General features: G+C 44.7%; 3 protein-coding genes and 1 long non-coding RNA gene across 12 annotated transcripts; 2 read left to right on the top strand and 2 right to left on the bottom strand.

Annotated features, from left to right (window-relative positions):
* The first annotated feature begins 19,666 nt into the window (after nt 1-19,666).
* LOC134337039 (uncharacterized) lies at nt 19,667-35,088 on the top strand. Of its 3 annotated transcripts, none has more exons than XR_010015919.1 (4): nt 19,667-21,233; nt 23,839-24,034; nt 32,170-32,261; nt 34,951-35,072. It is a non-coding gene; the product is annotated as an uncharacterized LOC134337039 (long non-coding RNA). The 3 variants fall into 3 exon arrangements; XR_010015917.1 differs by lacking the exon at nt 32,170-32,261 and adding an exon at nt 31,075-31,401 and having other exon boundaries at nt 34,951-35,040; XR_010015918.1 differs by lacking the exon at nt 32,170-32,261 and having other exon boundaries at nt 19,678-21,233; nt 34,951-35,088.
* On the bottom strand, nt 34,928-62,489 carry eral1 (Era-like 12S mitochondrial rRNA chaperone 1). Of its 2 annotated transcripts, none has more exons than XM_063031806.1 (11): nt 62,364-62,489; nt 58,677-58,835; nt 53,084-53,211; nt 51,211-51,288; nt 48,190-48,236; nt 48,040-48,101; nt 47,219-47,331; nt 46,115-46,540; nt 43,505-43,654; nt 39,619-39,699; nt 34,928-35,831 (listed from the first exon to the last, which is right to left on the bottom strand). In XM_063031806.1, the coding sequence occupies exons 1-11, from the start codon at nt 62,425-62,427 to the stop codon at nt 35,709-35,711; spliced, it is 1,431 nt and encodes a 476-aa protein (XP_062887876.1). In that variant the 5' UTR covers nt 62,428-62,489; the 3' UTR covers nt 34,928-35,708. The 2 variants fall into 2 exon arrangements, with proteins under 2 accessions (XP_062887876.1, XP_062887877.1); XM_063031807.1 differs by having other exon boundaries at nt 58,677-58,832.
* Nucleotides 62,490-82,734: 20,245 nt separating this feature from the next.
* On the top strand, nt 82,735-163,839 carry fam222ba (family with sequence similarity 222 member Ba). 5 transcript variants are annotated; one of them, XM_063031633.1, is made up of 4 exons: nt 82,735-83,412; nt 112,418-112,617; nt 118,361-118,420; nt 153,692-163,839. In XM_063031633.1, the coding sequence occupies exon 4, from the start codon at nt 153,709-153,711 to the stop codon at nt 155,035-155,037; it is 1,329 nt and encodes a 442-aa protein (XP_062887703.1). In that variant the 5' UTR covers nt 82,735-83,412; nt 112,418-112,617; nt 118,361-118,420; nt 153,692-153,708; the 3' UTR covers nt 155,038-163,839. The 5 variants fall into 5 exon arrangements, with proteins under 5 accessions (XP_062887703.1, XP_062887702.1, XP_062887701.1 ...); XM_063031632.1 differs by lacking the exon at nt 112,418-112,617 and having other exon boundaries at nt 153,692-163,838; XM_063031634.1 differs by lacking the exons at nt 82,735-83,412; nt 112,418-112,617 and adding an exon at nt 95,090-95,322.
* Nucleotides 163,840-165,113: 1,274 nt separating this feature from the next.
* On the bottom strand, nt 165,114-220,609 carry LOC134336938 (transient receptor potential cation channel subfamily V member 3-like). Of its 2 annotated transcripts, none has more exons than XM_063031630.1 (16): nt 220,247-220,609; nt 214,706-214,785; nt 212,001-212,125; nt 210,386-210,538; nt 205,831-205,962; nt 204,596-204,876; nt 203,432-203,608; nt 198,591-198,749; nt 197,924-198,016; nt 189,516-189,589; nt 178,541-178,706; nt 174,468-174,534; nt 172,260-172,531; nt 169,877-169,974; nt 168,303-168,376; nt 165,114-166,971 (listed from the first exon to the last, which is right to left on the bottom strand). In XM_063031630.1, the coding sequence occupies exons 2-16, from the start codon at nt 214,780-214,782 to the stop codon at nt 166,718-166,720; spliced, it is 2,202 nt and encodes a 733-aa protein (XP_062887700.1). In that variant the 5' UTR covers nt 214,783-214,785; nt 220,247-220,609; the 3' UTR covers nt 165,114-166,717. The 2 variants fall into 2 exon arrangements, with proteins under 2 accessions (XP_062887700.1, XP_062887699.1); XM_063031629.1 differs by having other exon boundaries at nt 165,121-166,971; nt 205,831-205,971; nt 220,247-220,606.
* Between the last annotated feature and the right edge of the window lie 14,865 nt (nt 220,610-235,474).

Raw genomic sequence — 235,474 nt, 5'->3', positions numbered from 1 at the left:
CAACCACTTCCCTCTTCACCTGGTTTCACCTATTACCTGCCAGCTTGTTCACCTTCACTTGCCCCACCTTCTTTTCTAGTTTCCTCTCCCTTTCTTTCCAGTCCTGATGAAAGACTCAGCCGAAAACGTTAACTGAATATTTCCCTCCATAAACGGTGCCTGACCTGCTGAGTTCCCCCAGCATTTTGTGTGTGTGGCTCTGGATTTACAGCAGAATCTTTCTTAAAAGTCTTCCTGTCTCTAATCTTTTCCCTGGGATCTCCCTGCACTGACCTGTTGCCTATTGTGTTGGAATCTCCTGTATTCATTATTTTTAATTAACTCAGTTCCTTCAACAAATCAGCATCTTCGTACAAATTTCTGCCTATGCATGTACCATACATGTATTTAAATAGTAAATTATTAAAAGCATTGATACTGGAAATAAAAAACTAAAAAATATGGAATTATTTGTCATCTGATAAAGTGTCTCCGCCTGAAATATTAACTGTTTTTCTCTCTCCGTGGATACAATCTGACTTTCTGAATGTTTTCAATATTTTCTGTTTCTATATCTGTTTGTAGATGATCGCTGCCCATTTATTCATTGCCTTTTTTAAAGAATCGTAATCAGGTATGTTTTGTGAAATGTGTTAACTTAGCAGCAGCAGTTGGATTCAATACATGATAATATAGAAATAAATAAATTGATCACAGTAAGTATACATATATATGACAAATAAAGTTAAACTTATAATATATATTACATATATAATATGTATTATAAGGTTAGCTTTATTTGTCACATATACATCGAAACATAGAGTGAAACGAGTCGTTTGTGTCAACGACCAACACAGTCTGACGATGTGCTGGGTGCCACACTTCCAGTGCCAACATAGTGTGCCCAGAACTCACTGTACATCTGTGGAATGTGGGAGGAAACCAGGGCCCCCAGAGGAAGCTCATACAGTCAACGGGAGAATATACAAACTCTTCACTGACAGTAGCAGGAGTTGAACGCTGAATGCTGGCACTGTAAAACATTACACCAGCTGCTACGCCACTCTGCCTCCCGTTTTGTTTTACACAGAGACTGCTGGGTGACTGGAATCGACTGCCAGGGTTGGTGGTAGACCAGATATGAGAGTGATGTTTAAGAGGCACTTAAATAGACAGAGAAAGGAAAGCAGGTGGAATTAGTTTGGATTGACATTGTGGTAGGAATGAAGGACGCATTTCGGTGCTGTACTGCTCTGTGTTCGATGTTTATGTGAACTCAGTGGGGATGGCTGAGCTGCTGGAGGGAGCGTGCTGTTGCCAGGTTCACCACCAGGAGGCAGTGATGGCCAGGAAGGTGTTGACAAAATGTTGGCACTGGAGGTTTGCTCCGTCCCCTCCAACTCCTCACTGCAACCCCTATCTGAAAACCACTTCTCCTCACATTCACGTCCTCTTCCGGCACCACCTCAGCCTTGCTGCTGCTATCAGTGAACCCCAGGCACAACCAACCACCTCCTCCATCCCATCACTAACCGGCCTGCTCCTGGGACCACTGACTGAGGCCGCATTAATAGGGAGCCCCTGTAAAGAACACACACATTCAGAAAGGGGCCCCTATTAAAGATAACACAACAAGGGCTCCCAATACCAACCTCAGGGATTTCTGGTAAATATAGACCCTGGAAAAATTTACCACCCTGGAAATATTCCAGACAGCCCTCAGTAAATACAGAAAAATATTACAAAAGTGGTGGATACAGCCTAGCCCTCACTGCCACTAAGTGCATCTACAAGGTGCATCCACAGGAAAGCAGCATCAAGAACCCCCTCCGTCCAGGCCATGCTTCCTTCTCATTGCTGCTGTCAGGAGTCTCAAGACCCACTCAGGGTTAATGGCAGGATTCTGAGCGATGTGGAGGGACAGAGGGATCTTGGGGTCCATGTCTTTCGATTCCTCAAAGTTGCCACACAAGTTGATAGGGTTGCTAAGCCGTTATCAGACAGGAGATTGAATTCAAGAGCACGGGGTACGTTTGTTTTCATCAAAATAAATTTTATTCATAATAAAAAAATGATAATGAACCCTGCAATGCTTTTTAATTCTTTACATTGATGGTCAACTCGTACAGTACTGTTTTATTCCATTCCTACACACCAAAAGCACTGCCGCTACTCATGTGGCCTCCTGGGGGGGTACACAACTACAATAATTGAGGGGCTTCCTCACCCAGCCCATCCCCTCCCTCTCCAGAAGCACAGGAACCCTATACCGTGGTCCTTCCCCACCACGAGGTAATATTGCCGTTCTGGTTACAACGCACTTGGAACCTGACAGCTGGAAGAGGCGAAGGGCTGAAGAAGAAGGAATCTGGAAGAAGAGGAGAGTGGACCACGGGAAAAAGGGAAGGAGGAGAGGAAGCAGAGGGAGGTGATGGGCTGGTGAGGAGAGAGGGAAAGGTGAGAGGGGTACCAGAAAAGGGACTGGAAAAAGAGAGAAGAGGGAAGGGAGAAGGGGAAAGAAGTTACCAAAAATTGGAGAAATCGATGTTCACGCCATCAGGTTGGAAGCTCAGATGGAGTATAAAGCGTTGCTCCTCCAACCTCAGAAGTCGAATTGAAATGGGTGGCCATCGGTAAATGTCGCCTTGCGTATATACACAGCCAGGACACAACATCCGTGGTCACCCCTGACCAACAGAAGGCTCCGAGTATTTATTCTGTAATTTTGTGTCTTTGCACTGTACTGCTGCAGCAAAACAACAGATTTCACATCATACAAGACAGTGACTCTGATCAGATTCCAACACTGGGTTTGGTGCCATGATCACTGTTATTTGTCAAACCAATAACTGATATGTAAGTGGGTTGATTAATAAGTTTTCTTTGGTGGAGTAGAATACAAAGAAGAGTCTGCAAAACATTAACATGAGGAATTCTGCAGATGCTGGAAATTCAAGCAACACACATTAAAGTTGCTGGTGAACGCAGCAGGCCAGGCAGCATCTGTAGGAAGAGGTACAGTCGACGTTTCGGGCCGAGACCCTTCGTCAGGACTAACTGAAGGAAGAGCTAGTAAGGGATTTGAAAGTTGGAGGGGGAGGGGGAGATCCGAAATGATAGGAGAAGACAGGAGGGGGAGGGATGGAGCCAAGAGCTGGACAGGTGATTGACAAAAGGGATATGAGAGGAACATGGAACAGGAGGCCTAGGGAGAAGGAAAAGGGGGAGGGGGGAAAAACCCAGATGATGGGCAAGGGGTATAGTCAGGCTTACAGGGGCTTCCTGAAAATACACACTCCCTCTCAGAGGCACCGTGAAAACACTGAATTAATAACAAGAACTTTCTGAAAAATAGGGGATCCTCCATAATTACTGAGCGAATTTCTCAGAGAGCCTCTTGTAAATAGCGACACACCCACGGGTCCCTGCATAACTATTGTCAGATCTCTGGGCACCCATACGGAGACACACCCTGTAAGACTTGACATAGGGAATCTGTCTACACAATGAGAAAGCAAATTCTAACACACTCCCTGGGACCCTCTGTAAATAATGACACACTCCAGAGACCCTCTGTAAATACTGACACACTCCCCGGGACCCCCTGTAAATAATGACACACTCCCCGGGACCCCCTGTAAATAAAGACACACTCTCTGGGACCCCCTGTAAATAATGACACACTCTCTGGGACCCCCTGTAAATACTGACACACTCTCTGGGACCCTCTGTAAATACTGACACACTGGTTAATAGTAACACACTCCAGGGTACATGGTGGAAATATCGAGGCATTCACAAGAATGTCGTTCGAATATGGACACACACACACACACACACACACACACACACACACAATTAGTCTCAGAAAGAGCTGCACACTGCCAGAGATCCGCTTGTAAGTAGCAGACACTATGAGTGAACTTCTAAAACACACCAAGGAGACCCATACGTTCTCCTTGGGAGAGCCAAAAAGATCTCCCAGGGAACAACCTCAAGTTGTAAAGGACAACTCCGCCTCCTTGCAAACCCCATCCTCACCCGGGAAACACGGGCACACTCCCAGGCACATACTTTGAGTGACAACCAGAAGCAGGCACTTTCACAGCCACACACCCGGGCACAGACACATTCTCAAAAATTTCCTGCAAGTACATTCCTAGTAACACAGACACAGATTGAGAAGAGAGACTTTAGGGGTCCTTAGAGGGCAGAAGGGGACACAAATAACACAAGGGGACAAGATTGCGGATAATTTCTATACATTTTATAAGTATACTGATGACCAGAGTGTAGGACCACCATTGAGCACATCTACGTGGATCGTTGCAGCAAGAAAGCAAGGATCCCCACCATCCAGACCTGCTGTCGTCTCGCTACTACCATCGGGCAGGAGGTACAGGAGCCTCTGCTCCCACACCACCAGGTTCAGGAACAGTTATCAGCCCTCAACCATCAGGCTCCTGAACCAGTGTGGATAACTTCACTCACCCCATCTCTGAGCTGATCCCACAACCCACAGACTCACTTTCAAGGACTCGACAACTCACATTCTCAGTTGTAGTTATTTACTTTTGTTGTTATTTGCATGATTTGTCTTCTTTTGCACATTGGCTGTGTATCTTTGCTTATGTATGGTTTTTTGTGGGTTCTATTGTTTTTCTTTATTTCCCTGTAAATGCCTGCAAGAAAATGAGTCGAGGTAGTAAATGGTATCATATATGTACTTTGATAATAAACTCACTGCTCCGTTGAAAATAGCAATTTGTTTGTGGAGCCAGAGGACATAAGTAAGGTCCTAAGTGAGTACATCTCATCTGTCTTCACTAAGGAAAACATTGTCAGAGAATTCAGACAAGGGGACAATTGAACTTTACATGCTTTCATTAAAAAGGAGGAGGTATTAGGTTGGAAGTATTAGAAGGTTTAAGAGCATAAGATCATAAGATATAGGAGCAGAATTGGGCTATTTGGCCCATCGAGTCTGCTCTGTCATTTCATCGTGGCTGATCCATTTCCCTGTCAGCCCCAACTCTCCCCATATCTCTTCATGCCCCAACCATTCAGGAATCTATCAACCTCTGCCTTAAATATACATAAAGACTTGGCCTCCACAGCTGGCTGCGGCAATGAATTCCACAGATTCACCACTCTCTGTCTAAAGAAATCTCCATTCTAAGAGGACGATCCTCTATTCTGAGACTGTGTCCTCTGCTCTTAGACTGTCCCACCACAGGAAACATCCTCTCCTCATGCACTCGATGGAGGCGTTTCAATATTCAACAGGTTTCAATGAGGTCACCCCTCATTCTTCTGAATTCCAGTAAATACAGGTCCAGAGCCATCAAACACTCTTCATATGAAAAGCTATTCAATCCTGGAATCATTTTTGTGAACTTCCTTTGAACCCTCTCCAATGTCAGCACATCCTTTCTTAAATAAGGGGCCCAAAACAATACTCCAAGTGAGGCCTCGCCAGTGCTTTATAAAGCCTCAACATTACAGAGACAAGAAAGTCTGCAGATGTTGGAAATGCAAGCAACACACACAAAATGCTGAAGGAACTCAGCAGGTCACGCAGCATCTGTGAAAAATAGTAAACTTTGACCGTCCTGATGAAGGGTCTCGGTCCGAAACGTCGACTGTGCCTCTTCCTGGAGATGCTGCCTGGCCTGCTGCGTTCACCAGCAGTTTTTACGTGTGTTGCTTGAACATTGACTGTTTACTCATTTCCATAGATGCTGCCTGACTTGCTGAGTTCCTCCAGCATTTTGTTTGTGTTGCCTCAATATTACATCCTTGTTTTTATATTCTGGTCCTCTTGAAATGAATGCTAACATCACATTTGCTTTCCTTACCACTGACTCAAACTGAAAATTAACCTTTAAGGAATCACGCATGAAGCTCCCAAGTACCTTTGCACCTCAGTTTTTGTATTTTCTCTCCATTTAAAAAATAGTCTACAATTTTATTTCTTCTAACGAAGTGCATGACCATACACTTCCCAACACTTCTTTGTCCGATATCTGAAACTGTCTAAGTCCTTCCGTAGCCTCTCTACTTCCTCAAAGCTACCTGGTAGAAAGTGCCCAGGACCTGGCTGAAAGGGAAGGCAAGAGAGTTGGGGCTGTAAACCTTGGCTGGTTAATGTTAGATGCCACATGACTGGAGAGTACCAAATGTGGTCCCTTTAAACCAAAAGCACAACAGGAGGCCTAATGTTAGTTAGAGATACCAAAAAATGTCTAAGGGACAGCATTAATTTCCACGTAGTCAGTGATCAATCAAAGACAGTCAACATATTCAGATTCAAACGCACGTACATCAAAACATACAGTGAACTGTGTCGTCTGTGTTAACAACCAACACAAACTCGGGATGTACTGGGGGTAGATTCCAGGTGTTGCCCCACATTCTGGTGCTAACATGAGACGTCCAGCAAGCTTGGCGGAGCAACTCAACAAGCAATAAAACAACAACAACAAAACAAGCTCCTTTCCAGATGATGAGAGGCATCAATCGTGTGTGGATAGCCAGAGGCTTTTCCCCAGGGCTGAAATGGTTAACACGAGGGGGCATAGTTTTAAGGTGCTTAGAAGTAGGTACAAGGGGGATATCAAAGGTAAGTTTTTCACACAGAGAGTGGTGGGTGCGTAGAATGCACTGCCAGTGAGGGTGGTAGAGGCAGATACAAGTCTTTTAAGAGACTCTTAGGTAGGTATATGAAGCTTAGAAAAATAGAGGGCTATGCGGTAGGGAAATTCTTGGCAGCTTCTAGAGTAGGTTACATGGTTGGCACAACATTGTGGGCCAAAGTGCCAGTAATGTGCTGTAGATTTTCTATGTTTCCTCCCTCCCACCCATCCGCCCATCCACCCATGCACGCAGAGTGCTCCAACCCCAAGACAGGCTGTTTCCAGATTCCAGTCGATTCGCGGACTCACAGACACCGGGCCTTCGACCTCACCAGTGCACTCAAAGACTCGGGGCTCCTCTATCAGGCCTCCAAATTTCCGATCAACCCTTGGGCTTCGATCTTTGGTATCATCTCCAGAAATCGCTGGTGATGTCGAGTGATCATGTAGGGAGGGATCCTGCCTGACCGATCTTTTAGAGAGGTAACAAATTGTATTGATCAGGGCAATGCAACTAGGTCTCACAGTGCTCCGATAAGAGAACAGTGTAGGCCGGAGACAAGATCCTCAATAAGAGAGACCTGTTTCACTGACGTTGCTTTGTTACGTTGCTGTAATCGATCTTGCTTGGTGCATGTTGGTTGCTTGTTGATCTACTGAACATTGTGGGAATGCCATGTGGTGTTGGAATCTGTGGTGACTCTTGCACATATTAAATTTATTTTGCGCTTTGAAGGGTGGAATGGAGAATCTCAAGGCCGTGTGTCGAGAGTACACGGTGCTGCGGGTTCTGAGGAGGCTAGTCAGGTCTTTGTAACTGGATCTTGGACTTCTTGACAGAAAGACCCCTAGTCAGTCAACATCTCAAGCTCCATCACACTGAGCACCGGGGCCCTACCACCCCCCTGGGCTGTGTGCTCAGTCCGCTGCTGCTCACACTCCTGTGTCACGACTGCACCGCCAGAGTCAGCTCAAACCGCATCAAGTTCGCTGATGATCCAACAATGGTTGGCTTCATCAACAAGTCGGCGTACAGAGAGGAGGTGGAGAAGATGCTCAGACGGCCTGAGAACAACAACCCGAGTCTCAGCGTGGAGAAGACAAGAGACGATAGTGATCTTCAGGAAGGTTCAGGGTGACCACTCTCCATTGCACATCAATGGCTCTGCTGTGGAGAGAGTGAAGAGCACATAATGGACACTCTAACCCGGATCCACCTCACCTCCTCGCTGGTCAAGAAGACACAGCAGTGTCTACACTTTCTGGGGAGATTGAGGTGTGCAAGGCCTCCTGCCCCCACTCTAACAACTTTCAACAGGAACACCATGGAGAGTGTCCTGTCTGGCTGCATCATTGTGTGGTACGGAAACTGCAAGGCATCAGACCGCAAAACCCGACAGAGAATAGTAAAAACTGCCGAGAGGATCACTGGCGTCCGTTTGTCACATTTACTGGGAACGATGTAGACGAAGGACCTGAGGCATTGTTGAGGATCCTTACAACCCATCCCACAATCGCTTTAGCCCCCTACTCTCAGGGAGTTAGGTACAGGAGCATCAGGACTAGAACTGTCAGACAAGGCAACAGCTTCTTCCCTCAGACTGTGAGGTTGATGCCACCACCAGTCTCGTCACTCAGTCAGTGAGCTGTTTACTGTTTATTGTTCGCTTGTGCTGTGTACTACCTGCACTTTGAATTATATTTTATTAACTTGTTTGTGGTGATATTCTGTTTATGCGCAGTGTGTGATACATGTATTGCTGGTGCACAGTGGTCCAGAAGAGCATTGTTTCGTTTGGTGGTATACATCCAGATGACAATAAACTTGAATTTGAACTATGTGGACCCTAGAAACTCCTCCACGGACAGGAACGGAGAGGTGGATGGGATGGTTTCATGGATATTTTGTGAGGTGTGTGTGTGATTCTTTTGCTGTGATGGAATAAATGAGAATTAACATTAAATTCCCCCTGATACTCACCCATTGAGTCGTCCCAACAGAACTTGGGAAACATTCCAACAATATTTTTATTGATATCCTGGCTGCAGGACTTGTATGTGTTCAGGAAGGAAAATAATCATTGCAAGCACTAACTACCCATCCTGGAAACTGTATTTTCCAAAAGCTCCCTTCTGGAAAGTGCTCCAGAGCTATTAAAAAAAACTGCACACCATTTTAAAAGTTTCCCCAGTAAGTTAATCTGATCAACCATTACAGTTAGCCTCCCTCCTGACAACACCTCTATTTCCCCTGACACTTTAAACTCGTTTGTAATGTTGTTTACATTGCAAATATATGCCGATATTTATGTATTGATGTACATTTTATTCCAGATCCATACTTTAACCTCTACCTTTATTAGCTTCTTTACTTAGGTATGGTTCTTTATTTTTAATATAATTATTTATTCTTCATAATTGTTGAATGTTGCTGTTTTTACATGTCTCGCCCTGACCAACACATCACAGCAGACTCCTAACACGTACATGTACTTGGTGAATAAAGTTGATCCTTAATCTCCACCTTCATTCTCTGAAACCCTCTTTGCCTTTATTTCTCTTTTTTCCAAAATACCAATCTCCCCTCACTCTTTCTCCCTTTATTTCACTCTCGCTCTCTCTCTCGTTTTTTTCCCCCCAAAGTTGAAGTGTTTGTGTTGCTGGGATAGTGTGGCGAAGGTGTGGTCCTGTGGGTGCGCGATTGTGATAGCAGCCCCACGCCCTCCTGCCCTTGAAGTAACCCTGCACTCCGGCGCTATCTCAGGGTGAAAGGCTGCTGTTTTTCATTCTGTGCTGGGTGATGTTATGTCACAGGGCCCATGGGCGGGGTGCGGGATAGCTCCATCATCTCAATAAGCTTCATCGAGAGCCTTGTGCAGAGAGACGCTCAAACAATGTCCCAAAGCCTGTTCTGGCCCCACACATCACATCAACAGCTCTGCAGTCATCACGTCTTGACTCCTAGACCGTAAGACATAGGGGCAGAATCAGGCCATTCAGCCCATCTAGTCTGCTCCATCACGGTTGATCCCAGATCCTAATCAGCCCTATACACCTCCCCATATCCTTTGATGCCCTGGCCGATCAGAAAATGATCAACTTCCGCTTTAAATATACCCACAGACTGGCCTCCACCGTGGTCTGTGGCAGAGCATTCCACAGATTCACTACCCTCTGGCTAAAAAAAAATGTCTCCTTACCTCTGTTCTAAAAGGCCGCCACTCAATTTTGAGGTTGCGCCCTCCCATTCTGGATACCCCCACCAGAGGAAACACCTCTCCACATCAACCCTATCTAGTCCTTTCAACATTCAGTAGGTTTCAATGAGATCCCCCGCACTCTTCTAAATTCCAGTGAGTACAGGCCCAAAGCTGCCAAACACTCCTCACAGGTTAACCCTCTTCATTCTTGGAATCATCCTCGTGAACCTCCTCTGGACTCTCTCCAATGACAACACATCCTTTCTGAGATATAGGGCCTAAAACTGTCAACAATACTCCACGTGCAGCTTGACTAGTGTCTTATACTAGAGACCCTTGCTCCATCTTAAGTTTAATCCCCTGTTTACAGGCCTAGGACTGAAACTACAACACCCTTCTCTCCCCTGTGAGCAACTCCCTAAAATTTAGAGCAACACACACAAAATGCAGGAGGAACTCAGCAGATCAGACACCATCTATGGAGAGGAATAAACAGTCGATGTTTCATACCGAGACCCTTCATCTGGACTTTCCTAAAACTTGCCTCCTCGATCCTGGTCACCAGTCCTAATGGAATTGGTTTGTTAGAATAGCACAGGAACAGGCCATTCAGCCCATCATGTTGTGCCAAATTAATTATAATAGTAATCAAAGGCCCAACTGATCCAGGCACTGCGGGCACTTTAAACCCATGTTTGTAAAGCTGTTTACATTGTAAGTACATGCTGGTATTTACGTACTGATGCTCAATTTATTCCATATTCACACTTTAACCTCTAACTTTATTAGCTTTTATTAATTATATGATTTTATTTGATATAAATTACATATAAAATAAACAATATATTATTCTTTATTTTTATCTAATTCTTTGTTCTTTATAAAAGTTGTTTTTGTTGCATGTCACACCCTGACCTACACGTTACAGCCAATTCGTAATACATGTCAATGTACAAGGTGAATAAAGTTGACCCTTGATCATTCCTGCCTATGTATGTTCTACTCTTCTGCTGTGCTGTGCTCTGCATATTCACGTGCCTGTCGAAGGAGATTCCTGAATACCCCTGTGGTGTTTGCCTCCACCACCACTCCTGGCACCCACGAGTTCACGTTTATAATTGTTACATGTACCAAAGTGCAATGAGAAAACTTTGTTTCACATTACATTTATACAGACCATTTCAGTGCGTTGAGGTAGTACAAGGGAAAAAACATAACAGAATGCAGGATAAAGTGTTACAGTCAGAGAAGGTGCAGCGTAGGCAGACAACAAGGTACAAGGGCCATAACAAGGTAGATTGTGAGGTTTAGTCTACTTTATCATGTTAGCTGACCATTTAATAGTCATATAACTGTGAAATAGAAGCTGTCCCTAAACTGGGTAATTTCAGGCTTTTATATCCTCAGCCTAAAGAGTGAGAGTGAGAGAGAGAGAGAGTGTGTGTGTGTGTGTGTGTGTGTGTGTGTGTGTGTATACGCAGGTGCACGTCAGGGCTGGATCCAGAGGCACAGGTATAAATTCCAGCAAGGGAAATCAAATTTTTCACGTACTTTTTTTTAGATTATGAAGACACGCAGTCCTCTTTTATTGTCATTTAGTAATGCATGCATTAAGAAATGATACAATATTTCCTCCGGTGTGATATCACAAAACACAGGACAGACCAAGATTGAAAAAACTGACAAAACTACATAATTATAACATATAGTTACAAACAGTGTAACAATACCATAACTTGATGAAGAAGTCCATGAGCACAGTAAAAGTTCAAAGTCTCTCAAATGTCCCACATCTCACACAGACGGGAGAAGGAAGAAAAACTCTCCCTGCCATATCAACTACAGTCCGACTCTGAGTCATCCGAAAACTTTGAGCTCTGATCAGCTCTCCGACACCAAGTACTGAGCGCCATCTCTGTCTGAGTGATTCGACCTCAACCTCGGTGGCCAACAGCAGGCAAAGCCGGGGATTTTGAGGCCTTCCCTCCGAAAGATTCCCGACCATGCAGTAACGACAGCAGCAAATGAGCGTTTCAGAAATTTTTCCAGATGTTCCTCTGTGCTTTCATGTCCGTCTCCATCAAATCAGAATTGTTCACGGCCCCTAGTTAACAGATCCGATATCATTTTTCACCGGAGGGCCGTGCACTTCCATACATAAAGTGAAATTCGTCATCTGCGTTTATGATCAACACAGTCTGAGGACGTGCTGAGGGCAGCCTGGAAGCGTCACCATGGTTCCGGCACCAACATGGCATGCCCGCCATCTCACTCACCCTAACCTATACAGCCACAGGAGGCAGGTACGAACTCCTACAGATAGCACTGTAATTGAACGCTGATTGCTGGTGCTGTAAGGCACTATGCTCGCCACAACACTGCCATGCCATTCAAAGATTCACAGTACTTTTATTATCGAAGTAGGTATGCAGAAAACAACCTGAGATTCGGCCTCCCACAGGCAGCCACAAAACAAAGAAACACCATGGAACCCGCTCAAGAAAATATCAAACATCCAAAAAAAACCACACTATCAAAATGTGAACCACAGGATCCAATTGCACACAGCTGAGTACTAGAATCATATTTGATAGAAGAAGTAGTTTTGTGAACTGTCAGCAGGACATTGCAGTTGGTCGCATTGGTCACTGACGACACCTTGAAGAAGCTTTGGAATTTGGAAGAAAAAGAGTGAATCTTGTTGTAAGATCCTGAGCAGACATGGAGCACTAAAAGAGAACATTAGCAAAATGTTTGTGTCAGTCTGCGTTTGACCTGTCTCCCTTTCATCTTGCTGGTACCGTCGGGCGGGAGTGCCGGGCTTTGGGTCCCACGCCACCAGGCTCGGGAGCAGCTGTTGCCCTGCAGCCGTTGGGCTGCTGGACCAGCTTCACTTGCCTCAGTGCTGAACTGACTGTGCAACCTGTGGACTCACCAGCTCATGATCAAAGTAAATTTATGATCAAAGGATACTCTCTGTCACCAAATACCAACCTGAGATTCATTTCCTTGTGGACATAATAAATCCATGATAGAATCAATGAACGGCCACACCAACTTGGGCATTCGGCCCATATGCAAAAGACAACAAACTGCTCAAATACAAAAAGTAAAAAAAAATCAATAAATAAACAATAAATATTGAGAACATGAGATGAAAATCCTTGAAAGTCAGTTCTTATGTTGTGGGAACATTTCAACGATGGGGCAAGTGAAGTTGAGTGAAGTTATCCCTTTGGTTCACAAGCCTGATGGTTGAGAGGTAATAACTGTTCCTGAACCTGGTGGTGAGAGTCCTGAGGCTCCTGTACCTTCTTCCTGATGGCAGCAGCAAGAAGAGAGCGTGATCTGAGTGATGGAGGACCCTGATGATGGATGCTGCTTTCCTGCGACTGCATTTCATGTAGATGTGCTCACTGGTGGGGAGGGCTTTACCCCTGATGGATTGAGCCCATATGCACTTCTTTTTGTAAGAAAGTTCCCAGATTGTTTCCTTCTTTTATCATTTGCAAGATCTGCCCTCTTTTGCACAAAGGATGTTTGTGAGTCTTTGTTATGTATGTTTTTGTAGATTCTATTGTATTTCTTTGCTTTCCTGTGGCTAGATGAATCTCAAGGTTGTATATGGTACACATAATTTGATAACAAATTTACTTTGAACTTTAAACTTCCCACAAGGGCCCCAGTTACAAGATTTGGGGCAATTATTTACAATTGGGTGCCAAGGAAGCCACTGGAAATCTCCAGGATTGAGGAGGTTCGATCACTGATCTTTGGAAATTTCCAGGGTCGAGGAGGTTGGATCATTGATCTTTGGGATATTTGAGGAGATAAATTTAAAGTTTAGGAAATTGAAGGCAAAGAGGAACTGAGGCTTGGACCAGATCAGCAACAAACATTTGGAATGGTGGGCTAAGCTTGGGGAGCTGAGTGTATGTGAACAATGTGTGTGAAACTGTTTCCCTTCAGATTGAATACCTGATCTGAGTGTACAGCACTCCTGTGTGGTTAACTCTCAATTACCCTGAGCTCAGTGCTCAGTTTAGGAGTGGGGTTAAATACCAGCTTTACCTATGAATCAGTCTGAGACACTGGAACAGAACTGTACTCCTAGCTTATCAGCACCAACAGTTCCCATTGGTTACCTTTGCCCTACTGGCCCTATGAAAAGACCTGTAACATCATGAAAAATCCCACCCACCCTGCTCATGGACCATTTCTCGCACTCCCATCAGGATGGGGTTAGGAACAGTGTAGGGGCTGGAGGGGTTACAAAGATACAAGTGGGTGTAGGAGCCACAGGAGTATTACAGCATGGATGCAGAGAAGGAGGGGATTACAGAGATAGGGAAGTGTGTTGGAGCCAGAAAGGGTTACAGATGCAGGGATGGCGTAGGGGTCCAGAGGGGACTACAGAGACTGGGAGGGGTGTTTACAGGTTTGGTATAGAGACCGAGAGTATCAGAGAGACAGGGAAGGGTGTAGGAGCTGGAGGGGGTTATATTTGGGTATAGGGACAGAGGGGGTTACAGCAGTGGGTCTGTCTCTGAAATGGCCCAGCAGAAACAATTGGCCCTCTCTCTGATGTTCAGATCCCCAAATGTGAATGAATTAGAAACTCACAGGACACTGGGCAAAAAGGAGACGTGTTTTAAGTACGGCTGGTGTTTGGAATGCCCTGCTCAGGCACATTGACCACCAATTCAGTCCGGCAATGTTTGCGATCACTGTGCCTGATCAGAGCAGCCTGGGACTGGACTGCAGGTGAAGCTGTCAGGGTGGGAGGAAGAGAGGGCTGTGGTGAAGGGCAGTTTGTTGGTGTGGCTAGAAGTGGGAAGTGGTATCTCACAGACACTGGGCTGAAACCACTTCTGTTTCTGCTGTGCATCTATGACTTAACAACTGGAAGGGGTGGGAGGGCTGAAGGAAGTTTGTGCAGGCTGGCACTGGAGTGGGTTCGTGAGAATGATCCCAGGAATGAAAGGGTTAACATGAGAAACATTTGATGGCCCTGGTCCCGTACTCACTGGAGCTTAGAAAAATGAGGGTGGAGTCTCATTGAAACCTATCGATTATTGATAGGCTGGGATAGAGTGGATGCTGAGAGGATGTTTTCTATAGTGGGGGGATCTTGGAGCAGAGGCCACAGCCTCGGGATAGAAGGATATCCCTTTAGAACAGAGATGAGGAGGAATTTCTTTAGCCAGGGGGTGCTGAATCTGTGGAATTCATTGCTACAGACAACTGCGGAGGCCAAATCATTGGTGAAATTTAAAGCGGAGGTTGATATGTTACAGGAGGAGGCAGGAGAATGGGAGTGAGACGAAAAATAAATCAGCTTTGATTGAATACCGGAGCAAACACGATGGGATGAATGGCCTAATTCTGTTCTTATGTCATATGGTAATCATTGGAAGTTTAGGTGACTCAGAGACTTGAAGCATCTAAGGCCTGGTGGAGGGGAATATTTCTTCTAGAACTGAGGAGTTACTGTTCAAAAGTAAAAGGCTGTTGGTTGGCGTAACACTTTAGAGTTCCCATGATTGGAAGATGGGGGCTCATTTCCTGCTGCCGTATGTGAAGAGTCTGTACGTTCTCCCCATGACCACCTGGGTTTCCTCTGGGTGCTCCGGTTTCTCTCCACGGTCCAAAGGTGCAAGGTGTGAGCACGCTATGTCGGTGCCTGGTGCACGGTGACACTTGCAAGTTGCCTCAGCACATCCTCAGACTGTGTTGGTCATTGACGCAAAACAATGCATTTTACACGTTTTGATGTACAGGAGACAAAATAAAGCCAATCTCTTCAAATAATCCCAAGATAAAGACCCTTGCATCTCCCTGGCACTTTTCACCAGTCAGGATACCCGAACACTTGATGCAACCGTTAAGACCCTCCGTTAGTCAGGCTCGACTATGAATGTTTACATGATACATAAGCCAGTAGGCAATTCAGGGCAGTACAATGCCCATGTAGCAGGCTCCCCTTCTCCACTCAGTCTGGCACCAGAGGCATCACAGGAGTTGCCAGTCAGCACTGAACTCAAGGAAGGACTGACTTCCTGAGGGGCTCTGGCTGCACACTTTCTCTTGGGATTTACTCCTGAAGTCTCCCCCATGAGGTGGTATAGCCACAAGGAGCAAAGGTTTGAGATCAGAGTTTTCCTTCTACCAGATGAGCTGATGAGACCCACCTGCCCAAAGTGACTGGTTTTAAGGTGCCGGTAACCTGCCTTTGCCCCTTCTCCTGTCAGTAGAAATGATCCTGCCGGGCTTAGTAGCTAGCCACATGTGAAGGCCAGGAGCTGGACTTGGTTGTCAGAGGCTATTTGGGACACACATCTTTGGGAGCATTTAATAGGTAGTGAGAGTGTATCCCCCCTACCAACCCTGGCGATAACATCCTTAAGGAACCATTAAGTAACCAATCAAGCTCTTTCAAAGCATGATCAGTGTCTGTGGGACGTGAGACAGTGATCATCAAGCCCCCACCAACAATGTTACGACTGCCTTCCCTTCTGCTTCTCCATTGTCTTTGCCTCCATTCCCGTGCTCTGTGGTGTAGCTGCTTCACCAGTGTGAACACGGTTGGCTATTTCACACTGGTTATTACATGGAGCTGACAGAGGGGGAAGCCTTAGGCCACTGATTGGAGGTCCAGGGTGACTGGATACAATCATGTATCTGTTAAAAGAAAACTTGCCTGCTCTTCTTTGATCCAGATCAGAGAACAGGCACTGCTTTGGGCATGAAGTCTCATCCAAAGTTCAGAGTAAATCTATTATCAAAGTACATACTGTATCTGTCACCATAAGTTACCCCAAGATTCATTTTATTGCAGGGATTAACAGCAAAATAAAGAAATACAATAGAATTTATGAAAAACTACACGTGAAGACTGACTATCAACCAATGTCCAAAAGAAGACAAACTGCACAAATACAAAAAAATAATTAACTAATAGATGAGTTGTAGGGTCCTTGAAAGCGAGTCCATAGGTTGTGGAATCAGTTCAGAGTCGAGATGAGTGTCCGTGCTGGTTCAGGAACCTGATGAATGGAGGGTGAGAACCGTTTCTGAACCTAATGATGTGGGACCTAAGGATCCTGCCAGTGAGGAGAGAGAGCATGGCCTGGATCATGCGGGTCCTTAATGATGGATGGTGATTTCTTGTTGCAGTGCTCCTAGTAGATACGTTCAATAGTGGGGAGGGCTTTACCTGTGATGCTCTGGGCTGTATCTACCATTTTTAGTAGACATTCCCATTCCTGGGCATTTTTGTTTCTAAACAAGGCGGTGAAATCCAACAAACAGTACCTGTGGCAGTGCAGGGCTTCTTCAGCACTGTGTGGGCAGTGTCAGCCTGGACTGTGAACTGAGATGGTGTGTAACAGTGCACATGGGAAGAACTTCAGTTGGAGAAGAGCAGAGAGAAGGATGTTGAGGCAATACTGAAATTAACCTCACGTCGTCTGTTGTTGCTCTCAGGAAACAAGACGTGTTGAAATTCTTGCTGCTTTTTTGTATTAGAATGGAGGTGATTCATTCCAGTGTTGGGGAGATGTTCAGAATAATGCTGGATGGGACAATCGGTAGACACAGACTCTTTATTGTGATTGGTAGCTCAGGGAATGGGGAAGATAGATACAAGGTTAATTTGAAGAGGTTCGGAACGGAGGGCAAGGACAGGACATTGAGAACATCTACGTGGAGCACTGTCACAGAAGGCAGTATCCATCAAAGGCCCCCACCATCCATGCCCTCTTCTCGTTACTACCATTGGGCAGGAGGTGCAGAAACCTTACATCCCACACCACCAAGTTCAGGAACAGCTATTACCCTACAACTATCAGGCTCCTGAACCGGCAAGAATAACTGATTATACAGCCTACAGCAACACACACAAAATGCTGGAGGAACTCAGCAGGTCAGGCAGCAGCTATGAAAAAGAGCAAACAGTCGCTGTTTCAGGCTGAGACCCTTCATTGGCCCCTTGATGAAAAGGCTGTCTGTTTACTCTTTTCCATAGATGCTGCCTAACCTGCTGAGTTCCTCTGGCATTTTATGTGTGTTCCTTTGGATTTCCAACATCTGCAGATTTTCCAGTCTTTGTGATACAATCTAGACACTTATTTCACGGGCTCTTTACAATTCATGTTCTCAGTGTTTTTTTTTAATTTGCAGTTTGTCTTCTTTAGCACATTGGCTGTTTGACAATCCTTGTCTATGTCTATTTTTTCATGAAATTTTATTGTAATTCTTCATTTTCCTGTGTATGCCTGCAAGAAAATGAATCTCAAGGTAGTATATGATAACAAACAGCACTTTAACAATAAATTTACTTTGAATTTTGAGGGCCATGAAGCAGCAGATACTCACTGTCACGTGTACCAATATATAGTTTTTTTTTACTGTTGTTCATTCATTCTGTTCTGTGTCATATGACGAGGAGAAACATGGGCTTTCCCGTGACCATGATTGTTCTTGGAAATTTTTCTACCGAAGTCGTTTGCCATTGCCTTCTTCTGGGCAGTGTCTTTACAAGATGGGTGACCCCAGCCATTATCAATATTTTTGAGAGGTTGCCTGCCTGGTGCCTGTGGTCGCATAACCAGAAGTTGTGAATACACCAGCTGCTCCCATAGCTACACGTGACCCTTACCCATGGCTTCAAGTGCTACACATTGACCCAGGGTGACCTGCAGGCTAGTGGAGGGAAGCAACGCCTTACACCTCCTTTGGTAGGGGCAGATGTACACCCTGCCACTTGTTATTACCATCACATGTACCCATATGGACAAACATTGTTACATGTGACAACGCAGGAAAAACTTGTCTTGCATACCACCCATACAGATCATTTCATTTTATTAAGATTAGATTAGCTTCATTTATCACATGTACATCGAGGCTTCAAAACATAGAGTGAAATGTGTTGTTTATGTACAAGGATGTGTTGGGAGCAGCCCATAAGTATTGCCAACATAGCATGCCCACAACTTACTGACCCCTATGTCTTTGGCATTGACAATCACAGGAAGAACAAACAAACTCCTAATGGAGAGCAGCAGGAATTGAACCCCAGTCACTGGCACTGTACAGCATTATACTAACTGCCATGATAACCAAGCTGCCTCTATAAAAGTGCTCCAGTTACAGAGAAACTGTGTTGCAGGTAACCAGTAAAGTACAAGGCCACAATGACATCCAGTAGATTGTGACTAGGGGACCATTCAACAGTGGGACAGAAGCTGCTCTTGATCCTGGTGGTATATGCTTTCAGTTTTTGTATCCAATGGGAGGGGTGAAAGGAGAGTACGCCCAGCGAGCCGGAAAGGGACAGTGTTGAGTTTGGGAGAGTGGGGTGTTGAAGGGAAGTGGCTCTGTCCAATCTAAAGAGTCTCATTTCCCACAAAGGCATTACTCGTCAAAAGGGGTTTAACAAAGTCCAGTGGGGCCAGCTTTCTCACATCTCAGATTTGTTTATTATTTATAAATACGGGGATCCTGAGATCTCCACCCCCAGCTCCGAGAAAGCAGCTGTACAAGTTGATAGGGTGGTAAAGGATGTTTAATAGTTGAAGCGTAGTGTTTGAGAGTTTGGAAGTTATGTTGTAGCTTTGTAAAGCTTTGGTTAGGTTGTATCTGGAGAACTGCATTCAGTTCAGGTCACCCCATTATTGGACGGATGCTGCTTAGGAAGGCACGTGCTATAGGGAGAAGCTGCACAAACGAGGCAGAAGCTGAGGGAAATGTGTTAGAAAGTTTTATTTTTTTTATTTTAGAGATGCAGCAAGGTAACTGGCCCTTCAATCCCAATGAACCTTTACCACCCAATTCCACCCATGTGACCAATTAACTGACTAACCCATACATCTTTGGAATGTGGGAGGAAACCCAAGCGGTTACGGGAAGAATTATACAAATTCCTTACAGACAGCAGCAGGAATTGAACACTGACTGCTGGCACTGTAATAGTTATGTTAACTGCCACCCTACTGAGCCATCCCATCTCCAGTGAGAGGCAGGGCTAAAGCAGAGAGCAAGTATCCTTCTCGCAGGGTCAAAATGTTAATACTCAACTGGAATATGCTGCCTGGGATCACGGTGGAAGCAGATATAAAATGTATTTAAGAGGCTCTTGGATGCGTGCATGAATATGCAGAGAAGGTGAGGGGGGATTATGGACCATGTGCAAGCAGAAAGGATTAGATGTCATCAGCTTAATTTAGTTCAGCACAGCTGTGCTGTACTGTTCTATATCCTATGTAAGATATCCCGGCTGACAGGATTTGAACCGATGCTCCTGGATGAGAACTCTGGTTTCTACCCCAGAGACTTAACCACATCATTAGATCATTGGCCAGAGCAGTTAGGGAGTGTGGCAGTGCAGAACAGAAGTATTATGTTACTGGACTAACAATTTAGAGTTCAAATTGCAGGATCATTAATCAGAGGTTTAAGAGTCCAGAAAAAATAAACTGATAGTAATTACAGATTCTTCCAATATCACAACTGCTTCATAAACATACTGGATTTGGGAGCTCGGGCCTGATTTGGCCAGGGCATGTATGTAAACCCAGGCAAGGTCAGCAGTCAACTACCATTCCACTTTCACTAAGGTTACTAGAAGAGCCTGCGTCCGTGTGTTTGTACCCATGTCCGAGTGTGACTGTGAGCGAGGGTGTATACAGTCCCTTGTCATTCAGCCCATCATAGCTCAGAAAACATCAAGCCATTGCCCTCTGGAACTGAAGCCTCACCCAAGCCTGGCCAAGGTCACCCTGTCCAACTGCCACATCCCAGTGACCAGCAGTCAGAGACACACAAGGGACGCTGGGACATCAGCAGGTCAGAAGGGTTCCTGGAAGTCGCCCGCTTCTGGAGCTGACACACAGATGGTGGTGCGGGCGAGATAGACCCACTTGAGCCTTATCAGGCTGCTCTTCTCAAGGCATTGCTTGAGGCAAAACCTCCACCCTAACCACATCAAGTCCGCCTGCTCATAACATGCCAGCCTCTCCCCACATCTATCCTTATCAGTACCAAGCAAGCCGTGGGACACTGAGTGAATAGCTAATTAGAGAACCCTCTTTTGGGGTATGCAAATGAAGCCAGCCCATAATAAGGATGTACCAGAGAGAGAGGTGTGAATGTGCAAGAAGGCGAATGTGTGAGAAGGCAAGAGAGAGAGAGAGAATGAGAGAGTGCATGTGACAGAGAGTGAGAGACAGAGAGAGACTGGGGAAGGGTTTGGATTGGAGGGGGGGAGGTGGAGAAATGGAGAGAAAGCAAGAAGGACCAAAGAAATAAGAAGTCAAGTCTGCGGCGCTCTCAATCCTGAGGCACCGGTCAGTGGTAAAACCAGAGTGTGGGAGCCACAAAGCCTGCATTGGGAGAGGGCGTCATTTCTCAGGAGGTAGGTTGTGGAAGCTTTACTCTGCACCTTTTCTCACATTCGTTACTTCTTGCAGTTCAGACTTCTCCCTCGCACCAGGGCTGAGTGTTACAGAGTCGTACAGTGGTCACTCAGCAAGTGCCCGGCCTCCAAGCCCAAAGGCTTTGGGTCACACTCTGAGAGTCATTTCAGACTGGTACCTCAGCTTAGCCCTGAGGGTGTGCCAAACTGACATGGAACCAGCTCTCAGATGGGGTCAAGGGGAACAGCAGGAGGGTCACGGGGGTTCAGAGGACTTCCTCCCCTCCTCTGCTCCATTCTCTTCCCTGAGACGCCCCCCCCCACCCCAACTGTGTGATATGGAAAAAAATGTGTCAACCTTTTTAATTTCTTTAAACAAACAATTCCCCACTTAACTTTCTGTACCAGAGAGAACAGTTAACTGCTTTGCCTACTCCGCACATTTAACCCGTTGAGTCCTGGGTTGCATCCTGTTGAATCTATACAACAGCAGGTACATTGAGGAAATGGCTCTTAATTCCATGTTGTTTACTGCCCTCTGCCCTCCGAACTTCAACAATATATGGTTTGTCAAATATTCTCAATCTTAAGGGTTTTCAGAATTAGAATCAGGTTTATTACACTGACCCAGGTGTGGAATTTATTGTTTTTAGGTAACAGTGCAGGATATTTTGTGTATTTTGCATAAATTACAATAACAAATACTGAATATATTAAAAACTTAAACAGGCAATGCAAAAGGGGCAAAAATAGTGGGGTACTGAATCAGAATCAGGTTTAATATCACTGGCATATGTTGTGAAATTTGTTGTTTTACAGCAACAGTACATTGCAATATAAATAAAAACTAAATTATAGTAAGTATATTTCAAAAAGAAAATTAAATTAAGGAGTGCAAAAAGAAGGGGACAAACAGTGAGGAAGGCAGAGGGGAAGAAACTTTTCCTGAAACATTGAGTTTCTTCTCCCTGATGCTAGTAATGAATCGGGGGCATGTTCTCAGTGGTCAGGATCCTTAATGATGGAGCTGAACGATTTTGCAACTGTCTGCAGCTTTTTCCGATCCTGTGCAGTGGCTCCTCCATACCAGAACAGGATTGTCCATTTAATCTCTCAATGTCTTGTTATTTTACCTCACTGCCTATACCTTTTACACCACACCAAACTTCACTATCTTGGCAAACTTGGATATTCCCAATATTAATAGTTGAAGGCCCACAGACAGTGCGAAACTCTGGTTATTGCTGTACAATAGCATGTATGGAGTTAAATCAGAATGCTATTGGTGTGTTCAACAGCATGGCAGAGAGTCCCAGCTTGGCATAGCCAGGTTCGCTGTGGGTTTTATTCTGTAGTCATAGTTAAAGCAGGTGCCGTACTGAGTTAGTCCCATTGGCCTATATCCCTCTAAACCAGGAGTTCCCAAACTGGAGTCCAATGACCTCTGGCATTAAAAAATCTCGGAGCCCCAGTCTAAACCTTTTCCTATTGATGTATCCGTCCAAATTGTCTTTTAAACATCTTAGCTGTACCAGCCTCTACCACATCCTCTGGCAGCTTATTCCACACAATACACACAAAACTCAAGAGGTCAGACCGTATCGATTTCAGGTTGAGACTCTTCATCAGGACTCCACATCATTCCACATACTCACCACATTTTGTGTGGGACATTTTCCTCCCCAGGTATCCTTTAAAGCTTTTCCCTGTCATCTTTAATTAATGCTGTCTAGTTTCAGACTCTCCATCCACAGAAAATGATTTGTGGGCCATCCACCTTATCTAATATGGTGTCTTGGGCTCCATAGCCATCCGTGGTACTGAGTTCCACAGATTCACCACCCTGTGGCTAAAGAAATTCATCCTCATCTCTGTTCTAAAGGGTTGTCCTTGTATTCTGAGGCTGAGGCATCTGGTCCTCAACTATAGCAAACTTCCTCTCCATGCGCACTCTATCTAGGCCATTCAATATTCAATAGGTTTAATGAGATCCCTCTTCATTCTTCTAATCTCCAGTGAGTACTAGCCCGAAGCAATCAAACACTCTGTATACCTTTTTATTCCTGGGATCATTCTTGTTTAAACCCTCTCCAATACCAGCACACTCTTCCTTAAATAAGGGGCCAAAAACTGTTCACAATATTCCAAGTGCAATCTGACCAATGCCTAATAAAGCCTCAGCTTTGCATCCTTATACTTATTCCCACTGGGAGTCAGGCTGGAACCAGAATCTGGAGTCACACTATAACCTCCTACCCAGGGGAACAGTCATGGCCACATTGTCTTCACCTACCCTTGCATACTAGACTGTGGTAAAGCACACAAATGCAGTTCCTCTTTAAAGGGATAGTCTCTGATCACAGTGGGACCATATGCTACCTCGGAAAAGTACAAATGTGAAATTAAGAATTTCTTCAACTGTTAAAAAGTTGTTACAGAGAAAATACCCATTTCAATCAGGTCACACAAGCTGCACCGCTGATAAATTCATGATTAGTGATTTATTTAAAGAATGTTAAGTTCACTTGATTGGGAGTTTCAGTTCTCTTTTCCAAGAAAAAATCAACTGCTGATGAACTAAATATAGTTGAATTCTCTTCCGCAGATGGAGAGTGAGAAAGAAACGGGCCAATTAAAAGCAGGAGACTTCTCTTCCTGATATGAACCCCAACTCTCCCAGCGGCTAAAAGCAGGGTGAAGTCAGTTAAACCCCAGAGTGGCGAACAGTGAGGAACACAGCTCAGAGACCTGAGACGTCAACACCGGCTACAAAGCAAAGGGTGGTCACGATCAGAGCAACCGTGAGTGCTGCTTAAAATGGAACCTGAGGGCCAACACAGTATATGGGGAGAGTGTGGAGGCTCAGTTGTTCTCCTTAGAGCAGAGAGATTTTATCACAGAATTTTAAAAGCATGTGGGGTTTTTGATGGTGTAAATGAGAGAACCAGCTTTCACTGACAGGTGGGTACTCAAATTTAAGGCAATTATCAGACCCTGCAGAAAAATCCCTTTTACTCGGTAACAAGCTGCCTGAAGGGGCAGTAGAATGAAATGCAGAAAGGTTATTGGGAAAGCAAAAATTTTCAAGGTTTTGGAGGAAGAGCAAGACATAGCAAATGAATTGGACTGGGGCCGAGAGGCCGCCTTCTGTGCCTTATTGTACTTGGATCTCAACTGATGGGCGTTATAGTAGCAGAGTGGTTAGCTCAGGGTGTCAGAGTTCGGCGTTCCATTCCGGCGCTGTCTGTAAGGAGTTTCTATGTTCTTCCCCGTGACTGGGTGGGTTTCCTCCCACAGTCCAAAGGCATACTGGTTAGTGGGTTAATTAGTCATTGTAAACAGACCTGTGATTAAACCAGGGTTAAATAGGTGGGTTGCTGGGTTGGAAGGGCCCGTTCTGTGCTGTATTTCTGAATGAAAGCCGCCTTTAGGGGTAATGATGCTGCTGTTGTTAATTCCCATGTGAAAATGTTATTGCGTCAGTAACACAGTAAAGAACAGAACAAAGCAAAGTGTTAATCATGGTTCTGGGCGTTGTTGCTTTAATCCATACTGCACCATTGCTGGCAAGTTCCTCGTCTATTTTGAATCGATCGACTTTCCTGTTCATTTTCTGAAATAATTCTGAAGCTAAATGGCAGCTGACCATGCCTGTGCCAGACTGGGAGCTTGAACAGCAATTTCACTGGTCAGTAAAGTGGCAGATCCCACTTTTGATCAAAGTCCTTGGTCAGTTGGTGTGTCCTGGGACACTGCCCTTAAGCATGGAGCCCGCCATTATTGAGTCCAGACCTTTGAAAACTTTAAACTCTTCAGCCAGTTCCCAGGAACAGTTAGTCCTGAGTCAAAATGTTAACTGGATTCTTTCCACAGAAATTGCTTGAATGGCTAAGATATAGGACGTTACTGCACAGTACAGGCCCTTCGGTCCACAATGTTATGCTGACCTTTTAAAATAAATTAACCCTCCCCTCCTATATTCCTTTTCTCAATCATTCATGTACCCATCTTAGATGTCCCCAAATATATCTGCCTCTACTACCCTGGCAGCATGTTCCATGCACCCACCTGTGTGTGTCTGTGTCTGTGGAATTTGCACTGGATTGAAATAAGCTGCAGAAAGCTGTAAACTCAGTCAGCTCCATCATGAGCATTAACATCCCCAACATCCAGGGCATCTTCAAGGAGCGATGCCTCAGAAAGACAGCATCCATCATTAAGGACCCTCATCACTCAGGACATGCCCCCTTCTGATTGCTACCATCAGGGAGAAGGTACAGGAGCATGAAGACACACACTCAATGATTCAGGAACAGTTTCTTCCCTTCTGCCATCAGATTTCTGAATGGACAGTGAACCCATGAACACTACCTCACTATTTTTTCCACTTTTAACACTATTTATTATATTTAACATATATACATTTACTGTAATTTAGTTTATATTGAAATGAACTGTTGTTGCATTACTACAAATTTCATGATATATGCTGATGATATTGAATGATTCTGATTCTCTATGTTAAAAAAAAACTTACCATTGATACGCCCCTACTTTCCTCCAATCACCTTAAAACTACACCCCCTGGCATTAGCCATTACTGCCCTGGGAGAGAATTCTCTGGCTGTCCATTCCATCTACGCCTCCTATCAGAAGTCTTTCCGGCTTTCCTGCTTTAGTGTCAGCAGATGTACTGTGAGATAAGCCCCGGGTATAACACAGCACAAGGGAGTAGAAAGCAGCTGTGCTCACATCTGCATCGAGCACTTTTGCTTTGCCACAGCAGGGCACAAAGGTGCTCAACCATCTCACAGAATTAGAGGACCATGTGAATGAGGTACTGATATTGTAAGGAAAGCAAATTTCCTATCTGCTCCCCCCTCCCCACCAAAATACTCAAGCACAACCCCCTCTACCTGTTCATTCCAGTCACCACGTGGCTTGTGATCTTCTTTCTGACTCAGGAACCATCTTCTGAAAGGGTAGGTGAGGTGAAAGGTGAGATGGTGTGGCTATCCGCTCATTCTCACTGTGGTACTTCCTTATACAACAGGACGCTGAAGATGTGCCTGGAGCTCGGGGCAGGATATCATCATATACTGTAAGTTCACCGTAATGTTACTACAGTATAGATGATGTACTATCCAGGGCCTGACTGTCCGACAAGTCCAAGTTCTGGAAGAATGGATCCAACTATCACACCCAGCGTACAAGAGGTGTGAATCCAAAGAGCATCAAGAGCCTTCAACCATTGTTGTCTTGTATCAGTTCCCTGAGCGGCTCTGCGCCGATACACCAAGCAGCTCTCACCCTCAGTCATTCACCAGCAAACTTTTCAGTAGGACGATGATGTTCTTTGTCTGAAGGTCCCAACACAAGTTACAGAACCTTGTTATTTAGTTTACTGATGATCGAGGAGTTCATGCTTGCTACTGAAGCTCGTTGAATCCTGATCCTGCATCTCCCAGGTCCCTGCCACTCTCATTTTACATTGAAAACCCCCTCCCCGCCACCGATACACTTGCGCTCAGGACAGACAACCGGATACTGAGGGGGGGTGTCGGTTAAACCGTTACCATTACTTGTTTAAGTACTGGTGACGGTTATATCGCTGCTCTCAGGAGCAACTCAGCAGCCGGACGGAGGGGGTAACCAATCTGCATCTCTTCTGATCTAGGTCCAGCTGCCATCCCAGAGGAAACATGTCTCTATTAACACTCATCTGGGTTCCACCAGCTCCATGTGCTGTATCTCCACTGATGTTTGTCCAGCTCCTTCACCCTGACCCTCAGTAAATCTCCCACCGTTACTTGCTGCAACTCCAAAAGGGCCAGTGACACACTCCTTATCTTCGGTGTTGTTAATCCGCCCTTTTTGCGGTGAACCAGTCACCCCCACTCACAGCAATTCCAGCGAGACACACAATACGAGTAGGAATTACAGCCGCATTGGCAATGTTCTCCTTCCCAAGCAGACAACGAACTATGACTGAACTAAAAGTGATTAGTGCAATGCTGTTGAGCGCCATCGATCACTGATCAGGATTCAATCCCTGCCACTACCTGTAAGGAGCGTGTACGTTCTCCCTGTGACCGCGTGGCTTTCCTCTGGGTGCTCTGGCTTCCTCCCACGTTCTAAAGATATACAGGTCAGGTTAGTAAGCTGAGGCCGTGCTGCCCCCAGCACCTCCCCGGTTTGTTGGTCATTGATGCAAACAACGCACCTGACAGTGTTTGGAAGTTCATAAGGCAAATAAAGCTCATCTAATCTCAGTTCCTGAGATCAATCAGCTCTGACCAAGGTTTAGACTGAACAGCATCAAACCAGTCCAAGCTTTCTCACTCTTGTGGTCTATGCTGCCTTCCAACACAGCAGCATATAGACAGACACATACACAGGCAGGGAACAGAGGGAGGGGGACAAGAAGCAGGTAGGTGGGATTAGTTAGACGGCAGCTGTGGTCTGTACTGCTCTATGTAAGTACAATCCAGCCATTTCTTACTCAGACAACAGGAATTCTGCAGATGCTGGAAATTCAAGCAACACACATCAAAGTTGCTGGTGAACGCAGCAGGCCAAGCAGCATCTGTAGGAAGAGGCGCAGTCGACGTTTCAGGCCGAGACCCTTCGTCAGGACTAACTGAAGGAAGAGTGAGTAAGGGATTTGAAAGCTGGAGGGGGAGGGGGAGATGCAAAATGATAGGAGAAGACAGGAGGGGGAGGGATAGAGCCGAGAGCTGGACAGGTGATAGGCAAAAGGGGATACGAGAGGATCATGGGACAGGAGGTCCGGGAAGAAAGACGGGGGGGGGGGTGACCCAGAGGATGGGCAAGAGGTATATTCAGAGGGACAGAGGGAGAAAAAGGAGAGTGAGAGAAAGAATGTGTGCATAAAAATGAGTAACAGATGGGGTACGAGGGGGAGGTGGGGCCTAGCGGAAGTTAGAGAAGTCAATGTTCATGCCATCAGGTTGGAAGCCTCCAACCTCTTCCTACAGATGCTGCTTGGCCTGCTGCGTTCACCAGCAACTTTGATGTGTATTTCTTACTCAGCCTAGTTTGCTTTCTGATGCCACAGGTCTGCCCTGGGAAGCTCCGTGGTGTAAAGGGCTGGCACAACATCGTGGGCTGAAGGGTCTGTACTGTGATGTAGCTTTCATTTTGTTTATTAGCCATGTCTATGTACATCCCACATATAATGGTGTGGGATACGGAAGGGGCAGATGGGGGCCCCCGACCATCCAGATGCTGGTACCCTCCACTCGCACAGCACTTCCAGGTATTGCCCCATCACAACAGTGCAAAACTCCCTCCAAATTGCCCCTCCCCTCAGCCCTACTCCCTCCTACAGTGCTGACCCTCGAGTTCAGTGCCCCCTCACTTCTCACTCCGTGCTCCTGCGAGACGATATCCTCCCTGTGCTGCTGCTGACTGCAAACCCCACGCGCCCAGCAGCTCTACTCTTTGCTGCAGGTTGCAAGTGCAGCAGTTTCTCATGTTGGAGATGCTACTCACTGAGCCGGTGACAATAAACCTGAGTCCCAGCTCCCTCAAACACACAATCCTCATTCAAGCCCAAATGCTGAAAGACTGATTGTGGCCCTTCTGCAAGCAGGGGGTGATTATCTGATCACTCAAGCTGCAAAGCAGACTCGATGGGCCCAATGGCTTAATAATGCTCCTGTATCTTATGGTCTAAACTACATACCAAGTCTATTCGACACTTTACAGATCTGTCACCTTTCCCCTCAGGTGAGTCAATTCCCTTTTCCTTTCTGTTTCCTTCCTCTGTGCACTTGCTGTGGCATTAAAAAAATGTCAGGTTATCTTTAAATTCTCAGCAACGTTATTCAACAGTTTTCAGAAATATTCTCTCTAAACGCACTGCGCGTTGGACAAACTGTTGCATCCGGCATTAATCCACTGCCTTCATCCTCTGAAGTCTCAAAGGGAGCCCAGCTGGCACGCAGTCAGGGGCTTCAACTCTCAGCCCGGCATGTTCAGAACATTACTTACTTGATGTTTGGGGGGATAACTTGCAATTATTCTGCTTCTCATGAAATTCAATCCAATGACTTCTGTTGTTGCTGACGCAAAAACACATTACTTCTGAATTTTATTTCAGGGAACAGGCAAGGGGAAAAATACGACTTCCCTGTAGCTATAAGTTTGATCAAAAATATTAATAGGTTACATGATCACTGCAGATTACAAGTAACTTGTAATCTTGAGTTTGCGGTGATCTTATATCTTTATTTAAAGATACAGCACAGTAGCAGGCCCTTCGAGCCTGTGCCACCCAATTACACCCATGTAACCAATTAAACCTACCAACCCATGTGTCTTAGGAATGTGGGAGGAAACCAAAGCACCTGCAGGAAACCCACACAGTCACAGGGAACACGTACAAACTCCCTTCACACAGCGACAGGAATTGAACCCCAATTAGTGAAAGCAGGAGCTGCAAATCACTCCTAACCATGACACTATAGTGCCCCTTTGCATTTCTATAATAACTTGTGGGTCACCAGTGCTGTAAAGAGCTGTGTTAAGCTCTACATTATTGTGCACTCTTGTTTCAAGTAAAGAGAATCAGATACAGAAGTCAGAAATTTTTCTGTTGGGGGTTTGGAATCCTTCCTAACTTCACCCCCTGAACACCCTGGCTGTGAAAGTTCTGTCCCGGGATTATCTTACGGCCAATACATTTAGGGACAAGGCCATATCTCTAACAGAACAGTGGCAGAAATGTTGAACCCCCTCTCCCAAAATGTTGTGAACTCTTTGAGTGTCGGACTGGAAACTGATCTGGGTTTGTTTGGGTAGTGTTGTTCAGGAACAAGACTTAAAGACTATGCCACCTTCTATACACCCAAGCAAGGGAAATAGTTTCCATCTATCGAAATCGTCCTATGACCTTCTAAATTCTCAGGACTACAAGGCAGTTGTACTGCAGCCCTAAGATTCCAGTTCTGGCCTGGGAAACGTACAGAGTTCTCTGTCCCAGGCTGGAAGCTAGCTCAGGTTGTGAAACTCAGAACTGCCGTCAGTGTTCCAGGTGAAGTCTAACCAGGATTCTGGAGAGATACAGCAGTTCTTGGAGCCCGCATACCAAGGTAAGGCTTCAGTGGCTCAGTTTCTACTAAAGCCTCCCTTTCTTTACACATTTATAAAAACACGGAGTTGTTCAGCAAAGAAACAGGCTCTTTGGCCCACTTGTATCTGCTGACCATGGGACTAGCCTAGAGCCATGGTCGGTATGGTCTTGCTCGGCCCATATCTGTGCAGTTTCACTCTCTGACTCTGACTAATCCCGTTCACCTGCCTTAATTCCATATCCCTCTGTGCCCTGCTCGTTCCCGTATCTGTAAAGAAGCCTCTTAAATGCTGCTACTGCTTCTGCCTCCACCTCTCCCTCTGGCAGCTCATTCCAGACACCAACTACTCTCTGTGTAGAAAATTCAGCCCTCAGATCTGGGGCGGCATGCCAGTGTAGTGATCAGCTTAATGCTATTACACTGCCAGTGACCCAGGTTCAATTCCTCCCGCTGTATGTGAGGAGCCTGAACCTTCTCCATGTGTCTATGTTTCCCCCGGGTGGTCCAGCTTCCTCCCACATTCCAAAGACGTGCAGGTTAGTACGTTGAGGGGTGCAATTGGGCAGTGTGGGCTCGCTGGGCCTGTTATTATGCTGCATCTGTAGTAATACAAATTGTCCCCTTTGAACCTCCTCCCTCTCGCCTTACACCTATGCCTTGTAGGCTTTAGACATGGGAAACACTCTGCCTATCTATACTACCTATGCCTTTCATGACTTTTTTTTTTTACACACCTCCTACAGGTCTTCTCAAAGCTTCCTTCACTCCAGGGAAAACAGATCCAGTCAATCGAATCTCCCTTGATAACTCAAGACCTCCAGTATGCACGGGACTTATCGCTGGACTCTGAGGGGGTGTCGGTTAAACCGTTACCATTACTTGTCTAAGTACTGGTAAGGGTTATACCGCTGCTCCCAGACTCTTCTCAGCAGCTGGAAGGTGAAGAGACAACAAAGCACAAGGACCCAGCGGAAGCAATGACAAACTGTGAATTTCTATTAGTTTGTGACTTCAACCGAAATAAAATAAAAACTGCAGGAATAATGGAAGTGGATATACAAGTGATAAAAGTAAGAGCAGCAGCAGAGCGGACAGATTACCGTGTGTTTTGCAGCAAATCTCCCTTCACTAGCAAAAATTTTCTGTAAAACCCTGCTCACAAGATTCAATTTAGACTGCCTTGTTAGTCAGCACACTAGTGTAGCAGTTAGCGTAATACTTCACAGCACCAGTGGTCGGGGTTCAATTCCCCCTGCTGTCCGTAAGGAGTTTGTAAGGATTAGCTTTATTTGTCACATATACATCAAAACATACAGTAAAATGAGTCACTTGCATCAAATCAAATCAGCAAAGATTGTGTTGGCGGGGGTGTAGCGGGCAAGTGTCACCATGCTTCCAGTGCCAACACAGCATGCCCACAACTCGCCTGCACGTCATTGGAATCTGAGAGGAAACCAGAGCATCTGGAGGAAACCCTCACAGCCAGGGGGAGAGATACAAACTCCTTACAGACAGCGGCAGGAATTGAACCCAGGTTGCTAGTGCGGTAAAGTGTTCTGCTAACCACTACGCTGTTCTCCACCATGACCTTGAGGGCTTCCTCTGAGTTCTCCCGTTTCCTCCCACATTTCAAGGATGTACTAGTTAGGGCTAGTGAGTTATGGGCAGGGTATATGCTGGCACTGGAATTATGGCGACACCTGTGGGCTGTTCCCAGCACACCCTGGGACTGTGCTGGTCACTGACGTAAGTGACACATTTCACTATTGTTTCGATGTACACGTGATAAATAAAACTAATGCTTTATCTTCATCTTTTTCTCTCCATCTCAAACTCAGATTAATTATCCAAATTCAGTGGCTATTTGCGTCATTTGTGTGTCTGTGTAACCGTGCTCTATCATGTGGGTCCCCCACGCATTCTACACTATGTAAGTTTCACTTTAAGTCTCTCTCCTCTGTCCCAATTTGCAAAGACTTATTTCACCACCATCCTTGAGCTCACTTTGAGCTGATCACACAGTCTCGTTTATAGAATTCCAATCAGCCTTTTCCAATTCCTCCATGGCCTTTTCCAGACACAAAATCAAGCATCCTTCCCACCCCGCCCTTCAGCTCTTTAGCCTAAAGCTCTAAAATGTCCTCCCTAAATCTCCCCATCTCCCTCTGCATTTAAAATTCTCAATCCCTCCATCTGGGAGGAGATAGAGGAGCCTGAACAAAGTTTTACAAACAACTTCCTCCCCTCCACCATCAGATTTCTGAACCCATGAACACTACCTCACGTTTACTCTCTTTTTGCATTACTTATTTACGCTATTAAATTTATTTTATATTATACTTGCAAATATATTTCTTATAATTTTTCTATTAATTGTAACATAATACCTTTAATGTATTGTGTTGTACCACTGCCACAAAACAACAAATTTCTCAACATGTCAGTGATAATAATTTTGATTCTGATTGACTGAGCTACATTTTGTCTGAAGCAACACACACAAAATGCCGGAGGAACTCAGCAGGTCAGGCAGTGCCCATGGAGGGGAAAAACCATTAATGTTTCGAGCCAAGACTCTTCATCAGGAAGCTGAGACAAGTAAGGGTCAAAGTTAAAGTCTGTCCCAAGACTTTGTGGCCCATCAGGCTGGTGCTTATGCCGGTTTCTGTGGCCTGAAGCGACTGAGAGTACAAGACCCCCCTCCGGCTAGGATGCCAGCCTATCGCGAGGTTAACCCCGCAGTAGTTTGCTGGTACTCATTTTCAGCTGGGTGGACTGGAGCAGTGTGTGGTTAAGTGCTTTGTTCAAAGACACAACACGCTGCCTTGGCCGAGATTCGAACCCACGACCTTCAGGTCGTGAGCCCAACACCCTAACCACTTGGCCACGCGCCACAAGAAAGAGTACTATGTCAATAATAGTATCATCCCACAGAGTGCAATAGATAGAGACCAGCCCACATTTTTAACTAATGTTTCTGGAGTGGGACTTCAACTCCAGCAGTGGTTAGTGTAGCCATCTCACAGCTCCAAGGGACCCAGTTTCCATCCTACTCCTCAGTGCTGTCTGTGTGGAATCCACAGGTTCCCTCTGTCAGATGCTAGCAGAGATAATGCTGCAGCTCTAGAAGATGATAAGGGGCACAGAGTGGACAACCAGAGACTTTTTCCCCAGGCAGAAATGGCTAATACTAGGGGGCATAATTTTAAGGTGATTGGAAAAAAGTATAGGGTGGAATCAGAGGCAAGATTTTTCTACACAGAGTGGTGAGTGTGTGGAATGCACTGCCAGGGGTGGTGGTGGAGGCAGATACATCAGAGACTCTCAGACAGGCACACGGATGTAAGAAAATGGAGGGCTATGTGAGAGGGAAGGGTTAGATTGATTAGCCATATCCACCCTGGGGAAAAGGTTTCTGACGCAACACATCAGGGCAAAGGTGTTGGATTCAGGGTTAAGAGCGCAGGAATCATGAACTATGCCTTCATGTGCAGGCAGTACAGCATCCTTTCTCAGGGTAGTAGGTTAAGGTCTCTGACTGTCCACTCGATCAATGCCGCATTATCTTGTGCACCAACATCACTTTCCTTCGACTTGCCATTGCCATCGTCAGGATGCAACCAATCGTCTCAGGTAGATCTGTCTGCGTACCACCATTTACAATGTACTGTGGTCTGGGGACGTTCTACGTCAGTATAACTGGATTGCTTACACCTTGCCCTCCTTCACTGCCTGCCAGCCCAATGAGGGGCTGAAATGGAGCAGCAGCATCCCGGCATTCTGCCTGATGGAAACTTGAAAGTTGAAAGGTGACACAGCCAGTGGGTGACTAGGCTGAAATTTAAGACTCCTTTGTTTTAAACACCCAGGAAACAAGTTAAATAAGGAGATATAATATAGAGAAATAATTATTTAAATCTTACCTTGGACAGAATCCCTCCTCCTGAGGCTAAAGGAATTAAGATAGAAATTGAAGGCTTGGCAGCAAAGTGACGATCTTTCTCTGTACCGTTCATTAAGCGACACGAGTCTCATGAGGCTGGTGAAACAGGGAATTACTGAACTTTCTCTTTAATTACTTTCTGATGTTTCACAAGCAATACATACACATTCAAACAACCTAACCACTCAGAGAATGTACGTTCCAGGAAAGAACCATTATTTCCTGTAACCCCATTAAATGTGTTGATCACAGCCAGAACACCCTGAAGAGCAGACCCACTCACAGAGCTTGATACTTTACCACTGTGAGAAGTTTGAAGGTTGTAATGTCGGGCCTCACTAATAACTGATCCGCTTTGTTAGACATAAGCGCAGTCACTAGTTTTTCGGGTATGCTTGTGTCATAGTACGAAGGGTTCAAATCCCACGAGGATTTGAATTTAGTTTAAATATGTGGAAACATGGTGGTGTATTAACCGAAGGGACTGTGAAGCTGTAATTAATTGTAAAAACTTATCTAGGCTAATAAAGATCTTTACAAAGTAACATTGTCTGGGCCACAAACACACCCTGATGTAGTTGAGTTTAACCCTGAAGTGCTGCAGTGACAGATTTAATAGATGTACAATGAACTGTAAACAATGCTCCTTCCTGTAAAATTTTTATATTTTATTTAGAGATACCACGTGGAACGGGCCCTTCCGGCACAACGAGCTGCGCCACCCAGCAACCCACCTGGCCGAATCGCTGGACAATGTACAATGACCAATTAACCTACTAACTGGTACCTGGTACGTCTTGGGAATGTGGGGGGAATGCACAAACTCCTTACCGATGGCACCAGATTCAAACTCCAAACTCTGACAGCCCGAGCTGTAACGACTATTACAGTGTCATGCTAACCAGTACTCCAGAGCTCAAGACTGACAAAGCACTGCGTTTAAGTGTGAAGGCGATAAAACAGCAAACAGCCAGGTTATACCCATATCTCAAGGACTGCAGTGATTCAGGGCAGCTTACTGCCACCTTCACAAGGGGAACTAGAGAGACAATAAATGCTATCTCATTCTCTGAAGTCCACATCACTGGAATTAATAAAAAGTCAGAGAACTTCCCTCCGATTGAACATCAACAACAGCCCACTTGTTAGTGGTACAAACTGATTACACGAGAGATTATTAAAATTGAACTCCACCATGGAAAACATTTTTGTCCACATTCCTGGCAAACTCCCACCTTTCTTTTTAAAAAAAAACTTCAGTGAGCTTTCCTGTGAAGCCCTTTCCACAGGAGTCCAAAGGCTTGGGTCAAGTTACAGGCTATCAAGACAGGTTGCTTGCTGCATCCACTGATTCGGTGGGATAAGGATGGGGTGGGCAGTAGGGCAGTGAGGAGAAACAGCCCCTCAAGTCATCCGTTTGGGTGAACAGCAGGCTCACTTCTTGACTTTCACACGCAGTCTCAACTGCACGTCGCAGAGAAAGACGTTCATCAGGTCCTGTCCCACATCTCGGGCAATTTTACCAATCAGGCTACCTCCCTGGCCAATCAATAATTTCTGCCAACATAAAAGTTACAAAAAAAAAATAGCATTTTAACAAAAGATCACAAAATCTCACAGCACTTTATATGTACAAAGCAATCAAGAGGACAGCCAGAGACTTTTCCCCAGGTCAGAAATGGCTAATAGGAAGGGACATAATTTTAAGTTGACTGGGGTAAACTATAGGAGGGGAATTATAGAGGTGGGTTTTTACCCAGAGAGTGGTGGGTGTCTGGAATGCAAGGGTGGTGGTACATCGGAAACATTTAAAAGACTCATAGATAGGCACATGGATGATAGAAAAATGAAGCGCTGTCTGGGAGGGAAGGGTTAGATTGATTTTAGAGTAGGTTAAAAAGTCAGCACATCATCATGGGCCTGTACTGTTGCGTTCACATGCAGAGAATTGCATGGGTGGGGGGCACAGGAGAGGGTGAGAGAGAAAGAGAGAGATTGAATATTTAACAAAATGACATCAAGAGATGGCTTAGATCCAGGCGATTTAAAACGGTGGTCTCCAACCACCGGGCTGCGAGCATGTGCTATCGGGCCGCACGGAAACCATATGATTTGGCGATATGAACCGATATGAGTCCTCATTCCCTGTCACGCACTGTTGAACTTAAACACCCCCCCAACCCCCAGTCCGCAAGAATAACGTCAATATTAAACCGGTCTGCGGTGTGCAAAAGGCTGGGGACTTCTGATTTAAAAGACCTGTTGGGATACAGTACTGTTCAAAAGTCTTCAGCACCTATATATAACCAGATGCCCAAGATTTTTCACAGTACTGTAGTAATTTTATGTATTATTGTTGCAATACAAATTTCATCATGAGAAACGTGAGTGATGGTAAACCTGATTCTGACATTTGTTTGTGATACAGCGCAGAGCAGCCCCTTCCAGCCCTTCGAGCCACGATTTAACCCTAGCCTCATCACATGACAATTTACAATGGCCAATTAACCTACCAAGATATGGCTCTCCATTATGGACTGAGAGTGGAAAGGGGGCAGGGAGAGGGGTATCATGGTTGGAAAAGGGGAAGGAGTGGGAAGCACCAGAGTGACATTCTGTAATGATCAATAAAGCAGTTGTTTGGAATAAAATGACCTTGACTGGTGTCTTCAACCTGGGTGTGTCTGCACCCGCACCAACTGCCCCTGGCACTCCTTTTCTGCCACCTGTCCCACACTCCTCTTGCAGCACTCCACCCTTGCCATTTCCAACATTCTTTGCTCCCGCCAGATTTACAAACTTGCTCTCCACTCCATGTTGACAAATACAGTACTGTGCAAATGCCTTAGGCACCCTCGCTATATATATGTGCCTAGGACTTTTGCACAGTACTATAGATGGACAAAGTCCAAGGATACTGGTATAAGAGCTCAAAACAATACTAAAAATTAGACCTGCAGCCTTCACAGCCTCAACACAGGTGCCCCTCAGGGCTGTGTCCTAAACCCCCTGCTTTACTCTCTGTATACCCATGACTGTGTTGCCACCCACAGCTCCAATCTGCTAATTAAATTTGCTGACAACACTACACTGGTAGGCCTAATCTCAAATAATAATGAGGCAGCCTACAGAGAAGAAGTCACTACCCTGACACAGTGGTGCCAAGATAACAACCTCTCACTCAACATCGCAAAAACAAAGGAGCTGGTTGTGGACTACAGGAGGAATGGAGACAGGCTAGTCCCTATTGACATCAGTGGATCTGGGGTTGAGAGGGTGGACAGCTTTAAGTTCCTCGGCATACACATCACTGAGGATCTCAGGTGGTCTATACATACTGGCTGGTCTATACAACTAACAGTGCCTCTTTCAACTCAGACAGTTGAAGAAGGTTGGTGTGAGCCTCCAAATCCTAAGATCTTTCTACAGGGGCACAATTAAGAGCATCCTGACTGGCTGCATCACTGCCTGGTATAGGAACTGTACTTCTCTCAATCTCAGGACTCTGCAGAGAGTGGTGCAGACAGCCCAGCGCATCTGTAGATGTGAACTTCCCACTATTCAGGACATTTACAAAGACAGGTGTGTAAAAAGGGTCTGAAGGATCATTGGGGACTCAAGTCATCCCAACCACAAACTGTTCCAGCTGCTACCATCTGGGAAACAAAATCCAGGACCAACAGGCTCCAGGACAGCTTCTTCCACCAGGCCATCAGACTGCTTAACTCATGCTGACATAACTGTATTTCTATGTTATACAGACTATCCTGTTGTACATACTATTTATTATAAATTACTATAAACTGCACATTGCACATTTAGACGGAGACATAACATTAAGAATTTTACTCTTCATGTACAGTATATGAAGGATGTGAGTAAAGTCAATTCATTTCAGGGAGATATAGGTGAAAATAAAGAACTTCCTCACTCACTCAAGAAAAGCACTGATGAACGCCAAGTTCAGCCCGCAACCCAATAGATTTTTGTGTGATGACTGTAATAAGTGTTATGAAGCTGCAAGATTGATGATGAGTAGGTGTGGTGGAGAAATGGAGAAATAATCCAGCAGTGAGGACCTGGGACCCAGGTGTTCAGTCAGCACTGATCAGTACACTGCAAAATCATGGACACATGGGAGACTTGCTGTGGGACAGTGGCCCACTTGACACAGGGCTACAGGTTATCCCACAACAACAAAAGGCTAGGAACTGTGTCGATCTAATTGATGGATTAGATATCGTATATAGCAAGTTATTTTGAAAACAAAGACAAAATAGTCAACAAATGTGCAAAGTAGGGAAAAGACAGGCATGTTGGAGATGTAGCCCAGAGTTTCACAGTGAAGTTTGGACAGTCTGTATTTGCAAAGTGAATTGTGGATAACACCTCGCCCCAATCTACAATCCCAGTTTCTGATACTATTCCTACTCTCTCCTCTCCATCCAGCCTTCACCATCCCCTCTCCTGGATCCATCCATCACCTGCTAGCTCCTGCTCCATCCCATCCCCTCAACCTTTTTATTGGTCAATTCAATCTGTGGAGGTTGTGGCAAGGCAAGGGTTAACAATGGCCAGGCAAGGAAAAATTTGCATTCAGCAAGAAGGGTCTTTGAAGTGCATAGCTTCTCTTTGCACAGCAGGTCACGTTTCTGGAGACAGTTTTCTTAGAAGTTTGTGTAGGGTCGGCATGTCACCAAAAACTTTGACAAACTTCTACAGTTGCACAGTGGCTCACTGTACACATTACAGCCTGGTAGGGGAACACCAATCCCCAAGAACAGAAAAGTTTACAAAAAGTGGTGGACACAGCCCAATCGGTCACAGGCAAAGCCCTCTCCAACATTCAGCACGTTTACATGGAGCGCTGCCGCACAAAGACTCCCGTACTGCAGACCATGCTCTCTTGTCTTCACTATCAAGGGGAAAGAGAACAGAATCCTCAGGTCCCACATCACCAGGTTCAGGAACAGTTGTTACCCTACAACCATCAGGTTCCTGAATTGGCATGGAAACTTCACTCACCACTACTCTGAACTGATACTAGAACCTGCAGATTTACTTCCGAGAACCCTTTATAACTTATGTGCTCAGTATTAACTTTTTTATTTGCTTAGTTTGTCTACATTTCCACACTGGTTGTTTGCTTATGCAGATTTTTCAGTAAATTCTATTGTATTTCTTTATTTTACAGTAAACGTCTGTGATAATGGATCTAAAGGTAGTTTATCATAACATATACGTAAGCTGATAAGAAATTTTACTTTTGACTGTGAATCTGAACCATGAACTCACTGACTCCACTGCAAAGAAGTAACAAGATAGTATCTACAAACATACTCACCGCGTGATTCTTCCTGGCAACAGTGAGGTTCTGCAGAATCCGGAGCTCCCCGCTTGGTCCCTCCTCCCACAGCTCGGTGTCCTAGAAGTTAACAGATGTTTAAGTGTGTTTGATTTCACACCCAGGACACACATCAAGGCACTGATCTACACCCAGATTTTCCTCACCACTGGACCGGACTGGAAATACAACGCACCAGTCCTCCATTTGTCAGACCTGAGTGGAGGATGTGGAAAGGGGTGGACTCCAACTCTGTCAGAGCTGGGGGTCCTATAAAAGGAGGGTGGGACCCAGACTGAGCTCACGACTGTCAAGTTTATTTTCCATAAGACCATAAAACACAGGAGCACAATTAGGCATGTCAAGTCTACTCCACAATTCAAATATGCTCTCATCCCATTCATTTGCCTTCTCCCTATAACTTTTAATGTCGTTACTAATCAGGAACCTATATATGCAATGACTTGCCCTCTGCAGCAGTCTGTAGCAATAAATTCCAGATTCACCACCCGCCTCATCTTGGTTCCTGTGCCCTCTGGTCCTAGACTCTCCCACTAGAGGTGACATCCTCTCCATGTCCATTCTATCTAGGCCTTTCAATACAGGTTTCCTCCGCCAACCGAAGGTAGAGCATTCCTATGAAACGGTTCGTAAGCCGAAATGTCGTAACGCGAAGAAGCAATTACCATTTATTTATATGGGAAAATTTTGTGAGCGTTCACAGACCCAAAAATAACCTACCAAATCATACCAAATAACACATAAAACCTAAAATAACAGTAAGATATAGTAAAAGCAGGAATGATATGATAAATACACAGCCTATATAAAGTAGAAATACTTTTCCACAATCATTACTGAACTGTTCTCCATAGCGAAAATCTCACGCAAGTGCCGTCGGCAAAAAATCTCACGCAAGTACTGTTGGCAAGAACACTCTCTCCAGTAACCTTTAAGCTATGAAGCTGCCAAATCATACCAAATAACACGTAAAAATACACAGCCTATATAAGGTAGAAATAATGTATGTACAGTGTAGTATCACTTACGGGAATCGGGACAGCGCCGAGCACACTGATGATGGTGTGTTAGACTGAGTCGGAGTTTGGGTGGTGCAGTGGCCCCCCACCCTCCAGGCTGCCGAGCGATACATTGCCGCGAAGAACGCAGGGGTCCAGCAGTAGCCGGGTGGTACACAGCACATCTTTAAGAAAAAAGCCAAAATAAACATGCTAATTAATTAGGTGCCGCCCGTAATTGTCAGCCCAGATCAGTGCCGATTTCCGATTGTGTCGTCTCTGATCTGGGCTGACAATTATGTGTCAGCGGCACCTAATCAATTAGCATGTTTATTTCGGCTTTTTTCTTAAAGATGTGCTGTGTGCCTCCCAGCTACCTTTGCATTCTCCGCGAATCGGTATCTGTCCATGACCTGGGTGTTGGGGTGGTGGGACACTGGGGTGTCATCTCGTCATCATCTGTTTCCATTAGAGCAGGCAGCTCATCTTCTTCTATCTCTGCCCGCCTCGATGTCAAAGGTCGAGGTTCGTCGTCTGCTGCGACTGATGTGGAAGGCTTGCTTGACTGCTGAGCCTTGTGCATTTTCCTATCACACAGTTCTTTAATAAGGACTCAAACCATCCTGCAAATATCCCCTAAACCGACGTACCCTTTCAAAATTAAAGTCGTACTTTATCATCACTCATTTGGTTTCGATTGTTATCCTTTTTTCTTCCAATTGCATCAGCTCTTCATCTGTCAGTTCTTGGTCATGGGATGCTAAAACCTCTTCAACATCATGTTCGTCAGCTTCCACAAGCCAAACTCATTTTGTCCTTACTTCGTTCACCACGATCGAAACGCTTAATTATGTCTAGTTTTACTGTAAGTGTAACACCCTTACGAGCTCTTTCAGGCTTTTCCGATACCTTAGAACTCATCTTGCAAACGGCTGCTCACAGGCACATGTTAAAGCAAAGCAGTTCCGAATCCTGGGGAGAGCGGCTGCTTGGGGCGCGCTGCCTTTTATCGCGCGCTGAATTTTTTTTTCGTAACAGTGAAAACACCTTCTGAAAGCGAAAACAGGGTACTAATGTAGGTCTTTCATAACAGTGAGGTTTTGTAAAGCAAATGTTCGAAAAGTGGGGGACACCTGTATTCGGTAGGTTTCAATGAGACCCCCATCATTCTTCTAAATTCCAGCAAGTACAGGCCCAGAGCCTTTCACATGTTAACTTGGGAGCATTCTCATGAACCTACTCTGTACCCTCTCCAATACCACTCCTTTCTTAGACCAAGGGGCCCAAAAGAGTTTTGCAGAACATCTCCAAGGGCATTTGTGTATAGAAAAAGAAGAGTATGCTTTAAAATACTGCACATCTCATCTTTTCCTCTCCTGCTCTCAGACAGAGGGTGATAATTAGTGCTGAGAGTGGAGTTTCATGCAAGATTCCCCAGTGAGGAAGGGACCTGGATTTGCAGAATCTCTGCTCTATTCATAGAGTAAACCGTTCCAAAACACAGTAACAATATATCACAAGACATGGGAGCAGAATTAGGCCATGCGGCCCATCGAGTCTGCTCTACCATTGCATCATGGCTGATTTATTTTCCCTCTCAACCTCAATTAAGGTGTAGAATTACTATTTTTCTTGTAGTTAACCTTTCCTATGCTTGCTTGTATTTTTATATGCAATCACCTGTATACATGTAATCGGTCAGTGAATTTTTCAGTAACTATGGTGCAGTTGCTTCTGTATTTTCCTACAAACTTCTTAGTTTTCAGTAGCAGATTCACTACTTGAATCTGGCTATGTTGTAGGTTAATTGTTATCACTGGAATTTTGTTATCTTTGTCTGGCAACCATAACAGCGTTTTCTTTTTCCTTCTTTGTTCTTTCAGCTCCTCTTGTTTGCTTTCTCCTCTAGTAACACTTAATGAAAGAATCGTAAGCAAGCAGTTTTATATCTCATTCTTTACTTCCAAATCACAAAAACATCAGGATCCGACAGTGCCCAATCTATAAAATGCTGCTGTCATTTTATTGCTATGTTCTGTCAAGCATTGTGGGCATGCTGTGTTGGCACCAAAGTGTGTGGCAACATTTGCCCTCAGCATGTTCTTAAGTGTGTTGGCTGTTAATGCAAACGACACATTTCACCGTATGCTTCGATACATCAGCCACAATGAAATGGTGGAGCACCCTCCACTGGCCAAATGGCCTAATTCTGCTCCTATATCTTATAATGGGATAAACCTGATCCTTGAACTAGTTTGTACACAGCAAGATCCCTAACACAACAATAAGACAAGCAACCAATTTCTTTTTTGGGGGGGATTATTAGGATGTGATAATGATGCGGAGTATGCAAGAAATACAAGTCCCCTTTTTGAACGATGCCAAGACATCCACCTGAACAAGAAGTTTGCCTGAATAGCTTCTTGAGAACTTATGAGTGCAAAAGGAAGCTCTCCAAGTACGCAGGACTGGTCAGCAACTGTCAGCAGGCTGGATGGACAGCAAGGTGTCTCCCAGTGGAGGTTGGTTGTAGGGGATTTGTAGCCCGTTCTTTAGTTAGAACTTTCAGCGTTTTGGGCATCGAGAGAGAGAGGAAGAGGAGAGCCATCCGCAGTACCACCGATGCAGCAGAGAAGGCCTCAAGAGGGGAGCCATGGAGTCATAAGTAGCCAGCCATCTGGGGTCTGATCAGCCCCAGCTGGGTCACCTGGAGCAGGCTGTATGATGTTGAAAGACCCGAAACACCCGATGATTCCAGGAACATCACTGAAGATGTGTCCAGAAGCATCAATAGCTGTATGTACACAGTCGGCTACAGCAGCTGTCCAACTGAGACAGGACAGATAACTTAATTGACCCAGCAGTACCTGTGTGATGTTGTATGGCACTTCCTGAGGCAGATACTCCAGTAACCGTTCCCGTATCAGGTTACAGCAGATCTCCTGGGGTGACTGATCGGTGACGACATCGCTGTGGTAATCCCACTGCCCTGGCTGGGCCTTTGACACAAGGTAATGCTGAAAACCAAGAGAAATCAATGTGTATGATCCCAGAATGCTTTCAGGGATTGCAAATATCAGTGAATTAAATAACCAGATTTTCTTCAACACAGCAGAAAGGATCAGATTTATTTACCATTTACACTCAGTGACCACTTTATTTATTAAGTACAACAGCGGAATCCTCAAGGTTCTGCTACTGCAGCCCATCCATTTCAAGGTTCACTGTGTTGCGCATTGAGATCCCCTTCTGCACACCGCTGTTTTAACAAGTGAATACCTGAGCTGTTGTCAGCTTCAAAGTGAATTTATTATCAAAGTACATACGTCACCATATAAGACCCTGAGATTCACTTTTTTTGCGGGCATACTTCCGTGACGGACGGGGTTGTATCCGTTACTTTTTGTAGGATTTTCTGATCAAGGGCCAGTGAATATACTCTCCATTCCCACCTATAGAAGTTTAAGATGTCACAAACTCCTAAGGAAATAGAGTCACTGCCCTGCCTTCCTCGTAATTGAAATTATGAGCTGGGCCCAGGACAGGTCCTCCGAAATGATAACATTGAGGAACTTAAAGTTGTTGACCCTCTCCACCTTGAACCGGTCTGGCAATTCTCTCATTAGCAAAGCACTTCCATCCACAGAACTGCCACGCACTGGATTTTTTTTTGTTTTTTGCACCACTCTTTATAAACTCTAGAAACTGTTGTGTGTGTGAAAATCCGAGGAGATCAGCAGTGTCTGAAATACTCAAACCACTCCATCTGGGACCAACAATCATTCCACGGTCAAAGCACATGATTGGTTGATTAGCTGTTTGCATGAATGAACAGGTGTACATAATAAAATGGCCACTGAGCGTACATTTATATGTATTTGGAATTTGCTGTGGTGTGCTGGTCAGGGCACGACATGCAACAAAAATCAACATTCAACAATTATACAGATTAAATAATTATATAAAAAATAAATTTAGTGTTTAAAGTACGGATATGGAATAGAATGTGCATAAGTACATAAATGTTATCGATATTTATGCCATTTATGTATGTTTTTAAATATTTGCTCCTTAAACCACTTATTCTGTCTGCTTCATTCTCCTTCCAGATGAAGTATTTTAAAAAAATGTTTCCATTATTTGAAATCTTTGCCACAGTGAATTATTCGATTCAAATCAACTCACTTTCACTGTTTGAGCTGGAGAAACAATTTAAGAGCAGAAGATCTGGAGCAAATACCTCCACAGGTATTCTACTGAAACCCATCGCAAACGCACGAAGCTCCAATCACCTAAGATAGGCCTTTGGGTAAAGATTTTATCGGCAGTAACATAACTACACAAAACCCAATTTTTTTGTAAACAACATAACTTTACCCCCTTTCTACAGCAGTTGCCTTGTTAAAAGCCTCCTGTCCATCAGAATCAGAATTGTAATCACTGACTGAATGACATGAATCTTGTTTTGTGGCAGCAGGAAATAAAATTACAAATGTAAATAAATGGTACAAAATCAATAATGAGGTGGTGTTCGTGGGTTCATTATTTTAAGTTACGTATCTATACATATAATTCTGTTACATCGGGCAGCACAGTAGTGTAGTAGTTAGCACTGTCTGTAATTAGATTGTACGTTCTCCCTCTGACTGCAAGAGTTTCCTCCGGGTGCTCCAGTTTCCTCCTACATTCCAAAGACATACGGGTTAGTAGTTTAATTGATCACATGGGTGTAATTGGGCTGCACAGGCTCGTTGGGCTTGAAAATCCTGTTACTGTGTTCCATTTCTAAATAGGGCAGTAACAGCAGCCTAATGGTTAGCACAACGCTTTACAGTACGAGCGACCCGGGTTCAATTCCCACCGCTGTGTGCAAGGAGTCTCACGTCCTCACGGTGACTGAGTGAGTTCCCTCCGTGTGCTCCTGTTTCCTCTCACAGTCCTAAGATGCACCGATTAATTAGTCATTGTAAATTGTCCCGTGATTAAGCTACGATTAAGTTGGGGAGTTTCTGGGCGACATGGATTGAAGGACCAGAAGGGCCTGTTCCACACTGTATCTCAATAAGTGAATTAAATCAGTCAATAAATAATAACTAAAACTCTAAAGACTAAATAAAACTAAATAAATAAATAAATAAAATGTTAGGTTCATTACATGACATTTTATTATTTTTACCTCTCATATACCCACTGAGTTCCCTGAATTGTCCATTTTACTTGCTTTCAATCCTGTGTTATATGGGAAAGGAGAAGTCATCACAATCAGGCTTATTATCACTGACAAATATTGTGAAATTTGATCACATGGATGTAACTGGGCCGCACAAGCTCAGTCCCATTATCATGTTGTATCCATGAATAAAAACTAAATAAAATTATGATGTTACATTACATTATGTTTTATTATTTTAGCCCTTTCTGTCACGCTTGGTCACTCTTGAGGCAGTGTCCAGAGGAAAGCAGCCTTGCACACTCACCCGTAAAGTATCCACTTCCTCGCCATTGACAGCAGAAAGCATGAACACCTCCTTGAAGTGAGGCCAGCCCAGTCGGTTTTTCCAGTTCTCAGAGGTGCCGTGTGGAGGAGCAGATGCTTGCTGCTGAGCAGTTTCTGTGCCCACTGGCTGATATATGCTGTTGTTACTGTCACTAGATATTTCCAAACCATGTAGATCTCCTTGTGAGTGGGGGCTGTGTGTTTCCTCGGACACATCCACAGTGCTGTCCTGATTTCTTGCCTGTTTGACAGGCATGCCTCCTGCTTCACCAGTTCTCTCTCTCCCAATAGGCTGTGGCAGTGAGTTGTACCGTGGCTTTACCTTCAGTTTCTTGTTGTTCACTACTCCTTCTGTCAGCTTGATTGTCAAATCCAGGAGGAGGCCTTTGCTCTTTAACAGGTCCACCTAGAACCAAGAGACAGAAGGATGGCTGAAGCGTTTGTCGTTGTTCTGGTAAAAAAATATCATTTCTTCAATTTAGTGAGCTCTCTCTATTTATGATGAAATTACCCTAGGACCATGCACAGCATCTTAAGGGCCCCTCACCAACGGAAAAAAAAAAATCATGCATGCACGTAGATCACCTTGCACAATCACAGGATGTTCAAAAGTGGGAAACACTTTTGAAGTGTAGCTACTGTTGTAAGTTAGGACATGCAATACTTGTGTGCAACAATCTCATAAATTGCAAAAGATAACTGATTTCTTTTTTGTGTGGTAGAGGGATAAATCAAATTCAGGATAACGAGTAACGCTGCTTCATTTGGCTGTATTTATGATCAAATGACAATTAAACTTCAACTTGAACTTGAATGCACCTTGAGCAATGCTCATGAGAAGCACCTGTAGAATCTCCTATGTTTATAGGTAGCATTAGCCTGCTTGTGCTTAAGCAGGATTCAAACCCACAATCTAACCCAGAGACAAGTATTACCTACTGACTCTTGGTATGTAAAAACAGCGCTACTGACTTTACCAGAACATTAAGTTCCCAAGTTATTTCCTTCTGGAACAGAGGTCCAGCTTCATGTAACAGTGACAAGCCTAGTAACAAGAAGATAATGTCAGCTTCTTACTGCCTACCTTATTCAGGGCGAGAACTGCCGGAATCTGGGGATTTTGAGAAAGACATTTCATCACTTCAGTATGTAGCTTGTTGCGAGTCCAGTGGTCAGATACATCGACCAAAACAAGCACTAGGAAGAAAAACACAACACATGAAGCAATTCAGGCATAGCCTGCAGATATTGGTACAGGTTGGAAGCCGAACGTCTGCCAGTCCAGGGCTTGTGCCGAGGATTAGAGGTCAGAGGCCAGGAGGTGGCCTGTCCTGGAGTCAGAGGCCCTGATTTGTGCATGGGTAGGAAAGAGGCTTGTTTTGCTGTTGTTGTTCTGTTGAACACTGTGGGCATGCTATGTTGGCACTGGAGTTTTTTTTTTAACGACACTTGCGGCAGCCCCTAGTACATCCTTAGGTTCTGTTGGTTGTTAATATAAATATTGCATTTCGCTGTATATTAACTTTATTTGTCAGATGCACATCATAAGATTGAAACATACAGTGAAACATGTTGCCTGAATCAAATCAAATCAGCGAAGATTGTGCTGGGCAGTTCACAAGTGTCACCACGTTTCCAGCACCAACATAGCATGCCCACAACTCACCAACCTTAACTGCACGTCTTTGGAATATGGTAGGAAACTGGTGCACCCAGAGGAAACCCATGTGGTCATGGGGAGAACGTACAAACTCCTTGCATGCATCGTGGGAATTAAACTCCGATTGGTGTTTGCTGCCACAGTAATAAAGTTACATTAACCGTAACAGTACCAAGCACCTCAAATGTGATAAATAAAACTAATCTAATGAAAGGTAATGGTTGGGGCTAAGCTAAACCACTCACCCAGGTCTGCTGCTTTTACCGAGTGCCAGGGATCAACCAGCAGTGACTTCTCCAAATTGTGCCTGGCAAGAAAGGAACAGTTAAATTGTTAAAAACAACTGATGTACACAGGCCTCAGAAAGAGGAAAATGTGACGAAAGTAAACAAAACCTTTTCACTTTGGTGGGAGAAATGAGTCCAGGAGTATCAAGGAGAACCTGTAGAAAGAGAGTGAGAGGAGGTCAGAAACAGCACCAGAATGAGCAATGATATGCACCTACACAGACCCTACCAAAAAGAAACACCTCGCAGGGAAATCAAATGCAGATCAGGAACTGAAAGGGAAAAGGAGGTGGTATCAATGCCTCATTTGAAAGGTGGTGTACAACAGTGGAAGGGGGAAAGTGATCAGATAATTAGGATCAGCGGGGTTGTTAAGCTAGTTTTCTGTTACAAACATGCTATTTGAAAACTGACATCCATTGGTGGGGAAAAAAGGTGCTGAGGTAATTTGTATTTTCCTTCTGAGGTAGGAACTAAGGTAGGTTTTAAAAGGCAGTAGATTAGGTTTAAGACTTCAAATTTATTTATTGCATGTACATTGAAACATACAGTGAAATGCACTGTTTGCGTTCACAATTGTTAAGCAATTACAGCATGCAAACTGGGTACAAATTGGATACAACAGGAATTCTGCAGATGCTAGAAATTAAATTGGATGATCAACACTTACTTAAGAATGAAGCCAGGGAAGAATGAGGTACATCTCAATGACAAAAGGATATGGAAAAAATAAACAGGTGTGAGGCCTTCAGGAGTGGTGAGTAAAGCAAAGAATGAGTCAGAGATGGAGACAATTCCTTAAAAGGGCAAGAAATGAGAACCTGAACAAACATATGTAAAATCTATGATTTACTTTGTCTTGGCACAGAGTACGGATAATAGGGGCCTCATTTATACTCACTAAGGAGAAGGGGTGGCATGGTAATGTGAGGAGGAGGTAGAGTACACAGCAGTTTGTGCAATGCTTTACAAAGACAGTGATTAAGATTCAATTCCCGCCACTGTCTGTAAAAAGTTTGTAGGTTCTGCCCACAACCACTTGGGTTTTCTCCAGGTGATTCGGTTTCCTCCCACATTCTAAAGACACATGGGTGAGTAAGTTGTGGGCATGCTAAGCTGGCGCCAGAAGCATGGCGACACTTGTGGGCTGCCCCCAGCACATCCTCAGACTGCGTTGGTTATTGACACATTTCAGTGTGTTTCGATGTACATGAGACAAATGTAACTAATGTTAATACTAGATCTTAATCTTACATGGAAGATAAATTCATATGATAACCTGGAGCTGGTTAGTATTGAGGAGGAGGAGGAGGTTGCTATCAGGAGAAGTACAATACTGTGCAAAAGTCGTAGGCGCCCTAAATTTTTCTAATTTGGTTTTAGATGGTACGGCCTCCACAGAGCCCTGATCGCAACATCATCAAGGGTATCTGGGATTACCCAGAGACCGAAGCAAGTGAAACAGCCTAAGTCTGCAGAAGAACTGTGGCAAGTTCTCCAAGATGCTTGGAACAACCACCAGCTGATTTTCTTATAAAACTGCACAATAGTGTACCTAAGAGAATTGACACAGTTTAAAAATTTTGATATTTAGAAAACTTTTCATTTAACACACATAAAAGTTGCTGGTGAACGCAGCAGGCCAGGCAGCATCTCTAGGAAGAGGTGCAGTCGACGTTTCAGGCCGAGACCCTTCGTCAGGACTAACTGGTTAGTAGTTAGTCCTGACGAAGGGTCTCGGCCTGAAACGTCGACTGCACCTCTTCCTAGAGATGCTGCCTGGCCTGCTGCGTTCACCAGCAACTTTTATGTGTGTTGCTTGAATTTCCAGCATCTGCAGAATTCCTGTTGTAAACTTTTCATTTTATTATTTTTGAAAGGATCTTCGCTCTACACAATCTTTTTTTCACATGTGCCCAGGTCTTTTGCACAGTACTGTATAATGGTTGATAAATCCCAGGGTCAAATGAGAAGTACTTAAAGTTGTTATGGGAAGTGAGAGAAGAGATAGCTAGGGCCCCGATAGATATTTTCTTTAGCCAAAAGTAAGATCCCAGAAAACTGGGGAGGGTGGTAGAACAGTCCATTTCTGTGCTGTACTCCTCTGATTATGTGATGACTCACCATTTCACTTTGTGAAAGTGGTTTTTCGAAAACTTGTGCGAAGTGGGCTGGACACACGATCTAGTATTTCCTTTACTGCCATTGTCAATATCCTCCTGACATTTACTTTCTAAGACTGCAGGTTGGTGAAGAGCCATTCTGCAGCAAGAGCTACCAGACTCAGCACAGAACAGAGGATCGGGACCTCACAGAATCTGTGCTGTATAACTCTATGAACTATGAGGAAGCAACCAGGTTCACTAATGACCATGAAACAAAGTGGAGCTTGGGTCGTTGAAAAGTTTTTTAAAAATAACGAAGGAAACCTGAGCGAGAACTCCTTCACTCAGAGGCTGGTGAGTGTGTGCAACAAGCTGCCAGTGGAAGTGGTGGAACAGGTTCGATTTCAACATTTAAGGGATGTTTGGATAAGTACACGGGTGAGAGGGGTACGGACGGCTATGGCCAGGGTGCACGTCGACCGGACTAGGCAGAATAACAGTTTGGCAAGGACCACTGAGCACATCTACAAGGAGTGGTGCCACAGGAAAGCAACATCCATCATCAAGGACCCCTACCATCCAGGCCATCTCTCTGCTGCCATCAGGAAGGTGGTACAGGTCCTCAGGACCCACACCACCAGATTCAGGAACAGTTATTACCCCTCAAACATCAGGCTCTTGAACCAGATGGGATAACCTCACTCACCCCAACACTGAATTCTTCCCACAACCTATGGACTCACTTTCAGGAACTCTTCAGGTCAAGATCTCAATATTCATCGTTTTTCTCATATTTGCACCATTTGTTGTTTTTTACATGTTGGTTGGTTGTCCACCTTGTTGTGTGCATTGATTCTACTGTATTTCTTTGTACTTACTGTGAATGCTCACAAGAAAACTACCTCAGGGTTGTACATGGTGATATATATGTACTTTGATAATAAATTTACTTTCAACTTTTGAACTAGATGCGCCGAAAGGCTGTAGTGTTCTGACTCGAAATATTTCAAAGGCAGTCACATACTATTTGGGTCTCTCCTTCCGTGATGACTCCCTGAGCTCGACACCGTGTCGTGTGGACCTTGCTCGAAACCGGAAAGACCTGCAACACAACAAGCAGATAAGCATGTTACATTGAAGCTGAACTAAAGCTGAGGAAAGCTTTTCAGCAGTTACTGTTTAAAGCAGGAAGACAAAGGTAATTTCATACAACAATTCATCCAGCTGCCTAATTCTCCACAAACACATTTCAGCTTCAGAAATTGTAGGTATTCCATGGAAAATGTATGTAAATGTTTTTGGTCCTTTATCTAAGAAAGGATGTGCTGGAATTGAAGGGAGTCCAGGGGAGGTTCATGAGGCTTAACATACGAGGAGTGTTTGATGGCTCTGGGTCTGTATACGGTGGAATTTGTAAGAATATGGGGAAATCTGATTGAAGCCTACTGAATTTTAAAAAGCCTAGAGAGAAACACACAATAATGCTTGAGGAACTCAGCATATCAGGCTGAGTGAGGCTATACAGACAAATAAACAGACAACATTTCAGGCTTTGACCCTTCATCAAGCCTAGATAGCAGACATCTCACTTCCCCCGGAAGTTCTGGGAGTCTCCTGCATATTAATAGTGGCTCCCTGATGCCCGCAAATTATATACAATATCACAGAAATCAATTTTTTTGAGAGCGAGCGAGAGAAAGCAAGTGAGAGCGTGAGAGCGAGCAAGCGAGAGAGTGAGAGAGAACGCAAGCGAGAGCGTGCCATGGCAGAGTGTTCCAAAAAAAAAGAAAATATAAAATGTACGTCACCCCAGACTACACTAAAGTGTACCCCTGCCTGATAGGGGTCAAAAATAATGACAGTGTTGCTCGCTGCACTGTTTGCAACAGTGACTTTTCTATTGCCCATGGTGGGTTAAGACTGTAAAAGACATGTTGAGGTGAGTTTAACAGGTGTCATTTGTTCATTAGCATAGCTAACGTTATTTAAACTAGCTGGCTAGCTGCTAAGGAGCTACTCTATTTCAGACATCCCACCTCTCCCGGAAGTCTCCCGCAAATTGATGGTGCTACCTCCCTGAAATCAGTTTTTGCAGGGTGGGATGTCTGAGATAGAGTGGGCGTGGAGAGAGAGGATGTTTCCAATAGTGGCAGAACTAGGACCAAATGGCACAGTCTCAGAATAGAAAGGCATCCCAGTAGAACAGAGATGAGGAGGAATTTCTTTGGTCAGTGGATAGTGAATCTGTGGAATTCATTGCATAGAGAGCTGTGGAGGTCAAGTCATTTGGTATAATTAAAGTGAAAGTTGATAGGCTCCTGATTAGTAAGAGCATCAAAGATCACAGGGAGAAGGCAGGAGAATGGAGTTAACAGGAAAAACAAATCAGCCATGATCAAATGGCAGAACAGACTCGCTGGACCAAATGTCCCCATTATTATTTTACTCTTCTCTTTATTTTTGAGGTGCTACGGTAGTGTAATGGTTAGCACGACACTATTACAGCTCTGGGCAGCAGAGTTTGGAGGTGAATTCCCACTCCATCTGTAAGGAGTTCGTACACTCATCCCCATGAGTGTGTGATTCCCCACCAGGTGCTCCAGTTTCCTCCCACATTCCATAGACCTTCTGGCTAATAGGTCATTGTGAATTGTCCTGTGATTAGGTTAGGGTTAGATATGTAGGTTGCTGGGTGGTGTGACTCATTGGGTCATAAAGGTCCATTGTGTACTGCATTTCTAAATAAAATAAATAAATATGCCATGTCTTAGAGACTACAGGGAAGGGAAGGGTGGTGGAGTTTGCAGAAAGGAGGAGGACCTTAAGCAATTTTCAGAAAAGTTCCCCAGATAAAATCAGAAGGCTTCGATCCATCCACAAAACGGTGTTAGGTTTACCTTCCTACGTAGAAGCTGATTTGACAGAGTGGATTTTCCAGCATTGGGAGCACCGATAATTGCAACTCTCAGCACTTGTGGGTTTGGTGGCTGGTCTGGCTGATGGTGGAGGAGGCTCCCCTGCTCGTCTGTGGGAGAGAAGCACAAGTTTAGCCTCGCGTTGAGTAAAGGTGAAGTATGGAGCATACAGTCGGATGCCGATAACCAGAAAAGGTTTGCACCCACCTGCTGCATTCAGATCTGGGTACTGGGCTCTGACTAATATGGCCAGGTTGTGCATATTGTCTAAAATTATTCTGGTGGGTCAGTTATATAAACTTACTTAAGTTTGGAAAGTTGAGGTGTGATGTAAAGCATAGGTGTTGGCAGTCGTTTTTGACTTTTTCAAACAGAAGCAGTAAATTTATATTGTGCCATCTCACCAACAGTGTTGGACATTGAAATAAAGACAGCTCAGTCATGGAATAGGTTTATTGTCACATGTCCCAAGATACAGTGAAAAACTTGTCTTGCATACTGTTCATAGAGAGCAAATCATTACTCAAAGATTTAAAGGAGATTAGTTTTATTTGTCACATATACATCGAAATGTACAGTGAAAAGTGTTGTTTGTGTCAATGACCAACAAGAGTCTGAGGATGTGCAGGGGGCAGTCCACAAGCCTTGCCACGCTTCTGGTGTCAACATATTTAGCCCACAGCTCACTAACCCTACCCTGCACATCTTTGAAATGTCAGAGGAAACTGGAGTACCCAAAGGAAATATATGAATGATGGGGAGCAAGTATAAATGCCTTACAGACAACAGCAGCAATTGAACTGAGACTGGTGGTAGCTGGAACTGTACAGCATTGTGCTAACCACTACACTAAACTGCTGCCCGTTGCGTATTAAGATCGAACAAAAACAATGCAGAATACGTGTAAAAGCTCCGGCTAGCACTGCATCACTGGTGATATGCAAAATTTCACTCGTCTCCTGAAGAAGTAGAGGCATTAGAATCATACAGTCATAGTCATACAACACAGAAACAGGCCCATCTAGTCCAAACTATAAATCTGCCTAGACCCATCAAACTGCGCCTAGATCATAACCCTCTGTACCCCTCCGTTCCCCTCCCATCCATGTATTTATCCATGAACTGGTTCCACTTTCACCTAACCTCTGGAATAAGCCTGCTTGCATTTACTGTAGCTATACAACTCAAGACTTTGTATACCTCTATCAAATCTACCCCCAATCTTCTACACCCTAAGGAATAAAGTCCTAAACTATTGAAACTTCCCCTTTAACTCATGTCCACAAGTCCTAGCAACACTCTTGTAAACTTTCTCTGGTCACTTTCAATCTTGGGACATCTTTCCTGTAGGTAGGTGACCAAAACTGGACACAACACTCCAAATTAGGCCTCACCAACATCTTATACAATTTCAATGTAACCTCCCAACTCCTTTACTAAATATTTTGATTTATGAAGGCCAATATGCATTTCTTTACGACCCTATCTACCTGTGATGCCACTTTCAAGGAATTTTGAACCTGTATTCCCAGATCGCTCCGTTCTACCGCACTCCTCAGAGCCCTACCGCTCACTGCACAAGTTCAACCCTGATTTTCCCAAGTGCAACACTTGTCTGCATTAAATTCCATAAGACCATAAGACATAGGAGCAGAATTAGGCCATTCAGCCCATCAGGTCTTCTCTGCCATTCCATCATAGCTGATGTATTATCCCTCTCTTTCCAAGAACACATCAACCTCCGCTTTAAGTATACTCAATAACTTGGCCTCCACTACAGGCGTCTGTGGCAATGAATTCCAGATTCACTACATTTTGGCTAAAAATAAATTCCTCTACTATGTTCTCGGGTCCCTCTATTCTGAGGCTGTGCCCTCTGATGTTAGATTTACCCACTACAGGAAACATCCTCTCCACATCCACTGTACCTAGGCCTTTCAATATTCGATAGGTTGCAATGACATTTCCTCCCCTCATTCTTCTAAACTCCAGCCGCTACAAACCCAGAGCCATCAAACACTCCTCACATGTTAACCCTTTCAATCCTGGGATCATTCTCTTGAACCTCTTCCGCACACTCTCCAATGCCAGCACATATTTTCTTAGATATGGGGCCCAAAACTGCTCACAATACTCAGATGCAGTCAGACCAATGCCTTATAAAGCCTCAGCAATACATCCTTGCTTTTATATTCTAGTCCTCTTGAAATTAATGCTAACATTGCACTAGCCAGCCTTACCACTGACTCAACCTGCAAGTTAACCTTCAGGGAACCTTGCACAAGAACTCCCTTTGCACCTTGGATTTTTGAACTTTCTCCCAGTTTAAAAAAAGTCTACGCCTTTATTCTTTCTACCAAAGTACATGACCGCAGATTTCCCAACAATATATTCCATCTGCCACTTCTTTGCCCATTCTCCTAATCGGCCTGCCCTTCTGTAGACTCCCTGCTTCCTCGACATTACCTGCCCCTCTATCTACCCTCGTATTATCCAAACTTGGGCATGAAGCCACCAATCCCATCATCCAAACCTCTGACATATAACGTGAAAAGAAGCGGTCCCAACACTGACCCCTGCGGAACATCACTCGTCAACAGCAGCCGAACAGAGATGGCCCCCTTTATTCGCACTCTTTGCCTCCTGCCAGTCAGCCTATCTTCTATCCATGCTGGTATCCCTCCTGTAATATCACTGGCTCGCATTTTGTTAGGCAGCTTCATACGAAACACTTTGTCAAAGGCCTTCTGAAAATCCAGGTAAACAATATACACTCACCCTCCTTTGTCTACCTTGCCTATTATTTCCTCAAAGAATTCCAACAGATTTGTTGGTCAAAATTTCCCCTCAAGGAAACCCTGCTGACTTTGGCCTATTTTCTCATGTGCCTCCAACTACTTTAACGTTTCATCCTTAATAATGGACTCCAGGGCCAGCTGGTGGCGCAACGACATCGGCGCCAGACCCGGGAGCGGAGGTTCCCAGGTTCGAAACCAGTCAGGTCTGCCCCCCGAGTACGCTTTCCATCCTTGCCGGGTTGAGTGTCGAGATCGCAACTCGACCTCGTAAAATAAAAAAAGGGGAAAATACTGCGAAACTGTCTGTGTGAGGAGTGGCACATCACACAGTCTCTCTCTCGCTCCGCGCCTTGTAAAAGCATGAAAAAGATCACGAACTCACGCACACGCAAAGATGTGCACGCACGCAGGTACACGCCAAAAAATAAATAAATAAATGGACTCCAACATCTTTCCAATCCCTGAAGTCAGGCTAACTGGCCTACAATTTCCTTTCTTCTGCCTCCTTCCCTTCTTAAAAAATGCAGTGACACTTGTAATTTTCTGGATCTCCGGAACCATTTCAGAATCTAGTGATTCTTGAAAGATCATTACTAATGCCTCCACCATCTCTTCAGTTGGCAAATCTTGCTCTATTACATTGTGTAAAGCCAATACAGACTTAAAAAGACTACTAGCTGTAATAGCTGCGAGAGGTGGTTCAACTAAGTACTGAAGGGTTGACTATGTTTGAACTGCTGATATTTCAGTTTTTAATTTTTAGCTTTTCATGCTTTACAATTTTCACTGTATAGGAGCATATGATTCACAAATAAAAAAAATCTCAGTTAAATTGGTCAAAATCCCTGGTTGTAATACTCATTTATGTGAGCAAAGGTTTGGGGACCGAATACTTTTACAAGGCACTGTATGTGTGAAGAGGTATCCTGAGGCATAAACTGTGCCTATATCAGCCTCCTTGCTGGGCCCAACACATTGACGCAATGGCAAAGAAAGCACATCTGTGGCTATATTTCATGAGGAGATTTGGTATGTCACCAAAGACTGGCTTAATTTTTACAGATGTGAAACTGGAGAGCAATCTAACTGTTTGCATCACTGTCTGGTATGGAGAAGCCACTACACAGGATTGAAAAAAAGCCACAGAGGATTGCATACTTAGCCAGCTCCATTATGAGCACCAGCCTCCTCACCATTGAGGACATCTTCAAAAGGGAACGCCTCAAAAAGGCAGTACGTATGATTAAGGACCCTAACCACCCAGAACATGCCTCCTTATTATTGCTACCATCAGGGAGGCAGAACAAGACCCTGAAAATGCACACCCAACGTTTTAGGAACAGCTTCTTTCCCTCCACCATCAGCTTTCTGAACAGTCTATAAACTTAACCCTGGAACATTTGGACAGGGAAGATGCATACATCAAGATGCTCTTTATCAATTACAGCGCAGCATTCAATACTATCATCCCCTCAAAACTAATCAATAAGCTTCAAGACCTTGGCCTCAATACCTCCTTGCGCATCTGGATCCCCAATTTCCTCATCTCCACACCCCAGTCAGTTCCAATTGGCAACAACATCTCCTCCACAATCTCCATCAGTACAGGTACAACACAAGGTGTGTGCTTAGTAAACCTGCTCTACTCATTTTATACTTATGACTGTAAGGCTAAGCCCAGCTCCAATGCCATAGTTAGGCTTGCTGACGACACCACAATTGTTGGTCAAATCAAATTATGGTAATGAATCAGCATGTAGGAGGGAGATTGAAAATCTGACCTGGTGGTGCCAAAACAACAACCTCTTCCTCAATGTCAGCAAAACGAAGGAGCTTATTATTGACTTCAGGAAGTGGAAACTGGAGGTCCATGAGCCTGTCGTCATTGGGGGGGATCAGCGGTGGAGAGGGTCAACAACTTTAAATTCCTCGGTGTTATCACTTCAGAGGATCTGTCCTGGACCCAGGACGCAAGTGCCATTATGAGAAAAGCACAGCAGTGCCTCAACTTCTGAAGAAGTTTGCAAAATTTGGTATGTCATCTAAAAATTTGACAAACTTCTACAGATATGTGGTAAAAGTATATTCACTGTTTGCATCACAGCCTGGTATAGAAACACCAATGCCCTTGAATGGAAAATCCGAGAAAACGTAGTGGATACAACACAGTCCATCGCAGGTAAAATCCTCTCCACTATTGAGCACATCTACACATAGCATGTCACAGAAAAGCAGCATCCATAATCTAGAACATCCACCACCCAGACCATGCTCTTTTCTCGCTGCTGCCGTCAGAAATAAGGTACAGGAGCCTCAGAACTCACACCAACAGGTTCAGGAACAGTTACCACCTCAACCATCAGGCTCTTGAACCAGTGGGGATAACTTCACTTGTCCCCATCAATAAAATGTTCCCACAACAGATGGACTCACTTTCAAGTATTCCTCATCTTATGCCCTCGCTATTTATTGCTTATTTATTTATTATTTTCTTCTTTTTGTATTTGCAGCTTGTTGTCTTTTGCACAGTGGTTGAGTGCCCAAGTTGATGGGGGTCCTATAATGGTTATTGTTCTCTTATGGATTTATTGAGTATGCCCACAAGAAAATGAATCTCAGGTTTGTATATGGCGACATCCCAACTAAATAGACTTTGAACCTTGATTCTGATTCTATCTCTACGTATTTATCAAAGCCTGAGTATTCTCAGATCCATGATCATAGTCACAGGTCAATTACTCAACTTTGAAAGAATCCTGGCTTCTAACAAAACCTACCTTTACTGATGGAAACAGCAGGAGGGTACTGGCCGATGAGATTCTCAGTCACTGGTTTCTCGACACCCAAGATTTCTCCCAAAGCTGAGTTACTTCCATAGTAACTTCCTGGTAAACAGATGACCCTGTGAAATGAGTCATTTGCTAGAAAGGCACCTGCTAAAAAAACACACATCATCATTACTTTCACAATGGCAAATCTTATTGCGAAGAATTACACAGCAGATACCTCTCAAATCAAAATAACACAACTTAGGTGTGAGGCTTCCAAAAATTGCAACATATGCATTGTTGGATATTTAATTTTTATCTGATTAACAGGCTCAATGGCTTACTTTATCCTGGCATCACAATTCATACATTGTGATTCAAAGGAGTTGGTTAATTCCATACTTAGGGTAGCGGGGTGGAGATGTCTCTATAAAGGAGATACAAGACGCTCCTTCCCTCCATTGGCCTGCAGGGCCACCTTGGGCAAGGAGTAGCACCTGCTTAGCAAACTCCTCTCCCCTATCGGGGTCGCATGAAGCCATAGCAGCAGGTTGTGGATGGTCACATGAGCGGCTGGTGCAGATCACAAATCCTGGTTATATGACCTCAGACGTCAGGCAGACGATCTCTGAAGAGTATTGATAATGACTGGGGCCACCTGTCTTGTAAACACACTGCCCAGAAGAGGCCAACAGCAAACTACTTCTGTAGAAAAATTTGCCAAGAACATAGTCATGGAGACCACCGTCGCCCAAGCTTTTGAAAGATTTAATCTTTGTACAAGTTTTCCCACAGCAAACAAAAAGGGTCATTTGAATTGAATTGACTTTATTTCGTACATCCTTCACATACTTGAGTAAAAATCTTTACGTCTCAATCTAAATGTGTAATATATAGTAATTTGTAATAAATAGTATGTACAACAGGACAGTCAATATAGCATAGAAATACAATTGTATCAGTGTGAACGAATCAGTCTGATGACCTGGTGGAAGAAGCTGTCCCAGAGCCTATTGCTGGCTTTAATGCTGCAGTACCGTTTCCCAGATCGTAGCAACTGGAACATTTTATGGAGTAGGCGCCTCACTGAGCCACTCTGCTGCCATCAGGTAGAAAGTACAAGAGCCTCAGGAACTTGCATCACCAGGTTGAAGAGCAGTTACTACCCAACCATCAGGCTCTTGATCAAAAGAGGATAACTACACTCATCTGTTAAGATGTCCCACAATCAATGATCTTACTTTAAGGTCGCTTTATCTTATTATTTCATGCTGTTGTTATTTATTGCCACGTTTTTTATATTTGCATTTGCAGTTTGTTGTCTTCTGTGCTGTTGCTCTTTCATTGATGCTGTTTACAGTTACTCTTCTATGGATCTGCTGAGTATGCCCACAGAAAAAGAATCTCAGTGTTGTATGTGCCGATGTGTCCTCTGATAATAAATGTTACTTTGAATTTCAAAGCTCCAAAACAAAGGCAATTTTCTGCGATAATCAGTGCACTTTCTCAAGACAATTCCTCTATTTCCAAAAACAGAAAATTTAAAACAGCAGAAATCAGTTGATGAAAGTGAAAGGAACTTTTAAGGCAATTGTTAAGTGCTGATTTCAAATCAAAAAGGCCTACTTTGTTTCCAGCAATCTGTAAACCTAGAACAGTACAGTCCATAATTGTGTAATATTTTAGGCTAAAAACTTTTTTTTGGGGGGGGGAACTTTCTGCACATAATTTGCTTTGAATCTCCATCTTTGAAGTCATGAGCATCAGCTGTAAGAGTGCCTATTATCCCTCATTAAGAATTTTTAAACATTTAATTTCTGCATCACAGAATTAGGAGTCCACGTTTGAACAGAGCTAGAACCAGCAGTCAGATCACTGAATATATTCACATAACAGACTGATTTTGATGAAAACTTGTAACAAAAATATTTGTGTGTGTTTTGATCAGTGACTCTGTCAAAATCAGAGTAAAACAGCACAGAATCGGATTCTTCAGCACAATGCACTCATGCTGACCAATTTTTCTGTGAATTAGTCCCATTTGCCTATGTCTGGTCCATATTTCTCTAAATTTTTCCATGAACTTGTCTAAACAATTTTTTTTAAATGTTGCTACCGCTAACACTTACTCAGGCAGCTTAATCCATATAAATACCACCCTCTGTGTAAAAGTAGTTACCACTTTTGTTCCCTTTAAATCTTTCCCCTCTCTCATTAAACCTATGCCCCCTAGTTTTCCTCTACCCTAATAATTCACCTTATTTACACCTTTCATGATTTTATAAACCTCCCTGAAGTCTCAGTCCCCTTTGCTTCACGAAAAACAGACCCGGTCTGTCCAGCCTCTCCTTATAACTCAAGCCTTCCTGGTAACATCTTACCAGGATTAGCCCATCACCATAAGAAGCAGTTCTCACAACAGGCTGAAGGAACTCAGCAGGTCGGGCAGCATCCGTGGAAAAGATCGGTCGACGTTTCGGGCCGGAACCCTTCATCAGGACTGTAGGGGGAGGGGGCAGAGGCCCTTTAAAGAAGGTGGGGGGGGGGAAGAAGGCTGGTAGGTTCCAGGTGAAAAACCAGTAAGGGGAAAGATAAAGAGGTGGGTGAAGGGAGGCAGAGAGGTGATAGGCAGGAAAGGTGAAGAAAGAATGGGAGAAAACACAATGGGTAGTAGAAGGAGGCGGAACCAAGAGGGAGGTGGTAGGCAGCTGGAGGAGGGGGCAGAGTGACATAGGGATAGGGGAAGGGAGGGGGAGGGAATTACTGGAAGTTGGAGAATTCTATGTTCATACCAAGGGGCTGGAGACTACCTATACGGTATATGAGGTGTTGCTCCTCCAACCTGAGTTTAGCCTCATCATGGCAGTAGAGGAGGCCATGTATGGACATATCCAAATGGGAATGGGAAGCAGAGGTTCTCCTCTACTGCCATGAGGCTAAACTCAGGTTGGAGGAGCAACACCTCGTATAACGTCTAGGTAGTCTCCAGCCCCTTGGTATGAACATAGAATTCTCCAATTTCCGGTAATTCGCTCCCCCTCCCTTCCCCTATCCCTATTTCTCTCTGCCCCCTCCCCCAGCTGCCTATCACCTCCCTCATGGTTCCACCTCCTTCTACTACCTATTGTGTTTTCCCCTATTCCTTCTTCACCTTTCCTGCTTATCACCTCCCTGCTTCCCCTGCCCCACCCGTTTATCTTTCGCCTTACTGGTTTTTCACTTGGAACCCACCAGCCGTCTCCTTCCCACCCCCCCCCACCTTCTTTATAGGGCCTCTGCCCCTTCCCTCTTCAGTCCTGATGAAGGGTTTCGGCCTGAAACGTTGACTGGTCCTTTCCACGGATGCTGCCCGACCTGCTGAGTTCCTCCAGCGTGTTGTGAGTGTTGCTTTGACCCCAGCTTCTGCAGATTATTTTGTGCATAAGAAGCAGTTCTCTGGAAGTTTCCAGCCTGTGTTACTAAGGAACCTTCATTTCCAAATCTCAGTGCCCCATTCCGGTGACTACCAGCGTCTTGCATTGCCGGCTTGCTCCGCTTATTTGGTGGAAACCAGTGAATGTTTCAGACAAGCGTTCTGTTCGGATTGGACCGACCGTGGTTAGTGGTTAGCACGCAGCCCAGGATGTGAGGCCGGGTTTTGGACCCTCGGGCTGCCTCCACACCCTGCGGACAAGGGTATGTAAGGCCACCACTGACCTGTTCCGCAGCTCCGCCTGCTCAGGTTGCCAAGCACCCGGAGGAGCGCCACCCCGCTCAACATTCCGGACTCCCCTCACCAAACCTTCCCCACAGACGCCATGATGGGGTCGCCATGCATTGTGGGAGCAAACCAGGAATGTTGGGATAGCTTGTTGGGCTCTGCAGCGCCACCCTCCCCCCCGGGCCGGGAGGACTCATTGTTGCTCAGTCTCATCACTGTTAAACTCCGAACCTACTGGGCAACGCGGATAAAGCTCGACCATTTCCAATTCCTCATCCAAATACAAGATAATCTGCATATGTTAGAAATCCAGAGCAACACACACACACACAAAATTCTGGAGGAACTCAGCAAGTCACAATTGGAGTATTGTGTCCAGTTCTGGTAGCCTCACTACAGGAAGGATGTGGAAGCATTGGAAAGGGTACAGAGGAGATTTACCAGAATGCTGCCTGGTTTAGAGAGTATGCATTATGATCAGAGATTAAGGGAGCTAGGGTTTTACTCTTTGGAGAGAAGGAGGATGAGAGGAGACATGATAGAGGTGTACAAGATAATAAGAGGAATAGATAGACTGGATAGCCAGCACCTCTTCCCCAGGGCACCACTGCTCAATACAAGAGGACATGGCTTTAAGGTAAGGGGTGGGAAGTTCAAGGGGGTTATTAGAGGAAGGTTTTTTACTCAGAGAGTGGTTGGTGTGTGGAATGCACTGCCTGAGTCAGTGGTGGAGGCAGATACACTCATGAAGTTTAAGAGACTACTAGACGAGTATATGGAGGAATTTAAGGTAGGGGCTTATATGGAAGGCAGGGTTTGAGGGTCGGCACAACATTGTGGGCTGAAGGGCCTGTAATGTGCTGTACTATTCTATGTTCTATGTTCTAAGTCAGGCAGCATTTGTAGAGGGCAGAAGCCAGAAGCATTCCAGTCCTGATGAAGCATCTCAGGCCAAAACATCAACTGTTTATTCACCTCCATGGATGGATGCTGCCTAACTTTCTGAGTTCCTCCTGCATTTTGTGCACAGTCAAAGCCTAGGTTATTGCTATATATGTATTTAGTGCAATGAAAATCTTACTTGCAGCAGCATCACAGGCACAGAACCTTTATAAAAACAACATTCACAACATGAAAAACATCAATTAAACTTACATTATACACAATTAAAATAAAAAGTCCATTTTATTCCAAACTGATCAAAATGGTCACAGTGTTGTTCTGTCATTTGGTTTAATAACTATATGGTTGAAGGGAAACTCTTGAACATGGTGATGTGGGATTTCAGACTTCAGTATCTCCTGCCCAATGGTAGCTGCGAGAAGATGCCCTTCCAGTGGTTCCCCTCTTATCCCTTCTCCTCACCTGCCTATCACCTCCCTTTGGTGACCCTCTTTCTTCCATGGTCCATTGTCCCCTCTTATCAGATTCCTCCTTCAGTCCTTTACCTCTTCCATCTATTCCCTCCCAGCTTCTTACTTCATCCCCTCTCCCCCACACACCCACCTTCCCCCTCACCTATCACCCGCCTACTTGTACTCTTTCCCCTTCCCCCACTTTTTTACTCTGGCTTCGTCACCCTTCCTTTCCACTGTGATGAAGGGCCTCAGCCCAAAACATTGACCATTTATTCCCTTCCCTAGAAGCTGCCTAACTTGCTGAATTCCTCTACCATTTTTGTAGACTAAGATTGATGGATAGATGGAGATGATTTTGCTTTGCTTTTAGTTTAGTTGCACGGTGGGTTTTTTTTTGGGTCTTTTTTTGGGTTTTTTTTTCTTTTCTCTATTGATATATATATATATAAAAATTAGTATATTATTATTTTACCATATTATTTTATGTTTAAATTGCACTGTTTGTATCAATTTTTTCTTCTGTATTAATATCTCCTGTAATTTCTAACAGTGTATTAGTGCCTTTATGGTTTACCCTTTGTATACTTATTCACTAAAAAGATTTAAAAAGAAAGAGATAATTCCTCATATGGGGTGGAGGAGGGGGAAGAGGCCAAAACTTGGACCAACCCAGGACTCAGGGAAATCTGCTTTAACCACATACTGACAGTAACGTTGAAGTCTTTGTAGTGAATAGTGGACATTCATTTCAAGAAAAGCTGGAACATCACAGGAGTGCAAAAGGAAGAGAAGGAAGTGATGATGGGATGAGATGATTTGGAAAGTACTGCAAAATCAAGATCTATTTGATCCATTGCACATTATAGATTGTAGCTTCTAGGTCAATAATTATATATAAATGGCCAAGAAACTATTCAACAAAATGGAACTGCTAGCGTCATACTGGAAAGTGGAAATTGTATACAACAGTTGAAGGGAACCTCCTGTACCTAATAGAGTGGCCACTGAGTGTATGTTCATGGTCTTGTGCAGCTGTAGCCCATCCACTTCAAGGTTTTTAAAAAGGCAAACATGAAATCTGCAGATGCTGGGATTTCAAGCAACACACATAAAAGTTGCTGGTGAATGCAGCAGGCCAGGCAGCATCTCTGGGAAGAGGTACAGTCGACGTTTCGGGCTGAGACCCTTCGTCAGGACTAACTGAGGGAAGAGCTAGTAAGAGATTTGAAAGTGGGAGGGAGAGAGGGAGATCCAAAATGATAGGAGAAGACAAGAGGGGGAGGGATGGAGCCAAGAGCTGGACAGGTGATTGGCAAAAGGGATATGAGAGGATCATGGGACGGGTGGCCTAGGGAGAAAGAAAGGGGGAGGGGGGAAAGCCCAGAGGATGGGCAAGGGGTATAATGAGAGGGACAGAGGGAGAAAAAAGAGAGAGAAAAAGAATACATATATATTTATATAACGTATGGGGTACGAGGGGGAGGTGGGGCATTAGCGGAAGTTAGAGAAGTCAATGTTCATGCCATCATGTTGGAGGCTATCCAGATGGAATATAAGGTGTTGTTCCTCCAACCTGAGTGTGGCTTCATCTTGACAGGGGATCGTCCTCAGAACGAAGGAGATGTCTTCCTTTTTTAAAGAAAGAGGCTTCCCTTCCTCCACCATCAACTCTGCTCTCAAACGCATCTCTCCCATTTCACGCACATCTGCTTTCACTCCATCCTCCTGCCACCCCACTAGGAATAGGGTTCCCCTTGTCCTCATCTACCACCCCACCAGCCTCCAGGTCCAACATATAATTCTCCGAAACTTCCACCACCTCCAACAGGATCCCACCACTAAGCACATCTTTCCCTCCCCCCCCCCCCGGCTTTCAGCAGGGATCGCTCCCTAAAAGACTCCCTTGTTCATTCGTACCCCACATCCCTTCCCACCGATCTCCGTCCCGGCACTTATCTTCGTAAGCGGAACAAGTGCTACACATGCCCTTACACTTCCTCCCTTACCACCATTCAGGGCCCCAGACAGTCCTTCCAGGTGAGGCAACACTTCACCTGTGAGTCGGCTGGGGTGATATACTGCGTCCGGTGCTCCCGATGTGGCCTTCTATATATTGGCGAGACCCGACGCAGACTGGGAGACCGTTTCGCTGAACATCTACGCTCTGTCCGCCAGAGAAAGCAGGATCTCCCAGTGGCCACACATTTTAATTCCATGTCCCATTCCCATTCTGACATGTCTATCCACGGCCTCCTCTACTGTTAAGATGAAGCCACACTCAGGTTGGAGGAACACACCTTATATTCCGTCTGGGTAGCCTCCAACCTGATGGCATGAACATTGACTTCTCTAACTTCTGTTCATGCCACACCTCCCCCTCGTACCCCAACGGTTATTTATTTATAGATATATATGTGTGTGTGTTCTTTTTCTCTCTCTTTTTTCTCCCTCTGTCCCTCTCACTATACTCCTTGCCCATCTTCTGGGCTTGTCCCCCTCCCCCTTTCTTTCTCCCTCCTATCCCATGATCCTCTCGTATCCCTTTTGTCAATCACCTGTCCAGCTCTTGGCTCCATCCCTCCCCCTCCTGTCTTCTCCTATCATTTTGGATCTCCCTCTCCCCCTCCCACTTTCAAATCTCTTACTAGCTCTTCTCTCAATTAGTCCTGACGAAGGGTTTCGTCCCGAAACGTCGACTGTACCTCTTCCTAGAGATGCTGCCTGGCCTGCTGCGTTCACCAGCAACTTCTATGTGTGTCACTTCAAGATTTGATGTGTTGTACATTCAGAGATGCTCTTTTGCACACCACTAGTGTAATGTGTGGTTATTTGAGTTACTGTCACCTTCCTGTCAGATTGAACCAGTCTGGCCATTCTCCTCTGACCTCTGTCATTAACAAGGTGATTTTGCCCACACAACTGCCGCTCACTGTATATTTTTTTCCACACCAACCTCTGTAAACTCTAGAGACTGTTGTGTGTGAAAATCCCAGGAGGTCAGCAGTTTCTGAGATACTCAAACCACCCCATCTGGCACCATCGATTATTCCACAGCCAAAGTCACTTTGATCACATTACTTCTGTTTGGCCTGAACAGCAAATGAACCTCTTAATCATGTCTGCATGCTTTCATGCATTGAGTTGCTGCCATATGATCAGCTGATTAGATATTTGCATTAACTAAGTATAATTATACAGGTACACCTAATAAAGTGTATGAATAAATTGATTAACACCATTAATTAGCAATTCAATACCACATTCTTGCCATAGTGCCTAATAGTTCTTACTCACCATTAGCTATTAACAATTTCATGTTATTTTTATCTCGATTTACTTTATACCTTGCCTCATACCCTTGATTAATTTTCCAAAACATACTGATGGCAACACCTTATATTGCATCTAGGTCGCCCCCAACCCATGAACATTGATTTCCCCAACCTCCAGTCATTTTCTCTCTCTCCCTTCCCTCTTCGTCAATTTTCCACTCTGTCCCCCACCCTAACGCTTCTCCTCACCTGCCTATCACCTCCCAGTGGTGCCCCTCCTTCTTCCTTTCTCTGACGGTCCACTCTCCTCTCCTCTCAGATTCCTTCTTCTACAGTCCTTTACCTTTTCCACCTATCGTCTCTCATCTTCATCCCCCCCTTCCCCACCCACTGGCTTCACCAATCACCTTCTATCTCCCTCCACCTTCAGTCCCGATGAAGGGTCTCGGCCAGAAATAGCGACTATTTATTCCTCTCTGTGGATGCTGCCTGACCAGATGAATTCCCGGCATTTTATGTGTTGCATGTGGATCTGGATTTCCAGCATCTGCAGAATCTCTCGTGTTTGTGACAGTTCTTTGCTTGTTTTCTCAGTTTTGTTTCTACACCTGCACAGACATTCTGCTGTTATTTAACTCAGCCTGTCTGATCCCTCTTGTGTGTGTTTTTATTTTTGAAGGACCCATCTTATCTGTGCTCCTCCTTCAACTTTGATTACGGTACTTTAGAAAACAAATTGCCTTTTGAAGTCCTTGGAAAGTGCCTGATATTGATTTGACACTGTAAGGACAAGAATTGTATCTGTGACCTTGTCTGTGTCATTAGTGGCAACAGTAATGTAATATTACTTTTTCCATTTACTGAGAAAACCATTGGCTGTTAGGCCGAGACAGAAAAATCAATTTACGCGTCATGCCTGAGAGTAAAATCCAGCGTCTAACAAAGTCAGAGTCCTTTATGTGCATTGTATTAGATTTATTTTGGCTATGGGCTATCATAGAACATAGAACAGTACAGGCCCTTTGGCCCACAATGTTGTGCTGACCTTTTAAGCTACTCAAACCAATTTAACCCTTCTTTCCTACCCTTTTCCTATAATTATTAATTTAATTATATACACGACTGTGCAAAAGGCTCAGACACATATATAGCATTTAGTTAGGGTGCCTAAGACTTTTGTATAATACTGTAATACATTTATATATTGTACTGTACTGCTGCCACAACAAAACCCAACAAATTTCATCATGACATGTGAGTGATGATAAGCCAGATTCTGATATGGGTCTCTATTGTGTTCTGAGAGCGGGAAGGGGGCAGGGTGAGGGGAATCATTGTTGGGAAAAGGGGAAGGGAGAGGGAGAGGGGAGGAAGCAGGAAGCACCAGAGAGACATTCTGTAATGATCAATAAACCAATTATTTAGAATCAAATGACCTTGCCTGGTGTCTGAGGGCTGGGTGTGTCTGCCCCAGCACTCTTTCTCTGCCACCTCTCCCACACACCTCCCACAGCACTCCTCCCTCACCGTTCCCAACATCCTTTGCTCCTACAAGATTTACAAACTCATTCTCTGCTCCATATTGACAAATACAGTACTATGCAAAACTCTTAGACACATATATAGCTATATATGTGTACCTAAGATTTCTCCACAGTACTGTAAACCTGGGAAACTCTCACAATAGCAGAGGAGTAAATTGTTTTTGTCTTATCTGCTCCTGTCTGTTGTAGGTTATAAGTTTTCCTCAGAGCAGCGTCCTGGTGTCACAGCAATGTTTGATGCCTCCTATCAGTTAAAGAAGAATTCAAAAGTGAAGGAATTTTTTGCTGGAGAGGCATCCAGTAAAAAGGGCAGAGCAAAAATTTGGGTGGGGTGGCGTTGAAATCAGGTGTTATTACCCCTCAACCATCAGGCTCTTGAACCAGAGGAGATAACTTCACTCACCCCCAAATTGAACATTTTCCACACAACCTATGGACTCACTTTTAAGGACTCTACAACTCGTCTTTTTGTATTTTCACAGTTAGTTGTCTTTTGCACATTGGTTGTTTCTCTATCTCAGTTGTGTGTGATTTTTCATTGACTCTGTCATGTTTCTTTCTATTTATTGTGAATGCCTGCATGAAGATGGATCACAGGGCAGTATGTGGTAACATATAAATACTTTGGTAATACATTCACTTTGAACTTTGAACAGAGAACTCACACCCTGAGTCTGGAGTCAATTAAAATTTGGTAGGTTTGCATTGGGTTGGAGTATCAAGGGGCAGGGCTGGGAATTTTATTAAGGAGATGTAACTAAGCCATCTGATCATATTGAATGCACACAAAATGCTGGAGGAACTCAGCAAGTCAGGCAGCATCTGTGGAGGGGAGTAAACAGTCAATGTTTCAGCATGAGACCCTTCATCAGGACGTCAGGATCATCAGGTCCTGATGAAGGGTCTCAGCCTGAGATGTCAACTATTTACTCCCCTCCACAGATGTTGCCTGACTTGTTGAGTTCATCCAGCATTTTGTGTGCGTTGCTCTGGACTTCTAGCATCTGCAGAATCCCTTGTCTTTATGAAGGTATCGGACGATAGAATGTGCTTGATGGGCTGAGTAGCCTCCTCTGGCTTTTTGATTCCTGGACAATATCTTTGCTTGAAGGTGATTGTGTTTCACAAGTTATGAAGACTATTAGACATAGGAGCAGAATTCGGCCCTTTGGCTCATTGAGTCCGCTCCACCATTAGATCATGGCTGATTTATTTTCCCTCTCCAGCCCGTTCTGACCAGGACAATAAAAAATCCTTCTGAATCCTCTGTTTGACTTATTTTTCATTCCCTGCCCGGGGAAAGGTAATGCTTTATTCAGGTGGTGGGTTGGATGCAAACATGTGAATTATTTCATGACCTCAATTTAAGGCAGGTGTGAAGGAGCAAACTTCACTCACATTTCCCAAGAACCAAACATTACCGGGAGGATGAGCATTGATATTTCAGTTATGGTCAGGTCAGTGTCGTAACGCAGAGAATGCCTTCCTCTGCTTTAGATCTGCAATCAATTTAAGATGTATTTGAAACTGAAGATTAATGTAAACCGTATGCTCGGCCTTCAAATGACTATTGAATTGAAGAGAAAGTTCTCATCTTTATCTGCTCCTGAGACTACTATTATTGATTACATGCCTCCAGCAATAACAATTATAAAACGTGTTATGGACTTCTTTGTTAAATTGTCAGTACTACACTTCAAAATTTCTTGTGGCCCCTTATATAAGAAAAGATCTGCCAGCATTGGAGAGGGTCCAGAGGAGGTTCACGAGAATGATCCCAGCAATGAATGAGTTAATGAGGAGCGCTGGATGGCTCTGGGCCTGTACCCACTGCAGTTCAGAAGAATGAAGGGGGAATCTCATTAAAACCTATCGAATAGTGAAAGGCCTTGAGAGAATGGATGTGGATATTTCCTATAGTGGGAGAGACTAGGACCAGAGAGCACAGCCTCAGAATACAGGGACATACCTTTAGAATGGAGATGAGGAGGAATTTCTTTAGCCAGAAGGTGAATCTGTGGAAGTCATTGCCATAGACGGGTGTGGAGGCCAAGTCATTGGGTATATTTAAAGCAAAGGTTGATAGGTTCTTGATTAATAAGGGTGTCAAAGTTTATGGGGTGGATTCAGGAGAATGGGGTTGAGAAGGGTAATAAACCAGCCATGATTGAGTGGCGGAGCTGAACGGCCTTATCCTGCTTTTGTGTCTTAGGGTCTAATGAGCTGTAGTGAAGGCAATGCTTTGGAGCTGCAATGTGATGCATGAAAATTACATTACTATTAGTAGGAGAGTCTAGGATGCATGTGCACAGCTTCAGAATATAGGGCTGAACCTTTAAAACTGAGATCATGAGGAATTTCTTCAGTCAGATGGCGATGAATCTGTGGAATCCATTGCCACAGATGGCTGTGGAGATCAGGTCACTGGGTGTATTTAAGGCAGAGATTGATGGGGTCTTTATTGGGAATGGGGAAGGGGAGTTAAAGGTTACAGGGATACGGCAGGAGAAAATGAGTTAAAAAAATCTTCCATCAGTGATTGGCGGAATGCATATGATGGGCTGAAAAGCCTAATTCTGTTCCTGTATCTGATGGAATGCACTCAGACTCCAGCCACTTATCACTGTCAGCTGTATGATTGCTGAGTGGCTGTAGTGAAGGAGAATGAAAGATTACTATGTTCTCTGCTTCACTGAGACATGGCTTCCCTCATTACCATGCTTCAGCCCGAGGGGTTCTCAATCCATCCTTGTGCTCTCATTTTACCGCTACCACTGCGAAGGAGATACAGGAGCATTAGGTGCCACACTATGAGATTCAGGAACAGTTATCACCCTTCAACCATCAGTCCCCTGAACCATGGTGAATAACTTCTCTCATTTCAACACTGAATTGATTCCACAACCTACAGACTCACTTTCAAGGATTCTTCTGTATAACTCATGTTCTCAGTATTATTTACTATTTATTTTTTTATTTGCACAATTTGTCTTCTTTTCCACATTGGTTGTCGGCCTTTGTTTACTTATTGTTTTACATAAATTCTATTGTATTTCTTTATTTTCCTATGAATGTCTGCAAGAAAAATGAATCTTGGGGTAGTATATGGTGACATACTGGATACATACTTCGATAATAAATTTATTTTGATCTTTGTAACGGGGTAGGAGTAGAATACCTGGTGGGTCTAACTTGAAGTTCCACTGACCAGCTCAAAGTAAATTTATCATCAAAGTACATACATGTCACCATTTACAACCCCGAGATTCATTTTCGCGCGGACATTCACAGCAAATACAAGAAACACAATAAAATCAATGAAAAACCACAAACCACAAAGATGGACAACACCCTATGTGAAAAAGCCAACAGACTATACAAATACAAAAAGAAAAAAAGACAAAGTAATTTTTAAAATTATAAAAAATAGTAGATAAGCAATGAATATGGAGAACATGAGTAGTAGAGTCCTTGAAAGTGAGTCTATAGATTGTGGAACAGTTTATTGTTCGGGTGAGTGAAGTTGAGTGAAGTTATCCCCTCTGGTCTAGTTCAGTATGGTATAGTTGGGAACAGATCAGGTATTGAGCTTTCTACATAGCAGGAACCCGAGAATTTTGCAAAATTTTGGGAAGTGACAATTAGTAAGAATTTTCCTCAACTTCCATTGTTCCACAACTCATCACAGACAGTGAAGCTCTTAAAATGTGGTCCCTATTATAGTATAGAATAATTGTAAAATTGTAAAATTTTGGTCACTATTGTATAGCCCATGAGTGCACGGTGAAAAATGACCAGCTCATATAACCATATAACAATTACAGCATGGAAATAGGCCATCTCGGCCCTTCTAGTTTGTGCCAAACTCCTACTCTTACCTAGTCCCACCGACCTGCACTTGGTCCATAACCCTAAAATAACACCTACAAAGTGCTGGAGGAAATCAACAGGTCGGGAAATGAATAAACAGTTGACGTTTTGAGCCAAGACCCTTCATCAGGAATGGAAAGGAGGCAGAATAAGAAGATGGGGAGAGGGGAAGGAGGACAAGCTGGCAGGTGATAGGTGAAGCCAAGTGGGTGGAGGGAGGAGGTAAAATAAGAAGCTGGATTGTGATAGGTGGAAAAGTTAAAGGGTTGAAGAAGAAGGAATCTGATAGGAGAGAAGAATGGACCATGGGAGAAAGGGAGGGAAAAGTGGTACTTAAGGAGAGATGATAGACAGGTAAGGAGAAGAGATTAGGTAAGAGGGGAGGGGGAAGGGGAGAAATTACTGGAAATTTGAGAAATCGATGTTCGTGCCATCAGGTTGGAGGCTACCCAGATGGAAAATAAGGTGTTGGTCCTCCACCCTGAGGGTGGCCTCACATTGGCAAAAGAAGAGGCTATGTGCCGACATGTCAGAATTAGAATGGAGATTGGAATTAAAGTGGGTTGCTCCCAGGAAATCCTGATTGTTACAGATGGAACAAATGTTCTCGACAAAGTGGTCCTCCAATCTATATAGCGTCTCACCAACGTAGAGAGGGCCACAGGATGCAGTAGACGACCCCAGCAGGTTCACAGGTGAAGTGTTCCCTCACTTAGAAGGATTGTTCAGGGCCCTGAATGGTGTTGAAGGAGGAGGTGAATGGGCTGGTATAGCACTTCTGCCGCTAGTAAGGATAATTACCAGGAGGGAAATTAGTGGAGAGGAACAAATGGACAAGAGAATCACAGAGGGAGCATCCCTGTGGAAAGTGGAGAGCTGGGGGGAAGTTTCTAAACTATTCCAAAGATGTTTGATGTTGCGGCGTTTGCCGAGCTTGGCAATTAGCTTGCAGATGTTTCATCACCAGTCAAGGTGACATCCTCGGTGCGTGGTTGTTGGTGTTTCCCTTCGGGAGTGTTCACATTTATATAGACCCCCGGTCACTTGCCTTGGTCCTAATTGGCTACCCCTTCAGCTGACCTTTGAATTCTACTGGCTCGCATTTTTTGACACTTGGAGGTTTGTAGATGCAGTATATTCCAAAGACATATAGGTTAGTGGGTTAATTGACCACACAGATGTAATTGGGCAGCACAGGCTCGTTGGGTCAGACGGGCCTGTTACCGTGCTGTATCTCTAAATAAATAAATGCTTTTAAACTCAATTTAATCAGATGTTGGTGACATTGTCTGTCATCATACTCAGTGGAAGGAATGTAATAATTTATGCCATTACCATGGAAATGCAAGTTACCCTATCTTCAGGCTAAAACTGGCACTATTGTTGATCTAATTCCTTTGTTATCTGAGATTGTGGCTGGATTCTGGTGTTCTTTTTCTGGTGTGAATATTGATCTGTTGTTGAAATGACTCTTTCACTGTTGCTTATATTCATGTTCGATGGTTGAGTCTGCCAAGCTTCAGTACATTTTATTTTTCCATTTCAAAGTTCAAAGAACATTTTCTATCAAAGTATGTATACATTGTACAATCTTGAGATTTGTCTCCTTACAAGCAGCCACAAAACAAAGAAACCCAAAGGAACCCATTAAAAAGAAGACTGTCAAACACCCACTGTGAAGAAAAAAGAACCAAATCGCGTGAACAATAAAAATAACTAAAATAACATTCAGAACTGAAGTTCACAAAAGTGAGTTCATAGATATGAAGCCATTCATCTCTGCAGCCAATTCAGAAGCCCATCAGTTGAAGGCCAGCACAGAGACAAGTTAAACCCTACGCAGCAGTGAGCTGAACACCAGCCCGTCCCTTTTAGATTTGGACCGTACTTAAATCGGACAAATCTCAGGTCGTCCCTTGGTCTTGGACCCAGACTCTGCTGTTTCTATATTCTCTCAGGCCTGGGCCCCAGTCCTGCTGCCTCAATATGGTCTGCACCCAACCTTTCCAATCTGGCCCAGCATTTACACAAGTTTTACCTCTCACCTAAAAATTGTGGGTTCATGTCCCACACAAGAAACATGAACAAAAATAATCTAGGCTGATAGTAGTATGATCATTCAATTGGAGTATGATTTTCTCCTCAGGGGTTTTTTCTTTAATGGAGAACGCCTGTGCATGAATTTGTTTAACACAGAGAGGCTGATGCACGGGCAGCCATCACATGTAGCTTGGCAGTGCGGGCTCAGGGTCCAGTATCATGGAATGCAAGATGGCTGGGGACCCTTCACTGGTGCAGCCTTCCTCTGCCTTCACTAGCATTGCAGTGTGTCACACTAGCATTGCAGTGTGTCATCATCTTCAGCTGGCTCCACCGCTGAGGTCTTGGTCCGATTGCTCTTTTTCTGGAACCTCCCCCTTGACCTTATCACCATGGGTGACTCTAACAGATGGCATTTCTCTCAGGATCTCAGAAATTCACAAGCCTCTCCACCATGACAAGGTGGCAAATATCATTCTCTCAGTATTGAAGTTGTCGCCTTTAAAAACAAGGCATTACGCTGAGGCACAGCCTTCTCTTAGTTGGACTAAAGATTAGGTGATATCTCAAGGAAACAATGGTAAATTTATAAATTCCTTAACCATTTGGTCATTATCATGATTACCTGATGGCATGAACATCAATTTCTCTAACATCCAGTAATTACTTCCCCCTCCCCCTATGTCTTTTTCCATTCCCCATTCTGGTTCCCCTCTTATCTTTTCCCTTGTCCTCACCTGCCCATCACCTCCCCCTGGTTACCCTCCTCTTTCCCTTTCTCCCATGGTCTACTCTGCTTTCCTATCAGATTCCTTCTTCAGTCCTTTACTTCCACATATAACCTCCCAGCTTCTTACTTCATCCCCGCCCCCCTCAGCAGATTCTGGCTTCTGCACCCTTCCTTTCCAGTTCTGATGAAGGGTCTCAGCCCAAAACGTCAACTGTTTTATTCCCCTCCATAGATGCTGCCTGACCTTCTGAGTTCCTCCAGTGTTCTGTGTGTTTCCAGCGTTGCAGGATCTCATGTATTTATGGTCATTATATATATTTTTGGGAGCTGGCTATGCATACATTGTCTGCTTTCGTCTCCTACGTTACAAACTAGCTGCCATTAAAACATTACACATGGTGTTTTTTTAAAAATTCAAATTATGTATATTGCAGCTGTCTTGTAGAGTATGTGCTTTGTGCTGTGTGACTATTGGTACTGTGCTTTGCACCTTGGCCCCAGAGTTAATGCTGTTTTGTTTGGCTGTATTCACGGGTATTCATGTATGGTTGAATGACAATTAAACCTGAACTTGAACTTGATTAGCTGAGGCATCCTGAAGGACAGAAGAAAAGTCCAAGGATTTCTTTTTCCTTTGCCCATGACACTCGCAAATTTCTACACATGTACTGTGGAAAGCATTCTACCTGACTGTATCACCATCTGGTATCGGGGTTTGGGGGTGGGGGTGTGGGGGCTACTGCATAGGATTGAAATAAGCTGCAGAAAGTTGTAAACTCAATCAACTCCATCACGGGTACTAGCTTCCTTAGAATCCAGGACATCTTCAAGGATCAATGCCTCAAAAAGGCAGCATCCGTCATTAAGAACTTACATCACCTAGGACATGCCCTCTTCTCATTACTGCCATCAGGGAGGAGGTGAAAACACACACCCAATGATTCAGGAACAGCTTCTTCCCCTCTGCCGTCTGATTTCTGAATGGACATTAAACCCATGAACACTACCTCATTACTTTTTTTAATTTTTGCAATACTTATTTGATTTAACAATTATATACATATATACTGTAATTCGCATTTTTTTCTATTATTATGTATTGCAATGTACTGCTGCCCCAAAGACAACAAATTTCATGACATATGCCAGTGATATTAAACTGATTTCGAGTCTCATTCTAAAGGTCTAGGCTGCCATCCCACTTCAGTGTGACATGATGGCAGCTCATCATCTCCGGGAATCTGTTATGCTTTGTATCTTCAAAACATTAACCTAATTCGAAGGAAGACGCAGAAGTTAGAAACTGCAGGTCTAACTTTGTGTTTACTTTAAACAAGAAGCGCATGTATCATGTAGTAGCCTGATGATGCATGCAATTCACATATTGATACATATAACCCGTAATCAATTACTTAAACAAACAAGAATACTTAATCAAACAATATTTACAATATGACTCAATATTACTGAAATATTAAATACGTATCACACCTCCCTGCTTAGCTATAAACTCCAACTCAATAGAGAGTGCATCTCAACTATATACACAGTATACTATATAAAACAACTACAATATACAGACGTCCATAACATTGTAAATTTTAAATTGTCCCATTCAGGCCTAAAGAATTAATCACTGCAGAGGATTTCTTATTCTTGTGGGATAACATCTTGGTAGGTGAGACGTGGCTGTGTAACAATCTCAGGTTCTAGGGCTTCCTTCCTGGTTATTGTAGGAGTTGACTCTGGGACTGCAGGAGATTTTTCACACATCATCTCCTGGTATCAATCTGTGATGAGCTGATAGCTCCTCAGAGGAAGGAAGATGGAATTATCAAGTCATGTCTTCCTACGTTCATGGCTCTGGGTCCGTACTCACTAGAGTTTAGAAAATGAGAGGGGATCTCACTGGAACCTGTTGAATATGGAAAGGTCTAGATAGAGTGGATGTGGAAAGGATGTTTCCTATAGTGGAGTCTGAGACCTGAGCACACAGACTCAGAATAAAAGGACGCAAACTGGAGAAGATCTGCAGATGCTGGAAATTCTAGCAACACACACAAGATGATGGTGGAACGCAGCAGTCTAGGCAGCATCAATAGGAAGCAGTCGACGTTTCCGGTCAAGACCCTGAAAAGTCGACTGTACTTCTTCCTATAGATGCTGCCTGGCCTGCTGCGTTTCACCAGCATTTTGTGTGTGTTGTCAGAATAAAAGGATGCCTACTTAAGACAGAGATGAGAAATTTCTTTTGTCAGAGGATGGTGATTCTGTGGAATTCATTGCCACAGATAGCTGTGGGGGCCAAGTCATTGGATATATATAAAACTGGGTTTGATAGGTTCTTGATTAGTGAGGGTGTCAAAGGTTATAGGGTTGAGAAGGAAAATAAATCAGCCATGATGGAATTGCCTAATTCTGTTCCAATGCTTTATGGTCAAATTACAATAAGCACAGAACATAAGATTTCTACAATACATTCAATTGCTATGCTGATCAGGTTAATGGGACTTTTATCTTTAATCTAAATTGGGACCCACTGACAAAATAGAGAACAATCTGGTACATTAACAGCTTCATTCAGAAGGTGGAAAGTTCAAATCATGGTCCAGAAACTTTTACCACACAACCCAGACCAGGACTCTGGTGATACACTATGCTATTGCAGTTGCTGGCTTTCAGATAAGATGTTAACTTTGGAAGTCTATTCAGTCTCTTGGAGAGCTGGAACTGTATTTTCGATAGATACTGCCTGACTTGCTGAATTTCTGTAGCATTTTGTTTGTGTCGCTCTAAAGCTAAGTCAGTTCTTTTTCATTCCTTTAGCATAAGAGCTTCAATTTAACTTTCAGGATGGGTAAAACATTTGAAAGAAACAGACTGGAGTTGATGTTTGCAGACTGGCTGACTTTTAATGTAATACATTAACACAGGGATAAAGGGCAAATGAGCACCTGCATGTCAGTGTGCACTAAATTACCTCAAAGCTGATTGCTTAATGACAGACAAGGCAGTGCCTTCAGGCAGCAAGGCGAGGAAGATCTGTGCCAGATTCTTATGGCTACAGGCTTGTTTGGAGATGAAAATGTTGAGTAGCCTATTAAAATTTCCAAACAACCTAATTAGGATTTCTATCTATAACTGGAGGCAACTGTCATAGGACACTATATAGTTACACAAAATGAATGGTTCAGTGTCTATACAACGATGTAACACAATGGAGAGATTCATTAAAAGTGCTGGGCTGAACTCTCAAATCAAGATTCGAGTCCAGAGATTGTGCACTGGTTATCACTCACTTCTAATCAGCCCTTCTCCAGGGCTGCAGCAGTTTCCTTTGTGTTTATCGAGACAAGGGTTGTTGCTTCATAACATGGTAGTATAGCAGTTATTGTAATGCTTCACAGCATACCAACTGTAAGATTAGAGTTCAATTGCTGCCATTGTCTGTAAGGAGTTTTTACATTCTCCCTGTGACCGTGTTGGTTCCCTCCCACATTCCAAATACAGATATGTGCTATATGTGCCGTGTGCTGTGTGTGACTGTTGGTACTGTATCTTGCACCTTGGTCCTGGAGGAACACTGTTTTGTTTGGCTGTATTCATATATGGTTGAATGACAATTACACTTGAACTTACTAGGTTAGTAAGTAGAGGTCATACTCTGTTGATGCTGGAAGCTTGGCAACATTTGCGGGCTGCCCCCAGCTCATCCTCGCTGATTTGATTTGATGCAAAACGATGCATTTCACTGTATGTTTCGATGTACATGTGACAAATAATGCTAATCTTTTTAATCTTCCAATGCTTTATTTGGAATCTCTGGACAACCCAGAGGGCTTTGCGACCCATGAAGTGTGAGCACTGTTTTAATGAAGGAAACAGGATAACCAATTAGTGCAGGACTCTCACAAGTAACGTGAAAGTGACTCTATCATCTCACTTTATTGATGTCAGTCACAGGATACTGGGAAAAACTTCCTGCTCATAGGCATGGTATTTGGGAATCTTTAACATCCACCTGAGAATTAACTGGGTGGATCTGTTTCAGGAGATTTTAATTGTGAATAGCTGATGACGATTATGATTGTCAGTAGCTGTACATTCCTTGGTGGTAGCATATTAGAGGACCTGTCTTGGGACTAGCATCACAAAGAAGCCTGACAGTGCCTCCTCTTTCTTAGAAGTTTGTGTATGTAATCCTCTCACGGGGGCTTGTACTGCTGGGGCACACTTTTATAGAAAACTGCTAAAATAGAATACCTCACAGCATAGCAGTAGAAATCTTAACCGGGGCATTACAAGTGGATTCAGCATGCCTCCATAAGTGTTGACAAACTTCTAAGGAGGCACAGTGGAAAGTATGCTACCTGGTTGCATCAGAGCCTGGTATGCAACCGCCAATGCTCAGGTATGGAACCGTTTACAGAAAGTGGAAGACAGAGACCAGTCCATCATAGGCAAAGCCCTCCATACCATTGAGTATACGTGCCACAAAAAAGCAGCGTCCATTATCGAAGACCCGCACCATCCAAGCCACACACTCTTTTCACTACTACCATCAGACAAGAGGTTCAGAAGCCTTAGGTCTAACACCATCAGGTTCAGGAACGTTATTACCCTACAACCATCAGGCTCCTGAACCGGTGTGGATCACTTCACTCACTCACCACAACTCTTAAACTGATTCTATGGATTACAGACTCACTTTCAAGGACTTTTTAAAACTCATGTTCTCAGTATTATTTTTTATTTGCATGGTTTATCTTTTCTTGCTCATTAGTTGCTTTTAGATAGATAAGCTTTATTTATGACTTGTATATCGAAACAAACAGTGAAGTGTGTCATTTGCGTCAACAACCAACCAGTATTTATGGGGGGGGGGGGCAGCCTGCAAGTGTTGCCATGCTCCTGGCATCAGCACAGCACAACCACAATTTGCTAACCCAAGCCGTATGTCTTTGGAAAGTGGAAGGAAACCGGTGCACCCAAAGGGTCAGGGCGAGAATGGACGAACTCCTTCCACTGGTTCAGGAGCCTGATGGTTGTAGGTTAACTGAGTCCGAGTTCTTGGGTGGACCATGGATGAAATGCAGACCAGGGCAATATGATGTGGAGAGCAAGCTGTTGCCCGTGTCCCGTGTAGCAGGCTCCCTCTCTCCACACAGCTGATGAACCAAAAGGATCCCTGTGGAAAGTCAGGGTGGGGGGGAGGTAAAGATATGTTTAGTGGTAGGATCCTTTCAGAGTTGGAAGATAATGTATTGGATCTGGATGCTTCTGGGGTGGTAGATAAGAACAAGAGGGACTCTGTCATTGATACGATGGCAGGAAGATGGGACAAGTGCAGATGGACAGGAAATGGAGGAATTGCAAGTAAGGGCAGCGTCATATGCTGCCTATGGAAATCTACGGAAAAGAGTATAGTTGTCATTTCAGGCCAGTTCCCTTCATCAGGAGTCTTTTCCATAGATGCTGCCTGGTCTGCTGAGTTCCTCCAGCATTTTAAGTATGTTTCTTGAAATATCCAGCATCTGCAGATTTTCTCTTGTTTGAGAATTTACGAAAAATTAGACATAAACAGACAAAGTCCCTCCCCACTAATCTCCCTCGAGGCACTTATCCCTGCAAGTAGCCAAACTGCTACACCTGCCCATTCACCTCCATTCAGGGCCCCAAACAGTCCTTCCAGGTGAGGCAATATTTCACCTGTGAATCTGCATTGTGTCCAGTGCTCGGTGCGGCCTCCTCTACATTGGTGAGACCTGTCATAAATTGGGGGGCCACTTTGTCACTCCACTCCATCCATCAAAAGAAGAACTTCCCGGTGGCCAAACATTTTAATTCCAATTCCCATTCCCACTCCAATGTGCTGGTCCATGGCCTCTTCTTGTGCCAAGACGAGGCCACCCTCAGGGTAGAGGAGCAACACCTTATATTCCGCCTGGGTACCCTCCAACCTGATGGCATGAATATCGATTTCTCCTTCTGGTAAACAAAAATACCCCCCTCCTCTATTCACCACTTTGAAATTTTACTTCCTCTCTACTTCCCCCTGGGTCCCTTCCTCCTTCCCTTTCTCCCATGATCCCTTCTCCTCTCCTGTCAGATTCTTTCGTCTCCAGCCAGCCCTTGAACTTTCCCACCCACCCGGCTTCACCTATCACCTTCCAGCTAATCTCTTTCCCACCCCCACCATTTAATTCAGGCATCTTGCCCCTTCCCTCGCAGTCCTGAGGAAGGGTCTTAGCATGAAACATCAACTGTTTACTCTTTTCCATAGATGATGCCTGGCCTGCTGAGTTCCTCCAGCATTTTGTGTATGTTGCTTTATAACTTCCATGCTAACTTATTATTATTATTTCTTTCTTTTTGTATTTTTTCATTTTGTTGTCTTTTGCACACTGATCGTTCACCCTGTTGGTGCAGTATCAGTTCTATTATGGTTGTTAGATTCATTGAGTACGCCCACAAGAAAATAAATTTCAGGTTTGTATATGGTGACATATGTAATTTGATAATAAATTTACTTTGAACTTTGATGATGGATGCTGCTTTCTTGTGACAGCGCTCCTTGTAGATATGTTCAATGGTAGGGAGGGCTTTTGCTGTAATAATCTGGGCTAAATCCAAGCAACACACACAAAATGCTGGAGGAACTTAGCAGGCCAGGTAGCATCGATGGAAAAAAGTACATTTGATGTTTCGGGCCAAAATCCTGCGGCAGGACTGGAGAAAAAATGCTGGGGAGTAGATTTGAAAGGTAGGGGGAGGGGAGAGAGAAACGCTAGGCGATAGGTGAAACTTGGAGGAAGAGGGATGAAGCAAAGAGCTAGGAAGTTGATTGGTGAAAGAGACAGAAGGCCATGGATGAAAGAAAGAAGGGGGGGTGGAGCGCCAGAGGGAGTCGATGGGCAGGCAAAGAGATGGACAAGGGTTGGGGAATGGTGACAGGGTGGGGGGAGGCATTACTGGAAGTTTAAGAAATCGATGTTCATAAAATCAGGTTGGAGGCTATCCAAACAGAATACAAGGTGTTGTTCCTCCAACCTAAGTATGACCTTATCCTGACAGTGAAGGAGGCCATGGATGGACATACCAAAATGGGAATGGGAAGTGGAATTAAAATGGGTGGCCATTGGGAGATCCTGCTTGTTCTGGCAGACAGAGCGTAGATGCTCGGCGAAGCGGTCTCCCAATCTACGTCGGGTCTCACCGATATACAAGAGGCACATCGAGAGAACCGAACACAGTATATGACCCCGACAGACTTACAGGTGAAGTGTCGCCGCACCTGGGCTGTATCCAATACTTTTTGTAGGCTTTTCCATTCTTGAGCATTGGTGTTTCTACACCAGGCTGTGATGTAACTAGTTAGGATAATCTGTCTGGTTGCATCATGGCCTGGTATGGAAATGCCCACTTACGGGCTTCCCCCTAGCACATCCTTAGACTGTGCTGGTTGCTGACACAAAATGATGCATTTCACTGTGTGTTTTGATGTATATGTGACAAATAAAGCTAATCCCTCTCTCATATATGCAGTTTGATAATAAATTTATTTTGAACTTTGATACTTTGTGGAAGGGGAAATAAAGTAATGATGCCAGATCTTCTTCTTGAAAGGAAATTAGGGATAAATACAGACTACCAGCTATGTCCACAACACATGACAAGAGTGAGAAATTTAGAATCAGCAGGTTTTCAGCGACAGTCAGCATAAAAGGAGGGAATTCTGATATTCCCATGTTGATTCCGAGGAGGAGAGAAGCAGCGTAATGGAATTGCCTTTTGGCACTGGAGGGAGAGGTCTGTCACAAGAGTTGTGATTCTTTGGGATGGTCTATCTCGGAATACTGTGGGCTCCCAGTCAGGTGTTTTAGTAAATCATACACACGAGAAGTTCTACAGATGCTGTAAATCCATAACGACACACACAAGATGCTGGAAGAACTCAGCAGGTCAGGCAGCATCTATGGAAATGATAAACAGTCGACGCACATGCCGGTAAAAGACATGCCCTCTAGATACTGCCGATTGTGGAGCGAATACGCATGCACTGCCGATCGTCGGCAACCGACATGCGTCCTTGGGAGCTGACAGAACGCATGCGCCATCAGTCGCTGCGTCTGGCGTTTTTTTTGCCGCAGAAGCAGCGCGAGCCGAAGGAGCGAACGAATCCATGACCTTACCCACAGTTTAACTATGCAGTCCTGTCAGCTCCACAGAAAGTAAGTGTCCGTCGGCCTTCCTGGGTTACCTAATTACTTCTGCCTCCCTGGTCTGTTAGAGATCATTCCTTTTTTTAAAAAAAAATTATTGTGCTGGCGTCGGAGAGTTAACAAAAGAGGGGCGGGCGCCCGGCAACCGGACTTTCTGGCGGAAGTTCTGCGACCCCTCTTCGTGGATTGGTTTGTTTTGCCCTCAAGGGGTGGGGCGTTGATAATCAGCCTGGTTTCTCATTGGTCTAGGTCGTTGTCGATCACACCAGCTGCCGCCTTACGTCTAGCAGAGGCTCGAGCTTCTGAAGCCGAGGTGTTTTTGCTCGCTTTCTCTCAATGTGCCTAAATGAAATTTATTCTGGGTGGTATTTAAAAAAAAATGTTTTTTAAAAAATGGAAAAAAAAATCAAATGTCGCCGATCCCTCTATGTGGAGGTTGCAGCCTTTGCCGAAAGCATTTAAGAGTAAAGTCCACTAGTTGTATCCATTTAACTTTTTAAATGTCTAAATATCTCCACCAGAAAGTGATAGATGTGAATTGTTTCTGGCCTTTCATTCACTGGATGGAGTCCTCTGCAAATTGCACAACCGCTGAAGCCAAAGTTTTATTTAATTTTTCGCTGAGATGTGAAAAAGTATTAAAAGTTAACTTCGAAAAAATAAACTCCAAGATCGTATGTTTTAAATGAATGAGTGGGTAATTCTTTTAAAGTACAGAGGTATGTAATGCACGGTTAATGGAAATGAAAGAGGTAAAGATTCATTGAATTCTCCCTTAAATGGAGAATTTGCAGGGGATGGTGATCTGTGTCGATCTTTAAAACCTCTATAGATCTTTATAAAGCCCTGACGGTGTCTGTCTCGTAAAGATTAATGTGGGAAGGGATACGTATTCAGAGTTGTCGGCCCTTTTTCATTTGAAGAACTAGAGGTTTTTGTGGTGTGACATAACCTTGCGGCTTGATGCACAGTTCAATCAGTCGAGGCAATCTTTACAGTGCGCCATTGTTAAAGGTGAATCTACTCGCCAATCCAAAGCAAGTCGTGTGTTCTTGGATCCAATTTATCTTGAATTGATTAGTAGCGAATCATTGTGACAGATCATTTGTGTGGCGCCTGTCATCACTTACCAAATGTCCCCATCCACCTACCATCGTCTCCTCAGAGAATGACAATTAATTTTAGTTGTGTAATCTTCTGCTTTCAGTGTGTGTCCATCACCCCCGCCCTGCACCGTTTTCAATTTTGTGTGAAGGAAGACAAAATACGTGGAAATTTGATATAGCAGCGTGGCTTGTTATGATTCTTAGATTTGCATTTCTGTAACATCTTCCAAAGCACTTACAGCAAAGAAATATTATTTTCAAGAGCTATGAGGCAAATTATTTTATGAATATAGTATGGGAGTTCCTGAAGGATGGTGGCTGGAGACTGTTATCTATTATAGGGGAGATAAGGGAGTGAATGGATTGCTGGCCTGTTTCTGAACTCTGCTTTTAATGAGTTGGTTGCTAGGCAAATTTCATCAGTTTAATTCTCAGTCTGTACTTTGTGACTCTGGATAATGCAGGCACTTGCATTTAGATTTTCTGCTCAGTCAGTTGAGTAGCAGGGCAGCCTTCAGATGTGCAGTCTATTTACTTAAAAATTAAGCTGCAGTTCCTTAAATGGAAGTTGTTAGTTTTTCGCTGACATCTTATACATTAATGTTATATGGGAAAATCTGGCAATACAGATGTTTTTCCCCTATCTGTTTGCACATTTATTTAACTGGACTAATTACAGTGAGTGGACAGTAATTTTCGAGGGAGTTAGATATCATGTACGTTTGCTAATTGTTTCCATGTGGCTGCCATTTGTTTAAAAAAACATGTTATATTGTACATACTCTGAGGTATAATTTACTCTCCAAAGTCCTTGCTAATTTCAGGCTTCATAGTGACAATTAATTGGGCTAAAGCTGAAAGTGGGTTGAACAGAAAACAAGAATGCAAGAAAATAGAGAGGAAGCCACGAGCCTTCTCAAACCCACCCCACAATTGAATATGATCATGGCTGATCCCTGCTCGTTTCAACTCTCTATCTTTGTAATATATAAATTTTTATGTCTTTGCATTGCACTGCTGCCCCAAAATTTCAAAATTCATGCCATATGACAGTGATACTAAATCTGATTCTGAAATATTTATCTATCTTCATCGTAAATGATCTGGCCTTTACCATCCTCAGGAAGAAATTACTTCTGACATCAGTTTTAAGGACTGGCCCCTTATTTTGCAGCGATGTCCTACTGTTCATGACTCTTCCACCCTTTAGAATATCTGTCCTGCCAAGTCTCCTTTGGATGAAATATGTTTGAATGTCATCCTCATTCTTCTAAACTCCAATAGTTATAAGCCCAAACCATCTAGCCTTGTGGTACAACAGCCTTTCCCAGGCTTCTTTTAGACATTGAACAGTACGGCACTGCATAGGCACTTTGGCCCATGCTGTTGTGCCAATCTTTAAACCTCCTCTATCTTCCATGTGTCTGTCTAATAGTCTCTTAAATGCCCCTACTGTATCTGCCTCTACCAATAACTCTGCAACTCCATGCACTCACCACTCCCTATGTAAAGAACTTACATCTGACATTCCCCCTCCAATCATCTTAAAATTATGTACCCCCCCATATTTGTCATTTCTGTCTGAGAAAAAGTCTCTGACTGTCCACTCTATGCCTCTTATCAAGTTCAAAGGTCCAATTTAATGTCAGAGAAATGTATACAATATACATCCTGAAATCCTTTTTCTTCACAACCATCCATGAAAACAGAGGAGTGCACCAAACAATGAACGACAGTTAAATGTTAGAACCCCAAAGTCCCCACCTCTCTCCCCCTCCCATGCGTAAGCGGCAGCAAGCAACAATCCCTCCTCCCCCCACCGGCAAAAAAAAAAGCATGAGCACTCGCCATCGAGCACTCAAGCATGAGCAAAGCAACAGCAAAGACACAGACTTGCAGTTACCCCAAAGACTTCGCGTTTCACCAGGTATACGACTTACCACAGGCGCTCTCGCTCCCTAATAAGGGAGAAAGTGGTGTCTCCGTTTTCCCAGCGTGCAGGGAGACATAACAGACAACTCGCTGGTTTATGATGTTAAAAGTCCATTACATCGCTTTTTTGAGCTCTGTGCCTGAAGATGTTAAAGATCTCGGTTTCCAGGCACACAGCTATAGATGTATCGACTCCCCCAACGGACATGGGTCTCCTGCCATGACACTGACCCTCGATCTGCTCGTCTTCAGAGCCCCGAGATCTTAGGCTTCTAAATCCAAGCCAGACTCTTAGGCCAAGCCCTTGGCATGCTGAACAATGGCCAGTTATGAAACCCCGAGAGTGGGTTCCATTCCCGCAAAGAACCGAAGTCAGCCAGATCTGATGTAGCATGGAGAAAACACAAAGTTAAAGAACACAATGGTAATAATAAACACACAACATCTGCTTATAGCTTAGATACATAGATTGTATGTCCATAAAGTGATGCAAGGCACAAGAGTGTCTGTACATAAGATGACTGACAGCAAACGATAAAATAGTGCTGGTTGGAGGTTTGGAGGGGTAGGTTAGTGGGTGGAGGTGTTGATCAGCCACACTACTTGGGGAAAGTAACTGCGTTTGAGTCTGGTAGTCCTAAGAAATATGGCATTTTGGTAAGTTGAGTTATAGCAGAACAGGCTGCAGTTGTCTTTTAAGCACCCACTTAACAGGTTTTCCCCATTTGTGATTGCACTCTGACAAATGCAACCCGCATAATGCAGGTAGTCTTTCCTAATCCATCAGTCACATTGTAACCAATCTGCATAATGGAATGCACATTACCACAGAGCTACCTGTGATAAACAATTGTGGGCTAGAAACCAACCATTCATATTGTTGTGCTAAGCTAATTAAACTAGTAATTAAATGCCTAACTAAACTAATCCCTTCTGCCAACACAATATCCATATCCTTCCATTCTCTGCAAATTCCTATTTAAGAGTCTTTTAAACACTTACTATATTTGCCTCCACTACCACACACCTGGCAGTGCATTCCAGGCACCCTCCACTCTGTGTACTTGCCCTGTTACTCTATTTGTGTTTTGAGTGATAAACTATTTTCCATTCTTGCTAATGCAATTCTTCCAATACCCCGTGATCTTAATTTGTACAACAGCCTTTTGTATGGCACCTTGTCAGATGCCTTTAGGAAATCTAAATACACAATATCTGCAGGTTCCCTTCTATCAACTCTCCCTGTCACATCCTTTTTTTAGAAAAACTGAAGAAAATTTGTCAGAATGAATTACTTTTTATAAAACTGCATTAACCAAGTTTGAATGTATTCTACCTAAATAATTCATTACTTCCTCATTGATTGTTGACTACGCAGTAGCCAACAATAGATTTTAAATTAATTGACCTCTAGTTGTCTGCCACCTTTTTAAACAAGGCTAGTCATGAGTAGCTTTCCAGTTTTCAGGTAGCTACCTGGAATTTAACGAGTTATGAGAAAATTCAGCCACCCCCTGTAAAAACCTTTAGTTGCAGACCACTGGGTAAATTAGATAGATTGGTAAATTAGTTTAGTATTGTCACATGCGCTGAGGTACAATTAAAAAGCTTTGTTTTGCATGTCATTCATACTTACAATCAGTGCATTGAGGTGGTACAAGGGAAAACCAGTAGCAGAATGCAGAATAAAGTGTTCCAATCAGAGAAAGTGCGGTGCAAGCAGATTGTAAGATGCTAGGCTATGAGGAGGTAGATTGCGAGGTCAAGAATCTATCTTATCACAATAGGGAACCATTCAATTGTCTTCAAACAGTGGGATTAAAGCTTGTTGCACCTGGTGATACATGCTTTCTGTCTGATGGGAGGGTGAAGAAGAGAAAATGCTTGGGGTATTTGCCCATGTTTGCTGATTTACCAAGGCAGTCCCTGGAGGAGAAACTGGTTTCTCTGTGTGCTGAGCTGTGTCTGTGACTCTCTGCGGTGTTTTGTGGTCTCGGGCAGAGCAGTTGCCATACCAAGTAGTGATGTATCCAGGTCTTGGTGATTTGTCTGCCTATAGTTCCCTGAGTTACCCAATATTTCAAATTTTATCTATGCCAGAGACTAATTCTCTAAGGCTTGAGAGTATTTTTCTAACTTACTTGCAATGTGCATTTTCTATTTAAAGCTTACTGTGCTGTAACAGCATTTCCATTTCCTGATGAAGAATACTGATCTCGTATATGAAAAGGAGAATTTTGAATATCATTCCATAATGCCTCACTGATCTGATACTAATCCTGTGTATTTTGTACACAGCTCTTGCGGATCGAGTCAGTTGAAATGCACATCCCAAGCCATCTCTTGGGAAAACTGGCATTTATCAGGATTCAGCAAGAGAAGGGTACTTAATCTAACATAAGAGTCAGAAGGTCAATCCATCAGGTTTGAACGGGTTGCCTTGTGTTTGCTGAGGCTAGATTTTGTGACTTGAACCTGGTTTTTAAATTGGTTCACCTGCTCTCAAGTTTAATCTTAATAAATTCCAGTTTGATGAGTTTCTGAATTAAGATATGAGATGGAATTTTGTGATAACATATCTGGTTAAAACCAAATTTAAACCCAATGTTTTTATTAGTAAATGGAAGCTTTCTCTTTGTGTGACACACAAAATGTTGGAGGAACTCAGCAGGCCAGGCAGCATCTATGGAGGGAATAAACAGTTCACCTGATGTTTCTGGCCAAGACCTTTCATTGGGTCTGGAAAGGAAGGGGAAAGAAACCAGAACAAGAAGGTGGGGGAGGGGAAGGAGGAGAAGCTGATAGGTGATAGGTGAGGGAGAAGCTAGTTAGGGGAGGGGAGATGAAGTAAGAAGCTAGGTGTGATAGTTGGAAGAGATAAAGGACTAAAGGAGAAGGGGTCTGAAATGAGAGGAAAGTGGACCATGGGAGAAAGGGAAAGGTGGGGGGAGCACAAGAGGGAAGTGCTAGGCAGGTGAGGAGAAGAAGGGGTAAGGTGGGAACCAGAATTCCCTGATTATCATAAATTGTGAAGCCTTGGCCATTGGTTAAATCTAAAGTCTGAACCTTTCAGCTTTCCAAAATACCATCTCAGCCCTATCGAGTCATAGCACGCTACAGTACAGAAACGTGCCCTTTGGCTCATCTGTTCCATGCTGAACCATTAGTCCACCTAGTCCCATCAGTGTGCACCTGGACCATAGTCCTATAGATACAAAGGACTCAAAAACATTCAGCTATTTCGGTAACAAAATCTTCACTATCCAAATCCTTGGTCTTGTAATATCTGGCTTTGTGTTTGGGAGGGATGAATTGGGATATTGTTTGTATGATTTGTAGTGGAGAATTTGGAGTTGCTCCACTACTCCAGTCCCAAAGAATGGTTACAACATATGGTTAACTGGCAGAATGACTTAAAATTTATAAAGAACTGGGTAATTTTGACTAACTGGTTTCTCCTTTTCCAAATCCTAATTGGAAAGAACAAATTTTAATATTCCACTTGGGTAGTGGGAAAGTTGAGGACCAGAGGACACAGCATCAGAATAGAGGGACGTCCCTTCTCCCAGATGGTCCCATCTGCCTGTTGTTCTTTCTTACTTTCTGCTTCCCCACCCCACCAATTCCATCTTCTCATCATCCCCACCCCTTCTGTTCCACCTAGCACACACCAGCCTCTATGTCACACCCCTGTGTCATGCCGTGTAGTGTTCTGTCTTGGCCCCCATGCATGCTCTTGACTAGAAACATCAGTTAATATATTTTGCCTCCACGGGTGCTGCTTGACCTGCTTGAGTTGAGAAGAATGAAGAGCGATCACATTGACAGCTATCTCAAATATTGAAAAGCCTAGATAACGTGGATGTGGAAAGGATGTTTCCTATAGTGGAGGAGTCTAGGGCCAGAGAGTGGTGAATCTGTGGAATTCATCGCCACAGATGGTTGTGGAGGCCAAGTCTTGGTGGCTATGATTAAATCAGAAGTTAATAAGTGCATGATTAGTAAGGGCATCAAAGGTTACAAGGAGCAGGCAGGAAAATGGGATTGAGAGGGATAATAAATGATTCATCATCATTGAACGGTGGAGCAAACTCAGTGGGCCAAATGACCTAATTCCGCTCCTATGTCTTACGGGCTTATAGCCAAATGGTATGAGTATTTTTGTCCTTTAGTTCCTTTCTCTTTTTGAACACATCTAGCTTTCTTTTAAATAGATTTCTTGTTTAAATATTATTCTAATTTTATTCTTCTCTTTTTGTATTTGTACAGTTTGTCTTTCGTAAATTGGTTGTTTGTCCTTTTCTGTCGTGTGTGGTTTTTCATTGATTTTATGATTATGATGATACGCAGTCCTCTTTTATTGTCATTTAGTAATGCATGCATTAAGAAATGATACATTATTTCCTCCGGTTGATATCACAAAACACAGGACAGACCAAGACTGAAAAAACTGACAAAACCACATAATTATAACATATAGTTACAAACAGTGTAACAATACCATAACTTGATGAAGAAGTCCGTGAGCGCAAAGTTCAAAGTTTCTCAAATGTCCCACATCTCAGGCAGACGGGAGAAGGAAGAAAAACTCTCCCTGCCATGCCGACCACAATCCGACTCTGAGTCATCGGAAAACTTCGAGCTCTGATCAGCTCTCTGACACCGAGTACTGAGCGCCATCTCTGTCCGAACGATTTGACCTCCTTCTCGGTCACCAAAAGCAGGCAAGGCCAGGGATTTTGAGGCCTACCCTCCGAAAGATTCCCGACCACACAGTAATGACAGCAACGGACTGGCGTTTCAGAAATTTCTCCAGGTGTTCCTCTGTGGTTTCACGTCCATTCTCCATCAAATCAGAATTGTCCACAGCCCCTATTTAACGGATACGATATCATTTTTCACCAGAGGGCTGCGCACGCACGGGACGCTCCCATTTTCTCCTCCCGTTTTTATTGTGTTTCTTTGTATTTACTATTCACAGAATAGTAAGAAAATCAATGCAAGAAAATGAATCTCAGAGTGGTATATGGTCACCTCTATGTACTTTGATAATAAGTTTATTTTGAACTTTGATTTGTCAGTGACTATCTTCTCTATATGGTTTTGAACTCCTTCACAAGTCCCAGGGTGTAAGTGTCAAATAGCAGAGGGCATAGCTTTCAGGTGGGGTGGGGAGTTTAAAGGAGACTTATGAGGCAAGATTTTGATGCTTGGCCAGGGAAAGTGGTGGAGGCAGATAGGACAGCAGTGTTTTAAGAGGTATTTAAACAGGCATGTGTACAACCAGGAATATAGACCATGTGCAGGAAGGTGGGATTGGTTTGGCTAGAGGGGCTGTTCCTGTGTTCTACTGTTCTATGGAAGCAGTTTATCTATCCCTTTGTAATTTAAAAAAATATACAGTGTACAAGGTGATAAGAGGCATAGATTGAGTGCACAGCTAAGTCTTTTCCTTAGGGCAGAAATGGCTAGTGCAAGGGTACACCATTCTAAGGTGATTGGCGGAAAGCATAGGATGGATATCAGAGATATGTTTTTTTTACACAAAGACTGGTGAGTGTGTGGAATGCACTTCCAGGGTGATGGTAGGGGCAGATACATTAGAGGCAAATTAGGGACGTATACAGAAAAAATGCTTTGAGACTCTTGGGTATATGGATGAAAGAAAAATAGAGTGCTATGTGTGAGGGAATGGTTAGACTCATCTTGGAGTAGGTTAAAATGTCAGCACAACACCATGGACTGAAGGGCCTGTATAGTGGTTTACTGTTCTCTGTTCAGTTGGGTCAGCCTTTGGACTTCTCTTTTTCACAGAAAAGAACCATTCTGTTCATTCTTTCCAGTGGCTAGAACTGTAGTTCTGGTATCATCAATATAAATATTCATTCATTATTCACCAAGTCATCAAAGAACCTTTTATTTCCTTCACTGTAGTTAGTGTTGCTGGATGTGAGTTTGGTCATTAATATGGGCTGTCTGCTGCCATGACTGCCGATATCAGAACAGCTGCATTTGCTTCCTTTTCAGCTCAAACCAGTTTTATTTCAGAACAAATTAGATCTTAACTACAGGGATTGAAACTGTCCCCAATTGATTTATTTTGTATTGGATATAAAGTCAATTTTAAGTTAACCGAAACTTCCATTTTAGCAACAATGAAGAAAAATTCTATATTTTTACTATTGCTACTTTAGCTTATTTAATCCTCCTGAAATCCATTAGAAAGTCTTTCTATATTGCAAATAAATCTCTCATATGTATCTTATTCCACTTGCATTGGGGTTTAGCATTCTGAGAGGGAAAAAATGTAATTTTGGTTTTCTGAAGTACAGGTTGAGTATCTGAAAATCCGAAATTTTTTTAGCACTGACATGACGTCACAAATGGAAAATTTCACACGGCGCTGGGAAGATTCCCAGGCGACACACAGGTCTTGCACACCATAGAAAATTCTGAGAAGTGACCTCACATATGTAATGAACAGATGTTAATGAAAAATAGAAAAACACTGTATAAAGCGAAAAATGAAGATCTCGATCGTGTATTAAGAGAGTGGACTTGTCAGTATGAGAGTGAACACATGCTTGTATGAAATGTATTTTTTTAAATTTAGACATACAGCATGGCACCAGGCTCTTCCAGCCCAGTGAGCCCACGATGCCCAATTAGAGCAGTGTGTCCAATTAAACTATCAACCTTTCGAATGTATGAGGAAACTGGAACACCTGGATGAAACCCACATGGTCATAGGGAGAACATACAAATTTCTTACACACAGCAGCGGGAATTGAACCCAGTTCACTGGTCCTGTAATGCAGTACACTAACTGCTACGTGACCGTACCACCCCACCAAAAAATATTCCGTTCATTACTTCATTTTGAAAATTACTGCAAGCGTCTTAGATCATAGAATATTACAGCAAGGAGACAAACCCTTCATCCCATTATGTCTGAATCAGGGTCAGATCTATTATCACTGAGATATGTTGTGAAGTTTGTTTCTTTGTGGTAGCATTATAGTCCAATACATTAAAATTACTATAAATTACAATTAGGATATGTATAAAAATAAACAGTGCAAAAAGAGAGCAAAATAGTGGAGTAGTGTTCATGGAATGTTTAGAATTCTGTTGGTGGGGGGAAGAAGCCATTTCTAAAATGTTGACTGTGTATCCTCGCAGTAGGATACACAGTAGTCACGGTAGTCATGAGAAGATGGCGTATCCTGCATGGTGGGTGTCCTTCTTGATGGATGCCTGCCTTTCTGAGGCATTGTATTCTGAAGATCTCCTCGATGTTGGGGAGGCTAGTGCTCATGGTGGAGCTGGCTGAGATTACAATCGTCTGCACCTTCTTCTGATCTAGTGTATTGGCACCGTCAAACCAGTCAGAATGCTCTCCACAGTCCATCTGTAAAAATTTGCTAGAGTCTATGGTGACATATCAATGACTCTCGAAAATTTTTACAGATGAACTACGGAGAGTCTTTGGAGATATATCAAAGACTCTATCCGATCATTAAGCTGGTCGTGGTCACATTATGGTCAGTGTTAGCAAGTTCGGCCAAAGTGCCTGTTCCATGCTGTGTGTCTCTGGTCTATGTCCCTCCACTCCCAGCACGTTCAAATATCTGTACAAGTCCAATCTTAAGTGTTACCGTTGTACCTGGTACCTCCAGGCAGAGCTATGGAACCGCGAGGAAGAAAGGCAGGTATTGAAGGCAGTGGAGTTTGGGGTCACAGGGTGCCTGGATGAAATGGGATCCTCCCAAGCGCAAGATCACTTGGGCAGAGCTTTAGAGACTGGAGCCCTTCCATATTTCTTTCCTCCTGCTGTCCGTGTGTCACACTCTCTCTTCACTATCACAGCTGCATACATGGGGGCTGAGAGAGGACCATAACTTGTGGTCAGTGGGGTTCACCAGCGCATGTACTGTCAGGATGCATGTACTGTAAGGCCATCCAAGATTATTGGGAGAAGGAAGGTGAACGGGATTGAGACAGATAATAAATAAACCATGATAGAGTGGTGAGGCAGACTTGATGGGCTGAATGGCCTAATTCTGCTCCTGTGTCTTGCGGTCAAAATCTAATTCATCTTCCCAGGTGTCATTGTAGATCGGCAAAATGAACAGTTAATCCAAAAATAATCTTTAAAATGTGACGATTAATCTTCTGATCTCATTCCCATTATCCCTATTGTAAAGTGCTTATTAGGATTGGATAGGATTAGATCTACTTGCAGACTCATTCCTGAGATCCCATTCTAGAATAACTTGCTCCAAAATAACCATCATGGATCACAGAATCGTACATTAGATAAGAAAATAAAGATGCCTGCTGTTCTTTGGCTGACCCCAATCTTAAATGTCATGTGTGTATATTTACCTATATTGTACAGCAATAGTAATCAAATTAAGTGATTTCCCCTAACAAAAACATCCTTTTCGAAAAGATTGGAGAATATTTACTTTTTGGAAATCCCTCATTTGCCGGGACAATACATCAGAAAACTTCATTGTATATACAGGGTTAGGAAAAATGTGACATTGGTGATAACCTATTTATAGGATGCTGTTCACTCAGTATAAACATCCCAAGGCATTTCACAGGAGCATTAATAAAATGAAAATTAACACAAAGTGTGTGAGATATGAGTAAAGATTGCTAAAAGCTTGGGTGAGAGATTAAGTCTTAAAGGGTGTCTTAACAGAGTGGAGAATGGAATTCCAGAGCTTAGTGGAAAGCTGATATTATATCTACATTTGATTGCTGTATTTGGGCAGCAATCATGCTGTCGATTACATGTGTGGACCTTGGTGTGATTTGCTGAGGGATGCCACATAATCCGCCTAGAATGCAGGATGTTGCTATGGTTAAGGTATGTGAGAATGGCCTCTGATCTATTGAACTGTTTTTGCCCGTTGACAGCAACAGAGAGAATGATAGAGAGCTCATATTAACACAGCTTGTCTTTGTTAGAAACCACTGCATTTAAAAAAAATTCTCTTATATTTTACAAGCAAGGGCAGGTTGGTTGCCACTGACAACTTGATGCAAATCCAGGCTAATGTTTAATTGCGTATAATTAACTGCTAAAGCAAACTGTAGTTGTAATTATGCAAAACAAATGGCAAACTAAGAATAAATACATTACACATCATGGATAAAGTCCCCAGGGCTTGGCTAGATCTAATACCATAAACAGCTATTCAAGTTTTTTTTTGAAGAAATTTATTTAAAGCATGACAGACTGCTATTATTACTGAAAAAAAATGGAGATTATTCATAGCCAGTTGCTGACTCGACAAATCCTCAGATGCATGATGCTTATAAAGGCAGGACTGCAAAAGCTGTAAATCAATCATAACTTTCCATTTGTGTGGATTCCCATCAGAAACTGACTATCAGTTCTCCTTTCAGATGCAGTTGAATCCCTGTACATATTCAATTTCTATATTTCAAAAAAATATAGTGGAGTACTTCTACAACAATTTCAATCAGTGATTGCTCTCTCTAAAGAAATAACAATCCTGAGAGAGGTGGGTGATATATCAGTACATGCAATTGCAGGTATCTCTGGAATAAGTGCCTATCCACAAATACCTAAATCATCTATTGCCAATTCTGTGTCAAGATAAAAGTTAAAAGTATTTAAGATGCTGCAGGGACAGCATGGTAGCTTAGCAGTTAGCGCAATTACCAAACAGTGCAATCACTGGTGTTCAATTCTTGCCTCTGTCTATAAGGAGTTTTTACATTCTCCCTGTGATCACGTGTGTTTTCTCCCACATTTCAAAGGCATATGTGTTAGTAAGGATGAGTAAATTGTAGGCGTGCAATGTTGGAGCCGGAAGTATGGCAACACTTAACAATTACAATCCTAGCTGATTTGTTTTTATGCAAGGAATACATTTCACTCTATATTCGATGTACATGTGACAAATAAAGCTAATCTTTAATCTTGGTCTTTTAAATTTGACTTTTAAAGAGATTTACTTTGAAACTATTTTGTAATCAGGGAAAAAAGTGCATGAAAGTTGATTGTAATAATATTCTCCAATAAATACTTACAGCTCGTCTGTGTTATGGCTTGAGTGAAGGGTAAATGAGGACCAATTGAATGTTTGAAAGGGCCAAGTATAGTGACAGTCAGATAATGGGATGATTCTCCTGTCAATAACAGAGTTTTAATTTTATGCACTTAAGATGAGGAAAGCTGCAGCAACTTCCACTAAAAGTGAATGATACTATGGGCAGGGGATAGTTACAGTACATAGATCAGTACAGGGTCTTCACCCACAGTGTTGTGCTCACCTTTTAACCTTATCCAAGATCAATCTACCCCTTCCCTACTATGTTGCCCTTTAGTTTTCTTTCATGCATGTGTCTAAGAATTTCTTAAATGTCCCTAATGTATCTGCCTCTACCACCACTCCTGGCAGGGTGTTCCATGCACTCACCATTCAGTGTATTTAAAAAAAACTACCTCTGACATCCCCCCCCCCCCAATACTTTCCTCTTATCACCTAAAATTAAGTCCATTTCTGCCCTTGAGGAAAGTATCTGGCTGTCCACTGTATCTGTGCCTCTTATCATCTTACACACCTCCATCAAGTCACCTCTTATCCTTCTTTGCTTCAGAAAGAAAATTCAAGCTTGATTAACCTTTCTAATGAAATTAGATTGAATACACTCATTCACTGACACTGGTTTCATTCAAATATTGTACTTCCCTCCCCTTTTTCGATTTCTTTGTTTTCATGTCTGGAGGCAAACTGTTAACTGCCATCTTTTATAAACCTGCTGATTCCCACGGTTATCTTGATGATACCACTTCCCACCCTACCTCCTCTGAAAATGCTATTCCTTTTTCTCAGTTCCTTCGCCTCCTCTGCATCTGGTCCCAGGATGTGACTTGCTTTTCTAGGACATCAGAGATCTCCTTCTTCAAAGAACTGGGTTTCCCTTCCTCCACTGTTGATGCTGCCCTCACCCACATCTCCTCAATTTCTCGAACATCCACACTCACTCCATCTTCCTGCCACTTTAACAGTGATAGAGTTCCTCTTACTCTTACCTACCGCCCCAAGTGCCTTTACATCCAACACATCATCCTGCACAACTGTCGCCATTTCCAAAGGGAACCGACCACCAAAAATATCTTTACCTCACCCCCTCTCTCTGCTTTCTGCAGAGATTGCTCCCTCTGTGATTCCCTTGTCCATTCATTCCATCCCACTAATCTCCCTCCTTGCACTTATCTCTGCAAGCGGCCAAAGTGCTACACCTGCCCATACACCTCCTCCCTCACTTCCATTCATGATCCCAAACAGTCCTTCCAGATGAGGCAACACTTCACCTGTGAATCTGCTGGAGTTGTCTATTGTGTCCAGTGCTCCAGATATGGCTTCTTTGACATTGGTGAGACCTGCTGTAAATTGTGGGATTTCTTTGTCATGCGCCTCCACTCCATCTACTAGAAGCAGAACTTCCTGGTGGCCAAACATTTTAATTCTGATTCCTATTCTTGTTCTGACATGTCCATAGGGCCTTAAGATATAGGAGCAGAATTAGGCCATTTGGCCCATCAGGTCTGCTCTGCCACTTCTTCATGGCTGAGCCAATTTTCCTTTCAGCCCCAGTCTCCTGCCTTCCCCCCTGCATCCTTTCATACCCTGACCAAGCAATAATCTATCAACCTTTGCCTCAAATATACATAAAAACTTGGCCTTCACAGCTCCCTGTGGCAAAGAAATCCACAGATTCACCATTCTTTGGCTAAAGAAATTACTACTCATCTACATTCGAAAAGGACATCCCTCTATTCTGAGGCTGTTCCCTCTGGTCTTTGACTCTCCCAGCATAGGAAACATCCACTCCATCAAGGCTTTTCACCATTCATAGGTTTCGATGAGGTCACCCATCATTCTTCTGAATTCCAGCAAATACAGGCCCAGAGCCATCAAACATTCTTCAAACGACAAGCCATTCAATCCTGGATTCATTTTCGTGAGTATCCTGTGAGCTTTTTACAGTTTCAGCACATATTTTCTGAGATAAGGGTCCCAAAACTGCTCACAATATTCCAAGTGAGGCCTCACCAGTGCTTTATAAAGTCTCAACATTACATCCTTGTTTATATTTTCTAGTCCTCTTGAAATGAATGCTAACATTGCATTTGCCTTCCTCACCAGAGACTCAACCTGCAAATTGACCTTTAGGGAATCCTGCAGAAGGACTCCCAAGTACCTTTGCACCTCAGTTTTTTTTTGTATTTTCTCTCCATTTGGAAAATAGTCAACCCTTTCTTCTACCAAAGTACATGACCACACACTTCCCAACACTGTATTCCACCTGCCGTTTCTTTGCTCAGTCTCCTAATCTGTCTAAGTCCTTCTGTAGCCTCTCTATTTCCTCAAAACTACCTGCTTTCGACCTGTCTTCATATTGTCTGGAAATTTTGCAATAAGGCCATCAATTCCATCAGTGACATAAAGTAAAAAGAATCGGTTCCAACACAACACAGACCTCTGTGGAACACCACTAGTCATCAGCAGCCAGCCAGAAAAGACTCCCTTTATTCCCACTCTTTGTCTCCTACCAATCAGCCCCTGTTTTATCTATGCTATAATCAGCCCTGTAATACCATGGGTCCATAGTTTGTTAAGCAGCTTCGTGTGGCACCCTGTCAAAGGCCTTCTGAAAATCCAAGTACACAACATCAACCAATTCTCCTTTGTCTATCCTGCTTGTTATTTCTTCAAAGAATTCCAACAGATTTATCAGGCAAGATTTTCCCTTGAGGAAATCATGCTGTCTATGGCCTATTTTATCATGTGCCTCCAAGTACCCAGAGATCTCATCCTTAATAATGGAGTCCAACATCTTCCCAACCATTGAGGTCAGACTAACTGGCTTATAGTTTCCTTTCTTCTGCTTCTCTCTCTTCTTGAAGAGTGGAGTGACATTTGCAATTTTCCAGTCTTCTGGAACCATTGCAGAATCTGGTGATTCTTGAATGATCAATGCCTCCACGATCTCTTTAGCCACCTCTTTCAGAATTGTGGGGTGTACACCATCTGGTCCAAGTGACTTTTCTACCTTCAGGCCTTTCAGTTTCGCAAGAACCTCCAGTCCGCCGAAGGGTTCCGGCCTGAAACATTGACTGATTGTTTCCACGGATACTGCCCGACCTGCTGAGTTCCTCTAGTGTGTTGTGCGTGTAACCTTCTCTGTAATTATGGTAACTTCACACACTTCATGACCCCTGACACCTGGAACTTCCACAGTGACGACTGATACAAAATTCTTATTCAGTTTGTCTGCCATTTTGTTGTCCCCCATTACTATCTCTCCAGCATCATTTTCCAGCTGTCCAATATCCACTCTCACCTCTCTTTTACACTCTATGAATCTGAAGAACCTTTTGGTATCCTCTTTAATATTATTGGCTAGCTTACTTTCGTTTTGATCTTTACATTCTTAATGAGTTTTTCTAGTTGCCTTCTGTCAGTTTTTAAAAGGTTCCCAATCCTTTAACTTCCCACTAATTTTTGCTCTATTATGTGCTCTCTCTCTGGCTTTTATTTTGGCTTTGACTTCTCTTGTTGGCCACAGTTGTGTCATCTTTCCTTTGAATATTTCTTTGGCAGTGGTCCCCAACCTCCGGGCCACGGACCGATACATTGCCGCGAAGAATGCAGCGGTGGCCAGGACATACCCAGCACATCTTTAAGAAAAAAGCCAAAATAACCAAGTTAATTAATTAGGTGCTGCCCGGTATGTAAATGTCGGCCCTGTACGTGCCGGGCGTCACCTAATTAATTAGCACGTTTATTTCAGCTTTTTTCTTAGAGATGTGCTGGGTGTGTCCCAGGCACCGCTGCATTCTTCACGGCACGTATTGGTCCGCAGCCCGGAGGTTGGGGACCACTGTTCTTTGGGATGTATATATCCCGTGCCTTCTGAATTGTTTCCAGAAATTTCAAACATTGCTGCACTGCCATCATCTCTGCCAGTGTTCTTTTCCAACTCAATCAATTCTGGCCAACTCTTCTCTTATGCCTCAGTCATTCCCTTTACTCCACTGTAATAAACTGTTGGTCCATGGCTTCCTCTTGTACCAAGATGAGGGCACCCTCAGATTGGAGGAGCAACACCTTATATTCCGTCTGGGTACCCTCCAACCTGATGGCATTTCAATTTCTCTTTCCAGTTAAAAGAATTTCCCTCCTCTCCCCTCTCCTTCTATTCCACACTCTGGCCAGTTACCTCTCTTCGCCTGTTTGTCACCCCCCTGTGGATCCCATTCTTTCCGTTCCTTTCTCCACTCTCTTTATGTTTCCAACCCACCTGGCTTCACCTGTCGTCCTCTAGCTTTCCCCGCCCCTCTCCTTTTTATTCTGGTGTCTTCCCCCTTCCTTTTCAGTCCTTAAGAAAGGTCTCAGCCTGAAACATCAACTATTTATTCTCCTCCATAGATGCTGTTTGACCTGCTGAGTTCCTCCAGCATTTTGTGTGTGTTGTTTTGTACTTGGTTTGTGCTGAGTGAGGTGAGAGGTGGTACTACTTCCCTTCCAAGGTTCAAGATTATTTGTTGTCATTCTTCAATACATGAGTGTAAAGGAAAACAAATGCTTTTTACTCTGGATCTGATGCAGCAGGGGAAAAAAGTCTCTTAAATATCCCTAATGTATCTGCATGTTACATGTTTCTTCTCATAGCTGTTTCTTTTTTATTGTGAGAAGATGCTGCAATTTTGTTGAAAGGTTATGCTACAACAAAATCTTTTTAAACAGGCTGAATAAATTATCTCTGCTTTACATTTGACGCCTGCTGTGAGCTCAGACATCTATGCATCCCACCTCCAAACTTATTGACATACACTGAATGGCCACTTTATTATGTGTACCGGTAACCTGCTCGTTAATGCAAATATCTAATCAGCCAATCATGCAGCACCTCAATGCATAAGAGCATGCAGACATGGTTAAGTGGTTCAGTTGTTGTTCACACCAAACATCAGACTGGGGAAGAAATGTGAATTAAGTGACTTTGACCATGGAATAATTGTGCCAGATAGGGTGATTGTCCCAGAAACTACTGATCTCCTGGGATTTTCATGCACAACAGTCTCTAGAGTTTACAGAGAATGATGTAAAAAAACAAGAAAGCATCCAGCGAGCAGCGTTTCTGTGGGCAAAAACACCTTGTTAGTGAAAGAGGTCAGAGAAAAATGGTGAGACTGGTTAAAGCTGAGAGGAAAATGGCAGTAACTTAAATAACCACATGTTAAAATAATGGTATGCGGAAGAGCATCTCTGAAGGCACAGCACATCGGATGGATGGGCTACAGCAGCAGAAGGCCAGGAACATACAGAACTACACTCAGTGGCCACTTTGTTAGGTACAGCAGATAGCTAATAAAGTGGCCACTGAGTGTATGTTGTTAATGGTGGCTGTTTTCAAAGAGCATAGGCACAGAAGTCTGTTGCAAATTTCTGTGATTTGCTGTCCATTTAATGTTAAATTCCAGTATTCAAATTTAAAGTAAAATTTTATCAAAGTACACATCTGTTTCCAAATACTACCTTGAGAATCATTTTCTTGCAGGTATTTACAGGAAAATAAAGAAGTACAATAGAATTTATGAAAAACTTATGCATAAACAAAGATCAACTAACAACCAATGTGCAAAAGAAGACAAATTGTGTAAATATAAAAAAAATCTCTGAGGACATGAGTTGTAAAGAGTCTTTGGAAGTGAGTCTAGGTTGTAGAATCAGTTCAAGTTATGGTGATTTAAGTTATCCATACTAGTTCAGAAGTTGTAGGGTAACAACTATTCCTGAATCTGGTGGTTTGGGGCCTAAGGCTTCTGTACCTCTTGTCCAATGGTTGTAATGAGAAGAGAGCATAGCTTGGATGGTGGGGGGTTTCTGAGATGATGGATGCTGCTTTCTTGTGGCAGCGATCCTTTTAAATGTGTTCAATGGTGGGGTGGATATTGCTTGTGATGGACATTCACCCTATCACTGAACTGTTTCCACAACCTATGGACTCACTTTTAAGGACTTTTCATCACATTTTCTTGATACTTATTGCTTATTTATTTATTATTATTTTTTCTCCTTTTGCCGAGTTTGTTGTCTTTTGCACATTGGGGTTTGTCTGCCACGTTGGGTGCAGTCTTTCATTTGCTCTCAAACACATGGAAGTCTGCAGGTGCTGGAAATCCAAAGCAACTCTGAACCCTTTTCCAGTGTTTTGTGTGTGTCACTTTCATTGATTCTATTGTGGTTTTGAATGCCTGCAAGAAAACGAATTTCATGGTTGTATATGATGACATATATGTACTTTGATAATAAATTTACTTGAACTTTGGGTTATAGTCTTTTCTGTTACTGGACATGAGTGTTTCCATACTAGCCCATTATGTAGCCTGTAGGATCCTCTCCACTGTGTATCTACAGAAGTTTGTCAAAGTTTTTGTTGACATGTCAAATCTATGTAAACTTATTCATGTAATTAGTTTCCTCATGAATGAACAACTTAAGAATGGTGTTAACGTGAAGTTGATTAAAACCATCCATTCTCAGACTTCTCTGACTAAGAACATGGTGTTTATGAGCAAATTTAATCTTTAGAGCTTTTGTGGTGAAGATTGGTATCACGATTAATGGAAACTGGGATCTCAATCTGTCACATTAAATGCTCCATATATAGTGCAACTTCCTTTTCAGGTCGTTTAAGAGTTTACACCTCAATTTGTCACTAATGGTGGTTACAAGAAAAATTTAATGGCTTCTCTCTGACAGTTCAAGTTTATTGTCATTTGACTGTTCATGTATAAAGCCAAACGAATCAACTTCCCTCTGGACTACAGTGCACCCACAATGTATATATCACACACAGCATATAATGCAAAATATTACCACAAACAAGTTAATAAATTATAAAATATAATTCAATGTGCATATAGTGCACAGCACAGGTAAACAGTACAGTAAACAGCTTGCTGTCCTAGCAATGAGACCTCAGTGGTGGCAGGATATTCATTAGTCTCACAGCTGAGGAAAGAAGCTGTTACCCAGTCTGACAGTCCTAGTCCTGATGCTCTTGTACCTCCTTACTGATGGTAGTGGGTCAAGGGGATTGTGGGATGGATGGTTGGGATCCTCAACAATGTTTGGGCCCTTTGTCTGCAACGCTCCCAGTAAATGCAACAAATAAGGGGGAAGGAGACTCTGGTGATCCTCTTTGCTGTTTTACCACCCTCTACAGGGTCTTGCAGTCTGATGCCCAGTACAGTTTAAACAGCAATGTTGTTTCTCAGTGATGGGGAAGGATCATTTTCCTATGAACTTCTCCACTGTTGTCCTAATATTAGTTGGATCATTATTACTCTGTGTAAGTGGATTCATAACAAAACTATGAGGAGGATGGATAGCCCTGAATGTTTGCAGGCTTTTGGTCCTCCAGTTGGGTGAGAGTAGATCTAGAAGTCAGAGGTTTAAGGTGAAGCATTTAAGCAGATGGAATTGATGACTTTGTGGCCAGGTTTGCAAATGATACAAAGATAGGTGGTGGGGCGGGTAGTGTTAAGAAAACAGAGTCAGCAGAAAGACTTGGGCAGATTAGGAGAATCGGTGAACAAGTGGCAGATGAAATACAGTGTTGGAAGTGTATGGTCATACACTTTGGCAGAATAAATAAAGACTATTTTCTGTACAGAGAGCAAATTCACAAATCAGAGGTGTAAAGAAGCTTGGGAGTCCCAGTGCAGGATTCCATAACACATAGGAGCAGAATTAGGCCATTCAGCCCATTGAGTATTCTCTGCCATTCCACCATAGCTGATTTATTATTCCACTCAGTCCCATTATCCTGTCTTCGCCTTGTAACCTTTGATGCTCTGACTAATCAAGAACCTGTCATCGTCAGCTTTAAATATACTCGGTCTCTAAAGGTTAATTTTGCAGGTTGAGTCAGTGGTAAGGAAGGCAAATGCAATGTTAGCATTCATTTAAAGAAGACGAATAAAAAGGAAGGATGTAATCCTGAGGCTTTATAGGGCACTGGTTAAAGCACATTTGCAGTATCTTGAGCAGTTTTGGCCCCTTATCAAAGAAAGGTTGTGCTGACATTGGAGAGGGTCCAAAGGAGGTTTATGACAATGATCCCAGAAATGAAAGAGTTGACATATGAAGTGTGTTTGATGGCTCTGGGTCTGTACTCGCTGGAGTTTAGAAGTCTGAGGGGAGGATATCATTGAAATCTATTGAACATTGACGGACCTAGATAGAGAGGACATGGAAAGGACATTTCCATTAGTGGGGTAGTCTAGGACCAGAGGCACAGCCTCAGAATAAAGGATGGGGTTGAGTGGCATAATAAATCATCCATGATGGAAAGTTGGAGCAGACATGATGGGCTGGATGGCCTAATTCTGCTCCTGTGTCTTATGGTCTTGTGACTATGGTCTGGGAGCAGGTTGATGGGACTTAGCTGAAGACCAGGCGAGTGTGGACGGTAGTGTTGTTGTGCTCTCTGTCTCTACATTTTACTATTGATTTATGTCATCATTAAAATAGGAAAATGGTTTTGAGGTGCACTTTGTGATGGTGATAAGGGATTCAATGTGGTCTAACTTGTTTAGCCTTTTAGAGGTAATGTGAATACTTCCAAATTGAGGTGAATGAATCAGGCAATCTTCAAATTTGAGTTTCTGCCAAGGTTGTTTTGAATACTTGGCTGTTTATATGAGTGAAGTTACTGTGCTGACAAATGCACCTTTTCCCTTTACTTTGTTTTTTTTTCCCTGTTCCTTTAATTCTGTAAAAACATTAAATAAGTAGTGCAAAAAGAGAACAAAATAATAAAGCAGTGTTCATGGGGTGTTTCTTCTGCGTGGGATCTGTCTGAGAGCCTGGATTTCTGCTAAAATCTCAGAGCATCTTGAAGCCAGAGATTTCTGACTTGAGCACTTCAGACTCGCACTTCAGCTTTAAGTTCAGAAATCTGACTGGATGGATGAAGCTATCAATTGTAAAACAGATTTAGCTGGAGTTAGAATAGTACGGAATGTGAATTGGATGTGTGTTATTGTGAGACAAGTTCATGCGTGACGGCGGTAGTAATTTTGCTCCATAGCAAGAGTATTTCCCGTTTAGGCAGTTGGAGAAGTTGGTGTAGGTGTCAAGAGCTCCCAACCATAGGAAAATGACTGAACTTTTCAAAAGTCAGAAACCCTTTCTAAACTGATGTTGGTGGCTTGAATTGCAGAATCATAAAGAACAGAAACAGGCCTTGGCCCAACTGCTCCATACCGACCAAGGTGGCCATCCAGGCTAGTCCCATTTGTCTGCATTTGGCCCAATGCCTTCTAAACCTTTCCTCAACCATTTTCTGTGGTAGCTCTTCCCACATTCTTTTGGTAGCTCATTCCATATTGGGTGTTGCTTTGGGTTATATCACTATAGTTGGCATGCAATGATTCCTTTCACTCAGTACTGTGAATTCTGAAGTTTCTCTAAGTAAGGAATGTGGTATGAGCTGCCTGGGGAAATGGTCTAGGAAAGGTTTAGAAGGTTATAGGCCAAATGGGATGAGCTTGGATGAGCATCTTGGTCAGTATGGACCTCTTGGGACCAAAAGGTCCAATTCCATTCTATATAATTGGACCGTAAGACCATCTTATTCTATATAATTCTATTGATTTGAAAAGGTAAAAATGTGTCAAAACCTAAAAAAAAGCTATAGCTTCAAGTGTCCACGTGATGTTATTGCCTAGAAAAGTCTGTTGATCCTTATCCTCTTAAACCTGGAATAACTAATGAACATTTCAGCAATTCTGGATAGACTTGTAATAACTGGGACTAACTAACAGAAGAGGTGTACAGTGCATTTGTACATTAATTAAAAATGTACATGGAACTCTTCCATGACACTTAAGTGGATATTTATGAAATGTTGGAATATTCGATCTGCTTCACCCTGGAATGCATTCCTGATCTGAATGTATTCATCCTACACAGTACTGTGAGCTCTGCTTCGTTGGACCAGTGCAGGTGTCTGTTCCCAAGCTATTGAACTAATTACAAAATTGTATTTTTGTACATTATTGGAATGCCATCAATCCTCTGTGGGATGTAAAGTGATGAGGTGATGCATGTACAGAGTTGTAACAGGACAATGTTACCTGATTTTATAATGGAAGCATTAATCTAATGCAGGGGTTCCCAACCTGAAATCCACAGACCCCTCGGTTAATGGTAGGGGTCCATGGCACAAAAAAAAAGTTGGGAACCCCTGATCTAATGGTTGGGTAGGAAGGCATTAAATGTATACTTGCTTCAGTTTTTGTTTTGACATCAATTTTCCCCCCTCCCCTGAAACCAGTGTCAAACTTGTTTACTGACAAGTTCGAGGCTAAATATGAAGACAAAAGACTGCAGGTGCTTAAATCTAGAACAAACTGTGACTCAAAGCCATCAAAGATCCCACAGAGAGCAAGATGATAATGACCAGATAATCTCAGTGTTGATCTGAAAGATGCATATTGATCAGAGCAGCAGGGGTAAATTTTTTTTCTCTTGAAATAATGCCAGCTGAAAGCAGATGGAACTTCAGTTTAATGTATCATTTGGAGAGATGGTAGATCTTTCCACATGGGGTTTTCCTTCTGCATGGGATTTGTGCGAGAGCCTGGATTTCTTCTGAAATATCAAGAGAGTATCTTGAACCCAGAGATTTCTGGCTTGGGCACTTCAGCTTTGTGTATTAGTAGCACCTGCACATCTAGAAGATGGTGCTGTAAATATATTCTGCTTACTCTCCTGTTTTAAGCTTAATGCTTGACCAATATGTTAGATCCTGATGCACATAGATTCTTCGGAAGTCAAGAATGAGGCATAAAACATATTACTTACAGGCATTTTATTAAATATTACATGAGCAAATAAGAACAAAAAGTGCTGAGAAAATGAATAAGACCAGACTAAAAACCACTCATGGTCATTTCATACTCAGACTAGAGATAACACAAATTCTAATGATAGTAATTAACCTATAAAATAGCCATATTCAAGTGGTTGGGTGCTGGGGTGGAGATAAGTCTCTACCAATGGAGGTCTAAAGCACTCCTTCCCTCTGCTAGTCTGCAGGTCACTCTTGGGGCAAGGTGTAGCACCTGCTTAGCCCCTTGATCAAGGTCACATGAAGCAGTGGATGGTCATATGAGCAGCTGGTGCATATCGCCTGCCTTGTAAAGACACTGCCCAGAAGAAGGCACTGGCAATCCACTTCTGAAGAATTTGCCAAGAACAATCACGGCCATAGACTGTGATCGCCCATGTAATACAACACAGCACAAGTGATGATGATGATTCAAGTGGTGTGACAGCTCTAGAGTTTCTAGAAAAATGCAGAAGCAACTGTACCATAATAACTGGGAAATTCAAGGCAATTACATGTATGTATGAGATTATATAAAAGTACAAGCAATCATAGGAAAGTTAAACAAAAGAAAAATATCAATTCTACACCCCAGTTCAACAAATGTGTACACTGGAGCAGGGCGCATGTTTATTACATTGCATTGTTCGGTTACAGAGTGCCACAGTAGCTTAGACGCTCTTGTAGCTTGGGGTGTCGGGGTGTCGGAGTTCAGTTTCAACAGCGTTTCTAAGAGATTTGTATGTCCTTCCCGTAAGCACATTTCCTCTGGGTACTCTGGTTTCCTCCCAATCTCTGGTTAGGTTAATTAGTCATTGTAAATTTTCTTGTGATTAGGCTAGAGTTAAATAGGCGAGTTGCTTGGTGGGGAAGGGTCTGTTCTGCACTGTATCGCTACGTAAATAAATAAATCTTCTGTGTCAACCACTTGGCTTGTCTGTTTGCAACCATAGGTTTAATAATTAGTAAAAAATCAAATAAGGTTTCATTAAGTTCCTGTTTTTATTCAGTCCTCCCTGCTCCACTGTTATCTTGCTTTGAAATTCGGCACATCTTTGTCACTTTAGCTCAGACTGAGAACATAAACATTTTAAAATGGTTATTTTTAGAAACTCCCGTGACATTTAGTTCATATGGTCTAATACAGAAGCTGCAAGGTGACTTATTTAGGAAATGTTTTTTAGTTGCTAAACTTGGGTTACCTGAAACTGCAAGAAGCAATTGGGAATATCTGTCCTGCCACTTCCATTTTATGCTGGGCCTTCCCCAAAAGGAATGTTGCTGGGCTCGTGCAGGTCAAGTCCTGAGGTAAGCTTATTTGTTGTTTATTTATTGAGATATAGCGTGAAATAGGCCCTTCCAGCCATGCCTGCCCAGCAATCTCCAGATTTAATCCTAGTAGCCTAATCACAGGACAATTTACAATGACCAATTAACCTACCAGCTGGTACTAACCCATGTGGTCATGGGGACAACATGCAAACTCCTTACAGGCAGTGGCGGGATTGAACCTGGGATGCCAGTACTGTAAAGCTTTGTGCTAACCGCTATGATACCGTGCCACCCACAGGTTTATATTGCGGGTTTTTAATATAGGTTCTGTGTTCCAAATGTGTGACCATCAGTCCCTGTTTCTAATGAATTGGGAGATGTGTACCATAGAAAAAATTGCCAAGTGAAAAAAATTAAATAAGTACTGCAGAAAGAGGGAAAAGTAATGAGGTAGTGTTCATGGGTAGATGGACTGTTCAGAAATCTGAAATTGTGATTCCAAAAATGTTGAGTTTGTTTTTTCTACCACCCCCTTGATGGTAGCAGTGAGAAAAGGACATATCTTAGCTGGTAGGGGGTCTTCAATGATGGATGCAGCCTTTTTGAGGAATCACCATTTGAAGATATCCTTGATGATAGGGAGGCTAGTGCCTATGATGGAGCTGGCTGAGATTACAACCATCTGCACCTTTTTCCGATCCTGTGCAATAGCCCCTCCTTAAGATGAGAAGCCATGGAGTATAGCATTGGAACCTGTGGAAAAAGTTATTGGGATTGAATTTGGATAACTATGTATTAACAGAACAGCTCTCTTAAAAGGGATATTTCTGGACATATATTTAATGGGGTATTTTGAGCCACTAGTAAGGCAAGTCAAATAAATGCAGTATCATCTAGAAATATTGACAATTTATTATCATGATATGTGTGTGTGGGCATGTGGCCAAGTGGTTAAGGCATTGGACTAGCGACCTGAAGGTTGTGAGTTCGAGCCCCAGTCAAGGCAACGTGTTGTGTCCTTGAGCAAGACACTTAATCACACATTGTTCTGCAACGACACCGGTGCCAGGCTGTATCGGCCCTTGCCCTTCCCTTGGACAACATTGGTGTCGTGGAGAGGGGAGACTTGCAGCATGGGCAACTGCTGGTCTTCCATGGTCTCGCAAGACTAACGGATGCCTTTACTATTTGTGACTCTGGGTTGCCCCAGCACATCCTTTGGTTGTTTACACAAATAATACATTTCACTGTATGTTTGATGTACATGTGATAAGCAAATGAATATGAATCTGAAACCAATGCCTGCATTAATTAGTGTACTGTTGACTATGTGGGATTTTAATTTGATATGAGGTCTTAATATACTCTTTATGTTCCGATCTAATTTGAATAATCTGTGCGCATTATATGAATCCCCTACCATTTAGTATTTGTAACTTGGAGAAATGTTTGAGTATGGAGAATATCAGTCTGATAGGCAGGCAAGCTTATGAGTCAGCTAAATCATACTAACAAGCATTCAGATTTTCTTGTACAACACACAAAATGCTGGGGGAATTCAGCAGGTCAGGCAGCATCTATGGAAAAGAGTACACAGTCGACATTTCGGGCCAAAACCCTTCTTCAGGACTGAGAAGTAAGGGGGAAGGTGCCAGGATAAAAAGAGATTTTCTTTTGTTGACCATTGGTTGTAATTCTTGTTGATTTGCTTTGGGGATTTTGGGTCATATCTCATCCATGTGGATTGTTGATGTCCTGTTGAGGTTTGCTACTCCTACAGTTTTGTGTGGGCTGGTATATGTGAACTTGGGACTGAAAGGGAAACAGTTTGAACTTGTGCATTTCCATCATCGAGGTGCCCTCATGAAGGGTCATTTTGCAGGTGTTGCTGTGGATTTCGAGCATCTGCAGAATCTCATGTGTTTGTGCCTTTCTGTCATTTTTTTTTACATCTATTTCAGAGTCGAGTACAAAGTCAAAGGAAGTTTTGTTATCGAGGACGTAGATATTACCATATATTACCTTGAGATTCATTTTTTGCAGGCATTTCTGAAATCTAGTTCAGTTTATTGTCATTCATCCGTACACAGGTATACTCACAAACAAAACAATGTTCCTCTGGACCAAGGAGCACAACACTGTACAGTTAACTCGTACCAACACATACAGTAATATTACTACAAATAAGTTAACAAATATTAAGGGACATTTTCAAATGTACCCCACCACAGGAAATATCCTCTCCACCTCCACCCTATCTAATCCTTTCAACATTCAGTAGGTTTCAATGAGATCCCCCTGCATTTTTCTAAATTCCAGTAAGTACAGTCCCAAAGCTGCCAAACGCTCCTCATATGCGTTAACCCCTTCATTCCTGGAATCATCCTCATGAACCTCCTCTGGACTGTCTCCAGTGACAACATATCCTTTCTGAGATATGGGGCCCAAAATGGTTGACAATACTCCAAGTACAGGCTGACTAGAATCTTGTATCTCCTTGCTTTTATATTCTATTCCCCTTGAAGTAAATCCCAACATTACATTTGCCTTCTTTACCACAGATTCAACCTGTAGATTAACCTTCTGAGAGTCTTGCATGAGGACTCCTAAGTCCCTCTGCACCTCTGACGTTTGCACCTTCTCCCCATTTAGATATTAGTCTGTACTATTGTTTGTTTTACTAAAATGCATAATCATACATTTCCCAATACTGTATTCCATCTGCCACTTTTTGCCCATTCTTCCAATTTTTCTAAGTTCCGCTGCAATCGCGTTGCTTCCTCAGCATTACCTACCCCTCCACCTATCTTTGTATCATCCGCAAACTTTTGCCACAAAGCTATCAATTCCATTATCTAAATCAGGGATCCCCAGACTTTTTTTGCACTGCGCACCGGTTTAGTATTGACAATATTCTTGCGGACCGGCCGACCAGTGGGGGGTGGGTAGGGTTGCCAATGGATAAGAGTAGCAGTCAAATTTGTTGAGTTTACCCCAAAAAAGATTACAATGTCCATGAAGCCTTGTGTGGGCACCAGTGCGCATGCGTGACTTGCTCATGCGTGTACGTGCCGATTTTTTTTTCTACAAATCGTTTTTGGCGATTCTGTTCGGGGGGGCGGGCTGTGTTAATCACGACTGGAGTATAGGTGATAAGTGGCTAATACACTCAATTTCGTTTCTAAAAGGGTTTATCTAACGAATTTAATATTAAACACACTGCGCATATATTCCTCGCATGAATATAGTGATAAGTCAATTATCAGGGGAGGACAGGGGAGCTTGAAGTAAGTGTTGGACGAACTTCCAGTAGAAGTGATAGAGGCGGGCTCGATATTATCACTTAAAGAAAAATTTGACAGGTATATGGACAGGAAAGGAATGGAGGGTTATGGGCTGAGTGCAGGTCGGTGGGACTAGATGAGAGTAAGAGTTCGGCACGGAAGGGCAGAGATGGCCTGTTTCCGTGCTGTAATTGTTATATGGTTGTATAAGTCACTTATAAGTCAATAGCATCATAACATTTTAAGTAACGTTTGGATATTAAACACACAGCACATATTTTCCCCGTATGAACATATAAAATCATTGCAACGCACCAATATCACTGAATCAGTGGGAGGCCTGGGCTTGTTTTCCTGCAACAAGACGGTCCTATCGAGGGGTGATGGGAGACAGTGATACTCGAAGGGGGTTCCTTATGTCCAGTCTATTCCACAATTTAGTTTTTGTTGCATTCATTGCAGAAAACTCCGCTTGACAGCGATATGATGTTGGAAATGGAAACAAGGTTTTCAGTGCTTTCGTGGCTATCTCAGGATATTTATCTTTGACTTTGATCCAGAATGCCAGCAGAGATGTTATGTCAAACATACTATTCAGCCCGCCGTCATTTGCAAGCTCGAGGAGTTGATCTCCTTCCCGCGCTGACATGGATGACGTGCAGGTAATGACCTCGCGTGCGTTCAAGCTCAACAGTGGGCGTGACAGGCAATGAGGAAAGATGCAGCCGACTCATATCACCAAGTCATATCGTTTCCTCGCGGCCCGGTAGCACATGCTTTGCGGCCTGGTACCGGTCCGCGGCCCAGTGGTTGGGGACCGCTGATCTAAATCATTGACAAACAATGTGAAAAGTAGCAGTCCCAACACTGACCCCTGAGAAACACCACTAGTCACTGGCAGCCAATTAGAAAAGGCTCCTTTTATTCTCACTCACTGCCCCCTGCCTGTCAGCCGTTCTATCCATGTCAGTATCTTTCCTACAGGAAAGCTGTAGGATTTTATCTTGTTAAGCAGCCTCATATGTTGCACCTTATCAAATGCCTTCTGAAAATCTAAGTAAATAACATCCAGTGCCTCTCCTTTGTCTGCCCTGCTTGTTACTTCCTCAAACAATTGTATTAGATTTGTCAGGAAGATTTCCCTTTACAGAAACCATGCTGACTTTTACTTATTTTATCATTAATCTCCAGGTACCCAGAAACCTCATCCTTAATAATAGACTCTAACACTTTCCCAACCATTGAGGTTAGGCTAACTGTCCTATAATTTCCTATCTTTTGTATTCCTCCCTTCTTAAAGAGTGGAGTGATATTTGCAATCTTCCAGTCCTCCAGGACCATGCCAGAATCAAGGTGGTAGGGGATCAAAGAGATTGTTGGACAGATTGAGAGGGTTCATTGATAATGCTAAGGCTCTGCATCATTAATGATCCCTCCCATCCTTTCAACAATCTCTTTGATGAAAAAATACAATAGAATTTACAAAAAAAATCATATATCAGCTAAGACTGGCAAATTACCAATGTGCAAAGTAGGACAAATTATGCAAAGAAATTAAAAAACAATTAATACCGAGAGCATTAATTGTAAAGAGTCCTTCACATCTTTACACAAGCTTTACAACCTTCTTGAGAAGATTGTAAGTGACTCTAAGTTTGCTGAGAGAAACAATGATTCCAAAATGTCATGGAGCAAAATCTGAAGGCTCAATCTGCCATTAGCTGTGTGTTGGGGAGCTCAGCCTTATATTCCAAGGAGGCTCCTAAGTCCTGTTCCTGTCTGTGAATGTTGTGTAACTGAAAAATGTAAGACATTTTAAAATTTCAGTTCTGGATGAGTGACCTTGGTTGCTCTGAGGAACATCTGGCCTGTATGCACCCTATGCAAACACGCCACAAGAGATTGAGGTATAAACAGCTGACTTTGGATTGTATTAAATACACAAAGCTTATGAATTCCTGTTTGACCTAGTTGAGAAGGGCATTGTTCTTGTGTGACATCGAACTAATTGTGCAGCCTGAAATTTAGATTTTGCTTGCAACAAATTAATTTCACTGGTTTGCATGTTTACGCTATTAAAGATGGGTCATTCACTGGCTAGGTGTTGGTTCAGTTTTTATGATATTATATCACTAATTATTCCTATTTGGAATCATTTCCCAGAATTGGTACTGGCCTGTGTCCAGAGTTTGGCCTTGTTTTGTTTGGTTTATTGTAATCAGGAGTTTTCTTTGTGAAATTATAGTGGTATTTTTATTCCAGAAGTTGAAACTGGTATGGAGTGTGAAAGATATAATCCACTGAAAATGGGTCAGCAGTGCTGATCTTTGAAGTCTGAGGAGTATTTTTTTACATACGGGGAAGGTGGATAGAAAGCAGGTCATTGTCAGGGAGCCAAAATTCTTCAGTTCATATGGGAAGCTGAATTCTTTTCTTTTTATTGTTTTTCTTAAATGCATTTTTATCCAAACCAAGTGTGCATTGCAGATTATGAGTTTCAATGTAATCTGATTTGTGGAGCTGAATCCCAGTTTAAGTTCATATGCCTTTATGTTTGTTACTTTTAAATTACTCCACTGTTCTGTGACTCTGCCAAGATGCATCCCTGTTGAGAGGTAGTTGATCCTTTCCACGCCTCCTGGTGCATTAGGCATCAAATTGTTGTTTCTATACCTTGTTATTTGTTTTTATTTTAATGAGGCCAAGTTCCAGCTTGAAGCTCAAACTAGCATGAATGGAATGTGTGCAAGGAGCTGGCTGGTTTCGAACCAGGGCCCACTTAACTTGAAGTTCGGTGCGGATGCCACTATGCCACTAGCCAGCAGCCTGTCAAAAAATAGTTGGGGGGAAAAGTCAAAGTAAACATTACCCAAGTAACTTGAGGTTCATTTTCTTGCAAGCATTTGCAGGAAAAAAAATACAATAGAATTTATGAAAAGCTACACATGAACAAAGCCTGACAAGCAACCAATGTACAAAAGAAGACAAATCATACAAATAAATATGAATAAATAATACTGAGAACATGAGTTATTAGGAGTCCTTGAAAGTGAGTGTGTAGATTATGGAATCAGTTCAGAGTTGGGATGAATGAAGTTATTCATGTCAGTTTAGGAGCCTGATGGTTTTGGGTAATAACTGTTCCTAAACCTGATAGTGTGGGACCTAAGGGTCCTGCACCTTCTTCCCAATGACAATAGCTAGAAGAGGGCATTGCCTGGCTGGTGGGGTCCTTGATGACAGATGCAGGTTTCTTGTGTCAGTGCTCTTCGTAGATGTCATCAGTGGTAGGGAAGGCTTTGCCTGTGATAGACTGAGCTGTATCACCCACTTTTTCTAGGCTTTTCTGTTCTTGGGCATTGGTGTCTCCTTATCAGGCCAAGATGCAACCAGTTAGGATACTCTCCACTGCAGAAGTTTGTCAAAGTTTTAGGTGACATTCCTGAATCTACAAAAGTTTCTAAGTAAGTAAAAGAGGAAGGCGCTGAACAAAGCTGTAATGAACTTAAAATTTTTACCAGTGTTATAGTTCTCAACAAAAGGCCAATGGTGACTGGCATAGAAAGTGTTTCTGTCAAAATGCATGATTGGAATATCTCTAGCTCCTCAATACCAACTGGAGGGGATGCCTCTGAAGAGAGGATGCAGAAGAGGTTTAGAATAATAATTCCAATCATTTGGAATTTCGGCTACAAGGTTACTCAGTCAGCATGGAAAGCTGAGAGTTGTTTCAACTCCTGATGGGCCAGCATAGCCAAAGTAGTAGTCTTTTAGTAAATGTTTCAAGGACCGTGCAAGAAGAGTTTGCTGAAAGCAGGGTCACAGGTAAATAGGGTACTAAAGTAGAAAGGGTGCAGAAAAGATCTATCAAAATATTGCCTGAACATTGAGTGCGGCTCGTCAGGCCCTTGTACCTCTTCCCTAATGGTAGTAATGAGAGGACAGAATATCTCCGATGTCGAGAGTCCTTTGTGATGGATGCTGTATTTTTGAGGCTTTTGAAGATGTCCTTGATGATGGGGAGGATTGTGCCAATGAAAAGGTCAAAAGCCCATCTTATCATACTAGGAACAGTAGACAGTCAACTGGGGGGGTTAGGGTGCTGGTTTCCGTGATGTGCCGAGCTGTGTCTGCAACTCTCTGCAGTCCCTTATGGTCTTAGGCAGAGCAGTTGCCCTATCAAGCCATGATGCATCTGTATAGGATGCTTTCTATGGTGCATTGACAAAAAATTGTGAGGATCAAAGGGAATGTACTAAATTCCTTTATCCTCTGGAGAAAGTAGAGGTACTGGTTAGCTTTTTGGACTGCAGCATCTGTGTGGCTGGACCAGGACGGGCTGTTGGTTATGTTCACTCCCAAGAATGGAAGCTCTTAACCTTCTGGACCTCAGCACTGATGATGTAAACAGGAGCATGTAGACTCACTGCCCCCCATCGCACCCACCACCCATGCTCCCTGAAGTCATTGACCAGCTCTTGTTTTCCTGACATTGAGGTGAAGATTGTTGTCATGACACCATGAGATTCATACACAGATGCAGCCTGACAATCAGACACCACTGGGGTAAATAAGGATACAGTGAATTTCATCATCCCTGTCCATTAGTACACTGTATTCTGTCCCACTGGCATGTCATCAACAACACAGTAAAACAAGTAATAATCTACTTCTAGCTGCTTCATTAGCTTGGTTGTTCTTGTCCTTTCAAATATTCCCCCTGTTTTACCAATCCCTTCCTACAACTGAAAACTTGATTTTTTTTTGTCATTTCCAGTAAGGTTGAGGGATTTCAAAGTTCAAAGTCAGTTTATTATCAAAGTACACATATGTCACCATATACAAACCCAAGATTCATTTTCTTGTGGGCATACTCAGTAAATCCAAGAACTATAATAGAATCAAAAACCACACCCAACAGGGCAGACAAACAACTAACGTGCAAAAGACAACAAACTGCAAATACAAAAGAGAAGAAAATAATATAATAAATGCATAACCATTGAATATGGAGAATATGAGATGGAGTCCTTGAAAGTAACTCCATAGGTTGTGGGAACAGTTCAATGATGGGGCAAGTGAAGATGAATGAGGTTATCCCCTTTGGTTCGAGAGCCTGATGGTTGAGGTGTAATAACTGTTCCTGAACCTGGTGGTATGAGTCCTGATGCTCTTGTACCACCTTCCTGGTAGCAGCGGTGAGAAAAGAGCTTGATCAGGGTGGTGGAGATCCCTGATGATGGATGCTGCTTTCTTGCAGGAATGCTCTGTGCGGATGTGCTTCATGGAGGGGAAGGTTTTACCCGTAATGGACAGAGCCATATCCACTACTTTTAGTAGGATTTTCTGTTCAAGGACATTGGTGTTTCCATACCACGCAGTACTGCAGCTAGCCATTACACTCTCCACCACACTTATATAGATGTTTGTCAAAGTATTAGATGTCATGCCAAATCTTTGCAAACCTCTAAGGAAGTAGAGGCGTTGCTGTGTTTTCTTCATAATTCCACTTATGTGATGGGCCAGGACAGGTCCTCTGAAATGATAACACCGAGGAATTTTAAAGTTGTTGAGCCTTTGATCCCTCAGTGAGGACTGATCATGGATCTCCAGTTTCCACCTTCTGAAGTCAATAATTAGCTTCTTGGTCTTACTGACGTTGAGCAAGAGGTAGTTGTTGTGGCACCATTCAGCCAGATTCTCAATCTCCCTATATGCTGATTCATCACCACCTTTGATTTGGCTGATGTCAGCAAACTTAAATATGGCATTGGAGCTGTGCTTAGCCACACAGACTTGCAGGGGGCTAAGCACACAGCCTTGTAGTGCATCAGTGCTAATGGAGATTGAGGAGATGTTATTGCCTATCCGAACTGACTGGGGTCTGCAAGTGAGGAAATCGAAGATCAAGTAGCACAAGGAGGTATTGAGGCCAAGCTCTTGAAGCTTATTGGTTAGTTTTGAGGGGATGATAGTATGGAATGCTGAGCTCTCTGACGGTGGTGTCTGAAAAGAGGATGCTGTCTAAGTTGCATGCCATCTTGGACAATGTCTCCCATCCACTACATAATGTACTGGTTGGGCACAGGAGTACATTCAGCCAGAGACTCATTCCACCGAGATGCAACACAGAGCGTCATAGGAGGTCATTCCTGCCTGTGGCCATCAAACTTTACAACTCCTCCCTTGGAGGGTCAGACACCCTGAGCCAATAGGCTGGTCCTGGACTTATTTCCTGGCATAATTTACATATTACTATTTAACTATTTATGGTTTTATTACTATTTAATTATTTATGGTGCAACTGTAACGAAAACCAATTCTCCCCAGGATCAATAAAGTATGACTATGACTATGGCTGTAGTCAGTGAAGAGCATCCTGATGTATGTATCTTTGTTGTTTAGGTGTTCCAGGATTGAGTGAAGAGCCAATGAGATGGCATCTGCCGTGAACCTGTTGTGCCGGTAGGCAAACTGGAGCAGACCTGAAACATAATTTTATCAGAATCACGTTTATTATCACCAGCATGTGACATGAAATTTGTTAACTTAGCAGCAGCAGTTCAATGCAATTCATAATCTAGCAGAGAAAGGAAAAAAATAAAATAAATAAAACATAACAATAAATAAGCAAGTAAATCAATTACATATATTGAATAGATTTTTAAAAATGTGAAAAAACAGAAATACTGTATATTAAAAAAAGTGAGGTAGTGTCTAAAGCTTCAATGTCCATTTAGGAATTGGATGGCAGAGGGGAAGAAGCTGTTCCTGAATCGCTGAGTGTGTGCCTTCAGGCTTCTGTACCTCCTACCTGATGGTAACAGTGAGAAAAGGGCATGCCCTGGATGCTGGAGGCCCTTAATAATGGCCGCTGCCTTTCTGAGACACCGCTCCCTAAGGATGTCCTGGGTACTTTGTAGGCTAGTGCCCAAGATGGAGCTGACTAGATTTACAACCTTCTGCATCTTCCCATATATGCTGCCTAACCTGCTGAGTATATCCTGCATTTTCTGTTGATTCTTAAAAATTTCATTGTTGATGTCTGTTTTTCCTGAGAGTGGCCTTCTGATAGAAGTGGTCAGTGTTTATCGGGGTTTTGCCTGGAGTGTTAATCGTGCCTTAAGTTGTACAACCCTATCCCTGATAAACGGACATCCCGTTGGAGCAAGGGTTGAGGAGGCAATGGTGTGCTCTTGGACTTTTGAGATTGACAGCTATTTTTGTGAGAATCTCCACAGGATAATATACACTCTGTGGCCACTTTATTAGGTACAAGAGTGGAACCTGCTGTGGTCTTCTGCTGCTCTTGCCTAGCCACTTCAAGATTCAATGTGTTGTACATTCAGAGATGCTCTTCTGAACACCACCATGCATGGTTATTTGAGTTGCTGTCGCCTTCCTGCCAGCATGAACCAGTTGGGCCATTCTCCTCTGACTTCTGTTTTTTTCCATACCATTCTCTGTCAACTATAGAGACTCGTTCGTGAAATTCTCAGGTCAACAGTTCCTGAGTTACTCAAACCACCCTGTCATTCAAAGTTTCAAAGTACGTTTGTTATCAAAAAATATATAAATTATACAACCATGGGATTTGTTTGCATAGAGGTAGCCACAAAGCAAGAAACATGAAAGAACCCAATTTAAAAAAAAGAAAGACCAACACCCAGTGTGTCACAGAAAGCAGGGGTGGGCGGCGGGGACACAAATCATGCAAGCAATAGAAGTGAGCAACAACATTCCGAACCAAATTGAGTCCTCAGATCTAAACCCTGGAGCAGCCTGGAGTAGGTTGAAAGCCTCAGTATCAGTTCATCATGTTAGAGGGCACAGAACACAGCAGCTGGGGCGGTCTTCATAGCCTCAGTGCCATGGAGACTGGAGTCACCATTGTAGAGAGCGAGCAAAAATCAGTGCACGCCTCCAATCCCAATGCAGTCTTTCCAGTCTAGCTAGACCATCATTTAAGTTGTCTAAACAACGGATAGTACCTTGCATCAGGACCCAGGAACCACTGCAGCAAAAGACTGTGGTGCCACAGAGAGAAAAGCGAACATCGTGGGAGACTCTCACCTCCGATCTGGATCGGTGTTTATAGATTGTTTGAACAGCAGACTGTACCACTGCTGCAAAGGGCCCCTGGCCTAGACCTCACTGTCCAGCGACTTCACTTCAGACCCAGATTTTGCCGCCCAGCCCAAGGCCATTCTCAAACTCTTGAAGTTAGCTCAGTGCCCAGAGCGATCCAACCTCATACAGGCATCCTCTACCCCAATTTCTCCTCTCCAAATGGCTCATTCTATCTGCATTGATTCTGCAACACACCAGCACGTCTCATTCCTTGAACTCGCTTTGCCTTTGTTTGCCTCTTCATAGTTTGCAGTGATAATTTAACACAATTTATTTCAGAAAAGGTGTTATTATCAATGTTTTGGTCATGCCTTTTGAACTACCAGTGAGCTGTTGTACGTGTGCCACCTTAACCAGAAGTCCACGGTCAAAGTCACTTAGGTCACATTTCTTCCCCCATTCTGATGTTCAGTCTGAACAACAACTGAACCTCCTGACCATGTCTACACGCTTTTATGCATTGAGTTGTTGCCACATGATTAGCTGATTAGATATTTGCATTAATGAGCAGGTGTACAGGTGTTCCTAATATAGTGACCACTGGGTATATTCTTGTAGAAATAAAGTGATAACGTACTGTAGAAAGAAAGGGACCAGAAAACTCAGAAACTCCTCTTCTGTGGCTCTTATTCAGGCCTGAGATATTTCCATTAAGTCCTTGTCTGAAATAATGTGACCTTCTCTGGAAAGTTGATGTGTACTAATTTGTGCTGATCTGAGAACCACAACTAATAAACATTTCTCATACAGGTTGGGGAAAGTCAGCTTATTTTAGTAGTAAAAAGTCTGATTAACATTTCATTGATATTAATGTAAGTAATTGAGCCAACAACTTGATGATTTGGGCTGTCTGGAAAATAACTAATGTCTTTGCTTATCTTGTAAATGGCACTTCAGTCCTGTACCTCCTAGGTAGGACAGAAATTGTTGAGGCTTTTATATTTGGAGTCAGTTCTGATTATGGCATAGTGCCATCGTCTGTACTGATTATAGCTGCAGGCCTGTCGTTAACCACTCGTGAACAAGCAACAAATATATGTTAATGAACTGTTCTAAATTCATGCTGTCGTATAACATGCTTCTACTGCCTTCACTCTTCCACCTAACCATGGATTTTTATAACAGGTGCACACTGGTTCACGGTGTTTATCTGCATTAATTTAGTTGTTAAATAGACAATTTCTTTCAAAATCATGCTTGGAGTCATGTCAACGCAACATTATTGATTTGCTCTGCTGTGGCATTTCATGTAATATCTCACCTCAGATGTGAAGATGAAAGGATGTCTGTGAAAATGCTATTGTGTGGTTACTCGTTGTCGTCTTACTTGACCAGTGTCATCTACGAGTAAGCATAGGCCTCTCTGCCCTTTGAGCCTGCTCTGCCATTCAGTTAGATCGTAGCTCAAATGGCCATCAGCCTTATCTCCACATCCGGATCCGATTGAAACGTATAAAATCCTAAAGGGATTGGACAGGCTAGATGCAGGAAGATTGTTCCCGATGTTGGAGAAGTCCAGAACGAGGGGCCACAGTTTGAGGATAGAGGGGAAGCCTTTTAGGACCGAAATTAGGAAAAACTTCTTCACACAGAGAGTGGTGAATCTGTGGAATTCTCTGCCACAGGAAACAGTTGAGGCCAGTTCATTGGCTGTGTTTAAGAGGGAGTTAGATATGGCCCTTGTGGCTACGGGGGTCAGGGGGTATGGAGGGAAGGCTGGGGCAGGGTTCTGAGTTGGATGATCAGCCATGATCATAATAAATGGCGGTGCAGGCTCGAAGGGCCGAATGGCCTACTCCTGCACCTATTTTCTATGTTTCTATGTTTCTATCCTGCCCATCCCTGGTAACCTTACACCTTCTTGTGTATCAGGAATCTAGCTAGCCTTGTCTTAGCTGTACTCAAAAGCTCTGTGTCATCATCTTTCAGGAAGAGTGTTCTGAAAATGCATGAACCTTGAGAGAAAAGATTAAAGAAGATGACCTTTATTTGTCCACTTTGATGCAAACAACACATTCCACTGTATGTTTCAGGGCAATGTCCAACACAGTCTGAGAATGTGTTGGGGGTAGCCTGCAAGTGTCTCCATGCTTCCAATGACAGCAAAGCATGTCCACAACTTGCTAACCCTAACTTGTATGTCTTTGGAATGGCCACGGGGAAATATACAAACATCTTACAGACAGTGACAAGAATTGAACCCTGATCAGTGGTCGTTGGCACTGTAAAGCAATGTGCTAACCACTATGCTACCATTCCAAAAAAAAAATTACCTTATCTCTGTCATATAAGGTCAACCTCTTATTTTTAAACAGTAATCTTATAACTAAATCTTCCCACGAGGAAACATTCCATCTGTATAACCTCAGGATTGAGATGTGCTTCATCTCAACTCCAGCAGATACAAACCTCATCCAACCATCCCTTATAATTATTCCCACTTGTTCCAGGTGTTATTCTAATAAACCTCCAAACAGCTTCTGTTGTGTAAACATCCTGCAGATGTGGTTCCAGCAATGTTGTACACAAACAAAGCATAACCTTGCATTTCTGTTTAATTCCCCAGTACTTAATAACCAATAACATTCTGTTAGCTTTCCTAATTATTTTCTGTTCCTGCCAATGCACACAAGGAACCTATATGTTTTGATAGTCAGACTTCTGTCATCTCACACTATTTAGATACTTAGTTTTGCCAAATTGGACAAATAAACATTTTTCTATAATAACTTCCCATTACCAGATCTTCACTCACTTGAAAAAACTATCTTCCTTTTTTCTTTCATAGTCATCGTATGTCCTCTTTGCATTTACTTTCTTACCTATCTTTGTTCAATAGCAAGTTTACAAGCCTTACCTTCATTCCTATATTTTCTTTATTTATTCAGTGATGCAGTGTGGAGTAGGCCCTTCTAGCCCTTTAAGCCATGCCACCCAGCAACCCCATAACCCCAATAAACCCTAACCTAATCATGAGACAATTTACAATCACCGGTGGTATGTCTTACATGGACTGTGTGAAGAAACTGGACAACCTGGGAAAAACCCACACATTCCTTGCAGAGCACGTACTGAGACTCCTTACAGAACAGCACCGAAATTGAATTCTGAACCCCAGAACTCCTTCAGCTGTAATAGCATCTAACTAACCACTATGCTACCATAGCGACTACAGTACTTTCTTTATTTTCCTGTAAATGCCTGCTAGAAAATGGATCTCAAGGTAGTATATGGTGACATATACACATCTGTGTAATAAATTTACTTTGAACTCTATAAATTGGGGAATAAATGTTGAGGCTCCAGCACTGATCCTTGTGGACATCATGTTACACCATGACACCATGTTATACTATTCTGCATCTTTCCAAACAGGGAAAGACCATTTATACGTCCTCTCAATTTCCAGCTTTTTAGTAAGCAAGATCTGATTAAAAGATTAGCTTTATTTGTCACATGCACATCAAAATAGTGAAATGCATTATTTGAGTCAAATCAAATCAGCAAGGACTGTGCTAGGCAGCCTACAAGTGTTGCCATGCTTCCATCGCCAACATAGCATACCCACAACTCACTATCCCTAAGCCATAAAACCATAAGGAATAGGAAAAGAATTAGGCCATTTGGTTAGTCATCTCATCCTGGCTGATCCAATTTTCCTGTCAGCCCCAGTCTCCTGCCTTCTTCCTGTATCCCTTCCTGCCCTGACCAATCAAGAATCTATCATCCTCTGCCTTAATTATACATAAGGACTTGGCCTCCACAGCTGTCTATGGCAAACAAATTCCATAGATTCACCACTCTGTGGATAAACAAATTCCTCCTCATCTTCATTCTAAGAGGATGCCCCTCTATTCTGAGGTTGTGTCCTTTGGTCTTAGACTCTCCCACCAGAGGAAACATTCTCTCCATGTTCACTCTATAAGGCCTTTCACCATTCGATAGGTTTCAGTGAAGTCACCCCTCATTCAAACTGCTCACAATACCAGGTGAGGCCTCACCTAGTATTTTATGAGGTCTCAACATTACATCCTAGCTTTTAAGAGCATAAGTCATAGAAGCAGAATTAGGCCTTTCAGCCCATCACCTGTTCTGCCATTTCATCATGGCTGATCCCGGATCCCACTCAATCCCATACACCTGGCTTCTCACCATAGCCTTTGATGCCCTGACCAATCAGGAAACTATCAATTTTCACTTTAAGTATACCCATGGTCTTGACCTCCATCGCAGTTTGTGACAGAGCATTCCACAGATTCACTACTCTCTGGCTAAAAAAAAATTCCTCCTTACTTCTGTTGGAAAGGATTGGCCCTCAATTTTGAGGCTATGTCCTCAGGTTCTGGACACCCCCACCATAGGAAACATTCTCTCCACATCCATCTTATCTAGTCCTTTCAACATTCAGTAGATTTCAATGAGATCCCCTGCATTCTTTTAAATTCCAGTGAGTACAGGCCCAAAGTGGCCAAATGCTCCTTATGTTAACCCCTTCATTCCTAGAATTACCCTCATGAACCTCCTGTAGACTCTAATGACAACACATCCTTTCTGAGATATTGGGCCAAAACTGTTGACAATACTTCAAGTGCAGACTGACTAGCGCTTTATAAAGCATCAGCATTATCTCCTTGTTTTTATATTCAATTCCCCTTGAAATGAATGCTAACATTGCATTTGCCTTCTTCATCACACTCAACCTGCAAATTAACCTTGAGAGAATCCCGCACAAGGACTCGCAAGCTGTTTTCTGTATTTTCTCTCCATTTAGAAAATAGTCAACCCTTTTATTTTTTTCTGCTGAAGTACATGACCATACATTTTGTGATACTGTATTCCATCTACCATTTCTTTGCCCATTCTCCTAATCTGTCTAAGTCCTTCTGTAGCCTCTCTACTTCCTTAAAACTACCTGTTCCTCCACCTATCTTCATATCATTTGCAAACTTTGCAACAGAGCCATCAATTCCATCATCCAAACCATTGACATATAATGTAAAAATAATCAGTCCCAACACAGACCCCTAGTGGAACATCATTAGTCACTGGCAGCCAGCCAGAAAAGGCTCCCTCTTTTCCCACTCTTTGCCTCCTGCCAATTAGCTATTATCCATGCTAGAATCTTTGCCGTAATACCATAGGCTTATAGCTTGTTAAGCAGCCTCATGTAGGGCACCTTGTCAAAGGCCTTCTGAAAATCCAAGTACACAACATCAGCTGATCCTTCTTTATCTATCCAGCTTGTTTTTTCTTCAGAGAATTCCAGCAGATTTGTCAGGCAAGGTTTTCCCTTGAGGAAACCATGCTGACTATGACCTATTTTATCATGTCCCTCCAGCTACTCTGAGACCTCATCCTTAATAATGGAGTCCAACATCTTCCCAACCATTGAGGTCAGCCTAACTGGCCTATGGTTTCCTTTCTCCTGTCTCTTGAAGAGTGGAGTGACATTTGTAATTTTCCAGTCTTCTGGAACCATTTCAGAATGTAGTGATTCTTGAAAGAATGCCTCCACAATCTCTTCAGCTTCCTCTTCCAGAACTCTGGGGTGGTCACCGTCTAGTCCAGGTGACTTATCCACCTTAAAACCTTTCAATTTTCCAAGAAACTTCTCTAGTTATGGTAACATCTCACACTTCATGCCCCTTGACACCTGGAACTTCCACCATACTGTTAGTGTCTTCCACAGTTCACCCGCTGTTTCATTGTTCCCCATTACCCCTTGTCCAGCATCGTTTTCCAGCAGTCCAATATCCACTCTCACTTCTCTTTTACACTTTATGTACCTGAAGCAACCCGTACATCTTTGGAACGTGGGAGGAAGCTGGAGTATCTGGAGCAAACCCATGCGGTTATGGAGAGAATGTACAAACTCCTTACAGACAGTGACGGCAATTGAATCCCAACTGGTGATCATTGGCTGGCACTGTGAAGTGGTGCACAAACTGTTACGCTACCGCACCATGATGAGACCTTGTGAAAGGTCTCATCTTTTTAGGAATATATGAGGTACTCAGAAAATAATTGACCCAAGTTTTAACGTCTTGTTATGTGGATTGTTATATTTTAGCAATTAACTTGTCAGTCTTAGTATTGTAATGCTCAAAATGTGCAATAGACTATCAAATTTTCTGGTTCTGCTAACATTAGTTTGACTGTTAAGCTGGCACATATTGTTGCTGACAGCCGTTTCAGCGAGCTAATGATAAGAAAAAGTTCAGAAGAAACAAATTAGCACCTAATTCTACAGTAGTTGATCTAACTGAAGGGGGCTGGCTTTGAGAAATTGCACAAACCTTTTATTAAAGTGTTTTGTGTTTTTATCTGGAATGTCTGATGCTTATTAATTGCAGGAGATCCTGTTATATGCTGAGATGGAGTTTCAGTGTCATAATTGGGTCAAGGTACGAGAGAATGCTACCTATTTATATTGCTGACTCCCGGCAGTAGCAGCTTGTTGGGATTTATTTATGTAGTATGGTGATTTGACTGTCGTTCTATATTGCATTGTCAGTGAATTTGTCCCAGCGTGATGTCTACCCTCAAGGTGAGTGTGTGTGAAATTGGGACTGATTGTATGTCAAATTCTGGCATTTATGCTGTTTTCAGATTGTATTTCAAATCTAATTGACAATGCCTGCATATATTTTAATCTGGCATGGACATAGCTCCCTCTTCCCTGTGCTGATCAAGATAAATATAACACTGGTGATGGGGAGCAGAGCTTCAGCGATGTGGCTGTGTTTGTTTATTATTTTATTTCCAGGCCAGTTGAAGGATCTCAACCTGAAACGTCAACTTATCCTCCCCCACCCCCCATCCCCCTAAATGTCGCCTGATCTGAGTTCCACCAGCAGTGTGTTCTTTGTTCACTGGTAACTTCCAGCTTCTATAAACTATTACCTCTTATCTGCACGCAGTGGCCACTTTATTTGATATGTCCTGTCCCTAATAAAGTGGCCTCTGAGTGAATGTTCATGATCTTCTGCTAAACTCCATTCATTTCAAGGTTTGACATGTTGTACATTCAGAGATGATCTTCTTTATACTACTGTTGTAACATGTGGTTATTTGAGTTACTTTTGCCTTCCTGTCTGCTTGAGCTTGTCTGGCCATTCTCCTCTGACCTCTTTCATTAGCAAGGCGTTATCACCTACGGAACTGCTACTCACTGGATGGTTTATTTTTCTGTTTCTTGCACCATTCTCTGTAAATTTTAGAGATGGTTGTGCGTGAAAATCTCAGGAGATTAGCAGGTTCTGAAATATTCAAACCACCCCTTCTGGCGCCAACAATCATTCCACGGTCAAAGTCACTTTGATCACTTTTCTTCCCCATTCTGATGTTTGGTCTGAACAACTGAATCTCTTGATCATGTCTGCGCGCTTTTATGCTTTGAGTTGCTGTTGATGCCACATGATTGGCTGATTAGATATTTGTATTTCCGAGCAGGTGTACAGATGTATCTAATAATGTGGTCACTGAATGTAAGGCGTCATTCGAAAAGTATTCTCTAATAGCTGCCAAAAAGTCTTTTTATTAACGCAAATGTACAACTTGTCTGGAGAGAGGGTGCTGTGTGTTGGTGTTTGTGGTAACCTCCCAACATGTCACAACTGAGCAGGAAAGAACACTGGATGGTAGTATTGTGCTTTCTTTCCTCTACTTTTCATTCCAATGGTGTGCCTCTATTATTTGGGGATAATAGTGCTGAGCCACAGGTGCTCAAAGCCACAGCCCCTTTACGTACGCGTGCATATATACACACACACACACACACACACACACACACACACACACACACTCTGTCGCTCTCTCACACTCTCTCTCACTCGACCAAAACATCAACTGTTATTTCCCCTCCATAGAACCTGGCTAACCTGCTGAATTCATCCATCATTTTGTGTGTATTACTCTGGAGTTCCAGCATCTGCAAAATCTCATGTGTTTATGGTTTCCCCTTTTATATAGGGAGTATTAATCAGGTACTGCACTGGATGCACAAAGTATAAAATTTATATTCAGAACCATGTATTATGCTATGTGTTCAACACCATTAGAGGTGAGATGTCTTTGCTTTGCTAACTGATTAGCACTTTGTTTCAAGGTTAGTTCTTGATGTGCAGTAACTTGCGATGTTGCACGTGACTTTGCTTTTAAGATCTGTGAAGTGCAAAATCTAGATTTTGAAATTAATAAGGTGGTTGTTAGCTGACCTTATTAAGGTCAGTTAACACCACCTTATCAAACTCAAAATGCGGTCGGCAACTGTTTGAGTCGGGCACAAAGCTGAAACCTTCCAAGCCTTTAAGCATGTTGGTTCTGCGTCTTGATGAAAAATAAAAACTTGAGCTGACAGGATTCAGTTTCATAAAGAAAGCTAGACAATATTCTATATTACACTTTTCAGAAAGTCAACTGCCCAAAATTCTTTATATAACCTATAAAGTATTTAGAAAATACTTCTTACATTGTTGAAACAGTCTATCATATTTAATGTTGCAAAGCAAACTCCCCTCCCCAACCCCAGTACAGTACAATGAATGATTTCTATATTGGTTGAAGAATAAATATTGAACAAGATTGTACAAGTACATTAATTGGAAAGGTTTAGAAAGCTAAAGCTTTTCTTTTTCAAGTGAAGGAGGATGAGAGATAACTTGATAGAAGTATACAAGCTGATAGAGTATGTGCCTGTATCAGATGACTCCTGTACCTAATAAAGTGGCCACTGAATGCACATTTGTGATCTTCTCCTGCTGTTGCCCATTAACTTCAAGATTCAACGTGTTGTGCATTCAGAGCTGCTCTTCTGCACACCGCTCTTGTAACGTGTGGTTATTTGAGTTACTCTTTCCATCCTGTCAGCTGAAACCAGTCAGGCCATTCTCCTCTGACTTCTCTCTTTAACAAGGCGTACTCGCCCTTAGAACTGCCACTCACTGGATGACTTTTGTTTTTCTCACTTTTCCCCGTAAACTCTAGAGACTGTTGTGTGTGAAAATTCCAGGAGATCAGTTTCTGAGATACTCAACCTTCTTTAAAAGAATGAGGGGAGACCTCATAGAAACCATTTCGAATGTTGAAAGGCATGGACAGAGTGGATGTGGCAAAGTTGTTTCCCATGATGGGGGAGTCTAGTACGAGAGGGCATGACTTAAGGATTGAAGGGCGCCCATTCAGAACAGAAATGCGAAGAAATTTTTTTAGTCAGAGGGTAGTGAATCTATGGAATTTGTTGCCACGGGCAGCGGTGGAGGCCAAGTCATTGGGTGTATTTAAGGCAGAGATTGATAGGTATCTGAGTAGCCAGGGCATCGAAAGTTATGGTGAGAAGGCGGGGGAGTGGGACTAAATAGGAGAATGGATCAGCTCATGATAAAATGGTGGAGCAGTCTCGATGGGCCGACTGGTCTACTTCTGCTCCTTTGTCTTATGGTCTTATGGTCAATCCTCCCTGTCTGGCGTCAACAATCATTCTACAGTTAAAGTCACTCAGATCCCATTTCTTCCCGATTTTAATGTTTGGTCTAAACAACTGAACCACTTGACCATGTCTGCATGCTGGTATGCATTGAGTTGCTGCCACATGTTAGGCGATTAGATATTGGCATTAACAGACAGGTGTATAGGTGTACCTAATAAAATAGCCAGGGAGGGTAGATCAAGTGGACAGCCAGAGTCTTTTTCCCAAGGCAGAAATGGCTAATAGGGCACATAATTTTAAGGTGATTGAAGAAAAGTACAGGGGGATGTCAGAAGTAGGATTTTTACAGAATAGTGGGGTTTGGAACATGCTGCATGGGTAGTGGTAGTGGTAGAGACATATGCATTAGGGACTTTTAAGAGACTCATAGGTAGGCACATCTATGATAGAAAAATGGAGAGCTATGTGGCAGGGAAAGGTTAGATCGATCTTAGACTAGGTAAAAGGTCAACCAAATGTCATGGACCAAAGGGCCTTTGCTGTGTTCTAATGTTCTATGTTCTAAAATAGTAGAGATAAACTGCATGCTGAACTGTGATGGGTTCTTTTTGTGTCCATTTGAGACAGCAGGTTGGTCCAAATGGCCTAATTCTGCTGCACTTGGTTGTGCCTGTGATGGAGCTGACTGAACCTATAATCCTGTAGAGGGGTTCCCAACCTGGTATTGGTCCGTGGCATAGATATGGTTGGGAACCCCTGCTTGTTGCTGCTTGGGATGCTGCGCATTTGGAGCCTCCAAACCACATTGTGATGCAACCAGTCAGAATGCATCTGTTGTAATTTATAAAGTCTTTGGTGACATACCAGACCTTCTCAAACTCCAAATGAAGTATGTCTTCTTTGTGATTGCATCAATGTGTAGATCCTGTGAAGCGCTGATGCTCTCCATCCTGCATCTGTTGAAATTTATAAGGTCTTTGGTGACATACTAACTTTAACAATGTAGCCCACTTCATCCAGAGTGTCTGCTAATTTGTAAGGATATATTTTTATACGAGACCAAAGTCAAAGTTGAATTCATTGTCATATGCACAAGTACATGTGTGTACATGTGCAGTGAAAATCTTACTTGCAGCAGCATCATAGGTACATAGCATCATATAAGCAGCATTCATAAGAAAAGCAATTTAAATATAAACAATACATGAGTTTTACTAAAAGGGACGCAGTCTACTTTACGACAAAGTTATCAAAGTGGTCATAGTGTTGCTTAACTATGGGGTTTTGCTGGTTTGTTTAATAACCAAGTGGTTGAAAGAAAGTAGCTAACTTGAGCCTGGTGGTGTGAGACTTCATTCTTCTCTACCTCCTGCCTAATGGTAGCTGTGAGAAGATGGTTTGGATGGTGGGGATCCTTGAAGATGGATGAGGTAGTGTTTTGTGTTCATTACTGCTGATGGTGGGGAAAGATGCAGCCGTGACATATTGGGAAGACATCACTACTCTCTGCAGCTTCTTGTATTCCTGTGCATTTGAATTGCTGTACCACAAAGGTCCTATTTTCATTGATGTAAATTCTCAAGATTTGGACAATGTTAGAAAGCCCTTGATTGGGCAGTATAAGGAGAGAGTTTAAGAAACGTGAGTCAGGGACAGGTTGAAACCTTTGTACTCTCCAATTAATGACTTTAGAATTAACAGCTCAACTTTATGTGAATGTTCTGATAAAATAGCCTTTTAAAATTGGGATTAAGTTTTGAAAAAGAAACTACCTCAAATTGTGCTACCGAACTAAAGGGCAATTTCCTCCTAACTCAAATAGCTGGCTGCTCCATTAAAATTGAGGTTACCCACTTGCCCACTGAGAAAATTGAATGTTTGACTTCTCAGCTTAAGCAGTTCTCCCCTATGGAAAGGGGCAGAGGTTAACAGGATGCATATCAGGAAATCAAGGCATGAGGACGTTGGGTTTATTATATTCATACAGGGCACGATTCAGTGACCTAAATGAAAACTGCTAGATTACGAAGGGAGATGGTACAATTCTTCAGGTAATAGTCATTAGAGTGATTGAAGTACCAGAGGAATCTTCACTGTTCCACGTGTTCAAAAATTGAGTCAGAAGGGAAATTGGGCTAGACTACAAACACATAAAGGTTAATGGAATTGCAGAATATGTTAGCAAGAAGGCATTGAAGTGGGCAGTACAAATGGCTTTAGGGATCATCTTATGTTTCCAGAGAGAACTTGTTAGAGAGACATAGTGTGGAGATGAGGGGGATGGTATTGACACATTTTAAAGGGCAGAGCTACTTGGACCTTATGGTTATCCTTCCTTAAAAATCCTGTTTAAACTACAGACATGATTACAGCACTCAGCTCCTTTCCACTTAATTTACAAAAGCATACAGAGATTTTGTAATTTTCATCTTTTCAAATAGATGAGTTCAGTGACACCAGCTTGAATCCTGCAGCCAGATATTTTGCACTGAATTGCTGAATTATTTTAAATTGCTTCAAGATTATCATTGTCAAAATTCGAGAAATTTTCAGCAGAGGGATTGAGGGATCAGTTGCAAGATAACATGAAATTCTCTTCGTCTTGCACATTTGCTGGGAAGCAGCTTGTCTGTGGTCGGTGATTTCAAATATCAGTGGGAAGAGCCAGCTAAAACTTGCTGTCGTAACCTAGCTCTCAAGTGGGCAAGGAAAGAAATGTTTTATGGATATCTGGCTCTGATACATCTCATTACTGAGGTTTTTAGTTTGATTTTCTGCAATGCCAAAATTATTGTTCACTTATTGATCCTACTTTGGAGTTTAATCATGATTTCCTAAAGTTCAAAAAGTTCAAAGTAAATTTGTTATCAAGATACACATATACTATCCTGAGGTTCATTTTCTTGAAGGCATTCACAGTAGAACAAAGAAATACAATAGAATCAATTAAAAACTACACACAACCAATGTGCAAACAAAAACAAATTGTGCAAATGCCAAAAAAAACCTACATACATAATACATAAAACTGAGCATATGAATTGTAAAATCCTTGAAAGTGAGTTCATAGGTCGTGGAATCAGTGATCAGTTCAGTCAAGAGTCGGCTGTGGTCGGTTGCTTCCAGGGTGCTGCATCGGCAAGTTTGCGGTGCTGGAGGTTCATGGCAGGGAGAGTTTCTCCCTTCTGCCGACTGTGTGAGATGATGGGACTTTCGAGAGACTTTGAGACTTTTTTTTACCGTGCCCATGGTCAGTGCTTTGCACTGTTGTAACCATATGTTATAATTATGTGGTTTTTGTCAGTTTTTTTAGTCTTGGTTTGTCTTGTGTTTCTGTGATATCATACTGGAGGAACATTGTATCATTTCTTATGCATGCATTACTAAATGACAATAAAAGAGGACTGTGTGTCCTCATAATCTAATCTAATCTAATCTAATGAGGTGAGTGAAGTTATCCACACTAGTTCAGGAGCCTGATGGTTGAGGGGTAATAACTGTCCTTGAACCTAGTGGTGTGGGACCTAAGGCTCCTATACCTCCTTCCCAAAGGTAGCAGTGAGAAGATAGCATGGCCTGGATGGTGGAGGTCCTTGAAGATTTATTTGTGACAGCGCTCTTTGGAGATGTGCTCAATGTGAGAAGGGTTTTACCCATGACGGACTGGGCTGTGTCCACCATTTTTTTCTAGGCTTTCCCTTCAAGGACATTGATGTTCTGTCAGGTGTATTGATTGTATTTCAATCGCCGTGACCACAAGCTGTTAATCTATTCTTATGCATTTTAGAGTCATGAAATCTGTTGTATCCAGAATAACATCTGTGTTATGAAAGACAAGTTTCCATTATGGGTGTTTCAGAATAGTGTGTGGGCATAGAACATAGAACATAGAAAACCTACAGCACAATACAGGCTCTTCGGCCCACAGAGCTGTGCTGAACATGTCCCTAACTTAGAACTACCTAGGCTTACCCATAGCCCTCTATTTTTCTAAGCTCCATGTACCTATCCAGGAGTCTCTTAAAAGACCCTATCATTTCCGCCTTCACCACCAACACCAGCAGCCCATTCCACACACTCACCACCCTCTGTGTAAAAAAACTTACCCCTGACATCTCCTCTGTACCGGCTTCCAAGCACCTTAAAACTATGCTCTCTCGTGTTAGCCATTTCAGCCCTGGGAAAAAGCCTCTGACTATCCACACGATCAATGCCTCTCATTATCTTGTACACTTCCTATGGTTTCCACGTCCTTCCTGTAGTGAGGCGACCAGAATTGAGCACAGTACTCCAAGTGGTGTCTGACCAGGGTCCTATATAGATGTAACATTACCTCTCAGCTCTTAAACTCAATCCTACGGTTGACGAAGGCCAATGCACCGTATGCCTTCTTAACCACAGAGTCAACCTGTGCAGCAGCTTTGAGTGTCCTATGGATTCGGACCCCAAGATCCCTCTGATCCTCCACACTGCCAAGAGTCTTACCATTAATACTATATTGTACCATCATATTTGACCTGCCAAAATGAACCACCTCACACTTATCTGGGTTGAACTCCATCTGCCACTTCTCAGCCCAGTTTTGCATCTTAACGATGTCCCGTTGTAACCTCTGACAGCCCTCCACACTATCCACAACACCCCCAACCTTTGTGTCATCAGCAAATTTACTAACCTATCCCTCCACTTCCTCATACAGGTCATTTATAAAAATCACAAAGAGTAGGGGTCCCAGAACAGATCCCTGAGGCACACCACTGGTCATCGACCTCCATGCAGAATATGACCCATCTACAACCACCCTTTGCCTTCTGTGGGCAAGCCAGTTCTGGATCCACAAAGCAATGTCCCCTTGGATCCCATGCCTCTCCTTACTTTCTCAAAAAGCCTTGCATGGGGTACCTTTATAAGCCTTGCTGAAATCCATATACACTACATCTACGGCTCTACCTTCATAAATGTGTTTAGTCACATCCTCAAAAAATTCAATCGGGCTCATAAGGCACGACCTGCCTTTGACAAAGCCATGCTGACTATTCCTAATCCATATTATGCCTCTCCAAATGTTCATAAATCCTGCCTCTCAGGATCTCCTCCATCAACTTACCAACCACTGAAGTAAGACTCACTGGTCTACAATTTCCTGGGCTATCTCTACTCCCTTTCTTGAATAAGGGAACAACATCCGCAACCCTCCAATCCTCCGGAACCTCTCCCGTCCTCATTGATGGGATCATCGCCAGAGGCTCAGCAATCTCCTCCCTTGCTTCCCACAGGTACATCCTGTCTGATCCCGGTGACTTATCCAACTTGATGCTTTCCAAAAGCTCCAGCACAGCCTGTTAATGTCTGTGTGTACAAGCTTTTCAGTCTGCTGTGAGTCATCCCTACAACTGCCAAGGTCCTTTTTCCATAGTGAATACTGAAGCAAAGTATTAATTAAGTACTTCTGCTGTCTCCTCAGGTTCCATGCACACTTTTCCACTGTCTTACTTGATTGGTCCTATTCTCTCATGTCTTGCCCTCTTGCTCTTTACCTACTTGTAGAATGCCTTGAGGTTTTCCTTTATCCTGTCTGCCAAGGCCTTCTCATGGTCCCTTCTGGCTCTCCTAATTTCATTCTTAAACTCCTTCCTGCTCGCCTTATAATCTCCCAGATCTCTATCATTACCTAGCTTTTTGAACCTTTTGTAAGCTCTTCTTTTCTTCTTGACTAGATTTACAACATATTGAATGGTTAAATGATACATCTGCCCCAAGACAGCAGCATCCATCATCATGAACCCCCACCATCCCAGTCATGCTTTCTTCTCACTTCTACCATCGGGCAGAAGGTTCAGGAGCCTTAGGTCCCACACCATCAAGTTCAGGTATAGTTATTACCCTTCAAACATCAGGCTCTTGAACCTGTGTGGATAACTTCCCTCACCACAACACTGAACTGATTCCACAACCTATAGACTTACTTTCAAGGACTCTACAATAATGTTTTAAATATTTGTTCATTTGTTTGTTTGTTTGTATCACCGCAATTTGTCTTTTGCACATTTTGATGGGTCTTCTGAGGTTGATGTGTATAGGGTAACACGCAAAATGTTGGAGGAACTCAGCAAGTCAGGAGAAATAAAAAGTCAACATTATGAACTGAAACAGATTAGATCTGGCAAAGTTATTTCCCATGGTAGGGGAGTCTAGGACAAGAGGGCACGACTTCAGGATTGAAGGACGTCCATTTAGAACAGAGATGCGGAGAAGTTACTTTAGTCAGAGGGTGGTAAATCTGTGGAATTTGTTGCCACGAGCAGCTGTGGAGGCCAAGTCATTGTGTGTATTTAAGGCAGAGATAGATAGGTTCTTGATTAGTCAGGGCATCAAAGGGTATGGGGTGAAAGCAGGAGAGTGGGGATGACTGGAAGAATTGGATCAGCCCATGATTGAATGGTGGAGCAGACTCAATGGGCGAAATGGCCTACTTCTGCTCCTATATCTTATGGAACTCCTTCGTTAAGACAGTTTATTCCCCTCCATAGATGCTGCCTGAGCTCCTCCAGCATTTTGTATGTCTGTTGGTCAAGATTTCCAGCATCTTGTGTTTCATAATGTGGAGACGGTGTTGCCTCTTGTGGGTGAATCTAAAACTAGTTCGTTAAAGCTTTATTGTCATTGCTGAGGACAACAAGATTGCAGTGCTACTCCATTCAGTGCAAAACAGGACACCAGCAATTTAATTACTAAAAACTCAATGACCATATATAAAATAATGTCTGAGTTATTTAGAATGATATTGAAGTTACAACTGAATTTAAAACAAACAAGACTAAAATTGAAAGAAACAGTGGCTGCCCCATTCAAGTGTTGCACACGTCCATGTTATAAAAATACAATTTTTAAATATAAAATGGCATCAAGAATTAAAGCTGAGATTTTAAAAAAACCTTCTGAAATCAAAGTAAAGTAGCTGCCTCATTTAAACCCAAATATTGTACATGTATTGCACTTTGGAGGTTGTCAAAAGTGCCTATGGACTATGGGTGGGGAACGGGGCATTGTTCAGTTGCTCGACAGTCATAAAACATAGAATAGTACAGCATAGTACAGGCCCTTCGGCCCACAATGTTGTGCCGACCCTCAAACCCTGCCTCCCATATAACACCCCATCTTAAATTCCTCCATTTACCTGTCTAGTGGTCTCTTAAATATCACTAGTGCATCTGCCTGCACCATTGACTCAGGCAGTGCATTCCACACACCAACCACTCTCTGAGTGAAAAACCTTCCCCTAATATCCCTCTTGATCTTCCCACCCCTTACCTTAAAGCCATGTCCTCTTGTATTGAGCGGTGGTGCCCTGGGGAAGAGGCACTGGCTATCCACTCTACCTATTCCTCTTAATATCTTGTACACCTCTATCATATCTCCTCTCATCCTCCTTCTCTACAAAGAGTAAAGCCCTAGCTCCCTTAATCTCTGATCATAATGCATACTTTCTAAACCAGGCAACATCCTGGTAAGTCTCCTCTGTATCCTTTCCAATGCTTCCACATCCTTCCAATAGTGAAGCGACAGTACTCCAAGTGTGGCCTAACCAGAGTTTTATAGAGCTGCATCATTACCTCATGACTCTTAAACTCTATCCCTCGACTTATGAAAGTTAACACCCCATAAACTTTCTTAACTACCCTATCTACCTGTAAGGCAACTTTCAGGGATCTGTGGACACTTACCACCAGATCCCTCTGCTCCTTCACACTACCAAGTATCCTGCCATTTACTTTATACTCTGCCTTGAAGTTTGTCCTTCCAAAGTGTACCACCTCACACTTCTCCAGGTTGAACTCCATCTGCCACTTCTCAGCCCACTTCTACATCCTATCAATGTCTCTCTGCAATCTTCGACAATCCTCTACACTATCCACAACACCACCAACCTTTGTGTCATCTGCAAACTTGCCAACCCACCCTTCTACCCCCACATCCAGGCCGTTAATAAAAATCACAAAAAGTAGAGGTCCCAGAACAGATCCTTGTGGGACACCACAAGTCACAACACGCCAGGTCTCCTTATACTCCCACTCACTGCCTCCCGCCTGTCAGCCATTCTTCAATCCATGATATGGGGGGGGGAGGGGAGAGGACGGGATGGGGGAAGGGGAGGGTGAGTGGGGAAGGGGGTAGGAGATGAGGTGGAGTGGGTGAGGTGGGGGGAGAGGGGGAGAGTGGGTGGGGTGAGCAGAGAGGGAGGGGAAGTGACAGAGAGGAGGGTGGGTGGAGTGGGAGTAGTCCTGGGCAAAAAGCTGATTTTCAGTCTGGTTGTCCGTGGAGAAATGTTTCTGTAATTTCTGCCAAATGATAGGAGATTGAACAGGTGATTATTGGGATGAGGTGAGTTCATCATGACGTTGCGAGCCCATGTGTTGTAAATGGCTTCTCTATTTGGTATCTTGTCCCATTGATGTTCTGTGCAGTCTTGATCACTCATTGAAGTGCTTTCTCATCAATCTTGTTCTAGCTAATGTTCTATTCCATCATGCAGTAGGTCAGTATGCTCTCATTGTACATTGGTAAAAGTTTACCAGCAGCTTTTGGGCAGATTTACTCTATTTAAACTCATAAGATAGTATAGGTGCTGCTGAGCCTTCTCTACTGTCAAGGAGGTGTTGGTGGTCCAAGAGAGCTCCTCTGTGATGTTCACTTGCAAGAACTTAAAATCTGGAGACCATTGCCACTGCCTCACCATTTCTGACTAGTGGAGCTTGTTCATACCTTCTTGATTTCCTGAAATCAATAATAATTTCTTTGTTTTTTATGTTGAGTGAAAGGTTATTGCACCTCTTCTCTGTCTGCTGTTTTGTTGTTAGTTCTAATTAATCCGGTCATTGTGGTATTGTCTGCAAATTTGATGATAGGGATGGTGGTCACAGTTTAAAATGAGAGGGTGCCCGTTAAATAGAGATGAGGAAAATTCCTCTGAGAATTGTGCATCTCATTGCTTTTTTCTGATAGAGGAGTCAAGGACGCAAGCCCGTCATTGACTCCATTGCTTTTCTTTGATTGAAGTGTCAAAGAAAGTTGAAGTTTATGAGGACGAGAGTGGAGATGGGCGGGTGTTCGGTGCCATCTGCCTGTGCATTTGACCGGTCTTCCTCTCCCTCTCGCTAGCTGCTGTTGGAGTAAAGTGCAGGAGTCTTGGGATCCAAGTAGTATGGATTGATCAAAGAAGCTGTGGACTCATTTTGGGGGACTTTGGTGTTTATATTGCACGTGTTCCTGGATTCTGGTTACTCGGGTGATCAGTGTGGACTGGGGCGCTTCAGTGAAGAATGCTTTGCTCCTATGGCTTGCAACGGGCCAATGGCACGACGTTGAACTGAACTAAACTGAATACTACTGGATTTCTGGTTTGACGTTTGATATTCTGTGTGTTGTCTGCTTGCTTTTTGCCATCTGCGTAATTTGTTCTTTTTTCATGCATTGGGTGTTTGATATTTACTTGAGCGGATTCCATGGTGTCTCTTTGTTTCGTGGCTGCCTGTGGGAGGACGAGTCTCAGAGCTGTATTCTGTATATGTACTTTGATTATGAATGTACTTTGAATCTTTGGAACTGTTTCCACTTCTCTTTGAGGAAGAAAGCCATCGTTTTTTTCTTTAAAATCAGGGTAGACAGATTCTTGATGAGGAAAGGGGTGAAAGGTTACTGGGAGAAAGCAGGTAGTTAGAGGTGAAGTGATCAGGTATGATTTTATTGGATGGTGGAGCCTACTCCAGCTCCTAATTTGTGTGTTCGTAGTTTTCTCGCTAGTTTGATGATATAATCTCACATCATGTATACGATGTTCTATTGATCTTTACCGACTAGGAGATCAACAGATAAAAAGAAAGACATTAGCTTTATTGTCACATGTACATCGAAACATACCGCAAACTGCATCGTTTCATCAAATCAAATCAGCGAGGGTTATGATGAGGACCATGCAAGCATGGCAACGCTACTGGCGCCAACAACTGCTAACGCTAATCATACGTCTTTAGGAATGTGGGAGGAAACTGCGGTACATGGAAGAAACACTCATAGTCGCAGGGAGGACGTACAAACTCCTTACAGACAGTAGTGAGAATCAAACTCTGACCTTACAGCCAGCACTGTAAAGCATTTTGCTAACCACTATGCTTTTGTGCCTCCTTGGCGATACCACTGCTGGTCAAATATTTTTAAATGTTGAGAGAACACCTGCCTTCACCACTTTCTCAGGCGGTGTTTTCCAAATGATAACCACCCTCCTGGTGATTATTTTTTTCTCACTCTGATCCACTCTAGCTCTTCTCCGGCTGCTCTTTGTTTTAAATGAGAACAGTTATTCTATTATTTGCCCTGTCTGTGGCTCTCAGAATTGAGATATATCCTGGGCTGCTAGGGGAAGGAAGGGAGGGAATTACCACAGCCCTGATTGGTTCCCATTTAGCTTCTTCTGCTCCAAGGAAAACATACCCAATCTATCAAATCTTTTCTTGTAACTGAAATGTTTCTGTCCCAAGCAATATCTTGCTGAATCTCCTCTGCGTCCCCTTCAGTGTAATCACTTCCTTCCTATAGTGGAACTGTACACAATACCCCAGCTGTGGCTTAACCAGCTTTATCAAGTTGTGTCATGACCTCTGTGAAATTGTTGAGGTGCAGAAGGAAGCCAATTGTCTTTTCAAAAAAAATCCACCGTTATTACAATTCTCACTGTTTCGTCCCAAGGTCCTCTCTGGCACCAGAACAAAGCAACTCCACTCTTCTCTAGCCTAGTGACTATTTATACTCCTCCACTTTGGTTGCTTGTGTCCTTTCCAATTTTAAGTGCTCCCCCACTCAGAGTTGTGCCCTTAACCATTTAGGCTTTAAACTCTGAAATTCTTGACTAAAACACCTTCCTTCTCGGGCACCTTTAATTCCAGGCTTTTAATCACCTGTCCTTATGAAGTTTCTTAAGAATTGTAGGAGCTGTACTTTCCCAAGGAAGGGAAGTGCATCCGACTCCTGCCTTATGCCTTGGAATTGGCTCAAATAGTTTAGGATGTTCAAAATTCATAGTAAATTTACTATCAAAGTACGTATATGTCTCCGTATGTCACCCTGAGATTTATTTTCTTGCTGACATTCACAGTAGATACAAAGAGACACAATAGAATCAATGAAAAAGTCAAAGACTGATAAACAACCATTGTGCAAAAAAGGCAAACTATACAAATCCCTGAAATAAATAAATAATAGTATTGAGAACATGAGTTGTAGAGTCTTTGAAATTGAGTCCATAGGTTGTGCTCTCAGTTCAGAGTTGAGGTGAGGGAAGTTACACACACTGGTTCAGAAGCCTGATGTTTGAGGGGAAATAACTATTCCTGAACCTGGTGGTGTGGGACCTAAGGCTCTTGTACCTCCTTCTCGATGGCAGCAGCGAGAAGAGAGCATGGTCTGGACGGTGGGGTCCTTGATGGTGGTGTCATCAAGGATGACTTGATTTTGGATGTCAAGAGTCAATCACTGCAGGATACCAAGTCTCTGTTTACTCTTGTAGCCAGTATTTATGTAGCTGACCTAGTTCAACTTCTATTCAACAGTGACTTAGGGATGTTGAAACATAGAAAATCTACAGCACAATACAGGCCCTTCAGCCCACAATGTTGTGCCGAACATGTACTTCTTTTAGAAATTATCTAGGGTTACCCATAGCCTCCTATTTTTCTAAGCTCCATGTATCTATCCAGGAATCTCTTAAAAGACCCTATTGTATCCGCCTCCGCCACTGTTGCCAGCAGCCTATTCCACGCAATCACCACTCTCTGCGTTTTTAAAAAAAAACTTACCCCGACATCTCCTCTACATCTCATCTACTTCCAAGCACCTTAAAACTGTGCCCGCTCGTGTTAACCATTTCAACCCTGGGAAAAAGCCTCTGACTATTCACATGATCAATGCCTCTCATCATCTTATACACCTCTATCAGGTCACCTCTCATCCTCCACTGCTCCAAGGAGAAAAGACAGAGTTCACTCAACCTATCCTCATAAGGCATGCTCCCCAATCCAGGCAACATCCTTGTAAATCTCCTCTGCACCCTTTCTATAGTTTGCACATCCTTCCTGTAGTGAGGTGACCAGAACTAAGCACTGTACTCCAAGTGGGGTCTGACCAGGATCCTATGTAGCTGTAACATTACCTCTCAGCTCTTAAACTCAATCCCATGGTTGATGAAGGCCAATATACCGTATGCCTTCTTAACCACAGAGTCAACCTGCGCAGCAGCTTTGAGTGTCCTATGGATCACGAAGAGAAGGGGGTCCCAGAACAGATCCCTGAGGCACACTGCTGGTCACCGACTTCCATGCAGAATATGACCGGTCTCCAACCATGCTTTGCCTTCTGTGAGCAAGCCAATTCTGGATCCACAAAGCAAGGTACCCTTGGATCTCATGCCTCCGTACTTTCTCAATAAGCCTTACAGAGGGAACCTTACCAAATGGCTTGCTGAAATCCATATACACTACATCTACTGCTCTACCTTTATCAATGTGATTAGTCACATCCTCAACAAATTCAATCAGGCTCGTAAGGTATAACCTGCCTTTGACAAAGCCATACTGACTATTCCTAATCATATTATGCCTCACCGAATGTTCATAAATCCTGCCTCTCAGGATCTTTTCCATCAATTTACCCCACTGAAGTAAGACTCACTGGTCTATAATTTCCTGGGCTATCTCTACTCCCTTTCTTGAATAAGGGAACAACATCTGCAACCCTCTAATCCTCCGGAACCTCTCCCTCCATTGATTATGCAAAGATCATTGCCAGAGGCTTAGAAATCTCGTTCCTTGCCTCCCACAGTAGCCTGGGGTACATCTCTTCCGTTCCCGATATGCTTTCTAAAAGCTCCAGCAGATCATTTTTCTTAATGTCTGTTTGCTCAAGCTTTTCAATCCGCTGTAAGTCATCTCTACAATTGCCAAGGTCCTTTTCCGTAGTGAATACTGAAGCAAAGTGTTCATTAAGCATCTCTGCTATCTCCTCCAGTTCCATACACACTTCCACTGTCACACTTGATTGGTCCTATTCTCTTACGTCTTGCTCTCTTGCTCTTCATGTACTTGTAGATTGCCTTGGGGTTTTCTTTAATCCTGCTCGCCAAGGCCTTCTCATGGCCCCTTCTGGCTCTCCTAATTTTATTCTTAAGATCCTTCCTGCTAGCCTTATAATCTTCTGGATCTCTATCATTACCTAGTTTTTTTTTTAACCTTTCGCGAGCTTTTCTTTTCTTCTTGACTGGATTTTCAACTGCCTTCGTACACCACAATTCCTGTACCCTACCATCCTTTCCCTGTCTCATTGGAACGCAGCTGTGCAGAACGCCACGCTGATATCCCCTTGATGGTGGGAGATTTGGTGATAGTAGTACCACTAAATATCTAGGACAGGTAGTTTCACACCCTTGCTAGAGGTGACCACAGTTTTGAACTTCGATGGCTCAGTGTGAAATTTTGTCAACACCCTGTGAAATATTTTATCACATTAAAGGCCTTTGTCTAAAAGCTTGTTGTTAAGAATAAGTTAACTGTTGCAAGTATGAGACTTCCTATTCTGGTTACAGGAAACAGGGCAAATCTGAGGAAAGTTTGGACAAAGGATTACTCACCTGAAGCATTTCCACAGGTGCTGTTTTTGCCTGCTATTTCCAGCATTTTCTGGTTTTGTTTAGCGCAAATCTAATTTTTTTTTTACTGGCACAAAAGATTCTGCAGATGCTGGAAATCCAGAGCAACACACACAAAATGCTGGAGGAACTCAGCAGATCAGGCAGCATCAATGGAAGGCAATAAACAGTCAATGTTTTGGGCCAAAACCCTTCATCAGGATTGATTAATTACTGTCCAGTCACTCTACTTGCAATACACTTGCCCTCTTCTGTACATTGACAGTATTTGTTTTTTTTTGTGAATGCTATTGTATTTGTTTTTTGTGGATGCCTTCAAGAAAAGGAATTTCAAGGTTGTGTGATGGTATACATACTTTGAGAATAAATTTACTCTGTACTTTGAATCTTGAATTGTCAACAGTGTGATGAAAGACAGTAGTGTAACAGTTACGTTGGCACTATCACAGTTTGAGATGTTAGAGTTTGGAGCTCAGTTCTGGCATCCTCTGTAAGAAAGTATGTTCTTCCTGTGATTACATGGGTTTCCTCCAGGTGCTCCGATTTCTCCCACAGTTCAGACACACCAGTGAGTAGGTTAACTGGTCATGTAACTTGTCCTGTGATTAGGCTAGGATTAAATAGGTGGGTTGCTGGGCAGTGCAGCTTGTTGGAGTAGAAGGGCCTGTTTGTTGCTGTATCTTTAAATAAAATAAATAAATATCTTTGTCAGTTTTATCAAGCAGCACTTGCTCACCAGTATCCTTCTGATTGTTGTCCAATTTGAGTTCTGTCACTAGCAACACACACAAAGTGCAGGAGGAACTCAGCAGGTCAGTCAGCATCTATGGAGGCGAATAGACGGTTGATATTTCGAGACAAGGTCCTTCATTGGTCCTGTTATTACCCCACATAGGCCCAGGCCTCGTCTCAGCTTTGTTCCAAACATTGACTGAAGAGCTGATTTCCAGAGTTGAGGTGACACTGATTACGCTTGACGCGAAGTCAGCATTTGAGCTAGTGTGGCATCAGGCAGCCCCGGGTGAAATTGATGCTGGTGAGTATCAAGGCAAAACACTCCTATTTGGTACTTCACACAACGAACGATGGTTGTGGCTGTATGTCTATCACCTCTGCCCCAGGATACCTCTGTTAAAGTTCATGAGGGCAGTATCCTGAGCCTGAAAAATTCCTGTGCTCTCGCTGGATTTGAAGACAGAACTGACTCCCAACAGTGCTCCCTATGGAGCACTTCCATTGCCTTTGGCAGTGCAGCTTAGTGCTGTTGTTTTAAGAGCAGTTAGAGATGGTACTAAACTGTGCCCTTGCTGGTGATGCCTGGCTCCAAAAAAACAATAAAATTGTGTGTGTGCACTCTGGAGCAATTGGTTTCAAATCTCTGTGTGGGAGGTGGGGATTATGCATTTATTCAAACATTTCTTGAGAAATGAATAGCTATTTATAAAGTACTGTTCTTACTCAGAATTGGAAATAATGTATTTTTTTTCAAAAAATATATATATTTGATGGCCTTTGGAGTCCCAGCTTGAAAGTCATAGCTGCAGAGCAGTTAGGTTTCTGTAATAGGCCGAAGCATGCATTTGGAGATTGCCTTTTCTATACCCCAAAGCCATTTAGATGCAATGTTTGTAAAGAATCAGGTTTATTATCACAGACATATGCCATGAAATCTGTTGTTTTCCGGAAGCAGTACAGTCAATACATAAAAATTACTATAAGTTATAATAGGAAATACAAAAATGTGAATAGTGTCACAAAAAACAGGCCGCCGGGGTAGCAGGATGTTAATACAGCTCACAGTGTCAGAATTGGAGGTTCAATTCCAGTGTCCTCTGTAAGGAGTTTGTGCGTTACTTCCTGTGTGTATGTGGGTTTCCTCAGGGTACTCTGGCTCCCTCCCACAGTTCAAAGACTTACCGGTTAGTAGGTTCATCGGTCATTGTAAATTTTCCCTTGATTAGGCTAGGGTTAAATCAGTGAGTTACTGGGTGACACGGCTTGAAAGGCCTGTTCCGCACTGCATCTCTAAATAACTGAATCGAAAGAGAGGAACTAGTGAGGTAGTCTTCATGGGTTCATTGGGTTCATGATCCATCCAGAAATCCTATAACAGGTAGGTCAAATCCATTTCTAAAGTGTTGAGTCTGTGTCTTCAGACTCCTGTACCACCTCCTTGGTGGTAGTAATGGGAAGAGGGCATATCCTGGGAGTTGGGGGTCCTTAATGATGGATGCTGCTTGTTTGAGGCATTGCCTTTTTGAAGATGTCTTCGATGAAGGGGAGAAAGTTGTTCCACAGTGGAAAAGAACAGCCTGTCGTACAGTTACTTGGCTCCCTTGCCTGTTTTCTCGTGGGATTTAAAGGGAATGGTCTGAATAATCTTTTGTGTGCCTGCAAACGGTCCACTCAGCACCAGACTGACCATTCCCAACTTTATCCCAAGGCAGAGGAAGTGAGTCTAATATTAGAACAATTCAGCCTTTTGATAAATGTGAGACCTGTTTTAGTCAGGAAGAGAGACACATTGGACACTGGTGGCAACACATTGCTTCTGCTTTAAGAGGAGAATATGGAGGCTGGAGGTCAAAGACGACTTGTTCTTTGTTTGGAAGACTGGGTGGGTGGTAGGAATAGAGTCAGTTGTATTCTGTTTTGTCGTTTTCTGTGTTGTTCTGCTGAACATGGTGGGCATGCTGTGTTGGCATTGCAATGTGCGGCAACACTTGCGGGCTGCCTTCGACACAACCTTGGGTGTGCTGGTTGTTTACACACAGTGCATTTCACTGTATGTTTTGATGTACATGTTATAATTAAATCTGATTCTGAATCTGAGGAAAGTTAGAGTGGATCAGAGGGGAAAAATATGAATTTTCTGTTTGTTTTTGTCTAATTTTCCCTTTAGTGTAGTAAAGATCTCTCTGTGCAAATATTTTCCAAATCCAATGACCACTGGAGCCTAAATGCCAAACTAGACAGCTGAAATGCACGATTTCAGAACTCTTAAATGGAGATTTTTAAGCTCCATCCCAAGTGGTTAGTGCAATGCTTTATGGCACTGGTGATCTTGATCAGGGTTCAGTTCCCGCCAGTCTCTGTAAAGAGTTTGTGCATTCGCCCTGTACCTGCTTGGGTTTCCTCTGGGTGCTCTGGATTTTTCCCACGTTCCAAATGTGTATCAGTTAGTATTAGATAGCTGTGGGTTTGCCACGTTAGTGCCAGAAGCATGGCACTTGTGGGCTTCCCCTACCACATCCTTGGACTGTGTTAGTTATTAACACAAAATGACTCATTTCACTGAATGATTTGATGAATGTGTGTTAAATCTTTCTGGCTCCTTCTCCCTTCCTTTCCAGTCCCGATGAAGGGTCTCATCCTGAAACGTCGACTATTTATTCACTTCCATAGATGCTGCCTGACTTGCTGAGTTCCTCCAGCATTTTGTATGTGTTGCTTTAAATCTTTATTTAATGTCTGTGTCAGCCTGTGGCTTAGTTCTGTCTCATTTCTTCCACTCCTATCCTGAACTTTATTTCTCCCAGCACCCTTCTCCCCCACCCCCACCCCATCACCATTGTGGCCACTAATTGGCAAAGAAGAAGAATTGAAAAGTTGAGTAGATGGTGTGTGTGTGTGTGTGTGTGTGTGTGTGTGTGTGTGTGTGTGTGTGTGTGTATGCACGAACGCACACACAGTATTTGATATTCAAACGTAGAACAGTACAGGTCCTTCAGACCATGATCTGTGCCAACCTTTTAACATACTCTAAGATCGATCTAACCCATCCCTCCCATACAGCTGCCCATTTTTCTTTCGCCCATATGCCTGTCTAAGAGTCTCTTAATGTCCCTAATGTATCTATCTCTATCACCAGATCTGGCAGCACATTCCATGCATCCACCACCTCTGTGTATTTAAAAAAAACAACATAACTTTTGGCATCAAGGGAGAGGAATGAAGATGAAGTTGGCTCTTTATTCCTGTCCATAGATGCTGCCTGACTTGCTTAGTTCATCCAGCATTTTGTGCATGTTCCTCTGGATTTGCAGAATGTCTTGTGTTTCTGGCATCCACATTTCCTGTGTCGTGCATCATGCTTCAAGCATTTCAGTACAATATAATGATGGTTTTGTGAAATACTTATATCAGTTCCATTAGAACAGAAAACTCTTAGCACTAAGGAGAAATGAGTTACCTGCAGAGTAGTTTTTCTTCCATTGTATAACAGGAGGCTGGTGGCTTTACATTCAAGTTCAAAGTAAATTTATTATCAAAGTGCATGTATGTCACTGTATATAAATGAATCCCAGGGTTGCACATGTTCTTTGATAAATTTAGTTTGATCTTCGAAGTTCAAGTTTATTGTCATTCAACCATACACGTGTATACAGCTAAACAAAACAGCATTCATCAAAGGCCAAGGTACAAAACACAGTACCTTTATCATGTAAAGCACATAAGATAATATTAACAGGTTTTAAAAAATATTCTGTTGACATAAAGTTCATATACGACCTATAGTTAAATATACAACAGTATAATGCTACTGACACTGTCATAATTAACGTGTACTGGGTGGTAGTGAGGTGTTGAGAAGTCCCACAGCCTGGGGGAAGAAGCTATTACTCAGTCTCACAGTCCTTGTTCTTACACTGTGGTACCTTCTGCCTGACGTCAGGCGGTCAAGCTGATTGTGGGAGGGATGGAGAGATCCTTGACAATGCTGAACGCTCTGTTAATGCTGTACTCACAGTCTTTGTTCTTACACTGTGATACCTTCTGCCTGACGTCAGGCGGTCAAACCAATTGTGGACGGATGGAGAGATCTTTGACAATGCTGAGCGCTCTGAGAATGCTGTACTTCTGGTGTATGTTCTGGATTTGGGGGTGGAGGGGAGGGTGGTAAAAGAGACCCTAGTGATTCTCGTTACTTTAATGGGAGCAGTTTGAACTGACCTGAGAACGCCTTTGGATAGAGCTTCTCTTGGGGGCTCTCGGCCCAAAATGTACTCTTTTTTTCAATAGGTGCTGCCTGGCCTGCTGAGTTCCTCCAGCATCGTGTGAGTTTCTATTAGTGGCCTGATGTTTATCTTGTTAGAAACTGCCTTAAAATGTTTAGGCTAAAGCATTTTCTTCTCTGAATGCTGGACAGCTGGGCTTTTATTTCACAACCCTTCTCTACACATAGCTGTTGAGGTGTGCTTCCATCGGAACCCTTTGATCTTTCTATTGCTTTTCAATAAACTGTGTCAGATTTTCCCCAGGGGTCCGTAACCTGTTTAGAGTACAGTTTCTTATTGTCTGTTTTATTTAAGGTACATCAATTGAAATGCTGATACTGACACTCCAGGGGAAACTTGAGCTTTCAGTGTGTGATCTTCCTCCTCTTTTACTATGCAAATATCTCCTGATCTCTGAGGATCATTGGAATTTTTCCCCGTATTTCCACCTGTCATCCACCAGCCCCTCTCGAGTTCCTTCTGCTGATCGTGGTTAATTGGGCCATTGGTTAATCGGGCCTGCTGTTTATTTGGGACAGCCCTTAAAGGACAAAAACTAATTGAGAAGATAGCAAGGATTCCTTTCACTTATTGTGAACACTATGCTGATTAACTGTTGCTGAACAGTTTCGAACTAGGGTCAGTCACCTGCACTTGTGTGGCTGTTAGATACTACACTCTGCTTAGAGCAGTTTTTAAATAGTGTCAGTTGTGTATGCTTGTTATGTTAGCCGTTTGGGCCGACAGATGCTGATCATAAAACTGATATTTTTGATCATTTTATTTTTTTATTTTGACTTCAGAGAGTTCTAGACCCTTGCCAAAATGGCACAAAAAGATTTGACGTTGGTCAAAAAATTACCCCAAGGTACCTTAGTTTACAGTCCATCAAAAGAACATGGCAACATACACTGGATGAATTCTTCTGTTGATAACTATTAGGAACCAATACACACTTTTAGATAGATATTCTTTATTAATCCTGAGGGAAATTTGCTTTCGTTATAGTACTGTAGTAGAATGGGTCGTGTTCCAATTTGTTTTGTATTTCATTTAAATACATAATTTGTTACTCAGTTAAACAATAGTCTTTTTTTATATCTTTTTAACTTGGCTTAGTTGGACAAAATGTATGGCCCTGATGTGTCCCAATCAGCTGGAATCTATATACACGCACACACCTAGATAAATGGACAGTATAATATAAAATATATAAAATAAGCAGCACAATAAGGGAGTAAAAATAGTGACGTAGTGTTCATTGTCCATTCAGAAATCCTGTCATATACCTGTGACCTGTGAATGCTTGTCTCACTCCTCTCTCTCTCGCCTCTTTATATTGACTACCTTCCTTTTATACTCTCAGTCCTATTACATAGTCTCGGCCCGAAATGTCAACCATCTTTTTGCCTCTACAGACATGGATTTTAACCCGTTGATTGCTGGCAGCAAAGATGTTTGCCGATAAAAAGATTTCTGTTGTGAGCTTTAGTCCAGAATGCAAATGTCAGCACCTTCTCCCATTGCAGGGAATATTAATTGAACACCAAAAATCTTGCAGATTCTGGAAATAGGAATTGGACCAAAAAATGCAAGAGACTTGCTAGATCTGTCAGCAGCTGTGGAGGGAGAATTTCAGGACAGTGACCTTTCATAAGGATCATTAGAATATAAATGTTGTGCCGATCTTCTACTCTAAAACCAATTTAGCCCTTCCCTCACACATAGACACATAAATGCTGGAAAAGTGGAGGGCTAAGAGTCACTTCAGTGTCCCTATTGTATCTGCCTCTACCATGCACCTGCCATTCTCTGTGTTTAAAATACCTACCGCTGCCATCCCCCTATACAGTATCTTCACTTAGAGGGTGGGAGGGTGTGGAGTGAGCTGCCAGTGGAAGTGATAGATGCGGGTTCAATTTCAGCATTTAAGAGAGTTTTGGATAGGGATTCATGGATGGGAGGGGTATGGTCTGGGTGCCAGTTGACAGGACTAGGTAAAATAACAATTCTGCATGGACTAGATGGACCGATGGGCCTGTTTCTGTGCTGTAGTGTTCCATGACTATATGCCAGTGTTGTTACTGCACTGGAATAACATAATAGGAGAGCTGTTAGTTCTAGAACAAGGTCTTCAGTAGCACAGCTGAGATGTTACCTGAGCCCAAACCTGTGCTGTACCCAGTGCAGTCAGTCATGGAGTGAATTGGAGTGCTATTGATTGGTTTACATGTATCAAGATACAGTGAAAAACTCATCTTGACTAGTTTATATCGGTTAAATCATTACACTGTACATTGAACTAGAATAGGGTAAAGCAAACAGTAATGCAGAATAAAGTGTAAAGAATAGCAGAAGAGTGCAGTGCAGGTAAATGATAAAGTGCAAGATCATAATGAAGTAAAGTTTGAGGTCAGGAGTCCACCTTATCATTCAGGAAGTCTGTTCACGAGTCTGATTACAGTGTGCTCGAGGCTGTTCTTGAGCCTGGAGGTACGTGCTTTCAGGTTTTTGTACCTTCTGCGCAATGGAAGAAGGAAGAAGAGAGAACGTCCAGGATGGGTGAAAACAGTACAACATTACTGGCTCTTCATACATAATGAGACCTGGCGGGTGGCAGAGAGTTCAGCCATCTCATGGCCTGCGGAAGAAGCTGATTCCCATCTTAACAGTTGTTGTCCTAAGGCTGAGGTATCTCCTGCCTGATGGTAAGAGGTTGTTGGGTGGATGGTGCGGGGTGGGTTTCATTGACAATGCCAAGGGCCCTGCCGATACAGTGCTCCTGATAAGTATCCCGATTGCGCAGAGAGACCCCGATAATCCTCTCAGCAGTGCTTACGATTCTTTGTAGAGTCTTGCAGTGAGATGCCTTGCAATTCCTATTCCAGACAGTGATGCAGCTGGTCAGGACACTGTCAGTGATGCTCTTGTAATAAATCAGATTCTGATTCTCTCCTGCCTGTGGAAGTTGGTAATGGACCAAAAAAAGAAATCTTCAAACTGGCCTCTCCTCATACACAACCCGACCTTTCTGAGCTACTTAAAACCTGTCTACCTCTCAATTACCACACCTCTGATGGAAGGGCATAGGCTTGAAACATTAACTCTTGGATTCTCTCTTCATATATGTTGCTTTCCATGTTTTTTTATTTCCAGCATGTTTCTGTTTTTTTTATTTCTCTGCCCTTGGTGATAAGACGTTGTGTTGGTTTGATGAATAACAATCTCTGACCTTGCAGACTCAGGAGGAGATCAATTCTAGATAATGATTCACTTTCTCATAAATGAGCACTGCTGCTCTCCAGGCCAGTGCTTGAGTTTTCACATGACCACCACTGTCTCCTCTTGCTTACGTCATCTTCTCTGCAGTCTTTAATACCTCCTGCTCTTCCGCTTTATCACAGACCTTTCCCCTTGTTTTCTCCTTCCTCTTCTTTGTGTTGTTTCTTCAAATATTTTATTTAGAGATACAGCACAGTAACAGGCCCTTGCAGTCCAATGAGCCTGTGCCACCCAATTACACCCATGTAACCCATTAACCTACTAACCTGTACATCTTTGGAATGTGGGAGGAAACGAGAGGAAACCCAGTGAAGTTAAAGATTAGCTTTATTTGTCACATGTACATACCTTGAAGCATACAGTGAAACATTCGTGGGGAGAATGCACGGAGAGTGGCAGAATTGAACCCAATGCTGTAATAGCATTCACGCTAAGCTACTGTGTGCTTAAAAGGTCATGGAATGGATTTTACCTCGACACATGCTACTGATTTCCAAAATCAGTAGTACTTAACTTGTGTAATTTCAACATTTAAAAAGATTAGAGTTGGAGGAAAGGAGGACCAACTGCTTCTGACCAGGCTCATTACCGACCAGACTTCTACACTCAAGATGGGAGAAATTACTGCAGGTGCTAGAAATCTGAAGAAAAATCACTGAAGGTACTCAAAAAGTCAGACCAAGTTTGCAGGAAGTGAAACTTTTCATCAAACGAATTTTTAACAGAAGAATTGAAAATGTTAAACACTAGGTTTTGCAGATGCTGGAAATCTTGAGCAACAAACAATGCTTGAGGAACTCAACAGGTCGGGCGGCATTCTTTGGGGGGGCAATAAACAGATGATATCTCAGGACTGGAAAGGAAGGCAGAATAAGAAGGTGAAGGGGAGGAGAAGGAGTGCAGGCTGGCAGGTGATGGGTGAGACCGGGTGAGAGGGAAGGTGGGTGGGTGGTGGAGGGGAGGAATGAAGTAACCTTATTAACCTGATGTGTTAACTGAATTTTCCCTACACAGGTGCCATGTGACCTGCTAAGTATTTTGAACATTTTGTTTGTATTTCATACAAGGTCATAGTTTTAAAAGAAGTGAAGGCTGTAATTCTACGACCTAGACCTTTGGGTTATGGTTTTACTGGATGTGACAGCTGATCAGAAGCATTGTGTATTGGCTCATGGCAGTGGGTGGCCCAGCTGCTGAGCAGCAAACGCAGTGGAAGGGAGGCCACTGCTGAGGCGTGGTGCTTGCCATCGAGGTGGCGAACCAATGGAGTGGGCTGGGCAAGGCAGCCTGCACAATGGAGACGGCAGTGCTGATGGCCTGCTGGAAATGGAATGATACCTGTGAGGAGGCCTGTGCTGAGGAGGTCCAGGCATTCTATGAGTGTGCAGTCTGAACCGAGAGCAAAAGCAAATGCGGAATGTGTCACACAGCTGGGCTTTTTGACACCTACACAAGCCACAAAGTGGATGCAGAGATTTCTGAACAAAATATAATACATGTCACATAGCATCCGCAAGGACATTATGACCTTGTCTTTTTGGCAGACTTGCACCCAAAGCTACATGAACATAGTTACTTTTCCTTTGAATTAGATGATGAACAAGCTGATAGTTAAAAACCGCTGAGAGGATCACCAAGGTCTCCCCCCCCCACCCCCGCACCATTTGTGACATTTACCAGGAGGGTTGTAGACAAAGAGCCTGAAATATTGTTGAGGATCTCTACTACCCATCCCACAATCTCTCTGACCCACTACCGCCAGGAAGGAGGTACAGGAACATCAGGACTAGGACTGTCAGACTGGGTAACAGCTTCTTCCCCCAGGGTGTGAGACTAGGACAGCAAGTTGTTTACTGTTTATTATTTACTGTTCACCTATGCTGCTCACTACAAGCATTATTAATTATATTTATTAACTTATTTGTGGTAATATTTTGTTTTGTGTGCTATGTGTGACATACTGTATGTATTGAGGGTGCATCATGATCTGGAGGAACATTGTTTTGTATATAGGTACAGACAGATGACAATGAACTTGAACTTGGTTTGTTGGATATCTAATGTACAAATATTCAAGAGAATGTCTTGTTGGATAGAAGGTGAATTTATTGTGAAATACAGGTTAAATTATTTCAAAGAAAGAATCCTTGTGCATAGTCCATCTGATGTCCTTTGTCATTCACCTCTCTTCTGCTTTGTATTCTTAGGGGAAAAGACACAAAAGATGAGATCAGCACAGTACCCAACCCCAGCAGAATTGGACGCGTATGCTAAGAAAGTTGCCAACAACCCACTGACTATAAAAATCTTCCCAAACAGCGTCAAAGTACCGCAGAGGAAACACCTCCGCCGTACGGTAAATGGTCTAGACACTTCGGGCCAGCGGTTCAGCCCTTATCCCCCTCAAGCTGGTTCTAACCGTGGTCTGCTCGCAATAGTCAAGCTACCAGCAAAAAGGATCGTGAAGGACTTTGACGGAACCCGTGCGAGGCTGCTGCCGGACATCGCCATGAATCCTCCGTCGGCACCCTACGCTGCACCTAGCACTTTAACCCACCCGCAGAATGCGCTGCTGCAGCCTGGTTTACACGGATACCGGAAGGTGCGTCAGGACGGGGACGCTCCCCCCAATGTCACGGTGTCTACCTCAACCATTCCGCTCTCCATGGCCGCGAGCCTGCAGCAGAACAGGCCCTCTGACCTGAACAGTGTCGTACACCAGATATACCAGATGTGCCAGGCCAGCGCAGGCCTCACCACTACCTCGGTCTGTGAGGGCCAGATCGCCAACCCCAGCCCCATCAGCCGAAACGTCCTGATCCATGCCAGCACCCGGGTGTCCGGCCATGCCCTGTCGGCCCACCTGCCCCCCTGCATCGTAAATCCAGGTGACCCCGCCGTTGCCATGACATCTGTCGCCCCCAGTGGCATCGCAGTGGGCAGTGTGGGTCGGATGCAAGCCGCCTACCAGAGTGACATAGATTCTGCCACTTGGCACCAGCACCAGCTGGCACAGTTACAGCACGCGGGCAGGGACGCTGCAGGGGTAGGGCACCCCGCTAAGCTCCAGAGGGACGTTGCCGGACCTGGCTTCACCACCAAGACACTCGGCTACCCTGTGGAGCTGTGCCCGGGCCAGCCTTACAATCTGAAGGTTTCCGGGGATAAGCTGTCTCCATCACCTCCGGTCAACGGGGCGCCGGGGTCTCTGCCCTTCCCCAACGGGCAGTACTTTCAGCCGATGTGGAACAACATCCTTCCGACGCCCAACAGTGACAGCTCAGGGTCCCAGGACCTCGGGATGGCATTTCACGGAGGAGCCTCGGGGCCGGCGGACTGCCTGGCAGCGACTCACTTCCGGGCCGGAGCTGGTTCCTCCGGCCAGACGAATGTCCTGCAGACTGCGGAGTACCTGGGAGCAGAATACCAGAACTCCTGCTTCAGAGACCAGACTATGGGGATGCTGGGCAAGATGCACAGGCTACCCATCAGTCGAGGCCCAGAACCAAACGTTAACCAGAGTAGTCATATTCACCATCCCGTGTACAGATGAGATGGTGCCCTCTGAATCTGGCGCTCGAGTAGTCTTAACATCAGTTTTGGATAATATTCTTTTGCGTTGTTGCTGTTTGATTGCCAAACTTGTCAGTGATTTCCATTTTTGTTTTTAGGGACAAATTATTGCAAACATCTTATTTTCGTGGGAAGGTATTTATCAAAATTGAAGTCTGCAGATCTCACCACCACCTTGATGCACAGATTAGAAACCAGTTTCAGTGACAGATTTTGAGGGGGAGGGGACCAAAATGCAAAACAGATGCACTCTTGCAATGATGTCTTTATGCCAGCACCTTGATTTGAAAAGCTGATTTGGAATTACCTGGTACGTGTGCACCGATCCCTTAGTGGAGTTATGGGCTTCAGTTCCTGCGTATAAGCACAAGCGATTCTGCAGATGCTGGAAATCCAGAGCTACACACACACAAAATGCTGCAGGAACTCACTCATCAGGTCAGGCAGCATCTATGGAAATGAATAAACAATTGACGTTTCAGGCTGAGACCTTTCATTAGGACTGGAAAGGAAGGGTGAAGATTTTTGAAGGTATAAGGGTGTCCCCGTGAACAGTTCCCACTGGCCTGCTTGTCATCATGCAGTGATCCAGCGGATATGCGTGCGTGCTGTGGGTGTGTGGCTGGCAGGCTCTGGACAATCTGTGTTCTTCAGGATTGCACCCCCCCCCCCACCGACCTCTTGTGCCTCGTGCACCGCAGGTTTGCTGCAGCCATTATAATCTGAACTGCAGAGCTCTGTTTAACTCTGATGAATGATCCAATTGCAAAGCTCTCACCATGAGGGAAAATTTTCACTGTGAAATTTATGGGCCAAGAAGTGACAGATTGCAAACTCACTTAAATCTGCAGCGCTGCATTTATTTTCTCTCCGCAGATCAAAATAACGCTATATTTGTAAAACAGGAGGGGCACTCCCTGCAGGTAATAGTACAGTCTGACTATTATGATAATTTATTTAAAGCCCTTTTGCTTTTTTTTTTGCTCCTCTGGGTCTCTGCATTTCGATTGCTTTAGTGGAGAGAGCCAGAAGACAGATAAAAGAGATTAGGCAAGAGAGGTTGTGTGAGCTCCCAGTGAGAGGCCGTTATGTGGAGTCAGAAGTTTCACAGCACAGGAGGGGACGTACTGCACATCTTGTCCTCACCCGCCTCTTGTGGTACCATTCTGCCTATTTTATTTCAATAATTCCACCCCCCCCCCCACTTCCCATTCCACATTCCGGCTCCCCTCTCTTCTTCTCATCTCTCTCTGATGTCCCTTCTCCTTCCCTTTCTCCCATGGTCCACTGTCCTCTCCTATCAGATTCCTATCCTGAGGAAGGGTCTTGGCCCGAAATTTCGACGGCTTATTCCCCTCCATAGATGCAGCCTGACCTGCTGAGTTGCTCCAGCATTTTGTATGTGTTGCTCTGGAAATTGGGCAAAATCTCAGAAATGTTACAAAAAGGTCATCAATGTGAAGTGTAAAGCATGACGCTGCAGATGGTGGCTGATGGTTTTACTTTACATGTTCTGTATCTGCACAATATTTTAGTGATGGATCAGACCTAATCTTGGTTGTACTGTTAAAACACCCCAGTTACACTGTCTTGCACTATTAGAATTCCAGCTCTGGTTGCTCCATAGTGACACCTGCTGGTGAGAACCTCAAAGTACATTTATTAGCATATACTACTTTGAGATTCATTTTCTTGCAGGTATTTACAGGAAAAGGAGAAAAAGAAAGAAATATAATAGAAGAACCTGGCCTTTGACTGTTTTAGACTTAACTGCAAAGCCCAAAATGCAGTTGTCAAATGCTACTTGCTGTCTGGTTCAAGTGCAGGAGAAAGACCACAGGTTACCACTGCCTTCAAACATCCAACACAAACTTATTTCAGCAAAAGGAGGGAAAAATTTGAGGAAAGAATTTTTAAATTTTCCAACTACAAGGTATGGTGTCAACTGCAGAAACAACATACTATTTTTTTTCCATCATTTTCTATCCCTTCCTAAAACTTAATGGGTCAGTAGATTATATATTATGGTGTTGTTAAACACCTGTGCACAGGGTGGTTCTCTTAAATCTCATGCCCTCATAATCCTTCCCATCACTTGCTGTTCATTAATGTAAAGAGGAAAAATTTCGACAACAAGTGGATTTAATCACAGTCATGTTTGGCAGCAAGAGCAGTAAATGTGTTTTATTTTACTTTTCCATACACTGGCTGAATATTGCTATACTACTGTAACTTTAAAAAAAAAACTGTGTAATGATTCTGTAAGAATGTTGCCTGTTTCGTGAGGGTCCGAGTGTCAGTTGCGTATGAGTGCTGTCATTGACATCTGCGAGTCATCAGTTTCCCTTAAAGCTCATCGAAAAGCCTTAAGTCTTCGCTCTCCCTGGTCCTCTTAAAATGAACACGGTTTGAAGGTGGAAAGTCAGCATTGTTTTCAGCATGCAGCTGCTGTTGGATAACAATCACGCTCAAGAAACAGGAAAATAAGACAGAGTATTTTTTTTATTCTGTGTAGTTCAGGGCTGTAACCAGTTCAAACATCCCCTCTCCTGAATCTCCAAGGCTTTAAAACTTTACTGAGGGTGACTAGATATGTGATAAATGTATTTGTGATCGGAATATGTTAATTGGGTTAAGGTTATTGCATCAGAGTTGCTGCACAAACATTTATTGAATGTGGTGCCTATATAAAGAAGCATCTGATGATATTTGTAGGTATTGACTGATCGGCAACTGTACAACATAATCCTGTTGTTCTTCCTGGTTGTCTATTCTGCCTCGTCTTCCTTTATCAGCTCCCCCCTCCTCAGTAAATCTAATATTGATCTTCTGGCTGTCTCCCCTCTTCCCCATCCCTGTGGGAGTAACAAACAAACTGTTCCCTATTCCAACCTGAAATTAATTTTATTAAACTCCCACCATGCTTCTTGCTATACTTGCTAGGAATTGGCTTTCTATTAAAAAGAAGCTTTATAGGGTCCACATTCTTGTGTCTGCATTTGGAATGAAACCAGACAGGGCTCCTTATTTAAAAATTCTCTAATGATACTATAATTATTCACCCACAATGTCCACTGACTGCAAAAATCATGACCAAAGTCATTGGCCTTGCATAGTAATTTGAACAGTATATCCCTTTTCACAGACCCAGTGCAAAACAGTTACACCAACTTCTTTTATAAGTTGGGGAACTTTTTCTGTTTTTAAAGATTTTCTGATCATTTGAAACAGAGATTTCACTTATAACAACTAGATTTCACTAAGTTGTGACTTACATTTTGCTACTCAAGAACAATGACTGGCTATGCCTTCCCATTTTTGACCGTGGGTAAGAAGTGAACTACTAGTGTGTACCAGTCTTGGTGGCATTAGGCTGGCAAGCTGAGTAAAGGACTGATCAGGTACTCTTTCCTGAGCTAAATAAGCAGGGTTGAAGACCTTGTGTCTGTATTAAAATAACTCTGTGACTAGAAAACATCAGTACTCTTTTGACAAATTATCTGTGTAATACTCACTGGGGAGGCCTTAAAGGGAGTGCCTCATTGCATCCCAAGCAAGAGTTATTCTTCACAGCTGGCACCTTGCTTATGTTTATTGTTATATCTCATTGAGTAGCACAGATAGCTATAGTAATGACTCCTGTGGTTAAATGTATGGCTGTGCTGTAGAAATCAGAATTATTCCAGGCTTAAGTGTCTTTAGTGTCACAGCAATTCCCTTGACCCAATAAAGCAGTTACGTTAAAAAATTAGAATTATTTTTGACTGGGGATATTCAAAATTAGCCTGGTTCAGTCGCTGGTCTGTGGTGAAATGAATCTCATGAGGCATACTGAGAAGATGAGCCTTCACAAATCACCGACTCCCACTTTGCCTATCCAAGATGCCATATTCAAGAACAACTTTGCCTTCCCACCCCAGTTTTAATTTCACTGTTTGACTTTGAATATTTCAACAATTCCTTGCGGTGTTGCCACTAGGATCTTTAAAGCCAGTGACACTAGAAGCAAGAAGTCTTTGGCTTTACAGGAATTTCTGTACAGGTCTGGGGAAGGTGAGTAATGCTTTTCCAAAGATGGAAGTAACGTACTCTACAAACAGTTCATTGGTGTGACACTGGGAAGGGCAGTGTTGTGGACAGTTGTTCAAAACCTGAGTCATTTACATGTTTTCTCCCCTGTAGTCTGTGGATTCAATATCTAATGGCAACATTACCAAGGGGTCTATGGCTGTTCTGATATCTGAGAAGCTTTGACGTGTGTATTTGAATTTTATCAGCTTTGTGCTAATTCCAAATGAACACAAGTATTTCTTTTCTCTGCCCTCAGTGTGGAAAAGGTGCCTCCACTGGGAGGGCTTAATTTAATAATGTGTTAGCTGGATATGCCCACTGTGGAGTAGACTGCTGCTGTGTTCCTTAAAAACAAAAACTGAAGACAAATATAAGCTGCTTTTTATATGTGCTACGGGTAAACCTGAGCCTTCTGCCGTAGAGGTCCAGTTAATAAAAGTACTGACTGAAACACTGCACTGTAAACGACAGCGAAATGAGGGGCGAGAGCTTGTTTTAGGAGTAAGGACTGCAACATTTGCACAGGTAGATGGTAGATGCATTTTATATACAATCTGAATTTAAAACCCTGTAACAGAGTGTGTCTGTTCAGAAAAATCCTACCCAATGGAACCTGTCCTCACGTAAGAACTTATGCCCCAGCTTTCATAAGTGTAGAGTGATTATAAAAAATTCCATTTGCATTTCATCTCATTTTATTAAATATTTGTTCTAACATGCTTTAGCAGGAGTTAAAGAGAAATTTCATTCCAGGTTGGGAAGAATATCTCAGCAACACAATGTTAATAGAACATAGAGTAGTACAGCACAGTACAGGCCCTTCGGTCCACAATGTTGTGCCGACCCTTAAACCCTGCCTCCCACATAACCCCCCACCTTAAATTCCTCCCTATACCTGTCTAGTAGTCTCTTAAATTTCACTAGTGTATCTGCCTCCACCACTGACTCAGGCAGTGCATTCCATGCACTAACCACTCTCTGAGTAAAAAACTTTCCTCTAAAATCCCCCTTGAACTTCCCACCCCTTACCTTAAAGCCATGTCCTCTTGTATTGAGCAGTGGTGCCCTGGGGAAGAGGCGCTGGCTATCCACGCTATCTCTTCCTCTTATTATCTTGCATACCTCTATCATGTCTCCTCTCATCCTCCTTCTCTCCAAAGAGTAAAGCCCTAGCTCCCTTAATCTCTGATCATAATGCATACTCTCTAAACCAGGCAGCATCCTGGTAAATCTCCTCTGTACCCTTTCCAATGCCTGACATCATGCAGTTTTTCAGATGTGTGTGCAGGGTATTTCTTATACTTTTAGAACACAGAACAGTACAGCACAGGATCAGGACCTTTGACCCACAATGTTGTGCCAAACTAATTAAATTAGTATTCATTGTCCAACTAAACTTCTGCCTACACAGCATCCATATCCTTCCATTTTCCTCACATCCATGTGCCTATCAAAACATCTGTTAAAAGTCCCTAGTGTATCGGCCTCTACCAGCACCCACCTCTCTGTGTGTTTAAAAAAAAAACAACTTGCCCCCTTTCACCTTAAAAGCATGCCCTCTAATATCAGACATTTCAATCCTGAGTAAAAGATATAGTCTGTTTACTCTACGCCTTTCATAATCTTATAAACTTCTATCAGATCTCCCTTCAGCTTCCGTTTCTCCATAGAAAACAACCCAGGTTTGTCTGGCCTGTGTAACCTTTTGTTAACTCTGTGTCCTTGAGACACAACTCGCCAGCAACCCCTTTCACAGTCCCTCCTGCACATTAGCATCACCCTAACATGGCATGGACTTTTCTTTAAGCTGACCTACTATTCCATCATTTTCATTTGGTGCTTTGCCTGTGGCTATATTGCAAACAAATTGCGTTCCTCGGATTCTGTGTTCAACCTGGTTCTGGATTGCCGGGATATCCAATTTATTTGTTATTCAACTAAGCTGAAACTGTGCAGCTGTTCCTGTTGGGCTTGAAGAGATTCTCACTTCCACTTCTACCACCTAGAGTCATAGAACACTACAAAAGCAGGCCATTTGGCCCATCTAGTCCATGCTGAACTATTAATGTAGTCCCAATGACCTGCACCTGGACCATGGCAGTCCATACTTCTGCAATCCAAACTTCTCTTAAATGTTGAAGTCAAACCCACGTCCACTACTTGTGTTGGCAGCTTGTTCCACACTCGCACCGCTCTCTGAGTGAAAAAGTTTCTCCTCAGGCTCCCCTTAAACATTTCACCTTTCACCCTTAACCCATGACCTCACCTAACCTCAGTGGAAAATGCTTGCTTGCACTTACCCTATATATCCCTCATAATTTTGTATATCTCCATCAAATCTCCTCTCATTCCCCTACACTCCAGGGAATAAAATCCTAACCTGTTCAACCAGTAGAATACTGACTCCAGAGTTGTTTCACATAAGACGTGATGTATTAGTTCCTGCACGCCCCAGTATGCCCTGTACATATTTTTGAATTTCAATTTCACACACTCTCCCGCTCATCCCTGTAGTGAATGTACAGTAAGCCACACTCATGGGCTCGGTCCGTTTCTGGGTTTTTCTTTCTTTTTCCTGTCTCTTCATTTCATCTATCTCTTTTCCTGTCTGTGCCTCTTTGAGCTCCCCTGATTACACGCTAATTTGCAATACCCCTAAGTCATGCTGGACCGAGAAAATTGGCAATCTGCTTGGAGGTCAAATTGCCCACTGAAGGTTGAATTTGATCTCTTGAGTGCCCTGTATCACAAAATTAACACTAATGCTGAGATCAGAACCAGTATTACCCTTGCCTTGCTATATTGTAAGGAAGCAAGTGAACTTATAAAAATCTTTTATCTTTTTTAGTTTTAAGGGCCAGAGTAAAGCAATTGGAAAATGTCCCCTTCAGATAATCATCCCATGTCCTGGTCAGTTTTAGTACATGACTACCTGTTCGGTATTAATAATTTATGACCTTTGTTAATTACAAAAAATCAAAGAGGGTTGAAAACCTCAATGTTACTTTCACGCAGGGAAAAGCTGAACACTTGTGATTTGTGTCTAACTATGGTTTTGGAGATGGTAGTCTGAAGATGAGCAGTCCTTGCTACTGGTGTATGTATCCAGTGCAGTACGAAAACTATGTACACTGTTGTAGGTCTATGTTTTGATGAAGAATAATTAAAAAAATTTGCACATCTGAATTGTGAGTTTTGATACAGTGATGTTCTCTTTAAAATTGCTAAGCAGGACTGACTGACTGTGTTATAAATCTGGACCCCAGCAAGAGAAAGACATGGGTTGAGCATAAGCACTGTCCATACACTGTTAGTGCTTAAAGGAGATACTTCCATTTCTATACTCAGTGGCATGCAGACAAGGTCAAGTTGTTCAGAATGGGGAAGAACAGTGATCTAAGTGAATGACTGTGGAATGATTGTTGGTTCCAGATGGGGTGGTTTGAGTATCTCAGAAACTGCTGATTTCCTGGGATTTTCACACACAACAGTCTGTAGAGTTTATAGAGAATGGTGTGAAAACAAAAAAAATCCAGTGAGCGGAAATGCCTTGTTAATGAGAGAGGTCAGAGGAGAATGGCCAGAGTGGTGCAACGTGACAATAATTCAAATAACCACACATTACAGCAGTGGTGTGCAGAAGAGCATATCTGAAAGCACATCACTTCAAACCTTGAAATGGATGGGTTAAAACAGCAGAAGACCACGCCAGGTTCCATTCCTGTGCCAAATAAAGTGGCCACTGGGTGCGTATCTAACGATCCAAGTTCAGGAAGCCAGCATTGGGATGGAGATGAGTTATAATAAAAGTAAGAAATAATAATTTATAGAAATGGTGAACAGAGCCCCTAAAAGTACTGTCACAATAGCGTGAAGGATAAAAGTAGAAATGATGGGAGTTGAGATGACAGTGGTAAATCTAAATTGTAAAAAACAGATGAGCAAAGGTAGCTTTTGAAAAACAGCCCACGATGTTGTGCGGATCTTTTAACCTACTCCCAGATCAATCTTACACCTCTCTCCCACATAGCCCTCTATTTTACTTTATTTACAAGTCTTCCTAGCATCTTGTAGATGTCCCCAATGTATCTGTCTCTACACCCACCACCTCTAGCAGCACGTTCCACGCACCCATCACTGTGAAAAATCATGCCCTCTTGTACCCTGGGAACATGTCTCTGGCTATCCACTCTATCTATGCCTCTTATCATCTTGTACACCTCAAGTAATTTCTCATCCTCCTCCTTCTCTCCAAAGAGAAACACAAGCTCACTCAACCTGTCATCACTAAGGCGTAACACCCACTAAGAGTTTTGGAGGGATCCTGAGGCATGTCTTGACAGGTTGGTTGTCGAGGATCTTGTGGGTAAACCTTGAGCTAAGAGTTACTCTTTAAAACTAAAAGGTTGCCTGTTTAAGATGGAGATGAAGTGAAAGGATTGAGCCTTTGAAACTCTTTCAAGTGCAGTGGGAATGGATTTTAAATATTTGTAAGACAATGTTATGATTAGATCCTTGAAAAGGGATGAAGGTTTATGGAGCTGAGGTGGGAATGCAGGTTAGGTTACAGTCAGATTTCCATGAACATTTTAAATGGTGGATAGTCAAAGAAAATCTATTTATGTGGTTCTAAATATGTTAGGCTTGAGGTATGTTAAATGTCAATATTTTTCCTCTAATACAGTCACACCCAAGTTTCTGAATGATGCCTTAAACCAAGACTGTGATTGTAAATAGCAAAACTTCCAAGCAGGGTCTTGACTCCCAAACCAAGTGGAATACCCTTCCTTTTATTTAGTCAGTCCATTGCAGTGGTAAATGCTTAGGACTGGAGGAAGGAACTTGAAGGGCATGGGAGGGAAGTATTTTTTCCCCCACACAGAGTGATTGGTATCTGTAGAAGTGGTGAAATTAGAGACATGTCGACAGGTACTTAAATAGGCAAGACATTGAACAACACTGCCCAGATGTGGGCAATGCAGATAAGTAAAATGCACACCACTGATGTGATGGGCTGAAGGGCCTGTTTCTCTATTGTATGACTCTGCCTCTAGAACTAGGAGCAGGTAGACAAGATAAGTATGGAACGCTGCAGCACAGTACAGACTCTTCAGCCCGTAATGTTGGGCCAATCCTTTAGGATCAATCTAACCCCTCCTATATAACCTCAATTTTTCTATCATCCATGTGCCTATACAAGTGTTTCTAAACTGTTCCTAATGTATCTGCCTTTACCACACCCACTAGCAGGGCCATCCATGCACTCACCACTCTCTATGTAAAAAAACACTACCTCAGACATCTCACATGTAGGCACTGTTTGCCCTAAGCTGCATGGGTGCATGGGCATGCAGTAACTGAAAGGCTCCCATGCACATAGCCTTTGTGGCTGGGCAGCTGGAAATTTCTTATATATAATGCTATCATCATTTGAAATTACACTTATATAATTTTGAAATCTATGTTAATATAATTGTGAAATACCCCATAATTAAATGAATATAATCCATAAATTTTCTACATAATAAATATTCCACCTCTGAAACATTTTAGAACTTCAACATATTTCAACACTTCAACTTCAACACTGTCAGTGTTTCAAATTACAACGCTGTTACAAATTGTAACAATAAACACAGTGTGGAAGTCGGTAGCTCAGTGTTGATAAACTGCCAGCCTGCTGAATGCAACATGAAAGATGTCCTTTGTTGTACTGTATTTCATTATACTCTTCAATTAGTAAATAAAATCATAAGCATATGATTTTTCAATTTTCATATTCATAGTATGCATATTACAAAAAAAATCTTTAAATGCCACGTGGTTTTCAGGCAGTGTACAAGTCCACTGGTCAGAGTAATGGTTAGTCTGCATGGCTGTAAAAAAAAATTAGAGGAAATATTGCCTATAAGTATTCCCCATGGTTGGAGAGTCTGGACCATGACTGGAAGTTCTCCTATTTAAAACCCCACTCTTGGTTTAAGCCATCACTCAGAATCTTGGCCATGATTGTATTGTAGGAAAAAATATCTTCAAAAAAATTGATCCTTAACAAATACCCTGAGTTTAACATATTCGAACCACACAAATAGATTGCCTTTGGGATACTGAGGCAGAATGGGAGGAGATAGTTTAAACTAATTCTGTTTTATTGTCCTTCAGAAACTTTGTCACGTGTACATCGAAACATACAGTCAAATGTTTGCATCAACCTATGCAGTCAGAGGAGGGGCAGCCTGCAAGTGTCTCCACACTTCTGGTGCCAACACAGCATGCCCACAACTCACTAACACTATCCGAGTGTTCTAGTTTCCTTCCACGTTTCACATTGTTGGAATGTGGGAGGAAACTGGAGCACGCTGAGGAAATCCACATGGTTATGGGGAGAATGTACCAACTCCTTGCAGACAGCGGCAGGAATTGAACCCTGATGGGTGATCACTGGTGCCAGAAAGTGTTTACACTAACCACTATGCTACTAGGTTCCTGGGTTTCAGCACCAGATCATCCTGGGGTCCAATCCACATGCACAATACCCAAGGAGTAGTTTCAGTTGTGGGTAGGTTCCAATTTGAACTGGACTGGTATCCTCAGTGTGCATTTGATTTTGCAACATTAAACTTTGCCCCATATATATCCTTTAAAAATTACTTTTATTGTTTATATTGGCCATTTTGTTCTACTTATCCAGCTGGGCAAGGGGTAAATTAACTTGCATTTATGTACCACCTCCATAAGGAAAGTAGCATTAGCTGGAGCGAGGAGTGGATTTGGTTCACCCTTGCCTTACTATCTCTCGGCTTGTCCCCATTGGCCAGAAAGACTTTTCCAGGGTTGTTCTGAAGTTAGCATTGAACTTCCAACCCCCTGTCAGGTTCTGACCCGAAAATGCAATGTAAAACCAATTGTACCACAGCAACAACATTCGGCTGTAAGTAGCACGATACTGTGGATAGCTGGAGTTTCAGAACCATCTGATTCATTGTGTTGACGTCCCGAACAAGTGGTTTGCATCTTCATTTAAGGCAGCACCTGACATTCAGTGTTCCCTTGCAATATACACAAAAATGATGAAGGAACCCAGCAGGTCAGGCAGCATCTCCGGAAAGGAATGATGAGTCGACGTTCCAAGCCAAGACCCTTCATCAGCACTGGAAAGGAAGCGGGAAGATGCCAGAATAAGAAGGTGGTGGGAGGGAAAGGAATAAAGAACTAGAAGGTGATGGGTGAAGCCAGGTAGGTGGGGGTGGGGAGGGAAGGGCTGAAGAAGGAAAAATATGATAGGAGAGAAGAGTGCATCATGGGAGAAAGGGAAGGATGAGGGTGAGGAGAAGGAGTAAGGCCAGAGGGAGGAATTGAAGAAAAGGGAAGGAGGAGGGAAAAAATTACTGGAAGTTGGAGAAATCAATGTTCATGCCATCAAGTTGGAGGCTACCTAGATGGAATATGAGGTGTTGCTCCCTCAATCTTTCCCTTGCTGCTCTGAAACATTTGGTCTGAAAGTCCCTGAAATGGAGCTTGCAAAAGCTTGACAAGGTTAGTAACCACTGAGGCGGCGTTGTCTATCACACTGTTCCAGCAGGAACAAATTAAACCAGTGCATCTCCGCTTGGCCCGGCCTGGCAGGGCTTGAACTTCATAGCCTCTGTCTCTGGTGTACTCTGTTCTGAAATCATCTCTAGCCGTGTGTGGCTTGCTGCCCTGTTCCTGTTCACTCTCCGGGTACATTTCCTGTTGTGGCCCAGGTTCCATCTTCTGGTCCAGAACTTTTTCCTCGGAACACTTTCACGGAGTGGTAACTTCGCTTTGTCCGCTTCGTCTGAGCTTTCATCAGAGGACGTATCTAGAACAAAAAGAAATTCAGATTTCTCTATCTGCGATAAGCTGACATTTGTCAAATAGTGCAGGAAATTTTAACATAGTAAACGTTTAACCTATTAAAACAAAAACTTCACATCAATTTAAAAGTTTCTTCCCCCAGGTGGTTAATCTGTGGGTAAGAATAGGATGATTTGGCAGATGAATACACAATGGAGGAATTGGTGCAGAAAGCAGTAGTAGACTGGCATGTATGCCACTGATTCATGGCTGAAAAGAGGCTACGGCTGGGAGCCTAACATCCTGGGATATAGATTGTATTGAAAGGTCAGTTAGGAAGCCAGGGGTTCTATTGGTAAAATGTGAAATCAAATTCTTAGAAAAAGGTGACTTAGGATCAGAAGATGTTATGGCTAACACGAGAGGACACAGTTTTAAGGTGCTTGGAAGTAGGTACAGAGGAGATGTCAGTGGTACGTTTTGTTACTCAGACTGGTGAGTGTGTGGAATGAGCTGCCGGTGACAGTGGTGGATGCGGATACGATAGGGTCTTTTAAGAGACTCCGGGATAGGTACATGGAGCTTAGGAAAATAGAGGGCTATGGGTAACCCTAGGTAATTTCTGAAGTAAGTACATGTTCGGCACAGCATTGTGGGCTGAAGAGCCTGTATTGTGCTGTAGGTTTTCTATGTTTCTATGATAGACTTCACCCCCTCTATCTTTCACCTCTGACTGTAAACATTTTAAACCAATTTTACAATGCTGTTTACATTCTAAATTCAAGCTGGTATTTATGCACATTTTATTCCATATCTGCCTTTTAACCTGTAGCCTCATTATATTTTTTAAAAATTTGTTGAATGTTGTTTTTTGTTGCAGATCACACCCTGACCACACACCACAGCAAATTCCTTAAATACGTAAATGTGTATGGTGAATAAACTCAGTCCTTGATCCTTACCACAATAGCTTATCGTGGACATCCTTGGCTTAGCTCCAAGGGCCCGTAGTCTAAGAAAGGACATTTTGGCATGGGGAAGGGTCCAGAGGAGGTTCAGGAGAATGATTCCAGAAATGAAAGGGTTAATGTATGAGGAGCATTTGATGGCTCTAGGCCTGTATTCACTGGAGTTTAGAAGAACGGTGGGGGTGGGGAATCTCACTGAAATGTACCGAATATCGAAAGGCCGAGATAGAGTGGACATGGAGGGAGTCAAAGGTTACCTGGCAAAGGCAGGAAAATGGGGTTGAGAGGAAAAGTGAATCAGCCATGATTACATGGCAGAGCAGACTTAAAGCATACAGTGGAATGTTTTGCTTGCTCAGTGACTAACACAGTCTTTTTTTCTATTTACCTTCCTCTTCTCCTGGATCTTCATGGATGCAAGCTACGCTTGTACTCCACTTTGTCCAGTTCACCTCATTGATCCTGGAGCGAGAAACGAAGAGTTTGGAAACAAAACAACATTGATTCAGGATCAGGATGTGACGAGAAGTTTGTTAACTTAGTAACAGCAGTTCAATGCAATACATATAGAAGAAAAAAAAACACAAAATAAAATAATAATAATGAATAAATAAGTAAATCAATTACAGTATGCATATATTGAATAGATTAAAAATCGTGCAAAAACAGAAATAATTAAAAGTGAGGAAGTGTTCAAGGGTTCAATGTACATTTAGAAATTGGATGGTGGAGGGGAAGAAGCTGTTCCTGAATCGCTGAGTGTGTGCCTTCAGGCTTCTGTATCTCCTACCTGATGGTAACAGTGAGAAAAGGGCATGCCCTGGGTGCTGGAGGCCCTTAATAATGGACACTGCCTTTCTGAGACACCGCTCCCTGAAGATGTCCTGGGTACTTTGTAGTCTAATACCCATGATGGAGCCAACTAGATTTACAACCCTCTGCAGCTTCTTCCAGTCCTGTGCAGTAGCCCCCACCATACCAGACAGTGATGCAGCCTGTCAGAACGCTCTCCACAGTACATCTATAGAAGTTTTTGTTGACATACTGTACCAATCTCTTCAAACTCCTAATGAAGTACAGCCATTGTCTTGCCTCCTTTATAAGTGCATCAATATGTTGGGACCAGGTTAGTTCCTCAGAGATCTTGACACCCAGGAACTTGAAACTGCTCACTCTCTCCACTTCTGACCCCTCTGTGATCCCTCCTTTGGGTGTTTAGGAAGGGTAGATTGGACTGTCCCAGGTAGCCCTCCCTTCCCCAATCTCTCAAAGATTCATCTGCACTTTCTGTGTAGTGTTTAAACTTCATCCTGCATTGGTATTGTTTTACCTTGTTCTAGCTCTGTGGTAAAGCTGTGAAAGCCAACAGCCAGGAAGGCAGTTCTGCAGAGTTTCGTTGAGAGCAAAGGCCATGTCAAGGCACAGGAAGAAGCCACTGCACTCGGGGAAGACCCCAGTTGTGACGATTACCGTTGGACCCAGACATCCGAGGTCGAGAGAGTGGAACTGTCCCAGTGCAATGGCTTTTTCCATTTTAAAAACTCTCCTGCATATGTGACAATGATAGATCAAATCTACAACAGACAACCAATCAATCACCTCAATGCACTGTGCAATGATTGAATCTGTATGAACCGTTACAAGACAAGTTTTCACTGTATCTTGGTACAGGTGCCAATAATAAACCAATCCCAATTCCTTAAATTACCTTCACCATCTAGGTTCCTATGCCCTCTACGGCAGAGATTCACCACCTCCTGAGAGAAGCAATTACATCTCACTGAGGGGGGCAGTGTGGTCCAACTCAGGGCTGCTGCCCCGTGGGTCCAGGGACTGGAGCTCAGTGTGGTCCAGCTCAGTACTCCATGCTGTGAAACTTGTAGTTTTGTGGCAGCAGCACAGTGCTGTATCCAAAACCAGCAACAGAGAGAATGTGCTGTAAGAAGGCAGGCTGTGTGTTACCTGATGTATCTCTTTCCATTGAGGTCTTTTCCCAGCCGAAACTTTTCCTTCAGAAACTTTGGCAAATACATCTCCAAGTTCAGAATGGTTCTCGCTCGCTTGCCGGGGGGATTTGGAGAAAAGGTACAACACAAAATAATTACTCCACAGTGTTCTGTACTGATCCCACAAGCTAACCCAACAATGTTCTGTTCATAAACACAAAAAAACTCTGCAGGTTCTGGAAATCCAGAACAACACACACAAAATGCTGGAGGAACTCAGCAGGTCAGGCAGCAGCTGTGGAAATAAATAAACAGGCAATGTTTCAGGCCCAGACACTTCATCGGGACTGGAAAGGAAGGGGTAGGGGAAATAATACATGTTCTGGTTACTCTCTTACCCCTTCTCTTCTTCCCACCTGCCCATCACCTCCCTCTGATGTCCCACCTCCTCTGCTTTCTCCCATGGTCCAGTCTCCCTCTCCTTCAGCCCTTTAACTTCCACGTATCTCTTTCCTGCTTCTTGCCTTATCCTTCCTGCCCCACCCACCCAGCTCACCCCTCACCCGGTTTCACCTCTCACCTGTCAGGTTGTACTCCCACATTTTTATTCCGGCTGTTCCCCACTTCCCTTACAGCCAGAAATTTTGACTGTTTATTCCTCTCTATGCATGCTGCCTGGCCTGCTGAGTTCCTCCAGCATTGTGTCTTTAATGTTTTGTTCACCTGGTTTGAACCCATTTATATTTAAGGATGATGTGCCACCTTGTGGAAACTGAGGTTACTGGTCTTTTGGATGGAAATGCAGCCACATATATCTTTTAAAGGAAATTATCTGTTACTTTATGTCTGAAGTTACTGATCCCTGACACATCAGTGAAGAAATCGGTGCCCAGGCCACAAGCTCCCATGGGGGGCCCAGCAAGTCCTTTGAGGCTGTGTTGAGTTTCACTTTGGGTTAGTTTTGTTCTCAATGCCTGTGATGGCAGTCTCCGTGCAGGCACAGCCTGTTCGATACCGAGCCATGCAAGTCTAGAGGTTGCAGTTAGACCGTAAGACATAGGAGTAGAATTAGACCACTTGGCCCATTGATTCTGCTCCACCATTTGATCATGGCTGATTTATCAGCCCTTTCAACCCCATTCTCCTGTCTCCTCCCTGTTACCTTTGATGTACTGACCAATCAAGGACTTACCAACTTCTGCTTTAAATATATCCAATGACTTGGCCACCTGTGGCAATGAATTCCACAGATTTACTACCCTCTGGCTAAAGAAATTCCTCCTCATCTCTGTTCTAAAGCAATGTTCTTCTATTCTGAGGCTGTGCGTTCTGGTCCTAGACTCTCCCACTATAGGAAACATCCTCTCCACACCCACTTCATCCAGTTAAAGTTAAAGTCTGTCCCGAGCCTTATCGGCTCATCAGGCCGGTGCTTGTGCCAGTTTCCATGGTGTGAAGCGACTGAGAGTATGAGACTCCGGCCCCCCCCCCCCCAGATAGGACGCCAGTCTATCGCGAGGTTAACCCCCGGAATTCTGCCGGTACCCATTTTCAGCTGGGTGGACTGGAGCAGTGTGTGGTTAAGTGCCTTGCTCAAGGACACAACAAACTGCCTCAGCCGGGGCTCGAACTCACAACCTTCAGATCGCTAGTCCAACGCCCTAACCACTTAGCCACGCGCCACACCCCACTTGACCTAGGCCTCTCAATATTCGATAGGTTTCAATCAGATCCTTCTCCATTCTTCAAAATTCCAGTGAATACAGGCCCAGGTCATCAAACGATCCTCACGCATTAACCCTTTCATTCCCGTGTCCCTCCTCTGGATCCTCTCCAATGCCAGCACATCCTTTCTTAGGCATGGGGCCTAAAATGCTCCTCATACATTAACCCTTTCATTCTGGTAAACAATTGTCTGAGTCATTACCGCATTAGAGCAAGTACAGTCTCACAATTGGTCAAAGACCCAGGAACACTCAGTGACACTAACCCTCTAACACTAGTCATTATCCTGTAATTATAAATCCTGCCTCCTCATTAGTACTAGTACCAGTCCTAGGGTTGGACGCAGTCTGGTTCTGTGTAAGATGGAGGCTTAGAATTAGATGTCAAATCTGCTCCACCGTTCAACCTTAAGCTAACCTCAGCCAATCAAACATTTTGGCAATGTGGTGGGTTTTGGATAGTGGGATGCCTCTTTCTGCTAACTGGTTGAGTTGTGCATCGGGTGACAATTGGGTGAACCTTGTATGGGTGCCCTGGGTGTTCACCCTTGGCAGCTCACTTGAACCGCCACTGGGAGGATGGCTGAGGCCCATGTGTACATGACCATGCGGCAAAGTGGGACGAGGAGCCAATGCCTCTCCCCGTGAGGATGTGCAGATGTTGGGGGCAGGTACCTGGAGTTTCCAGATGGTCTTGCTGTCTTTGGAGATGTTGCCCACAGTGTCTCCCATCAGTGCGATCAGCATGTTCAGCAGCAGGATGAAGGTGAGGACGACATACAACACCAGGAGGAAGAGGAAGAGCTGCGGGTAGAGGGCCTGGCTCTGTATCTTCAAGTCCCCCAGTCCGATGGTGAGCTTGAAGAGTTCCAGCATGGCCATGCCGAAAGAGTCAAAAGGGCTGCACCCCAGGCTGTTCGGGCAACTCCGAATCAGGGAGGCGAGAGCTGGTACAGAAACATTTACATCAGTGCATCCAAGGAAAGAACTGGAATGAACACTGCCTCAGTATCTTGCTCTCTTTTCGCATGACTTACTTGTTTAATTATTTTCTTATTGTCATTTATAGTCATTTTTATGGATTGTACTCTACTGCACAAAATATCAAGTTTCTCAACTATCAGTGCTGTGCAAAACCCTTGTGTGTGTATGTATATATGTGTATGTATGCATGTATGTGTATATATATATATATATAAAATATGTGTGTGTGTGTATGTATATATATATATATATATATATATATATATATGTGTGTGTGTGTGTGTGTGTGTGTGTATGTGTGTGTGTGTATATATATAGATAGCTATAGCAAGGGTGCCCAAGCTTTTGCACAGTACTGTATTTGTTAATATGGAGCATATAGAAAGTTTGTATATCCGGTGGGAACAAAAGATGTTGGGAATGGCGAGGGTGGAGGCCCACAGGAGGGCTGTGGGACAGGTGGCAGAGGAGGAGTGCCAGCGGCGGGGGTGGGAGGGGGTGGTATGTCTGGAGACCCACCCACCAGGCAAGGTCATTTGATTCCAAACAATTGGTTTATTGATCATTACAGAATATCTCTCTGGTGCTTCCCGCTCCCTCCCCTCCCTGCTTCCCGCTCCCTCCCCTCCCGCTTCCCCTTTTCCCAACCATGATTCCCCTCTCCCTGCCCCCTTCCCACTCTCAGTCCACAATAGAGACCCATACCAGAATCAGGTTTATCATCACTCACATATGTCATGAAATTTGTTTTTGTTACGGCAGCAGTACGGTACAATACTACAGTCTTACGCAAAACATCTCAGGCAGCCTACCTCTATTCATGTACTTAGGACCTCTGGGGCTGTACGATAGCGTAGTGGTTAGTACACACTTCATGGTACAGGTGACCGAGGTTCAATTCCTGCCGCTGGCTGTAAGGAGTTTGTTTGTTCTCCCCGTGCCCACGTGGGTTTTATCCCACAGTTGAAGGACGTACCGGTTGGTAGGTCAACTGGTAATTATAAATTCTCCCGTGACTAGGCCAGGATTGGGGATTGCTGGGTGGTGCAGCTCGAAGGGCCAGAAAGGCCTGTTCCATGCTGTATCTCAATAAATAAATAAACTTTTTCACAATTCTGTACTCAATCTCCACATTTCAACGATTAAGAGGAAGTTAGGTAAGTACATGGGTGGGAGAGTTATAGAGGGTTGCAGGTCAATGGGACTGGGCAGATTAATAGTTTGGCACAGACTAGATGGGCTGAAGAGCCTGTTTCTATGCTGTAGTGCTCTGTGGCTCTGTGTTAGTGATATTAAAACAGATTCAAACTGAGCTGCCCTGGGTTAACGTACAAGAGCAGCAGACACACCCATATCACCGCTTGGGCTCCCCACACCTTTTCCTTAAAAACAGTTTTTTAAAAAGTTTTTTTTTGCGCAGTGTGGTGGGTGCATGGATCACACTGCCAGGGAGGTGGCAGAGGCCAACACTTTAGAGATATTTAAGAGACCCTTAGACACATGGATGGTAGAAAAATGGAGGGTTATGTGGGAGGGAAGGGCTAGATTTATCTTAGAGAAGGTTAAAAGTTTTTCCGAAGGGCCTGTACTGTGCTGTGGTATCTCTGTTTTCCTGTCAGTAACTGTCTTTATTTCTCTTGTTACAGCCACAGAGATACTGAGAGTGTCTCTAGGTCTGCTTTATTTGATTATTTTACCCATGTAACTATCAGATTACTCCATGTAACCAAGCTGGACGTTCAGGTAGTCCACTGCGAACATGCACAGTGACAGCACAGAAAACGGTGACAGACTCTAGCATATTGTACAATTTAGCTGTTATTTTGCTGTTTCTTGTCTGGTCTGAACACCACAAAGGGAAAGAACAAATCAAATTGCGTAAAATATTTAGTTTTTTACCTGCAGAAAAACCAATTAGGAACAGGAGATAGACAAACAGGAAATGCACCACATCACTTAACAGGATCTGAAAGAGAGAAGACCATCAGATATAGAAGCAGGATTAGGCCATTCAGCCCATCAAATCTGTTCTGCCATTTCCATCATGGCTGATTTATTATCCCTCTCAACCCCATTCTTCCCGTAACCTTTGACAACCTTACTAATCAAGAACCTATCGACTTCCGCTTTAAATATACCCAGTGTTGGCCTCCATGGCTGTCAGTGGAGATTCGCTACCCTGCGCAGTGAAATAACAACTATGATACAATCACAGGAATACAGACCGAATCAGGAGGGGTAACACGTTGACGATGATGCCCAAATTGAGCAGAGTTTAGAGCGACTCTAATCTGCACTGTGGCTGGGTTTCCCTCTGCATTCAGTAGTGATATACAATGGAAATGGTTGGTTACTGTAGACAAAAACCTCAGCATAGTGGCATCCATATCTGGAAGCACGTTTGAGACCGCTAGACCAAGGTGTGGAGATTTAAATTCTGTTAACAAACGGGAATTAAAACTAGGTACAAAACCTAAACACGAGATTCTGCAGATGTTAGAAACCTTGAGCATGTTCTGTCATGAGAGCGTGGATAAACTTGGCTTGTTTTCTCTGGAGCACTGGAGGCTGAGGGCAGATCTGATAGAGGTTTACAAGATTATGGGAGGCATAGATAGAGTGGACAGAGAGTTTCTGTTTCCCAGGGTTGAAATGCCTTATGCATTTCATGCATTGAAGTTCAAGGGGGATGTGAGGGGTAAGTTTTTAATTCAGAAAGTCATGGATACCTGGAATGAGCTGCCTAGTGTGGTGGTAGAGACAAGTACATTGAAGGCTTTTAAGAGATATTTGGATAGGCACGTGGATACAAGGAAGATGGAGAGATATGGACATTGTGAAGGTAGAAGGGATTAGTGTTCGGATATTTCTGATTTGCTGTTTAATTGGTTCAGCACAACATTGTGGGCCGAATGGCCTGCATCTGTGCTGTATGTTCCATGTTCTAACACACACAAAATGGTGGAGGAACTCGGCAGGTCAGGCAGCACTCATGGAGAGGGAAAAAAAGCAGTTGAAGTTTCAGGCCAACACCACAAAATCACAGGACTGATTGTCAGTCCCCGATTACCAGTAACCCTGCCAATGTGCCCTGGTCTGGTTGATATTGACCCAGATCGGGGGTTCAGAGGGAGATGGGGGAACCACACTGGTATCCCAAGTGCTACCCCTGCAGTTTCCTCTATTCTCCATTTGTGAAATGTGTGCTCTGTTTCTAACCTGGGACATTTATTTCTGCTACCGCCTCGTGTTTGATCTGTTACTTCCTCCAGCTTACTTTGCCTGTGGTCCAGAACACAGAACAGTACAGGCCCTTCAGCCCAGGCGTTGTGCTGACCCTCCCACAGAGCCCTCCATTTTTCTATCATCCCCGTCTGAAAGAGGTCTAAAGGTGAAGGGAGGTGGAGACAGGTAGCCAGTGCCTTTTTCCCCAGGGTTGAAGCATCTGAAACCAGTGAAGGTGAGGGGTAAGCTCAGGGGAGGTGTACAAGGGCAAGTGTTTGCTTTACACAGGGTGCTGGGTAGCTGGAATGCACTGCTTCGGCTGGTGACAGATGCAAATGCTACTTTTATTTAGAGATACAACATGGAACACGACCAGCAAACCCCCAATTTAACCCTGGCCTAATCACAGGACAATTTACAATGACCAATTAACCTACTAACCGGTAGGTCTTTGAACTGTGGGAGGAAACCAGAGCACCCAGAGGAAACCTATGTGTTCATGGGGAGGAATGTAGAAACTCCTTACACTTGGTGCCAGAATTGAACTCCGAACTCCAGTACCCCGAGCTGTAACGGTGTTGTGCTAAGCGCTATGCTACCGTGGCGCCCTGCTGGTGGTGTTCACTCCAAGGAACTTGAAGCCCTCAAGCCTCTTAGCCTCAGCTCTGCTGATCATAGACAACGTTCCCTCCAATTATTTTTCACGGCTGCGCGGACCAACCATTGCTCAGAGTAAGGGAATGTTTTACAGGGACTGAAAACTGCACGGCACTTGAATAAAACATAATGTAAAAGAAAGTTCCAGCTGCGCAGTGACGAGGGCTATGTGCATGGGAGCATTTCAGTCACTGTGCAGCCATGTGCCTGCACAGCTTAGAAGAAACAGTGATGACAGAGACGTTCAAAAGACTCTCAGACAGGCACACGAACCTGCAGGGAATTGAAGAACATGGACGTTGTGCAGGCTGAAGGGATTTGTTCAGATTACTAATTGAATTAGCTTGGCTCGACAGTGCGAGCCAATGTGCTGTACTGGTCTATGCTCTATGTGAGTGCTCAGGTTCTGAACCCTCTCACTCCTTCCTTTAAACCCCTTTCCCCTACAACACCGTTCTTTGAAAAGTCCCAGTGGTCTTCGTTGTGACCTTTCTACTTCAGGAAGGTGCAAACCATGAATACGTGGCTCCTTCGTAGACTGGGTTAAGTGCGCCAAGTTCCTGGGTGTTCACATCATGGGTGAACTCACCTGGTCCCATCCTATTGACAAGAGGGCACAGCACTGCCTAAGAAAATTGAGGCACCCTCATCTTAACTGTGTTTCACAGGAGCACCATGGAGAGCGTCCTGACAAGTTGCAACTCCAACTGGTATGGGAGCAGTCGAGCATCAGAGCAGAAGTCCTTACAAAGGACTGTGAGAACAGCTGAGAGGATCATAGGGCTCTCCCTACAATTCATCGGGGATATTTATCAGGAGTGCTGTGTACGCAGGGCCCTTAGTATTATGAAGGATCCCACCCATCCATCCAGCATCCTCTTTGACTTTCTACCATCAGGGAGGAGACTACGATGCATAAAAACAAGAATAGTCAGGATGAAAAACATTTTCTTTCCCCCCAGGTTATTAGGCTTCTGAACTCCTTGCCATATTGTATTCAAAGTGTCACTGGTTAATCTGTTCCGTACCTTATAATATTTAATATTAATTCACTTTAGTTGATCATTTATGTGTGATTCATCTGTAGATCTTATCCTTACATTTAGACTGCTTTTAAACAGGGAGAAAATCCAAAAATCTGAGATGCAAAGGGACTTGGGAGTCCTTGAGCAGAACTCCCTAAAGGTTAACTTGTAGGTTGAGCAGGTGGTGAGGAAGGAAAATGTAATGTTAGCGTTAATTTCAAGAGGTCTAGTATACAAGAGCAGAGCTGTGATGCTGAGGGATAAGGCACTGGTGAGGCCTCACCTTGAGTATTGTGAACAGTTTTGGGCTCCTTATCTAAGAAAAGATGTGCTGGCATTGGAGAGGGTCCAGTGGAGGTTCACAAGGATGATTCTGGGAATGAAAGGGTTATCATACGAGGAATGTTTGATGGCTTTGGGTCTGTACTCACTGGAATTCAGAAGGATGAGGGGGGATCTCATTGAAACCTTTCGAATGTTGGAAGTCCCAGACAGGGTAGATGTGGAAAGGATGTTTCCCATGGTGGGGGAGTCTAGGACAAGAGGGCACAGCCTCAGGATAGAGGGGAGTCCATTTAAAACACAGATGAGGAAAAATTTCTTCAGCCAGAGGGTGGTGAATTTAGGAATTTGTTACCCAGTCTTTGGGTGTATTTAAAGCAGAGCTTGATAGGGTCTTGATTGGGGACAGTATCAAAGGTTATGGGGAGGTCAGGGAGTGGGGCTGAGAAGGGGAAAAATAGGATCAGTCATGATTGAATGGCAGAGCAGACTCGATGGGCCAAATGGCCTAATCCTGCTCCTATATCTTATGATCTTATAAGTTATTTGTGTTATGTGTACTACTGTGCTTTACACCCCAGTTCAGAGAAAAGGCTTGTTTCTGTATAGGTTATATGGTTATGTACGTTATATTCATGTATATAGTTAAATGACAATAAACCTGAGTTGCCTTTCTATCTTCTCACCCATTAATCCAAACCCTTGTTCCTCCAGCTTCACTCACGCTGCCCCACCGCCCCTTCTGTCCTTTAACGTGCGCGTGCCCGCTTTCAGAGGGTTTACCTTTTGCAGCATGACGCTGTAGATCCCCATGCTCTGGAATCCCCGGGTGTAGTAGAGGACGTTGATCCAGCCGAGAGTCAGTGCCCCCATCAGCATCGCTCGCTGGAGATCAGCGCCCAACCAGTACAACACGGTGGAGCAGATCACCATCCCAGCCTGCAAGAAGCTGCAGGACCAAAGAACATCCTTTCATTTATACATTTCTCACCTTCTCCAGCCTCCAGATCTCCCAGAACACCTCACAGAGGCATACAGTACAGAAACAGGCCACTCGGCCCATCCTGACCATGCTGACCACATGAAATAATTCTATTTACCAGCACTTTGCCACAGTCTACTATGCCTGGATACTTAAATCAGATTTATTTATCACATGTACATCAAAAGATCAAAACATACAGTGAAATGCATCATTTACATCAATGACTAACACTGTCTGAGGGCAGCCCTGTAAGTGTTGTGACGCTTCTGGTGACAACTTACTAACTCTAACCCATACGCTGCGCTCACCTACATCTCTTCCATTTCATGCATGTCTGCCCTCACCCCAGCATGGAAAGGGTTCCTCTTGTCCGCACCTCCCACCCCACCAGCCTCCGCATCCAGCACATAATTCTCCATAACTTCTGCCATCTCCAATGGGATCCTACCACTAAGCATATATCTCACCCCATCCCAATTTTTGCAGGGATCTCTCTCTACGTGAATCCCTTATCCATTCGTCCCTCCCCACTGATCTCCCTCCTGGCACTTATCCTTGCAGGCGGAACAAGTGCTACGCCTGTAACCTACACCTTCCTCACTACCATTCAGGTCTCCGAGCAGTCCTTCCAGGTGAGGCGACACTTCACCTGTGAGCCTGTTGGGGGTCACACACTGTGTTCAGTGCTCCCAGTGCGGCTCTGTATATCGGTGAGACCAGTTTGCCGAGCATCTACACTCCATCCGCTAGAAAAAGCAGGATCTCCCACTGGCCACCAATTTCAATTCCCTTTCCCATTCCCATTGGTTCATCCATTGCCTCTACTGCCATGATGAGGCCACACTTAGGGTGGAGGAGCAACACCTTATATTCTGTTTGGGTAGCCTCCAACCTGATGGTATGAACATCGATTTCTCGAATTTCTGGTAGCCCTCTCCTTCCCCATCCCTTTTCTCCTCTCTCACCTTATCTCCTTTCCTGTCCAACACCTCCCTCTGGTGCTCCTCGCCTTTCTATTTCTTCCATGGCCTTCAAACTCCCCCTTCTCCAGCCATGTATCTCTTTCACTAATTGACTTCCCAGCTCGTCACTTCACCCTTCCCTCCCCCTCCCCCCTCCCCCCAGTACCAGTACTTCCTCCCCCCTCCCTCACTACCTCCTCCCCTCCCCCACTACCAGTACTTCCTCCCCTCCCCCCACTACCTCCTCCCCTCCCCCTCCCCCACTACCAGTACTTCCTCCCCTCCCCCCACTACCAGTACTTCCACCCCCTCCCCCCACTACCTCCTCCCCTCCCCCACTACCAGTACTTCCTCCCCCTCCCCCACTACCTCCTCCCCTCCCCCCACTACCAGTACTTCCTCCCCCTTTCCCCTCTCCACTACCAGTACTTCCTCTCCCTCACCCCCACTACCAGTACTTCCTCCCCCTCCCCCCACTACCTCCTCCCCTCCCCCACTACCTCCTCCCTCCCCCCACTACCAGTACTTCCTCCCCCCTCCCCCACTACCTCCTCCACTACCCCACTACCAGTACTTCCCCCCTCCCCCACAACCAGTACTTCCTCCCCTCCCCCACTACCTCCTTCCCTCCCCCCACTACCTCCTCCTCTCCCCCACTAACAGTACTTCCTCCCCCTCACCACTACCTCCTCCCCCTCCCCCCACTACCAGTACTTCCTCCCCCTCCCCCACTACCTCCTTCCCTCCCCCACTACCAGTACTTCCTCCCCCTCCACCCCCACTACCAGTACTTCCTTCCCCATCCCCCACTACCACCTCCCCCTCCCCCACTACCAGTACTTCCTCCCCCCACCCCCACTACCTCCTCCCCCTCTCCCCACTACCAGTACTTCCTCCTCTCCCCCACTACCTCCTCCCCACCCCCCACTAACAGTACTTCCTCCCCCTCCCCCACTACCAGTACTTCCTCCCCCTCCTCCTCCCCCACCCCCACTACCAGTACTTCCTCCCCCGTCCCCCACTGCCTCCTCCCCACCCCCCACTAACAGTACTTCCTCCCCCTCCCCCACTACCAGTACTTCCCCACCCCCCACTACCTCCTCCCCCCTCCCCCACTAACTTCCTCCCCCTCCCCACTACCAGTACCTCCTCCCCCCTCCCCACTAACTTCCTCCCCCTCCCCACTACCAGTACTTCCTCCCCCCTCCCCAATACCTCCTACCCCTCCCCCCACTACCAGTACTTCCTCTCCCTCCCCCACTACTTCCTCCCCCTCCCCCACTACCAGTACTTCCTCCCCCCTCCCCCACTACCTCCTCCCCCTCCACCCACTACCTTCTCCCCTCCCCCCACTACCAGTACTTCTTCCCCCTCCCCCTCCCCCTCTACCTCCCCCATTACCTCCTCCCCCTCCCCCCACTACCAGTACTTCCTCTCCCCCTCCCCCACTACCTCCTACACCTCCCCCCACTACCAGTACTTCCTCCCCCTCCCCACCCCCTCCTCCCCCTCCCCACTACCAGAACTTCCTCCCCCTCCCCCCACTACCAGTACTTCCTCCCCCCCACTCCCCACTACCTCCACCCCCTCCCCCACTACCAGTACCCTCTCCCCCTCCCCCTTCCCCACTACCAGTACCCTCTCCCCCCTCCCCCACTACCTCCTCCCCCTCCCCACTACCAGTACATCCTCCCCCCTCACCCACTACCAGTACTTCCTCCGCCCCTCCCCCACTACCTCCTCCCCCTCCCCCACTACCAGTACTTCCTCTGCCCCTCCCCCACTACCTCCTCCCCCTCCCCCACTACCAGTACTTCCTCCGCCCCTCCCCCACTACCTCCTCCCCCTCCCCCACTACCAGTACTTCCTCCCTTCTCTCCACCTTCTTACTCTAATCTCTAATCACTTTTTTTCAGTCCTGCTGAAGTGTCTCGGCCTGAAACATCGACTGTACTTTTTTCCATAGACACTGCCTGGCCTGCTGAGTTCCTCCAGCGTTTTGTGTGTGGTTACTTACTAACCCCTAACCCATAACCGGTACCATTTTGTGTGTGGTTATTGACTAACCCGAACCCCTAACCGGTACTGTTTTGTGTGTGGTTATTGACTAACCCCTAACCGGTACCGTGTTGTGTGTAGTTACTGACTAACCCCTAAACGGTACCGTGTTGTGTGTGGTTACTGACTAACCCCTAACCGGTACCGTGTTGTGTGTGGTTACTGACTAACCCCTAACCGGTACCATTTTGTGTGTGGTTACTGACTAAACCGAACCCCTAACCGGTACCGTGTTGTGTGTGGTTACTGACTAACCCCTAACCGGTACCGTGTTGTGTGTGGTTACTGACTAACCCCTAAATTGGTACCGTTTTGTGTGTGGTTACTGACTAAACCAAACCCCTAACCGGTACCGTGTTGTGTGTGGTTACTGACTAACCCCTAACCGGTACTGTGTTGTGTGTGGTTACTGACTAACCCCTAACCGGTACTGTGTTGTGTGTGGTTACTGACTAACCCGAACCCCTAACCGGTACCGTGTTGTGTGTGGTTACTGACTAACCCCTAACCGGTACTGTGTTGTGTGTGGTTACTGACTAACCCCTAACCGGTACGTGTTGTGTGTGGTTACTGACTAAACCAAACCCCTAACCGGTACCGTTTTGTGTGTGGTTACTGACTAAACCAAACCCCTAACCGGTACCGTTTTGTGTGTGGTTACTGACTAACCCGAACCCCTAACCGGTACCGTGTTGTGTGTGGTTACTGACTAACCCCTAACCGGTACTGTCTTGCGTGTGGTTACTGACTAACCCCTAACCGGTACTGTGTTGTGTGTGGTTACTGACTAACCCCTAACCGGTACGTGTTGTGTGTGGTTACTGACTAAACCAAACCCCTAACCGGTACCGTTTTGTGTGTGGTTACTGACTAAACCAAACCCCTAACCGGTACTGTGTTGTGTGTGGTTATGACTAACCCAACCCTAACCGTGTGTGGTGTGGACTGACTAACCCCTAACCGGTACTGTGTTGTGTGTGGTTACTGACTAACCCCTAACTGGTACTGTGTTGTGTGTGGTTACTGACTAACCCGAACCCCTAACCGGTACCGTGTTGTGTGTGGTTACTGACTAACCCCTAACCGGTACTGTGTTGTGTGTGGTTACTGACTAACCCCTAACCGGTACCGTTTTGTGTGTGGTTACTGACTAACCCCTAACCGGTACCGTGTTGTGTGTGGTTACTGACTAACCCCTAACCGGTACCGTGTTGTGTGTGGTTACTGACTAAACCTAACCCCTAACCGGTACCGTGTTGTGTGTGGTTACTGACTAACCCGAACCCCTAACCGGTACCGAGTTGTGTGTGGTTACTGACTAACCCCTAACCGGTACCGTGTTGTGTGTGGTTACTGACTAACCCGAACCCCTAACCGGTACCGTTTTGTGTGTGGTTACTGACTAACCCGAACCCCTAACCAGTACCGTGTTGTGTGTGGTTACTGACTAACCCCTAACCGGTACCTGACTAACCCCTAACCGGTACCGTTTGTGTGTGGTTACTGACTAACCCCTAACCGGTACCGTGTTGTGTGTGGTTACTGACTAACCCCTAACCGGTACCGTGTTGTGTGTGGTTACTGACTAAACCGAACCCCTAACCGGTACCGTGTTGTGTGTGGTTACTGACTAACCCCTAACCGGTACCGTGTTGTGTGTGGTTACTGACTAACCCGAACACCTAACCGGTACCGAGTTGTGTGTGGTTACTGACTAAACCAAACCCCTAACCGGTACCGTGTTGTGTGTGGTTACTGACTAACCCGAACCCCTAACCGGTACCGTTTTGTGTGTGGTTACTGACTAACCCGAACCCCTAACCAGTACCGTGTTGTGTGTGGTTACTGACTAACCCGAACCCCTAACCGGTTCCGTTTTGTGTGTGGTTACTGACTAACCCGAACCCCTAACCGGTACCGTGTTGTGTGTGGTTACTGACTAACCCCTAACCGGTACCATTTTGTGTGTGGTTACTGACTAAACCGAACCCCTAACCGGTACCGTGTTGTGTGTGGTTACTGACTAACCCCTAACCGGTACCGTGTTGTGTGTGGTTACTGACTAACCCCTAAATTGGTACCGTTTTGTGTGTGGTTACTGACTAAACCAAACCCCTAACCGGTACCGTTTTGTGTGTGGTTACTGACTAAACCAAACCCCTAACCGGTACCGTGTTGTGTGTGGTTACTGACTAACCCCTAACCGGTACTGTGTTGTGTGTGGTTACTGACTAACCCCTAACCGGTACTGTGTTGTGTGTGGTTACTGACTAACCCGAACCCCTAACCGGTACCGTGTTGTGTGTGGTTACTGACTAACACCTAACCTGTACTGTGTTGTGTGTGGTTACTGACTAACCCCTAACTGGTACTGTGTTGTGTGTGGTTACTGACTAACCCCTAACCGGTACCGTGTTGTGTGTGGTTACTGACTAAACCAAACCCCTAACCGGTACCGTTTTGTGTGTGGTTACTGACTAAACCAAACCCCTAACCGGTACCGTTTTGTGTGTGGTTACTGACTAACCCGAACCCCTAACCGGTACCGTGTTGTGTGTGGTTACTGACTAACCCCTAACCGGTACTGTGTTGTGTGTGGTTACTGACTAACCCGAACCCCTAACCGGTACCGAGTTGTGTGTGGTTACTGACTAACCCCTAACCGGTACCGTGTTGTGTGTGGTTACTGACTAACCCGAACCCCTAACCGGTACCGTGTTGTGTGTGGTTACTGACTAACCCCTAACCGGTACCGTGTTGTGTGTGGTTACTGACTAACCCGAACCCCTAACCGGTACCGTGTTGTGTGTGGTTACTGACTAACCCCTAACCGGTACCGTGTTGTGTGTGGTTACTGACTAACCCGAACCCCTAACCGGTACCGTGTTGTGTGTGGTTACTGACTAACCCGAACCCCTAACCGGTACCGTGTTGTGTGTGGTTACTGACTAACCCGAACCCCTAACCGGTACCGTGTTGTGTGTGGTTACTGACTAACCCGAACCCCTAACCGGTACCGTTTTGTGTGTGGTTACTGACTAACCCGAACTGACTAACTCCTAACCGGTACCGTGTTGTGTGTGGTTACTGACTAACCCCTAACCGGTACCGTTTTGTGTGTGGTTACTGACTAACCCGAACCTCTAACCGGTACCATGTTGTGTGTGGTTACTGACTAACCCAAACCCCTAACCGGTACCGTGTTGTGTGTGGTTACTGACTAACCCGAACCCCTAACCGGTACCATGTTGTGTGTGGTTACTGACTAACCCCTAACCGGTACCGTGTTGTGTGTGGTTACTGACTAAACCGAACCCCTAACCGGTACCGTGTTGTGTGTGGTTACTGACTAACCCCTAACCGGTACTGTGTTGTGTGTGGTTACTGACTAACCCCTAACCGGTACTGTGTTGTGTGTGGTTACTGACTAACCCCTAACCGGTACTGTGTTGTGTGTGGTTACTGACTAACCCGAACCCCTAACCGGTACCGTGTTGTGTGTGGTTACTGACTAACCCCTAACCGGTACTGTGTTGTGTGTGGTTACTGACTAACCCCTAACCGGTACCGTGTTGTGTGTGGTTACTGACTAACCCGAACCCCTAACCGGTACCGTTTTGTGTGTGGTTACTGACTAACCCGAACCCCTAACCGGTACCATGTTGTGTGTGGTTACTGACTAACCCCTAACCGGTACCGTTTTGTGTGTGGTTACTGACTAACCCAAACCCCTAACCGGTACCGTTTTGTGTGTGGTTACTGACTAACCCGAACCCCTAACCGGTACCATGTTGTGCGTGGTTACTGACTAACCCCTAACCGGTACCGTGTTGTGTGTGGTTACTGACTAAACCAAGCCCCTAACCGGTACCGTGTTGTGTGTGGTTACTGACTAACTCCTAACTGGTACCGTGTTGTGTGTGGTTACTGACTAACCCCTAACCGGTACTGTGTTGTGTGTGGTTACTGACTAACCCCTAACCGGTACTGTGTTGTGTGTGGTTACTGACTAACCCCTAACCGGTACTGTGTTGTGTGTGGTTACTGACTAACCCCTAACCGGTACCGTTTTGTGTGTGGTTACTGACTAACCTCTAACCGGTACCGTGTTGTGTGTGGTTACTGACTAACCCGAACCGCTAACCGGTACCGTTTTGTGTGTGGTTACTGACTAACCCGAACCCCTAACCGGTACCGTGTTGTGTGTGGTTACTGACTAACCCGAACCGCTAACCGGTACCGTTTTGTGTGTGGTTACTGACTAACCCGAACCCCTAACCGGTACCGTGTTGTGTGTGGTTACTGACTAACCCCTAACCGGTACCGTGTTGTGTGTGGTTACTGACTAACCCCTAACCGGTACCGTGTTGTGTGTGGTTACTGATGAACCCCTAACCGGTACCGTTTTGTGTGTGGTTACTGACTAACCCGAACCCCTAACCGGTACTGTGTTGTGTGTGGTTACTGACTAACCCGAACCCCTAACCGGTACCGTGTTGTGTGTGGTTACTGACTAACCCCTAACCGGTACCATTTTGTGTGTGGTTACTGACTAACCCGAACCCCTAACCGGTACCGAGTTGTGTGTGGTTACTGACTAACCCCTAACCGGTACCGTGTTGTGTGTGGTTACTGACTAACCCGAACCCCTAACCGGTACCGAGTTGTCTGTGGTTACTGACTAACCCCTAACCGGTACCATTTTGTGTGTGGTTACTGACTAACCCGAACCCCTAACCGGTACCGAGTTGTGTGTGGTTACTGACTAACCCCTAACCGGTACCGTGTTGTGTGTGGTTACTGACTAACCCGAACCCCTAACCGGTACCGTTTTGTGTGTGGTTACTGACTAACCCGAACCCCTAACCGGTACCGTGTTGTGTGTGGTTACTGACTAACCCCTAACCGGTACCGTGTTGTGTGTGGTTACTGACTAACCCGAACCCCTAACCGGTACCGTGTTGTGTGTGGTTACTGACTAACCCCTAACCGGTACCGTTTTGTGTGTGGTTACTGACTAACCCGAACCCCTAACCGGTACCGAGTTGTGTGTGGTTACTGACTAACCCCTAACCGGTACCGTGTTGTGTGTGGTTACTGACTAACCCGAACCCCTAACCGGTACCGTGTTGTGTGTGGTTACTGACTAACCCGAACCCCTAACCGGTACCGTGTTGTGTGTGGTTACTGACTAACCCGAACCCCTAACCAGTACCGTGTTGTGTGTGGTTACTGACTAACCCGAACCCCTAACCGGTTCCGTTTTGTGTGTGGTTACTGACTAACCCCTAACCGGTACCATTTTGTGTGTGGTTACTGACTAACCCGAACCCCTAACCGGTACCGTGTTGTGTGTGGTTACTGACTAACCCGAACCCCTAACCGGTACCATGTTGTGTGTGGTTACTGACTAACCCCTAACCGGTACCGTGTTGTGTGTGGTTACTGACTAACCCGAACCCCTAACCGGTACCGTGTTGTGTGTGGTTACTGACTAACCCGAACCCCTAACCGGTACCGTGTTGTGTGTGGTTACTGACTAACCCCTAACCGGTACCGTGTTGTGTGTGGTTACTGACTAACCCGAACCCCTAACCGGTACCGTTTTGTGTGTGGTTACTGACTAACCCGAACTCCTAACCGGTACCATGTTGTGTGTGGTTACTGACTAACCCCTAACCGGTACCGTTTTGTGTGTGGTTACTGACTAACCCGAACCTCTAACCGGTACCATGTTGTGTGTGGTTACTGACTAACCCAAACCCCTAACCGGTACCGTGTTGTGTGTGGTTACTGACTAACCCGAACCCCTAACCGGTACCATGTTGTGTGTGGTTACTGACTAACCCCTAACCGGTACCGTGTTGTGTGTGGTTACTGACTAAACCTAGCCCCTAACCGGTACCGTGTTGTGTGTGGTTACTGACTAACCCCTAACTGGTACTGTGTTGTGTGTGGTTACTGACTAACCCCTAACCGGTACTGTGTTGTGTGTGGTTACTGACTAACCCCTAACCGGTACTGTGTTGTGTGTGGTTACTGACTAACCCGAACCCCTAACCGGTACCGTGTTGTGTGTGGTTACTGACTAACCCCTAACCGGTACCGTGTTGTGTGTGGTTACTGACTAACCCGAACCGCTAACCGGTACCGTTTTGTGTGTGGTTACTGACTAACCCGAACCCCTAACCGGTACCGTGTTGTGTGTGGTTACTGACTAACCCGAACCGCTAACCGGTACCGTTTTGTGTGTGGTTACTGACTAACCCGAACCCCTAACCGGTACCGTGTTGTGTGTGGTTACTGACTAACCCCTAACCGGTACCATTTTGTGTGTGGTTACTGACTAACCCGAACCCCTAACCGGTACCGAGTTGTGTGTGGTTACTGACTAACCCCTAACCGGTACCGTGTTGTGTGTGGTTACTGACTAACCCGAACCCCTAACCGGTACCGAGTTGTGTGTGGTTACTGACTAATCCCTAACCGGTACCATTTTGTGTGTGGTTACTGACTAACCCGAACCCCTAACCGGTACCGTTTTGTGTGTGGTTACTGACTAACCCGAACCCCTAACCAGTACCGTGTTGTGTGTGGTTACTGACTAACCCGAACCCCTAACCGGTTCCGTTTTGTGTGTGGTTACTGACTAACCCGAACCCCTAACCGGTACCGTGTTGTGTGTGGTTACTGACTAACCCCTAACCGGTACCGTGTTGTGTGTGGTTACTGACTAACCCCTAACCGGTACTGTGTTGTGTGTGGTTACTGACTAACCCCTAACCGGTACCGTGTTGTGTGTGGTTACTGAGTAAACCAAACCCCTAACCGGTACCGTTTTGTGTGTGGTTACTGACTAACCCGAACCCCTAACCGGTACCGTGTTGTGTGTGGTTACTGACTAACCCCTAACCGGTACCGTGTTGTGTGTGGTTACTGACTAACCCGAACCCCTAACCGGTACCGTTTTGTGTGTGGTTACTGACTAACCCGAACCCCTAACCGGTACCATGTTGTGTGTGGTTACTGACTAACCCCTAACCGGTACCGTTTTGTGTGTGGTTACTGACTAACCTGAACTCCTAACCGGTACCGTGTTGTGTGTGGTTACTGACTAACCTGAACCCCTAACCGGTACCATGTTGTGTGTGGTTACTGACTAACCCCTAACCGGTACCGTGCTGTGTGTGGTTACTGACTAAACCAAACCCCTAACCGGTACCGTGTTGTGTGTGGTTACTGACTAACCCCTAACCGGTACTGTGTTGTGTGTGGTTACTGACTAACCCCTAACCGGTACCGTGTTGTGTGTGGTTACTGACTAACCCCTAACCGGTACCGTTTTGTGTGTGGTTACTGACTAAACCAAACCCCTAACCGGTACCGTGTTGTGTGTGGTTACTGACTAACCCCTAACCGGTACCGTTTTGTGTGTGGTTACTGACTAACCCGAACCCTATCCGGTACCGTGTTGTGTGTGGTTACTGACTAACCCGAACCCCTAACCGGTACCGTGTTGTGTGTGGTTACTGACTAAACCAAACCCCTAACCGGTACCGTGTTGTGTGTGGTTACTGACTAACCCGAACCCTATCCGGTACCTTTCTGGACTGTGGGAGACTGAGCACCTGGAGGAAACGGGGAGAACGTGAAAACTCCTTACAGACAGCAGCAAGAACTGACCCCCGGTCGCTGGCGCTGCAGAGCGCCGACGCCAGCCACTACGCCTCCGTAATGCCGGCGAGAAACTCACAAGAGAATGTGGAACCAGGCTTCTGTCACCACCGACTGGAGGTCCGGGAGCCTCAGCTGGCTGATCATCACGATCTACAAGGGGAAACGGGCGTTAAAACACCACCCGAACTGACACTTCAGACAAACAGAAGTTGGCTCATCGAACCAAGACAACCAGCTCCGGAGAACCAATACCGGTCACGACAGAGAAAGACCGGCAAAGTTAACAAAACATCTCTACCCAACCCAGACTCTACCTCAGTACAACAGTCCAGCGCGAAAGGAAAAGAGCACTAGAGACGACATCCCCTCGGCAAGGACAAGGAAAGACATCCTTGCAATAGAGGGAGTACAAAGAAAGTTCACCAGATTGATTCCTGGGATGGCAGGACTTTCATATGAAGAAAGATTGGATGAACTGGGCTTGTACTCGTTGGAATTTAGAAGATTCAGGGGGGATCTGATTGAAACGTATAAAATCCTAAAGGGATTGGACAGGCTAGATGCAGGAAGATTGTTCCCGATGTTGGGGAAGTCCAGAACGAGGGGCCACAGTTTGAGGATAGAGGGGAAGCCTTTTAGGACCGAAATTAGGAAAAACTTCTTCACACAGAGAGTGGTGAATCTGTGGAATTCTCTGCCACAGGAAACAGTTGAGGCCAGTTCATTGGCTGTGTTTAAGAGGGAGTTAGATATGGCCCTTGTGGCTACGGGGGTCAGGGGGTATGGAGGGAAGGCTGGGGCGGGGTTCTGAGTTGGATGATCAGCCATGATCATACTGAATGGCAGTGCAGGCTCAAAGGGCCGAATGGCCTACTCCTGCACCTATTTTCTATGTTTCTATGTTTCTATGACACACCATCTCAGAATCACGTTTATTATCACTGATTGATGTCGGAAAACTTTTACAAGCAAGAGTCCTGCTGAAGGATCTCGGCCTGAAACGTTGACTGTACTCTTTTCCACGGATGCTGCCTGGCCTTCTGAATTCCTCCGGCATTTTGTGTGTGTTGCTCAGAAAACTTCCAGTTTTGTGGCAGCAGAACAGTGCAATACATAAAAAGATTAATATAAATTTCAATAAGAGTATATAAAATATGATAGTGCAAAAACAGAGCAAAATAGTGAGATGGTGTCCATGGGTTTGTGGACAGTTCGGAAATCTGATGGCAGAGGGGAAGAAACTGTTCCAAAGCTGTTGTCTGTGCTTATCTGATGAAGCAGGCTGCCAGGTAAGATTAAGATCTTCAGATATTACCATAGAAACCATACCATAGACACTACAGCACAGAAACAGGCCTTTTGGCCCTTCTTGGCTGTGCCGAACCATTTACTGCCTAGTCCCACTAACCTGCACACGGACCATATCCCTCCATACACCTCCCATCCATGTATCTGTCCAATTTATTCTTAAATGTTAAAAAAGAACCCGCATGTACCACCTCATCTGGCAGCTCATTCCATACTCCCACCACTCTGTGTGAAGAAGCCCCCCCTAATGTTCCCTTTAAACTTTTCCCCCCTCACCCTTAGCCCATGTCCTCTGGTTTTTTTCTCCCCTTGCCTCAGTGGAAAAAGCCTGCTTGCATTCACTCTATCTATACCCATCATAATTTTATATACCTCTATCAAATCTCCCCTCATTCTTCTATGCTCCAGGGAATAAAGTCCCAACTTATTCAACCTTTCTCTGTAACTGAGTTTCTCAAGTCCCGGCAACATCCTTGTAAACCTTCTCTGCACTCTTTCAACCTTATTTATATCCTTCCTGTAATTTGGTGACCAAAACTGAATACAATACTCCAGATTCGGCCTCACCAATGCCTTATACAACCTCATCATAACATTCCAGCTCTTATACTCAATACTTTGATTAATAAAGGCCAATGTACCAAAAGCTCTCTTTACGACCCTATCTACCTGTGACGCCAATTTTAGGGAATTTTGTATCTGTATTCTCAGATCCCTCTGTTCCACTGCACTCCTCAGTGCCTTACCATTAACCCTGTATGTTCTACGTTGGTTTGTCCTTCCAACGTGCAATACCTCACACTTGTCAGTATTAAACTCCATCTGCCATTTTTTAGCCCATTTTTCCAGCTGGTCCAAGTCCCTCTGCAGGCTCTGAAAACCTTCCTCACTGTCTATTACACCTCCAATCTTTGTATCATCAGCAAACTTGCTGATCCAATTTACCACATTATCATCCAGATCATTGATATAGATGACAAATAACAATGGACCAAGCACTGATCCCTGTGGCACACCACTAGTCACAGGCCTCCACTCGGAGAAGCAATTCTCTACCACCACTCTCTGGCTTCTTCCATCGAGCCAATGACTAATCCAATTTACCACCTCTCCATGTATATCTAGCAACTGAATTTTCCTAACTAACCTCCCATGCGGGACCTTGTCAAAGGCCTTACTGAAGTCCATGTAGACAATATCCACTGCCTTCCCTTCATCCACTTTCCTGGTAACCTCCTCGAAAAACTCCAATAGATTGGTCAAACATGACCTACCACGCACAAAGCCATGTTGACTCTCCTAATAAGTCCCAGTCTATCCAAATGCTTGCAGATTCTGTCTCTTAGTACTCCCTCCAATAACTTACCTACTACCGACATTAAACTTACTGGCCTATAATTTCCTGGATTACTTTTCGATCCTTTTTTAAACAACGGAACAACATGAGCCACTCTCCAATTCTCCGGCACATCACCTGTAGACAGTGACATTTTAAATATTTCTGCCAGGGCCCCCGCAATTTCAACACTAGTCTCCTTCAAGGTCCGAGGGAACACCCTGTCAGGTCCCGGGGATTTATCCACTTTAATTTTCCTCAAGACAGCAAGGACCTCCTCCTTTTCGATCTGTACAGTTTCCATGATCTCACTACTTGATTCCCTTAATTCCATAGACTTCATGCCAGTTTCCTTAGTAAATACAGACGCAAAAAACCTGTTTAAGATCTCCCCCATTTCCTTTGGTTCCGCACATAGCCGACCACTCTGATCTTCAAGAGGACCAATTTTATCCCTTACAATCCTTTTGCTCTTAATATACCTGTAAAAGCTCTTCGGATTATCCTTCACTTTGACTGCCAAGGCAACCTCATGTCTTCTTTTAGCCCTCCTGATTTCTTTCTTAAATATTTTCTTGCACTTCTTATACTCCTCAAGCACCTTATTTACTCCCTGCTTCCTATACACGTCATACAACTCCCTCTTCTTCTTTATCAGAGTTGCAATATCCCTTGAGAACCAAGGTTCCTTATTCTTATTCACCTTGCCTTTAATCCTGACAGGAACATACAAATTCTGCACTCTCAAAATTTCTGCTTTGAAAGCTTCCCACCTACCGATCACATCCATGCCAGAGAACAACCTGTCCCAATCCACGCTTTTTAGATCCTTTCTCATTTCTTCAAATTTGGCCTTCTTCCAGTTAAGAACCTCAACCCTAGGACCAGATCTATCCTTGTCCATGATCAAGTTGAAACTAATGGTGTTATGATCACTGGAACCAAAGTGCTCCCCTACACAGACTTCTGTCACTTGTCCTAACTCGTTTCCTAACAGGAGATCCAATATTGCATCCCCTCTAGTTGGTCCCTCTATATATTGATTTAGAAAACTTTCCTGAACACATTTTACAAACTCTAAACCATCTAGACCCCTAACAGTATGGGAGACCCAATCAATATATGGAAAATTAAAATCTCCTACCACCACAACTTTATGTTTCCTGCAGTTGCCTGCTATCTCTCTGCAGATTTGCACTTCCAATTCTCTTTGACTATTGGGTGGTCTGTAATACAATCCCATTAATGTGGCCATACCTTTCCTGTTTCTCAGCTCCACCCACAAGGACTCAGTAGACAAGCCCTCTAATCTGTCCTGCCTGATTGAGATTAGTTTTATTTGTCAGAGGTACATCAGAGCATCGAAACGTACAGCAACACAATCAGAGAATGACCCGGGGGCAGAAGTCACCAAGTTTCCGGCGCCTACATAGCATGTCCACGACTCAGAAATCCAAACTGGTGCGTCTTTGGACTGTGGGGGAAACCAGGGCACCCGGAGGAAACCCACATGGTCACAGGGAGACCACGCAATCTCCTTAAGGTCAGCCGTGAGGACAGATTTCGGGGGAGTCCACGAACACGACTTCATTCCTGTTTGGGCACTGTTTAATTGAATATTTTATAATCATTGTTATGTCTCTGTCATGAACGGCTGCCACAAAACAACACATCTCACGAGGAAGTCTGCAGATACTGGAAATGCAGAGCAACTCACACAAAATGCTGGAGGAACTCAGCAGGTCAGGCAGCATCTATGGAGGGGAATAAACAGTCAACGTTTGGGCCAAGACCCTTCATTTGACAACTCAGAGATCATTCTTCTGGTTTTATTCCCCTGGTTCTAGACCTCCCACCCTTTGGAACAGCATCTCGTCATCCACCTCAATCCTGTTTAAGAAATTTATATATTTAAGTGCACTCTCACTTCTCAAGTGAACACGGGCCTAAGGCTCTCACTTCTCCAGTGAACGTGGGCCTAAGGCTCTCACTTCCCCAGTGAATGTGGGCCTAAAGCTCTCACTTCTCAAGTGAACACGGGCCTAAGGGTCTCACTTCCCCAGTGAACGTAGGCCTAAGGCTCTCACTTCCCCAGTGAATGTGGGCCTAAGGCTCTCACTTCTCAAGTGAACACGGGCCTAAAGCTCTCACTTCTCAAGTGAACACGGGCCTAAGGCTCTCACTTCTCCAGTGAACGTGGGCCTAAGGCTCTCACTTCCCCAGTGAATGTGGGCCTAAAGCTCTCACTTCTCAAGTGAACACGGGCCTAAGGGTCTCACTTCCCCAGTGAACGTAGGCCTAAGGCTCTCACTTCCCCAGTGAACGTGGGCCTAAAGCTCTCACTTCTCAAGTGAACGTGGGCCTAAAGCTCTCACTTCCCCAGTGAATGTGGGCCTAAAGCTCTCACTTCTCAAGTGAACACGGGCCTAAGGCTCTCACTTCCCCAGTGAATGTGGGCCTAAAGCTCTCACTTCTCAAGTGAACACGGGCCTAAGGGTCTCACTTCCCCAGTGAACGTAGGCCTAAGGCTCTCACTTCTCAAGTGAACACGGGCCTAAGGCTCTCACTTCCCCAGTGAATGTGGGCCTAAAGCTCTCACTTCTCAAGTGAACACGGGCCTAAGGGTCTCACTTCCCCAGTGAACGTAGGCCTAAGGCTCTCACTTCTCAAGTGAACACGGGCCTAAGGCTCTCACTTCTCCAGTGAACGTGGGCCTAAGGCTCTCACTTCTCAAGTGAACTTGGGCCTAACGCTCACTTCTCCAGCGAAAGTGGCCCTAAATAGTCCAAATGATTTTGTGTGTGTTGCTCAAACATGCAAGCTGGTTGGGGGTGTAGTGGCATCAGCACTGGACTTTGAGGCAAATGGTCCAGCATTCAAATCCGGCCGGCTCCCTGCACCATTCCCATCCGTGCTGGGTCGAGCATTGAGCTAGAAACTTAGCCTTGTAAAAAATAGCCAAAGTGCTAAAGAAATGGCCTGCTTGACACCCAACGTGCACAATAACATGAATGGCCAAATTCTGCTCCAATGTCTCACGGTCTTGCCATTTTTACAAGGAAGAATACAATTAGAATGAAAAAAGTCAATTTCAATGCAAAGTGATCAAAGTGGTTATGGTTTTTCTAAACTCTAGTGATGAGATTTCCTTGTGGGCAGGCTGGGGAGAGACAAAGGCTATGGAGTAAACCCAGAGTGGAGTCCCTAAGGGGCGGGATGTCACTGAACATCCTCCTGGCAGCTCCTGCAGCTGAGCTGGTGCCAAATGTATTGCTTCATAGGCTTTCCTTAGGACCACACCGGTGAGGCCGAGTGGGGGACCTTGACGACTGGGCACCCCAGGATCTCCATACCTCTCGCCCAGGCCTGTGCCCTTGAGTGGTCACTCCAGTGCCACACTGCATTGCCCTTCCAGACAGACAGACGGCATCGCCATCACCATCAGCCATTAGGGCTGTGCATGATTGCCCCAAGGGGACCGTAATCCTGTGATTGATCATTCCAACTTCAATGCACTGAACACTGTTCACACCTCCTCATTCGGTAGCATACCCTGCCTTAGTTAACAGGACCAGAGCAGCGCCCAGCAGAGTATGCCCTTTGAGACCATACTGGTCTCCTGTCCCTTTGCAGTGACACTCCCTTACTTTTACAGAAGAACATAACAAATAGGAGCAGGAGTTGGCCATCTGGCCCATCAAGCCTGCCCCGCCACTCAATAAGATCATGGCTGATCTGTCTGTAAACTCAGCTCCATCTACGTGCCTCTTCCCCATTACCCTTAATTCCCCTGCTATGTAAAAATCTACCTAACCGTATCTTAAATATATTTAGTGAAGAAGTCTCAACTGTTCCCCGGGCAGAGAATTCCACAGATTCAGTACTCTCTGGGAAAAACAGTTTCTTCTCATCTCCGTCCTAAATCTTCTCCCCTGAATCTTGAGGCAATGTCCCCTAGTTCTAGTCTCACCTACCAATGGAAACAACTTTTCTACTATCTTATCTATCCCTTTCAAAATTTTGTATGTTTCTATAAGATCCCCTCTCATTCTTCTGAATTCCAGAGAATATAGTCCCAGGCGACTCAATTTCTCTTCATAGGTTAACCTCTTCATCTCTGGAATCAACCTGGTGAACCTCCTCTGCACTGTCTCCAAAGCCAGTATATCCTTCCTCAAGTATGGAGACCACAACTGCACACAGTACTCCAGGTGCGGCCTCACCAGTACCCTGTATAGTTGCAGCATGACCTCCCTGCTCTTGAATTCAATCCCTCTAGCAATGAAGGCCAACATTCCATTTGCCTTCTTGATAACCTGTTGTACCTGCAGGCCAACTTTTTGTGATTCATGCACAAGCACTCCCAAGTCCCTCTACACAACAGGATGCTGCAATCTTTCACCATTTAAATAATAATCTGCTCTTCTATTATTCCTTCCAAAGTGGATGATCTCACATTTACCAACGTTGTATTCCATCTGCCAGACCTTGGCCCACTCACTTAATCTATCTATATCCCTCTGCAGACTCTCCACATCCTCTGTACAATTTGCTTTTCCACTCAGTTTAGTGTCATCAGCAAATTTTGCTACGTTACACTCAATCCCTTCTCGGACGCAGCCTCAAAAGAGTAACTTCCCCAGCCCAGAGATTAATTTTGACTTTAACGTTATTTATTTGGGTAATGTACCAAATGGGCTCAAAAAACATGAAAGATATTTGTTACAAATACTACTAGCAGCCAGTAAGAAAGCAATTACCTGGAGTACTGTGTGCAGTTTTGGTCTCCAAATTTGAGGAAGGACATTCTTGCTATTGAGGGAGTGCAGCGTAGGTTCACAAGGTTAATTCCTGGCATGGCGGGACTGTCATACGTCGAAAGATCAGAGCGACTGGGCTTGTATACTCTTGAATTTAGAAGGCTGAGAGGGGATCTTATTGAAACTTATAAGATTATTAAGGGATTGGACACGCTGCAGGCAGGAAGCATGTTCCCGCTGATGGGTGAGTCCAGAACCAGAGGCCACAGTTTAAGAATAAGGGGTAGGCCATTTAGGATGGAGTTGAGGAAAAACTTTTTCACCCAGAGAGTGGTGGATATATGGAATGCTCTGCCCCAGAAGGCTGTGGAGGTCAAGTCTCTGGATGCTTTCAAGAAAGAGATGGATAGAGCTCTTAAAGATAGCGGAATCAAAGGTTATGGGGATAAGGCAGGAACTGGATACTGATTGTGGATGATCAGCCATGATCACAGTGAATGGTGGTGCTGGCTCGAAGGGCCGAATGGCCTACTCCAGCACTTATTGTCTATTGTCTATATTGTCTATTGAAATGGCGAAGCAAAGAGTCTCCTATAGTCCTGGAATGGATAGAAATAGTTCAAGAAATTTATGTTATGGAACAACTGACTTTCTCTCTGAAACATGCCACTAAAAATTTGAAAGCTACTGGGAAAATTGGACATTTTATCTGAGCCTGAAATGATTTCTTCACTGCACATTTATTTGGTTTGAAGAACTTTGTTTTATTTCTTCTTATGAGGGGACCTGCAGAATGGACTTCAGAGTTATGGATCTTAAGGTCCCCTCAGACTTTGAAGGACAATTATGGACATAAGAGTTTGGTTAGCCGTGGTACGGCAATGTAACCCATTTCGCTATTCATTTTTTCTATTATAAGATACGGATTTTACTTCATCTAATGATGACCCTGTCTATCCATTTGTTCTGTTATTGGCAAAACAATAAAAACCAAGTATTTTTAAACAAAGAGTATCTTCCCAGTAATCCGCCACACCTGCCTGCTGTGTAGAGCAACCAAATTAAATGATTGTTACTTACCTCTATGATCAACAAAAGAAAAGCCCACAGTAGAATGAAGACTCGCCCATTGAGCTGCCATGAAGGAGCTGTGGTGTTTAGCTGAAGTGGAAACTGAAATTACACATTCACTGTAAAATGCTGCTTGGCTGAGAGATTCCAATAACTTTCATTTTGCCTGATAATGCATAACTTTACAGAGTCACATGCACACAAAATACTGGAGGAACTCAGCAGGTCGGGCGGCAGCTATGGAGAGGAATAAAGAGTCAACATTTCGGGATGAGATGCTTCATCGGGACTGGAAAGGAAAGGGGGTGGGAGAAGGTGGAGGAGGGGAAGGAGGGCCAGTTGACAGGTGATAAGGTGAGAGGGGAAGGTGGGTGGGTGAGAGGGGGGGATGAAGTGAGAAGCCGGGAGGTGATAGGTGAAAAGATAAAGGGCTGAAGAAGGAGGAATCTGGTAGTTTAGGAGAGTGGACCATGGGAGAAAGGGAAGGAGGAGAGGAAAGGGAGAAGGCAGAGGAGATGATAGAGGAAGGTGATATGCAGGGGAGGAGGCGGTACAGGGGAGGAGTGGAATGGGAAATGGAAAAGAAGAAGCATTCCGACGTCACTAAATCGGTGTGAGCTGGTGGAGGGAGGCGTCTATAAAATGCAGGATTCTGTTGTTTAGAGGAGCCTCTTACCTCATACATATTTGAACGGTCATAGTAAATGGTGGTGAATATGGTTACATAGAGCACGTAGGCCACGCAGCTGGCAGTGAACATGTAAACTGCAAATTTCTCCCACTTCTGTTGAAGTAGAGTGTTCAAAGGTTCCACCGAAAGCAGCAGATGACGGTTCTGGTGAAGGGACAAGAGAGAAATTGTTAAGATCATCTGAGCCTGGAAATGAAGATGTCAAAACCAGGGCACTATCAAGGTGAATGAAAACAGAAAATACTGGAAACACTCAGCCGGCCAGACTGCATCTGGGGCAAAAGAAACACAGTCAACATTTTGGGTTGGACATCGTTTGTCATTGGTTGAACGGATTCAAGTTCCTGGGTGCCAACATCTCTGAAGGTTTGTCCTGGATGCATTTGGAGTTTGAGGAGATCTAGTATGTCACCAAAGACTCTGGCAAATTTCTGCAGATGTATGCTGAAGAGGAATCTGACAGGTCACATCACCGTCTAGTACGGACGCCCCAGTACACAGGAATGCAAAAAGCTGCAGAGGATTGTAGACTCAGACAGCTCCCTCATGGGCTCTAGTCTCCACCATCAAGGTCATCTTCAAACAGCGAAGCCTCAAGAAGGTGGGATCCGGCATGAGGGAGCCTCACTGTCCAGGCCATGCCCTCTTCAAAGTCAAAATCAAAGAAACTCTATTGTCAAAGTATGTATATGTTATCATATAGAGATTAATTTTCTTCCAGACGTTCACAAACGAAGAAATACAACAGAATTTATGAAAAACTATACATAAGCAATTCTGACAAGCAACCAATGTGCAAAAGAAGAGCTGTGCAAATACGAAATAAAACATGAGTTGTAGGATCCTTGAAACTGAGTTCACAGGTTGTGCAATCAGTTCAGATTTGAGGTGAGTGAAGATATCCACACTGGTTCAGGAACCTGATGATTGAGGGGTAATAACTGTTCCTGAACCTGGTGGTGTGGGACCTAAGGCTCCTGTCCCTCCTTTCTGATGGCCGTAGCGAGAAGAGAGCCTGGCCTGGATGGTGGGGTCCTTGATGATGGATGCTGCTTTCTTGTGGCAGCGCACCTTGTAAATGTGCTCAGTGGGGGGAAGGTACCGGGTACATTAGCGACATTTAAGATGGAAAGACAGACGCTGTGAAATGCATCATTTGCATCGAATCAAATCAGCGAGGATTGTGGCGGGCAGCCCACAAGTATTGCACCCTCCAGGTACCAACGTAGAGTGCCCACAACTCACTAACCCTGACCCACAGGACTTTGGGAGGAAACTGGAGCACCCGGAGGAAACCCACGTGGCCATGTGGAGAACACACAAACTCCATAAGACCATAAGACAAAGGAGCAGAAGTAGGCCATTCGGCCCATCGAGTCTGCTCCGCCATTTTATCACGAGCTGATCCATTTTATCCCATTTAGTCCCACTGCCCCGCCTTCTCACCATAACCTTTGATGCCCTGGCTACTCAGATACCTATCAATCTCTGCCTTAAAGACACCCAATGACTTGGCCTCCACGGCTGCCCGTGGCAACAAATTCCATAGATTCACCACCCTCTGACTAAAAAAATTTTTTCGCATTTCTGTTCTGAAAGGGCGCCCTTCAACCCTGAAGTCATGCCCTCTCGTACTAGACTCCCCCATCATGGGAAACAACTTTGCCACATCCACTCTGTCCATGCCTTTTAACATTCAAAATGTTTCTATAAGGTCTCCCCTCATTCTTCTAAGCTCCAAGGAATACAGTCCAAGAGCGGACAAACGTTCCTCATATGTTAACCCTCTCATTCCTGGAATCATTCTAGTGAATCTTCTCTGTACCCTCTCCAACGTCAGCACATCCTTTCTTAAATAAGGAGACCAAAACTGCCCACAGTACTCCAAGTGAGGTCTCACCAGTGCCTTATAGAGCCTCAACATCACATCCCTGCTCCTATACTCTATTCCTCTAGAAATGAATGCCAACATTGCATTTGCCTTCTTCACTACCGACTCAACCTGGAGGTTAACTTTAAGGGAATCCTGTACGAGGACTCCCAAGTCCCGTTGCATCTCAGAACTTTGAATTCTTTCCCTATTTAAATAATAGTCTGCCCGTTTATTTTTTCTGCCAAAGTGCATAACCATACACTTTCCAACATTGTACTTCATTTGCCACTTCTCTGCCCATTCTTCCAATCTATCCAAGTCTCTCTGCAGACTCTCCATTTCCTCAGCACTACCGGCCTCTCCACCTATCTTCGTATCGTCAGCAAACTTAGCCACAAAGCCATCTATTCCATAATCCAAATCGTTGATGTACAATGTAAAAAGAAGCGGCCCCAACACTGATCCCCGTGGAACACCACTGGTAACCGGCAGCCAACCAGAATAGGATCCCTTTATTCCCACTCTCTGTTTCCTGCCAATCAGCCAACGCTCTATCCACGTATGTAACTTTCCTGTAATTCCATGGGCTCTTATCTTGTTATATCCTGGGATGGCAGGTCTTTCATATGAAGAAAGACTGGATGAACTGGGCTTGTACTCGTTGGAATTTAGAAGATTGAGGGGGGATCTGATTGAAACGTATAAGATCCTAAAGGGATTGGACAGGCTGGATGCGGGAAGATTGTTCCTGATGTTGGGGAGGTCCAGAACGAGGGGTCACAGTTTGAGGATAGAGGGGAAGCCTTTTAGGACCGAGATTAGGAAAAACTTCTTCACACAGAGAGTGGTGAATCTGTGGAATTCTCTGCCACAGCAAACTGTTGAGGCCAGTTCATTAGCTATGTTTAAAAGGAAGTTAGATATGGCCCTTGTGGCTACAGGGGTCAGGGGGTATGGAGGGAAGGCTGGGTTCTGAGTTGGATGATCAGCCATGATCATAATAAATGGCGGTGCAGGCTCGAAGGGCCGAATGGCCTACTCCTGCACCTATTTTCTATGTTTCTATGTTTCTATGTTTCTATGTGTGGCACCTTGTCAAAGGCCTTCTGAAAATCCAAATATACAACATCCACTGCATCTCCCTTGTCTAGCCTACTGGTAATTTCCTCAAAAAATTGTAATAGGTTTGTCAGGCAGGATTTTCCTTTAAGGAATCCATGCTGAGTTCTGCCTACCTTGTCATATGCCTCCAGGTACTCTGTAACCTCATCCTTGACAATCGACTCCAACAACTTCCCAACCACCGACGTCAAGCTAACAGGTCTATAATTTCCTTTTTGCTTCCTTGCTCCCTTCTTAAATAGCGGAGTGACATTTGCAATCTTCCAGTCCTCCGGAACCATGCCAGAATCTATCGACTTTTGAAAGATCATTGCAAATGCCTCCGCAATCTCCACAGCTACTTCCTTCAGAACACGCGGGTGCATTCCATTTGGTCCGGGAGATTTATCTACCCTTAGACGATTCAGCTTCCTGAGTACTTTCTCTGTCGTAATTGTGACTGCGCACACTTCTCTTCTCTGCCACCCTTGAGTGTCTGGTATACTGTTGATATCTTCCTCTGTGAAGACTGATGCAAAATACTCGTTCAGTTCCTCTGCCATCTCCTCATCTCCCATTACAATTTCTCCAGCATCATTTTCTATCAGTCCAATATCTACTCTCACCTGTCTTTTACTCTTTATATACTTGAAAAAGCTTTTAGTATCCTCTTTGATATTATTTGCTAGTTTCCTTTCATAGTTAATCTTTTCTCTCTTAATGACCTCCTTGGTTTCCTTTTGTAAGGTTTTAAAGACTTCCCAATCCTCTGTCTTCCCACTAATTTTTGCTTCCTTGTATGCCCTCTCCTTAGCTGTAACTTTGGCTTTGACTTCTCTTGTCAACCACGGTTGCATCCTTTTCCACTCAAAAATTTCTTCTTTTTTGGAATATACCTGTCTTGCACCTTCCTCACTTCTCGCATAAACTCCAGCCACTGCTGCTCTGCCGTCTTTCCCGCCAATGTCCCTTTCCAGTCAGCTTTGGCCAGTTCCTCTCTCATGCCACTGTAGTTTCCTTTACTCCACTGAAACACCGACACATCAGATTTCGGCTTCTCTTTTTCTAATTTCACAGTGAACTCAATCATGTTATGATCACTGCCTCCTAAGGGTTCCTTCACCTCCTTCCAGACACGGGCGAGAATTGAACCCCAATCTTACAGCAGCCCCGTAAAATGTTGCACTAACCACTAGGGGACAGCCAGGATACTGACCGCCAGGGGACAGCCAGGACACTGACCGCCAGGGGACAGCCAGGACACTGACCACAAGTGGACAGCCAGGACACTAACCGCCAGGGGACAGCCAGGTCACTGACCGCCAGGGGACAGCCAGGACACTGACCACAAGTGGACAGCCAGGACACTAACCGCCAGGGGACAGCCAGGTCACTGACCGCCAGGGGACAGACAGGACACTGACCGCTAGTGGACAGCCAGGTCACTGACCGCTAGTGGACAGCCAGGACACTGACCGCTAGGGGACAGACAGGACACTGACCGCTAGTGGACAGCCAGGTCACTGACCGCTAGTGGACAGACAGGACACTGACCGCTAGGGGATAGCCAGGACACTGACCACCAGGGGACAGACAGGACACTGACCGCTAGGGGATAGCCAGGACACTGACCACAAGTGGGCAGCCAGGACACTGACCGCTAGGGGATAACCAGGACACTGACCGCCAGGGGACAGACAGGACACTGACCGCTAGGGGATAGCCAGGACACTGACCACAAGTGGGCAGCCAGGACACTGACCGCCAGGGGACAGACAGGACACTGACCGCTAGGGGACAGCCAGGACACTGACCGCCGGGGGACAGCTAGGATACGTTGAAGGAAGCTTGCCTGGATTTTGGTGTTGAACACCACGATCTGCAGAACAGATTTCTTTTCCGTGGTATCCACTCCTGTGATGTCATACAGCGAGGAGGAAACCGGTCCGTAAACCCAGTCTGTGACTTTCCGGGAGAGTTTGCGATGTTTCCTGTCTTTTATCTCTCGACTGAGAATATTTCGAAATATCTGCAAAAGTTAGAAAATATCAGCTATTTTCAGGGAAGGTCGTCTGGGCGGTGCAGAGGGAGCACTGTGTAAACTGTGGACTGCTGGTGGGGGTAGGGGCGGGGGCGGGGGGATAGGGGACACACTGTGTCCGTTAGATTCCCGCAGCAGCTCCGGTGACGAGCCGGCACCTTCCGACACTGCACCCGATCCCCAGCAGAGGGCAGCCTTGGGTCGTCACAGAGAAACTCATTCGGTGCGTTCACCTCGGCTGGAACTTGGGTGTCCGGTCAGGACACGTCTGAGTATAGTGGTGAGGCGGGGGGGGGGGAGATGGGGGAAGAAAGGGGAGGATAGGGGGAGGGGGAGATGGGAGATGGGGAGGGGGAGAGAGGGGAGGGGAAGAAAGGGGAGGGTGGGGGAGAGAGGGGAGAGGAGAAAGGGGAGGGAAGGAGGGAGAGAGGGGATGGGGAAGAAAGGGGAGGGTGGGGAGGGAGGGGGAGAGAGGGGAGAGGAGAGAGGGGGGAGGGGGAGGGGGAAGAAGGAGGAGGGGGAGAAGGGGAGCGGGAAAGGGGAAGAGAGGGGAGGGTAGGGAAGGGGAAGAAAGGGGAGAGTGGGGGATAAGAGAGGGGAGAGAGGGGGAGAGGAGAAAGGGGAGGGAAGGAGGGAGAGGGGATGGGGAAGAAAGGGGAGGGTGGGGAGGGAGGGGAGAGAAGGGAGAGGAGAAAGGGGAGTGGGAGGGAGGGGGGAGGGAGAGGGGAGTGGGGGAAGGAGAGGGGAGGGAGGGAGAGAGAAGGGGTGAGAGAGAGGGGAGGGGAGGGGAAGAGAAAGAGGGAAAAGAGAGAGAGAGACACACACACACACACACAGAGATTTGGTAGGGGTGTGAGGGATATTGACGCCTCTAGTTCACTGGTGACCCCAAAGTTATTTGCACCCATCTCCTTATCCCAGTTCCATGAATGAACTCCCCAGCACCAGCTCTCTGCAGTGACGGTGAATCCTTACCTCAAACTTGCCGAGTTTGGCGGCAAGTTGCAGGGGAGTCAGCCCCTTCACGTTGCGGACTTCCTCCAAGTTGCCGCCTTTGTTTTCGATCAAGATCTTGTTGTACATTTCCGTCACGAACTTGGTGTTGTCCTCCGTGTCGTCAGCCACCGTGACCAGCGCGTGGAGAACCGTGTTACCGCTGGAGTCCTGCTCGCTGACCTTGGTCCTCTGGTCAGACAGGAGGAGGGACACGGTTTCAGGCTGGTTGGTGCAAGCAGCGAGAGCGAGCGGAAGTTCACCTGGGGGTGGGGGTGGTGACAGTGAGAAACAGTGACAGCTCCAAACCTGGCCGACTGACCAACCCAAACCCAGACCTCAGCCCTCTTCCCCACCCCCCACACACAGGGTTTCTGCATCCCACCGAACCCACAATAAATGAGGTTGGGGGCAGCAGCGTAACACCCTTACAGCGCCAATGATTGGGATTCAACTCCTGCCACGGTCTGTAGGAGCCTGTACATGGATGGGAGAGGTATGGAGAAATCAGACTAGCGGAATAATGTTTCGGCACAGACCAGAAGGGCCGAATGGCCTGTTTTCTGTGCTGTAGTGTTCTATGGTTCTATTCTCCGCATGAGGGCAAGGGTTTCCTCCGGGTGCTCTGGTTTCCTCCCACAGTCCACAGATTTCCGGGTGTGCTGGATAATTGCCCCCAGTTTTCATTCGCAACCCTCTCCCCGTGTTCTTCCACCGGATTGTCCCAATCCTTTCAAACAGCGCAGCGGGTAGTGCTGCTCCCTCACCACGCCAGAGACCCAGGATTGATCCCGATGCCTCCCGGCTTTCCATCCCACCTCCCAACCCCCAGTTCCCACCGAATCCCACAGATGAATTCTCTGATAAAAAATATTTGCCTTTATCCTCACAATTTTGTATCAAATCTCCCCTCAATCTTCTACGCTCTAGGGAATAAAGACCTAATGGATTCAAACTTTCTCTATAACTCAGATTCAGATCCTCGAATCCTGGCAACATCCTTTTCAATTTCCTCCGCACTCTTTCCGTTTTATTTACATATTTTCTGTGTGTAGGTGACAGAACTGTACACAATACTCCAAATTTGGCCTTATACAGTTGCAACATAACATCCCACCGCCAGTAATCCTGAAGGAGAGTTAGGGAAGGGAAGCAAGTCCTGGCGTCACCAGGGATCCCACAAGGAAGTGGACCATCGTTGACCAGGAGGGACTCACCGAAGTAAAAGCCTTTCCGCTGCTCGCTCAGCTTGAAGAACTTGCCCGTGGCCCGCGCATTCACGTCGGCCCCTTTCTCCAGCAGGAGGCGCACGATGTCAGGGCAGCGCCTCTCGATGGCGATGTGAAGGGCTGTTTGACCTCGGGGGGAGGACGGAAACAAATGTCGGTACTCTCGGGTTTAAGAACCCACCTCGTCACCAAAACCCGCACCCGCATCCAGCTTTTTGTCTGTAGAATCCCTCCCCTGACAACCGCGCCCACCCAATCGTACTAGCCATGTGAAACGCTCCCAAAGGCTCTTCCACCACAATCAAGCCCTCCTACCCACTAACCTCAGGGCGGTATTCATGGTTTACCTACCATGGGGGACTCTCCCCGGACCTCAGAGATGTCCGGGTTCGCCAAATATCTGCAGTGGTGCCTGGATTAATGCATGCAAGCATTTCTAAATGACAATAAATGAGGACTGAGTGTTCTCATCATCTAATTAGTGTGAAGAGACACGAGAAGGACAGAGCTCCAGGGCGTGGGATGGAGTCCGGACGGGAGGAAATGGGGTGAGGAATATGGGTGTCTACTGTTTCCATGAGATAGAGATAGAGATAGATAGATAGATAGAGAGATAGAGAGATAGAGAGAGAAAAACAGATATAGAGAGAGATAGAGATGGACAGATAGAGATAGAGGGAGAAATAGAGAGAGAGAGAGAGACAGAGAGAGAGAGAGACGAAGGTAGAGAGTTACAGAGATAGACAGAGAGACAGACAGAGAGAGAGAGAGACGAAGGTAGAGAGAGACAGAGATAGACAGAGAGAGAGATAGAGAGAGAGTGAGAGAGGTAGAGACAGAGGGAGATAGAGAGAGAGAGATGGAGGGAGGGAGAGAGAGAGACAGACATAGAGACAGATAGAGAGAGAGAGATAGAGAGAGTGAGAGAGGTAGAGACAGAGGGAGATAGAGAGAGAGATGGAGGGAGAGAGATAGAGAGAGAGATAGACAAAGATAGAGAGAGACAGAGATAGAGAGAGAGACAGAGACAGAGGTAGAGACAGAGAGAGAGAGAGAGAGACGAAGAGAGAGAGAGACGAAGGTAGAGAGAGACAGAGATAGACAGAGAGAGAGAGAGTGAGAGAGGTAGAGACAGAGGGAGATAGAGATGGAGGGAGAGAGATAGAGAGAGAGACAGACAAAGATAGAGAGAGACAGAGATAGAGAGAGAGACAGAGACAAAGATAGATAAGATAGATACATAGAGAGAGACAGAAGCCAAGATGGAGAGAGAAATGGGAGTTGGACAAATAATCCCACTTCCATTCGGGAGGCGGCTACACAGCATCCACACCAGGACCACCAGACTCAAAAACAGTTACTTTCCCTAAACTAACAAACCGATCAACACCTCCACCCACTAGCCACCCCTCCGCCATCTTACGTACAGACACTCCTGTCCCTAGCATCACTTTATGGACATATAATCAATCTATGTACATAAGCTATTTTATGTGTTTATCTTCGTGTGTTTTTTGGTCTGCATCGGATCTGGAGTAACAGTTACTTCGTTCTCTGGACTGGTGTGCTGGAAATGATACTAAAGGACACTCTGAACGGTAAGAGTCAGTTTCACGTCTTGTGAAAGCGAGGTGTGGAAACTGTCGGCAGAGCTGATGAAACAGATTTCATTCAAATGCAGGAAGGAGGATGAGTGTCAACATCAACTGTAACAATAAGTGATTGTTGCGGGGGGGGGGTGGGTGTCTTGTCCCACAAATCCCACAAGGTGACTGGTTGGAAAAGCAGGGAACATGGGAAAGATCCCTCGGATAAAAAAGGAGGGAGAGAGAAACCGGGGAATTATAGACCGGTTAGCCTAACGTCGGTGGTGGGGAAACTGCTGGAGTCAGTTATCAAGGATGTGATAACAGCACATTTGGAAAGCGGTGAAATGATCGGACAAAGTCAGCATGGATTTGTGAAAGGAAAATCATGTCTGACGAATCTCATAGAATTTTTTGAGGATGTAACTAGTAGAGTGGATAGGGGAGAACCAGTGGATGTGGTATATTTGGATTTTCAAAAGGCTTTTGACAAGGTCCCACACAGGAGATTAGTGTGCAAACTTAAAGCGCACGGTATTGGGGGTAAGGTATTGGTGTGGGTGGAGAATTGGTTAGCAGACAGGAAGCAAAGAGTGGGAATAAACGGGACCTTTTCAGAATGGCAGGCAGTGACTAGTGGGGTACCGCAAGGCTCAGTGCTGGGACCCCAGTTGTTTACAATATATATTAATGACTTGGATGAGGGAATTAAATGCAGCATCTCCAAGTTTGCGGATGACACGAAGCTGGGTAGCAGTGTTAGCAGTGAAGAGGATGCTAAGAGGATGCAGGGTGACTTGGATAGGTTGGGTGAGTGGGCAAATTCATGGTAGATGCAATTTAATGTGGATAAATGTGAAGTTATCCACTTTGGTGGCAAAAATAGGAAAACAGATTATTATCTGAATGGTGGCTGATTAGGAAAAGGGGAGGTGCAACGAGACCTGGGTGTCATTATACACCAGTCATTGAAAGTGGGCATGCAGGTACAGCAGGTGGTGAAAAAGGCGAATGGTATGCTGGCATTTATAGCGAGAGGATTCGAGTACAGGAGCAGGGAGGTACTACTGCAGTTGTACAAGGCCTTGGTGAGACCACACCTGGAGTATTGTGTGCAGTTTTGGTCCCCTAATCTGAGGAAAGACATCCTTGCCATCGAGGGAGTACAAAGAAGGTTCACCAGATTGATTCCTGGGATGGCAGGACTTTCATATGAAGAAAGATTGGATGAACTGGGCTTGTACTCGTTGGAATTTAGAAGATTGAGGGGGGATCTGATTGAAATGTATAAGATCCTAAAGGAATTGGACAGGCTAGATGCAGGAAGATTGATCCCGATGTTGGGGAAGTCCAGAACGAGGGCCACAGTTTGAGGATAGAGGGGAAGCCTTTTAGGACCGAGATTAGGAAAAACTTCTTCACACAGAGAGTGGTGAATCTGTGGAATTCTCTGCCACAGGAAACTGTTGAGGCCAGTTCTTTGGCTATATTTAAGAGGGAGTTAGATATGGCCCTTGTGGCTACGGGGGTCAGGGGGTATGGAGGGAAGGCTGGGGCGGGGTTCTGAGTTGGATGATCAGCCATGATCATAATAAATGGCGGTGCAGGCTCGAAGGGCCGAATGGCCTACTCCTGCACCTATTTTCTATGTTTCTATGTTTCTATGAAAGGCAGCCCCCACCACCCAGGACTGGCCCTCTTCTCATGGCTACCATCACGGAGGGGGTACAGGAGCCTGAAGGCACACACTGAATGATTCAGGAACAGCTTCTTCCCCTCCGCCATCAGATTTCGAAAGCGGTTCCTGAACCCATGAACACTACCTCACTACATTTTTTGCTCTCTTTTTCAACTTCTTTATTTAAAATATTACATATTTGATATTGTAATTTGCAGGTTTTTAAATTATGCATTACAATGTACTGCTGCCGCAAACCAACAAAATTCCACAGTTGCCAGTGATATTAAATCTGATTCTGAAGAAATGCGTTCATTGAGGTAAGACCAGACTAAACTGATACAGTGGTTTCTTATTGACATGTGTACTAAGGTACAGAGAGTGTCTTAAAAGTCCCTAGTGTATCTGCCTGTACCACCGACACACACAAACTGCTGGAGGAATGCAGCAGGTCAGGCAGCATCTGTGGAGATGAACAAATAGTTGACGTTTTGGGCTGAGACTCTTCTTCAAAGGAAGAGGGAAGATGTCAGAATGTCTCTACTATCACCCCTGACCGTGTGATCCACACACCTACCACTTTCTGTGTAAAAAAAAATCTCTGACATCCCCCCCCCCACCTCTTAAAATTATGCCCCCTGGTATTAGCTACTTCCACCCTGGGAAAAAGTCCCTGGCTGTTCTCTCAATCTATGCCTCTTATCATCTTGCACACCTCTATCAAGTCACCTCTCATCTTCCTCCTCTCCAAAGAGAAAAGCCCTAACTCACTCCACCTATCCCCATAAGACATGCTCTCTAATCCAGGCAGCATTCTGGCAAATCTCCTGTCTAGAGCTTCCACATCTTTCCTATAATGAGGAGACCAAAACAGAGCACAATATTCCAGCTGGTCTGATGAAGAGCTGCAATGTTACCTCATGGCTCTTGAATTCGGTCCCCTGACTAATGAAGGATAACACATTATATGACTTCTTAAATAGCCTATCAAGTTATCATAGATCGTAAACTGAAAGGTCATGAACTGAAACTTCAGCTGTTTCTTCTCTTTCTCTCTCTATAGATGCTGCCTGTCCCACTGAACATTTCCAGCACCTTCTGCTTTTATTTCATCTGTCCCGAGTCTGCGGCATTTTGCTTTGTGTGGCTCGGAGAGTGCACGGGGTGACAGGCAGTTTGAGGACCCTGACGCAACATCCCTCCTGTACTCCTGTCCTGCTGCTTTGTCCAACCATCCATCCCCAGTCTGAGCGAGATCAGAGGTATCATATTAACTCACCTTTGTAATCTTTGTCAGTATATTCAGCATTAATCAGCTGGCTTAAACAATTGTTCTCCTCTGCCGCCTCGATCAGCTTTTTCACTATTCCCTCTGTGCTGCTGTTCAGATTCAGCAAAGCTTTCATCAGGCAAGTCTTCCCCGTCTTATAGTCTGTAGAAGGACAGTAGGTTTTGGCCAGAGTTTTAATTCCTTCCTCTCATTTCTCCCTTTAACATTCCCTCCTCCCCAGCTCCTTCTCCCCCACCCGTCCCCCACCTCCTCCCTGACACACAATATTCCTCAATACCCAACCTCGTCCCAGTACCCGACCCCAGCCCAATATCTGTCAATACCCAACCTCATCCCAGTACCCGACCCCAGTCCAAAATCCCTCAATACCCAACCTCATCCCAGTACCCGACCCCAGCACAATATCCGTCAATACTCAACCTCGTCCCAGTACCCAACCTCGTCCCAGTACCCGACCCCAGCCCAATATCTGTCAATACACAACCTCATCCCAGTACCCGACCCCAGTCCAAAATCCTTCAATACCCAACCTCATCCCAGTACCCGACCCCAGTCCAAATTCCCTCAATACCCAACCTCATCCCAGTACCCGACCCCAGTCCAAAATCCTTCAATACCCAACCTCATCCCAGTACCTGACCCCAGCCCAATATCCCTCAATACCCAACCTCATCCCAGTACCTGACCCCAGCCCAATATCCCTCAATACTTAACCTCATCCCAGTACCCAACCTCAGCCCAGTACCCAACCCCAGTCCAATATCCATCAATACGCAACCTCATCCCAGTACCCAACCCCAGTCCAAAATCCATCAATACACAACCTCATCCCAGTACCCAACCCCAGTCCAAAATCCATCAATACACAACCTCATCCCAGTACCCAACCCCAGTCCAAAATCCATCAATACACAACCTCATCCCAGTACCCAACCCCAGTCCAATATCCATCAATACGCAACCTCATCCCAGTACCCAACCCCAGTCCAAAATCCATCAATACACAACCTCATCCCAGTACCCAACCCCAGTCCAATATCCACCAATACGCAACCTCATCCCAGTACCCAACCCCAGTCCAATATCCATCAATACGCAACCTCATCCCCATACCCGACCCCAGCCCAATATCCATCAATACGCAACCTCATCCCAGTACCCAACCCCAGCCCAATATCCGTCAATATCCAACCTCATCCCAGTACCCGACCCCAGCCCAATATCCCCCAATACCCAACCTCATCCCAATACCCAGCCCCAGTGCTGGTACTCAACCTCCAGAATATCTGCTTTAACCACTAACCCAGTAACCCATTGCAGTCACCCCCCCTCTCTGTGTAACAAACTCATCCCTCACGTCACCTTTGAACGTTTCCTCCACCCCGCCAGCCTTAAAAGCACGCCCACCCTGGGGAAGTGATTCTGTTACTCTATCTACACCTATTGTAATTTTTTAAAGTTTCATCAGGCCTGCTACTCTTTTGCTGTCTGGAATCTACGTGACTCCAGACCACTAGTGTCGACTGCTAACTGGCCCTTCAGTCCATGTGTGACCAGGGTGGGTGATAACACAGGGCCGTAGAACTGCGAGGCAGGTCCCTACCCGAGAACCAGGGCTCGGTCAGTTTCATCCTGGTGATGTGAATGATACGTAGGACCTTGTTGAATTTCTCCTCGTTCCCCTCTGCGACAGAACATGACAGCTGCCTCCCCAGATTGTTCTTCAACCTGCAAAACAGTAGCATAGTGGCTAGCACAAAACTCCACTGAGCCATCAAACACCGATCGCGGTTCAATTCCCGCTGCTGCCTGTAAGAAGTTTGTACGTTCTGCCCGTGACCGCGTGGGTTTCCTCCGGGTGCTCCGGTTTCCTCCCACACTTCAAAGACATACGGGTTAGGGTCGGTAATTTGACAGCATCCTACATTGGTGTTGGAAGTGTGTTGGCACTTGTGGGCTGCCCCCAGCACATCCTCGGACTGTGTTGGCCATTGACCCAAACGACACATTTCACTGTACTTTTCTATAGGCCCCTTGGGATGTTCCGGTCAGTGTGGCCAGTGATCTGAGACGGGACGACCATAGCGTTATGAACAACTGAGGAGGGCAGAAGTGGTCGGCCACTGGTGTATGGTCCGCTGGTACTCATCGTTGTCGTTGGGGGGGGAGGGGGGGACTTGAACTGCAAGGTAATCTTGTAGCTCGATACAACCCTGGTTAGACCACACCTGGAGTATTGTGTTCAGTTCTGCTGCCTCATTATAGGAAGGCTAAACGCTAGGTTTGCCTACATGCCGGGAATGAAGAATACTTCACTGGCTGCATCACAGCCTGGTGTGGAAACACCTATGCCCTTGAAAACCCGATAAAAAGTAGTGGATCACAGGTAAAGCCCATCTACATGAAACGCTGTCGCAGGAAAGCAGCATCCATCATCAGGGAGCCCCACCACCCAGGACATGCTCTCGTCTGACTGCTGCCAACAGGAAGGAGGTACAGGAGCCTCAGGACTCACACCACCAGGTTCAGGAACAATTATACCCCTCAACCACCAGGCAAAGGAAATAACCCCACCATTGAAATGTTCCCACAACCTATGGACTCACTTTCAAGGGCTCTTCATCTCATGTTTTTGATATTTATTCCTTATTTTCTGCTAATTGGACATTGAACCAATGAACACTAACTCACTTTTTAAAAAATATTATTTCTGTTTTTGCACTATTTTTTATTTATTTAACTAAGCAATATTCATATATATACTTAATGTAATTGATTTACTTTTTTTTCTATATTATCATGTATTGCATTGAACTGCTACTGCTAAGTTAATAAATTTCACAACACACATGCCGGTGATAATAAACCTGATTCAGATTCTCCTTTTTGTATTTGCACAGTTTGTTGCCTTCTGCACTCTGGCTGAACAGCCTGGCTGGACGGTCTTTTATTGGTTATTTTCTACAGATTTGTTGAGTATGTTCACGAGAAAATGAAGAAAATGAATCTCAAGGTTGTGTATGGTGACATATATGTACTTTGATAATAAATTTAATTGAACTTTGAACTTGGAGTTGCTGGTCAAAGGTAGGCTTTTTCCACTGAGGCGAGAACGAGAGGTCATGGGTAAAGGTTAAAGGTGAAATATTTAAGGGAATCATGAGGGGAACTCCCCCCCTTTGATTCCTTTGTAAAAAAGTAAACAAAATTATGAGGGGTATAGATTGGGTAAATGCAAGCAAGCTTTTTCAGCTGAGGTTGGGTGGGACTAGAGCAAGAGGTCATGAGTTAAGAGTGAAAGGTGAAAGTTTCAGGGGAACCTGAGGGGGACTTCCTTCACTCAGAGGGTGGGAGAGTGTGAGACTTCACTCAGAGGGTGGTGAGAGTGTGGAACCACTCAGAGGGTGGGAGAGCGTCGAACTTCACTCAGAGGGTGGGAGAGCGTGGAATTTCACTCAGAGGGTGGGAGAGTGTGGAACCACTCAGAGGGTGGGAGAGCGTGGGACTTCACTCAGAGGGTGGGAGAGTGTGGAATTTCACTCAGAGGGTGGTGAGAGTGTGGAACCACTCAGAGGGTGGGAGAGCATCGAACTTCACTCAGAGGGTGGGAGAGCGTGGAATTTCACTCAGAGGGTGGGAGAGCGTGGAATTTCACTCAGAGGGTGGGAGAGTGTGGAACCACTCAGAGGGTGGGAGAGCATCGAACTTCACTCAGAGGGTGGGAGAGCGTCGAACTTCACTCAGAGGGTGGGAGAGCGTGGAATTTCACTCAGAGGGTGGGAGAGTGTGGAACCACTCAGAGGGTGGGAGAGCGTGGGACTTCACTCAGAGGGTGGGAGAGTGTGGAATTTCACTCAGAGGGTGGGAGAGTGTGGAACCACTCAGAGGGTGGGAGAGCGTGGAACTTCACTCAGAGGGCGGGAGAGCGTGGAATTTCACTCAGAGGGTGGGAGAGTGTGGAACCACTCAGAGGGTGGGAGAGTGTGGGACGAGCTGCCAGAGGAAGTAGTGGATGTGGGTTTGATTTCAACACTTAGGAGAAGTTCGGATGGGAGGGGTGGGGAGGGGAGGGCTGCTGTCCAGGTGGAAGGGCAAGTTTGGATGGGAGGGGTGCGGAGGGCAAGTTCAGATGGGAGGGAAGTTCGGATGGGAGGGGTGCGGAGGGCTGTTGTCCAGGTGCAGGTCAGTGGGACTAGACCGATTAGTAGTTCAGCCCAGACTAGGTGGGCCTGCTTACGTGCTGTAGTGCTCTATGACTTCCGGGGAACTGGGACCCAGAAAGTAGATCGGCCCAGCACAGGTACTGACCTCCTTTTCTCGTTCTCCGTTTCGGAGCATCCATCGAGTTCGTCTGGCTGCAGCAGTAAATTGAGGTTGTAATCCATTGTCTGTGCAGGGGGAGAGAGAGAGAGAGAGCGAGACGTCACCCAAAACTGAACATGAGGCGGCACTGTAGGGCTGTGGTGGGTATATCGCGTCGCAGCGACAGGTATTGGGATTCAATTCCTGTCGCCGTCTGTCCGTTCTCCCCGAGACTCCCTCCGGGAGCTCTGGTTTCCTCCCGCCTGCCACAGACGTGCGGGTCACGATCTGTACATTGTGGGAACGCTATGCTGGTGCCAGAAGCATGGCAACACTTGTGGGCTGTCCCCAGCACTTCCTCAGACTGTGGCACATTTTGGCACATTTTATTAGATTATGAGGACACACAGACCTCTTTCACTGAAATTTAGTAATGCATGCATTAAGAGATGATACAATGTTCCTCCAGAATGATATCACAGAAACACAAGACAAACCAAGACTAAAAAAACCGACAAAAACCACATAATTATAACATAGTTACAACAGTGCAAGCAATACTGTAATTTGATAAAGAGCAGGCCATGGGCACGGTAAAAAGTCTCAGAGTCTCTCGGAAGTCCCATCATCTCACGCAGACGTAGAAGGAAGAAAAAAAACTCTCCCTGCCATGAACCTCCAGCGCCGCAAACTTGCCGATGCAGCATCCTGGAAGCACCCGACCACAGTCCGACTCTGAGTCTGTCCGAAAACTTTGAGCCTCCAATCAGCCCTCCGACACCGAGCACCGAGCACCATCTCTGCCGAGCGCTTCGACCCCGGCCCTGGCAACAGGCAATAGGCAAAGTCGAGGATTTGGGGCTTTCCCCTCCGGAGCTTCTCGATCGCACAGTAGCATCGGCAGTGAAGCAGGCATTTCAGAAGTTACTCCAGATGTTCCTCCGTGCTTCTCACGTCTGTCTCCATCAAATGAGGATTGTGCACGATACCTACTTAACAAATACTGATATCATTTTGGAGCGGCCGTGCGCGATGCGTTGCGCTGCCATCTTTCACTTTATGTTTCGAAGTACACATGACAAATAAAGCCAATCTACAATCTTTTCACCGGGCAGCGTACACTGGTACATGGATAGGAAAGGTTTAAAAGCATAAAAGTTTAGTGCAAAAATGGGACTAGCTGAAGTGGACATCTGGGTCAGCATGCACTGGTTGGGCTGAAGGGCCTATTTCTGAGCTGTATTGCTCTGTGACTCATCAACTCGAGAAAAGCAGAAGCAAACAAACCTCTGGAGACCACAGAGCTGAGAACTTCCCTTGCACTCAGTGTCTTCTCTTTGAAGAACCATGCTCCTTGTTTTAAAATCTCAGAACCCCACAAACTTCCCCCTAAATGAGAAGCTCTGCTCCCAACTCTTGGTCCAAAGGGTGTTCTGATTCCCCAACCACTCCCTGAGTGAGAAACCATTTCCTCCCCCCACAACCCTGCCCCAGTAGCTCTGAAGGTCTGCCTTCTGGTTGGTGACTCCCCCGACACCAGCGCCTCACGTCACCCATATCTTTCAAAGGCCGCGTCCGGCAGGAAGGACCATCACCTCTTGTCATTATTACCACCAGGAAGTCCCTACGTTTTAGAAACAGCTTCTTTTTCTCTGCCATCAGATTTCCAAATGGTCCATGATCACTACCTCACTAATTTGCTCTCTTTGCGTTGTTTGTTTGTTTATTTCTGATGGTAATCTATAGTAATCTTAATCTGTTATCATTCGCAGTGTGGGACTCTAGCTGCAGCAAGACGGATCACAAAGTCCTCCAACGGCTGATTGGGACAGCTCAGCACATCATTGGGACTCAACTACCGGACCTGGAGACAATCTACAACTCTCGATGCCTACGGCGTGCTCGTAACAACATTAAAGCCCCATCCCGTCCCGGACACTGTCTGTTCAATATGGAAACATCCTGACCAAGACGGTGAGACTGAAAACAGCTTCTTCCCCAGGGCAGTAGTGCAGCTGAATGACGCCGATGGCCCTTGCGTGTTATGGACCATCCAAGTCACGTTACATGTGAAGATTTCCTTCAGTGACCTGCACCGTCAACTCTGCAAGCGGACTTGTGGGTCACGGGTCGGCCTCTTCAGTCATTTCAAGGCCCACAACGGACCACATCAAACACCAGGTGAAGAACCACACTCGACTGTGAGTGATCGCTGACGATGATGATAATTATGGGAATTAAGTCATGCATTGATGTATCTATTTTGCATGGGCTGGAGTAGCATCGTAATCTTGTCGTCTTGAGCAATGACAATAAAGTTCTGCTCTGGACACCGTGCTGCAGATTTCATGAAATTATGTCGTGAAAGAAATTCCTCCTCATCTCTGTTCCAAAGTGACGTCCCTCTAGTCTGGAGCTGCGCCTTCTGCTCCTAAACTCTGCCGCTATAGGAGACATCCTCTCCAGGTCCACGCTGTCGAGTTCTTTGAATGTTGGATGAGGTTTCGATGAGAGCCCTCCTCATCCTCCTGAACTCCAGCGAGTACAGGCCCGGAGCCAGCAGAGTGACAGGGAACCTGATTCGGATTCCCAGCGTTACCGAGAGGATTCCCCACCCAAGGGGGCAGCCTCGGATTGATTTATGGAGACCGCATACAGGGCCGGGACGGTCACCCTGAAACAGCGCCATGGATTATCCGGATCCACTGACGGTGGAGAGAACATTTTGCCCTTGTCAGAGAGAAGCGTCCTCCATGTGGCCCAACTCGAGACGCCGACCCAAGCCTGCCCCGTTCACCCTCGGTGCTCCAAAGCCCTCCTGTCATTTGGGGTTAGGGAGGATGAGAGGAGTCTGGATAGAGGTGCATATGATAAGAGGACAGCTGGAGACTTTTTTCCGGGGGGGGGGGGCTGATAATTTTAAGATAATTAGAGGTAAATATCGAGGGGATGTCAGAGCTGGAATTTTTACACAGTGCTGCCAGGGGAGGTGGAAGAAGCAGATACATTAGGGACATTTTTGAAAAAAAAAATTCTGGAAAGCCCCAAGCTCTTTATCACTGATAATGTTCCGAGTGCAGTCTGACCAATGTCTTACCATTACATCCTTGCTAGTCCTCTGGGAATGAATGCTAACCTGGTATTTGTCTTCCTTACTGCCGACTCAACCTGTAGGGTAACTTCAGAGAACCCCAAGTCCCTTTGCAGCTCTGATTTCTGAAATCTTCTCCCCGTTTTGGAAAATAATCTACACCTTTATTCCATCTACCAAAGTGCACGCCCACTCACTTCCTGACTCTGTATTTTATCTGCCACTTCTTTGCCCAGTCTCCCGGTCCGTAAAAGTCTGCAGGGTCCCTGCTTTCTCAACACTACCTGCCCCTCCACCTGCCCTCGTATCGCCTGCAAAACTGGCCACAAAGGCATCACCAAATCATTGACAGACAGTACTGTGCAATAAGTCTTAGGTACGTATCTCCAGCCAATGACTTTTGCACAGTACTGTGGTAACTTTATGCATTAAACTGTACAGCTGCCGCGAAGAAAAATCATGACGTGTGAGTGATGAAAAACCTGATTCTGATCTGGGTCTCTATTGTGTACTGAGAGTGGGAAGGCGGCAGGGAGAGGGGTTTAATGGGTGGGAAAAGGGGAAGGGAGAAGGGAGGGAGCGGGAAGCACAAGAGAGACATCCTGCAATGAGGGGAGGAGAAGATGGAGCACGCGGCCGCTCCGAATTGATATAGTATTTGTGAAGTAGGATGCCGTGCACAATCCTGATTTGATGGAGACAGACGTGAGAAGCACAAAGGAACATCTGGTGAAACTTCTGAAATGCCTGTTTCGCTGCCACTGCTACTGTGCGATCGAGAATCTCTGGAGGGGAAGGTCCCAAATCCTCGACTTTGCCTATTGCCTGTTACCGGGGCTGGGGGCGAAGCGCTCGGCAGAGATGGTGCTCGGTGCTCCGTGTCGGAGGGCTGGTCGGAGGCTCGAAGTTTTCGGACAGACTCAAGAGTCGGCTGTGGTCGGGTGCTTCCAGGGTGCTGCATCAGAAAGTTTGCGGCACTGGAAGCTCATGGCAGGGAGAGTTTCTCCCTTCTACCGTCTGCGTGAGATGATGGGACTTTCGAGAAACTTTGAGACTTTTTTTTACCGTGCCCATGGTCTGTTCTTCATCAAATTACGGTACTGCTTTGCACTGTTGTAACTATATGTTATAATTATGTGGTTTTTGTCAGTTTTTTTAAAGTCTTGGTTTGCCTTGTGTTTCTGTGATATCATTCTGGAGGAACAAATTGTATCATTTCTTAATGCATGCATTACTAAATGACAATAAACGAGGACTGCGTGTCCTCATAATCTAAAAAAAAGATCAATAAACCAATTGTTTGGAATCAAATGACCATGCCTGTTGTCTCAGGACTGGGTGTGTCTGCACCCACACCACCCTTTGCCCCGGCACTCCTCTGCCACCTGTCCCACACCCGCCCCCCCGCGGCGCTCCACTCTCGCCATTCTCAACACCCTTTGCTCCCTCCACATTTACAAACTCGCTCTCCGCTCTCCCTTGATAATTATGGTACTGTACTGTGCAAAAGTCAGGCATCTCAGCTCTATATACAGTACGTGCCTAAGACTTTTGTACAGTACAGTATAACGTGAAAAGAAGCTACCTAGTATCGGGCGCTCAGTATTCAGTCGGTTTCAATGAGATCCCCTCCCTCCCATTCTTCCAAACTCCAGCACGGTATTATTGGCACAAAACACAGTACCCGCAGCACCCTGCTCATAGCACATATAGTCACGAAAGCAGAGAAAAAAACAGGTACACAAAAATAATCTAGCCCAAGACTCTGCCTGAGTGCCATTGGCCAGATGGTTGATGGTGTTTGGATGGGGTGTGTCCTGTGGCCCCGTTCCTGCAAGAACTAAATCAGAGACTAAATAACCCGCTGGTACACACACACACACACACACAAGCGCCGGGGGTAGGGGTTGAACCCAAAACTCTGGTGAACACAAGAGATTCTGCAGATGCTGGAAACCCAGAGCCACACACACATAATGCTCAGAAGGTCGGGCAGCATCTATGGAAGGGAATGCACGGTCAACATTTTAAGCCGAGACCGTTCATCGGGACTGGAAAGAAGCCAGAACGCGGAGGGGTGGCAGCTGAAGGGGAGGGTGTTTTATAGGGGGAGTTGTGAGGGGCAATGTTACGTTTCTCTTCCCACAGTTACTGCTGGTTGCTTCCAGCGCTTCGTTTTGGGACTGGAAAGGAAAGGGGGAAGAGTACACGCTGACAGGTAATGGGTGAGGGTGGGGAAAACGTCTCTGTCCCCCGGCCGCATTACTCGGAAAAGTTCCCAATTAACTAAGCCGGGAGTATTAAGCTCGTCCTGGGAAGGGGAAGTTTAGACACGTGAATCTGCGCTCCTGGAGAGAGAGAGAGTGGTCTGCCTTCTCCACCGGGAGCTCCCAGCAGCGAGGACCGGGATCCCTCCCTCCCTCCCCTCCCCTCCCCTCCCCGAGGCGCTCACTCACCAAACGATGCAAGTTCGAAGTTTTTAGTAACTCCCTCGCTATTTCACTGAGGAGGCTGACTGACTGCCCCCGGCCGGACTGAGCTCCCTGACGGCGCCAGAAGCCGCGGGCGCCCTTCCCGTCCTGGCTCTGCCGCAGACCGCGAGAGGGGAGAAGCGGTCGAGTGCCCGGCCGTGCAAACGAACTCTTGGAGCGAGAGACGGCGGAGCGGCTCCCGGGTACCTGCAGCCGCCGGGGAGGCACCCACCAGCCAGCCGGGCAGTGGGGATAAAGGGCGGCGCTGAGGGAGGAGCGGCAGTGCTGGGGGAAGAAAATACTTCATTTGATTGCGACATTAAGCCGCAAATCCAGTTCTGACCGAGAGTGCCGGCGCTGAAACCCCAACATATCACTTTTCCTTGCCGCTGCCTGCCTTGCCTTGTTAATGAGGGAGGTCAGAGGAGAATAGTCAGTCTGGTCTGAGGCGGCAGTAACTCAAATAACTTCAGCAGCGGTGCAGAACCGCATCTCTGAACGCACACGTGGAACTTCGAAGTGGTTGGGTTACCACTCGCGGCCACTTTATTAGGTGCAGGAGGTACTGAATGAGTATGAAAGGAATGGGGGGATATGGATGATACAGGGAGGACATTTAGTGTGAATTGGTATCAGGATCAGCACAATAGTCTGGGCCGAACGGCCTGTCGCGCACTGATCTATGATATTCGGAAGTCCCACTGGGAAACACAACCCGCGTTCCAGAATGGGATATAGATGGGGATAGGATTTAGAGGAGTTTTGAAGGAGAACTTCTTCACGCAGGGCTTGGTAAGTACCTGGGCGAGAGAGTGGTGAAAACAGAGCCAATGACGGACGACTAGAGAAAGATTAGATTAGCCTTAATTATCACGTTTCCATGGAAATATACGTGAAAGGTGTCGTTTGCATCAAATCGAGTGATCAAGGATGCACTGAGGGCGGCCCGTGAATGTCTCCACGCTTCCAGCGCCAACACAGCGTGCCCGCAATTTACTGATCCTATCCCGTACGTGTTTGGAATGTGGAGGAAACCGGAGCACCCGGAGGTCACGAGGGGAACGTCCAAACTGCTCACAGACAGCGGCGCCAATTGAACCACAGGATGGTGGTGTGAGGCTACTGGCGTTGCCCTTGGGTTCAATGACCGCCATTGTCTGGTCCTTATGGCTGCGTGGGTTTCCTCCGGGCGCTCCCGTTTCCTTCCACATTCCAAAGACGTATGGGTCAGGATTAGTAAAATGTGACGCCCGAGGCATTGCGACATGTTATGTTACTGGGGGGGGGGGAAACAAACTTCCAAGTTTTACTTCAGACGCAGATCTCGGGTCTGTACACAACAGGAGTTAAAACGTGGAACAGTGAAATGATTTCATGCTGAATTCCTCTTGTGCAAACTGAAATGAGAAGGAAATCGATTTTTTTTCCAGAAGCCTTCACATGGTTCTTACCAAACAGGGGAAGGGTGTCGGGGAGGAAGTGCAGAGCTCCGGAACGCGGCTGGGGGGAGCGAGTAAAGTTGTGGGTGTTAAAGAGAACAGCACAGACAAGTGCAGGTCCTCGGCTCACCTTCTAACCTGCTCAAAGATCTATCCAACCCTTCCCTCTCGCATAGCTCTCCATTTTTACATCATCCTTGCGCCTATCTAAGAGTTTCTTGAATGTCCCGCAACCACCATCCCTGGCAGGGTGTTCCTCACACCCACCACTCTCTTTAAGATTTACCTCTGACCACCATACCTCCCATATGCTTCCCTCCAACCACCTTCAGATTTTGTCTTCTCCTATTCACTATTTCCATTCTTGGAAATGTCTCTGACTGTCCATTCTGTCTCTGTCTCTTATCATCTTGTCTATCAAGTCACCTCTCATCATCTGTTCCAAAGAGAGAACCCCTAGCTGGCTCAGACATTACTCACAAGACATGCTCCCTAATGCAGGCAGCACCCTGGTAAATCTCCTCTGCACCCTCTCTAAAGCCTCCACATCTTTACTTTAAGTATGTATCAGAGGGTTGTAGGAGAATGGGAAGGAAGGAGCTGCTGACGTCACGAACTCCATGGACCTAGATAGCAGAGGCCCATTGGGACGTGTCCATTCCCAATCCCCCTGCTCATCTTCCCCTGACCAGACAGAGAACAGCCAATCAGCTGCATTAGTCTTTGTTCTTGTCTTGGCTGGCATTTATAACCAGTTCCTCATTTACACAGTGACAATAGACAATAGGTGCAGGAGTAGGCCATTCGGCCCTTCAAGCCAGCACCGCCATTCACTGTGATCATGGCTGATCATCCACAATCAGTATCCAGTTCCTGCCTTATCCCCATAACCTTTGATTCCGCTATCTTTAAGAGCTCTATCCATCTCTTTCTTGAAAGCATCCAGAGACTTGGCCTCCACAGCCTTCTGGGCAGAGCATTCCATATATCCACCTCTCTCTGGGTGAAAAAGTTTTTCCTCAACTCCATTCTAAATGGCCTACCCCTAATTCTTAAACTGTGGCCTCTGGTTCTGGACTCACCCATCAGCGGGAACATGCTTCCTGCCTGCAGCGTGTCCAATCCCTTAATAATCTTATATGTTTCAATAAAATCCCCTCACAGCCTTCTAAATTCCAGAGTATACAAGCCCAGTCACTCCAATCTTTCGACATATGACAGTCCCGCCATCCCGGGAATTAACCTTGTGAACCTACGCTGCACTCCGTCAATAGCAAGAATGTCCTTCCTCAAATTTGGAGACCAAAACTGCATACAGTACTCCAGGTGTGGTCTCATCAGGGCCCTGTACAACTGCAGAAGGACCTCTTTGCTCTTATACTCAATTCCCCTTGTTATGAAGGCCAGCATGCCATTAGCTTTCTTCACTGCCTGCTGTACTTGCATGCTTGCTTTCAGTGACTGATGTACAAGAACACCCAGATCTCATTGTACTTCCCCTTTTCCTAACTTGACTCCATTTCGATAATAATCTGCCTTCCTGTTCTTGGTTGGTCTTCCTCATCAGCTTTGGAGAACTCCCAACCACTGCCACCAAACTCATAGTTCCCTTACCCCACACTGCTCGGTTCTACCTCCTACCACAAAGCTCACTGCCCGGGTAGGCCCATTGTCTCTGCAGGCTCCTGCCTCACTGAACCCGACTCTATTCTGTCCCCCTTTGGTTCCATGCCTTCCCACCTGCATCTGCACCTTCTCATGCTCTCGATCTCCTCACTAACTTTCAATTCCATGCCCCTGACCGCCCCATTTTCAGCATGGCTGTCCAGTCCCTATACACTTCTATCCCCATCGACAGAGCCCTGCAGCTCTCTGCTTCCTTCTCAATAAAAGAACCAACCAATTGCCCTCCACCACCATCTGGCAGAACTGGTCCTCACCCTCAACAACTTCTCCTTCGGCTCCTCCCACTTTCTCCAGACTCAAGGCGTAGTCATGGGCACCTGTATGGGCCCCAGCGATGCCTGCCTTTTTGTTGGCTATGTCCATGTTCCAAGCCTTCCCCAGTAAGGCTCCCACTGCATTGATGACTGCATGCACCGTACTGAATTTGTCAATTTCATCAACTTTGCCTCTAAATTCCTCCCGCTCTGAAGTTCACTTGGTCCATTTCTGACACCTCTCTCCCCTTTCTTGATCTCCACTTCCATCTCTGGAGATGGTCTACTGATATTTTTTATAAACCTACCGATTCCCATGGCTAGCTTGACTATACCTCTTCCCACCCTGCCTCCCGTAAAAACTTAATTCCCTTTTCTCAGTTCCTTTCTCACTGCTGCATCTGTTCCCAGCATGAAGATTTCCTTTCCAGGACATCAGAGATGTTTTTATTTGACAAAGAATGGGATCTCCCTTCCTCCACCATTGACACTGCCTTCACCTACATCTCCTCCATTTCCCGAACGCTCATCCCATCTTCCCACTGCCCTAACAGAAATAGAGTTCCTCATCCTTACCTACCACACCATCAAAACCTTCACATCCAACACATCATTCTCCCCAAATCACACCATCTCCAAAGGGATCCTAACACCAAACACATCCTCACCTTCCCCCTACTCTGCCTTCTGCAGGGTTCACTCTCTCCTTTATTCCCTCGCCCATTCCTTCCTCCTCACTAATTTCCCTCCCAGTATTTATCCCTGCAAGTGGCCAAAGTCCCACACCTACCCATTCACCACCTCCTCACCTCCAGTCAGGACACCAAGAATTCTTCCAGGTGAGGCAACACTTCACATGCGAATCTGCGAGGGTCATCTATTGTATCCAGTGTTCTCAATGCAGCCTCCTCTACCCTGGTGAGGTCCCTTCTAAATGGGGGGATGGCTTCATCGAGCACCTCTGCTCCATCCACCAAAAGCAGAAATTCCTGATGGTCAAATATTTTAATTCTGATTTGTATTCCCATTCTGACATGTCAGTTCATGGCCTCCTCTTGTGCCACAGTGAGGAGCAACACCTCTTATTCTGTCTGGGTAGCTTCCAACTTGATGGCATGAATATCGATTTCACCTTATGGTAAAATGACGTTTCCCTCCCCCTCCCCTCTTCCTGTATTCCCCACTTTGGTCTCATGCCTCTGCTCACTTGCCGGTGACCTCCCCTGGGTCCCCTCCTTCTTCCCTTTCTCCTATGGTCCACTTTCCTCTCCTCTAAGGTTCCTTCTTCCCCAGCCCTTTACTTTCCCTACCCACCTGGTTTCATTTATCACCTTCTTGCTATTCTCCTTCCCCTCCCCCACCACCTTATTCTGACATCTTCCCCCTTCCTTTCCAGTCCTGAACAAGGGTCTTGGCCCGAAATGTCGACTGTTTATTTATTTCCATAAATGCTGCCTGACCTGCTGAGTTCTTTCAGCATTTTGAGTGTGTGTGGGTTAGTATCTCTGCCTGTCAACTGGGAAACCAGGGTTCAATTCCCTGATGGGGAGATGTTTCCGAAGTTGGGGCAGCCCGGTAGTGGAATGCTTAACAGTGCCAGTGATCACCGATCTGAGTTCAATTCCCGCCCCTGTCTGTAAGGAGATTGTATGTTCTCCCACGTGGGTTTCCTCCGGGTGCTCCAGTTTCCTCCCACAGTCCAAAGACGTACAGGTTAGAGTCAGTGAGTTGTGGGCATGGGGACACTTGCAGGCTGCCCCCAGCACATCCTCGAACTGTGCTGGTCGCTGACATAAGCAACACATTCCACTGTGTGTTTCGATGTACATGTGACAAAGAACAGAACCTAAACCAATCTGATGAACTCTGTGTTGAATGGGTTAACCCTGTAGTGTAGGCTCTGCTCACTGAGATCTGCCGACTGTTAACACGCCTTACCAGTTGACCCAAGTGGGCAGTCCTGTCTGTAGGCAGCACAGGCAGTAACTTGCATTCAGCCTTAGCTCGTACGGAGCAACCAATTAAGTTGCCCCTCAGTTGGGGTGGGGTGGGAGGATGCAAATAAAAATGAGGTTGTGTCTTAACCGTCTCCTCGGTCCCTGGACACAGAGGAAGGGGGGTGGGTGATAGACTCAGCAAATAGACAGAATCATATTTACACAACATGCTGGAGGAACTCAGCAGGTCAGGCAGCATCTATGGGAAAGAGTCCAGTCGACGTTTCGGGCCGAGACCCTTCGAAGTCCTACCGTGTGTTGCTTGGATTTCCAGCATCTGCAGATTTTCTTGTTTGTGATTGGAGAACCATATTTACGTCATTTCCTCATGAGTCTGTTAAAGTTCATTTATACTCAAATAGCTGGTTAGTATGATTTATTGTCTCTCTGAATCTCTAGACAGAGAGAACAAGAGGAACATGTTTCCAGTGGTGTGTGAGTATAAGACCAAAGAGCACAGCCTCAGGAGAGAAATAATTTAAAACAGAGGTCAAAGGGAATTTCTTTAGCCAGAGGATAGTGATTCTGTGGAATTCATTGACACTGACGGCTGTGAAGGCAAAATCACTGAGTATATTTAAAATGGAGATTGATAAGTTCTCAATCAGTAAGGATGTCAGAGATGATGGGGAGAAGACAGGAGAGGGGTTTGAGATGGATAACCTGAGTCTGAGGCCTCTGTCGGTCAGAGTTGACCGTGGATATTGTGTCCTAGCTGTCTAGATATGCAAGCCTGGGCAGTACAATATGGAGAGCAAGCTGTTGCCCATGTAGGAAGATCCCCCTGTCTACACAACTGATGAACCCAAAGGAACACCAGAGACTGATAGGGTTTGGCACCAGTGGTGTCACAGGAGTTGCCAGTCAACATTGAACTCGATGTAGGACTGGCCCGGGGTCTCCAGCTTTAGATTTTTCCCTTGGGGTTTACTCCCAAAGCCCTCCCCATGAGTGGGTATAGCCGTAAGGTAGCAGAGGTTTGAGATCAGAGTTTTCCTTCTCCTAGATGAGACGCCAACCTCAGCTGACCAGCCCCATCTGCCACAAGCAACTGGTTTTAAGGTGCCAGTAATCCACATTTGCTCCTTCTCCTGTCAGTAGAAATGGTTCCACTGGGCTTAGTAGCTAAGCCACACGTGAAGGCCAGGAGCTGGTCAGAGGCTATTTGAGACGCATGCCATTGGGAGCGGGAGCTTGTCCCCACTACCAACCCCAGGGATAATAAATCAGCCAATATTGAATGGTGAAGCAGACTCAATGGGTTGAATGGGCTAATTCTGCTCCTGTGTCTTATGTCTCTCCATCTTCGCCTCTCTGTCTTACCCTACCTGAATTTCTCTTGAAAATCTCTCTGGGAATCTCGATTCAGTCTCCATCCCTCCCTGAATATCTCTGTTGGAATCTGCCTGTCGCTTTCTGAAAATCTCTCTTGGAATCTCCCTCTCTCTCTCTCTCTCTCACACACACACATGCACGCACTGAAACTCGAAGGCCATGGATTCAGATCATGATAAGTCAAGTCAAGTCAAATTTATTTATAAAACATATTTAAAAAAAAAACCCATGTTGACCAAAGTGCTGTACAAACCATAACAGGTAGCTAAAATCACAAATACAAGAAACACAGATATAAACAACAAGGCACACAGCTTATAGGCACAAAATAAACAACACATGAGCCTCGGCACAAGCCAAAAATCAGCCACATCAGGAAGATTCAAACGCTAGTGAATAAAGGTAAATTTTGAGCCTGGACTTAAAAGAGTCAATGGAGGGGGCAGATCTGATAGGGAGGGGAATGCTGTTCCACAGTCTAGGGGCTACAATAGCAAAGGCGTGGTCACCCCAGAACTTAAATTTAGATCACAGGACAGCCAGGAGCCCCAAGTCAGCTGACCTGAGGGACCTGGAAGTGGAATAAGGGGTTAGAAGGTCTGTGATATAGAAGGGGGCCAGCCCATTTAGGGTTTTATAAACAAACAGGAGAACCTTAAAATCAATTCTAAACCGTACTGGCAGCCGGTGGAGGGAGGCCAGGATAGGAGTAATATGGTCCCTCTTCCGGGCACCTGTCAGGAGCCTGGCTGCGGCATTCTGGACCAGTTGCAGGTGGGACAGGGACGACTGACTAATCCCAGTATACAGGGAGTTGGAGTAATCCAAGCGGGAGGATACAAGGGTGTGGATGACTTTCTCGAGATCTTTGAAAGAGAGAAGCAACTTGATTTTGGCAATAGTACGAAGCTGGAAAAAACTGGCTTTAACTACTGCATTAATTTGCTTGTCAAACTTAAAGGTGGAATCAAATATCACACCAAGGTTTTTGACATGGGGTTTGACAAGGGTGGACAGGTTACCAAGACTGTTGGTAATCACTTTGATGGAGTCAGGGGGGGGCCAAATAGGACAACTTCAGTCTTGCCTTCATTCAACTGTAGGAAGTTTTGTGCCATCCAACACTTTATGTCCTCAAGGCAGTTCATGAGGCTGACTAGATTTGACTGGTCATTTGGTTTCAAGGGGAGATAAAGCTGTGTGTCGTCGGCATAACAATGGAAGGAAATGTTGTGTTTTTGAATGATTTGGCGGAGGGGAAGCATGTATGTAGAGAAAAGAATGGGATCTAGGATGGAACCTCGTGGGACCCCGCAGGAGAAACTAGCTGGAGAAGAGGAAAATTTGCCTATGTTGATGGAGAAGCTTCTATTTTTGAGGTAGGATATAAACCAGTTCAAGGCAGTGCCATCAACACCAGCCCCGTACTGGAGATGGTCTATTAAAATGGCACGATCCACAGTACTGAATGCTGCGCTGAGGTCAAGAAGAATTAGGATGGCAGAGTCACCTGAGTCGGTAGAGAGGAGCAGGTCTTTCAGCAGGGCAGACTCTGTGCTATGATAAGCCTTAAAACCTGACTGAAATCTTTCCATGATGTTGTTTTGGTATAGGTAGGGCAGCAATTGACTAAGAATAACCTTTTCAAGAACCTTTGACAGGAATGGAAGTTTAGAAATAGGTCTGTAGTTACTAGGTAAGGCAGGGTCTTAGTTGGGTTTCTTCAGGAGGGGCTGGACCACGGCACAATAGGTATCTTACCATACCCTGATGAGTTCAGACCAATAGACAATTTAACTTCTGGGAGCTACAGATCAGGACTGTCAGAGTAGAAAACTTCTGTGGACAATCGATGACGCCTTACTCGAGGAACACTTCAGCACTGAAAGTCCTTATCTCCCCGGGGGTTTACATCAAGATCCCTCCCACCAATAGCAGGTTATTTGGTTACGTTTACGAAAGTTAATTCTTACCGTCTGGTTTCTCTACAAGTTCACACCGGGGAGGAGGTTATTCAGCGCAACCAGTGTTTCCACCTCCCTATCTTTAGAATGATGAGTTGCAGAATCAGGTTTAATATCACTGGCCTATGTTATGAAATCTGTTATTTTGCAGCAGCAATACATAATTTAAAAAAACTATAAATTACAATAAGAGATATATAAATTAAGAAAAAATAAGTAGCACAAATAAGAGAGCAATTTTTTTTTAAGTGAGATAGTCTTCATGGGCTCATTGTCCATTCAAAAATCTGATGGCAGAAGGGAGGAAGTTCTTCCTCAAATATTGAGCGTGTCTTCAGGCTCCTCTTTCCACTTCTGATCCCTCGATGAGGACTGGTGTGTGTTCCCTCACCTTACCCTTTCTGAAGAACACAATCAGTTCTTTGGTCTGACTGAAGTTGAGTGAAGTTGAGTGCGGCACCACTCAACTAGCTGAGGAGGTCCAGGAGCCTGAAGATCCCTCTTCTCATCACTACCATCAGGGAGGAGGTACAGGAGCCTGAAGACCCCTCTTCTCATCACTACCATCAGGGAGGAGGTACAGGAGCCTGAAGACCCCTCTTCTCATCACTACCATCAGGGAGGAGGTACAGGAGCCTGAAGACCCCTCTTCTCATCACTACCATCAGGGAGGAGGTACAGGAGCCTGAAGATCCCTCTTCTCATCACTACCATCAGGGAGGAGGTACAGGAGCCTGAAGACCCCTCTTCTCATCACTACCATCAGGGAGGAGGTACAGGAGCCTGAAGACCCCTCTTCTCATCACTACCATCAGGGAGGAGGTCCAGGAGCCTGAAGACCCCTCTTCTCATCACTACCATCAGGGAGGAGGTCCAGGAGCCTGAAGACCCCTCTTCTCATCACTACCATCAGGGAGGAGGTCCAGGAGCCTGAAGACCCCTCTTCTCATCACTACCATCAGGGAGGAGGTACAGGAGCCTGAAGACCCCTCTTCTCATCACTACCATCAGGGAGGAGGTACAGGAGCCTGAAGACCCCTCTTCTCATCACTGCCATCAGGGAGGAGGTACAGGAGCCTGAAGATCCCTCTTCTCATCACTACCATCAGGGAGGAGGTACAGGAGCCTGAAGACCCCTCTTCTCATCACTGCCATCAGGGAGGAGGTACAGGAGCCTGAAGATCCCTCTTCTCATCACTACCATCAGGGAGGAGGTACAGGAGCCTGAAGATCCCTCTTCTCATCACTACCATCAGGGAGGAGGTCCAGGAGCCTGAAGACCCCTCTTCTCATCACTGCCATCAGGGAGGAGGTCCAGGAGCCTGAAGACCCCTCTTCTCATCACTACCATCAGGGAGGAGGTACAGGAGCCTGAAGATCCCTCTTCTCATCACTACCATCAGGGAGGAGGTACAGGAGCCTGAAGACCCCTCTTCTCATCACTACCATCAGGGAGGAGGTCCAGGAGCCTGAAGACCCCTCTTCTCATCACTGCCATCAGGGAGGAGGTCCAGGAGCCTGAAGACCCCTCTTCTCATCACTACCATCAGGGAGGAGGTACAGGAGCCTGAAGACCCCTCTTCTCATCACTGCCATCAGGGAGGAGGTCCAGGAGCCTGAAGACCCCTCTTCTCATCACTGCCATCAGGGAGGAGGTACAGGAGCCTGAAGATCCCTCTTCTCATCACTGCCATCAGGGAGGAGGTACAGGAGCCTGAAGATCCCTCTTCTCATCACTACCATCAGGGAGGAGGTACAGGAGCCTGAAGATCCCTCTTCTCATCACTACCATCAGGGAGGAGGTACAGGAGCCTGAAGATCCCTCTTCTCATCACTACCATCAGGGAGGAGGTACAGGAGCCTGAAGACCCCTCTTCTCATCACTGCCATCAGGGAGGAGGTCCAGGAGCCTGAAGATCCCTCTTCTCATTACTACCATCAGGGAGGAGGTACAGGAGCCTGAAGACCCCTCTTCTCATTACTACCATCAGGGAGGAGGTCCAGGAGCCTGAAGATCCCTCTTCTCATCACTACCATCAGGGAGGAGGTACAGGAGCCTGAAGACCCCTCTTCTCATTACTACCATCAGGGAGGAGGTCAAGGAGCCTGAAGACCCCTCTTCTCATCACTACCATCAGGGAGGAGGTACAGGAGCCTGAAGATCCCTCTTCTCATCACTACCATCAGGGAGGAGGTATAGGAGCCTGAAGATCCCTCTTCTCATCACTACCATCAGGGAGGAGGTACAGGAGCCTGAAGACCCCTCTTCTCATTACTACCATCAGGGAGGAGGTCAAGGAGCCTGAAGACCCCTCTTCTCATCACTACCATCAGGGAGGAGGTACAGGAGCCTGAAGATCCCTCTTCTCATCACTACCATCAGGGAGGAGGTATAGGAGCCTGAAGATCCCTCTTCTCATCACTACCATCAGGGAGGAGGTACAGGAGCCTGAAGACACACACTCAGTCATTCAGGAACAGATTCTTCCCCTCTGCCATCTGATTTCTAAATGGACGGTGAACCCACGAACACTATCTCACCACATGTTTTTGTACTAGTTACTTAACTATTATACATACACAGAGTATATATATAAACAGTAATTCAGTTTTTATTATGAATTGCTGCTGCAAAGACAACAGATTTCACGACTCATCCTGGTGATATGAAACCTGATTCTGATTGTAATTCCTGTACCTCCTCCTTGATGAGAAGAGGGCATATGTTGGGTGATGGGGTCCTCATCACACAACAGGCCACCTTTTTGGGGCATCTCATCATTTTGAGTCATACTGTATTATACTGTAAGTCTTTTCCCTGTCGCAGGTAAGTCTAAAATCTAGGGGGCTTGGGTTTAGGCTGAGAGGGGGAAGATTAAGAGACCAGATGTGCAACTTTGTCATGGAGAGGAAAGTGCTGTCAGAGGAGGTACAAGGAGGCTGTTGTAGGTATGTAGAGAGAAGTGCACCCAACACTGGAAATTGGCACCGGTTGAGTGGGTGCTGTGGTCAATATGGATTGGTGGGGCCAAAGGGCTTGTATTCCCTGCGATATTGCTCTCTGACTGGAGCAGATCATATTAATCCTTAAGATAGCCACGATCATTATGGGGTTCCTTTCCTGTTAGTGGTTGGACCACAGCTGACCAGAGGAGGCTTTGGAAGTGATAGTTCGGCAATTGCCCAGGCAGCGTGGTAGTGTAGTGGTTAGCATAATGTTTTACAGTATCAGCGACTTGGGTTTAATTCCCACTGCTGCCTGTAAGGAGTTTGTACATTCTCCCCGTGACCAGTTGGGTTTCCCCCTGCAGTCCAAAACGTACAGGTCAGTAGGTAATACACAGAAGAGATTCTGTAGATGTTGGAAATCTCAAGCAACACGCAAAAATGCTGGAGGAACTCAGCAGGTCAGGCAGCGTCTATTGAGAGGAATGAACAGACATGTTTTAGGACTGGAAAGGAGGGGGAAGAAACCAGAATAAGGAGGGGAGGGGGACAAAGCACAAGCTGGCAGGTGATAGGTGAGACCAGGTGAGGGGGAAGTAAGAAGCTGGGAGGTGATAGGTGAGACCAGGTGAGGGGGAAGTAAGAAGCTGGGAGGTGATAGGTGAGACCAGGTGAGGGGGAAGTAAGAAGCTGGGAGGTGATAGGTGAGACCAGGTGAGGGGGAAGTAAGAAGCTGGGAGGTGATAGGTGAGACCAGGTGAGGGGGAAGTAAGAAGCTGGGAGGTGATAGGCGGAAAAGGCAGGCTGAAGAAGAAGGAATCTGATAGGAGCGTGAACCATGGGAGAAAGTGGAGAGTCAACTAATTATTAGGTTAATTGGTCACATGGGTGTGATTGGGTGGGCTCTTGGGGTCAGAAAGGCTTGTTACTGTGCTGAATCTCTAAATAAAATCATAAAGAAATCTGACTCGTAACCTGAGCAAACTGCAGAAACAGCTTGAAGCAACCAAGTCCCAGGCAGATTGAGGTAACAGAAACTGCATAACTCAGTACTTTTAGTCACAGGATGTTAAGGAAAAGCAGAAGGAACTAGGCATAAGTCTCTGCGAAGTTCCTCTATCTTCCCTCTGCATCAGCACAGACAGCTGTGGAGGGCAAGTCATTAGGTACAGTTAATACAGAAGTTGATAGGTTTTTAATTAGTCAGTGCATCATAGGTTACGGGGAGAAGGCTGGAGAATGGGGTTGGGAGGGATAATAAATCAGCCATGATGGAATGGCAGGGCAGACTCGATGGACTGGATGGCATGACTCTGCTCTTGCCGTACTGTGCAGAGGTCATAGACACATTATATATAGAGAGAGCCCTAGGGTGCCTAAGACTTTTCCACAGTACTGATTAACCTGTTTCTGATATGGGTCTCTTGTGGACTGAGAGTGAGAAGGGGGCAGGGAGAGGGGAATCACGGTTGAGAAAAGGGGAAGGGGGCAGGAAGCACCAGAGAGACATTCTGTAATGATCAATAAACCAATTGTTTGAAATCAATTGATCTTGCCTGGGTGTCTCTGTACCTGGGCTACCTCCTGCCCCGCTACTCCTCTGGCACCAATCCCGCACCCCTCCCGTGGCGCTCCACCCTCACCATTCCCAAGCAGGGATCAGTTGGGCCAAAAGGCTTATTTCTGTGCTGTGTGACTCCGTCTGCAGTTTCTTGTGTCACCATAAACACAGTCAGAGTGTCTCACTGGGATCTTTCTATTCCCTTTGTTCAATCCCCCACTCTCGGAGCTGGAGGACCTGAATTAGAAGGAAAAATTGAATAGGGTAGAACTTTATTCCTTGGAACGTAGGAGCTTGAGAGGAAATTTGATAGAGGTATACAGAATTATGAGAAGTATAAAAAGGGTAAATGCAAACAGGCTTTTTCCGCTGCAACCAGAGGTCATGGGTGAAGTGTGAAAGGTGAAATGTTTAAGGGGAATTTGAGGGGAAACTTCTTCACTGAGAGGGCTGTGAGAGTGCGGAATGAGCTGCCAGCACGCGACAGTGAGAGTAGGAATGCGATGAGGTGGAGGATAAATGCGTGGCTGAGGGATTGGAGCAGGGGGCAGGGATCCAAGTTTTTGGATCATTGGGACCTCTATTGGTGCAGGTGTGACCTGTACAAAAAGGACGGGTTACACTTAAATCCTAGGGGGACCAATATCCTGGCAGGGAGATTAGCGGGGGCTACTGAGGTGACTTTAAACTAGAATGGTTGGGGGGTGGGAATCAAATTAAAGAGGCTAGGTGTGAGGAGGTTAGTTCACAACAGAGGGATGGGAACCAGTGCAGAGAGACAGAGGGGTGTAAAGTGAGCGTAGAAGCAAAAAGTACAAAGGAGAAAAGTAAAAGTGGCAGGCCGACAAATCCAGGGCAAGCATTAAAAAGGGCTAAGAGAGTTGTAAAAGAGCGCCTGAAGGCTTTATGTGTCAATGCAAGGAGCATTCGTAATAAGGTGGATGAATTGAAAGTGCAGATTGTTATTAATGATTATGATATAGTTGGGATCACAGAGACATGGCTCCAGGGTGACCAGGGATGGGAGCTCAACGTTCAGGGATATTCAATATTCAGGAGGGATAGACATGAAGGAAGGGGAGGTGGGGTGGCGTTGCTGGTTAAAAAAGAGATTAACGCAATAGAAAGGAAGGACATAAGCCGGGAAGATGTGGAATCGATATGGGTAGAGCTGCGTAACACTAAGGGGCAGAAGAGGCTGGTGGGAGTTGTGTACAGGCCACCTAACAGTAGTAGTGAGGTCGGAGATGGTATTAAACAGGAAATTAGAAATGTGTGCAATAAAGGAACAGCAGTTATAATGGGTGACTTCAATCTACATGTAGACTGGGTGAACCAAATTGGTAAAGGTGCTGAGGAAGAGGATTTCTTGGAATGTATGCGGGATGGTTTTTTGAACCAACATGTCGAGGAACCAACTAGAGAGCAGGCTATTCTGGACTGGGTTTTGAGCAATGAGGAAGGGTTAATTAGTGATCTTGTCGTGAGAGGCCCCTTGGGTAAGAGTGACCATAATATGGTGGAATTCTTCATTAACATGGAGAGTGACATAGTTAATTCAGAAACAAAGGTTCTGAACTTAAAGAGGGGTAACTTTGAAGGTATGAGACGTGAATTAGCTAAGATAGACTGGCAAATGACACTTAAAGGATTGACGGTGGATATGCAATGGCAAGCATTTAAAGGTTGCATGGATGAACTACAACAATTGTTCATCCCAGTTTGGCAAAAGAATAAATCAAGGAAGGTAGTGCACCCGTGGCTGACAAGAGAAATTAGGGATAGTATCAATTCCAAAGAAGTAGCATACAAATTAGCCAGAGAAAGTGGCTCACCTGAGGACTGGGAGAAATTCAGAGTTCAGCAGAGGAGGACAAAGGGCTTAATTAGGAAGGGGAAAAAAGATTATGAGAGAAAACTGGCAGAGAACATAAAAACGGACTGTAAAAGCTTTTATAGATATGTAAAAAGGAAAAGACTGATAAAGACAAATGTAGGTCCCCTGCAGACAGAAACAGGTGAATTGATTAT

This window comes from Mobula hypostoma, chromosome 23 (genome assembly GCF_963921235.1).
Source record: "Mobula hypostoma chromosome 23, sMobHyp1.1, whole genome shotgun sequence".
NCBI lineage: Eukaryota > Metazoa > Chordata > Chondrichthyes > Myliobatiformes > Myliobatidae > Mobula > Mobula hypostoma.
This window is presented reverse-complemented; position numbering and strand designations above follow the sequence as displayed.

Excerpts from the sequence above, each read along its gene's own strand:
- eral1 (XM_063031806.1), bottom strand. The coding sequence starts at position 62,427 with ATGTTGAGCGGGGTGGCGCTCCTCCGGGTGCTTGGCAACCTGAGCAGG. Across the intron at positions 47,332-48,039 it reads GGTAAAAGCAGCAGACCTGG|TGCTTGTTTTGGTCGATGTA; the intron begins GTGAGTGGTTTA and ends TTTTCTTCCTAG. Across the intron at positions 43,655-46,114 it reads AGGAAGTGGATACTTTACGG|CATTACCTTGTGTCAAAGGC; the intron begins GTGAGTGTGCAA and ends CTTGGTTTTCAG.
- fam222ba (XM_063031633.1), top strand. The coding sequence starts at position 153,709 with ATGAGATCAGCACAGTACCCAACCCCAGCAGAATTGGACGCGTATGCT.
- LOC134336938 (XM_063031629.1), bottom strand. The coding sequence starts at position 214,782 with ATGGATTACAACCTCAATTTACTGCTGCAGCCAGACGAACTCGATGGA. Across the intron at positions 189,590-197,923 it reads TTCTTTTGTTGATCATAGAG|ATCGTGATGATCAGCCAGCT; the intron begins GTAAGTAACAAT and ends TTCCCCTTGTAG. Across the intron at positions 174,535-178,540 it reads ACAGCGTCATGCTGCAAAAG|ATCCTGTTAAGTGATGTGGT; the intron begins GTAAACCCTCTG and ends TCTCTCTTTCAG.